The sequence below is a fragment of the Lathyrus oleraceus genome, chromosome 7 (assembly GCF_024323335.1).
Source record: "Lathyrus oleraceus cultivar Zhongwan6 chromosome 7, CAAS_Psat_ZW6_1.0, whole genome shotgun sequence".
Taxonomy (NCBI): Eukaryota; Viridiplantae; Streptophyta; class Magnoliopsida; order Fabales; family Fabaceae; genus Lathyrus; species Lathyrus oleraceus.
The window spans coordinates 77,813,327-78,101,684 of NC_066585.1; the positions used below are offsets into that span (position 1 = coordinate 77,813,327).

The following is a 288,358-nucleotide window of genomic DNA, read 5'->3' on the forward strand; positions in this document are numbered from 1 at the left end:
GGGAGATCTATGGACCATTTTCATGCTTGCTTTCATCTTTATTGAGCCACTTCATTGAGCATAGGAGCCTCCTAGGAGCAGGGGCACACATGATCACTTTGAGCTACAAAACAAAAGAGGTTAGTGACATATTTTTGTGATTTTGGTTAGTAAACAAAATAAGAAAAGAAATAATATACAATTCAAGCATGCTTGGTGGTCTCAAACCAACTCACACAAGTCCCAACCCAAGGGTTAAGAAGCCACACATGCTATGATCCTTGAGGCAAATGCATTGAGCAATGATATGATGCCATGAGGGATCTTAGGGTCAAAATTAGGGTCTTACAGATGCCCCTATTTAAGGTCATTCTAGCCGGAGATATGAAGGTTAAAATCTTCGTCTCGACGAGGTAGAATGGGATTAAATAATAACAAAGAGACGAATTTTGGTCCCTAAGAGACCTCATGATGCAAATGTATGCATGCAAAAGTTAATACTCTGTGGGGAAATATGGCCACAGAGAAAAAGAAATAAGAGAAAGACTGAAAGTTCATAGGAGTAACACACTCACTAGGGAGACAGGGACTCTGGGGAAAAATAGGGTAAAGTGCATGAGCAGGTCACGACTTGAAAACTTGCTAGGAGACACGAAGGGATCCCACGAAAATAAATCAATGGAAAGACTCGAGCTGATGGAAAGATGCATGTATTGGGGAATATGCCAATACAGCAAAACTATCCACAAAGGATACTTCGGATAAAAATTCGGACTCTGGCGGGGATGTCCATGAAGGGACTCTGCTGAGGAAGAAACAACGAGATATTACCGGTTACTGGGTAATAAACTCAAAGAGAGACATGTTATTGAAACACCGGTATAAGGGTGAGAGAACAACACGCCCAGGGAGAAAGAATATCTAAGACCGGTATAAGGGTGAGAGATATCAATCATCTGAAACATCTGAGGAGGATCCAAAAGGCATATCTCAACTCAGGAAAATCTGACTCCACAGGGGACAAGTCATAATAGGGAGCAGAAGGAAGGAACACCAGGGATACCAGTTATTAGGCATATAATAGGTGACCAACCAGGCGTGAATTGGGAACATATCCAAGACACTCATCATCCGAAAGGAGGGCTGAAAAAAGCAAACTCGATTTACAGGATGGACATTCGATTCCATGAGGAAATACGAATCTTACTCAACTGGGGAAGAAAAAGACTCCGACTGAAGAGCGCATGAGATATATTATCTATTACCGTTATAACGTAGATAACACACTCGCATGGAAGATTATCCACAACCGGTTACTGGGTTAATAAAGGATAAATCGACCGAAAAGAAAGGACATCGGGATACCGATTACTGGGTATAAAATGATGACCAATCAAAAGGAGAAACAATCATTGCCAAACCGAAGGGGTAAATGAAAGATGACTCGCGGGGGATAAATTGCTTGAGACAAAGCAATCATCCAAGAGATATCTCACCGGTTACTGGGTGGAATACTCAAAAACGAAGGAATATCAATACCGAATATTGGATAATGATAACCAACAAAGAGGGTATTACATCTACCGGTTACTGGATAGAAAACCACAGAAATAAGACTTACAACTACCGGTTACTGGGTAGAAGGCCACAAAAATAGGACTTACAACTACTGGTTACTGGGTAGAAGGCCATAGAAATAGGACTTACAACTACCGGTTTTTGGGTAGAAGGCCACAGAAATAGGACTTACAACTACCGGTTACTAGGTAGAAGGCTACAGAAATAGGACTTACAACTACCGGTTACTGGGTAGAAGGCCACAAGGTCCACTGGGGAGAAGATATACAATTACTGTTTACCGAGCAATTGAGCAACTAAACCACAGGAAACTGCAGGGGAATAACAAGAAAGGAGTCAATCTAGGAACAAACTAGAGAGACACAATGAAACAAGACTCAACCCAATGAGGATATAACTCAGGGGAGTAATTCCATCCCAATACACAATTAGGGAGGAAACTGAAACGAAAATCATCCACGAGGATATAACTCAGTGGGGAATAATGAATGAAAGATAAACATTTTCTGCCTATGGGGATGACTATATATGGAGAGATCAGACACAAACATCTGCTTGGGGAAGAACATTTCACCAATAGCAGGAGATAACAAGCAAAGATATATGGCAAAGAATGCATGAATATATGAATGCTATGATTATGCATGTATACACAAACAGGTCCGAGAATCAATGGACGAACATCCGGTATAACATCTCAAAAGAGAAAAGCCAGGCCCACAGGAGAAATCAAATCTGGTGGGGAGCATGAAATACCAGGAGACATCAATCACTGTCGGGGACAAAGACCACTGTTGGGGTCAAGCAAAGGTCACAGCTCTCAACCGCCGGGGATAGGCAAAGTCTCTGCTACCAACTGCTGGGGATCTTCCAACAGTTCTTGGGAACATGCAGAGATATCGATAAGGTTCGACATCAAAGAACTCTACTGGGGATCTTATCAGGGGATGATGTGAAATTCTGTGGGGAACAACCACCAAACAGATACACATCAATCAAATATTCTCTTCTGACTACTGAAGAGACATCTCTGCTACCGGGAGAAGGAACAAATTGCTCCGCTGGGGAAGGAAACAAAACATCTTCCTCAAAATCCCTCAACACTGGGAAACGTCTTCCACTTGGAGGGGATACCACTGTCAAACTGGGGTCAAGAAAAGTCTCAATCGGGGAACATTCAGAGTCATCGCCAGGGATTTGCTGTTGAACCAACATAAGATCCATCGTAGAGGAAACTCTACTGGGGAGCTCAAACTCGGATAAAATCCATCGTAGAAGAGACTCTACTGGGAACTTAACAAGGAATGGTATGCAACTCTGTGGGGAACAACCACCAAACAAAAGTTTTTGAAAAAATCAAACACCTCCTCTTATCTGCTGAAGAGACATCTCTGCTAAGGGGAGAGTGAACCAATGCTCCGCTGGGGAAGGTCACAACATCTTCAACACCAGCTCAACTTAGAGGAAACATTCCAATAAGGAGGGGAGACAAAATTAACAGGCTCTGCTCAGGCAACTCCACTAGGGATAGACTGTAGGCGACCATACCTGGGATAGTCTGTTGTGGGCGGCCCTACTGGGGAATGAGTTGTAGGCAAACCTCCTGGGATAACTACATGTATCTCCGGATGAATTGTTTTGGCAGAGGGAATCGGGAACGAATAACATATCAAATTTTATCAATCTATAAGGGATTTTAGGTCAGTCCACACAAGGGATGACAACCGTATAATTGATAAAACACAAATGTTAGACTCAGACTCTCTAGGGAGTTGCTGAGGTTTTGTTCTTTCTGCGCTCGCCGAGGAGACAACCTGAAAGATGATGAAGAGGATACAAACATGCCAGAACATGAACAAATGTTTTACCCTTCAGGAGATCATACTATCCTTGGGAGAGCACTGAAGACATTGCATTTATCCTTTCAGTCATTGTGAATGTTCACTTTGTTTAAAAAACAGTTTAAAAACTTTATTTGTTTAAAACAATGATATTTATCAATTAAAACATGCAAACATTTGTTAAGCAGAAACAAATAAGAGTGCAAAAAAATTGGATAAAGGCTCAAATTTATTTGATAGAATGGTAGTCCGCAAATGGCGAGACTCCATGGATCTTTACAAATTTGAAATTGGTGATATATATTGGAAAAAGGGCTACATTGAACATAATGACCATTTCTCCATAACTCCGAATCCAATGTATTTGAAGCTTCAGCAGACGATGACTGAGCGAGAATCTTTGACAAAAGACCGCTTGTAGAACAAAGTCTTGTCATGATGCAGTTACTTGCCAAATCCCTAATTTTTTTTGCCTAGATTTCCCCAGGGTGAGACACTCAATCTAGCGGGATATATTCATTTTTTATATGTCTCTAACTTTTGCCTGGACCGCCCTTTCGGGTTTTCAATCCACAACTACAACAAACAAGACCTTAGACAGCGCTTTTTTTAGCCTTAGACAGCGCTTTAAAGCGCTGTCTAAACCTCCGCTGCTAAAGGTTTAGACAGCGCTTTTTTAAATCTTAAAAGCGCTGTCTAAGCCCCCCCCCCCCCTTAGACAGCGCTTTGGCCAAAAGCGCTTTATAAGACCCTCTTATTTTAAAAAATTTAGGTATACCTTAGACAGCGCTTTTGAAAAGCGCTGTCTAAGCCCCACCCCCTTAGACAGCGCTTTGGCCAAAAGCGCTTTCTAAGACCCTCCTATTTTAATTTTTTTAGGTATACCTTAGACAGCGCTTTTCAAAAAGCGCTGTCTAAGCCCCCCCCTTAGACAGCGCTTTTGCCTAAAGCGCTTTCTAATCCCCCCCTTAGACAACGCTTTTTACAAAAGCGCTGTCTAAGGTATACGAAATTTTTTGAAGCTTTTGTTTTAAACCACATTTTTTCCAGGTTTAGAAAAAATGTTTTTGAAAATTTTTGAAGCTTTTGTTTTAAACCACATTCATGCCAACCTCATGCCAACCCGCATAGAGTGCTTTAGAAACTTTTCTGCACATCTTCGAACACAGGTTTCCTCCTGCTTTTGCAGGGATTTATGCTTAAACGTATCAACACAATCTTGAAAGCATCTCTCCACTAGGTTATTATACATTCTCAAGCTGCAATGCAATTTTTAAAATAAAATTAGGTAAATACAATCAATGATTATACTTAAGTGTCCGTGAATGCATTTCAATTGAATTCATAAAAATATTGATTTTAACAAAATGGAAGCATCAAATGCTTTTGAAATCAGGAATCACCGAAACACATAACATATATTTAATCAAAGCATGAAATGTCATGCCAACGTTAACATCAATTTTCCATAATATAATATACAAACTAAATAACCAAGTACATGAATGCATAGTCACTACTAACTCAAAGCCACATCAACTGCATTTTCCCTCTAATATGCCTATGCCAATGCCAATACCAACGGCCTTTTTCTATCTCCAAACATCCTCAGATTCTACAATTATCATGACCTGCAAAATAACAAAAACAAAACACATATTTATAAGCATACTAGTACATTGTAATGATCAATGTTAAAGAACATAAAAAGAGTAGGGCATTCATTGATTGTTGTTACTCACTTGGATTAACTGAAGTAGTAACACCAGAATGCGAGAAGTCGCAATTGTAATCATGTTTTCCATTAGCCTGATAGTAAGCATTCATCGCATAAGTGGCAATTGCCTTAACATTGTTGGCAGCATAACAAACTCCTCCCGGTTGGATCGGCCTGCAATCAATTCCTTGGCTGCAAACATAGTTTATATTCGCTTGTAATGCTCCAGGGCTCGCATCCGCCTTTGGCACACACCATTTCTGCCCTCCAACTACCGGACGCGGCGTTGGCGTTTTTCCTCCTCCTTTTACCGGTGCTACTGGTTTCTGCATTATTCATTCAAAATCAAAACACTGTTAACAATATTTCGCAAGATTCCAGCATCATAAATAAAAGAGAAAAAAGAACAAAACCTGTCCGTTACGCAGGATTCCAGCATCATAAACCGAAGAGAAATCAGGTTGAAAGAGTCCCCAATTACGTTCAGCAATAGGACCAGGTTTCTGATTCTCATTAAACAACGCAAAAATAAAAGTCTCAAACCGTCTATTCGGCATTAATGGTGTCCCTTTCCCTTCCGCCAAATGCCTAATCAACTGACCATTATAACTCTGAGCATTAGCCACACTACAAGCATCCCAACCATCACAAACAGAAGGCCAACCCGTTTCACCAACAGCGATATCAACATCACCATATCCAAGAGCCTTCATTGCCGAATGAACCGCGTCCATTAAAGCGTCAAATTGGTTTGTGTATAGTAGTTTTGTGTTCCTGTCGAATAAGCCACGGTTTGGTCTGAACAATGCAAAGTAAGACAGATGAATAAAGCTTCCAAAGAGATACCAACAGGTTAAAGTCATTGTAAACTTTGACTCGAAGTGACAATGTCATGAGTACCATATTAAGTAGAAAAGACAAATCAACGTGGTAATTAAGCATTAAGCTATCCCACATTATGAACTAGTCATTAGGGTAACACTCTCCTCATGAGCTTCAATCATAAAAAGTGATGCTTTTATCAAGAAATGGACTATGGAATTCTAATGAGATGGATTAAGGTACACCATTTTAATACACATATATAAGTGAAGCTGCTAAAGAAGAAATAGATACTACCAAGTGAAAGCCATTGTAGTTGTTGCTATTAAATAGGTGGGAATGTTATGAATCTCACATTAAGTAGATAACAAAAAATCAATGCGGTAATAAGCTATGAGGCTCGCGTTAAGTCATAACAAATCTTTTTAGAGAAAGCCCGTAGGAGGTACTGAAATATGAAACTAACAACTAAGACATGACCTATGAAGCACGGGCCCGCCGAACACGACATCAGTAATAATTTGAAAAAATGAATATATTAAACATGATCGCAATTGCGCAATTGTCGGGACCGTCACAAACCCGCCTTATTTCAGAGTAAGGAGCACATGACAGCTACAAGTGCTTGATTACAAAAACAAATAATTCAGACAACAAGAAATTAGACAGAAATAAAGCACTTATTAAAAATGTAGTTCCCAAAACGTCCAGAAGCAACATTCAAAAGCCACAATGGTTTTAAGGAGAGCATCAATATGGCTCCACAGAACAAGCAAGCACAAAATTCGCAACCATTGTACTGCCAATTACTTAAAAAGTAATACGAAGCCCCAAATTCCAAAAGATACTCAACGTATGATGCTAAATGCTAACACAAACCAACAGAAAGGAACAAATCAAAAGCAAACCCTAAAAACTGCAAGTTGTAAGAGTTATGATGTAAGCAACAGAGAAGAAAGGGTTATATGATTTAGAAAACCTGTCACGGACTTGAAGCTGATCGATCATGGAAGCCATTCTCTATTGATCTTCCGCTGGAAGAGAAGCCATATCAGCAATCATGTTTGGGTCCATTTTGGATCGAACGCCGTCAAGGGTTTTCTCGGATTTAGAAGTAAACCCTAATACAGTGTAGAAGAAGATGAGATCGCACTACTACCAGCCGCTACTTTACTTAAGTTTTTGTCTTGGGCTTTTATATGCTGCGGGTTGGAGTTTAAATCTTCTAGGGCCAGTGTCCTATGCTGTTATGGTTTTCGCTGATAGGGTTTCAACATTCGCAGGAGGGAAAACAAAAGAACAGAGAACGAAAATTGAAATGGAGTCTGAAATTTTATTTTAATTAGACCTTAGACAGCGCTTTTGTGGAAAGCGCTTTCTAAGGTATGCCTTAGACAGCGCTTTCCAAAAGCGCTTTCTAAACCCCCCCTTAGACAGCGCTTTTGGTTTTAATTTTTTTTTTAATTTAAAGACTTTAGACAGCGCTTTATCAAAAGCGCTGACTAAGGTCTATATTTAAAAGCGCTTTCTAAAAGCGCTGTCTAAGGGGGGTTCTTAGACAGCGCTTTTAGAAAGCGCTGTCTAAGACCCCCCCTTAGACAGCGCTTTCATTATTTTTTTGGAACATTTTCCGTGTTTTATTTTAATTTTAACCTTAGACAGCGCTTTCTTTTAAAAGCGCTGTCTAAGATGCGCTGTTAAAAGTCATTTTTGGCGTAGTGCACCGAGACGCTCATTTTTGCCTAAGCTGCCCTTTCGGGTTTTCAACTTAGCGAGCTATTCTGTTTTAATTTTTAGGCGAAGTATTTCTTGACTGCAGCTAAATTCACAGGACGAGTGAAATCCTCCCCGTCCATAGTCGTAAGTATGAAAGCATCGCATGAAAAGGCTCTCTTAACAACATATGGACCTTCATAGTTTGGAGTCCACTTGCCCCTGGAGTCGGGCGCGAAAGACAAGACTTTCTTGATCACGAGGTCACCTTCTCAAAACACACGAGGCTTGAACTTCTTATCAAAGGCTTTCTTCATCCTTTGCTGATACAACTGACCATGGCACATGGCAGTTTATCTCTTCTCTTCAATCAAACTCAGTTGGTCATAATGACTCTGAACCCATTCAGCCTCAGTCAACTTGGCTTCCATCAAGACTCTCATTGATGGGATCTCATCCTCCACGGGGAGCACAGCCTTCATGCCATATACAAGAGGGAAAGGGATTGCCCCTGTTGAAGTGCAGATAGATGTACGATAGCCATGCAAGGCAAATGGCAACATCTCATGCCAATCTCTATACATAACAACCATCTTCTGGATAATTTTCTTGATGTTCTTTTTAGCAGCTTCAACAACCCCATTCATCTTGGGTTTATAAGGAGAAGAATTATGATGTGCAATCTTGAACTCGCTACAGAGCTCTTTCATCATCTTGTTGTTCAAGTTAGATCCATTATCAGTAATGATCTTGTCTGACACACCATATCAGCATATAAGTTGGTTCTTGATAAACTTCACAACCACCTACCTGGTCACATTCGCATATGATGCCGCTTCAACCCATTTGGTGAAGTTATCAATGGCTACGAGAATAAAACGGTGACCGTTTGTCGCCTTTGGCTCTATCATGCCAATCATGTCAATTCCCCACATGGAGAAAGGCCATGGTGATGAAATAACATTCAGAAGTGTCGGGGGAATATGAATCTTATCCGCATAAATATGACACTTGTGGCATTTCTTCACATATTTGCAGCAGTCAGACTCCATTGTCAGCCAATAGTAGCTTGCTCTCAACATCTTCTTAGCCATAGCATGTCCATTGGAATGAGTACCAAATGAACCCTCATGGACTTCAGTCATCAACAAGTCTTCTTTGTGTCTATCCACGCATCTGAGCAGAACCATGTCAAAATTCCTCTTATAAAGCACATCACCATTAAGGTAGAAACTGCTAGATAATCTCCTCAAAGTCTTCTTGTCTTTAACGGATGCCCCAGACGGGTAAACCTGACTTTGGAGAAAGCATTTGATATCATAATACCATGGCTTATCATCTTTCACTTCTTCAACTGCAAATACATGAGTTGGTCTATCCAAGCACATCACAATGATATTGGGAACTTCATTCCAATATTTCACCACAATCATTAAAGCAAGCATAGCAAGAGCATCTGCCATCCGATTCTCGTCTTGAGGAATATGATGGAAGTCAAACTCAGTAAAGAAAGTTGAAATCCTCCTCGCATAATCTTTGTATGGGATGAGGCCAGGCTGATTCGTCTCTCATTCACCCTTAATTTGATTAACAACAAGGGCCGAATCTCCATAAACATCAAGATGTTTGATCCTAAGATTAATACACTCTTCCAAACCCATAATACAAGCCTCATACTCCGCCATATTATTCGTGCATTTGAAAGTTAGCCTTTCTGTAAAAGGAAAATGTGTGCCTTGAGGAGTAATAATCACTTCCCCAATACCATTTCCATATTGATTAACAGTGCCATCAAGCACCATACCCCATCGGGAACCAGGCTGTGGCCCTTCATCGAGCGTAGGCTCATCGCAATCTTTCATCTTCAAATACAGAATCTCCTCATCAGGGAAGTCATACTGAACAAACTGATAATCCTCAATTGGTTGATGTGCCAAGTGGTCAGCCAAGATACTACCTTTAATAGATTTTTGAGCTCAATACTCAATATCATACTCAGACAACAGCATCTGCCAACGGGCAATCCTCCCAGTTAAAGCAGGCTTCTTGAACACTTGATTGGATCCATTTTGGATATCAACCAAGTCGTATGATTCAACATATACTGGCGTAAACGCTTAGCGGCCCAAGCCAAAGCACAACATGTCTTCTCAAGCATTGAGCACCGAGACTCACAATCTGTGAACTTCTTACTCAAGTAGTATATTGCATACTCTTTTTTCCCTGATTCATCTTGTTGACCTAGGACACAACCCATAGAATTATCAAGCACGGTCAGATACATAATCAATGGTCTCCCTTCAACAGGCGGAGACAAAATCGGCGGCTCAGACAAATACTCTTTGATACTGTCAAAGGCCTCCTAGCAATCTTCAGTCCAATCATGACGCTGATCTTTCTGGAAGAGCTTGAATATCGGCGCACATGTGGCAGTCATGTGGGATATAAATCTGGAAATATAATTCAAGCGACCAAGAAAACCTCAGACTTGCTTCTCAGTTTTGGGCGTAGGCATCTCTTGTATTTCTTTGACCTTGGCAGGATCAACTTCAATACCTCTTTCAATGATAATAAAGCCCAATAACTTGCCGGAACGGACTCCAAATATACACTTGTTCGAATTCAGGCGGAGTTTGTACTTCCTCAAACGCTGGAAAAGCTTCAACCAGTGCTCTACATGTTCAACTTCCGTTTTCGACTTTGAAATCATATCATCAACATACACCTCGATCTCCTTGTGCATCATATCATGAAACAAGGTAGTCATAGCGCGTTGATACGTGGCTCCGGCGTTCCTCAAACCGAAGGGCATCATTCGATAACAAAATATTCCCCAAGGCGTGATGAATGTTGTCTTCTCCATATCCTCGGGTGCCATTTTAATCTGATTATAACCGGAAAATTTGTCCATAAATGAGAAGACATTGAATTTAGCTATATTGTCTACCAACATATCAATATGTGGTAGAGCAAAATCATCTTCCGGACTAGCTTTATTCAAGTCTCGATAGTCCACACACATTCGGACTTTTCCATCTTTCTTAGGCACAAGCACAATATTGGCCACCCATTGAGGATATGTAGAAGTCACCAGAAACCCCACATCAATTTGCTTCTGAACTTCTACTTTAATCTTCACTTCCATATCAGGATGAGTTCTTCTGAGCTTCTTCTTCACAGGCACACACTCAGGCTTCAACGGCAAGAAATGTTGCACAATATCAATATCTAGACCAGGCATGTCTTCATACAACCAGGCAAAGACGTCGACATATTCTCGTAGCAACACAATCAACCCCTTCTTCACAGACTCTTCCAGGAGTGCCCCAATCTTCACTTCACGAACACAGTCTTCAGACCCCATGTTGACTGTTTCTAGATTCTCAAGATGTGGCTGAATGACCTTCTCCTCGTGCTCAAGCAGAAGGGTGATCTCATCAGGAATGTCTTCAACATCATCTTCTTCGACCTCAAATACAGGGAACTCAAAGTTGGGAGATGGTGTTGGATCATTATGTTCAATGGGTTTGATTAACCTGCATAATGATTTTTAGTATAAAAGAGATTTCAGAATTCAAGTAAGACAAATCATTATGCAGATGAAAAGATTAATTTTATTCTCTTTTTAGGGTTTTATGGTGATCACCAATTTCATGCAAAAAGGAAAAAGGAAAAATAACTTTGGAAAACAAACATTTAACATGTGATTATTGAATGAATATCATTGTATTAATCAAAATGTGCCAACAATGTCATCACTTCTCCTTTTGGCATGGGAGAAGGGTTTTAAAACAAAATGAACATATTACGTGGACTTGTGGATAACTGTTGGAACATCAACAGTGACCCAATTATTGCAGATTCCTCCAGGGATGACGAAGTTGCCCAGATCTTCCTCTTCATCATCCTCCACGATGGCAGCAGCCTCTTGATCTTTTACGCTGTGGATGAAACCACCACTTTGGAACAGCCCACGATCATTGGAAATGCTTGAAGAGTACCCTATGCCAACTCGGGATTGATTATCTTCTATCTTGATCATTGTCTTAAACCAGTAGTTGCACCATGCTCAATGGCCAACTTAGCATCATTGTAGGAAGCAAATGAAGAAGGTCCTTTCCTTGAAGGCTCAGCAATAGATAAGGCTTAGAACGGAGTCCCAATCTCATCCTCAGCGTCAATATAGGAAAAGGAAGATAAGTGTCTAACCAAGAGAGCCTTCTCTCCCCCTATCACCACCAACTTTTTGTTTTTAACAAACTTTAACTTCTGGTGTAGGGTGGATGTCACGGCGCCTGCCTCGTGAATCCATGGTCTTCTAAGTAAACAGCTATATGATGGGTGGATGTCCATGACCTGGAAGGTGATCTGGAAATCACTAGGTCCAATCTTGATCGGGAGTTCAACTTCGCCAATCACAGTTTTTCGCGATCCATCAAAAGCTTTCACAACCACTCCACTCTGCCTCATGGGAGGCCCCTGATAAGAAAGTTTGGCCAGAGTGGACTTTGGCAACACATTGAGTGATGATCCTGTGTCTACCAACACATTAGACAAGGCATCATCCTTGCAATTCATTGAAATGTGTAGATCCAAATTGTGGTCTTTTCCCTCCTCGGGAAGATCAGCATCACAGAAGCTCAAATTGTTACAAGAAGTTATGTTTGCAACAATGCTATCGAACTGTTCAATTGTGACATTGTGGTCCACGTATGCCACTTCCAACACCTTCTGCAAAGCTTCACGGTGTGGCTCAGAATTCATCAACAATGATAACACAAATATCTTTGATGGAGTTTGTAGCAGCTGATCAATAACATTATATTCGCTCCTCTTGATGAGCCTCAGCATCTCATCACAATCCTCTTCCAAAATGTCATGCTGGCTAACCAGGACAGGAGCTTTCATAGATTTATCAACAATAAGGTCAACACCCTTCACAACAAGTGCCAGATTGGAAGAAGTCCCCACAGGACCGACAGGATTAACAGCAGTTCTCTTCAATACGTCTTCATGGGGTTTCGGCGGAGCCGAGAAAACACGACCACTGCGGGTCACACCAGTAACGTCAGAAATGCTCACCACGGAAGTTGAGGGCAAAGGCACCTCCTTCCCATCGTCTAGCATAACTGCATTATATCTGTAAGGAACTACTTTATCTGATGAATACGGGACAGGGCCCGCTGGCTTTATCACAAGAGCGGGAGAAACTTTCTTCTTGCTTCCATCATATTTGACGACAACATGCTCTGGTATTCTGAAAATAGGGGAAATAACATCCACTTCGTCCTCATTGCGATTCTGAAGTACCTCAATCATACCCTGATCCAGCATCTCTTGGATGTCCTTCCTAACTTGTCGGCATCCTCTTTCGTTGACAGTGCACACCTGGCACCTGTCATGGTCATGCTCATAGTGACTGTATCCACACAACAGTCTATGCATCTCGACCAAAGATTGCCTGATATCATTGACATACAGGATTTTATACTTTCCAGGGCAACCTTGGACCATATTCACAGCAGCTTTCCCATGCTCGGGCAATGGGTTCTTCTTGACATTAGGACCTACGTCCTCGAAAAACAAAATCCCACTTCCCACAAGGTCTTGCACCTTGGTCTTCAGGGGATAGAAATTCTCCACATCATGTCTGGGAGCACCGGAATGATATACACAGTGTAATTCTGTCTTGTACCACCACTGAGGGTTGGTCGGTATAGCAGGAGGGTCTCGTGGAGTAATTAACTTTCTATCAATCAAAGACGGATAGAGTTCAGCATATGTCATTGGAATTGGATCAAAAGTAACCCTCTTCCTATCATAGTTGGTGCTGGTGTTATTGTTGTTTCGAGGCTGGTAGGCCTGTTGTTGTGGACGATGATGTTGTTGATATTGTTGGTGTTGTTGTTGTTGATGATGTTGAGATTCTCTAAAGGCAGGTGCTATATGAGCCACCTGGTGTTGGCTAACGGAGGGACGCACGTTCTTCCTCTTAACGGAGGACCTTCTTTTGATATGGGAAGACACGGCATGTGCCTCTCCCTCTTTCTTCTTCGCAAAGCTCCCATATCTCTTTGCTGAAGAGCCTTCATCCCTAGACAGACGTCCTTCACGGACTCCTCCCTCTAGCCTCATTCCCATCCATTTCGGTGAAGTCCGAGGGAGCACTAACAATCATCCTTTCATAATAGAAAGAACTCAAAGTCTTCAGGAATATCTTCGTCATTTCTTTCTCTTCAAGGGGTGGCACAATCTGAGCGGCCAACTCACACCATCTCTGGGCGTACTCTTTGAATGTCTCTTTCTCTTTCTGGGACATCGCCCTCAGTTGGTCCCTATCGGGAGCCATATCCACATTGTATTTATATTTCTTGACGAAGGCCTCGCGAAGATCATTGAAGGAGCGGATGTTCGCGCTATCCAGACCCATGTACCATCTGAGTGCAGCACCGGATAAGCTATCCTGGAAATAGTGGATAAGAAGTTGATCATTCTCAGTCTGTGTTAACATCTTGCGAGCATACATCACAAGATGGCTGAGAGGGAAAGTGTTTCCCTTATATTTCTCAAAGTCAGGTACTTTGAACTTAACAGGGATCTTGACTTTGGGCACAAGGCACAACTTAGCAACATTCTTACCAAAGAGGTCTTTACCCCTCAGAGTCTTCAGTTCCTTGCGCAGCTCAAGGAATTGGTCTTTCATTTCATCCATCTTTTCATAAACATCTGGGCCCTCAGATGGCTCAGGATGATAGATGGTGTCTTCAACTCTTGGTAAAGTGTGCACAACGGGATATGGCACAGAAAGGACCGGGCTGGACGCCGGCAGAGAAGCGAGAGTTGGAGCAAAACCCTCGGGCACAAAGTTGGCGGGCATTCCCCAGGGGAACCCGGCTGGCATGGTAGGAGAAAAGTGGGAAGTGGCGGCATGCACAATTGAAGAAGCGACTTCTGATATAACAGTCCTCGCGGGAGGAGTTGTAGGAGTTGGCGACGATTAGCTTTAGGCAGCCAACACTGATTCCATCATGGCAGTCAGCCTAGCTACTTCCTTTTTCAGTTCCCGGTTCTCTTGCTCTAGATGCTCCATCAGTCTTGGAAGATTAACCCTGGTGTTATACCGATGCGTCAGCTTGTCTTCAAAATAAATGAAAAGCAAAGAATTAGACCACTGATCAGAGCTGAACAGAACCTGCTTATGCATATGATGCATGAAATGTTTGTGCATATGATATATTTTTAATCAAAGGAACTTTGTAGAGATCTAGTTGCAAATATTTGAAAATATTAATCTTTTAAGACATATATAGAATACTCATAGCAATAGTATTTGGAATTTTTTTACACCAATGAGGAAGTAGTACAGTTTTGGTAACCAAATACAATACAAGAGGAAAGGAGAAATAACATCCTATGGAGCCCTAGAAACAATCGTCCAAAGCTCTCGAGATCGAAAGATAAGCTGCACGAAGCCTCTTCACCTCTCTCTCATAAGCTGCTTCCATATCTGCCTTCTCCTTGGTAAGTCGATCATACTTCCTCTTCCAAAATTTGGATGACTGAGGAAGAAGAGAAGTAACCACATCATCAGGCTCATCAATAACCTGATGCTCTAGAAACTCTATCACTGCATCCTTATCTCTGAGTTGCTGAAGAAGTTCATCTCGCTCACGAACCCAAGCATGCGAACGGTCTTCATCTCTCAACTCTTCTACTCTTTGTTTAGGGAGAGTTGAAGGCCCAACCATAACCATAGGTGTAGGTCTCAGATAGTTATAGGGCATGCGGTACTCAAGCGCTCTCTTCCTCACCCAAGCGGTGTAGGGTTCCAAAGCAATACAATTCTTCAGACCAAACTTTTTCCTTCCCTTCCTATGGATCTTGCGCCAGGCGCGGACCATCCTACTCTTCAAGTTCTGGGGATCTTTACCCTCTTGAAAGAACACACCTTCTAACAAAATGTTATTGGGTTTATCCTTTAATGGGAACCCAAGCTGACGGCGAGCTAACACAGGGTTGTAGTTAATTCCACCACATGTACCAAGAAGAGGCACATTGAAGAATTCACCACAAGAATCAATAATCTGGAAATCATCATATACACGATTATACCAAAAGATATCGTCATTAGTGAGAGACATAAGTCTCGTAGACCGCCGTAGACATCCCTTGTTCTCCTTGAAGGCAAGCATCTGAGGCAAGTGCGAAATAAACAACTTTTACAACAGAGGCAGACAACACACAATGGATCCACCACCCTTTGCATTCCTCATATGCAAGAAGAAATAAGTGTCACCCAACAGAGTCGGAATGGGATTAAGAGTAGAGAAAATCCTAATAGCGTTCACATCCACAAAGTTGTCGATGTTGGAGAATAACACTAGTACATAGATGATAAGTACGAATGTGGCTTCAAAGGCGTCCTTACTCATGGCATTCCCAAATAGAGTAGCTTGGGCGATGAGAAAATCAGATGGGAGACCTTGAATTCCACCTTTGGTAGTCATATGAGCAACAATCTCAGATGCATCTACATGGAGCATGTCAGCAATCTCTTGGGAAGAAAGAACCCTCTCAAAGCCATTGAATGGAAACTGATCCAGAATAGGTACACCCACAAGATAGGCATACTCCTCAAGTGTAGGCAAAAGCTGGAAATCCTGAAAAGTGAAGCAACGATACAGAGGATCATAGAACTGCACCAACACACTCATCAGACCTTCATCCACCTGAGTAGCAAGAATAGACAGAAGCTTCCCATGACGAGCTTTGAACTCCAAGGGATCTAATACATAAGATGTCAAACTCCTTAACTCTTTCAAGTCGGGTTGTCTGGAACTGTACTTCTTCGTATTCCTTCTTTGCTTATCCATGTCTGAAAATTTGCAAATAGACCTCTTAAGTTCCTTGAAAATTTTCTCATTGTTGATGATATGGATGCAAATGGATGCATGAATGCATGGATGCAACAATCACACTCAAGGATCAAACAAGCCACACCACACAAAGGTCACGGGATGGATCAAGTCACCCTCAATATCAATTATCCATTTTGGTGGATTATGGTTTACACCTTATCGACACCCAAGTTCCATTGATATTGAGGATATACGAGAACGGATCAACCGTAAATCAAGGGTTTGTTGCAAGTCACGAGCATGGAGTCTCGGTTAAGAACCACCCAATGGGAGTGTACTATGGTTAAACCTGACAATCATGTTCTAAAAAGAGGTTCCCATAGTCATCATCTCATCTTTCGGATATTATCGAATAAAACGACTACTCGTATTCCAAAAATATTCTTAATAGAGACTCTTATTAGTGTAGTATCGCGTAACAATCGTGTCAAATCTTACACTTGAACGATCTTCGCACTACGTCCTAAAATAGGCCAAGATGGGCTAGGTAATCTAAGGTCCTTGGCTTCTAAAGTTTATATTGGAAAGAGTAATGCCTAACCACGACTACTCGTGTGACATTATTGATCCCAACAAGACCTCCACCAAGTGAATGGGCTTGCAAATCAACTTGCTAAGGAATAACTCCACACAAGTCAACAAGACTATGCCATTCTCCTATCATAAGTGCATTCGAGTTCGGGTATAGAACTCATCTCATAAGAGACCACCAAGCATACAAGCAGTTGATATATATATATCAAGCAATTCATACATTACAATCAATACAGTCATCCCAAATTTGCATAAAAATATGTCACAAATAAATATAAACATACAATACAACAAGCAAAAAGTAGGCTAAACCCACTAGGAAATAGATTAAGTTCCCCAGCAGAGTCGCCACTTTTCTGTAGCGGGGTATTCGTTACCTTTAGATTTATTGACTAAATCAAAAGTAAGCATACAATTCGAGTCGCCACCGCACTTTTATTTGTCCAAAGGAAAGGCTAAAAAGCGAACAAAAGCCAAGTAAGAAGTTTTATCAAATCAAAAACTAATAAAAATTTCAGAGATCTGGGTAAGGGGGTTGGTTATGAAATGGGAAGGTTTTAAGCACCCAAAACATCCTTAGTACTCTAAGGGAACCTCTTTTTGCAAGTATGTATTGTAGGTTGGTATTTGTGAAAAGACTTGTACAAAAGATTTGAGGGATGAGAAGAGAATAGATTATATTTACAAATTTTGTTGTTTGAATGGATGAACCCATTGCCTACGTACCATCACAAAGGTAGGATCAAAACCTCGAAGTTCGGGTAAAAATCTCAAAAGATTGTGAATTGATTTGATCAAAAGCCTTAAGGTCTTTTGTTATCAAAGGGAGAAAACTCAACCTAAACCAACAATCCACCATGTGAGGAGAGCTTCAACATACTAGTGAGGGATCCGCCCTATAATAAGTATGGAAGACTTATAGTCCAATCACTAAGGATAAGGTGAGGTTTACATCAACCTTTATGATAACTCAAACCTATGGCTTATGTTTATGCAAAAACGTTTTAACAAAGGTGGTCATTGGAACCACAAAAACAACTTGAAGTGAGTTGTATTCACAAAATGAGGTCAAAGTTGACTTAAAATTCATTCAAAATAAGTATTAATGAAAATATTTTGGAAAATCAAAGGCATAAGGCATAGGTTTCTAGTTTGGAAACAAAGTCAAAGTTTGCACGAAATAAATTTGGCTTGGGTTAGAGTGAGGAGAAGAAGAGAAGGGCTAGTCCTAAACATGCAAAGATAAGAGAAGAGATAAAACCCTTGGAGTTCCTTTTCTTGAGATCATAAAGATGATTCAAGATGCTCCTTTCCTTTGGACTTAGCAATTAACTCAAGCAATCAATCAAATATTATATACAAGCTCCTAGGATCTCCATTTGGCTTGTCTCTCTTAACTTGGATACTCATGACAATGGTCCTTCTTACTATCCAAGTTTGGAATCCCTATCACACAAGAGCAAACATCAAAAAGTTCACAATACAATGAGAGGAATTGACAAAGAATGAGTTTAGATTAGGGGTCCTTTGAAGTCAACTTTTCAATTTAGCATTCTAAAGGCATGAGGCCTAGTTGCTCTTCAACAAGTTTAGCATTCTAAAGGCATGAGGCCTAGTTTCTCTTGAACTCCTTTAAGCATAGGTAAGTTCCTAATTCTAAGTCCTTTCTCCTTTTTGCATTGGGTTCACACAAACAAAGACAAAACAAACATAAAGCAACACTTTATTTATATACAATAATGAGCTCAAATGAGCAAAAGGAAAATAACATAAACATAAAATATGAGCTCAAGTGAGCAAAGGGAAAAGACAATATGAATAAATGAGCAAGAAAGTAAATGCATTAAAGTAAATTGCAAGAAATTAAATGCTTGAATTAAAGTTAGTACTTAATGGTTAATGTTAGTGTGTCATAAGACAATTTAGCGCTATGTTAAGAAATCGTAAGTGGACTAATGTAGTAGTCACACCTATCTAAGGTCGGTCAATAAAACTATAGGCAAATAAACACAAGTTAAAGATCATGACTAGTAAGCCAAGCTCCTACAACTTGCCATGCCAAAAGAAAAGAAGGAAAACCTTGTATGGACTTTAGGTTTTTTGCTTGACCAAGAAGCAACCTATCTTGGACACAAAGCAACTCACTTGATCTTTGATCAAGTTGAGTTTGATTTGGATCAAAGAAGGTTAAGCCTCTCATATGTCAAGACTAACCACAAGTCATTAACTCATTGGCCAAAATAAAAAGAAGAAGATGAAAATGAAATGAAATGGATAAAAAGGAGATTTCAAATGACATAAACAAAACACAATGATCAAATGTGAATCAAATCATCATCAACCACTGTAAAACAGAAGAGAAATGAATATTAGAAGTCAACAAAGTCAAACATATTTTTTGGTATTTTTGGAATTAAAATAAATGAAAAATAAAAGGGATTAAAATATGGTCAAACCTAAAATTCAATTCAAATCAACTTCAACAAGTCCAATTGAATCATCATAGGTCTAACATGGTCAAACAAGGTTTGACAAATTTTCTCAACATTTTTTGAAAACAGAAACTATTTAAAATCAATTAAAAAAACAATAAAATATAACACAAATGAATTAAAATCTCAAATCAATTAAGAAATTGATGAGAATATTTTTCATAGACTTATCATGATCCATATGTATTAAGAAAATATTTTTGGAATTTTTGGATATCAAAAAGTATTTAAAATGAATTAAAAACTATTAAAAACAAAATAATTCACAAAAAATATTAAATGAAGTCACAAAAATAATTAAAAATCAGATTATGAAACTAGATTTTTCAAGAATTTTTTTGCAATTGGTCTCATATTTTTGTGACCTCAAATAAAACAGTTATGAATTTTTGAAATAAAAAGGAATAAAAGAAAATAAAACAGAAAAATAGAAAATATGAAAAAACCAGGAGCACTGGATGGCTTTCATTAAATGACGTGGCTGCATCCAATGGCACAGAAGCGCTGGCATACCATAGTCTTGAGTCAACCGCGTAACATGAGGTATTAAAATAAGTCAACAACACGCATGGCTGAGATTAGAACATTTAAAACAGATCCAAGGACCTGGAGTCATCCACGTGGGGATGGTGGTGGAAATCACCATCTTCTCCGATGGACCAACCAACTCCGACCACTAGTTGTAGGTTTTTGAACCTCAACGAAAATGCATGAGCCAGGTACCAAAATGAAGTTGGGGTGATGTACATCACCCCTGTAACCTTAGATTGTCCTCAAGATTTCTATCAAGTGAAAAATCTGAGCTTGAAATTCAAGGTGTGCAAACTGAAATGCTTCAAAACATGAAATCAAAGCCACCACTAGCTTGCCTCTTGCTCGAGGACTTCAGAAAACAGTTTGAACACAAGCAATTCACATTATATAATGAGATTCAGATCAAAACAGTTGAGTGATCTACCTTTGAAGAGCAGCTTTAAACATCACGATCTGCTCAAACTCTTGCTTCCAATTTGATCAGGAGATGATGAGGATGCAAGGCTTAGGAATTGAAACTTGAAGATCAACTGATTGTGTTGAAATTCAAGTTTGAAATTGAGAAATAAAAATCAGAATTCCTTTGAGTATGTCTGGGTTTTCACTTCAGCAGAGTTTCAGGTTGCCTTCAGGTTCAAATTTGAATGAGGGAGAGCATGTATTTATAACTGAGCTGCAAGCAATGAGGGAAAATACTCGTGTGCATGAAGCTTTGGATCCTCCATGCATGGGCCTGTACAGGCGCATGTGAGGCCCAAAATTGAGTGTAATCATAAGCGAGATCATTTGAAGTTGAAATGGACGTGCAGTTGGAACTGTAATGGCTTGTGCATGAAGATACAAAGTGAATTGCATAATTGATCATAAATGTTCACCTCTTTGAAAGTCCCACATAGAAAATCCAAACATAGGAATGTCAGTAATGGTTAGAAAGGTCTTGACATAAGGAACAAAAGCTATGTTGGGCAAGAATCCATTTGGACTTTGGAAATTTGTGAAAACTGACCTTGAAGTTTGAGGTACAAAACATGTCTTTGGAAAATTTGCCAAAATGATCAACTTTAAGCCCTTATGTTTCAATGATGCAAGCCTCAAATGGAAAAACCTCCAACATAAAAGTTGTATATCTTTTCAAGATGATCAATTTGGACCTAAATTGTGCATCATTTGGATTTTTTATCAGAAAGTTATGGGCACTTGAAGTTGGACATTTTTCAAATTCAATGGTTTTGGTCCAAAGTGACCTATAATGTTTTGTATTATCACATGTGTTTCTTTTAGGATTATGAAATTTTGTCCAACATAACATTTCAAGTAGACATCGTAATATTTCCAATGCAATTGGTCTCACCTCAAAATCATAAACAAAAAGGAAGTTAGGTCCTTGGGAAGTTGACCTAAAATTAGGGTTTCAGTCAAAATGACCTATAATGTTTTGAAATTAATGATGACCTTCCAAGTTTCAAATTAATTTTGGATGAACATGAAAGTTTTTCATATGGTTCTTAAGAACATTGTTTCTTTTGGGGTCATCTTCATTTGAAAAACACATCAAAAATTAGGTCTTAGTGGATCTCAAATTAGTCAGATGACTTTACTGGTCAACTTCTCAAAGCCAAACCTCAAATCTTGATGAATGAATGATTGAGGATACTCACAAAGGATCATATATGCATAAAATAATTAATTAAAGAACTTACCTTGATTGAATTTGATCATAGGTTAAGATTGCTTCATGAGCAAGGCACAATCAATGCACAGTTGAATTAGGGTTTCCTTGGGAAACAATCTTCAAGCCCTTTGGGTTATCTTGATCACATTGGCAATTTGAGAGACATACATGATCGTTGGAAGCTTTATGGACCATTTTAATGCTTGCTTTCATCTTCATTGAGCCACTTCATTGAGAATAGGAGCCTCCTAGGAGCAGGGGCACACATGATCACTTTGAGCTACAAAACAAAAGAGGTTAGTGACATATTTTTATGCTTTTGGTTAGTAAAAAAAATAAGAAAAGCAATAATATACAATTCAAGCATGCTTGGTGGCCTCAAACCAACTCACACAAGTCCTAACCCAAGGGTTAAGGAGCAACATATGCTATGATCCTTGAGGCAAATGCATTGAGCAATGATATGATGCCATGAGGGATATTAGGGTCAAAATTAGGGTCTTACACTTCCCAACAAACAACTATAGGCCGGGTGGATATCCATTACCTAAAAAGTAATATAGAAATCACTCAGACCTATCTTTATTGGAAGGTCCACTTCTCCAATGATAGTTTTACGAGAACCGTCAAACGTTTTAACAACTACGCCGCTGTACCTCATTGGGGCGCCCTGATAGGAGAGTCTTGATAGAGTTGACTTCGGAAACACATTCAGCGATGATCCAATATCAACCAAAACATTGGACAAAGCGTCCTCCTTGCAATTCATCGAAATATGTAATGCCAAATTATGATTTCTGCCTTCCTTAGGAAGTTCTTCAACACATAAGCTCAGATTATTACAGGAGGTAATGTTGGCAATAATGTGGTCAAACTGATCCAAAGTAACATCGTGTTCCATATATGCTCGTGTTCCATATAAGCTTGTTCCAACACTTTTTTCAATGCTTCTCTGTGTGCCTCAAAATTCATCAGCAATGACAGCACAAAAATCTTTAACGGTGTTTGGAGCAGCTGCGGGTCACCTTCACTACATCTGGGATATTTGTAATTCCCCAAACTTCTTTCAAGATTATCAACTAACCCCATAAACCAACACAAGTCTTTTCAGCAAGTTTTGTCCTCACTCACGCACTTTCTAGGAAACTTCCCAGAAGGTCACCCATCCCAATACTACTCCAAGTCAAGCACGCTTAACTATGGAGTTCTTATTGGTTAGGATACCGAAAATAAGATGCATCTTGTTGGTATAAGTAGTACCAATTAATCCTTATAAGCCTTCTTTTAACCATGTAGTCTCATACATGCACAACCTCACGATCCCTCTTATTCCATTGTGAATCCGACTTTTCCCTAGAAAGGGCTTTGAATGTCTCATTATCATGCCTCGTGCACTGACAACCACTCCCTCTCCCTCGGGTGTAACATGTAACCACACTCTGGCCTCAAGTGTTACATGCCCACCAACTTCCACTTGGTTCGTCACCGAACCACATCGTACTGGGAGAGGTCTGGCTCTGATACCATTTTTAACGCCCCAGACTACTTTCAGGATTATCCGACTGACCCCACAAATCAACACATGTCTTTTCAGCATGATTTGTCCTTACTCACACGCTTTCCGAGAAACATTCTAGAAGGTCACCCATCCAAATACTACTCCAAGTCAAGCACGCTTAACTACGGAGTTCTTATATGTTTGGCTACCAAAAAGAAGATGCATCTTGTTTTCGGTAGCCCAACAGATAATAACTCCACAGTTAAGCGTGTTTGACTTGGAGTAGTATTGGGATGGGTGACCTTCTGGGAAGTTTCTCGGAGAACACGTGAGTAAGGACAAAACTTGTTGAAAAGACCCGTGTTGGTTTGTGGGGTCAGTTGATAATCTTGAAAGCAATCTGGGGCGTTACAATATTTTCCACTGAATCTACAACCGTGAGAGGAACCTCTTGACCCTTTTCAATCATGATGGCATTATATTGGTATGGCCCAACTTTATCGGATGCATAGGGGACATGGCCCGCTAACCATATTTCTGTAAGACCCCAGATTTGACCCTAAGATCCCTCATGGCCTCATAACATTGCATTTGCATCTTGCCTCAAGAATCATAAGCATCTTGGCCTTACCCTAGGGTGGGAACCTTTTTGAGTTGGTTTGAGATCACCAAGCATGCTTGAATTGTATATTATTGCTTTTCTCATTTTAATTACTAGCCAAAAGCACAAAAATATGTCACTAACATCTTTTGTTTGTAGCTTGAGCAGTCACAAGATCCAAAGCTTATAGGTGGCCCTATGCCCATTGATATGGCTAGGTGAAGATGAAAGTAACCATGGCAATGGTTCCCAAAACTCTCATCCATCAAATATGCCTCCCAAGTATCTCAATTCAACATTTTGATCAAAGCAAACTAAAGGGTTTGAGGCTTGTTTCCCAAGGAAACCCTAATTCATTTGTTCATCAATTGTGCCTTGCTCATAAATCAACCTCAACCCATGATCAAATACAATCAAGGTAAGTTCTTTAAATTCATCATTTCATGCATATTTGAGTGTCCTCAATCATCCATTCATCAAGATATGAGGTTTGGACTTGAGAAGTTGATCAGTCAATTCATCTGACTATTTTGAAATACATTGAGACCTAACGTTTGATATGTTTGTCAAATGGAGATGATCCCAAGAGAAAACATGTTCTTAAGAACCATATTAACAACTTTCATGTTCATAAAAAATTCATTTGAAGCTTGGAAGGTCATCATCCATTTCAAAACATTATAGGTCATTTTGACTGAAACCCTAATTTTGGGTCAACTTTCCAAGGACATAAATCATTCATTTTTCATGATTTTGAAGTGGGATCAAATGCATTGGAAATTTTAAGATGTCTACTTAAATTATTATGTTGATAAAAATTTCAAAATCCTAAAAGAAATACATGTGATAATGCAAAACATTATAGGTCACTTTGGACCAAAAGGCATTGAAATGTGAAAAAGTCCAACTTCAAGTGCCCATAACGTCTTCATCAAAAATCCAAATGATGCAACATTTAAGTCCAAATTGATTGTCTTGAAAATATCTACAACATTTATGTTGAAGATTTTGTCATTTGGAGCTTGCATCATTGAAACATAAGGGCTTGAAGTTTGGCCATTTTTGAGATTTTCACATGTACATGTTTTGCACCCTACACTTCATGTTCATTTTTAACCAATTTCCAAATGTCAAATGAAGTTTTGGTCAACATAACAATTGATCCTCATGCAAAAAGCTTTCCAAATATTACCTATAAGGTTATGCTTCAGTTTGGGAAATGCCATTTTCGAAGAGATGAATAAGTTGGTACAATTTTGGAAACTCATTAAAAATGCATTGCATGAGCTAAGCATACACAATCTACACGTCCATTCTAATTTGATTTGGCATAATCTTGAAAATCCAAGTGGAATTGGGCCCTCCATGCGCCTGGACAGGCCCATGCATGGAGGCCCTTTCCATCCATGCAATGCTTTGTTCATGCACTCAGCCATTCCATTGCTATAAATAAGTGCTTCAGGCTTCTCATTTCAGCAACCTAAGGGCGCCTTACATGCTGCACGAATCCCACCTCAACCATACTCAATGGAACTCACCATTTTCTCTCAAATTTTTTCAGATCTAAACTTCAATTTCCTTGATTGATTTTTAGATCTACAGTTCCTAAGCCTTGCTCACCTTGATCCATAGAACACACTGCAAGCATCAACATCAAGAGATCGTGCTCTCAAGCTCTTCAATTCAGAGGTTCACTTCAGATTTTATTTTCTTCGAATCTACTTATATATTGCATATTTCTTGTTGTTGTTGGGTTGTCTGAAGTCCTCTACATAGAGGCAATCATTTCATGCTTTGAATTTTCAAAATCCAACAAGTTTCAGTTGAACACCATAAAATTCAAGCTCTGATTCCTCTTTATATGAAAGCCTAGAGTGAATTTGGTTGGTACAGAGGTGATGTACATCACCCCAGCTTTCATTTGGTACCTAGATCGTGGCATTTGGTGAACTTTTTATTCTCTGCAATTTTGGCCGGCGCCGGAGGTTGGCCGGAGAAGACGGTGGTGTACACCACCGTCTGGTCTCCAGATTTAATCATGACCGTGTATTTCCATTTCTAGATTTGATCTAGGCCCTTCAATGTTATGACCTAATTAATGGCTAGGTGTGATTACATTGACTGAAGCGTTTGGTAGGCGCGCATGTGTGATCCGTGTGATCTTCCAGCTCATTTAATGAGCTTCATCCAACGCTCCATAATTTTCCACATTTTAATTTCTAATTTTAATTTTCTTTTTATTTCTTTAATTCCATTTCATTTCAAAAAAAATCATATCTCCTTCATTATTGGTCCAAAAAATGTGAGACCAATTGCATTTTTTTTCTTTTAATTTCTAGTTTCTAAAAATGATTTTTAATATTTTTTATTTTATCATTTGATATTTTTTATGAATTTTCTTTTTTCTAGTTATTTTTAATTCATTTAAAATAGTTTTGGATATTCAAAAAATACAAAAATATTTTCCCAACCTCTTTGAATGATGATGGATCTATGAAAAATATTCTCATCAATTTATTAATTGATTTGAGATTTATTTGAGATTTTAATTCAATTAGGTTATTTTTATGCATCTTTAATTGATTAAAAATAGTTTCTGACTTCTAAAAATGCTGAAATTTTTTGTCAAACTTTGTTTGACCTTGTTGAACTTAGGATAATTCACTTGGACTTTTCAAAGTTGATTTGAAGTGAATTTGAAGTTTGACCTTTGTTTATTATTTTAATTGAAGTATTATTTTAATTTTGAAAAATACCAAAAATATTTTTATTTGTTTCTTGACTTCTAATATTCATTTTGCTTCTGTTTACTATTGTTTAACCTTGATCTCCTCTATCTTTGGTCAATGCTTGTTGATTACCTCATTTCATTTCCATTAATGCACTTTATTATTCATCTTCTTCTTCTTATTCTTCTTTTTCTTTTTTGATCAATGAGTTAAAGATTGGTGGTTAGCCTTGATACATGGGAGGTTTAACCTTCCTTGATTCAAATCTAATTCAACTTGATCATGGATCAAGTGAATGGCTTTGCATTAGGGATAGGTTGCTTCCTAATCAAGCAAAAAACCTAAATCAATACAAGATCATTTCTCTTCTTCTTTTGGCATGGAAAGTTGTAGGAGCTTGATTCACTAATCAAGATCTCTAACTTGTGTTGTTGCCTACATTATTATTGACCGGCCTCAGATAGTTGTGACTTCTACATAAGTCCAATTACGATTGCTTAACATAGCGCTAAATTGCCTTATGGCACACTAATACTAACCATTAACCATTAACATTTAATTCTTGCACTTTACATTTATGCAATTTACTATTCTTGTACATATTATTCATTTGCTTTTGCCCTTTTCTCATTTGAGCACATGTTTATGTTAATGCAATTTTCCGTTTTGCTCACTTGAGCACATAATTGTGTACATATTATTGTGCTTGTATTTTGTTTTGACTTTTGTGGACCAAACGCAAAAATGGACAAAAAGGACTTAGACTTTAGGACATTCCCTATGCAACAATGGAGTCAAAGAGAAACTAGGCCTTAGATCTTTAGAGTGCTATAAAAGTCAAAGAGCAACTAGGCTTTAGGCCTTTAGAATGCTACAAATGTTGAAGAGAACTTTGAAAGGACCAATTTCTAAACTTCTTCTTGTCCATTCTTTGTTTGCTTAATAGAACTTTTTGATGTGTGTGTTCTTGTGCTAGGGATCCCAACATTGAGCCTAAGTGAAGAGCCATTGTCATGAGCTTCTAAAGAGAAAGATACAAGAGCCATTGGAAGATTCCTAAGAGCTTTGCTTGCTTGATTGATTGCTTGAGTCTATATCTATTTGCTTGCTTATTCCAAAGGATGGGAGATACTTGGATCATCAATATGATCTCAAGAAAGGAACTTCATTTGTGGTCTTGTTTCTTATCCTTCATCTCTTGTATGATTAGGACTTTAGCCATTCTTCTTCTTCTCTCCACTCTAACCCAAGCCAAAACTTTTGTGCAAACATTAACACTTGTTTTCAAACATTAGAAACCTAAGCATTATGCTTTTGATTTTCCAACTTTCTTTTCATAACACTTATTTTGAATTGAATCTTTAAGTCAACTTTGACCATATTTTGTAAATACTTTTCATTGGTAAATATAACCCATTCAAATGATTTTGTGGTTTCAATGGCCACCTCTTATCAAAAACTTTTCATAACCTTTAGCTATTAGGTTTGGGTTATCCTTGAGGTAGATATAATACTCACATATATCCTTAGCGATGGACAATGAATCTTCCATGCTTATTATAGGGTTAACCCCTCACTAGCATGTTGAAGCTATCCTCACATGGTGGATTTGTGGTTTTTAGGTTGAGTTTTCTCCCTTGGATAACAAAAGACCTTAAGGCTTTCGGACCAATCAATTCACCAATTTGTTTTGAGATTTTTACCCCGAACTACGAGGTTTTGATCCTAATCTTTTTTAAGATGGTACGTAGGCAATGGGTTTATCCATTCAAACACAAAATTGTAAATATATTGTATATTCTCTTCTTATTTCCCAAATCATGTTTGCACAAACAAATTTTCACAAAAAGTACTAACCTAACAACAAGTGTGAAAAGGGCTCCCTAGGAGTACCTAGGATGTTTTGGGTGCTTAACACCTTCCCATTGCATAACCAACCCCTTACCCCGATCTCTGACATTTTTATTAGTTTTTGATTTGATAAAACTTCTCGGTTTTTGTTCGCTTTCTAACCTTTCCTTTGGATAAATAGAAGTGCGGTGGCGACTCGACTTGTATGGTTTACTTTTGATTTAGTCAATAAATCTAAAGGAACCGAACACCCCGCTACAATTACCAACGGCGATACTGATCTATTGACATTATTGTTATTGCTGCTATCAAATTGAATAACTACCCGCTCAAGGGTCTTCAACAGTGGTACGATAACGTTCACACAACTTTTGAATATCCCTTTTGACAATCATACACCCACGGGGGTTCACACTGCAGATTACACAACCATCAAGGTCATGTTCACAATAACTAATCAAACACAGAGTTTTATGCCTCTCCACCAAAGATCTACGAATACGCCTCACATCAAAAACTCTGAAATTCCCGGGACAGCTGTCCACCATGTTGACAGAAGCGTTACCATGAGCAGGCAACGGGTTGGCTTTCACATTCGGAGCTCTGTCCTCAAAGGATACCATACCACTCTTGACAAGCTTTTGAACTTCATATTTCAGTGGATAGAAATTCTCTATATCATGACCAGGGGCTCCCTCGTGAAAAGAACAATGAAGATCAGGCTTGAACCACCATGGCAGTGGCTCAGGAATTTGCGGAGGGTTTCTTGGCTGAATAAGATTCTTGAGTACCAAAGACGGGTACAACTCTGCATACTTCATAGAAATAGGGTCAAAAGAGACATTCTTCCTCTCAAAATTTTGCTGATGATTGTTGTTGTTGTAGTTGGTTCTTTGTTGCAGTTGTTGCTGATGTTGTTGTTGTATTGGATTTGATTGATTATTGGAATTGTTGGAAAAAAACTGGAATCAGTGATGATACTTGGCGCTGATGTTGACGAGATTGAGAAATTTTCCTCACATGAGGCCTCCTATGCCTCCCTGCTGACACTGCATTAGTTTCTCCTTCCTTCTTCATAGAGAAACTTCCATCATACTTCTTACTTGTCGATGCTTCATCTCTGGACAAACGTCCTTCATTAACTCCTTCCTATAATCTCATCCCCATGTTTACCATCCCAGTAAAATAATTTGGGGCACTTGCAATCATGCGTTCATAATAAAATGTACTCAGCATCTTCAAGAATATCTTGGTCATCTCTTTTTCTTCCAAAGACAAACTAATCTGAGCAACAAGCTCTCTACATCTTCGAGCATATTCTTTAAATGTCTCCTTGTCCTTCTGATCTATCTGGTGCCATATCAACATTATACTTGTACTGCTTGACAAAGGCGTCACTCAAGTCATTGAAAGTACGAATGCTAGCACTGTCCAGGCCATATACCATCTCAGGGCAACTCCAGTCAGATTATCCTGGAAGTAGTGAATCAGCAGCTGATCATTATCAGTTTGAGTAGACATCTTCCTAGCATACATAACAAAATGGATCAACAAACAGGTATTCCCTTTATACTTTTCAAAGTCTGGGACCTTGAATTTCACCGGAATTTTGACGTTGGGAACTAAGCATAGTTCAGCACCACTCTTGCCAAATAAGTCCTTTCCTCTCAGTGTCTTCAATTCCTTGTGCAACTCAAGAAACCGATCCTTCATTTCATCCATCATCTCATAGACATCTGGATCTTCAGACAAATCAGAGTGGTAAATAATTTCCTCAACACGAGGAAGAGTATGAACGATAGTAGGAGGCACAGACATGACCGGACTAGATGCCGGCACAAAAGCAAAAATGGGCGCATACCCTTCAGGCATAAAATTAGGTGGCGTTCCCCATGGGAATCCAGATGGCATGGCAGGAATAGACTGGCTGGAAGCAGGAACAGTTGATGAAGTAATATCTGAGATGACAGCCCTTTGAGGAAGAAGAGTTGCATCAGGCGGAGATGGCTGGTTCTGAGTTGCAATTACAGATTCCATCAACGTCGTAAGTCTGGCTATCTCATCCTTCGGCTCTCTATTCTCTTGCTCTAAATGCTCCATTTTTTACAGTCGATTAGCTCGAGTGTTGTAGTGGTGAGCCAACTTGGCTGATACATAGAAGAAGAACTGATAATACACCTGGAGGAAGAACCCTGTTATGCAAATGATGCATGAAATGCAATGTTTTTTATTGTTTTTAATTTCAAGGAATATATGAAGTCTTATTTGAAAATATAATAATAATCAATAATAATAATTCGATTGACCATAAAATCTCTTTTTATTCATAATATTTTGGAAGGATTACACTGAGTACAATTTCAGAAACCGAAGTACAAATACAAGAGAGAAAAAAAAAAGAAGGAAACTATCATCCTAAGGATCCTTAGTAACTACATCAGAAGATCTAGCCAAAGGAGTATATTTCCTGCATATGCATCGAATCTCTGACTCAAATGACGTCTTCATATGAGCCTTCTCGAGGACAAGCTAGTCAACAATCTTCTTCCAAGTACTGGAAGTTGGAGTCATACTAGAGGAAAATAAATCCTCTGGCTCTCTCCATCTCTTCACTGCCCGTTCCTCCAGAATCTCAATAAGTGCATCTTTGTCTTTCGACTCAAGTTGTAACTCTTCATGCTTTCGGATCAAAGCATGGAACCTCTCTTCCCACATATCTTGCTTCATCTTGGTGAGTACGTCTTCCAACTCCTCTATGTCTTGTTTAGGGAGAGTTGGTGGATCAGCCACAACCAAAGGCATGGGTCTTTCACAAGCGTACGACATCTTTATCTCCAAAGCTCTCTTCTTCACCCAAATAGTGTAAGCTTCTAAAGCTACACAGTTGCATAGACCAAGCCCGGATCTTCCTTTCCTATGCACATTATGCCAAGCATGCATAATCCTTTTATTCAAATGTTGGGGATCTTTACCCTCCTAATAAAATAGACCTTCTAACTTAACGTTATTAGGCTTATCTCTCAAGGGGAACCCAAATTGACGAATGGCCAATGCAGGGTTGTAGTTGATTCCTCCTTGTGCACCAATGAGAGGCACATTAGAGAACTCACTATAACTATCAATGATGTCCAAGCTACCCAATGCAAAATCATACCAAACAATATCATCATTAGTGAGAGACATAAGTCTCTGAGACCACCGTAGACATTGTCGGTTCTCCAAAAAAGCGGGTGTTTGAGGCAAGTGCGAAATAAACCACTTGTACAGAAGAGGAACACAACACACATAGTCCCATCACCTTTGGAATTCCTCAAATGCAAAGAGAAATACATGTCACCCAACAGAGTAGGAACATGATTTCCAATCAAGAAGATTCTAATGGCGTTAACATCAACAAAACCATCAATGTTAGGGAACAAAGATAAACCATAGATGAGCAAAACAAAGATAGCCTCAAAAGCATCCATGCTACCGGCCTGAGCAAAAATAGTAGCTTTACCAATGAGGAACTCAGAAGTCGCCCAAGAATACCCAATTTCTTTACCAAATAAGCATCAATCTCAGATTTCTTCAGATGAAGAGCTTCAGCTATGATATGAGATATGGGAATCTCCTCTAATCCATTGAAAGGTACTTTGTTAGATACATGCATACCCAAGAAATGGGCATACTCCTCTAACGTAGGCACCAGCTGAAAATCGGGAAAAGTGAAACACCGATAAAGAGGGTCATAGAACTGAACCAAAACACTCATAACTCCTTCAACCACATTATTAAACAATACAGACAAGAGTTTCCCATGATGTTGCTTGAAGTCCAAGGGATCTAATACAAAGGATGACAGCTTCCTTAATTCCTTCAAATCAGGACATCTGAAATTGTACTTCTTAGTGTTCCTTCGTCCACAATCCATGGTCTGAAAATATTTGCAAATAAGACCTTAGTTCCTTGAAATTTTTTTTTATGATGAATGTTATGATGCGCATGTATGCATGAATGCAATAATCTCACACAAGAATCAAAGGGTTTGTTGCGAGTCATGAGCATGGAGTCAGGTTAAGAACCATCCCAAAGGAGTGTACTAAGGATAAAAACCTGTAGATCATGTTCTAAAAAGTTCCAAGAGTCTTGATCCCATATATCAGATATTATAGGTTAGGATGACTAACTCATCAACCCATAATATTCTCAAGAAAAACTTGTTTGAGTGTAGTATCATGTAACAACTGTTATCAAGTGTACACTTGAACAGTCTCCGCACTACATCCTAAATAGGCCAAGTTAGGTTAAATGTTCTACGGTCCTTAGCTTCTTGGACCCCAAATTAGAGAAAGTAATGTCTATCAACAAATAACTTGTGGGACATCAATAACTCTAAAGAGGTCTCCACTGTGTAGATGGGTCTCAAGCCAACTTATTAAGGGCTACTCCACACAAGTTGAACATGAGTATACCATCCTCCTATCTTAATTGCACTCAAGTTTGAGTTAGAACTTATCTCACCATACAGAGATCACCAAGCACAACAGACATATTATATCACACAAACAATATATACAAACAAACATCAAAATATACAAATATACACATAAAAAGTAGGCTAAAACCACTAAGGACTACTCCCCAGCAGAGTCGCCACTTAATTTCTATAGTGGTAAATTCGTGTCAATCAAGCTATGGATAAACTTGACGTCAGTAAAACCAGAGTCGCCACCGCACTTTTATTGTTTTCAAAGGAAAAGGGAAAAGTACGAACAAAACCCAAAGATAAGAAGTTTTCAAATCAAAACTGATAAAATTCCAGAGATTACAAGTAAGGGGGTTGGTTACACAGAGGGAAGGTGTTAGCACCCAAAGTCTTATAGGTACTCCGAGGGAGCCTTTTTGTATGCATATGTTTTGGGGTATAAATGATTTTTGATAAAAATATAGAGTGGGGGATGAGAAAGGAATTCATTAATTATATTTTTGTGGTCAAAACCCCGTAAATCGTGGTAAAAATTTCAAAGAAGTTGGTGAATTGATTTTAACAAAAAGTTTAACAAGAAAGGGGCATAGAAAGGCCAAACATTTGAATGAGGTTTTTAGTTCTTTTTTTGTATTTTTTAAATTTAAGTCAATATGGTTAAGTTTATTCACAAGTTGGATTTAAGAAAAGAAGTATAAAATTCAATGGCATAAGGCCAAAGTTTCTAATCATTAAAACATATCTATGTTTGAAATCACAAGCAAAGAAAGTTTTTGAAAGGAAGGGGAGATTTTGAAATTAAAGAAAGTGGGAGGAGATGAAGAGGCTACCCTAAGCAAAATTTAAAAGTTTAAGAGTTGAAAAGATCTGACCAATGTGATGCAATCCAACAGACAAGAATGTCATATAGAAACCCATTTTCCTTTGGACTTTGACAAGCAACAAGCAATAAGAAATATCTAAGCATCATATGAAGACCAAGGCATCAAATAAAGATAGCCATAATATCCAAGCAAGCACTCCAATAGCTAGCAATCTTCAAATGTCTTCCAATGCATCAGATGAAATATTCCTTGATCAACTCAGGACAATCATCAGACACCAATAATAACAAAATAACAATTAAGCACAAAGAAAGAGTAGTAGATGAATCAAGGGCACTCAAGGTTTTACATCAGATGAAGGCACAATCAAAGATAGCTTAGTCTCAGATGTTGGCATTGGCCAAGTCCTTTAGTACAAGGAATGTTGTCTAGTTCTAAGTCCAAAAGTTCAGATCAAGTCCCAACAGTCCACCAACTTTTTTTTAGGGTTTTTGTTGTTATTATGTATTTTAAGGTCCTATGACCACAAACAAAACAAAGGAAAACAAAATAATATATACAATCACAAGATATGGCTCAAATGAGCAAAGTGAAAAGGACTTGAAACATAAACAAGTTGCATGAAATCTAAATGGCAGATGAATGGTAAATGACTGAAATTTAAATTGCATAAAGTAAATGACTTGAAGGTAAAAGCATAATTAATAAGATTTAGTCAATGGTTAATCAAATGTTAGTGATGACTTTTAATTGATTAAGTCATTCTTTGGAGAACACTCAACCATTCATTCACAAGTATGAATCCTTAAACCAAGACATCTTCCATGAGAAGGACTCCAACTTGGATAATTCAACAAGTATGCCATTAGCTCTCATGAAAGGAAAAAAGGTCAAGTTTCCACACAATTCCATGAAGAATGGGAGACTTACAATCTCACTTACTAGAATATTATGCTTTGAGGGTCAAATTTAGCTCTATGTTAAGAAATCGTAATTGGACTTATGTAGAAGTCACAACTATCTAAGGTCTGACAATAAAAATATAGGTGCTAATGCATGTTAGATATTTGGTACAAGGAACCAAACTCCTAAAACATACCACACACTAAAAGAAAAATGGGAAGGACCTATCTTAGTCAGACTTGTATTGATTCATCTGACATAAGGTCACTGATGAATTAATTAGCATTTAGACATTAGAGAAACCATTGCTTAAGTGAGGAAAATGGGGAATAATAGGGATGAAGATGAAGAGGGAAGGGGAAATAGAAACACAAATTGATCATGAGAGGAATTTCATTTGATCAATACCATCCATTCATTTTGGGAGATGAAATGTACATTTCATCAATCCCCTAAATCCAATGGTTTTGATCAAATAAAAGTCAAATCAAACATGACCAAGGCCCAAACAGAAAGTCAAACATCACAAGACCATAAAAATGGCTCAACATAATTTTTAAACATTTAATCAAAAATTAAAAACGAATTAAAATGAATTTTAATATGGACAAAACCTCAAATCCCTTAAAAACACTAATTAAATGGCCAAGGGATTTATCCTAGGTCAAACGAGGTCAAAGGACCTTAGACAAAAAATTTCATGATTTTTGGAAAGTCAGAAGTATTTTAAAATAATTAAAAATATGCATAAAAACATTTAATTCATGAAAAATATCAAAATTAATCCAAAAAATAATTTTAATTCAAAATACGGAAGAGGAAAATATTTAAAGATTTTTGGTGAAAGTCCCGTACTTTTTGGATTAAAAATAAAATTTCTATGAAATAAATAAAATAAGAGGATTAAATGAAAAATCAGAAATTAAAATAAAATTCAAAAAAACAAGGGCCATCAGATCTCCCTCATTAATTGAGGTGGCAGATATGATGGCCAAGCGTGCGCTTCCACTAAACACCTTAGTCAACGCGTGTACACGCATGATAACCATAAATCAGGGTTGAAATTAAAATGTTTGAAACAAATGAGAAGGTTGGGAAGGTGCCAACGCACCACAGGAGCCTTAGCTCCGGTCTTCTTCTCTGGTGGACCTCACCAGACTGGTCCACCACCAACCTTCACTAAAATAAAAAGTAAGGACATCAATTCAAAGGAAAAATGCTCAGGAGCTCGAATCTGACCTCAATTTCATCAAATTCCAAGTATATTGAAAGATACATGGATTTGAAATTTGAGGTGCATGATCTGAGGTACTTCGATTTGACCTCAAAGCAACTCAATCTTATTGTCTACATTGGTAGGACTTAAGCCAACCAACCATCAAGAAAAATAGTTGAGAAATGAGGGAGAATCGAACAAGAGAAGTTTTAGAAAAATCACCTTCGGGTAGCTTCAATTTTGCTTGATCTTGCTTCCAATTTGCCTTGGCTCGACTTTAGGTGCTTGCAGGAGGTGAAATGGATCAATGAAAGGCTTGGATTCTTGGAGTTTCAATCTAAAAACATAAGGAGATTGAAACTAGATTTCAAGTGAAATCTTCAAGTTCATCCTTCAATGGAGGTTAGAGAGGCAATGTTTCAAAGCTTGGGCAAGAGGGGATCCCTATTCTGATCACAATAGTCATGTATTTATAGGGTTTTGCATACACTTGAAAATTGGCCAAAAATAGTAACATTGATGCATGGATGCATGGGCATTGATTTGGACCCAAACAATGATGAAATCTCACTCTAATTAGTGCATAATGAGTACTGAAATCACCACATGTAAGCATGCAAAGATAAATGGTCACTTGAATTCAAAACTTGCCAAAACAAGTCCAACAAAGGAACCATGCGCAAGTCCCTCAATTCTTGTTAAAATGAAGTGATTTTGGATTTTTTTGGAAAGGAGATATCAAGAGGAACAAAATTTATGTTGAATTTTTTTCCATTTTGAGCTTGGATCATGATGAATTTTGAGGTGGAAGTTGGAGAAATCAAACATAGTTGAAAATTTTCTAAGTACAAAGTCAAATGACCACTTCTTCCACCTTGAATAACGTTTTCTATGAGCTCCAAATGAAAATGATTTCTTCACCAAAGTTTTAGCTCTTTCATCCCTATTCAATTTGGTCATAAATTTGACATCATTTGAATTTTTCATGAGGGAGTTAATCATTTTATAAGTTGAGGAAAATTGTTTGTTCAATGATAATGGCCCAAAATGACCTAAAATGTTTCCTCTTGGAACATGCCCTTGCAAGTTTAATTTGAAATTTCTCAAAGAATAAAAGTTCGATAAGACATCTTGAAATTGATCATGAAACTTGGATGGCATTCATCTCATAAAAATTTAGCAAGTTATGGTCATTGGAAATTGACCTCCCAACTAGGGCACAAACAAAATGACCTATAATATTTCACCATAAAAATTACTTTCCAAGAAAAACTAGCTATTGATGTCAACATGAAAGTTGTTTTTAATGTCATAAATAGTAACTATTATCTTGGAACCATTTCATATGACAAAAATCGTAGGAGATGGAGTCTAGGGAACCCCAGTTTTGACCAGTTAACTTTCTCTGGTCAACCTCTTTGAACCAACTTGCAAACTTTAAGTTATCTTGATCTTTGGGACTCATGGAGGATCATATATGCATAAGATGATTTATAATGAAGTATACATTGATATATTTTACCAATTGTTGAAGAAACTTGCTGAGGAAGTCACGCAAGATACCTAGATGAATTAGGGCTTCCAAGGCAAATAAGCTCCAAACTCTTGATGAATTCTTGATCAAAATGATAAATTAAGATCATGGGGATCCATATGTGATGCTTAGAACAATTTTGAACCTTTCCTTGATTGATCTCTTGTCATGAGGGTCTCAAACCCTAGTTGTGAGCTTGATGAGGCACAGGTGAATGCACACACTACCTACAAAAGAAATAAAGCTATACATGGACATATTTTTGGTATTTTGGTTAGTAAACAAAGAAAAATAAAGTATGATGCAATCAAATTTGCTTGGTGATCTCTCCCAATACAAACCCAATGGATGAGGGGTAAGGAGGATGCCGAGGTGTGATCCCAGAGCCAATGCAAATGATGAGATAGCATGAGGGATCTTAGGGTCAAAATTGGGGTCTTACACAATGATATAGAGTTATATATATTAACACAACAAAATCAAGTGTCTCAGTTTGTTGATTCGTCACAAGTGTTTTGTGAAACTGATGACGACGAACAAGCTGAAGTCGATGTTGTTGACGAGGAAGAAGAAGAAGTCGGGTTATTGATTGATGAAATTGTGAATGATGAATAAGAAGAAGAGACATTACCAGCTAGTCATGTATATTCTCCACCTCAACAGATGACAAGCTTGAATTTGGGTTCAGATAAACCTTCGTTAGATATATTTTACAATCGTTATGTTCAAATTCAAGGAACATTGAAAGAAGGATACAAATTTCTCACAAAAGAAGATTGTGTCAGAGCCATTAAAAAGTATCACATGGAATTATCAGCTGATTATAGGGTTGATCGAACTAATGCAACGAGGTATAAGATTTATTGTCGAAATGAGCTATGCATGTTCCGGTTGTCAGCATCTTACCGGAAGAGGAGTGATTCTTGGGAGATATGTTCTATGGGTCCAGTTCACACATGCTTAATCACAAACTCAATGCAAGACCATTACAAACTCATCTCTTAGTTAATATGCGATGAAATTTTGTCTTTCATTAGCGATTATTCATTGTTAAAGGTGAGTACAATAATCTCGCATATTGTAACACAATACAACTATACTTTATCATATAGGAAGGCATGGATAGCTAGGACTAAGGAAGTTGAAAAAGTGTTTGGAAATTGTGAGGAGTCATACAAACAACTTCTAAAATACTTGGTGTCTCTTAAACATTATGCTCCAGGGACTATTGTCAATTTGGAAACGTTGTCGGTGTATACCCCGGACGAGACTTGTGCTATTGGTAATGGAATATTCCACCGGCTCTTTTGGGAGTATCAACCATGCATCAAAGGTTTTTCTTTCTGTAAACCTATTATGCAAATTGATAGTACATGGTTGTATGGAAAATATAAAGGAACGCTACTGATGGCAGTGGCCCAAAATGGCAATAACAACATTTTTCCAATCGCCTTTGCCCTAGTTAAAGGGGAGACTGCTTGGGGATGGAGTTTTTTCCTAAAAAATCTCCGATTGCACATTTCTCCTCAACCTAACTTATGTTAGATCTCAGACCGACACCCTTCAATAGTGAGTGCCTACAAAACATTGATAATGGTTGGCAGGATCCTCCTTCGACGCATGTCTACTACATTAGACATATCGCTCAAAATTTCATGCGGGAGATCAAAGATAAAACATTACGGAAGAATGTTGTCAACGCAGGGTATGCATTAACAAAACCTTCTTTTAAACACTACCACAAAGACATCAGATTGTCAAATGCAGATGTAGTAAGGTGGATCGACAATATTCCATTGGAGAAATGGACTAGGGAACATAACAACGGTCAACGTAGGGGCCACATGACAGCAAATATTATGGAATCAATGAACTCTATCTTCAAAGGAATCTGAAACCTACCTATAACCGCTTTAGTGCAAGCAACCTATTTTAGGCTAGGGGCGTAGTTTGAGACCATATGTTCCAAATGGAGTTCAGTGTTACAATCTAGACAGTTGTTCAGTGATGCTTCAGCGAAATTAATTAAAGAGGAAGCTATCAAAGCTAACACATGTGGTCACAATGTTTGACCGTACTAAAGGTTGATACAGTGTTGTTGAGTCCATGGATCACAATGAAGTCATGCCGAGGGGAGAAAAGAATCACAACAAAAGAATCACAATGAAGGCATCCAAGCATTACAACAAAAGAATGTGATTAAGACAGTTGATGAACGTATTCAAGTCGTACAAAATTCTTATGATGCTTTCTCTAGCATGGAGTCGAACAAAATATTTCTCACACTTCAATCATGTATGATTGAAATAATGAAAGTCCAAGGATCAAATAATTAAAAAATTCCTCATATAACAAAATATGTGATGATTTGATAATCTATTTTGCCTACTCAATTAAATTGTGAAAGAAAATTAGTTGAGGAAATTGTCGAATGCTTACACATTAACGGTATTTACATTTGCAAGTTTTTAACAGTTTTCTCGTAAGCCATTTAAAAATTTATAAGATTTTAAATATTAAAAATAATTTATTTATCATTTGCACTTGAGTCTTAATAATATTTTATTTATCAATATGTACGTGAAACATAATATCAACCTGATACGTTGCATATGCATGTTAATATCAACATAATAATTATTTTAATTTATCAACATGAACTTGAGGCTTAATATCAACATGTTACATAGGTTGAAAATAATTGAAACACTCGTTTCATTATAGTAATTCAATTTCAGTAAGTAACAACGATAATAAAACAAAATTCAATTCCAAAACCTCTATTGAAACATTCAGTTTCATTAAGAAACAACAATGAACAAAACAAAACATAAACTAAATTGCTTTCATATTACAAGACACCTACAATTAAAAATATATGTACATTTTTAGCATATTATCGATATTTTTTTATCTCTTCATTGTTTTTCCTCTTTAGCTCATCTTCAAACTCATGTCCAAAATTCAACTTCTCATTAGCAACACCTTCAACCTCATGTTCACAATCAAGCATCTCATTAGCAACACCTTCAACCTCATGTTCAAAATCAAATATCTCATTAGCAACACCTTCAACCTCATGTTCAAAATCAAGCATCTCATTAGCAACATCGTCAATCTCATATCCAACATCATGGTGAGAGTTCACTTCTCCCTCAAAATCATTTTGATGGAAGTCATCCACTCCATCTTCTTCAAATGAGTCTCCAACAACAAAAAATAGTAGATCCTCTGAATCGGATTTAATACCTAAATCAAAAGATGATATTTCTTCTTTCATTAAAATCTTAAGCATTTCAACGGTTTTCAAAAATTGTGCTTATTTCTAACGCCTGCACATTAATTACATCTTAAAAACTAACTCACTTAATACAAATGATATATTTGGTATAATATCATTAGATATAAAAAGTCATTTCTGTTTATATTTTGGTACAACTAAAATGATCAAGTTTTCGTTATAATATGAGACGGATGGAGTATGATATTCTCTAAAAAAAAAATGGTGGAAAGGAAGGTTGCGTTTGGATACTTTTCTTTTTCCAATTTTTTTATCTCTTTTTAATGAGTGAGTGTAGTATGTGTGGAAGAATGATGTGGGATATGAAGGTGAGCATATAGAAAAACGCAGGTGCCTAGAAAAATGAAGCCAACAAGAAACCTTTTTTCTTTCCAACTTTCACTCTTCTTTTTTTCATTTTCAAAAGGTGAGAGTTGTTGGAATAAACGTGGTTATATATATATATATATATATATATATATATATATATATATATATATATATATATATATATATATATATATATATATATATATATATATATATATATATAAATATAATAAATTAGATTTTAGGGTTTTAATTTAATTAATTTTCATACTACCCTTTTAGATATGTTCGTGATTAAAATGAGTTTAGAAATTAAATGAAATAAAAGTTAAATATTTTCAGTAAAACAAAAATAAAATCAAGTTAACTATTTACTTAATTCTATATATTTTTTCTTAATATTTTAATTAAAAAAACAAAAATAAAAATGATTAAAATGAATAAAATTCAAAGGTCCAAATGCGCGAAAAAATAAAATGAACGGATTGAATGATCGACACGAAATAAAGTTCAGTAAAACAGATAGATGCAGATCAAATTTTGAAGTAAAACATGCCCGAATGAAAAGGCTCAAACTGATCACAATGCAACCGTAAACAGAATTGAAAAAATTAAAAGAGCACGCCAGGTTAAATTATGCGAATCATAGATCAATGAAACTGACAATTGCAAGCCCGATCTTGAAATTTTTCGGCTGTTAATTTTACATGCAGTAAAGAATCGATTTAACTGATTTGTTTGTAAAATCGAAATTTTATTCTTATCGACTTTTTAAGCATTATGCAGAAAGAAATGCATGTTATGATATGTAGATGGTGCAAATGTCTTGTGAATGCATTGATTTATTGATCTAGGGGCAAAACTGGGATACGACACAAACCACTTAAGTAGGTTAACTAATATAGGGAATGAAGAAATACCTTTTGATGACTCTTTCCCCGATGACAAATTTTTTGTGTTTATTCAAAATAAAATGCCTTGATATGTTGACCTTGTCAACTACCTTGCAGCCAGAGTCTTACCTCTAGACATGAACAATTAACGCAAGAAGAATTTTTTTGTTGATCTTAAGCAGTACTGTTAGGATGAGCCTTTATACTTTAAAATATGTGTCGACATAGTATTTCAAAGGTGTATACTTGAAGATGAGATAGATAGTGTTATGACTTATTGACCTAATCTCTTTAAAGATGTACACTCGTTTATATAGAGGTGCGACCAGTGCCAACGTACTGGGAACATCTCTAAAATAAATAAGATGCCTATAAAAAAACATATTAGAGGTGGAGATTTTTTATGAATGAGGGATCAACTTTATGTGACCCTTCCCTTATTCTATGGGAATCCAATATATACTCGTTGTGATTGTCTCTGTGTCAAAGTGGATTAAGGCAATAACCTTTCTTATAAATGATGCATGAGTTATAATTAAAAATTTTAAAAATATCATTTCCCAGATTTTGGTGTCCCTAAGTTGGTAATAAACAATGAAGGGTCTTGTAAGACCCTAATTTTGACCCTAAGATCCCTCATGTTATCTCATCATATGCATTAGCATTGGGATCATACCTTGGCATCCTCCTAACCCCTCTTTCATTGGGTTTGTTTTGGGAGAGATCACCAAGCCCCATGTGATTTTATCATACTTGTATATTGTCATTTTACTAACCAAAATACCAAAAATATGTCTTTGCATTTGCCTAACTTTTTTGTAGGTAGGGCATGATCATCATTGATCTATCAAGTTCATATCTAAGGTTTAAGACCCTCATGGCTAAAAGTAAAATCAAGGATTGATCCACAATGTCTCAAAGCATCATATATGAGTCCCAATGATCTCTACATTTCATATTGATCAAGTATTCTTCAAGAGTTTGGAGGTGATTTGCCTTGGAAACCCTAGTTTGACTGGGTATCTTGAGTAATTTCTCCAACAACCTATCTCACCATTTGATCAGTTTTATCAAGGGACACTTCAAATTTCCATCATCTTATTCATATATGATCTATCAGGAGCCTGAAAGTCAAGAGAATTGAAGGTTAGCAAGTTGATTGATGGTGGTTAGCCAGATGAGTTCATCTGATCAAAATTGGGTCTCCCTAGACCCTATCTCCTACAATTTGCACCATATGAAAATGATTCCAAGATAAATGTTACTCTAAATGACATTCCAAACAACTTTCATGTTGATACCTAGAGCTAGTTTTGCTTGGAAAATCATTTTATACGTTGATTCATTATAGGTCATTTTGTCTAAACCCTAATTTGAAAGTCAACTTCCCAAGGCCATACCTTGCTCAATTTTGTATGATATGAAAGATTTCCAAGTTGCACAATCAAATTCAAGATGTCTACTTCAACTTTTATGTTTGGAGTGAGACCTAATTCAACTTTTATGAGCATGTGATATGAGGTTACATTATAGGTCATTTTTGACCTTTACCATTGAACAAGTGATTTTCCTCAACTTCAAAAATGCATAACTCTATCATTCTAAACTCAAATGACATGTAATTGGTGACTATTTTGAATGTCTTTGAAAGAGCTACAACTTTTATGAATACACTTTTCTCATTTGAAGCTCACATAAAAAGTTAAGCAAGGTGGAATATTAAGATATATGGCTTAACACTTAGAAACATTTTCAACATGTTGAAATTTCCAAACTTCCACCTCAAAATTCACCATGATCCAAGTTCCAAATGAAAAAGTGTCCCTCATCAAAGTTGTTCCCCTTGATCTAAGCTTTCCAAAGAACCTAATTTCATGCATTTTGGATGAGATTTGCTAGGGTTGCACATGGTCTTAACAGGGCTGCATCATTGGAGAAAATCAAATGTCAAAAACTCCACATATCATTGCCTTGCCATTCAAGCATCATTTGAACTTCAGTACAGATGTAATTGGATCAAATTGGATTGGTTCATGGGTCTGTAAACTAGTCTGGTGGACCTCGCCTGAGAAGGTGATCGAAGGTCCAGCGCCGATGGTGTGTTGCACAGGTTCTGAGTCATTGATCTCATTTAAAATGTTTTAATCTTGGGCGTTGGTTATGATTACCATGCGTGTGGCGTGCTGACTAAGTTCCACCATGGAACGCGCATTCATCCACTTGATCTGGCACCTCAATTGATGAGGGAGATCAAGTGGTCCACGTTTTTTTTATTTGTTGATTTTCCTTTTATTTCATTTGATTTTTATTAATTCATATTAATTTTAATATTGATCCAAAAAATATGAGAGTTTCACCAAAAAAATTTAAATAAATTCCTCTTTCATATTTTGATTTAAAATTATTTTTTGGATCATTATTAATATTTTTCATGATTTAACTTATTTTGTGAATATTTTTAACTATTTAAAAATACTTTTAAGTCTCTAAAAATTCTGGAATTTTTTCTCCAAGGTCCTTTGACCTTGTTTGACCTATGATAAATCTCATGGCCATTTCTTTGGTGTTTTGATGAGGTTTTAGGAATTTGACAAACCATATTTAATTTAATGCTTTATTTTTAGTATTTTTTAGTATTTTAAATTGAACAAATGCCAAATAATTGTGTTAAGCTATTTTGATGGTTTGTATAAGTTTGACTTGTGTTGTTGGGCATTGGTCAAGGTTGATTTGACATTGCTAGGTTAAGATCATTGGATTTAGGGGATCGATGGAATGTACATTCCATCTCCAAAAATGAATGAATGATCTTAATTTGGTAAAAGTCCTCCTTTGACCAATTTGAGTTTTTATCCATTCCCCTCCCTCTTCATCTAATTCCCCTTCTTTATGCATCCATTTCATTTGTTCTATGATGTCTCTAAATCCTAAAGCTAGTTGATTGAAAAATTGACATAAGTATGGATGAGATTAGACCACCTCTTTTGCATATTCTTTTTGTGTGTGGTATGTTTTATGATCATAGTCCATTATACTGTGTCTCTAACATGCATTAACACCAAAATTCTATTGCCGACCTCAAATAGTTGTGACTTCTAGATAAGTCAAACTATGATTGCTTAACCTAGCGCTAAATTTATGATATAAAAGGCATATCATTATAGTTAGTGAGATTGTAAGTCTCCCCTCTTTCATCGTATTGTGTGGAAACTTGGCCTTTTTTCCTTCCTTTGGAAGATGTCTTGGTTCAAGGATCCATGCTTGTGATAAGTGGGTTGAGTGTTCTCCAAAGAATGACTTAAAAAAGCAAAAGCAAAAACAATACTAACTTCTAATTCATTAGCAACTAACATTTAATTTCAAGCCATTTACTTTTAATGCACTTTAATTTTTAAGCTCTATTCATTTGCCATTATTCATACCATTCTAATTGTTTATATTAATGTCATTTTCACTTTGTCCACTTGAACCATATTGCGTGATATATCTTGTTTGTGTATACTTTGTTTGCTTGTGTGGTCTTTGGCCATTAATGTACATAATAAGAACAAAAACCCTAAAAAAATATATTGTGTGGACTGTTGGTTTGATCTTGGACAATTGGACTTAGAATTTAGGCAACATCCTTATGCAAAAGGACTTGGCCAATGCCAACTTTCATGTAACCAAGTGCTTGCAATTTGAAACTTCATCTGATACATCATTGAAGATTCCTTTGAGTTCATCTGTTACATGATTATTGTGAAGCTGTTATTTTAAACCTGTGACTTGTGGAATTCATCTGTTACATGAGCAAATTTGAAGGAGATCATGGAATGGATAAAGCTTGGATGGGGCAATCTTTATTTGATGCCTTGCTCTTCAAGTTAATACTGTATGCATTGTTTATTACTTGATTCTAATATCCAAGGGAATTTGGGGTTTCTATATGGCATTCTTGCCTATTACATTGCAGCCCATTGGTCAGATCTTTTCAACTCTTAACTTTTAAATTTATGCTTAGGGTTAGTCTCTTCATCTCCTCCCCATCTCTTTAATTTCAAAATCTCTCCCTCCTTTTAAAAACTTCTTTGTTTGAACTTGTTATTTTCTAAACTTATACCCTTTGCAAATTAGAAACTTTGGCCTTATGCCATTGCGTTTTCAAACTTCTTTTCTTAAATCAAATTTGTAAATAAACTTAATTATACTTGAATTAAAAATTTCAAAAGCCAAAAAGAACTAACTCATTCAAACCATTTTCTAGGCCCTTGTGCCTTTCAAACTTAATTTTTGATTAAAAGCAATGCATCCACTTTGAAATTTGTATCACGAACTACGAGGTTTTGATCCCTCATTTTTATGTTGGTACGTAGGCACAAGTCTGAAGGTCTTGTCAATCACAAAAATATAATTAATGAATTCTTTTCTCATCCCCCCATTCTATTTGCTTGTAAACATCACTTTATACAAAATACATATGCACACAAGAAAGGGCTCCCTAGGAGTACTTAGGACACTTTGGGCGCTAACACCTTCCCCCTGTGTAACCAACCCCCTTACCTGTAATCTCTAGCATTTTATTAGTTTTGATTTGAAAACTTCTTACTTTTGGGTTTTGTTCGTACTTTTCCCTTTTCCCTTGGAAACAATAAAAGCGCGGTGGCGACTCTTGTTATTTGATGTCTTGCTTATCCATATCTTGAGGATCATGAATTTACCGTTACAGAAATTAAGTGGCGACTCTGCTAGGGAGTAGTCTCTAGTGGGTTTAGCCTACTTTTTTGTGTGTATATAATTGTATATATGTGATGTATGTATATTTGTGTGATATAATCTGCTTGTTATGCTTGGTGATCTCTGAGTGGTGAGATAAGTTCTAAGCTGAACTTGAGTGAAATTAAGATAGGAGGATGGTATGGTCATGTTCGACTTTTGCGGAGTAGTCCTTAACAAGTTGGCTTGAGATCCATCTGCTCAGTGGAGACCCTTTTGGATTTGGAAATGTCACACAAGTATTTGTGGTTAGGCATTACTATCTCTAATTTGGTTCCGAGAAGCTGATGACCGTAGAACATTACCCCCTCTTGGCCTATTTAGGACGTAGTGCGGAGACTGTTCAAGTGTAGACTTGATAACAGCTGTTACGTGATACTACACTCAGACGAGTTTCTCTTTAGAATATTATGGGTCGATGAGTCAGTCATCTTAACCTGTAATATCCGATAGATGGAATTAAGACTCTAGGAACTTTTTTAGAACATGATCTACAAGTTTTATCCTTAGTTCACTCCTTTGGGATGGTTCTTACCCAGACTCCATGCTCGTGACTCACAATAAACCCTTGATTCTTGGTTGATCCAATCAAGTCTTGTCAATATCAACAGAACTTGGGTGTTGATAAGGTGTAAACCATAATCCACCAAAATGGATGATTGATCTTGACAATGACTTGATTCATCCCTTGACCTTTATTTGCTTTCCTTGTGTGTGGTCCCATATTTATGATTGTTGTATTCATACATTCATGCGCATCATAACATTCATCACACGAAAATTTCAAGGAACTAAGGTATTATTTGCAAATATTTTCAGACCATGGATTGTGGACGAAGGAACACTAAGAAGTACAATTTCAGATGTCCCGACTTGAAAGAGTTAAGGAAGCTAGCATCTTTTGTATTAGATCCCTTGGACATCAAATAACGCCATGGGAAGCTTTTGTCTATCTTGTCTACTAATATGGTTGAAGGACTCCTGAGTGTGCTAGTGCAGTTCTATGATCCTCTCTACCGTTGCTTCACTTTCCCAGATTATCTGCTTGTGCCTACGATGGAGGAGTATGCCCATCTCTTGGGAACACCTGTTTCTAGCAAGGTACCTTTCAGTGGGTTGGACGAGATTCCCAGATCTCATCTTATTGCTGAAGCTCTTCACTTGAAGAAGTCTGAGATAGAGGCTCATTGGGTGAAGAAAGGAGGTTTGTTTGGGTTTCCATCTGATTTCCTCATCAAGGAAGCTATTTCCTTTGCTCAAGCCGGTAGTGTGGATGCTTTTGAAGCTATCTTTGTGTTACTCATTTATGAATTAGCTTTGTTCCCTAACATTGACGGTTTTGTTGATATTAACGCCATTAGAATTTTCTTGATTGGGAATCCTGTGCCTACTCTGTTAGGAGATATGTACTTCTCTTTGCATTTAAGGAATTCTAAGGGTGGTGGAACTATTGTCTGTTGCATTCCTCTTCTGTACAAGTGGTTTATTTTGCACTTGCCTCAAACACCTGCTTTTGTGGAGAACAAACAATGTCTACGGTGGTCTCAGGACTTATAGCTCTCACTAATGATGATATAGTTTGGTATGATCCTTCTTTGAGCAGTTTGGAGATTATTGATTATTGTGGTGAATTCTCTAATGTTCCTCTCATTGGTACACAAGGAGGAATTAACTACAACCCTTCTTTGGCTCGTCGTCAACTTGGGTTCCCCTTGAGAGACAAACCTAATAACACTTTGTTAGAAGGTCTTTTCTATCAAGAGGGTAAAGATCCCCAACATTTGAAATAGAAGATGGTGCATGCTTGGCATAATGTGCATAGGAAAGGAAGATCCGAGCTTGGTCCGCACAACTATGTAGCTTTGGAAGCTTACACTCTTTGGATGAAGAAGAGAGCTTTGGAGTTGAAGATGTCTTATCCTTGTGAGAGACCTATATCTATGGTTGTGGTTGAGCCATTAACTCTCCTTAACCAAGATGTAGAGGTGTTGGAAGACGCCCTCGCCAAGATGAAGCAAGAGAAAGATATATGGGAAGAGCGGTTCAGTGCTTTGAGCAAGAAGCATGAAGAGTTACAGTTGGAGTCTAAGGACAAAGATGAACTTATCGAGCTACTTGAAGACCGAGTGACAAAGAGACAGAGAGAGCCAGAGGTTTCATCTTCCTCTAGCATGCCTCAACCTTCCGTTGCTTGGAAGAAGATTGTTGATCAACTTGTCCTCGAGAAGACTCAGATTAAGGCTTCTTTTGAGACCGAGATTCGACGCATTCGAAGGAAGTACGCATCTACAGCCAGGCCTTCTGATGTTGTGGTTAGGGATCCTTAGGATGACTAGTCTCCTTTTCTCTTGTATTTTTATTTGGTTTCTGAAATTGTACTCAGTGTAATCCTTCCAATTATATAAATAAAAAAGATTTCTGGTCATATCAAATTGTTGCAATTGTTGTTAAATGTATATATATTTGCAAATAATATAGTAAGTTCCTTGAAAAAAATAAAAAAATAAATAAACAAGCATTGCATTCCATGCATCATTTGCATAAGCAGGTGTCTCTTTCGCCAGGTTTCTCTACCATGCCCGCTGAATTCCTGTGGGGAATGCCGTTGAACTTCATGCCTAAAGGCTTTGCGTCTACTTTTGCTTCCATGCCGACATCTAGACCGGTCATGTCTGTGCCACCTCCCGTTGTGCACACCTTACCTCGTGTGGAGGACACCATTTACCATTTTGAGCCATCTGAGGGCCCAGATGTTTATGAGAAAATGGACTAAATGAATGATCAATTTCTTGAGCTACGCAAGGAATTGAAGACGTTGAGAGGTAAGGACATGTTTTGGAAAAGTGTTGTTGAGTTATGTCTGGTGCCAAATGTGAAGATTTCGGTGAAGTTCAAAGTGCATGACTTTGAAAAATACAGAGGGAACTCATGTTCGCTCAGTCATTTGGTGATGTATGCCCGTAAAATGTCTACCCAAACAGATAACGACTAGCTGTTAATCCACTACTTCCAAGACAGTCTGACTGGTGTTGCGCTCAGATGGTATATGGGGTTGGACAGTGCAAGCATTCACACTTTCAACAATTTGGGAGAAGCTTTTATCAAGCAGTATAAGTATAATATGGATATGGCGCCTGATAGAGACCAATTGAGGTCTATGTCTCAGAAGGATAATGAGACGTTCAAAGAGTATGCGCAGAGGTGGAGAGAGTTAGCTGCTCATATCACCCCTCCTTTAGAGGAGAAGGAGATGACCAAGATCTTTTTGAAGACCCTGCGTTCATTTTACTATGAAGGCATGATTGTCAGTGCTCCCAATGACTTTACCGAAATGGTAAGCATGGGGATGAGGCTTGAAGAAGGTGTTCGAGAAGGACGATTGTCAAAGGAGGAAGCATCATCAAGTAAGAGATATGGCAGTAGTTTCGGGAAGAAGAAAGACAGTGAAGCTAATGCAATCTCCAGTGGGAGGCAGAGGAGGCCTCAGATCAGAAAGAGTCAACCATCCCGTCAACACCATCATCAAGTATCCTCAGTAATTCCAGTATTTTTGAACAGTCAATCCACACCAATTCAACAACAATAACAACGTCAACAGCAACAACCACAACAACGAACAAACACCTACAATAACAACAATACCGACAATCATCATCAACAAAATTTCGAGAGGAAGAAGGTCTCTTTTGACCCGATTCCTATGACTTATGCAGAACTTTATCCATCTTTGGTTCTCAAGAACCTACTCCAACCGATAAACCCGCCACAAATTCCAGAACCACTTCCATGGTGGCACAAACCTGAACTCCGTTGTGCTTTTCATCAAGGGGCACCCGGACATGACATTAAGAACTTCTATCCGCTCAAGTACGAAGTTCAGAAGCTCATAAAGAGTGGAATGGTATCCTTCGAGGACCGTGCGCCGAACATGAAAGCAAATCCACTACCCGCTCATGAGAATTCTTCTGTTAACATGGTGGATGGTTGTCCCGGAGAGTTTAAAGTGTTTGATGTTCGTTTCATCTGGAGGTCCTTAATGGCAATGCATAAGGACATCTGTATGGTGGGTGATTGTGAGCATGACCATGACGATTGTGCTATCTGCAGTTTCAACCCGAGGGGTTGTGTGGTAGTGAAAAGGGACATCCAGTGGTTGATGGATGAAGGCATGATCCAAATTGTTCAATCCCGTCATGTAGATGACGATGTGAATGTCATAGTGCCCGTTTTCAAGAATCTGGAAAGAGTAGTCATTCAGTATGACAGCAGTAATAGTAATAGCAACAATCAAAGATCGGTATCATCGTTGGTCATACGGTTAGCGGGCCCAATCCCGTATTCATCCGATAAAGCTGTTCCTTATCAATATAATGCAACTATGGTGAAGAATGGTCAAGAGGTTCCATTGCCTATGACCAGTTCTGTCGTGAGTATTGCTGATGTTACTAAGGTGACCCGTAGCGGTCGAGTGTTTGGGCTGGTGTTCCCAAAAGATAAGGAAGAATCAATTGTTTATAAGAAGGTGAAAGTCCCTTTTATAGATCCGATTAGTGCTTTAAAGTGTCAGTCTGGTGAATCCAACAATTTGAAGGCAAATGATGATGATGAGGTACTCCATTTGATCAAGAAAAGCGAGTTTAATGTGGTGGAGCAACTGCTCCAAACCCCCTCAAAGATTTCAGTGTTGTCTCTGCTAATGAATTCAAAAGCACACAGAGAAGCACTGCAAAGAGTTCTAGAGCAAGTGTTTATGGAACATGATGTTATGGCGGATCAGTTTGATCATATAGTAGCTAACATCACTTCTTGCAATAACCTCAATTTTTGTGATGAGGAACTCCCTGAGGAGGGTAGGAATCATAATCTGGCTTTGCATATTTCCATGAATTGTAAAGATGATGCTTTGTCCAATGTATTGGTTGACATCGGGTCTTCGTTGAACGTACTGCCGAAGTCAACTCTTTCAAAGTTGTCATATCAAGGAGTGCCTATGAGGTATAGTGGTGTAATCGTCAAAGCTTTTGACGGTTCACGCAAAACAGTGATAGGTGAAGTGGACCTTCCAGTGAAGATAGGTCCGAGTGATTTTCATATTACTTTTCAAGTAATGGATATCCACTCGACCTACAGTTGTCTGTTGGGAAGGCCATGGATCCACGAGGCGGGAGCTGTTACCTCCACATTGCATCAGAAGCTCAAATTTGTGAAGAATGGGAGGCTTGTTATCGTTGGCGGGGAAAAGGCGTTGTTGGTTAGCCACCTATCATCTTTCTCTTATGTTGAAGCTAAGGATAAGGTTGGAACTCTGTTCCAAGCCTTATCTATTACTGCTGAAAAGAGGGTTGGGGTACCTATGTCCTCATTTAAGGATGCAAGGAAGATTGTTGAAGAAGGCAATGTTGATCAGTGGGGGCGCATGGTAGAGGTCTCCGACAACAAGGGCAGAGCCGGTCTGGGTTTTCAGCAAGGTTCATCAACTGCTGGATCAGAGGATATGCAACTTAGCTTCCGTAGCAGAGGGTTCATTCATGGAAATGAACAACACTTAGTTGTTGTGCTAGAAGATGACGAAGAGGAAGATTGCACCAATTTTGTGACGCATGGAAAGGCTTGCAACAATTGGACTGCTGTTGACATTCCTATTATTTTGCATTGATCTAAGTAATTGCTTTTATATATTTTAAAAAAAATCCTTCTCCTATGCCTAAGGGGGAAGTGAACATTGTTAGGCATTTCAAATTTGATCATCAATAAAATCAATTCTATTCATCCACATTTATGATCTTTTGTTTTTACTTTTTGCTTTATTCTGAAAATGGTAATCACAAAAAACATAAATAAATAATATAATTGTCCATGTGCATAATATTTGGTCACAAATTCATTTCTCTAAAATCAAAATATCAAATCATTAGGCAGGTTGGTTTCTAACCCCGTTGAATACATTGATCCTTCTCCTTCTCCAAATTTTGAATTCCCTGTGTTTGAGACCGAGGAAGAAAGTGATGAAGAGGTGAGTGATAAATTGTCTCGTATTCTCGAGCATAAGAAAAAGCCCATTCAGCCTTTCAAAGAGCAGATTGAGTTAGTCAACTTGGGTTCCGAGGATGATGTGAAGGAAGTCAAGATTGGGTCTCGACTGTGTCCAGATGCGAAGAAGGGGTTGGTTGATCTTCTTCGAGAATATTCAGATGTGTTTTCTTGGTCCTATCAAGACATGCCTGGTTTGGATTCTGAGATTGTGGAGCATAGATTGCCGTTGAAGCCAGAATGCCCGCCAGTCAAGCAGAAGTTGAGAAGAACGCATCCTGATATGGCAGTAAAGATCAAACAAGAAGTGCAGAAGAATATTGACGCTGGTTTCCTTATGACCGCTGAATATCCGCAATGGATGGCCAATATTGTTCTTGTGTCGAAGAAAGATGGAAAAGTCTGCATGTGTGTCGATTACATAGATTTGAATAAAGCCAGTCCGAAAGATGATTTCCCTCTGCCACACATTGATATGTTGGTAGACAATACTGCAAAATTCAAAGTCTTTTGTTTATGGATGGATTTTCCGGATATAATCAAATCAAGATGGCACCCGAAGATATGGAGAAGACCACATTCATTACACCCTGGGGAACATTCTGTTATAGAGTGATGCCTTTCGGTTTAAGGAATGCTGGTGCAACTTACCAAAGAGAAATGACTACTCTTTTTCATGATATGATGCATAAAGAGATTGAAGTTTATGTCGATGACATGATTGCTAAATCAATTGATGAAGAGGAACATGTTGAGCATTTGTTGAAGCTATTCCAGCGTTTGAGGAAGTATAAACTCCGCTTGAATCCCAATAAGTGTACTTTTGGTGTTCGTTCTGGTAAGTTATTGGGCTTTATTGTCAGCGAGAAGGGTATTGAAGTTGATCCTGCCAAGGTCAAAGCAATACAAGAGATGCCTGCGCCAAAAATTAAGAAGCAAGTCAGAGGTTTTCTCGGTCGCTTGAATTATATTTCCAGATTCATTTCACACATGATTGCCACATGTGCGTCTATATTCAAGCTTCTTCGGAAAGATCAGTCTTGTGATTGGACCGAAGATTGCCAGAAAGCTTTTGACAGTATCAAAGAATATATGCTTGAACCTCCAATTTTGTCTCCACCTGTTGAAGGAAGACCGTTGATCATGTATTTGACTGTGCTTGAAGATAGTATGGGTTGTGTTCTTGGTCAGCAAGATGAGTCTGGAAAGAAAGAATTTTCTATTTACTACCTCAGTAAGAAGTTCACTGACTGTGAGACTCGGTATTCTATGCTTGAGAAAACTTGTTGCGCATTGGCTTGGGCTGTTAAGCGTCTGCGTCAGTATATGTTGAATCATACCACTTGGTTGATATCCAAAATGGATCCAATCGAGTATATACTTGAGAAGCCTGCTTTAACTGGGAGGATTTCCCGTTGGCATATGTTGTTATCAGAGTATGATATTCAATACCGATCTCAGAAAGGAATCAAAGGTAGTATCTTGGCTGACCATTTGGCTCACCAACCAATTGAAGATTACCAGTAAGTGCAGTATGCCTTTCCCGATGAAGAGATCTTGTACTTGAAAATAAAAGATTGTGATGAACCATTGCTTGAAGAAAGGCCAGAACCTGGTTCCCGTTGGGGCATTGTATTTGATGGAGTTGTTAATCAGTACGGTAATGGCATTGGGGAAGTGATTATTACTCCTCAAGGCACGCATTTTCCATTTACAGCTAGATTGACTTTCAAGTGTACAAACAATATGGCAGAATATGAAGCTTGTATTGTGGGGCTATTGAAGCTGCAAATAAGAATATCAAGAAGATTATTCAGAAGATGGTTGTGACGTATAAGGATTGGCATGAGATGCTCTCATTTTCTTTGCATGGGTATCGTACATCCATCCGCACTTCAACAGGGGTGATCCCTTTCTCTCTTGCTTATGGAATGGAAGCAGTGCTCCCCGTAGAGGTTGAGATTCCATCATTACGTGTGCTCATGGAAGCCAAGTTGACTGAGGCTGAATGGTGTCAGACCAGGTTTGATCAGTTGAATTTAATTGAAGAGAAGAGATTGACTGCCATGTGTCATGGTCAGTTATATCAGCAAAGGATGAAGAAATCTTTTGATAAGAAGGTCAGACCTCGGGTACTCAGAGAAGGTGACCTTGTGCTAAAGAAGATTTTATCGTTCAAACCAGATTCTAGGGGAAAATGGACTCCCAATTATGAAGGCCCATACGTTGTCAAGAAAGCCTTTTCAGGCGGTGCTTTGATTCTTACAACTATGGATGGTGAAGAGTTCACTCGTCCTGTGAACGCAGATGCAGTCAAGAAATACTTCGCCTAAAAAAGAAAAAGAACAGCTCGCTGAGTTGAAAACCCGAAAGGACGGCTTAGGCAAAAATGAGCGTCTCGCTGGATTGAAAACCCGAAAGGGCGATCCAGGCAAAAATTATAGACATAAAATAGAAAGAATTCTCCCGATAAGTTGAGTACCCCACCCTGGGGCAACATATGCAAAAATTAGGGATTATGGCATGTAACTACATTCTTCTGATCTTTAAATTATGGAGAAACTTTGTTGAGCACAAGGGTTGACATCAATTTATCATCCCGAGTAGCGGCCAAAAACACAGCAGATATCAAGAGTTGGTGGAAGGATTAATGATCATTTGTATTCAATGTAACTCTTTTCCATGTAAATTACCATTTTCAACTTTGTAAAGATATATGGAGTCTTGTCATTTACAGACTACCATTCTATTAAATAAAGTTGAGCTTTTATCCAATTGTTTCTACTCTTATTTATTTCAGCCAAATAGTTTTAAATTTTATTATGATCATTTTTGAATTTAAATTTTTTAATCAAAATCATTTTCTTAAACATATAAAAGCCAGAATTTTAAAGCAATTAAAAATAAATATCAACAGCATTTCGAAAACAGCAAGTCCTAAGTGTGGAGCATTAATGGTTCCCCGAGCAGTTAACCCTTCAATCATCCCCAGCCGAGTTGGTTGATTCATTCCCCCCAACGGAGTTTATGGATATTCCCCAACGGAGTTTGGGGATATTCCCCAGCGGAGTTTGTATATTCCTCAGCAGGATTGATGTTGGTTTTGATCTCCAGCAGAGTAAGATTGGTTTCATAAGTAGATTGCGTTTCTCCACCAGTCGTCATCAAACTCATTCCCTAGTCAGAGTTTCCTCCTCGTTCCTGAGCAGCTATTTGTGTATCCTCTATACGGTTGTCTCCCATTCAATATGGTGTTGACTTAAAATTCCCCGCAGATTTGATAACGTTTCCTTTCCTCAGCAGATTTCCTCCTTCCCCGTATAGGGTTAAGTCTTTGGGATTGATCTCTTTCCGGCAGTTGTTCCCCTCTTGTGTGGATTGACCGAGGATTGTATCGATGATTCAAATTTTTGCGACACCTTTGTATCCTTTGCGATCATTTTGTCAGCATAATCATCATATATTAATATGCATATACATATACACTCATATAATTTCATAATTGCATCATCATATTGATTGATTCATTGTTTGAGACTCTTATTCTCTGCTATGGTGGTACTTTATCCCCATAAAAATCTGGTGTCTGTCCTCCTTCAATTGTAGAGTGTCATCCCCTTAAGCAGAAAAACATTAACCTTTCCCCTTTCCCCACTGAGTTATTTCCTCGTGGAAGATTTTTGTTTTAGTTTCCTCCCAAGTGGATTATCTGGATGGAATCATTCCCCTTGAGTTATATCCTCATTGGGTTGAGTCTTGATTGACCGTTTCTTTCTAGTTCTTACCTAGATAGATGCATCGGGTCCCCTAAGGGTTTATTACCCAGTAACTGGTAATATTCTTCTTAGTTTGCAGTTTGTTACTTCTTGCCCAATACCCGACAAAGGTACCCCTGTTTTCCCCATCAGTAGAGTCCCTAGTGGATTCATTCTTTTCTCAGAAGAATATCCTTGATATATTCATCCTAACCGATGACGGATATTTTCTTCCCCTATTTGAGTTTATCCTTGATATGTTCATCCTAACCGATAACGGATATTCTCATCTTTGGTATTCTACCCAGTAAAAAGGTAGTTGTAATCCCTATTTTGTTCCCCAAAGAGCTAATCCTTGATATGTTCATCCTAACCGATGACGAGTTTCCTTCTCTTTGCGGTCTTCTACCCAGTAACCGGTAGTTGTAAATCCTGCTTTTCTTTCCCCTTTGTAGAGTTTATCCTTGATATGTTCATGCTAAGCGATGACGGACTTTCTCTTTGTGGTATTCTATCCAGTAACTGATAGATGTAATTCCTATTTTACTCCTCAACAGAGTCTATCCTTGATATGTTCATCCTAACCGGTGACGGATTTTCTCTTTGATGGTTTTCTATCCAGCATTTGGTAGATGTAATTCCTAGTTTTTGTTCAGTTGGTTTATCCTTGATGTGTTCATCTTAACCGATGACGGATATCCTCCTTAACATCCTCAGGCAAGTATATCCTTGATATGTTCATCCTAACCGATGACGGATTTTCTTTCCTTTTAAGTCTATCCTTGATATGTTCACCCTAACCGGTGACGGATATTCTCGCCCTTGGTCTTCTGCCCAGTAACTGGTAGTTGTAAATCCTATTTCTTCAGTCTTCCCCAACAAGGCTATTCTTACCCAGTGACCGGTAATGAATACTCCCTCCTGGTGGTTCCCAGCGAGTCATCCTTGATATGTTCATCCTAACCGATGGCGGGTGTCCTCTCTGTCAGACTTTTATTATATCCTTACCCAGTGACAGGTAGTGGATAATAGATTTCTTCTCCTCCTGTGTTGAAGTTTATTTCTTCCCCTAGTTGAGTTGAGTGCGTATTCCTCAGTGAAATCTTTTTCCTGCATGATTCAAGTACGTCAGTTTTATCCTGATCTATTTGTTTCCCCTGCGGACATTTTGTTTCCCGGCTGAGTCTTTCCATTGTTTATGGAATTCCTCTAGTCCCCCCATCAGTTTTCAAGTCGTAGCCCGACCTACGCATAACCCCTTTTTTCCCCAGAGTCTCTGTCTCCCCAGCGAGATTTCCTTATGGAATGCATTATGCTCCTGTGGATATTCGATCTCTCTGATTTCTTCTCCTTTATGGAAACATTTCCCCAGAGAAAATTTGCTTCTAAATTCATACCATATTCATCATGAGGTATCTTAGGGACCAAAATTTGTTTCTATGTTGTTATTTAAGCCCATTCTACTGAGTCGATACGAAGATTTTAACCTTCACCTCCTCAGTTAGAATGTCCTTAAATAGGAGCAGCTGTAAGACCCTAATTTTGACCTAAGATCACTCATGCTATTTCATCATACACATTAGCATTGGGATGACACCTTGGCATCCTCCTTACCCCTCTTTCATTGGGTTTGTTTTGGGAGAGATTGTAAGACCCCAATTTTGACCCTAAGATCCCTCATGCAATTTCATCATAAGCATTAGCATTGGGATCATACCTTGGCATCCTCATTACCCCTCCTTCATTGGGTTTGTTTTGGGAGAGATCACCAAGCACCATATGATTGTATCATGATTGTATATTATCATTTGACTAACCAAAATACCAAAAATATGTCTTTGCATTTGCCTAACTCTTTTGTAGGTAGGGCATGATCTCCATTGATCTATCAAGTTCATATCTAGGGTTTGAGACCCTCATGACAAAGAACACAACCAATAATTGATCCAAGAATGGTTACAAGTATCATATATGAGTCCCAATGATCTTTACATGTTATGTTGATCAAGTTTTCTTCACGAGTTTGAGGGTGATTTGCCTTGGAAACCCGAGTTTGACTGGGTATCTTGAGTAACTTCTCCAACAAGCTATCTCACCAATTGATCAAATTTCTTAAGGGTAACTTCAAAATTCATCATCTTATGCACATATGATCTACCATGAACCTAGAAAGTCAATAGAATTGAAGGCTAGCAAGTTGGTTGATGGTGGTTGGCAAGATGAATTCATCTGATCAAAATTGGGTCTCCCTAGACCCTATCCCCTAAAATGTTCACCATATGAAAATGATTCCAACAGAAACCTTACTCTAAATAACATTCCAAACAACTTTCATGTTGAGACCTAGAGCTAGTTTTGCTTGGAAAATCATTTTCTATGTTCAAACATTATAGGTCATTTTGACTAAACCCTAATTTGAAAGTCAACTTCCCAAGGCCATAACTTGCTCAATTTTTATGAGATGAAAGATTTACAAATTGCACAATCAAATTCAAGATGTGTACTTCAACTTTAATGTTTAGAGTGAGAGCTAATTCAACTTTTATGAGCATGTGATATGAGGTTACATTATAGGTCACTTTTGACCTATACCATTGAGCAAGTGATTTTTCCAAACTTCAAAAATGCATAACTCTATCATTTAAAATCCAAATGACATGAAATTGGTTACCATTTTGAAGCTCTTTTAGAGATCTACAACTTTGTTGAAGACACTTTTCTCATTTGAAGCTCACATAAAAAGTTAAGCAAGGTGGAATATTGAGACATATGGCTTGACACTTAGAAAAATTTGTGATATGTTAAAATTTCCAAACTTTCACCTCAAAATTCATCATTATACAAGCTCCAAATGGAAAAGTGTTGAACATAAAAGTTGTTCCTCTTGATCTAACCTTTTCAAAAAGTCCAAGTTCATTAATTTTGGACAAGAATTACTAGGGTTGTGCATGGCATGAACATGCTATCATCATTTGGCAAGATTGAACTCCAAACATCCATGCATAATTGCCTAGCATTCCATCATGACTTCAGCCTTGCTTAAACTCAATTATGGATCAGATGGAGTGATTTCATGGGCTTGTACATGCCCATGCACTCATGCATCACAAATTTCTAATTTTGGATGTTCACTTCAAGTGTGCAAATATAAATTGAATTGGCTAGAAATAGAGCTCCATATGCTCAAAATTTCACACACATTCGCACCAGCTTTAATCCCAAACCTCTAACCCTCTTATTCCAAAGGATAATCCTGAGAATTTCATTTGAAATTGAGTTTGAATTCTCACTGTTTTGAGATTCAAAACTCCAGGGATCCTAGACCTTTTGTGCAACCTATTCCATTTCTACAAGCATTCTGAGTAAGATCAAGCACGAGCCAAGGAAAGAACAGTTGAATCCAGACCTACATTGAATGTAACCTCCCATTGTGCACACCTTGTCTCGCGTAAAGGACACCATCTATCACTCCGAGCCATCTGAGGGTCCGAATGTCTATGAGAAGATGGATGAAACGAAAGATCAATTTCTTGAGTTGCGCAAGGAATTGAAGACACTAAGGGGTAAAGATCTGTTTGGGAAGAGTGCTGTTGAGCTGTGTTTAGTGCCCAACGTCAAGATTCCGGTGAAGTTCAAAGTGCTTGACTTTGAAAAGTATAATGGGAACTCTTGTCCGCTCAATCATCTTGTGATGTATGCTTGCAAGATGTCTACTCAGACTGATAATGATCAATTACTTATCCACTACTTCCAAGATAGTCTGACCGGTGTTGTGCTCCGTTGGTACATGGGGTTGGATAGCGACCAATTGAGGTCTATGTCTTAGAAGGATAAGGAGACATTTAAAGAGTATGCAGAGCGATGGAGGGAGTTGGCTTCCCAGATCACTCCTCCTTTGGAGGAGAAAGAAATGACAAAGATCTTCTTAAAAACTCTGAGTTCATTTTACTATGAACAAACGATTGCTAGTTCCCCCAGTGACTTTACCGAAATGGTAAACATGGGGCTGAGGCTTGAGGAAGGAGTCAGTGAGGGACATTTGTCAAAAGATGAGGCATCAACAAGCAAGAGATATGGTAGCAATTTCGGTAAGAAGAAAGACAGTGAGACGAATGCAGTAATCAGTGGGAGCATCCAGACATGATATTGAAAATTGTTATCCATTGAAGTATGAGGTTTAAAAATTGATGAAGAGTGGTATGGTGTCTTTGAGGATCGTGTTCCAAATGTGAAAGCAAACTTGTTGCCTGCTCATGGGAACTCTTCTGTGAATATGGTGGATGGTTGTCCCGACGAATTCAAAGTTTTTGATGTGCGTTTTATCAGGAGGATAAGGATGTTTGTTTGGTAAGTGAATGTGAGCACGACCATGATGGTTGTGTTGTTTGTAGTGTTAACCCGAGGGGTTGTGAGATTGTGAAAAGGGACATCCAACGTCTGATGGATGAAGGCATGATTCAGATTGTTCAATCATGTCATGTAGATGACGATGTAAATGTCATAGTGCCCGTTTTCAAACAACAAGAGCGGTTGGTAATCCAATATGACTCGAGTAACAACAATAGTCAAAGATCAATATCGTCGTTGGTAATACGGTTAACGGGCCCAGTCCCGTATTCATCTGATAAAGATGTGTCGAATCAGTATAATGCTACAATGATGAAGGATGGTCAAGAGGTCTCGTTGCCTACCACCAGTTCAGTAGTGAGCATTGATGATGTTACGAAGGTGACCCGCAGTGGTCGAGTGTTTGGGCCGGTGTTCCCAAAGGATAAAGAGGAAACAATTGTTAGTAAGAAAGTGGAGGTGCCTAGTATAAACCCAGTTGGCTGTTCAAAAGATAAGTCTGGTGAATCCAGAAATTTGAAAGCCAATGATGATGATGAGGTACTTCGACTAATCAAAAGGAGCGAGTTTAGTGTAGTAGAGCAACTGCTCCAGACCCCCTCAAAAATTTCAGTGTTGTCTCTGCTGATGAATTCCGAAGCACACAGAGAAGCACTACAGAGAGTTCTTGAACAAGCGTTCATAGAACATGATGTTACTGTGGATCAATTTAATCACATTGTGGCTAACATCACTTCTTGCAACAATCTCAGCTTTTGCGACGAAGAACTCCCTGAGGAGGGCAGAAACCATAATCTGGCTTTGAACATCTCGATGAATTGCGAGGAAGATACTTTGTCAAACGTGCTTGTTGACACCGGGTCGTCACTGAATGTGCTTCCAAAGTCAACTTTGTCGAAGCTATCTTATCAAGGAGCACCCATGAGGAATTGCGGTGTAATTGTCAAAGCCTTTGATGGTTCGCGCAAGACGGTTATTGGCGAAGTGGACCTTCCAGTTAAGATAGGTCCGAGTGATTTTCAGATTACTTTTCAAGTAATGGACATCCACCTGGCCTACAATTGCTTATTGGGAAGGCCATGGATTCATGAGGCATGAGCTGTTACTTCAACTTTGCACCAGAAGCTCAAATTTGTTAAGAATGGCAAGCTTGTGATTGTTGGCGGGGAGAAGGCGCTATTGGTTAGCCACCTGTCATATTTCTCTTATGTTGAAGCTGAGGATGAGGTTGGGACTCCGTTCTAAGCCTTGTCTATTGCTGCTGAAAAAAGAGTTGGGGTACCCATGTCCTCATTAAAAGATGCTTAGAAGATTGTTGAAGAAGGTACTGTTGATCAGTGGGGGCGTATGGTAGAGGTCTCCGACAACAAAGGCAGAACCGGTTTGGGGTTCCAGAAAGGCTCATCAACTGCTAAATCTGAAGATATATAACTCAGCTTCCGTAGCGGAGGGTTCATTCATGGCAATGAACAACACTTAGCTGCTATGCTAGAGGATGACGAAGAGGAAGACTGCACCAATTTTGTGACGCATGGAAAGACGTGCAACAATTGGACTGTTGTTGATATTCCTGCTATTTTGCATCGATCTAAGTAATTGCTTTTATATTTTTAAAATCCTTCTCCTATGCCTAAGGGAGAAGTGAACATTTTTTAGGCATTTCAATTGATCATTAATAAAATTAATTCTATTCATCCACATCTATCATGTTTGTTTTTACTTTTTTGCTTTATTCAGAAAATGGTAATCACAAAAAACATAAATAAACAATATAATTGTCCATCTGCATAATATTTGGTCACAAATTCACTTCTCTAAAATCAAAATATCAAATCATTATGCAGGTTGGTTCCTAACCCCATTGAATACAATAATCCTTCTTCTTCTCCAAATTTTGAATACCCTGTGTTTGAAGTCGAGGAGGAAAGTGATGTAGAAGTGAGTGATGAATTATCTCTTCTTCTTGAGCAAGATGAAAATACCATTCATTCGTTCGAAGATCAGATCGAGTTAGTCAATTTAGGTTCCGAGGATGATGTGAAGGAAGTCAAGATTGGGTCTCGACTGCGTCCAGAGGTCAACAAGGGGTTGATTGATCTTCTTCGAGAGTATTCAGATGTGTTTGCTTGGTCCTATCAAGACATGCCTGGTTTGGATTCTAAGATTGTGGAGCATAGATTGCCGCTGAAGCCAGAATTCCCGCCAGTCAAGCAGAAGTTGAGAAGAATGCATCCTAATATGGTTGTGAAGATCAAAGAGGAAGTGCAGAAGCAGATTGATGTCGGTTTCCTTGTAACTGCAGAGTATCCGCAATGGGTGGACAATATTGTGCCTGTGCCGAAGAAAGATGGAAAAGTCCGCATGTGTGTTAACTATAGTGATTTGAATAAAGCCAGTCCGAAAGAGGATTTCCCTCTGCCACACATTGATATGTTGGTAGACAATACTGCTAAATTCAAAGTCTTTTCGTTTATGGACTGATTTTTTTGGATATAATCAGATCAAAATGGCCCCCGAAGATACGGAGAAGACCACCTTCATTACACCTTAGGGAACATTCTGTTATAGAGTGATGCCTTTCGGTTTAAAGAATGTTGGTGCGACTTACTAAAGAGCAATGACTACTCTTTTTCATGATATGATGCATAAAGAGATTGAAGTTTATGTCGATGATATGATTTCTAAATCAATTGATGAAGAGGAACATGTAGAGCATTTGTCGAAGCTATTCTAGCGTTTGAGGAAGTATAAACTCCGCTTGAATCTCAATAAGTGTACATTTGGTGTTCGTTCTCGCAAGTTGTTGGGCTTTATTGTCAGCGAGAAGGGTATTGAACTTGATCCTGCCAAGGTCAAAGCAATACTAGAGATGCCTGCGCCCAAAACTGAAAAGCAAGTCAGAGGTTTTCTCGACTGCTTGAATTATATTTCCAGATTCATTTCACACATGACTGCCACATGTGCGCCTATATTGAAACTTCTTCAGAAAGATCAGTCTTATGATTGGCCCGAAGATTTCCAGAAGGCTTTTGATAGTATCAAGGAATATTTGCTTGAACCTCCGATTTTGTCTCCACCTGTTGAAGGAAGACCATTGATCATGTATTTGACTATGCTCGAAGATAGTATGGGTTGTGTTCTTGGTCAGGAAGATGAGACTAGAAAGAAAGAATTTGCAATTTACTACCTCAGTAAGAAGTTCACCGACTGCGAGACTCGGTATTCTATGCTTGAGAAGACTTGTTGCGCATTGGCTTGGGCTGCTAAGCGTCTGCGTCAGTATATGTTGAATCATACCACTTGGTTGATATCCAAAATGGATCCAATCAAGTATATATTTGAGAAGCCTGCTTTAACTGGGAGAATTGCCCGTTGGCAGATGTTGTTATCAGAGTATGATATCGAATACCAATCTCAGAAAGCAATCAAGGGTAGTATCTTGGCTGACCATTTGGTTCACCAACCAATTGAAGATTATCAGTCAGTACAATATGACTTTCCTGATGAAGAGATTTTTTACTTGAAAATGAAAGATTGTGACGAACCATTGCTTGAAGAAGGGCCAGAACCTGGTTCCCGTTGGGGCATGGTATTTGATGGAGTTGTTAATCAATATGGAAATGGCATCGGGGCAGTGATTATTACTCCTCAAGGCACGCATTTTCCCTTTATAACTAGATTGACTTTCAAGTGTAAAAACAATATGGCAGAACATGAAGCTTTCATTATGGGGCTTGAAGAGGCCATGAATCTCAGAATCAAGTATTTGGATGTCTTTGGTGATTCGGCTTTTGTTGTGAACCAAATCAAAGGAGAATGGGAGACGAATCAACCCGGTTTGGTACCGTATAGAGATTATGCAAGGAGAATTTCAACTTTCTTTACAAAGGTTGAGTTTCATCATATGCCTAGAGATGAAAAGCGGATGGCAAATGCTTTTGCAACGTTGGCATCAATCATTGTAGTGAAGTATTGGAATGAAGTTCCTAATTTGAATGTGATGCGTCTTGATAGGCCAGCTCATGTGTTTTCGGTTGAAGAGATCAAAGATGAGAAGCTGTGGTATTATGACATCAAATGTTTCCTCCAAAGTTAGATTTACCCGTCTAGGGTTTCTTTGAAAGATAAGAAGACTTTGAGAAGATTAGCCGACAATTTCTACTTGAATGGTGATATACTATACAAGAGAAACTTCGACATGGTTTTGCCCAGATGCGTGGATAGGCACGAAGCAGACTTGTTGATGACCGAAGTGCACGAAGGTTCCTTTGGTACTCATTCCAATGGACATGCAATGGCGAAGAAGATGTTGCGAGCAGGTTACTATTGGCTAACACTGGAATCTGACTGTTGCAAATTTGTGAAGAAGTGCCACAAGTGTCAAATATATGCTGATAAGATTCATTTTCCTCCGACACTATCAAATGTTATCTCTTCCCCATGGCCCTTCTCCATGTGGGGAATTGATATGATTGGGATGATTGAACCCAAAGCTTCGAATGGACATCGTTTCATTTTGGTGGCAATTGACTATTTCACAAAATGGGTTGAAGTGGCATCATATGCAAATGTAACCAAGCAAGTTGTTGTAAGGTTTATCAAGAATCGGATTATATGCCGTTATGGTGTTCCAAGTAAGATCATTTCTAACAATGGATCGAACTTGAATAACAATATGGTGGAAGCTCTTTGCAAAGACTTCAAGATTGCACATCATAATTCTTCTCCCTACAAACCCAAGATGAATGGGGCTGTTGAAGCTGCAAACAAGAACATCAAGAAGATTATTCAGAAGATGGTTGTCACATATAAGGATTGGCATGAGATGCTCCAATTTGCTTTGCATGGGTATCGTACATCCATCCGCACTTCAACAGTGGCAACCCCTTTCTCTCTTGTGTATGGTATGCAAGCAGTGCTCCCCGTAGAGGTTGAGATTCCTTCATTGCGTGTGCTTATGGAAGCCAAGTTGACTAAGGCTGAATTGTGTCAAACCAGGTTTTACCAGTTGAATTTTATTGAAGAGAAGAGATTGACTGCCATGTGTCATGGTCAGTTGTATAAGCAAAGGATGAATAAAGCTTTTGATAAGAAGGTCAGACCTCGTGTGTTCAGAGAAGCTGACCTTGTGCTCAAGAAGATTTTATCGTTCAAACCAAATTCTAGGGGAAAATGGACTCCTAATTATAAAGGCTCATATGTTGTTAAGAGAGCCTTTTCGGGCGGTGCATTGATTCTTACAACTATGGATGGTGAAGAGTTCACTCGTCCTGTGAACGCGGATGCAGTCAAGAAATACTTCGCCTAAAAAGAAAAGAATAGCTCGCTAAGTTGAAAACCCGAAAGGGAAGCTTAGGAAAAAATGAGCGTCATAGTGGATTGAAAACCATAAAGGGCGATCCAGGCAAAAATTAGGGACATAAAAACAGAAAGAATTTCCCGATAAGTTGAGTATCCCACCTTGGGGCAACTTATGCAAAAATTAGGGATTATGGCAAGTAACTGCATATTGCTGATCTTCAAGGTTTTGAAGATTTATTTGAGCACAAGGGTTGACATCGATTCATCACCCCAATAGTGGTCAAGAGCACAATGGATATCAAGAGTTGGCAGAATAATTAAGGATCATTTGTATTCAATGTACCCCTTTTCCATTATAAATTACCATTTTTAACTTTGTAAAAATCTATGGAGTCTTGTCATTTACAAATTACTATTCCATTAAATAAAGTTGAGCTTTTATCCAATTGTTTCTACTCTTATTTACTTCAGCCAATAGTTTTAAATTTTATTATGATCTTTTTGAAAATTAAATTTTTAATCAAAATCAGTTTTTTGTAAATATATAAAAGCAAGAATTTTCCAAAGCAATTAAAAGGAATATCAACAGCATTTTGATAGATAGTAAGTCCTTAAGTGCGAAACATCAGAGGTTCCCCAAGCAGTTAACCCTTTGGGTATCCCTGGACGTTTGTGTTGATTCAGTTCCTCGGCGGAGTGTTTGTTCCCCCAGTAGAGCTTCGTTCTTTTTCCCCAGCTGATTTGGTTGATTCAGATGCCCTGTGGCGTGTCATTTTCCTCGACAGAGTTTCTGCCTTCCCCCAACGGAGTTTGTGTTTCCTCAACAGGGTTGATCTTCAGCAGATATGGTTGACTTCCCCAATAGATCGCTTTGGTTTCTGAGCAGCTATTTTGTGATCATCTCTGTAGGGTTGTCTCCCATTTTTATGGCGTTGACCTAAAATTCCCTATAGATTTGAGGTTTCTTTCCTCATCAGATCTCCTCCTTCCCAGCTAAGTTTGAGCCTTTGGGTTGTTTATCTCTTTGTTCTCCAACAGTTCTCTCCATATCTTGTGGATTGACCGAGGATTATACCGATGATTCAAATTCTTTGCGACGCCTTTGTATCCTTTGTGATCGTGTTGTCAGCATAATCATCATATATACATATACATACACACTCATATAATTTCATGATCCGTATTATCATATTTGATTGATTCATTCAAGATTATTATTCTTTTTTATGGCGGTACTCTATCCCCATACAAATCTGGTGTCTGTCCTCCTTCAATTGTAGAGTGTCAGCCCCTTAAACAGAAAGACTTTAACCTTTCTCCTTTTCCCCACTAAGTTTGTTTCCTCGTGGATGATTATTATTTCAGTTTCCTCCCCAGTTAATTATCTGGATGAAATCACTCCCCTTGGGTTATGTCCTCAATGGGTTGAGTCTTGATTGACCGTTTCTTTCTAGTTCTTACCCAGATAGATGCTTTGAGTCTTTTGAGAGTTTATTACCCAGTAACTGGTAATATTCTTCTTAGATTGCAGTTTTCTACTTCTTGCCCAATACCTGGCAAAAGTACTCCTGTTTTTCCCCGCAGTGGAGTCCCTAGTGGATTCATGATTGATTCCCCAGGTAGTATATCCTTGATATGTTCATCCTAACCGGTGACAGATATCTTTCTTTCCCCTGCGTGAGTGTATCCTTGATATGTTCATTCTAACCGATGACGGATATTCACATCCTTGGTATTCTACCCAGTAAAAAGGAAGTTGTAATCCCTATTTTTGTTCCCCAGAGAGTTAATCCTTGATACGTTCATCCTAACCGATGACGGGTTTCCTTCTCCTTTCGGTCTTCTACCCAGTAACCGGTAGTTGTAAATCCTACTTTTTCCCTCGCAGAGTCTATCCTTGATATGTTCATTTTTACCAGTGACGGATTTTCTCTTCGACGGTTTTCTATCTAGAGTTTGATAGAAGCAATTCCTACCTTTTTGACCAGTTGGTATATCCTTGATATGTTCATCTTAACCGATGACGGGTATCCTCCTTGACAATCCCAGGCAAGTCTATCCTGGATATGTTCATCTTAATCGGTGACGGATCTTCTTCCCTGTCGAGTTTATCCTTTATATGTTCATCCTAACCGATGACAGATATTCTCATCTTTGGTCTTTTTCCCAGTAACTGATAGTTGTAAATCCTATTTTTTTTCTACAGTTTTCCCCAGCAAGGCTATTCTTACCCAGTAACCGGTAATGAATACTCCCTCCTGGAATCCTCAGCGAGCCATCCTTGATATGTTCATCCTAACTGATGACAGGTGTCCTCTCTGTCAGATCTTTATTATCTCCTTACCCAGTAACAAATAGTGGATAATGGATTTATGCTCCTCCTGTGTTGAAGTTTATCTTCCCCAGTTGAGTTGAGTGCGCATTTTCTTAGTGAAATCGCTTTTCCCGGCATGATTCAAGTACTTCAGTTTTATCCTGATTTACTCGTATCCCCTGCAGATGTTGTTAGTTCCCCGACTGAGTCTTTCCATTTCATATGGAATTCCTGTAGTCTCCCAACAGTTTTAAGTCGTAGCCTAGCCTATGCGTAACCTCTTTCATCCCCTCAGAGTCTCTGTCTCCCCAGTGAGTTTTCCTTACGGAATGCATTATACTCCTGCGGATTTTTGGTCTCTCTGATTTCTTTTCCTTTTGTGGCAATACTTCCCCATAAAAAATTTACTTTTTTGCATTCATATCATATGCATCGTGAGGTCTCTTAGGGACCAATTTTTTTCTATAAGTTGTTATTTAAGCCCATTCTACTGAGTCGACATAAAGATTTTAACCTTCGCCTCCTAAGTTAGAATGTCCTTAAATAGGGGCAGCTGTAAGACCCCATTTTTGACCCAAAGATCCCTCATGCAATTTCATCATAAGCATTAGCATTGGGATCATACCTTGGCATCCTCCTTACCCCTCCTTCAATCGGTTTGTTTTGGGGAGATCACCAAGCACCATATGATTGTATCGTACCTGTATATTATCATTTCACTAACCAAAATACTGAAAATATGTCTTTGCATTTGCCTAACTCATTTGTAGGTAGGGCATGATCTCCATTGATCTATCAAGTTCATATCTAGGGTTTGAGACCCTCATGACAAAGAACACAACCAATAATTGATCCAAGAATGGTTACAAGTATCATATATGAGTCCCAATGATCTCTACATGTTATGTTGATCAAGTTTTCTTCAAGAGTTTGAGGGTGATTTGCCTTGGAAACCCTAGTTTGACAGGGTATCTTGAGTAACCTCTCCAACAAGCTATCTCACCAATTGATCAAATTTCTCAAGGGGCACTTCAAAATTCATCATCTTATGCATATATGATCTACCATTAACCTAGAAAGTCAAGAGAATTGAAGGTTAGCAAGTTGGTTGATGGGTGATGGCCAGATGAATTCATGTGATCAAAATTGGGTCTCCCTAGACCCTATCCCCTACAATTTTCACCATATGAAAATTATTCCAAGAGAAAACACACTCTAAATAATATTCCCAACAACTTTCATGTTGAGACCTAGAGCTAGTTTTGCTTGGAAAATCATTTTCTATTTTGAAACATTATAGGTCATTTTGTCTAAACCCTAATTTGAAAGTCAACTTCCAAAGGCTATAACTTGCTCAATTTTTATGATATTAAATATTTACAAGTTTCACAATCAAATTCAAGATATATACTTCAACTTTGATGTATAGAGTGAGAGTTAATTCAACTTTTATGACCATGTGATATGAGGTTACAATATAGGTCACTTTTGACCTATACCATTGAGCAAGTAATTTTTCCAAACTTCAAAAATGCATAACTCTATCATTTAAAATCAAAATGACATGCAATTGGTGACCATTTTGAAGGTCTTTGAGACATCTATAACTTTGATGAAGACACTTTCCTCATTTGAAGCTCACATAAAAATTTAAGCAAGGTGGAATATTGAGACATATGGCTTGACACTTAGAAATATTTATGATATGTTAAAATTTCCAAACTTCCACCTCAAAATTCATCATGATACAAGCTCCAAATGGAAAAGTGTTGAACATTAAAGTTGTTCCTCTTGATCTAACATTTTCAAAAAGTCCAAGTTCATTTGTTTTGGACAAGAATTACTAGGGCTGCGCATGGCATGAACATGGTATCATCATTTGGCAAGATTGAACTTCAAACATCCATGCACAATTGCCTAGCATTCAAACATGACTTCAGCCTTGCTTACCCTCAATTATGGATCAGATGGAGTGATTTCATGGGCCTGTACACGCCCATGAACTCATGCATCACACATTGCTAATTTTGGAAGTTCACTTCAAGTGTGCAAATGTCAATTGAATTGGCTATAAATAGAGCTCCATATGCTCAGAATTTCACACACATTCGCGCCAGCTTTGATCCCAAACCTCTAACCCTATCATTCTAAAGGATAATCCTGAGAATTTCATTTGAAATTGAGTTTGAATTCTCACTGTTTTGAGATTCAAAACTCCAGGGATCCAAGACCTTTTGTGCATCCTATTCCATTTTTGCAAGCATTCTAAGAAAGATCAAGCACGAGCCAAGGCAAGAACAGTTGAATCCAGACCTACATTGAAGGTATTTTCCAGAAATTTTCATCTCTTCGATTCTCTCTCAATATTTCTCAATTCTCTTGATTCTTTGGTTGTCTGAAGTCCTACTAATGTAGGCAAGAAGATTGAGTTGCTTAGAGGTCAAATCGAAGCAACTCAGTTGACATACCTCAAATTTCAACTCCTCATATCTTTCTATATGTGAGGAGTTAGTCAAAATTGAGGTGATATTCGTGATCTACGCCATTTTTTCTTTCAGATCTTGTCCTCCTTTTTCATTTTTTATGGTGATGAGCCAGTGTCGTCGGAGAAGACGACCAGCCTTTGGACGTCGATAATGTGTTGACTTGGTTCTGAGCCATTGATCTCATTTGAATTGTTTTAATCACGAGTGTGCATTGTAATTACCTTTCCTGTGGCGCATTAACTCAAGACCACAATGGAACGCGCACTGGTGGCAACTTGATCTGCCACCTCAATTAATGAGGGAGATCAAATGGCTTAAGTTTTTTTGGTTATTTTCTGATTTTCTTTTATTCCTTTTATTTTCATTAATTCATATTAATTATAATATTGATCCAAAAAATATGAGAGTTTCAGCAAAAAAATTCGAATAATTTCCTCTTTCATATTCTGAATTAAAATTATTTTTTGGTTCATTATTAATATTTTTAATGATTTGATTGATTTTTCATTTGTTTTTAATTGTTTAAAAATACTTTTAAATATCCAAAAATTATGAAATTTTTTCTCCAAGGTCCTTTGACCTTGTTTGACCTATGATAAATCTCATGGCCATTTCTTTGGTGTTTTGATGAGGTTTTAGGAATTGGGCAAACCAAATTTAATTTAAATGCCTTATTTTAGTATTTTTAATTAGAATAAATGCCAAATAATTTTGTTGACCAATTACGATGACTTGTTTGTGTTTGACTATTGTTGTTGGGCCTTGGTCAAGGTTGATTTGACTTTGTTGAGTTAATATCATTAAATTTAGGGGATTGATGGAATGTACATTCCATCTCCCAAAATTAATGAATGATATTAATTTGGTAAAAGTCCTCCTTTGATCAATTTGAGTTTTCATCTATTCCCTTCCCTCTGTGTAACCAACCCCCTTACCTGTAATCTCTGACATTTTATTAATTTTGATTTGAAAACTTCTTACTCTTGGGTTTTGTTTGTAATTTTTCCCTTTTCCCTTGGAAACAATAAAAGTGCGGTGGCGACCCTTGTTATTTGATCTCTACCTTATCCATAGCTTGATGATCATGAATTTACCGCTACAGAAATTAAGTGGCGACTCTGTTGGGGAGTAGTCTCCAGTGGGTTTGGCCTACTTTTTGTGTGTATATATTTGTATATATGTGATATTTGTATATTTGTATGTGTGATATAATCTGCTTGTTATGCTTGGTGACCTCTGAGTGGCGAGATAAGTTCTAACCCGAACTTGAGTGCAATTAAGATAGGAGGATGGTATAGTCATGTTCGACTTTTGTGGAGTAGTCCTTAACAAGTTGGCTTGAGATCCATATGCTCAGTCGAGACTCTTTTGGATTTGGAAATGTCACACAAGTATTTGTGGTTAGGCATTACTATCTCTAATTTGGGTCTGAGAAGCCGAGGACCTTAGAATATTTACCCCCTCTTGGCCTATTTAGGACGTAGTGCGGAAACTGATCAAGTGGAGACTTGATAACAGTTGTTACGCGATACTACACTCAGATGAGTTTCTCTTGAGAATATTATGGGTCGATGAGTCAGTCATCTTAACCTGTAATATCCGATAGATGGAATTAAGACTCTGGGAACTTTTTAGAACATGATCTACAAGTTTTTATCCTTAGTTCACTCCTTTGGGATGGTTCTTACCCAGACTTCATGCTCGTGACTTACAACAAACCCTTGATTCTTGGTTGATCCAATCAAATCTTGTCAATATCAATGGAACATAGGTGTTGATAAGGTGTAAACCATAATCCACCAAAATGGATGATTGATCTTGACAATGACTTGATTCATCCCTTGACCTTTGTTTGCCTTTTGTGTGATCCCTTATTTGTGATTGTGCATTCATGCATTCATGCGCATCATAATATTCCTCACACGAAAATTTCAAGGAACTAAGGTATTATTTGCAAATATTTTCAGACCATGGACTGTGGACGAAGGAACACTAAGAAGTACAGTTTCAGATGTCCCAATTTGAGAGAGTTAAGGAAGCTAGCATCTTTTGTATTAAATCCCTTGGACTTCAAACAACGTCATGGGAACTTTTTGTCCATCTTGTCTGTTGATATGGTTGAAGGAATTTTGAGTGTGCTAGTGCAGTTCTATGATCCTCCCTACCGTTGTTTCACTTTCTCAGATTTTCAGCTTGTGCCTACCTTGGAGGAGTATTCTCATATTTTGGGGATACATGTTTCTAGTAGAGTTCCTTTTAATGGATTGGAGGAGATTCCCCGATCTAGTATTATTGCTGATGCTCTTCACTTGAAGAAGTCTGAGATAGAGGCTCATTGGGTGAAGAAAGGAGGATTGTTTGGATTGCCATCTGATTTCCTCATCAAGGAAGCTACTGCTTTTGCTCAAGTCGGTAGTGTGGACGCTTTTGAAGCTATCTTTGTGTTGCTCGTCTATGGATTAGCATTGTTCGCTAACATTGACGGTTTTGTTGATGTTAACGCCATTAGACTTTTCTTGATTGGGAATCATGTGCCTAATTTGTTGGGTGATATGTATTTCTCTTTGCATCTAAGGAATTCTAAGGGTGGTGGAACCATTGTCTGTTGCATTCCTCTTCTGTACAAGTGGTTTATTTCGCACTTGCCTCAGACACCTGCTTTTGTGGAGAACAAACAATGTCTACGGTGGTCTCAGAGACTTATGTCTCTCACTAATGATGATATAGTTTGGTATGACTCTTCATTAAGTAGTTTGGAGATTATTGATAGTTGTGGTAAATTCTCTAATGTGCCTCTCATTGGTACACAAGGAGGAATTAACTACAACCCTGCTTTGGCTCGTCGTTAACTTGGGTTCCCCTTGAGAGACAAACCTAATAACATGTTGTTAGAAGGTCTTTCTATCAAGAGGGTAAAGATCCCTAACATTTGAAGCAGAAGATTATGCATGCTTGGCATAATGTGCATAGGAAAGGAAGATCTGAGCTTGGTCCGCACAATTGTGTAGCTTTGGAAGCTTACACTGTTTGGGTGAAGAAGAGAGCTATGGAGTTGAAGATGCCTTATCCTTGTGAAAGACCTATGTCTATGGTTGTGGTTGAGCCATTAACTCTCCCTAACCAAGATGTAGAGGAGTTGGAAGATGCGCTCATCAAGATGAAGTAAGAGAAGGATATGTGAGAAGAACGTTTCTATGCTTTGAGCAAGAAACATGAAGAGTTGCAGTTGGAGTCTAAGGACAAAGATGCACTTATTGAGCGACTTGAAGACCGAGTGATGAAGAGACAGAGAGCCAGAGGTTTCATCTTCTAGCATGCCTCAGCCTTCCGTTGCTTGGAAGAAGATTGTTGATCAACTTTTCCTCGAGAAGACTCAGATGAAGGCTTCTTTTGAGACCGAGATCCGTCGCATTCGAAGGAAGTACGTGCCTACAGCCAGATCTTCTAACATTGTTATTAGGGATCCTTAGGATGACTAGTCTCCTTTCCTCTTGTATTTTATTTTGATTTCTGAAATTGTACTCAGTGTAATCCTTCCAATTTATATAAATAAAAAGAGATTTTTGGTCATATCAAATTATTGCAATTGCCATTTAAATATATATATTTGCAAATGATATAGAGAGTTCCTTGAAAATAAAAATAATTAAGCATTGCATCTCATGCATCATTTGCATAAGCAGGTTTTTGCCAGATGTCTGATTGGTGTTTCTTCTGTGCTTTAGCCGAGCTGACTCACCGGTATAATACCCGAGTCAATCATCTGAGAATCCTAGAGCACTTAGACCAAGAGAACAAAGATCTAAAGGACGAAATCGTCCGCCTGACTGCCATGATGGAGTCAGTTCTTGCTGCCCAAAGTCAATCTTCTCCAACGCCTGCAACTCCTCCCGCGAGGACTGTTATTTCAGAGGTGGCTACCTCTACCATGCCTGCTGCTGCCGCCCATTTTGCACCAACTATGCCTGTCAGATTCCCATGGGGAATGTTGTCCAACTTTGCACCAGAAGGCTCCGCGCCTACCTTTTCTTTCATGCCAGCATCTAGCCCAGTCATGTATGTGCCACCTCCCGTTGTGCACACCTTGTCTCGCGTAAAGGACACCATCTATCACTCCGAGCCATCTGAGGGTCCGAATGTCTATGAGAAGATGGATGAAACGAAAGATCAATTTCTTGAGTTGCGCAAGGAATTGAAGACACTAAGGGGTAAAGATCTGTTTGGGAAGAGTGCTGTTGAGCTGTGTTTAGTGCCCAACGTCAAGATTCCGGTGAAGTTCAAAGTGCTTGACTTTGAAAAGTATAATGGGAACTCTTGTCCGCTCAATCATCTTGTGATGTATGCTTGCAAGATGTCTACTCAGACTGATAATGATCAATTACTTATCCACTACTTCCAAGATAGTCTGACCGGTGTTGTGCTCCGTTGGTACATGGGGTTGGATAGCGACCAATTGAGGTCTATGTCTCAGAAGGATAAGGAGACATTTAAAGAGTATGCAGAGCGATGGAGGGAGTTGGCTTCCCAGATCACTCCTCCTTTGGAGGAGAAAGAAATGACAAAGATCTTCTTAAAAACTCTGAGTTCATTTTACTATGAACGAACGATTGCTAGTTCCCCCAGTGACTTTACCGAAATGGTAAACATGGGGCTGAGGCTTGAGGAAGGAGTCCGTGAGGGACATTTGTCAAAAGATGAGGCATCAACAAGCAAGAGATATGGTAGCAATTTCGGTAAGAAGAAAGACAGTGAGACGAATGCAGTAATCAGTGGGAGCATCCAGACATGATATTGAAAATTGTTATCCATTGAAGTATGAGGTTTAAAAATTGATGAAGAGTGGTATGGTGTCTTTGAGGATCGTGTTCCAAATGTGAAAGCAAACTTGTTGCCTGCTCATGGGAACTCTTCTGTGAATATGGTGGATGGTTGTCCCGACGAATTCAAAGTTTTTGATGTGCGTTTTATTAGGAGGATAAGGATGTTTGTTTGGTAAGTGAATGTGAGCACGACCATGATGGTTGTGTTGTTTGTAGTGTTAACCCGAGGGGTTGTGAGATTGTGAAAAGGGACATCCAACGTCTGATGGATGAAGGCATGATTCAGATTGTTCAATCATGTCATGTAGATGATGATGTAAATGTCATAGTGCCCGTTTTCAAACAACAAGAGCGGTTGGTAATCCAATATGACTCGAGTAACAACAATAGTCAAAGATCAATATCGTCGTTGGTAATACGGTTAACGGGCCCAGTCCCGTATTCATCTGATAAAGATGTGTCGAATCAGTATAATGCTACAATGATGAAGGATGGTCAAGAGGTCCCGTTGCCTACCACCAGTTCAGTAGTGAGCATTGATGATGTTACGAAGGTGACCCGCAGTGGTCGAGTGTTTGGGTCGGTGTTCCCAAAGGATAAAGAGGAAACAATTGTTAGTAAGAAAGTGGAGGTGCCTAGTATAGACCCAGTTGGCTGTTCAAAAGATAAGTCTGGTGAATCCAGAAATTTGAAAGGCAATGATGATGATGAGGTACTTCGACTAATCAAAAGGAGCGAGTTTAGTGTAGTAGAGCAACTGCTCCAGACCCCCTCAAAAATTTCAGTGTTGTCTCTGCTGATGAATTCCGAAGCACACAGAGAAGCACTACAGAGAGTTCTTGAACAAGCGTTCATAGAACATGATGTTACTGTGGATCAATTTAATCACATTGTGGCTAACATCACTTCTTGCAACAATCTCAGCTTTTGCGACGAAGAACTCCCTGAGGAGGGCAGAAACCATAATCTGGCTTTGAACATCTCGATGAATTGCAAGGAAGATACTTTGTCAAACGTGCTTGTTGACACCGGGTCGTCACTGAATGTGCTTTCAAAGTCAACTTTGTCGAAGCTATCTTATCAAGGAGCACCCATGAGGTATTGCGGTGTAATTGTCAAAGCCTTTGATGGTTCGCGCAAGACGGTTATTGGCGAAGTGGACCTTCCAGTTAAGATAGGTCCGAGTGATTTTCAGATTACTTTTCAAGTAATGGACATCCACCTGGCCTACAATTGCTTATTGGGAAGGCCATGGATTCATGAGGCATGAGCTGTTACTTCAACTTTGCACCAGAAGCTCAAATTTGTTAAGAATGGCAAGCTTATGATTGTTGGCGGGGAGAAGGCGCTATTGGTTAGCCACCTGTCATATTTCTCTTATGTTGAAGCTGAGGATGAGGTTGGGACTCCGTTCTAAGCCTTGTCTATTGCTGCTGAAAAGAGAGTTGGGGCACCCATGTCCTCATTAAAAGATGCTTAGAAGATTGTTGAAGAAGGTACTGTTGATCAGTGGGGGCGTATGGTAGAGGTCTCCGACAACAAAGGCAGAATCGGTTTAGGGTTCCAGAAAGGCTCATCAACTGCTAAATCTGAAGATATACAACTCAGCTTCCGTAGCGGAGGGTTCATTCATGGCAATGAACAACACTTAGCTGCTATGCTAGAGGATGACGAAGAGGAAGACTGCACCAATTTTGTGACGCATGGAAAGACGTGCAACAATTGGATTGTTGTTGATATTCCTGCTATTTTGCATCGATCTAAGTAATTGCTTTTATATTTTTAAAATCCTTCTCCTATGCCTAAGGGAGAAGTGAACATTTTTTGGGCATTTCAATTGATCATTAATAAAATTAATTCTATTCATCCACATCTATGATGTTTGTTTTTACTTTTTTGCTTTATTCAGAAAATGGTAATCACAAAAAACATAAATAAACAATATAATTGTCCATCTGCATAATATTTGGTCACAAACTCACTTCTCTAAAATCAAAATATCAAATCATTATGCAGGTTGGTTCCTAACCCCATTGAATACAATAATCCTTCTCCTTCTCCAAATTTTGAATTCCCTGTGTTTGAAGCCGAGGAGGAAAGTGATGTAGAAGTGAGTGATGAATTATCTCTTCTTCTTGAGCAAGATGAAAATACCATTCAGTCGTTCGAAGATCAGATCGAGTTAGTCAATTTAGGTTCCGAGGATGATGTGAAGGAAGTCAAGATTGGGTCTCGACTGCGTCCAGAGGTCAACAAGGTTTGATTGATCTTCTTCGAGAGTATTCAGATGTGTTTGCTTGGTCCTATCAAGACATGCCTGGTTTGGATTCTAAGATTGTGGAGCATAGATTGCCGCTGAAGCCAGAATTCCCGCCAGTCAAGCAGAAGTTGAGAAGAATGCATCCTAATATGGCTGTGAAGATCAAAGAGGAAGTGCAGAAGCAGATTGATGTCGGTTTCCTTGTAACTGCAGAGTATCCGCAATGGGTGGACAATATTGTGCCTGTACCGAAGAAAGATGGAAAAGGCCGCATGTGTGTTAACTATAGTGATTTGAATAAAGCCAGTCCGAAAGATGATTTCCCTCTGCCACACATTGATATGTTGGTAGACAATACTGCTAAATTCAAAGTCTTTTCATTTATGGATGGATTTTTTTGGATATAATCAGATCAAAATGGCCCCCGAAGATATGGAGAAGACCACCTTCATTACACCTTAGGGAACATTCTGTTATAGAGTGATGCCTTTCGGTTTAAAGAATGTTGGTGCGACTTACCAAAGAGCAATGACTACTCTTTTTCATGATATGATGCATAAAGAGATTGAAGTTTATGTCGATGATATGATTTCTAAATCAATTGATGAAGAGGAACATGTAGAGCATTTGTCGAAGCTATTCTAGCGTTTGAGGAAGTATAAACTCCGCTTGAATCTCAATAAGTGTACATTTGGTGTTCGTTCTCGCAAGTTGTTGGGCTTTATTGTCAGCGAGAAGGGTATTGAACTTGATCCTGCCAAGGTCAAAGCAATACTAGAGATGCCTGCGCCCAAAACTGAAAAGCAAGTCAGAGGTTTTCTCGGCTGCTTGAATTATATTTCCAGATTCATTTCACACATGACTGCCACATGTGCGCCTATATTGAAACTTCTTCAGAAAGATCAGTCTTATGATTGGACCGAAGATTTCCAGAAGGCTTTTGACAGTATCAAGGAATATTTTCTTGAACCTCCGATTTTGTCTCCACCTGTTGAAGGAAGACCATTGATCATGTATTTGACTATGCTCGAAGATAGTATGGGTTGTGTTCTTGGTCAGCAAGATGAGACTAGAAAGAAAAAATTTGCAATTTACTACCTCAGTAAGAAGTTCACCGACTGCGAGACTCGGTATTCTATGCTTGAGAAGACTTGTTGCGCATTGGCTTGGGCTGCTAAGCGTCTGCGTCAGTATATGTTGAATCATACCACTTGGTTGATATCCAAAATGGATCCAATCAAGTATATATTTGAGAAGCCTGCTTTAACTGGGAGAATTGCCCGTTGGCAGATGTTGTTATCAGAGTATGATATCGAATACCAATCTCAGAAAGCAATCAAGGGTAGTATCTTGGCTGACCATTTGGTTCACCAACCAATTGAAGATTATCAGTCAGTACAATATGACTTTCCTGATGAAGAGATTTTTTACTTGAAAATGAAAGATTGTGACGAACCATTGCTTGAAGAAGGGCCAGAACCTAGTTCCCGTTGGGGCATGGTATTTGATGGAGTTGTTAATCAATATGGAAATGGCATCGGGGCAGTGATTATTACTCCTCAAGGCACGCATTTTCCCTTTATAACTAGATTGACTTTCAAGTGTAAAAACAATATGGCAGAACATTAAGCTTTCATTATGGGGCTTGAAGAGGCCATGAATCTCAGAATCAAGTATTTGGATGTCTTTGGTGATTCAACTTTTGTTGTGAACCAAATCAAAGGAGAATGGGAGACGAATCAACTCGGTTTGGTACCGTATAGAGATTATGCAAGGAGAATTTCAACTTTCTTTACAAAGGTTGAGTTTCATCATATTCCTAGAGATGAAAAGCGGATGGAAGATGCTTTTGCAACGTTGGCATCAATCATTGTAGTGAAGTATTGGAATGAAGTTCCTAATTTGACTGTGATGCGTCTTGATAGGCCAGCTCATGTGTTTTCTGTTGAAGAGATCAAAGACGAGAAGCTGTGGTATTATGACATCAAATGTTTCCTCCAAAGTTAGATTTACCCGTCTAGGGTTTCTTTGAAAGATAAGAAGACTTTGAGAAGATTAGCCGACAATTTCTACTTGAATGGTGATATACTATACAAGAGAAACTTCGACATGGTTTTGCCCAGATGCGTGGATAGGCACGAAGCAGACTTGTTGATGACCGAAGTGCACGAAGGTTCCTTTGGTACTCATTCCAATGGACATGCAATGGCGAAGAAGATGTTGCGAGCAGGTTACTATTGGCTAACACTGGAATCTGACTGTTGCAAATTTGTGAAGAAGTGCCACAAGTGTCAAATATATGCTGATAAGATTCATGTTCCTCCGACACTATCAAATGTTATCTCTTCCCCATGGCCCTTCTCCATGTGGGGAATTGATATGATTGGGATGATTGAACCCAAAGCTTCGAATGGACATCGTTTCATTTTGGTGGCAATTGACTATTTCACAAAATGGGTTGAAGTGGCATCATATGCAAATGTAACCAAGCAAGTTGTTGTAAGGTTTATCAAGAATCGGATTATATGCCGTTATGGTGTGCCAAGTAAGATCATTTCTAACAATGGATCGAACTTGAATAACAATATGGTGGAAGCTCTTTGCAAAGACTTCAAGATTGCACATCATAATTCTTCTCCCTACAAACCCAAGATGAATGGGGCTGTTGAAGCTGCAAACAAGAACATCAAGAAGATTATTCAGAAGATGGTTGTCACATATAAGGATTGGCATGAGATGCTCCAATTTGCTTTGCATGGGTATCGTACATCCATCCGCACTTCAACAGTGGCAACCCCTTTCTCTCTTGTGTATGGTATGCAAGCAGTGCTCCCCGTAGAGGTTGAGATTCCTTCATTGCGTGTGCTTATGGAAGCCAAGTTGACTAAGGCTGAATTGTGTCAAACCAGGTTTTACCAGTTGAATTTTATTGAAGAGAAGAGATTGACTGCCATGTGTCATGGTCAGTTGTATAAGCAAAGGATGAATAAAGATTTTGATAAGAAGGTCAGACCTCGTGTGTTCAGAGAAGCTGACCTTGTGCTCAAGAAGATTTTATCGTTCAAACCAAATTCTAGGGGAAAATGGACTCCTAATTATAAAGGCTCATATGTTGTTAAGAGAGCCTTTTCAGGCGGTGCATTGATTCTTACAACTATGGATGGTGAAGAGTTCACTCGTCCTGTGAACGCGGATGCAGTCAAGAAATACTTCGCCTAAAAAGAAAAGAATAGCTCGCTAAGTTGAAAACCCGAAAGGGCAGCTTAGGAAAAAATGAGCGTCATAGTGGATTGAAAACCATAAAGGGCGATCCAGGCAAAAATTAGGGACATAAAAACAGAAAGAATTTCCCGATAAGTTGAGTATCCCACCTTGGGGCAACTTATACAAAAATTAGAGATTATGGCAAGTAACTGCATATTGCTGATCTTCAAGGTTTTGAAGATTTATTTGAGCACAAGGGTTGACATCGATTCATCACCCCAATAGTGGTCAAGAGCATAATGGATATCAAGAGTTGGCAGAATGATTAAGGATCAGTTGTATTCAATGTACCCCTTTTCCATTATAAATTACCATTTTTAACTTTGTAAAAATCTATGGAGTCTTGTCATTTACAAACTACTATTCCATTAAATAAAGTTGAGCTTTTATCCAATTGTTTCTACTCTTATTTACTTCAGCCAATAGTTTTAAATTTTATTATGATCTTTTTGAAAATTAAATTTTTAATCAAAATCAGTTTTTTGTAAATATATAAAAGCAAGAATTTTCCAAAGCAATTAAAAGGAATATCAACAGCATTTTGATAGATAGTAAGTCCTTAAGTACGAAACATCAGAGGTTCCCCAAGAAGTTAACCCTTTGGGTATCCCTGGACGTTTGTGTTGATTCAGTTCCTCGGCGGAGTGTTTGTTCCCCCAGTAGAGCTTCGTTCTTTTTCCCCAGCTGATTTGGTTGATTCAGATGCCCTGTGGCGTGTCATTTTCCTCGACAGAGTTTCTGCCTTCCCCCAACGGAGTTTGTGTTTCCTCAACAGGGTTGATCTTCAGCAGATATGGTTGACTTCCCCAATAGATCGCTTTGGTTTCTGAGCAGCTATTTTGTGATCATCTCTGTAGGGTTGTCTCCCATTTTTATGGCGTTGACCTAAAATTCCCTATAGATTTGAGGTTTCTTTCCTCATCAGATCTCCTCCTTCCCAGCTAAGTTTGAGCCTTTGGGTTGTTTATCTCTTTGTTCTCCAACAGTTGTCTCCATGTCTTGTGGATTGACCGAGGATTGTACCGATGATTCAAATTCTTTGCGACGCCTTTGTATCCTTTGTGATCGTGTTGTCAGCATAATCATCATATATACATATACATACACACTCATATAATTTCATGGTCCGTATTATCATATTTGATTGATTCATTCAAGATTATTATTCTTTGTTATGGCGGTACTCTATCCCCATACAAATCTGGTGTCTGTCCTCCTTCAATTGTAGAGTGTCAGCCCCTTAAACAGAAAGACTTTAACCTTTCTCCTTTTCCCCACTAAGTTTGTTTCCTCGTGGATGATTATTATTTCAGTTTCCTCCCCAGTTAATTATCTGGATGAAATCACTCCCCTTGGGTTATGTCCTCAATGGGTTGAGTCTTGATTGACCGTTTCTTTCTAGTTCTTACCCAGATAGATGCTTTGAGTCTTTTGAGAGTTTATTACCCAGTAACTGGTAATATTCTTCTTAGATTGCAGTTTTCTACTTCTTGCCCAATACCTGGCAAAAGTAATCCTGTTTTTCCCCGCAGTGGAGTCCCTAGTGGATTCATGATTGATTCCCCAGGTAGTATATCCTTGATATGTTCATCCTAACCAGTGACAGATATCTTTCTTTCCCCTGCGTGAGTCTATCCTTGATATGTTCATTCTAACCGATGACGGATATTCACATCCTTGGTATTCTACCCAGTAAAAAGGTAGTTGTAATCCCTATTTTTGTTCCCCAGAGAGTTAATCCTTGATATGTTCATCCTAACCGATGACGGGTTTCCTTCTCCTTTCGGTCTTCTACCCAGTAACCGGTAGTTGTAAATCCTACTTTTTCCCTCGCAGAGTCTATCCTTGATATGTTCATTTTTACCAGTGACGGATTTTCTCTTCGACGGTTTTCTATCTAGAGTTTGATAGAAGCAATTCCTACCTTTTTGACCAGTTGGTATATCCTTGATATGTTCATCTTAACCGATAACGGGTATCCTCCTTGACAATCCCAGGCAGATCTATCCTGGATATGTTCATCTTAACCGGTGACGGATCTTCTTCCCTGTCGAGTTTATCCTTGATATGTTCATCCTAACCGATGACAGATATTCTCATCTTTGGTCTTTTGCCCAATAACTGATAGTTGTAAATCCTATTTTTTTTCTACAGTTTTCCCCAGCAAGGCTATTCTTACCCAGTAACCGGTAATGAATACTCCCTCCTGGAATCCTCAGCGAGCCATCCTTGATATGTTCATCCTAACTGATGACAGGTGTCCTCTCTGTCAGATCTTTATTATCTCCTTACCCAGTAACAAATAGTGGATAATGGATTTATGCTCCTCCTGTGATGAAGTTTATCTTCCCCAGTTGAGTTGAGTGCGCATTTCCTTAGTGAAATCGCTTTTCCCGGCATGATTCAAGTACTTCAGTTTTATCCTGATTTACTCGTATCCCCTGCAGATGTTGTTAGTTCCCCGACTGAGTCTTTCCATTTCATATGGAATTCCCGTAGTCTCCCAGCCGTTTTAAGTCGTAGCCTAGCCTATGCGTAACCTCTTTCATCCCCTCAGAGTCTCTGTCTCCCCAGTGAGTTTTCCTTACGGAATGCATTATGCTCCTGCGGATTTTTGGTCTCTCTGATTTCTTTTCCTTTTGTGGCAATACTTCCCCATAAAAAATTTACTTTTTTGCATTCATATCATATGCATCATGAGGTCTCTTAGGGACCAATTTTTTTCTATAAGTTGTTATTTAAGCCCATTCTACTGAGTCGACATAAAGATTTTAACCTTCGCCTCCTAAGTTAGAATGTCCTTAAATAGGGGCAGCTGTAAGACCCCATTTTTGACCCAAAGATCCCTCATGCAATTTCATCATAAGCATTAGCATTGGGATCATACCTTGGCATCCTCCTTACCCCTCCTTCAATCGGTTTGTTTTGGGGAGATCACCAAGCACCATATGATTGTATCGTACCTGTATATTATCATTTCACTAACCAAAATACTGAAAATATGTCTTTGCATTTGCCTAACTCATTTGTAGGTAGGGCATGATCTCCATTGATTTATCAAGTTCATATCTAGGGTTTGAGACCCTCATGACAAAGAACACATCCAATAATTGATCCAAGAATGGTTACAAGTATCATATATGAGTCCCAATGATCTTTACATGTTATGTTGATCAAGTTTTCTTCACGAGTTTGAGGGTGATTTGCCTTGGAAACCCGAGTTTGACTGGGTATCTTGAGTAACTTCTCCAACAAGCTATCTCACCAATTGATCAAATTTCTTAAGGGGAACTTCAAAATTCATCATCTTATGCACATATGATCTACCATGAACCTAGAAAGTCAATAGAATTGAAGGCTAGCAAGTTGGTTGATGGTGGTTGGCAAGATGAATTCATCTGATCAAAATTGGGTCTTCCTAGACCCTATCCCCTAAACTTTTCACCATATGAAAATGATTCCAAGAGAAACCTTACTCTAAATAACATTCCAAACAACTTTCATGTTGAGACCTAGAGCTAGTTTTGCTTGGAAAATCATTTTCTATGTTGAAACATTATAGGTCATTTTGTCTAAACTCTAATTTGAAAGTCAACTTCCCAAGGCCATAACTTGCTCAATTTTTATGAGATGAAATATTTACAAGTTGCACAATCAAATTCAAGATGTGTACTTCAACTTTGATGTTTGGAGTGAGAGCTAATTCAACTTTTATGAGCATGTGATATGAGGTTACATTATAGGTCACTTTTGACCTATACCATTGAGCAAGTGATTTTTCCAAACTTCAAAAATGCATAACTCTATCATTTAAAATCCAAATGACATGAAATTGGTTACCATTTTGAAGTTCTTTGAGAGAGCTACAACTTTGTTGAAGACACTTTTCTCATTTGAAGCTCACATAAAAAGTTAAGCAAGGTGGAATATTGAGACATATGGCTTGACACTTAGAAAAATTTGTGATATGTTAAAATTTCCAAACTTTCACCTCAAAATTCATCATTATACAAGCTCAAAATGGAAAAGTGTTGAACATAAAAGTTGTTCCTCTTGATCTAACCTTTTCAAAAAGTCCAAGTTCATTAATTTTAGACAAGAATTACTAGGGCTGTGCATGGCATGAACATGCTATCATCATTTGGCAAGATTGAACTCCAAACATCCATGCATAATTGCCTAGCATTCCATCATGACTTCAGCCTTGCTTAAACTCAATTATGGATCAGATGGAGTGATTTCATGGGCTTGTACACGCCCATGCACTCATGCATCACAAATTGCTAATTTTGGATGTTCACTTCAAGTGTGCAAATATAAATTGAATTGGCTAGAAATAGAGCTCCATATGCTCAGAATTTCACACACATTCGCACCAGCTTTAATCCCAAACCTCTAACCCTCTTATTCCAAAGGATAATCCTGAGAATTTCATTTGAAATTGAGTTTGAATTCTCACTGTTTTGAGATTCAAAACTCCAGGGATCCTAGACCTTTTGTGCAACCTATTCCATTTCTACAAGCATTCTGAGTAAGATCAAGCACGAGCCAAGGAAAGAACACTTGAATCCAGACCTACATTGAATGTAATTTCCATAAATTTTCATCTCTTTGATTCTCTCTCAATATTGCTCAATTCTTTTGATTCTTTGGTTGTCTGAAATCCTACCAATGTAAGCAAGAAGATTGAGCTGCTTAGAGGACAAATCGAAGCAACTCAGTTGACATACCTCAAATTTCAACTCCTCATATCTTTCTATATGTGAGGAGTTAGTCAAAATTGAGGTGATATTCGTGATCTATGCCATTTTTTCTTTCATATCATGTCCTCCTTCTTCACTTTTTTTATGGTGATGAGTGAACTAGTCCGGCCGGAGAAGACGACCAGCCTTTGGACGCCTGTGATGTGTTGGCTTGGTTCTGAGCCATTGATCTCGTTTGAATTGTTTTAATCACGAGTGTTCATTGTAATTATCTTTCCTGTGGTGCATTGACTCAAGACCATAATGGAACACGTGCATTGTAATTTCTGATTTTCTTTTATTCCTTTTATTTTCATTAATTCATATTAATTTTAATATTGATCCAAAAAATATGAGAGTTTCACCAAAAAATTTCAAGAAATTTCCTCTTTCATGTTCTAAATTAAAATTATTTTTTGGATCATTATTAATATTTTTCACGATTTAATTGATTTTTCATTTTTTTTAATTGTTCAAAAATACTTTTAAATGTCCAAAAATTATGAAATTTTTTCTCCAAGGTCCTTTGACCTTGGTTGACCTATGATAAATCTCATGGCCATTTCTTTGGTGTTTTGATGAGGTTTTAGGAATTGGACAAACCATATTTAATTTAAACGCCTTATTTTAGTATTTTTAATTAGAATAAATGCCAAATAATTTTGTTGACCAATTATGATGACTTGTTTGTGTTTGACTATTGTTGTTGGGCCTTGGTCAAGGTTGATTTGACTTTGTTGAGTTAATATCATTGGATATAGGGGATTGATGGAATGTACATTACATCTCCCAAAATAAATGAATGATATTAATTTGGTAAAAGTCCTCCTTTGATCAATTTGCATTTTCATCTACTCCCTTCCCTCTGTGTAACCAACCCCCTTACCTGTAATCTCTGACATTTTATTAGTTTTGATTTGAAAACTTCTTACTCTTGGGTTTTGTTCGTACTTTTTCCCTTTTCCCTTGGAAACAATAAAAGTGTGGTGGCGACTCTTGTTATTTGATCTCTAGCTTATCCATAGCTTGATGATCATGAATTTACCTCTACAGAGATCACCAAGCACCAGGTTATTGTATCATACTTGTATATTGTCATTTTACTAACCAAAATACCAAAAATATGTCTTTTCATTTGCCTAACTTTTTTGTAGGTAGGGCATGTGAAACTCTGTCGGGGATGGAGAAAGAAACTCCACTGGGATGTACAAACTCCGCTGGGGATGTACAAACATCCTGGCGACTTCACTGGGGGAAACAATACGCCACAGAGTATCTGAATCAACCAACTTGGCTGGGGAAAAAGAAGTTCCACTGGGGATCAAACACTCCGCTGGGGAACATAAGCTATCAGCTGGGGATAACAACATTCCATTGAGGAAATGAATCAACATTGATGTCTAGGGAAACCCAAAGAGTTACTGCTTGGGGAACCACAGATGCTTTGCACTTAAGGACTTGATATCCATTGAAATGCTGTTGATATTTTTGTTACTTGCTTTGGAAAAGTTCTTGATTTTTTAAAGAAAACTTGATTTAGATTCAAAACCTTAATTTCAAAATGATCATAATAAAACTTAAAACTATTGGCTGAAGTAAATAAGAGCAGAAACAATTTGGATAAAGGCTCAACTTTATTTAATAGAATGGTAGTCTGTAAATGACAAGACTCCATAGATTTTACAAAGTTTGAAAATGGTAATTTACATGGAAAAGGGGTAAATTGAATACAAATGATCCTTAATCCTTCTACCAACTCTTAATATTCACTGTGCTCTTGACCGCTGCTGAGGTGATGAACTGATGTCAACCCTCGTGCTCAGACAAGTCTTCAAAATCACTGAAGATTAGCATAATGCAGTTACTTGCCATAATCCCTAATTTTTGCATAAGTTGCCCCAAGGTGGAGTACTCAACTTATCGGGAATTTTTTTCTGTTTGTATGTCTCTAATTTTTGCCTGGATCACCCTTTCGGGTTTTCAATCCACCGAGACGCTCATTTTTGCCTAAGCCGCCCTTTCGGGTTTTCAACTTAGAGAGTTGTTCTTTTATTTTTTAGACGAAGTATTTCTTGACTACATCTGCGTTCACTGGGCGAGTGAACTCTTCACCATCCATAGTCGTAAGAATCAGGGCACTGCTTGAAAAAGCTCTCTTAACAACATATGGGCCTTCATAATTGGGAGTCCATTTTCCTCTGGAATCTGGCTTGAATGATAAAATCTTCTTGAGCATAAGGTCTCCTTCTTTGAACACTCGAGGTTTGACCTTCTTATCAAAAGCTTTCTTCATCCTCTACTGATATAACTGACCATGACACATGGCAGTCAACCTCTTCTCTTCAATCAAATTCAACTGGTCAAACCTGGTCTGACACCATTCAGCTTCAGTCAACTTGGCTTCCATGAGCACACCTAATGAAGGAATCTCAACCTCTACAGGGAGCACTACTTCCACACCATACACGAGAGAGAAAGGGGTTGCCCCTGTTGAAGTGCGGACGGGTGTACGATACCCACGTAAAGCAAATGGGAGCATCTCATGCCAATCCTTATATGTGACAACCATCTTCTGGATAATCTTCTTGATATTCTTGTTCGCAGCTTCAACAACCCCATTCATCTTGGGTCTATAGGAAGAAGAATTATGATGTGCAATCTTGAAGTCTTTGCAAAGAGCTTCCACCATATTGTTATTCAAGTTTGATCCATTATCAGTAATTATCTTACTTGGCACACCATAACGACATATAATCTGATTCTTGATAAACCTTACAACAACTTGCTTGGTCACATTTACATACGATGCCGCTTTAACCCATTTCGTGAAGTATTGAATTGCCACTAAAATGAAACGATGTCCATTTGAAGCTTTGGGCTCAATCATCCCAATCATATCAATTCCCCACTTGGAGAAGGTCCATGGGGAAGAGATAACATTCAAAAGTTTCGGAGGAACATGAATCTTATCAGCATAAATTTGACCCTTGTGGTACTTCTTCACAAATTTGCAACAGTTAGATTCCATTGTCAGCCAATAGTAACCTGCTCGCAACATCTTCTTTGACATTGCATGTCCATTGGAATGAGTACCAAAGGAACCTTCATGCACTTCGGTCATCAACAAGTCTGCTTCGTGTCTATCCACGCATCTGAGCAAAACCATGTCGAAGTTTCTCTTGTACAATATATCACCATTCAAGTAGAAAGTACCGGCTAAGCTTCTCAAAGTCTTCTTATCTTTCAAAGATTTCCCAGGCGGGTAAATCTGACTTTGAAGGAAACATTTGATGTTGTAATACCACGGTTTCTCGTCTTTGATCTCTTCAACAGCAAACACATGAGCTGGCCTATCAAGACGCATCACAGATAAATTGGGAACTTCATTCCAATACTTCACTACAATCATTGATGCCAACGTTGCAAGAGCATCTGCCATCCGGTTCTCATCTCGAGGGATATGATGAAACTCAACCTTTGTAAAGAAAGTTGAAATCCTCCTCGCATAATCTCTATATGGTATTAAACTGAGTTGATTTGTCTCCCATTCTCCTTTGATCTGATTCACAACCAAAGCCGAATCACCGAAGACATCTAAATACTTGATTCTGAGATGCATGGTCTCTTCAAACCCCATAATGCAAGCTTCATATTCTGCCATATTGTTTGTACACTTGAAAGTCAATCTAGATATAAATGGTAGATGCGTGCCTTGAGGAGTAATAATCATTGCCCCAATGCCATTTCCATATTGATTAACAGCTCCATCAAATACCATGCCCCAACGGGAACCAGGTTTTGGCTCTTCTTCAAGCAATGGTTCATCATAATCTTTCATTTTCATGTACAAAATCTCTTCATCGGGAAAATCATACTACACTGACTGGTAATCTTCAATTGGTTGGTGAGCCAAATGGTCAGCCAAGATACTACCTTTGATTGCTTTCTGAGATCGGTATTCGATATCATACTCTGATAACAACATCTACCAACGGGCAATCCTCCCAGTTAAAGCAGGCTTCTCAAATATATACTTGATTAGATCCATTTTGGATAACAACCAAGTGGTATGATTCAACATATACTGACGCAGACGCTTAGCAGCCCAAGCCAATGCGTAACAAGTCTTATCAAGCATTGAATACCGAGTCTCACAGTCAGTGAACTTCTTACTGAGGTAGTAAATTGCAAATTCTTTCTTCCCAGTCTCATCTTGATGACCAAGAACACAACCCATACTATCTTCTAGCACAGTCAAATACATGATCAACGGTCTTCCTTCAACAGGTGGAGACAAAATCGGAGGTTCAAGCAAATATTCCTTAATACTATCAAATGCTTTATGGCAATCTTCGGTCCAATCACAAGACTGATCTTTCCGAATAAGCTTAAATATAGGCGCACAGGTGGAAGTCATGTGGGAAATGAATCTGGAAATATAATTCAAGTGGCCGAGAAAACCTCTGACTTGCTTCTCAGTTTTGGACGCAGGCATCTCTTGTATTGCTTTGACCTTGGCAGGATCAACTTCAATACCCTTCTCACTGACAATAAAGCCCAACAACTTACCAGAACAAACACCAAAAGTACACTTATTGGGATTCAAGTGGAGTTTATACTTCCTTAAGCGCTAGAATAACTTCAACAAATTCTCAACATGTTCCTCTTCATCAATTGATTTAGCGATCATGTCATCGACATATACTTCAATCTCTTTATGCATCATATCATGAAAAAGAGTAGTCATTGCTCTCTGATAAGTTGCACCAGCATTATTTAGACCGAAAGGCATCACTCTATAACAGAATATTCCCTAGGGTGTAATGAATGTGGTATTCTCCATATCTTCGGGTGCCATCTTGATCTGATTATATTCGGAAAATCCATCCATAAACGAAAAGACTTTGAATTTAGCAGTATTGTCTACCAACATATCAATGTGTGGCAGAGGGAAATCATCTTTCGGACTGGCTTTATTCAAATCTCTATAGTCGACACACATGCGGACCTTTCCATCCTTCTTCGGCACAGGCACAATATTGGCCACCCATTGCGGATACTCAGCAGTTACAAGGAAACCGACATCAATCTGCTTCTGAACTTCCTCTTTGATTTTCACAGCCATATCAGGATGCATTCTTCTCAACTTCTGCTTGACTGGTGGGCATTCTGGCTTCAACGGCAATCTATGCTCCACAATCTCAGAATCCAACCCAGGCATGTCTTGATAGGACCAAGCAAACACATCTGAATACTCTCGAAGAAGATTAATCAACCCCTTCTTAACATCTGGACACAGTCGAGACCCAATCTTGACTTCCTTCACATCATCTTCGGAACCCAAGTTGAGTAACTCAATCTGCTCTTCAAATGGCTGAATAATCTTTTCATCTTGTTCAAGAAGACGAGACAATTCCTCACTTACTTCTGCATCACTTTCCTCCTCGGCGTCAAACACAGGGAATTCAAAATTTGGAGAAGGAGAAGGATCATTATATTCAATGGGGTTAGGAATCAACCTGCATAATGATTTTATATTTTGATTTTAGAGAAGTGAATTTGTGACCAAATATTATGCAGATGGACAATTATATTGTTTATTTATGTTTTTTGTGATTACCATTTTCAAAATAAAGCAAAAAGTAAAAATAAACATCAAAGATGTGGATGAATAGAATTAATTTTATTGATGATCAATTTAAATTGCCCAAACAATGTTCGCTTCTCCCTTACGCATAGGAGAAGGATTTTAAAATATAAAAGAAATTACTTAGATCGATGCAAAATAACAGGAATATTATCGGCAGTCCAATTGTTGCATGTCCTTCCATGGGTTACAAAGTTGGTGCAATCTTCCTCTTCGCTATCCTCTAGCACAGCAGCTAAGTGTTGTTCATTGCCATGAATGAACCCTCCGCTACGGAAGCCAAGTTGCATCTCTTCAGATCTAACAGTTGACGAGCCCTTCTAGAACCCCAAACCAGTTATGCCCTTGTTGTCGGAGACCTCTACCATGCGTCCCCACTGATCAACGGGACCTTCCTCAACAATCTTCTGAGCATCTTTCAGAGACGACATAGGTGCCCCAACTCTCTTCTCATCAGCAATAGATAAGGCTTGGAACGGAGTTCCAACCTCATCCCCAGCTTCATCATATGAGAAAGATGACAAATGGCTAACCAACAACGCCTTCTCTCCTCCAACAATCACAAGCTTACCATTCTTGACAAATTTGAGCTTCTGGTGTATAGTGGAGGTAACAGCCCCTGCCTCATGAATCCATGGCCTTCCCAATAAACAGATGTAGGCCGGGTGGATATCCATTACTTGAAAAGTAATCTGAAAATCACTCGGACCTATCTTGACTAGAAGTTCCACTTCACCAATAACTGTTTTACGAGAGCCTTCAAAGGCTTTGACGATTACCCCACTATATCTCATGGGAGCTCCTTGGTAAGATAACTTTGACAAAGTTGACTTCGGAAGCACATTGAGTGATAAACCGGTGTCAACTAACACATTTGACAAAGCATCTTTCTTACAGTTCATTGAGATATGCAAAGCCAGGTTATGGTTTCTTCCCTCCTCAGGGAGTTCTTCTTCCCAAAAGCTCAGATTATTGCATGAAGTGATGTTAGCCACAATGTGATCAAACTGATCCACAATAACATCTTGCTCTACATATACCTGTTCAAGAACTCTCTGCAGTGCTTCTCTATGCGCTTCAGAATTCAAAAGCATAGACAACACTAAAATCTTTGAGGGAGTCTGGAGCAGCTGCTCAACCACATTGAATTCACTCCTCTTGATCAGTCGGGGTACCTCATCATCATCATTGGCTTTCAAGTTGCTGAATTCACCAGACTTATCTCTTGAATAACCAACTGGATCTACATTAGGTACCTCCATCTTCTTACCAATAATCATTTCCTCTGGGACAACTGGCCTAAACACTCGACCACTACGGGTCACCTTCGTTACATCAGCAATGCTCACCACTGAATTGGTCGTAGGCAACGGGACCTCTTGACCATTCTTCAACATTGTAGCATTATACTGGTACGGTATAGCCTTATCAGATGCATACAGGACTGGGCCCGCTAACCATATTACCAACAGCGATACTGATCTTTGACTACCACTCTTGCTGCTGCTGCTATCATACTGGATTATTAACCGCTCTTGTTGTTTGAAAACGGGCATTATGACATTGACATCGTCATCTATGTGAAGGGATTGAACAATCTGAATCATGCCTTCATCCATCAGACGTTAGATGTCCCTTTTCACCAAATCACACCCTTTTGGGTTCACGCTACAAACAACACAACCATCATGGTCATGTTCATAGTTACTCACCATACAGATATCCTTGTGCATCTGTACCAAAGATCTTCGGATAAACCGAACATCAAAAACCTTGAATTCACCGGGACAACCGTCCACCATATTCACTGAAGACTTCCCCTGAGCAGGCAAAGGGTTGGCTTTCACATTCGGCGCGCGGTCCTCAAAGGACACCATACCACTCTTCATAAGCTTTTGCACCTCATACTTCAACGGATAACAATTTTCAATATCACGCCCAGGTGCACCTTGGTGAAAAGCACAACGAAGCTCAGGTTTATACCACCAGGGAAGTGGTTATGGGATCTGCGGTGGGTTCCTTGGTTGAATCATGTTCTTGAGGACCAAGGATGGATATAATTATGCATATGACATAGGAATCGGGTCGAAAGAGACCTTCTTCCTCTCAAAATTCTGCTGATGCTGGTTGTTGATATTGTTGTTGTTATAGGTGTTCATTCTTTGTTGCGGTTGTTGTTGTTGACGTTGATGTTGTGGTTGTGGTTGTGGTTGTTGTTGAATTGGTGTTATTTGCTGATTAGAAAATACTGGGATAACGGATGACACTTGATGATAATGATGTTGACGGGGTGGTGGATTTCTTCTTGCTTGAGGCCTCCTCTGCCTCCCACTGGAAATTGCATTGGTTTCATTGTCCTTCCTCTAGCTGAAACTATTGCCATACTTCTTGCTAGTCGACACCTCATCTTTTGACAAACGTCCTTCACGGACCCCTTCTTCAAGTCTCATCCCCATGTTTACCATCTCGGTAAAATCACGGGGGGCACTGACGATCATTCATTCATAATAAAATGAACTCAGGGTTTATAGAAAGATCTTCGTCATCTCTTTCTCCTCTAAAGAAATAGTGATCTAGGCAGCCAACTCCATCAATCTCTGCGCGTATTCTTTGAATGTCTCCTTATCTTTCTGATACATGGACCTCAGTTGGTCCCTATCTGGCGCCATATCCACATTATACTTATATTATATCACAAAAACCTCACATAGGTCATTGAAAGTGCAGATGCTTGCAATGTCCAACCCCATATACCAACGGAGTGCAACACCTGTCAGGCTATCCTGGAAGTAATGAATCAGTAATTGGTCATTATCTGTTTGAGTTGGCATCTTGCGGACATACATCACAAGATGACTGAGCAGACAAGAGTTTCCCTTGTACTTTTCAAAGTCAGGCACTTTGAATTTCACTGGGATTTTAACATTGGGTACTAAGCACAACTCAACAACACTCTTCCCAAATAGATCTTTACCTCTCAGCGTTTTCAATTCCTTGCGCAGCTCAAGAAATTGATCCTTCATTTCATCCATCTTCTCATAAACGTCCGAACCCTCAGACGGCTCGGAATGATAGATGGTATCCTCTACGCGAGGCAAAGTATGCACAACTGGAGGTGGCACGGACATGACCGGGCTAGATGCCGGCATGGAAGCAAAGGTAGGCGCGAAGCCCTCTGGCACAAAGTTGGGCGGCATTCCCCATGGGAATCCGGCAGGCAGGTTTGGCGTGAAGTGGGCGGTGGCAGCAGGCATGGTTGAGGTAACCACTTCATAAATAAATGTCCTCGCAGGAGGAGTTGCAGGCGTTGGAGAAGCTTGGCTTTGAGCAGCAAGAACTGACTCCATCATGGCAGTCAGTCGGGCAATCTCCTCTTTCAACTCTTTGTTCTCTTGCTCAAGGTGTTCCATAATTCTTGGATGATTGGCTATGGTGTTGTACCATTGAGTCAGCTTGGCTAAAGCACAGAAGAAACACCAATCAGACACCTGGTAAAAACCTGCTTATGCAAATGATGCATGAAATGCAATGCTTGATTATTTTTATTTTCCAGGGAACTTACTATATCATTTGCAAATATATATATAAATGGAAAATTGCAATATTTTGATATGACCAAAAATCTCTTTTTATTTATATAAATTGGAAGGATTACGCTTAGTACAATTTCAGAAACCAAAATAAAAAGATACAAGGGAAAAGGAGACTAGTCATCCTAAGGATCCCTAACAACAATGTCAGAAGATTTGGATGAAGGCGCATACTTCCTTCGAATGCAATGAATCTCGTCCTCAAAAGAAGCCTTCATCTGAGTCTTCTCGAGGACAAGCTAGTCAACAATCTTCTTCCAAGCAACGGAAGGCTGAGGCATGCTAGAAGATGAAACCTCTGGCTCTCTCTGTCTCTTCGTCACTCGGTCTTCAAGTAGCTCAATCAGTGCATCTTTGTCCTTAGAATCCAACTGCAACTCTTCATGCTTCTTGTTCAAAGCATGGAAACGCTCTTCCCACATATCCTTCTCTTACTTCATCTTGACGAGCGCGTCTTCCAACTCCTCTACATCTTGGTTAGGGAGAGTTAATGGCTCAACCACAACCATAGACATAGGTCTTTCACAAGGATAAGGCATATTCTACTCCATAGCTCTCTTCTTCACCCAAAGAGTGTAAGCTTCCAAAGCTACACAATTGCGTGGACCAAGTTCATATCTTCCTTTCCTATGCACATTATGCCAAGCATGCATAATCTTCTGCTTCAAATGTTTGGGATCTTTACCCTCTTGATAGAAAAGACCTTCTAACAACATGTTATTAGGTCTGTCTCTCAAGGGGAACCCAAGTTGACGACGAGCCAAAGCAGGGTTGTAGTTAATTCCTCCTTGTAAGACCCTAATTTTGACCCTAAGATCCCTCATGGCATCATATCCTTTGATCATTGCATTACCTCAAGGATCCTAACATGTGTGGCTCCTTAAACCTTGGGTTGGGACTTGTGTGAGTGGTTTGAGACCACCAAGCATGCTTGAATTGTATATTATTTCTTTTCTTATTTTGATTACTAACCAAAAGCACAAAAATATGTCACTAACTTGTTTGTTTTGAAGCTTAAGGAGTCATATGATCCAAGGCTTCTAGGAGGCTCTTATGCCCAATAAAATGGCCAGATAAAGATGAAAGCAAGCATGACAATGGTTCTCAAAGCTCTCAATCATAATATATGTCTCCCAAGTATCTCAATTTTTCAATTTGATCAAGATAAACCAAAGGGCTTGAGGATTGTTTTCCAAGGAAACCCTAATTCAACTGTGCATTGACTGTGCCTTGCTCATGAAGCAACCTCAACCTATGATCAAATATAATCAAGGGAAGTTCTTTAATTCATCATTTTATTCATATATGAGCCTATGTGAGGCCCCTCAATCATTCATTCAACAAGATTTGAAGTTTGGACTTGAGAAGTTGACCAGTCAAGTCATCTTACCAAATTGAAATTGACTGAGACCTAACTTTTAATGTGTTTGTTAAATGAAGATGATCATAAGAGAAACAATGTTCTTAAAAACCATATGAACAACGTTCATGTTCATCAAAAATTCATTTGAAACTTGGAAGGTTATCATTCATTTCAAAACATTATAGGCCATTTTGACTGAAACCCTAATTTTGGGTCAACTTGCCAAGGACCTAACTCCTTCATTTTTTATGATTTTGAGGTGAGACCAATTGCATTAGAAAGCTTAAGATGTCTACTTCAAATGTTTTGTTGGATAAAATTTCATAATCCTAAAAGAAACACATGTGATAATACAAAACATTATAGGTCACTTTGGACCAAAACCATTGAATCTTGAAAAAAGTCCAACTTCAAGTGCCCATAACTTTCTCATCAAAAATCCAAATGATTCAAACTTTAATTCCAAATTGATCATCTTGAAAATATCTACAAATTTTATTTTTGAGATTTTTTCATTTGAGGATTGCATCATTGAAACAGAAGGGCTTGAAGTTGGTCACTTTTGGCAAAATTTTCAAAGACATGTTTTGTACATCAAACTTCATGGCCAGTTTTCACAATTTTCCAAACTCCAAATGGATTTTTTTCCAACATAGCTTTTGTTCCTTATGTCAAGACCTTTCCAACCATTATTCACATGCCTATGTTTGGATTTTCTAAGAGTGACTTTCAAAGAGGGGATCATTTATGCCCAATTATGGAATTCATGATGAAACTTCATGCACAAGCATTTTCCACTCAAACCACGCGTCCATTTCAACTCCAAGTGACTTCAGCTTGCATTTCCAATTGGTTTTGGGCCTCACATGCGCCTGTACAGGCGCATGCATGGAGGACCCAATGATCATGCACACGAGTTTCTCCTCACCTTCCCTTGCATTTCAGCTATAAATAGGAACCTTGCTTCATTCAATTATCAACCTGAAGGCGCCTAAAGCTCTGCTGAAATCCATCCCAACCTCACTTAAAAGGAATTCTGAATTTTTTCTCTCAATTTAAAACTTGTATTTCAACTTCCTTGGTTGATCTTCAGTTTCCAATTCCTAAGCCTTGCATCATCATCATCTCAAGATCAAGCTGCAAGCAAGAGTTTGGTTGGATCGTGCTCATCAAAGCTTCATTTCAAAGGGTTATATCTCAATTGTTTTGATTCGAATCTCATCATACATTGTGCTTTGCTTGTGTTTGTTTGGTTCTCTGAAGTCCTCGTGTGAGAGGCAAGCCAATGGTGGCTTTAATTTTGTGAATTGATGCATTTCAGATTGAACACATGGATTTTCCATCTCAAATTTCTCCTTCCATAGGGACCTTGAGAGAAATCCAAGGTTACAAGGGTGATGTACATCACCCCAGCTTTAATTTGGTATAAGGCATGTGTAGTTTGGTTGAGGTTGCAAAACCTGCAACTAGTGGCCGGTTTCTGTTTGCTCACCGGAGAAGATGGTGGTTTCCACCACCGTCCCCACGTGGAATCTCCCTGGCCTTTGGATCCAACTGCCATGATCTAATCTGAGCCCTTGTTTCATTTGACTTGTTTTAAAACGCTTTGCAACGCGCTTGACTAATGTTCACCATGAGCGCGCATCTCTAAGCCAATGGATTGTCCATGTCAATTAATGAATGTGGATCCAATGCTTCCTGATTTTCCATATTTTTCAATTTCTTTTTTATTTTCCTTTTATTCCATTTATTTTTAAAAATTCATAACTCTTTTATTTAGAATCACAAAAATATGGGACCAATTGCAAAAATTTTCTTTTAAAATCTAGTTTAATAATCTGATTTTTAATTATTTTTGTGATTCCATTTAATATTTTTTGTGAATTATTTTGTTTTTAATTGTTTTTAGGTCATTTTAAATACTTTTAGATATTCAAAAATTCCAAAAATATTTTCTAAATACATACGGATGATGACAAGTCTATGAAAAATATTCTCATCAATTTCTTAATTGATTTGAGATTTATTTGAGATTTTAGTCCATTTGTATTATTTTCCATCATTTTTAATTGTTTAAAAATAGTTTCTGGTTTCAAAAAATATTGAGAAAATTTGTCAAACATTGTTTGACCATGTTAGACTCATGATGATTCAATTGGACTTATCCAAGTTGATTTGAATTGAATTTGAAGTTTGACCATGCTTTATTCATTTTATTTTATGTATTATTTTAATTCCAAAAAATACCAAAAATATGTTTGACCTTTCTTGACTTCTAATCTTCATTTCACTTCTGTTTACCATTGATTGATATTGATTTCATTCACATTTGGACTTTGTGTTTTGATTATGTCATTTGAATTCTCCTTTTTGTTCATTTCATTTCATCTTCATCTTCTTCTTCTTCTTTTGGCCAATGAGTTAATGATTTGTGGTTAGCCTTGACACATAAGAGGCTTAACCTTCTTTGATCCAAACTAAATTCAACTTGATCAAAGATCAGGTGAATTGCTTTGTGTCCAAGAAAGGTTGCTTCATGGTCAAGCAAAGAACTTGAAATCCATAAAAGGCCTTTCCATCTTTCCTTTTGGCATGGCAAGTTATAGGAGCTTGGCTTACTAGTCATTATCTCTAACTTGTGTTTATTTGCCTATAATTTTATTGACCGACCTTAGATAGGTGTGACTACTACATTAGTCCACTTACGATTGCTTAACATAGCGCTAAATTGCCTTATGGCACACTAACACTAATTACTAATTACTAACTTTTAATTTAAGCATTTAATTCTTGCAATTTACTTTAATGCAATTTAATTTCTTGCTCATTTATTCATATTGCCTTTTCCCTTTGCTCACTTGAGCTCATGTTTATGTTTATGCTATTTTCCTTTTGCTCATTTGAGCTCATTGTTGTGAATAAATATATTGTGGCTTTGTGTTTGTTTTGTGATTGTTTGTGTGACCCAATGCAAAAAGGAGAAAGGACTTAGAATTAGGACCTTACCTATGCTTAATGGAGTTCAAGAGCAACTAGGCCTCATGCCTTTAGAATGCTAAACTTGTTGAAGAGCAACTAGGCCGCATGCCTTTAGAATGCTAAATCTTGAAAGTTGACTTGAAAAGACCTCTAATCTAAACCCATTCTTTGTCCATTCCTCTTATTGCATTGTGAACTTTTTGATTGTTTGTTCTTGTGTGATAGGGATTCCCAAACTTGAGATAGTAAGAAGGACCACTGCCATGAATAGCCAAGTTAAGAGAGACAAGCCAAATGGAGATCCTAAGAGCTTGATTGAATACTTGTTTGATTGCTTGAGCTAATTACTTGTTGCTTGTTAAGTCCAAAGAAAAGGAGCATCTTGAATCATCTTTATGATCTCAAGAAAGGAACTCCAAGGGTTTTATCTCTTCTCTCATCTTTGCATGTTTAGGATTATCCCTTCTCTTCTTCTCTCCACTCTAACCCAAGCCAAACTCATTTGTGCAAACATTGACATTGTTTTCAAAACTAGAAACCTAGGCCATATGCCTTTGATTTTTCAAACTCTTTTCACTAATACTCATTGTAAAGGAACTCTAATTCATACTTTGACCTCATTTTGTGAATACTTCTAATTTGTAAATACAACTCACTTCAAGTGATTTTTGTGGTTCCAATGACCACCTTGTAACACCTCAAAATTTGCCCTCCTCTCTTGGGACTAGTCTAGCATATTGCATTTCATATTTAGGGCATTAGGCATTTGCATATTGCATATCATGTGAGAACAAGCAAGTCATCCTCTAAAGTCTTTCTCAGAAGATAGAGGGGTTAAGAGATGCAAGCCTGAGGGTCTCATGGATTGATCATCAGCCATTTGGGGGTTTGTGCTTCAATTAGGGTTTCTTGGTCCCTCAAGGAGTTTGACCATTATATTATTGGCAAGGATATGTCATCATCATCATGTTTATGTCTTCCTCAAAGGCTCATTGTTCATGCTCAAATTCTTTGGGATTAGGGTTTTGACCTCTGGTCAACCCTAATCAATTGCATTCTACTAGTCAGGGATTTTCAAGGAGATGAGGTCTTTCTGGAGAAGGAGACCATCATATGATTTTATTGAGCTTGTATAAGCTAGGGTTCATTTTGGAGCCATTTCATCAAGTGGTTGAGGCTCAATGTCATCTGAGCATGTTCAAGTCATCTGAGGACCTAGAAAGTCAACAGAAAGTCAACTGAGGGCTAGGAGGTGGAGAAATGAGTTTCAACATCTCATTCATGTTCAAAAGAGGCTTATTAATCATGTCAAATGCATATCTTGAAGAATTTGAGGTTAGATCAAAAGTTTCCAAAAATGGAAAATGACCTGTAATTGAAAGTTTCCAAAAATGGAAAGTTTTTGATTCAAATGCAACTTGATTTTACATCATCAAAGAAGCTTCAAATGAAATTTTGTCCAACATGAGAGTTGAAGATCTCTCTCTCCCATTTCCAAAAAGTCCAAGATCATGAGCATCTGATGAATGGTTGAGGAGATATGGTCCAATCATTGCCAAGTGTACATGGAACTTCAAAAGGGCATAACTTTTGATTCATAACTCCAAATTAGGTGGTTCTTTCATTTTGCTTCTCATGACATGTAGTTTCCAAAACATCCATCACATTGCATGAAATTTGAACATATGGTCATTTGCTTATTCATGAAGATTTTGGAGGGAAAATCATAAATTTAAAATTGGTGCATCATGAGAACTTTTTGCCATTGCCAATGTGTTTAAAAAATGATTTTGAGTGACTTTGATCAAGCACATGGCACTGTTCACGTCCATTTACTACATGCACCATGCAAATTTGTCATTTTTGCCATACACCTTGTTTTCACTTAATTTCAACTTAACTTTGCTTAATTTTGATTAAGAGTGGATTAGCACATGATATATATAGATAATTGTAACAGAATTTGGGAGAATTCTAGGTCTAGATCTCAAAATTCTCTCTCCCTCCAAAATTTTCTTCTAATCAAATTTCAAATTTCTTCAACATAACACCTTGTTTTTGTTGAAGATTCATGATCAGTGAGTGTGATTGAGTGTGAATCCAGCATTTGTTTGAAGAATTGGAGCCATAATCGAGCATTTGAAGTTCAAGAACATTGCCATGGAAGTTGATTGGTGAGCTAGATCTACACGTTTCCAAGCCTCAAATTCTTCATCAGTCATCACTACAAGTATTCTGGAACTGATTTGGACCATTACAAGCCTTGAATCGTGCAAATCCAAGAGCTGCTCTTCAAGAGGTTAATTTTTCAAACTTCTTAATTCTCAAATCCATGCATATAATAATGTAGATCTCATGTTGCTGATGATTCTGGTGAAAATTTCATGAAAAATAGTGCATTATTGGATGAGATATGTGTGATTCAAGTTTTGCATTCAAAAATGTTTTGCATCGATTCTCTTTGATCTTGATGAATTGAGCTTAGATTTTAGTTGATCTGTGTTCTCCATTGAAAGAGCTTCATGATGATATAAGATTTTTAGAATTCTGGAAACTTCTGGAAATTTGGCTTTGAATGTTCATACTGTTCATCTTCATCTTCGTGAGGAAGATGAAGATCTTCATCGTAGCGACGGCCTAGCGTCCGTCTTTCCGTCGCTAGTGATGCACTAGGGTTTGCAGGTGAAACAGCGTCGTTTCATGCTTGGCGCCCGCTTCATTTGAATTCGTACCGTGTTCGAACCTTGCCTGCGCCAGTTTTCAAATTCATTCAGCATTTATGTATTTCCCTCCAAATTTCATGCATTCTTCATTTTCTTTTCAAATATTTTTATATCAACTTCAAAAAATCATATCAATTTGAAAAATGCTCCAAAAAATACCTGGTTTTTTGCTACTTGCTCATTAAGATGTCCTCTATTTTTTTATGATAAATTCTGAAGTTGTGCATGGCTGGATTTTGAATGGTGTTAGGATGATTGAACATATGTACATTTGTGACCTTGCCTTGCTCTTTCTATTGTGAAATGCTTGATATTGATCCAAATGCTTTGAAATTTTGCATGATGATTCTTAACATGTTAATGGATGTTTTAGGCTTGGTTTGGTATTTTTCTCATTTACCATTTCTGTTTTATGCACATGTTTGTATGGTGTGACAATTTGTGTCACACCTTTGGTTGATCAACTTGTGCAATTTCATTTCCATATCAAATGACTTCTGTTGATTCTGAATTTTTGTATGCTGATCATGTTGGATGTGTTGAATGCTCATGAATATTTCCAGAATTATTTGAATCATTTTTGTTTTGATTTGGAATTTTCATTCTCAATGTCCAAATGTATGCCTTGAATGTGTCTTTGACTTCTCTTGCACATGAAATGCCTTTGCTTGATGATTTTGGTTTGGTCCTTTTTAGGACTTGTTCTTGATTGAATAAATATGATTCATGTTGAATATCAAGTTCTTTTTTGGCTTTTTGATCCACTTTTGACCCTAGGCTTTGAACTAGTGGTTTGGACTTACATTTGAGTTGTGAATTTCAGGTTCAAGTATGCATCTCCATGATTGATGTTGCTCCTTCATTTGAGCTTGGTCATTTGTTATTGTTGGCTAACATTTGTTTGTTTTGTAGGCTTTGATGATAATTCACTTGAGTGTTTGCCTTATGGCTTACTCATTGTGCATATTGGATTGTCTGTTTGTTGTTGATTGTTGTCTGATTGTCTGAACACTGTACTGATTTGTTTAGTTGTTTACACAGGTACCTAAGTTGCTTTAAGTTCATTTGAACTTTGCTTTGCTTTGCTTGTGGTTGGCATACCACTTAGGTATTTTCCTTGATCTCCATGTAGTCTGGAAGACCTGTCATGTTACTTTGGCAGGCACCTGTCTGAAGCCTTCCTTAAGAGGCAATGTTTGTGCTTGTTTATCTTTGTGCCTTGTACATATAAAGACCTCCTAAGTGAAGAGGCATTGGCAGACAAAAGGGATGTGCAATCCATCCCCTGCTATTCAGTTGAGTCATTCATCCTGCTCACACCATGTGTTAATGCACTTTGAATAAAAACCCAAAACTTTGTTGTGTCAGTCATGTGGAATAGAGTCCCACATTCTGGACTCCCACACTTTCATTGTCTGAAGCTCTCCCAGGCCAGGGATAAGAGCTGTGAGGTCTTACCCTCACTTCCCATTTCATCTGCTTCACCCTAACTCTCAATGTTAGGGTTAAGAGCAAACAACACCCCTTTCCAGTTGGCTTGATTGTCAAGGTTGATTTGACCCCTTGACTAAAGCCCAGCCTTGTATGAGTCATTTGTTTGCATATAGTGTGTGTGCTTGCTCTTGTGATTGCTTATTCGCTGTTTATCTGCTGTTTCAACTTGCTGCCTGTGCGAGTTAGGATCTGTTCAGATACCTCAACCTAGGACTATTGTGGATTGCATGACAACTTTTAGGCTCGAGTCAGTCTCCCTTTTAGTTGTTATTTCCCGGTCTCTGGTTTAGGAGAAAGTTTCTCCTCTGTTAAGGGGAACTACGTCGCCCTGATCCTCATACCAGATGAGGTACGTAGGCAGGAGATCGTACGAGATCTCTCCGGGCAACCTTTTCTTTTTTGGTGTGTGTTTGTTTGTTTGGAGTCTGATGTAAGCCCAGCGATTGGCATTCGATTTCCTTGTTTGTTTGTTGTGTGCTTGGAGTATGACGTAAGTCCAGCGATTGGCAGTCGGTTTCCTGTGGGTTGTGTGTGTGGAGTCTGATGTAAGTCCAGTGATTGGCATTCGGTTTCCTCGTTTGTGTTTGTTGTTTGGAGTCAGACGTAAGACCAGCCATTGGCAGTCTGTTTCCATTTGCGTGTTTGCTCTGATGTTTCAGCGTCTTTGTGTGTGTTGTGTTTCGGCGTGCGTTAGCCGAACTACGGTAGCTCTGATTCTCATTCCAGATGAGATACGTAGGCATAGGATGCGATGTCCTAGCGAGCCCATTCCCCTCTTCTTCCATCTGTGTTTTATTCCAGTGTGTGTGCATTCTTTGAGCAGTTATTCAGCAACCTTATTCTTTCCTTCTGAGCATGGATCCCGTCGAGTACGATGGACGTGAGGGGTGCTAATACCTTCCCCTTGCGTAACCGACTCCCGATCCTTGTAATCTCCGGTCGAAAGACCATTTCCTTTCCAGGTTTACTTCGAGCGTTTCCTTTCCCTCCTCTGGGGTAAATAACGCACGGTGGCGGCTCTGTTTGTTTGCTTTTTTTCCGCCGGTTGTTTTTCGCGGATGCGACACACCTTTGTTAAAACCTTTTTTCATAAACATTAGCCATAGGTTTGAATTATCATAGTGGTTGATGTAAACCTCACCTTAGCCTTAGTGATTGGACTATAAGTCTTTCATACTTATTATAGGGTGGATCCCTCACTAGTATGTTGAAGCTCTCCTCACATGGTGGATTGTTGATTTAGGTTGAGTTTTCTCCCTTTGATAAGAAAAGACCTTAAGGCTTTTGATCAAATCAATTCACCCATATTTTGAGATTTTTACCCCGAACTACGAGGTTTTGATCCTACCTTTGTGATGGTACGTAGGCAATGGGTTTATCCATTCAAACAACAAAATTGTAAATAATATGTATATTCTTTTCTCATCTCCTCAATCATGTTTGCACAAATATTTTCACAAATACCAACCTACAATGCACTTTGCAAAAAGGGCTCCCTTAGAGTACTAAGGATGTTTTGGATGCTTAAAACCTTCCCATTGCATAACCAACCCCCTTACCTAGATCTCTGACATTTTTATTAGTTTTTGATTTGATAAAACTTCTCGGTTTTTGTTCGCTTTCTAACCTTTCCATTGGATAAATAGAAGTGCGGTGGCGACTCGAATTGTATGCTTACTTATGATTTAGTCAATAAATCTAAAGGTAACGAATACCCCGCTACACTCCTTGTGTACCAATGAGAGGCACATTAGAGAATTCACCACAACTATCAATGATCTCCAAACTGCTTAAGGATGGATCATACCAAACTATATCATCATTAGTGAGAGACATAAGTCTCTGAGACCACCTTAGACATTGTTTGTTCTCTACAAAAGCAGGTGTCTAAGGCAAGTGCGAAATAAACCACTTGTATAGAAGAGGAATGCAACAGACAATCGTTCCACCACCCTTAGAATTCCTTGGATGCAAAGAGAAATACATATCACCCAACAAAGTAGGCACAAGATTCCCAATCAAGAAAAGTCTAATGGCGTTAACATCAACAAAACTGTCAATGTTAGGGAACAAAGCTAATCTATAGATAAGCAACACAAAGATAGCTTCAAAAGCATCCATACTACCAGCTTGAGCAAAAGTAGTAGCTTCCTTGATGAGGAAATCATAAGACAATCCAAATAACCCTCCTTTCTTCACCCAATGAGCCTCTATCTCAGACTTCTTCAAGTGAAGAGCTTCAACAATAATACTAGATCGGGGAATTTCTTCCAATCCACTAAAAGGTACTCTACTAGAAACAGGTATCCCCAAAATATGAGAATACTCCTCCAAGGTAGGCACAAGCTGAAAATCTGGGAAAGTGAAACAATGGTAGAGAGGATCATAGAACTGCACCAATACACTCAAAAGTCCTTCAACTACATTAGCAGACAAGATGGACAGAAGCTTCCCATGACGTTGTTTGAAGTCCAAGGGATCTAATACAAAAGATGCTAGCTTCCTTAACTCTTTCAAGTCGGGACATCTGAAATTGTACTTCTTAGTGTTTCTTCGTCCACAATCCATTGTTTGAATTTTTTTGCAAATGACACGTTAGTTCCTTGAAATTTTTGTGTGATGAATGTTATGATGCGCATGAATGCATGAGTGCAACAATCACAAATAAGGGATCACACACAAGGCAAACAAAGGTCACGGGAAGAATCAAGTCATTATCAAGATCAATCATCCATTTTGGTGGATTATGGCTTTCACCTTATCAACACCCAAGTTCCATTGATATTGACAACACTTGATTGGATCAACCAAGAATCAAGGGTTTGTTGCAAGTCACGAGCATGGAGTCTGGGTAAGAACCATCCCAAAGGAGTGAACTAAGGATAAAAAACATGTAGATCATGTTCTAAAAAGTTCCCAGAGTCTTAATTCCATCTATCATATATTACAAGTTAAGATGACTGACTCATCGACCCATAATATTCTCAAGAGAAACTCGTTTGAGTGTAGTATCGCGTAACAACTATTATCAAGTCTACACTTGAACAGTTTCCGCACTACGTCCTTATTAGGCCAAGATGGGTTAAATGTTCTAAGGTCCTCAGCTTCTCAGACCCAATTAGAGATAGTAATGCCTAACCACAAATACTTGTGTGACATTTCCAAATCCAAAAGAATCTCCATTGAGCAGATGGATCTCAAGCCAACTTGTTAAGGACTACTCCACACAAGTAGAACATGACTATACCACCCTCCTATCTTAATTGCACTCAAGTTCGGGTTAGAACGTATCTCACCACTCAGAGATCACCAAACACCACAAGCAGATTATATCACACATACATATATAAAAACATCACATATATACAAATATATTCACACAAAAAGTAGGCTAAACCCACTGGAGACTACTCCCCAGTAGAGTCGCCACTTAATTTCTGTAGCGGGAAATTCATGATCATCAAGCTATTGATAAGCTAGAGATCAATTAACAAGAGTCGCCACCGCGCTTTTATTGTTTCCAAGGGAAAAGTACGAACAAAACCCAAATAGTAAGGAGTTTCCAACTAAAAACTAATAAAAATCAGAGATCACAGGTAAGGGGGTTGCAGAGGGAAGGTGTTAGCACCCAAAGTGTCCTAGGTACTCCTAGGGAGCCCTTTTTGTGTGCATATGTATTTTGTACAAAGTGATGTTTACAGACAAAATAGAATGGAGGGATGAGAAAAGAATTCATTAATTATATTTTTGTGTTTGACAAGACCTTCGGACTTGTGCCTACCTACCAACATAAAAATGAGGGATCAAAACCTCGTAGTTCGTGCTACAAATTTCAAAGTGAGTGCATTGCTTTTAAACAAAATTTAAGTTTGAAAGGCACAAAGGCCTAAAATGGTTTGAATGAGTTAGTTCTTTTTGCCTTTTTGAAAGTTTAAGTCAAGTATAGTTAAGTTTATTTACAAGTTTGATTTAAGAAAATAAGTTTGAAAATGCAATGGTATAAGGCCAAAGTTTCTATCTTTTGCAAAAGTGGTCAAAATTTAGAACAAAAATAGTTCACACAAAGAAGATTTTGAAAATGGAGGGAGAGATTTTGAAATTAAAGAAATGGGGAGAAGATGAAGAGATTACCCTATGCACAAAATTTAAAAGTTTAGAGTTGAAAAGATCTGGCCAAATGGGTAACAATCCAATAGACAAAAATGTCAATAGAATCCCAGAATTCCCTTGGACATTTAGAATCAAGCAAGACACAAATGCACAATTATATTATGTTGAAGAGCAAAGGCATCAAATAAAGATGGGATCATCCAAACTTAACCATTCCATGATCTTCTTCAGGAATAACCCATGTAACAGATGAATTCCACAAGTCATAGGTTCAAAATAACAACTTCATAATGGTCATGTTGCAGATGAACTTAGAGAGATCTTTAATGATGTATCAGATGAATTTCAAATTGCAAGCACTTGGTTCTTCACAAATTGGCATTGGCCAAGTCCTTTTAGCTTAGGGAGGTTGCCTAGATTCTAAATCCATTTGTCCAAGATCTAGCCAATAGTCCACTCAAAAGTTTTTTATGGTTTTTATGATTATTATGTACATTAATGGTCAAAGACCACACAAACAAGCAAAATATACACAAAGAAAATATATCACATAATATGGTCCAAATGGACAAAGTGAAAAAATTGCATTAACATAAACAATTAGAATGATATGTACAATGGCAAATGAAATAAAGTGCTAAAAGTAAAATTGCATTAAGATAAAGAACTTGAAATTAAAAGTCAATGGTTAGTAGGTTAGAGGTTAATTTTGTTTTGCTTTTGCTTTTGCTTTCTAAAGACATTCTTTGGAGAACACTCAACCGACTTATCACAAGCATAGATCCTTGAACCAAAATGTCTTCCAAAGGAAGGAAAGAAGGCCAAGTTCCCACACAATACCATGAAAGAGGGGAGACTTACAATCTCACTAACTAGAATGCTTATGCCTTTTGTGTCAAAAATTTAGCGCTATGTTAAGCAATCGTAATTAGACTTATGTAGAAGTCACAACTATTTGAGGTCGGGCAATAGACTTTTGGTGTTAATGCATGTTAGAAATATAGTATTGTGAACTATGCTCATGAAACATACCACAGACAAAAATATGCAAAAGGTGTGGCCTAATCTCATCCATACTCATGTCAATTTTTCAATCAACTAGCATTAGGACTTTGAGATGTCATAGGCCAAATGGAAATGGATGAATGAAGATGGGGAATTAGATGAAGAGGGAAGGGGATGAATGAGATCACAAATTGGTCAAAGGAGGACTTTTACCAAATTAATATCATTCATTCATTTTGGGAGATGGAATGTACATTCCATCGATCCCCTAAATCCAATGATATTAACTTGACAAAGTCAAATCAACATCGACCAAGGCCCAACAACAAAAAGCAAACTCAACCAAGTCAATACAAATGGTCAACAAAATTAAAATGGCATTTATTCAATTAAAAATAATAAAATAGTGCATTTAATTCAAATATGTTTTGTCCAAATCCTAAAATCTCATCAAAACACCAAAGAAATGGCCATGAGATTTATCATAGGTCAAACAAGGTCAAAGGACCTTGGAGAAAAAATTTCATAATTTTTGGACATTTAAAAATATTTTTAAACAATTAAAAACAAATGCAAAATCAATTAATTCATGAAAAATAATAATAATGATCCAAAAAATAATTTTAATTCAGAATATGAAAGAGAAAAATATTTGATTTTTTTTGGTGAAAGTCCCACATTTTTTGGATCAATATTGAATTTAATATGAATTATTGAAGAAAATGCAATTAAAATAAAATATCAGAAATTCAAAAATACGTGGACCATCAGATCTCCCTCATTAATTGAGGTGGCAGATCTGATGATCCAAAACACGTGTTCCACATGTGTCCTAGTCAACCGCGTGGCAAATGAAGTAATCACAAGGGACGATCAAGATTAAAACGTGAAGGATGGATCCTATGGTTAAGAGGTTGTCCAGATCATCGTCGGAGTCAGAGCTCCGGTCATCTTCTCTGGTGGAGCTCACCGGATTGGTCAATATAAACCATCACCCAAAAAAGAAACAAGGACATGATCTTAAAGAGAAAATGGCATTAAGCTCGAATCTGACCTCCAATTACTCCAATTCCAAATATATTGAGAGATATGTGGAATTGAAATCTGAGGTACATGAACTGAGTTGCTTCGATTTGACCTCAAAGCAACTCAATCTTCTTGCCTACATTGGTAGGACTTCAGACAACCAAAGAATCAATGGAATTGAGCAATAAATTGAGAGAATCGAAGAGTTTAAAATTTCTGCAAATTACCTTCAATGGAGGTCTGAAATGGATCTTGAGCTTGCTTGCACTTGGACTCACTCTACTTGCTTGCAGAAGAGGAATGGAAAGGTTTAGAAGCAATGGATCCTTGGAGAATTGAATTCCAAAGTAGTGGAGATTCAAGCTCAAATTCAAATGAATTTATCAGGTTTATCCTATGAGAGTGAAGGGTTTTCAATGGGGGATCAAAGATGGCGCAATGTTGTTGTCAATTCTGAGCAAATGGAGCTTTATTTATAGGGGAATCAAGTGATATTTGCACACTCACTTCCACTTTCCAAAAATGTCAAATGATGATGGAATGGTGCATGGGTGCGTATAGGCCCATGAAATGATAGTTGAAAGTCCAAATTTGAAGATCAGATGCTTTGAAGTTAGCTTAGATTGCAAGGCACATGTGCATTGTTGCTTGAAGATGGATCCTTGCCAAATGATATCAACCTGTTTAAGCCATGCGCAGCCTATGCATTTCTCATCCAAATTGAATGAATTTTAGCTCTTTGGAAAGGTGAGAACAAGAGGAACAAGTTTGATGTTGAACACTTGTTGAACACTTTTTCATTTGGAGCTTGTAACTTGGAGTAATTTAAGGTGGAAGTTTGAAAAAATTTGACATATAAAAAATTTTCTAAGTGTCAAGCCATATGTCTCAACATTCCACCTTACTTAACTTTTTATGTGAGTTTCAAATGAGAAAAGGGTCTTCATCAAAGTTGTATCTATCTCAAAGAAATTAAAAATGGTCACCAATTTTATGTCATTTGGATTTGAAATGATAGAGTTATGCATTTTTGAACTTTGGAAAAATCACTTGATCAATGGTATAGGTCAAAAGTGACCTATAATGTAGCCTCATATCACGTGCTCAAAAAAGTTGAATTAGCTCCCACTCCAAACATCAAAGTTGAAGTATACACATTGAATTTGATTGTGAAACTTGTAAATCTTTCATCTCATAAAAATTGAGCAAGTTATGGCCTTGGGAAGTTGACTTTTAAATTAGGGTTTAGACAAAATGACCTATAATGTTTCAACATATAAAATGATTTTCCAAGAAAAACTAGCTCTAGGTCTCAACATGAAAGTTGTTTAAAATGTCATTTAGAGTAAGTTTGATCTTAGAATAATTTTAATATGGTGAACATTGTAGGAGATAAGGTCTAGGGAGACCCAGTTTTGATTAGATGAATTCATCTGGCCAACCACCATCAACCAACTTGCTAACTTCCAATTCTTTTGACTTTGTTGGCTCATGGTAGATCATATATGAATAAGATGATGAAATTTGAAGTGCCCCTTGATAAATTTGATCAATTGTTAAGATAGCTTGTTGGAGAAGTTACTCAAGATACCCAGTCAAACTAGGGTATCCAAGGCAAATCACCCTCAAACTCTTGAAGAAAACTTGATCAATATAACATGTAGAGATCATTGGGACTCATATATGATGATCATAACCATTCTTGAATCAATTCTTGGTTGTTCTCTTTGTTCATGAGGGTCTTAAACCCTAGATGTGATCAATGAATCAATTAGATCATGTCCTTCCTACAAAAGAGTTAGGCAAATGCAAAGACATATTTTTTGGTTTTTTGGTTAGTGAAATGATAAAATACAAGTATGATATAATCACAAAGTGCTTGGTGATCTCTCCCAAAACAAACCCAATTAAAGGGGGTAAGGAGGATGCCAAGACATGATCCCAATGCTAATGCTTATGATGAAATTGCATGAGGGATCTTAGCGTCAAAATTGGGGTCTTACAGCATGATCATCATTGATATATCAAGTTCATATCTAGGGTTTAAGACCCTCATGGCTAAAAGTACAATCAAGGATTGATCCACAATGTCGTAAAGCATCACACATGAGTCCCAATGATCTCTACATGTCATATTGATCAAGTATTCTTCAAGAGTTTGGAGGTGATTTGCCTTGGAAACCCTAGTTTGACTAGGTATCTTGAGTAACTTCTCCAACAAGCTATCCCACCATTTGATCAATTTTATCAAGGGACACTTAAAATTTCCATCATATTATGCATATATGATCTACCATGAGCCTAGAAAGTCAAGATAATTGAAGGTTAGTAAGTTGGTTGATGGTGGTTTGCCAGATGAGGTCATCTGATCAAAACTGGGTCTCCCTACACCCTATCTCCTAAACTTTTCACCATATGAAAATGATTCCAAGATCCAAGTTACTACAAATGACATTACAAACAACTTTCATGTTGATGCCTAGATCTAGTTTTTCTTGGAAAACCAGTTTCTATGTTGAAACATTATAAGTCATTTTGTCTAAACCCTAATTTGAAAGTCAACTTCCCAAGGCCATAACTTGCGCAATTTTTCTGAGATGAAAGATTTCCAAGTTGCACAATCAAATTCAAGATGTCTACTTCAAATTTTATGTTTGGAGTGGGAGATAATTCAACTTTTATGAGCATGTGATATGAGGATACATTATAGTCATTTTTTACCTATACCATTGAACAAGTGATTTTCCTCAACTTAAAAAATGCATACCTCTATCATTATAAACCCAAATGACATGGAATTGGTGACAATTTTGAAGGTATTTGAAAGAGCTACAACTTTGATGAAGACACTATTCTCATTTGAAGCTCACATAAAAAGTTAAGCAAGGTGGAATATTGAGATATATGGGTTAACACTTAGAAAAAATTTCAACATGTTGACATTTCTAAACTTCCACTTCAAAATTCACCATGATCTAAGTTCCAAATGAAAAAGTGTCCAACGTAAAAGTTGCTCCCTTTGATCTAAGCTTTCCAAAGAACCCAATTTTATGCATTTTGGATGAGATTTTCTAGGGCTGCACATGGTCTTAACAGGGTTGCATCATTGGAGAAAATCAAATGTCAAAAACTCCACATATCATTGCCTTGCCATTCAAGTATCATTTGAACTTCAGTACATATGTAATTGGATCATATTGGATTGCTTCATGGGTCTGTACACACCCATGCAAGCTTGTGCATCACCTTGCCAATTTTAGCAATTTTTCAAGTGTGCAAATAACACTCTCAAATGCTATAAATACAATGCCTTGGAGCTCATTTCAAACACACCTTGCGCGCCAGCTTTGCCCCCCAATTGAAACCCTAACAATTCAAAGGGAAACCTGAGAATTTTCAACTTGAAAATTGAGTTTGAATCTCACTGTTTGGAGATTCAAAAACTCCAGGATCCAAAGCTTTGTACCATTGCCAAACCACTTCATCAAGCTCCTCGAGTGTGATCAAATCAAGTTTGAAGCAAGCAAGATCCATTTCTGCACAACATTGAAGGTAATTTTCAGAAAACTTCTTCTCTTCGATTCTCACTCAATTCTCATCAATTCTCTTGGATCTTTGGTTGTCTGAAGTCCTACCAATGTAGGCAAGAAGATTGAGTTGCTTTGAGGTCAAATCGAAGCAACTTACTTCACACATCAAAATTCAACTCCTCATATCTTTCTATGTGTGTGAAGTTAGTTAAAATTGAGGTCAGATTCGTGCTCTATGCCATTTTTTCTTTCAGATCATGTCCTCTTTTTTCATTTTCTTAATGGTGATGAGTGAACCAGTCCGGTGGACCTCGCCTGAGAAGGTGACCGGAGGCCCAGCGCCGGTGGTGTGCTGGACAGGTTCTGAGCCATTGATCTCATTCAAAATGTTTTAATCTTGGGTGTTAGTTGTGATTACCACACGTGTGGCGCGCTGACTAAGTTCCACCATGGAACGCGCGTTTCCATCCACTTGATCTGCCACCTCAATTAATGAGGGAGATCAAGTGGTCCACGTTTTTTTTTATTTTTTGATTTTCCTTTTATTTCATTTGATTTTCATTAATTCATATTAATTTTAATATTGATCCAAAAGATATGAGAGTTTCACCAAAGTTTTTTAAATAAATTCCTCTTTCATATTTTGAATTAAAATTATTTTTTGGATCATTATTAATATTTTTCATGATTTAATTGATTTTGTGAGTATTTTTAAATGTTTAAAAATACTTTTAAGTCTCTAAAAATTCTGAAATTTTTTCTCCAAGGTCCTTTGACCTTGTTTGACCTATGATAAATCTCATGGCCATTTCTTTGGTGTTTTGATGAGGTTTTAGCAATTTGATAAACCATATTTAATTTAATGCTTTATTTTTAGTATTTTAATTTGAATAAATCCAAATAATTGTGTTGAGCTATTTTGATGATTTGTATAAGTTTGACTTGCGTTGTTGGGCCTTGGTCAAGGTTGATTTGACTTTGCTAGGTTAAGATCATTGGATTTAGGGGATTGATGGAATGTACATTCCATCTCCCAAAATGAATTAATGATCTTAATTTGGTAAAAGTCCTCCTTTGACCAATTTAAGTTTTGATCCATTCCCCTCCCTCCCATATAATTCCCCTTCTTTATGCATCCATTTAATTTGGTCTATGATATCTCTAAATCCTAAGGCTAGTTGATTGAAAGATTAACATAAGTATGGATGAGATTAGGCCACCTCTTTTGAATATTCTTTTTGTGTGTGGTATGTTTTATGAGCATAGTACATTATAATATGTCTCTAACATGCATTAACACCAAAATTCTATTGCCCGACCTCAAATAGTTGTGACTTCTATATAAGTCCAATTACGATTGCTTAACATAGCGCTAAATTTTTGATACAGAAGACATAACATTCTAGTTAGTGAGATTGTAAGTCTCCCCTCTTTCATGGTATTGTGTGGAAACTTGGCCTTTTTTCCTTCCTTTGGAAGATGTCTTGGTTCAAGGATCCATGCTTGTGATAAGTGGGTTGAGTGTTCTCCAAAGAATGACTTAAAAAAGCAAAAGCAAAAACAATACTAACTTCTAATTCATTAACAACTAACATTTAATTTCAAGCCATTTACTTTTAATGCACTTTAATTTTTAAGCTCTATTCATTTTCCATTATTCATACCATTCAAATTGTTTATATTAATGCCATTTTCACTTTGTCCACTTGGACCATATTGTGTGATATATCTTGTTTGTGTATACTTTGTTTGCTTGTGTGGTCTTTGGCCATTAATGTACATATTAAGAACAAAAACCCTAAAAAAAACTATTGTGTAGACTGTTGGTTTGATCTTGGACAATTGGACTTAGAATTTAGGCAACATCCCTATGCAAAAGGACTTGGCCAATGCCAACTTTCATGTATCCAAGTGCTTGCAATTTGAAACTTCATCTAATACATCATTGAAGATTCCTTTGAGTTCATCTGCTATATGATCATTCTGAAGCTGTTATTTTGAACTTGTGACTTGTGGAATTCATCTGTCACATGAGCAAATTTGAAGGAGATCATGGAGTGGATAAAGCTTGGATGGGGCTATCTTTATTTGATGCCTTGTTCTTCAAGTTAATATTGTATGCATTGTTTGTTACTTGATTCTAATATCCAAGGGAATTTGGGGTTTCTATATGGCATTCTTGCCTATTGCATTGCAGCCCATTGGTCAGATCTTTTCAACTCTTAACTTTTAAATTTATGCTTAGGGTTAGTCTCTTCATCTCCTCCCCATCTCTTTAATTTCAAAATCTCTCCCTCCTTTAAAAACTTCTTTGTTTGAACTTGTTATTTTCTAAACTTAGACCCTTTGCAAATTAGAAACTTTGGCCTTATGCCATTGCGTTTTCAAACTTCTTTTCTTAAATCAAATTTATAAATAAACTTAATTATACTTGACTTAAAAATTTCAAAAGTAAAAAAGAACTAACTTATTCAAACCATTTTCTAGGCCCTTGTGCCTTTCAAACTTTATTTTTGATTAAAATCAATGCATCCACTTTGAAATTTGTATCATGAACTACGAGGTTTTAATCCCTCATTTTTATGTTGGTACGTAAGCACAAGTCCGAAGATCTTGTCAAACACAAAAATATAATTAATGAATTCTTTTCTCATCCCCCCATTCTATTTGTTTGTAAACATCACTTTGTACAAAATACATATGCACACAGGAAAGGGCTCCCTAGGAGTACCTAGGACACTTTGGGTGCTAGCACCTTTGCTCTATGTAACCAACCCCCTTACCTGTAATCTCTGTCATTTTATTAGTTTTGATTTGAAAACTTCTTACTTTTGGGTTTTGTTCATACTTCTCCCTTTTCCCTTGGAAACAATAAAAGCGTGGTGGCGACTCTTGTTATTTGATGTCTTGCTTATCCATAACTTGATGATCATGAATTTACCGCTACAGGTCTCACTTCATTGCTAAGCAGTTTGCAAAATTATTGAAAAAGTATGGAGTGAAACATAGGGTTGCAACGCCGTATCACCCGCAAATAAGTGGCATGGTAGAAGTATCCAATAGAGAGGTTAAAACTATCTTATAAAAGACAGTATCCTTCTCAAGGAAGGGCTAGGCCACCAAGCTCGACGATGAGATGTATACATATCTGAATGCTTATATCACACCAACAGGAACCACCCCATTCAGGCTTCTTTATGGGAAATCTTGTCATCTGAATGTGGAACTAGAACATATGGCTTATTGTAAAGCCCTTAATATAGATTTCAAATGTGCAAGTGAGAAGATAAGGCTACAATTAAATGAGTTACAAGAACTCGGGCTTGATGCGTACGAGAATGCAAAACTTTATAAAGAGAGGACCAAAAAGTGACATGATAATTGAATTATGAAAAAGGAGTTTAAAATATGAGAGCTTGTCTTGTTGTTTAACTATAGGTGAAGCTTTTCCTTGGAAATCTCCATTCACTCTGGACTTTACCCTTTGAGGTGAGGAGAATAACTTTGTATGGAACGAGTATACTAGATCATTTACTATAAACATGCAACGTCTAAAACACTATGTCATTGAAGATGTAGTTGAGAAAGGGGCATGTTTCACTCTAAAAGAACTCTCTTAAATGTTGCAAAATAAAAAATTCAAGTTGAACGACTTTAAACAAAGCGCTACGTGTGAGGGAATCCACGAGTTTTTATTACTAATGATGTTTTTTTCTGTATGTCTTGTGTTTTGTTTTATGTGAATAAATGAGACTCACATATAGGAAACTAAAAATGATGAAAGAAATGTTAGAGAATGAATAAGAAAATGGAAAAACTATCAAAAAAATGCCAAACCATCCCCAAAACAACAACAACAAAAAATCACGTCCAATATAAAAAGTATGAAGTACTACGGCATGTCCGTAGTAGAAGCTATGACCCCTAGTACCCCTTACCACCCCTAGAGCAAAACACACCCCTCTTATGACTATTACGGGTGACCCGTAACATATGCTACGACCTAGTACCCCAAAACCATAGCGTCTGAGAGTTCACAATTGTTTTCTCTTCCCCACTTAAATGGTGGGCCCCACCTCCACAAAACCCATCAATCATCACTAAAAAATCACATATATCTTTTCTTTTTTAGATCTCTCTCTCTCTCTCTCTCTCTCTCTCTCTAACCTAATAAATAGACTTTTTTACCCTGTAGTTTCTTTTTTGAAATTTTATTCCCAAACTACCCTAGTTTGAAAAAAAATCCAGAATGCCCTACTTGTAGAACACACTCGCCCAATGAATGGATGAGTCCATGAAGAGATATTTTTGAGTGTATGAACTCAGCCAATGGATGGCCGAGTGGTTGAAGTAAATTTATTTTTTAATTTTTCTTATTTATTTTAAAAGTTTTAATTAATTACTATTACATTTAAATAATAATTTTATCACCTATGACATTCATTGACCGAGGGATGCCACTGTTAGTAAAGTCTTGGCCAATGAATGGCCGAGTATTCACGTCTTAATTTTCTATAAGTAGCTTGAATTACGGAAATATAATTCAGGTCACATGGAAAATTGTTTTGTAAGGATGTCTGTTTGGGGTCTTGTGTTTTAGGAGCAAGACAAAAAAATCAGTGTCTGCCTAGATCCGCAATGGAATTTCATAATACTGATTGCAACCATCAACACTGGTTTTCGACAATTGGGTGGGCGTCGTATGAAGGTGGTTGTACTTTGTAATCAGAAGTCTTTAATATTAAATATATTCCATAATGTTTGTTTTCAGAAGACATTAGAAATACATAAGTAAATATAACATAATACGTGCTTAAAAGTTGATAATAAAAAAATAGCATAATCATCTATAGGGTCCTGCAACATTTGGACATTTTCTACGCATGTGTCATATTTCACGAAAAATCCCACACCTTCTCTTTTCCTTTTCAACGTTGTCCATTTCGATTCTAATTCGGGTGCTAGTTGGGCGCCCTTTCTTCCTCCTTCTCATAGACTCATTGTGGTAAAGAGTAAATCCTTCATATCGTGGTCAGTTCTCCTCATGGGGAAGTCCAAGGAAAATCTCCTTGTAGACCTTGAAGATGTTAAGAATTTTGAACATGTCTAGTATGTTAATGGAGTAGTCCTGGTGCATACTCGAACATGTTACGATTACATGGGAGCAAGGTAAGTTAAATTCCTAAAATTTCCACAATCGCAGTGTTGTTTCCTAAGATCAATGCTGAAAGTACCGGTTGGTCGACCATCATTATGATTAATCTTTTCATAGACCATGAAATAGAATCTCTCGTGATCAAATTGCATTATGTTATGAGTGTTAGTTTTACTGACTTCTTCAACCATCCCATTGTTGCAATTATCAGTGAAAACCTGGCCATATGCCAACATTTTTGTCCATTGATGGCCTCTTTTACCAAAGAGTGATCCTAACTGATAGTACGTAGACTAAACAAATGCAGTGATTGGAAAGTTTCAGGTTTCTTTAAGTACCGAGTTTATTTCTTCTGTCAGATTAGTTGTCATGTGATCCCCAACGTTGCCCTCCGTCATATGTCCTTGCCCACTTCTCCCGAGGGATGTTGTCTATCCATGATAAAGCATTATTATTTGTTCTTCGGATTGCCCCGCGATAGTAGTTAAATGTCGTCTATGTCAACACATAACCCATGTTAACAACTGTTTTACATAATTCATTGTCTTTAATCTCACGCATGAAGTTTTGTACAATGTGTCTAATGCAATAGACGTGTGAAGATGAAGGATATTGCCATCCATTTGCAGGATTGCTATATGCACTCTTTATCGATTCACTTCTGTCTGATATAAGACACATATTTTCTTGTGGAGTCACGTGTATTCTCAAATTCCTAAGAAAGAAACTCCAAGCATCCTTTGTCTCACCTTCAACTAATATGAAAGCTATTGGGAAAATGTTTGCGTTCCCATCCTGTGCCACAACCATCAACATAGTCCCTCTATACTTGCCATACAACCATGTTTCGTCAACTTGCACAATATGTTTACAATAGGCTAAACCACGTATACATGGTCGAAACGCCCAAAAGAGACGATGGAAGATCCTCTTGTCACCCAATTGGGATCCATCGTACGAAATCACATGTAAGGTTTACAATTCTATAATAGTACCAGGATGATATGTTTTCATTACTAGCATCCACTACAGCAAGTCGTTGTAAGATGTCTCCCAATTTCCATACAGCGATTATATTGCCTTACACTTTGCAATCCATGCATTTTTGTACGATATTATGTACCTGCATTTTTCTGCAATATGAGCGATGATCACCTTCACCTTAAGAGAAGTGTTACTAATCATTTCTGAATTGAGTTTTCTATGGTCTTGTGACATAGAAGTGGTTGTGCATGTGTGAGGCCCACCAAGCTTACCAATCTTCCACTTTGAGTTCCCCTTACGCAAAGAAACCCTGCATTTGAATTTGCATTCTGAATTCTTACACTTGATTAGTATCATGTCAGATTTAGTCACTGAATAATCAATATTACATTTTATATGCCAATGTTGCAACGCGACAACACAAGCTTCCTTGTTTTCAAACTCCATGTCATCCTCTATGTCGTCGGCATTGTGGTTTAATGTGAATCTTCCAAAAACAGAGATCGGTTGAACATCTTCCAAACTTATATTTTGCATGTGAACATGTGGGTTGTACAAATTAATCGGTTGAGCTCTTACTGTTATAGTAGGCATGTCAATGAGGTCTCCATTGCCATCATCATCGCTAGTACCAAATAGATCTTTAAAGCGGACCTCTTCTCGCTGGTGTGGTTGTATGGATTGAGTCAGATATGTTTCAAGATGTTCAAGTAGACAGACATATATCTCAATGATGGATAATTGAGAAAATGTAATGTGACACTGAAATATTGATTTGACTTGTTCGTCATTCTCAATAGGTGTCATTACGTAAAAGACAGTATCATTGTCTCCATTAATCAATGGATGGCGATAAATAATTTCTTCAACATGACTTTGCAACTTTTTTTCAATTCGATCTTTCAGATGAAGGAAATCAGAATTGATGTGGATTTTGAATAAATGGATATTTGTATTTCTAAATGAGAATCCCTCATTAATATCTGTGAAAATAGTTCCGTTATAGTCAATGGATACTACTATATTTCTCTCAGCCATTTAGATGTTAGAAATGAATGAAGTGGTGGTGGAATGTGGAATGAGGATACTACTAAATATTTCTTTTATAGTAAAAAAAAACGATTCACAATGGATGGAACAAGACCAAATCCGGTCAAAGCATGAGAAACATCAAAGCTTAGCTCGGCCAATGGTTGGACGAGGCATAATACATGTATGCTTAACTCGGCCAATGGTTGGACGAGGCATAATACGTGTAGGCAAGACTCGGCCAATGCATGGTCGAGTTTGAAGAGGATAGATGTAGCTCGGCCAACCAATGAATGACCTTTTTGTTTTGCATTGCAATGTCTCTTTACTGAGTGAATCTTGCATGCAATGCTACAACTCTGGGTTTGCATGCATGCATTGCTATGTTACTCAACATAAAAAAACTCCAAAATATTGTTTTCATACACTATAAAATCAGCTTCTAACTCCAACATATTCACTCATCGAATCTATTCATCTATAAATTCAGCTTCTAACTCGTAAAATGGCTTTGTTGTGTATGGGATAATCACACCGTGGAACACCAACAAACATTGCAGAATATGTAAGTTTTTTATACTCTACAGTTACCTGTTTATCATCAACGTATTCATTATGTTTTCTAATACATTTTAGGAAGACACTAGGTTCTGAGTCCATTCTCATACTCATATTCAACCAAGTGATGTTATATTACCATATTTAGAACAAGCCGATTTTTCTAAAGTCGCAAAAATATCAAGTTTAAAAATTGACTCCAAACTAGTTGTTGCGTTACTAGAGAGATGGAGACCCTAAACACATACTTTTTATTTACCAACCTGTGAATGTACCATTACTTTGGAGGATGTGAGTATGTTACTCGGTCTCTGAATTAATGGTAAACATGTTAATGACCCGACTAATGTAATAATTAATGTTTACATGGAGAGTTTATGCATAAAACCGATGACTTCAAATAAAAATGGGGCTTATGTGAAAATTGTTTGGCTAGAAGCTCTGTTAACAGAGTTAAAAAATGATTCTTCCCCCACGGAAGCAGAAAATATTCTTCATGCTAAAGTCTATATTTTACTACTAATTTCTACATTCTTGATGTCAGATAAGAGTCACAATTTACTGCATTCATCTTGGTTACCTTTAGTAGGAGATCTAGATAAATGTAACACATACATCCGGGGTTCTACTTGTTTAGAAATATTGTATAGACATATGTGCAAGGCAGCCCAAAAAGGAGTGAAGAGCATAAGAGGTTGTGTTGTATTACTTAGTGTCTGGGCATTCACACGTATACCGTTGTTTGCCCCTGTACGTACTGAGGTGACATCATATCTGTATGCATTAAGGTACTCAAATTCATTGAATACACTTTATTATCCTCACAATAAATTATACATAACATTAATATCTTTTTTTTAACGGAAGATGGTGCCAACGAGGTATGCATTGTGAGAGAATTCTTTACTTGAATTAATTTTGAATGATAGCAAATTGTGTGATCATCATCCAAATGTTGGTTGTGCATTACATCACTTGATACACTTGTGTTTTTATTGTGTTTCTATCCCATTCTATTGTTGCATAACTTTACATAAAAGACCTACATTGACACATCTCTCAAAATAACACATAAAATCCATTTTATGTCAGTATGCATCAACACATAAGCCTTTGCATCGATACATACTGCATGTGGTATATCACAAAACTTCTTTTGTTCAGTATGCATCGATGCATACGAGTCATGCATCAATACATGAAAGGCAAAAGGCTCCATGTATCGATCCATACGATCCCTGCATCGATACATGATCAATTGAAACAGACTGTGTATCAATGCATACGCATTAGGCATCGATACATGACAAATTGAAACAGCCTGTGTATCAATACATACGCATTAGGCATCGATACATGCTAGTGAAAAAGAAGCATGCATCAATACATACGAATTGTGCATCGATACATGATTAATTCATTTCACCAAATACTCACTTATATTACAGTATGCATCGATGCATACTCTCATGTATCAATGCATAAAGCTGTTTTTGTTTTATAACAGTTCCTGTGGTTGCATATATAAGACAGGTTATGACAGCAGCAAAAGGGACGAATTCATTGAGGGAAAACAATTTGAACACAAGATCAAAAGCAGTGTTGGAGCAATTGTTTGAGAGCAATTAGAAACCTGAAAGAGACTTCATCTTCTTCATCTTCTCAATCACTTTTCTTCAAGAACATTTACACATAACCATTCTTGTTCTTTGGATTAAAGAAGCATCGAGATAACGTTCAGTGGTACGATCAAGGATCTAGCTGTGGTTTGCAGTGGAACGATCGAGGATCTAGCTGAGTTGAAGATTGAAGGGGGTTTCTAGGAAAAACCTACTGGTTTGTCCTTCAAGAACTGGAGTGTTCTTGAGGGTTTGGGAGTCACGTTTGCAGAACATATTCAGCCGCAGCGTTGCGTTTGGAAATCAGGGGATTTCGCAAGCAGGTCGTGGAACCGGTGAATTGTTTGCAATTTCGTGCAGGAAAATCTTGATCGTGCTCAGATCAAGTGAAGGTTCATACAAGAAGAGGTTCTTAGAGTTTAGAATTCTGTCTTTGTATCATAACCTTGTATCAACGGATTCGGAAAATATTGATAATCAAAGTTCTCAATTTCATTTGAAATTGAGAGGGAGACGTACCCACACGCGAGGACGACGTGGGGAACTTCCTTACCAAATCTCTGCGTATCGTATTCTTACCTTACTCCTCTTTACGTTTTAAAACTGTTTTCGCAATTTCAGTTAGTGTGTGGTGATTGTTCCTGTTGCAAGACAGCAGTGGCAAGAAAACTTTTAATCAAACTCCATTGCTGTTTATCATCAATCACATACACACCAACTGTTTGACAAAACGGTTAGCTAGATTTTATTCATTGGAAATAGACTTTAATGATAAGTGCATTCAATTAGTTAAAATTCTGGTGTGAATTGTTTCTGTCATTCTCATTAAAATCCAGCAATTAAACTTGTGTGTCCGGCTTTCTAGTAGCGGTTCAGAATAGACGGAAGTCGATTCGGGACTGATTTTTCCGCCAACTTTGAAAACTCTGATAAAATTTCAAATCCGTTAAATTTCAAAGAGGTGATCTATTCACCCCCCCTCTCGATCACTAGCCACACCGTCTAACAAGTGGTATCAGAGCGTCGGTTCGCTGGTGCTCTGTGGCTGCCTGTAACAGTATGGATTCTGAACCAAAGGGGGCGTATAATAGAGCGCCTATTTTCAACGGTGAAAATTATGGCTACTGGAAAGACTGCATGCGAGGTCATATAAATTCTGTGAATAGGCTAGTATGGGCTGCCATTGAAAATGGTCCGTTTCAAATTACTATGACAAATGCGGCTGGCGCCATAGTTCCTAAACCAGAAGCTGATTGGAATGAGAAAGATGAGAAAAAGTGGTCGTGTGATTGGAAAGCTCGAAATATACTAATTTCAGCACTTGGTGTTGATGAGTATTATCGAGTATCCCATTGCACGACAGCTAAAGAAATGTGGGATGCCTTAGAAGTTGCCCATGAGGGTACGACTGAAGTAAAACAGTCCCGCATTAACACACTTAATCAAGAGTTTGAGCTCTTTCGCATGAAACAAGGAGAATCTATCTCCGACATGCAAAAGAGATTCACTCATCTCACTAATAGGTTGAATGCACTTGGAAAAACTGTTTCCAATGAAATTGCTACTAATAAAATTCTGAGGTGTCTTAGCAGGGAATGGCTACCTAAAGTAACAGCTATTAAGGAAGCCAACGATCTAACGACACTTACGATTACAACTCTGTTTGGAAAGCTGGAAGAACATCAGCAAGCATTGGAAAGTCTTGAAAAATATGAGAATAAAAGTAAGAAGGAAAAGGAGAAGAAAAGAGACAAAGAGGGAGAGAAGAAGCCAATAGCTCTTGTGGCCTCTAGCTCTAAGTCCTCAAGAAAAGAGCAAAGTGACAATGATTCTAGTAGTGACAAAGATTCGGATGATGAGGAAATGAGACATTTTGTGAGGAGATATAATAGATTCATTCGAAAGAACGGAGTCAAGTATTCCGACAAAAATCTCATGAAGTTTCGAAGACAATCTACAGATTCAAAACAGGAAGAGAATAAGAAGAGTAGAGGAAGAGGATCTTGTTTTAATTGTGGTAAATCTGGACATTATAAAACAGATTGTCCTATGAAGTATAAGGATCAAGGAAAAGCTCCACCAAAAGGGTACAACAAACAAAGAAGAGCTTACATTGCATGGGAAAGTGATAGTGATTCATCAAGCACACAAAGTTCAAGTGATAGTGATGAAACCGCAAATCTGTGCCTTACGGCTCACACCAAAAATCTGTCCTACCACAAGAAGAAAATCAATGATAAAAAGGTAAAACAAGCCTATTATAATAATTTCTCTTCTATGACTTTTGCTGAACTGAAAATAGCTTTTGAAAATCTGCATAACGAAGCTGTAGATGCTTTTAAAAGATTATCTTCCGATAAACAAATTTTTTCATTTCTGGAAGGTAAAGTATACAAAGCTGAAAATGCTTTAGAATCATTAAAAGCTAGCATTGCAGAAAATTCAAATATATTGACATTGATGGATGTAGTAAAGTTAGGTATTGTGACGCTTGTCATATTTGGCAAAAAGAGGTAAACACTCTCAAGGTCAAATTAGAGAAAGCGTTACAACCTAAGGTTACTTATGCCGTTGACTCTAGGTTGTTTAAGAAGTCATTAAATCCTCCATATGCAAAATACTCTTTTATTCCAAAGGATTTAATGAACAAGAATAAACAAACGCATCATCATGGTTTATGTCATTATTGTTGTCGTGCTGGCCATACCATTGAGAAATGCAAGTTTAGGAGATTTCTTGTTCCTAAAGGTATTTATCAATGGAAGCCAAAAGGCAACCATGTTAGCACTTACCCACTCGGACCCAATGAAAATTGGGTACCAACTTCTCTCTTTTGATATTGTAGGATGAGTGCCTTGCTTCCGTAGATAGAAGATGGTTTCTTGACAGCGGCTGCTCAAGGCACATGACCGGTGACATATCGCTTTTCATAGACTTCAAAGCAAAGAAGAAGGGATATGTTACTTATGGAGACAATAACAAAGGAGCTATACTCGGTAAAGGTAGTGTAGGTAATCCCTCTACCACTACTATTTCTGATGTCCATTTAGTAGAGGGGCTTAAACACAACTTGTTAAGCATAAGTCAATTGTGTGACAAAGGTTATAAAGTTTCTTTCACAAAAACTTGCTGCATAATTGAACATGCTGAACAGAACATTGTGTTTAAAGGAGTAAGAGTAAATAATATAATAAGCTTTTACTTACTGTTGAAGAATCTGTCCATGTATCTGTTGATGAGTCTTATCCGAAAAGTGTCGGAAAAGGTATTTCTTTTGATGACGCAGGTGTATCTACAGAAGACATACTCAAGGAAGCTGTTTCGGAAACTGATCAGTCCAGAACAGCTGCCCATGAGAAGGAGGAAGATACTAGTCATGAAGAAGATGAGGAAGAAAGGACAGCTGAAGTGAATGACCTTCCACCAGCTTGGAAATCTTCAAAAGACCATCCTATCGACAACATCTTGGGAGATATTTCAAAGGGAGTAATGACTCATTCTAAGGGGTATGCAGGGTGAATTTGAGATGAGTCTCATGGGGGAGCTGAATTACTTCCTAGGAATACAGATAAAGCAACTTGATGAGGGTGCAACAGTATGTCAAATACTGCAGAGAACTACTCAAGCGCTTTGGAATGAATGACTCAAAATCAATTAACAACCCTATGCCTACCAACGGAAATCTGGATAAGGATAAGCATGTTTCTTCTTATTTTTATTATGCCTCACCTTGGTTGATGAGATTTGTTTTAGATTACACTTATTCCTCACAAGGTTACACCAACAGAGGTAATATCACTCCTATCTATATCTCATTTAGAATTATATGATTGTGTATGTTAGAACAAAAGTTTTTTTTTGTTTGAACATTAAAAATTCTGATTTGTGAATCATACTTGGGCATAATCATCATGACATACTTGAACATTAAATGCTTATAACCTTCTGTTTACTTCTGCTGTTATTGCCCTTATTTGTCATTCTTTGTGAGTGATTCTTTACTTTGTAAGCTTCATTCTGTGTGATTGTTAGCTTATTTATCAATTTTTTGCCATGACCTGCTTCACCATGCTACCGTGATAAACCTGTTTCTCTCTCTTTTTGATGTTGACAAAGGGGGAGAAAATACAGATATGCACAAACTCAGGGGGAGTATCACACATCCTGCCAAGAATTTGCCATCATCAAAAAGGGGGAGTTTGTGAGAGAATTCTTTACTTGAATTAATTTTGAATGATAGCAAATTGTGTGATCATCATCCAAATGTTGGTTGTGCATTACATCACTTGATACACTTGTGTTTTTATTGTGTTTCTATCCCATTCTATTGTTGCATAACTTTACATAAAAGACCTACATTGACACATCTCTCAAAATAACACATAAAATCCATTTTATGTCAGTATGCATCAACACATAAGCCTTTGCATCGATACATACTGCATGTGGTATATCACAAAACTTCTTTTGTTCAGTATGCATCGATGCATACGAGTCATGCATCAATACATGAAAGGCAAAAGGCTCCATGTATCGATCCATACGATCCCTGCATCGATACATGATCAATTGAAACAGACTGTGTATCAATGCATACGCATTAGGCATCGATACATGACAAATTGAAACAGCCTGTGTATCAATACATACGCATTAGGCATCGATACATGCTAGTGAAAAAGAAGCATGCATCAATACATACGAATTGTGCATCGATACATGATTAATTCATTTCACCAAATACTCACTTATATTACAGTATGCATCGATGCATACTCTCATGTATCAATGCATAAAGCTGTTTTTGTTTTATAACAGTTCCTGTGGTTGCATATATAAGACAGGTTATGACAGCAGCAAAAGGGACGAATTTATTGAGGGAAAACAATTTGAACACAAGATCAAAAGCAGTGTTGGAGCAATTGTTTGAGAGCAATTAGAAACCTGAAAGAGACTTCATCTTCTTCATCTTCTCAATCACTTTTCTTCAAGAACATTTACACATAACCATTCTTGTCCTTTGGATTAAAGAAGCATCGAGATAACGTTCAGTGGTACGATCAAGGATCTAGCTGTGGTTTGCAGTGGAACGATCGAGGATCTAGCTGAGTTGAAGATTGAAGGGGGTTTCTAGGAAAAACCTACTGGTTTGTCCTTCAAGAACTGGAGTGTTCTTGAGGGTTTGGGAGTCACGTTTGCAGAACATATTCAGCCGCAGCGTTGCGTTTGGAAATCGGGGATTTCGCAAGCAGGTCGTGGAACTGGTGAATTGTTTGCAATTTCGTGCAGGAAAATCTTGATCGTGCTCAGATCAAGTGAAGGTTCATACAAGAAGAGGTTCTTAGAGTTTAGAATTCTGTCTTTGTATCATAACCTTGTATCAACGGATTCGGCAAATATTGATAATCAAAGTTCTCAATTTCATTTGAAATTAAGAGGGAGACGTACCCACACGCGAGGACGACGTGGGGAACTTCCTTACCAAATCTCTGCATATCGTATTCTTACCTTACTCCTCTTTACGTTTTAAAACTGTTTTCACAATTTCAGTTAGTGTGTGGTGATTGTTCCTGTTGCAAGACAGCAGTGGCAAGAAAACTTTTAATCAAACTCCATTGTTGTTTATCATCAATCACATACACACCAACTGTTTGACAAAACGGTTAGCTAGATATTATTCATTGGAAATAGACTTTAATGATAAGTGCATTCAATTAGTTAAAATTCTGGTGTGAATTGTTTCTGTCATTCTCATTAAAATCCAGCAATTAAACTTGTGTGTCCGGCTTTCTAGTAGCGGTTCAGAATAGACGGAAGTCGATTCGGGACTGATTTTTCCGCCAACTTTGAAAACTCTGATAAAATTTCAAATCCGTTAAATTTCAAAGAGGTGATCTATTCACCCCCCCTCTCGATCACTAGCCACACCGTCATGCATTACAAAAATAATCCTCTTCATCATATACGTGGGTACCGAGTTGCAATTGAACACAAGGAAGAAAATGATGTATGTATCGCACATTATAATCTTTAAGTTATCTAAACTTATTATTTACATTATAACAATTATATTAATTAGGAAAGTTTATATGGAGGTCGTACCTACAATACCCAGTGTCTGATTATAGTGATAGTCGAGTCTGGAGTGCGACAACATATATAACACATTTCTTTACTGTTGAGATGCATCAGACAGATAGGGTCAAACTCCAATTTGGATTTGAACAACACATCCCGTCTCAACCAAGATGTATAAGGAAACACAACAACATGACTATGGTCCAAGATTGGGATATATATTGGCAAGATTTGAACAAAGATGAGGTCAAACAATGGAAAAAAGAAGACATTCCGTATTACAAGGGAACTCGGTACTTAGTGAGTCTAAGCTAGGTAGAGAATATATGGATTGGTTTTTGGGAATTCCTTTTATGCATATTGCTCCGAAACAATTTTTGAACGATCTCCGTCAACGTGTCTTCTTCAACACAACAAACTACCACGTCCATACATCATGACATTCCCTCCATATACACATCCCAATTTGGGACTCAGCCATCTTCATCCACCCAACAAACATACCATCACACCCAGACCACACAACAACACACATTTTATGTCACCTCATCCCAACACCAAAATCCTCACACTTCATTCCCTCAAACAAACTACTACTACAACCAACAATATCAACAACAAACCAGCCTACGCCCACCCATACAATACACTTCAATTCCTCAACCAAACTTTGATAACTCAAACCACTAATCTCAACCCCAAACATTTAACACTACATTCTCTTAACCCACTTCTACATTAAACCTTGATGCTGTCTATTATCCTCTAATTCAACACACCCAACCCAACACCTTCACATAATCAATACATTCACTACCCGACTTTGAACTCATGGATGAGCAACTACTGGATATCCCTAGTTTTTTCATTCAAAATTTCAACGGTATGGATATGACTCCCAATACAACACATCAATATCAAGATTTGTCTTCCGACTCATCTCCATCTCCTCTAAGACAAAGAGCTGAATTGTTGGACAAGGAAAAACGAAAAAAAATAGGCAAAAAAATAGGCACAAGATGTGGAACAGACAGTCACTATAACAAATAAAATATATATATTTTTAATGTACGTTCAATAAAATATATATTACTTAAGATTATTTAGATGCTTAATTAATATAATTATAAATATATTATAAAAATACAATTTAATTTATAAAAAAAATTTAAAAAAATTATAATTTATATTATTTAAATAATATAATTATTCTAAAAGTATTTAACATTAATAACAAAAATATATTTAAATTTAAGAAAATTAAAAAAAGAAAAGGTGATTCATTCATTGGACGAGTGTTCTAATTTTAAAAAAAAGGACTGCATGATAAAAAAAATCCCATAAACATCCACATAAAAGCTTCACTTCAACTCACCCACGTCATAAAACCATACCACACCTACCTAAAACCTACATTTCCCAACACCCAAAAGCTTAATCCGCCACCAAAAGACCCTAAAACCCAAAATCCGGATTTTATTTTTTACTTAAAGTTCTCAACAATGGAACCTAAGAAAGGGGACACAGGAAAGCTGCCTGAAATCTATGTTGGAAATTGTTTTGCAATATTAGTTCCAAAATGACAAAAGAGTTAAATAGCATTTAATGCTTTGCTTTAAGTCCCACATAGAAAGTTGAGACATCCTTTAAAGCATTTATAAATGCTTTGGAACTTTAACTCACCAAAGGAACAAAGAGAATAAGGTGTCACATGGACATGTGGTGGTCCCAAGCATTATGCCACTTGACACAACCAATGGACCATCGTCGGTGTTGCCACCGGCGACACCGGCTCCGGGACCGGGGGAGTGGGCGTAAAGGTGGCTTGTAGGCAGCACTTGAGCACTTGCGTTTTTATTAGTGCTCAGAATTTTAGTTATTGTTTTGTTTGAATTTTGAATTCAATTTTCATATCTTTTCATGAAATAGTGTCATATATGAAACATTGTGTTTTATGGTGAAATGGTGTTGTTTCATCAAAGGTTGCAAACTTTTGAAACAACATCCATATCTCCTATAAATATATGATTCTATTCAGAAAAATAACACAAGAACTAAAAACGTATTTCTCTTCCAAATTCCAGAAAAACCTTCCTTGCATTTCGGGTTCTTCACTTGTCTTGTGCAGACTCGAAATTAAGGCTGATATTATCCTGAGTGTTCTTGCATTTTCCAACTCTAAGACATAATAAAAGAGTGCTTGAAATACTTTTAAGGAAAGTGATTCTCAATCACGATTCAGTCCTGGATCCATTTAATTTTACTGAATTTTCTAACAATCTTAAAAGTATTAGTAACATAATGGCTTCAGACGCTGTTGTTTCAAGCATCAAAGTGATGAACCAGGATCTTGTCAAGTTAGATCGATTTGATGGAACAAATTACACAAGATGGCAAGACAAGATGACATTCCTATTGACTGCCCTGAAGGTTCACTATGTTCTTGATCCCGACCTACAACCAATACCTGAACCAATAGAAAATGATTCGGAAGAACTCAAGAAGGAGCGCAAGAAACGAAAGGAGGACGAACTGTTTTGCCGTGGACACATTCTGAATACTTTATCTGATCGTCTCTATGACCTCTACACAGACAATCCATCGGCAACAGAAATATGGAAGGCACTAGAATTCAAGTTCAAGGCTGAAGAGGAAGGTACGAAGAAGTTCTTAATATCTAAATATTTCGATTTTAAATTCTTAGATTCTAAGCCCATTCTTCCCCAAGTGCATGAATTGCAAGTTCTGGTCAATAAAATAAAGGCAGTAAAAATAAACATCCCTGAGACCTTCCAAGTCGGTGCAATTATTGCAAAATTACCACCTTCATGGAAAGGCTACCGAAAGAAATTGTTGCACAATTCCGAGGACTTCTCCTTGGAGAAAATTCAGAAACATCTTCGAATCGAGGAGGAATCGAAGGAGAGGGAGAAATCAGAACCCCCTACTCATTTCAAAACAAACGCTGTGACCGACAAGGGAAAGAAGAGACATGATGGCATGAAGAGTCATCTTGGACCAAAGAAAGAACATAACAAGTTCAAGAACTCTGGCGGTCATAAAGGTCCAAAGAACGGATGTTTCGTATGCGGTAAACCTGGACACTATGCTCGAGATTGCAGACAAAATAAAGCAAAAAATAAGATCAATGCAATTCGATCAGATGATGACATAATTGCTACAGTGAGCAAAATTATGGCAATCAAAGGAAAAGTTCAAGGATGGTGGTATGACACTTGTGCTACGGTGCATGTTACTTATGACAAGGCTGCATTCAAAACCTATTCTGAAGCAATTGATGGACAAGAGGTACAAATGGGAAATGAAGTCCGCTCTAAAGTTGTTGGAACCGGTTCGGTCGAACTTAACTTCCCTTCTGGAAAGAAAGTTACACTTGTAAATGTGCTTCATGTTCCAGACATGAATAGGAATCTTGTTAGTGGGGATTTATTGGGAAAACCGGGTATTAAATCTGTATATGAATCGGGCAAACTTATTTTGACCCGTAATGGTGTATTCATTGGAAAAGGATATTCCGCAAAGGGAGTGATCAAACTATGTACTAATGATAATATTATTAATGAAATTTCTAATTCCGCTTACATGCTTGATTCCGTTTCTTTATGGCATAATAGATTAGCACATTGTGGTATTAGTTCTATGAAGAGACTAATTAAATCTGGACTAATTTCATGTAATATAAAGGATTTCAAAAAATGTGAATTATGTGTTGAATCAAAAATGATTAAGAAGCCTTTCAAAAGTGTTGAAAGGAAAACGAAATTACTTGATCTTGTGCACTCAGATTTGTGCGAATTTAATGGCATGTTGACACGTGGAGGGAATAGATACTTTATTACATTCATAGACGATTCCTCTAGATACACTCATGTATATCTCTTAAAGCATAAAGATGATGCATTTAATGCCTTTAAGACTTATAAAGCAGAAGTCGAAAATCAATTAAATAAAAGTATAAAGGTCCTTAGAAGTGATAGGGGCGACGAATACTTTTCAATTGAATTTGATGCATTCTGTGAAGAGCACGGTATAATACATGAATGTTCGGCACCACGAACACCGCAACAAAATGGCATGGCAGAAAGAAAGAATCGAACATATCAAGAGATGATGAATGCCATGTTGATGCATTCTAAATTACCCATTAACTTGTGGGGTGAGGCATTATTGTCCGCCTGTCATATAATCAATAGAATTCCGTTAAAGAAAACTGGTATATCTCCATATGAGTCATGGAAAGGCAGAGCGCCAAATATCGGTTACTTTAAAGTGTGGGGGTGTGTGGCATACTACAAAAACATGGACCCTAAAAGAACCAAGTTGGGTCCTCGAGGAATAAGATGTGCCTTTGTAGGATATGCACAACACAATAAAGCATATAGACTCTTAAATCTAGAATCTAATGTAATTGTTGAATCCCGAGATGTAGAATTCTTTGAAAACCTTATCACAAAGGATAAAGGATTGGAGTCGGCCACTAATAAAGAATCTCATGAAGATAACTCTTCTCGGATTATAGAAATATAAACTGAAGGCACTCCTACAATCATTGAACCACAACCCGAGCCTAGGATAAGCAAGAGAATTCGGAAAACAAAGAATCTAGGACCAGATGAGATTGATTCTCAATCTATTTCCTTTTATCTTGTTGAGGGAAATTGTAAGAACTTTGTTCAACGCATTCCGATTATTCTTCAAGTGGAAGATGATCCAAAAACTTATAAGGAAGCAATAACTTCAAGGGACTCCACTTTTTGGAAAGATGCTATCCAAGATGAAATGGATTCAATTGTATCAAACCACACTTGGGAACTTGTTGACTTGCCTAAGGGATCAAGGCCCATTGGATGCAAGTGGGTGTTTAAGAAGAAATACCATAGCGATGGTACTCTAAACACTTATAAAGCCAGATTAGTGGCAAAAGGATTTAGACAGAAAGAAGGCATAGATTACTTCGACACATACGCACCAGTAGCAAGAACAACTACTATTAGATTGTTGTTTGCCTTAGCATCTTTGAATGATCTTATAATCCATCAGATGGATGTTAAAACAGCGTTCCTAAATGGAGATCTCGATGAGGAAATCTACATGGAACAACCGGAAGGCTACCTGCTTCCTGGAAATGAACAAAAGGTGTGTAAACTTGTCAAATCCTTATACGGACTAAAACAAGCACCAAAACAGTGGCATCAAAAATTTGACTCAGTAATACTCTCAAATGGATTTATTCCTAATTCTTGTGACAAGTGTTTATACACAAAGACGTGCAAAACCACTGTAATATTCCTTTGTCTCTATGTCGACGATATGTTGATCATTAGTAATGATTTAAAAGGAATCTTAGAAACAAAGAAGTTTCTAACATCCACTTTCAAGATGAAAGATCTTGGACTTGTTGACACAATTTTAGGGATCAAGGTTAAGCGAAATAGTGGGGGTTATGAACTTAGTCAAACCCACTATATTGAGAAAATGCTTGATAAGTTTAAACATCTAAACTTTAAGGAAGTAACCACTCCATTTGATCATGCCAACAAACTTCAAAAGAATAATGGAAGATCAGTGGCTCAATTGGAATATGCAAGTGCAATAGGGTGTCTAATGTACCTAATGCAATGTACCAGACCCGACATATCATTTGCAGTCAGTAAAATGAGTCGATTTACTAGTAATCCAAGTAATGAACATTGGAAGGCAATTACAAGGATTTTTGGCTATCTACTGAAAACCAAGGACCTTGGTCTTCAGTATGGAAGGTTCCCTGCCATATTAGAAGGATACACTGATGCGAGTTGGATATCTAATATTGGAGACCATAAATCTACAACTGGATGGATATTTACACTTGCTGGTGGAGCAATTTCTTGGAAGAGCAAGAAACAAACATGCATTACACTTTCGACCATGGAATCAGAGTTCGTGGCTCTCGCTTCCGCCGGTCAAGAAGCGGAATGGTTGAGGGATCTTCTGTTGGAAGTTCCATTGGCTAAAGACAATGTCTCAAAAGTGATGATACATTGCGATAGCCAAGCCACATTAGCAAGAGCATTCAACGAAGTGTATAATGGAAAGTCTAGACATATAGGACTTAGACATTCGTTCGTAAGAAAATTGATTAAGGATGGAATCATTTCACTCACCTACATACGAACATGCTATAACTTAGCAGATCCGTTTACTAAGCCACTGGCCAGAGACTTAGTACGAACAACCTCGAGAGGAATGGGGTTGAAACTCCTTAAATAAAAGTTCCGACAGCGGCAGCAACCCAATCTTATGTTAACAAAACATTAACTTCAAGATTCAATGGGTAACAACAAGTCGTTAAATTGGATGTAAGTCAAGAATTTGGGAAATAAGGTTGACTGTGTTGAATTGAGGGTTGAGGTTTCCAAAAACCTCTTAATGAAGTTCATTAACGAAGAAGAGTATCTATTGGAAAGGATGCTATATGAACCTCACCTATGTGAATTTTGAGATGGTGCCGTCTCAAAGTGAGAGTTGGAGTTTCTCTCATGAAAAATTCATGAAAAGGATAGCATATGGCCATAAATAAGTGCTAAGTGAGATATGTAAAGGAAGAACCTTTAAAGAGTGTGTGTAAGGTAACGTCGGTCTGATCCCATGGATTAATGGTTTAAAAGCTTTGCTACCAAACATTCTGATTAAACTTTGCGTTATCCTCACTAAGGTTAAGTTTAAAATCGAAAGATACCTACCTATATTAACACTTTTTTATATTTCACTATCTGGAATGATTTTTGTCATTATTAGAACTAGTGGGGGATTGTTGAAAATTGTTTTGCAATATTAGTTCCAAAATGACAAAAGAGTTAAATAGCATTTAATGCTTTGCTTTAAGTCCCACATACAAAGTGGAGACATCCTTTAAAGCATTTATAAATGCTTTGGAACTTTAACTCACCAAAGGAACAAAGAGAATAAGGTGTCACATGGACATGTGGTGGTCCCAAGCATTATGCCACTTGACACAACCAATGGACCATCGCCGGTGTTGCCACCGGCGACACCGGCTCCGGGACCGGGGGAGTGGGCGTAGAGGCGGCTTGTAGGCGGCACTTGAGCACTTGCGTTTTTATTAGTGCTCAGAATTTTAGTTATTGTTTTGTTTGAATTTTGAATTCAATTTTCATATCTTTTCATGAAATAGTGTCATATATGAAACATTGTGTTTTATGGTGAAATGGTGTTGTTTCATCAAAGGTTGCAAACTTTTGAAACAACATCCATATCTCCTATAAATATATGATTCTATTCAGAAAAATAACACAAGAACTAAAAACGTATTTCTCTTCCAAATTCCAGAAAAACCTTCCTTGCATTTCGGATTCTTCACTTGTCTTGTGCAGACTCGAAATTAAGGCTGATATTATCCTGAGTGTTCTTGCATTTTCCAACTCTAAGACATAATAAAAGAGTACTTGAAATACTTTTAAGAAAAGTGATTCTCAATCACGATTCAGTCCTGGATCCATTTAATTTTACCGAATTTTCTAACAATCTAAAGAACGAGAAAAAGAAAACGGAATTCATCCAACTCCAACCACCATGGAATCGAATTCGCAAATGAAGAGCAAATAACAAAGTATGAGATGTTTGATCCACAAAGAATCACTACAACCATGTATGTGGATGACGATACTATAATTAGTTTGGGGCTGAAATTTGAGGTAGATGTGTTGTTTAGACATATAGAGTTGAATGAGTTTGTTGAACCACCTTATGAAGTTTTCGTAGGCCCAATCTCTATTGAAATTTAATATAATATCGTAATCATTATTCTAAACCAACTGCAATAAAAGGAAATGGATTCATGTAGATATACCAAATTTATTAGCACATATTATTACAACACAACGTTGATAAGATCCATTACACATTAAACTGAACATACTTAAAGATCATATTTTTATAAGACCGTGGCTGGAATATTTATTTATGGCGATTGAAGGAGTGATTTGGCGGTGGATATTGCATGCATGGGTATTGTTGAACTAACAAAGACACATACAGCGGCGACGGAGGCCGTGACAATCACCATCTCTGTAACCTTCTCCCCTGCATACCGTTGCACAGTTTTTGTCGAACGAGCATGGTCCTCTGAACTTGGTGCTCTTAACCTTACAGCCTCTCGCCTCTGCTATCTTCACCGTAACATCTGTAATTCATATCAACCACACAACACAGATAAGTATTCCAAATGATCACACACATAATATTTGAAATGGAAGAATATCAGAATATCAGTATGTATTGTTTTTACCAGCGGCTAAGAGAAGGAAGAGCATGAACAAGAAACTGAGTGTTTTCCTCTCCATGATGACAAGTTATAACACAAGTAGTTGTTTAGCTGAAAAGTGAAGTGAATGTGAGTGATTCTTATGATGTTCTTATATATATAACGAATTGCATGGAAACATGCATATATGACGTGTCGGAGTGGCAGATAAAGAAGCAGGTGAGTATGCAAATATGGACTGAAAAGGAAATTTATCATTAGAGAGGTAAGAACAATGAGTTTGATTAACATGCAAAGCTGCAACGTGTTCACAGTCAATTCTAGTGAGTTGCCACATGCATATAACTCCATTTGTAGAAAGACAGCATATTCCCACCGCTTAATTTGTCTTTTTATTTTAAGAGGAAAAATGTTGTATTGAATTATAAGTAGAAGAGTAAGTGTTCATTACAAACAAAGACCATCCTTTATAGCTTTTATCATGGTCCGCAACCGCATGCGGTTGCAATATTGCTGATGCGGTCAGCATCAGGCCGCAATTGTGTTGTGATTTAAAATTACGCGTCCAATCACATTAAAGTTCGCATCAAACAAACTCATCAATGTTTCTTCACATATTTTAGTAAAATATATTTTAGTAAAATCATGACTTTTATAGGTGTCTTTGCAAGGAAACAAACTGATTTAGTAAAATATAGTTAATTAGTCTAATTAATTTTTTTAATTTAACTAATAAACTTGTTGTAATATATTTGGTTAATTAACTCTTTTCCAAAAATAATAATAATTAATTTAGTATAGTTTTGTTCTATACTGATTAAAGGTTGAACAAGTTCGGTCTAATCCAGAGCTTCAATCTAACTAAACGATTCATCTGTTGGTGAATAGATATAAAACCCCATGCCAAAGCGCCACACACAAGCAGGGTTCCTCCTTCATCTCAATCGTTGGTGCTTGTCTAACGATTCTCAATATCTTATGCCAAACCAATCGATGGTGGTTCCAACTGTCATCTTCAACCTGCATCATTTTTTTATTCTAGTATCGAATAAGTTTGAATTCCAAATAATAATACTCCTCTTAGTTTAAAATATCATGGGTTACATTTCTCAATTCTCTTTTTAACTTTAAGTATCGCTCTCTTTTGACTGATTTGGTGAAAAAATCAATTTCGTATTTTGGTGAATTAATTTGTCCTTGTTCATTTGGTCTTTTAAAAAATTGAAACCTTGTTTAAAGAGAGAGAGTGTGCGCGCGTGTGCGTGTGTTTGTGTGTGTGATGCCTCTCAATGAATGAATTGAATCAGTTTCATTATAAATATCAAATTATGTTTTCACTATGAACTCTCTCTACTCTAATATGGTATCAGCATATATTTTCTGAATCTTTTGATTCTATTTTTCGTTTCATCTTCTTCTTCTCTTTTTCCTTTGTGATTCTCTTACTTTTATGGCCAATCAAGATGATTCACTCTACCTCCATTCATCTGATCATATATCCCGGTGTTGTTTTGGTTTCTCAACCATTAATCGATGATAACTTCTACTCATGACGTCGCGCGATGATCATGGCTCTTGATGGAAAGTACTATATTGATTTTGTGGGTGACACGATTCCAAAACCAAAAGTAATTAACCTCAATATCTGTCGTACCTCGAAAAATACGATCCTTCGCAAAGCGCATCACACGCTCGTGGAAAAATATGTTCAAATAAAGTCGCCACCAAACTTTATTTAATCCAACAAAGGAATAGGAAAATATCGATAAAACCTTTGAAAAGAACATGGTCATCGGAACCATATTTGAGTCTGCGAGTCGATTATGCAAGTGAAAGATATTAACACCACTCACGTCCATTATACTCAACGAAAACCTTTTAGCTAAACTTGCGATTGAATGTTAGCTAATGTTATTTATTTTCTTCGAGTAAATTAAAAGATAAAAGAGAATAGAAAAAGGGTCGCAATTTTTTTTTATTAATGTGCCTGACGAGATTGCGGGTCTCGCTCATACGTATTTCCATGTGCAATGGAGAACTCAAGGCTTCTGTAGTTCTGGGTAGAAAATATTTTATGTGTTGTCAATTTTAGCGAAATCTATTTTGTCGTAATATGCGGAAAAACATTGTTTGCTATCCAAAACAAGTGAGGAACAGGAGTTTGCATCACATTGTATGGATTTATACACATATCGTCATTCACGGAAAAACGTCACTTATCTCAACTCACACGATTGTGGACGAAGCACTGTTTTGCATCATCTCGGGATGAAATATCTTCCGTTTTTAAAAAAATTGATTTGTTGAAGGTTTTATAAGTGAACGACGAATGCTTATGAGAACAAGACATAAGCCTCGGTATCAATCATTCGGGATTCCACCAGAATGCTAGATTCCAACGGTCCTTTTTCATTCAAAGTTTTTAATAAAATCGTTTGATGGACAACGAACATTTGATAAGAACGAGACGTGTGCCTCAAAATCGATTGCTCAAGGGTCCCATCGGAATGCTAGATTTCAACCGTCCTTTTTGTCCAAGTTTCTTAAGTGTTTTAAGAGCAAAAGAAAGAACGGATGACTAACCCAAAACGCGTGCCTTGGACCAATCATTCAAGGGTTCTATCGGAATTCTAGACTCCAACGGTCCTCTTCTTTCACGTCTATTTAAGAAAAAAGAATTGATAGTACGTTCGATTTAGGAACAGTCAATCGTGTTGATCGAGGTTTGGTTCATATGGATGAGACATGATTTGAAAAACGTGAGATTACTGAAAACTAACTTGATGTTGATCAAGTGTTTGTTCTTGTTTTAAAGATTGATTTTTTAAGCACCTTCATTCTTTATTAACAAATTAAAAGTCCAATGCAAAATTAAATAAATCATACAATCAAGCAATGACATACAAGCATCCAATAAAACACATTAAACATCAAAGTTATTCCTAAACGTAACCCTTAAAAGAACTTTGAGATGCATGAAACTATATTTAAAACAAAACATTATTATTGTTTATATATTTTTAGTTGTTTCTTTTATATAACAAAAATAAAAAGATTATATATATATATATATATATATATATATATATATATATATATATATATATATATATATATATATATATATATATATAATACTCTCTTATTCTAATTTAGTTTAAATTAGAAAAGAAAAAAAAGAGATAAAAACAAATTAATTATTTATATTATTTTAATAAAACTTCAATATTTTTATATTTTATTTGATAAAATGATATCTTTTTTTTATGTAATTCTTTCTTTTAATAACAAAATAAGTTGAAATAAAAAAATAACGAAAGGGCCAAGGGGGTATAGATCTGCTAGGAGAGTGTGGTCCAAAACGCTGGCCCAAAATGGCTCTAAAAGGAAGAAGCTCAGTAGAAAAGGGGCACATGTCAAAGGACTGGGTTTGGATCTCAAATCGATCCAATGCAACAACATAAGAAAGAAGTTGCGATTTACAATTAAACAAAACCATAACCACTCTTCTGCTTCTTCTTATACTCTTTCCTTCACTCGTTTTTCAACCTATCCAACTAACTCCTCAGCCATGGGCAACATCCCCATGAAAATGGATGCTTAAACGACCAAACAGTGAAACCAAATACCGTATAACCCTAATTTATTAATCAATTCAAAACATTATCAATAGAACAATCCTCTCTGCTCTTTACACAACTCCTAAACACAATCTAAAATAAACTCAAATTAAAGGGTTTTTGTTTTAGATGCACAAAGATGAACTAGTATCGAATCAAACAAGCATCAGAAAAATCAAACAATTCAAATGAACACGTTATTGAAACAAACAATTGTAGGACCCCAATTTTGACCCTAAGATCCCTCATGATATCTTATCATATGCATTGGCTTAGAGCTCACACCTAGGCATGGCAACGGGGTGGATCGGGGACGGTTTTTACCTCCCCTAAACCCAAACCCAATTCCTCAAACAATCCTCATTCCCCATCCCAAACCCAAACGGGGATGGAGAATCAAAATCCAAACCCGTCCCAAACGGGTTCGGGTATCCTCGCTCTGCCGCCATTCATTTACTGAAATCAAATTTTTTATTATAAATATTTATTTTTTTCAAAATAAAACTAAATTACAAATAATAAAATAAAACAATCTAAAAAAATTCCATTCATACATTTCAGATATTTTAAATAATAAATTCAAATTAAAATATCAAAACATTAACCATATACTTAATATTCTAAATTATCAAAAATAATAATAATGTACATAATGAAATAAACAGAGAGGGTCCGGGGGCGGGTTTGGGGTGGGTACTAGTGTCCCCATTACCCGACCCATCCCCATATTTTATAATCGAGGCAAACCCAAACCCGAACCCAAACCTAGTCAAAGCAGGTTTTCCCCGTCAACTTCGGGGCGGGTTCGGGTGGGTACCTGCGGGTACGAATTATGTTGTCATGCCTACTCACACCTTGGCATCCTCCATACCCCTCATTTGCATTAGGAGAGATCACCAAGCATATTTGATTGTATCATATTTTATTTTTCATTGTTTACTAACCAAAATACCAAAAATATGTCTATGTATAGTTTTTTTTAGGTAGTGTGTGCTTCCACCCATGCCTCATCAAGCTCACAACTAGAGTTTGAGACCTTTAGTACAAGGAAATCAATCAATAGATGGTTCACATTGGTTCTAGACATCACATATGGATCCCCATTGTCTTCATTTATCATTTTGATCAAGAATTCATCAAGAGTTTGAAGCTTGTTTGCCTTGGAAGCCCTAATTCATCTGGGTATCTTATGTGACTTCCTCAGCAAGTTTCTTCAACATTTGATCAAATATTTCAAGGTATATTTCATATTACATCATCTTATACACATATGATCCTCCATGAATCCTAAATATCAAGAGAAATTCAATTTTGCAAGAAGGTTCAAGGTATATTTCATACTCTTTGGTTGCTTATATATATATGAGAGAGAGAGAGAGAGAGAGAGAGATTTTCTGAATCTTTCGTTTCGGTTTTTCGTTTCATCTTCTTCTTCTCTTTTTCCTTTGTGATTCTCTTACTTTTATGGCCAATCAATATGATTCACTCTACCTCCATTCATCTGATCATATATCCCGGTGTTGTTTTGGTTTCTCAACCACTAACCGAGGATAACTTCTACTCATGACGTCGCGCGATGATCATGGCTCTTGATGGAAAGTACTATATTGATCATGGCTCCAATGAAGAAATAGGAAAACATCGATAAAACCTTTGAAAAGAACATGGTTATCGGAACCATATTTGAGTCTGGGATTCGATTATGCAAGTGAAAGGTATTAACACCACTCACGTCCATTGTACTCAACGAGTACCTTTTAGCTAAACTTGCGATTGAATGTTAGCTAATGTTATTTGTTTTCTTCGAGTAAATTAAAAGATAAAAGAGAATAGAAAAAGGGTCGCAAAAAGTTTTTTATTAATGTGCCTAACGAGATTGTTGGTCTCGCTCATACGTATTTCCATGTTCGATGGAGAACTCAAGGCTTCTATAGTTCTGGGTAGAAAATATTTTATTTGTTGTCGATTTTAGAGAAATCTATTTTGTTGTAATATGCAGAAAAACATTGCTTGCTATCCAAAACAAGTGAGGAGCAGGAGTTTGCATCACATTGTATGGATTTCTACATATCGTCATTCACGGGAAAATGTCACTTATCTCAACTCACACGATTGTGGACGAAACATTGTTTTGCATCATCTCGGGATGAAATATCTTCCGTTTTAAAAAAAATTGATTTGTTGAAGGTTTTATAAGTGAGCGACGAATGCTTATGAGAACGAGACATAAGTCTCGGTATCAATCATTCGGGATTCCACCAGAATGCTAGATTCCAACGGTCCTTTTTCATTCAAAGTTTTTAATAAAATCGTTTGATGGACAACGAACATTCGATAAGAACGAGATGTGTGCCTCAGAATCGATTGCTCAAGGGTCCCATCGGAATGCTAGATTCCAACCGTCCTTTTTGTCCAAGTTTCTTAAGTGTCTTAAGAGCAAAAGAAAGAATGAATGACTAACCCAAAATGCGTGCCTTGGACCAATCATTCAAGGGTTCTATCGGAATTCTAGACTCCAACGGTTCTCTTCTTTCACGTCTATTTAAGAAAAAAGAATTGATAGTATGTTTGATTTAGGAACAGTCAGTCGATGTTGATCGAGGTTTGGTTCATATGGATGAGACATGATTTGGAAAATGTGAAATTACTGAAAACTAACTTGATGTTGATCAAGTGTTTGTTCTTGTTTTAAAGATTGACTTTTTAAGCACCTTCATTCTTTATTAAAAAATAAAAGTCCAATCCAAAATTAAACAAATCATACAATCAAGCAATGACATATAAGCATCAAATAAAACACATTAAACATTAAAGTTATTCCTAAGTATAACCCTTAAAAGAACTTTGAGATGCATGAAACTAAATTTAAAACAAAATATTATTATTGTTTATATATTTTTAGTTGTTTCTTTTATATAACAAAAATAAAAAAAAATAAAAAAAAAAAAAAAAATTATATATATATATATATATATATATATATATATATATATATATATATATATATATATATTTATTTATTTATTTATTTATTTATTTATGTATAATACTCTCATATTGTAATTTAGTTTAAAGTAGAAAAGAAAAAAAAGAGATAAAAACAAATGAATTATATATTTTTTTTAATAAAACTTCAATATTTTTATATTTTATTTGATAAAATGATATCTTTTATGTAATTCTTTCTTTTAATAACAAAACAATTTGAAATAAAAAATAACGAAAAGGCCAAGGGGGGGTATAGGTCTGCTAGGAGAGTGTGGTCCAAAACGCTGGCCCAAAATGGCTCTAAAAGGAAGAAGCTCAGTAGAAAAGGGGCACAGGTCAAAGGACCGGGTTTGGATCTCAAACTGATCCAATGCAACAACATAATAAAGCAGTTGCGATTTCCAATGAAACAAAACCATAACCGCTCTTCTGCTTCTTCTTATACTCTTTCCTTCACTCGCTTTTCAACCTATCCAACTAACTCCTCAGCCATGGCCAACATCCCCATGAAAATGGATGCTTAAACGACCAAACAGCGAAACCAAATAACGTATAACCCTAATTTATTAATCAATTCAAAACATTATTTAATATAAATGGAGATCAAAACCCAAACTCGTCTCAAACGGGTTCGGGTATCCCCGCTCTACCACCATTCATTTAGTGAAATCAATTTTTTTAATATAAATATTTATTTTTTCCAAAATAAAACTAAATTACAAATAATAAAATAAAACAATCTAAAAAAATTTCATTCATACATTTCAAATATTTTAAATAATAAATTAAAATTAAAATATCAAAACATTAACCATATACTTAATATTCTAAATTATCAAAAATAATAATAATGTACATAATGAAATAAACGGGGCGGGTTCGGGGGCGGGTTTAGGGTGGGTACTAGTGTCCCCATTATCCCACCCGTCCCCATATTTTATAATCGAGGAAAACCCAAACCCAAACCCAGTCAAAGCGGGTTTTCCCCGTCAACTTCGGGGCAGGTTCGGGTGGGTACTCGTGGGTACGGATTATGTTGCCATGTCTACTCACACCTTTAAATCCTCCATACCCCTCACTCATTGAGTTTGCATTAGGAGAGATCACCAATTACATTTGATTGTATCATACTTTGTTTTTCATTGTTTACTAACCAAAATACCAAAAATATGTCTATGTATAGTTTTTTTTAGGTAGTGTGTGATTCCTCCCATGCCTCATCAAGCTCACAACTAAAGTTTGAGACCCTCAGTACAAGGAAATCAATAAATATATGGTTCATATTGGTTCTAGACATCACATATGGATCCCCATTATCTTCACTTATCATTTTGATCAAGAATTCATCAAGAGTTTGAAGCTTGTTTGTCTTGGAAGCCCTAATTCATCTAGGTATCTTGTATGACTTCCTCAGCAAGTTTCTTCAACACTTGATCAAATATTTCAAGGTATATTTCATATTACATCATCTTATACAATATGATCCTCCATGACTCCTAAAGATCAAGAGAAATTCAATTTTGCAAGAAGGTTCAAGGAGGTTGACCAGAGGAAGTCAACTGGTCAAAACTGGGGTTCCCTAGACCCTATCTCCTACAATTTTTGTCATATGAAAATGATTCCAAGATAAATGTTACTCTTTATTACATTACAAATAACTTTCATGTTTGCATCAAGAGCTAGTTTTGCTTGGAAAGTCATTTTTATGGTGAAACATTATAGGTCATTTTGTTTGTGCCCTAGTTAGGAGGTCAACTTCTAAGGACCATAACTTGCGCAATTGTTATGAGATGAAGGCCATCCAAGTTCCATGATAAATTTCAAGATGTCCTCTCCAACTTTTATTCTTTGATAAATGTAAAATTCAACTTTCAAGGGCATGTGCCAAGAGAAAAGATTATAGGTCATTTTGGGCCATTACCACTGAACAAGCAATTTTCCTCAACTTCTAAAATTCATAACTCCCTCATACCAAATCCAAATGATGTCAAAATTGTGACCAAATTAAAAAGGCATGAAAGAGCTACAACTTCGATGAAGGGACTTTTTCCATTTGAAGCTCATAGCAAAAGTTATCCGAGGTGGAAGAAGTGGTCATTTGACTTAGTACGAAAATTTTCAAATATGTTTGATTTCTCAAACTTCCACCTCAACATTCACCATGATCCAAGCTTCAAATGGAAAAGTGTTCAACATGAAAGTTGTTCCCCTTAATGCCGCATTTCCAAAAAAGTCCAAGATCATCTCATTTGGACCAAGATTGAGGGACTTGCGCATGGTTCCTTTCATAGGTTTATTTTGGAAAAATATGAATTCAATTATCCATTTCCTTTTGCATGCTTACATGTTATTGCTGCATGGTCAATTGTGCCAGAATTAGAATATAATAGCATCATGAATTGGGCCCAAATAAGTACCCATGCATCCATGCACCAACTTGCTAATTTTGACAAATTTTCAAAGGGTGCAAAAAGGCCATTGCCTATTTAAACAAGCTCATTGCCTCAGAAACGGCACACACACATTGCCCAAGCTTTGCCAAGAGATCTTAGAACCTCCCACCATAGAATACCTTGAGGATTTCTTTGAAATCTATTTTGAATTTCACCTTCTGTTTTAAGGTTCAAACTCCAAGGATTCATTGCCTTTTTCATCTCAATTGGTCACTACAAGCAAGAGGAGGAAGAATCAAGCAAATTCAGATTGAGATCAAGCCAATTTGAAGCTTCCCGAAGGTGATTTTTCAGAAACTTTGAGTCTTCGATTCTCTCTCAATTCTTCACCATTCTCTTTGATTTTTGGTTGGCTGAAGTCCTACCAATGTAGGTAATAATATTGAGTTGCTTTAAGGTTAAATCGAAGCAACTCGGTTCATGAACCTCAAATTTCAAATCCATGTATCTTTCAATATACTTGGAATTGGAAGAAATGGAGGTCAAATTCGTGCTCCTGAGCATTTTTCCTTTAAAACCATGTCCTCATTTTTCATTTTTGTGGTCGTTTGTGGTGGACCAGTCCGGTGAGATCCACCGGAGAAGATGACCGGAGTTATGGCTCCGGTGGTGCGTTGTCACGTGCCAAACCATCAGGTCCCTTTGAAATGTTTTAATCTCAGCCTTCCCTTGTGATTACCATACGTGTGGTGCAGTTGAATGAGGTGTTTGCGGAACGCGAGCGCTTGGTCGTCAGATTTGCCACCTTAATTAATGAGGGAGATCAGATGGGCCTTGATTTTTGTTATTTTCTAATTTTTCATTTATTTATCTTATTTTGTTTAATTCATAATAAATCCATTTTTAATCCAAAAAATATGGTTCTTTCACCAAAAATCTTTAAATATTTTCCTCTTCCATATTTTGAATTAAAATTATTTTTGGTATTTTTCATGAATTAAATGTTTTTGTGCATATTTTTAATTGTTTAAAAATACTTCTGACTTTTTAAAAATCATGAAATTTTTTGTCTAGGGTCCTTTGACCTTGTTTGACCTAGGATAAATCCCTTGGCCATTTATTTGGTGTTTTGGAGAGATTTGAGGTTTTATCCAAATTAAAATGTATTTTAATTCATTTTTAATATGATTTTTAATTGATTAAATGTTTAAAAATTATGTTGAGCCATTTTTATGGTCTTGTGATGTTTGACTTTCTGTTTGGGCCTTGGTCATGGTTGATTTGACTTTTATTGGAGCAAAACCATTGGATTTAGGGGATTGATGAAATGTACATTTCATCTCCTAAAATGAATGGATGGTTTTGATCAGATGAAATAACTCTCATGATCAATTTGTGTTTCTATATCCCCCTCCCTCTTCATCATCATCCTTATTCTTCTTCATTCCCTCATTTGACCAATGAAATCTCTAATGACTAAAGGCTAATTGATTCATCAATGACCTTGTGTCAGATGAATCAATATAAGTATGACTAAGATAGGTCCCTTCCATTTTCTGTTAGTGTGTGGTATGTTTTAGGAGTTTGATTATTTGTATCAAATCCCTAACATGCATTAACACATATATCTTACTGCCCGACTTCAGATAGTTGTGACTTCTACATATGTCCAATTACAATTGCTTAACATAGAGCTAAATTTGATCAATAAAGGCATATCATTCAAATAAGTGAGATTATAAGTCTCCCATTCTTCATGAATTGTGTGGAAACTTGACCTTTTTTTCTTTCATGAGAGCTAGTGGCATACTTGTTGAATTATTCAAGTTGGAGCCCTTCTCATGGAAGATGTCTTGGTTTAAGGATTCATACTTGTGAAATAATGATTGAGTGTTCTACAAAGAATGACTTAATCAATTAAAACTTAACACTAACCTTTGACTAACTCTTACTCATTATGCTTTTACTTTCAAGTCATTTACTTTATGCAATTTAAATTTCAGTCATTTATCATTCATTACCATTTTACATTTCATGCAACTTGTTTATGTTTTTAAGTCCTTTTTTTTTACTTTTCTCATTTGAGCCATATTTTGTGATTGTATATATTGTTTGTGTATTTTGATTTTGTTTGTGGTCTTAGGACCTTAAAACACCTACAAAAACCCTAAAAAACATTTGGTGGACTGTTGGAATTGGATCTGAGCTTTGGACTTAGAATTAGGCAACTTCCCCTGTGCTAAAGGACTTGGTCAATGCCAACATTTTGAGACTGAGATATCTCTGACCATTGCCTTCATTTGATGTAAGACTTGAGGATTTCTTGGATTCATCTGCTACTCTGTCTTTGTGCTTAATTGTTATTTTGATCTTATGTCTGATGTTTTATTTTGAGTTGATCAAGGAATATTTCATTTGATACATTGAAAGACAATGAAGACTGCTAGCTATTGGAGTGCTTGCATGGATGTGGCTATCTTTATTTGATGCATTGATCTTCATAATGTCTGGATATTGCTCATTGCTTGTTGCTTGATTAAAGTCCAAAAGAAAATGGATTTCTATATGACATTCTTGTCTGTTGGATTGCATCCCATTAGTCAGATCTTTTCAACTCTTAACTTTTAAATTTGTGCTTAGGGTAGTCTCATCATCTCCTCCCACTTCTTAAATTTCAAAATCTCTCCCTTTTTTTGAAAACCTTTCTTTGCTTGTGATTTCAAACTTAGACACTATTTACTGATTAGAAACTCTGGCCTTATGCCATTGCATTTTTTAAACTTATTTTCTTAAATCAAATTTATTAATGAACTTAACCATATTGACTCAAATTTCAAAAGGAAAAAATAACTAATAACCCCATTTAAATTTTTTGGCCATTTGTGCCCTTTTTCTTATTAAACTTTTGTTAAAAGCAAGTGACCAACTTATTTGAAATTTTTACCATGAACTACGAGGTTTTGATCCCTCATTTTTATGTTGGTACGTAGGCATAAGACCGAAGGTCTTATCAAACACAAAAATATAATCAATGAATTCTTTTCTAATCCCCACACTCTATTTTATCAAACATCATTTATACCAAAAACACATGCATACATAAAAAAAGGCTCCCTAGGAGTACCTAGGACACTTTGGATGCTAACACCTTCCCTCTGTGTGACCAACCCCCTTACCTGTAATCTCTCGCATTTTATTAGTTTCGATTTGAAAACTTCTTATCTTTGGGTTTTGTTCATACTTTTCCCTTTTCCTTTGGAAACAATAAAAGTGCGGTGGCGACTCTGGTTTTATTGACATTAAGCTTATCCATAGCTTGATGGTCATGAATTTACCGCTACAACAATAAAACCCCATCCCCAAACAAACCAAATATTCCTGTTTTTCATTATTAACCCAACATTAACTCAAGGCAATACAAGTGAAACAAAAATGGTCCATAACAATGTGATGAAAAAAAAGCAAAAAAAAAATGGAACATCAATGTATCGTATGATTTTTAAATTTTACCTCAGGTACACTTCTCACATTGTCTTAACTGTGGCCTCCTTTTCTTTTGATGTTGTATGATGTGTTGTTGTTGAAAATCTGTTTGTATGAGCTTTTGTTGTGTTTGGATCGTTTTTATTTTGACAGAGGGGGATAAGGTTTATCAGTGTTAGGCTAAGTTTTTTTTGTTTCAATCTGTTGTGTGATGGCTTCTAGGGTTTTGCTCTTAATGAATCTTTTTGCTCCACTGATGCTACTTTTATATTAGAATGTGATTGATTAACTTAGGATGAACCGTGTATTGATAGAAATGGGAGTGAAGCAGAGGACTCAAAATTGTGTGTACCATTTGTGTGTGTTTTTGCACTTTTAGTATAATCTTTGTTGTACCATATGTTGTCCTATTTCTCTCTCATTGTTTTGTTTTTTAAATTTTAAATTGGGAACTCTTACTGTAGCAAATCGAACACCACCGCCTTTTTTTACTGCTATAATTTTTTTGTGAAAATTAAATACTGCAGATTTATTTACTTTATTTTTCATTAATGAGAGATTAGGATTGATTATGAATTGTATAGGCCAAGACAAATTTCTTGTGATCTCAAGTTCAATGTAACTTGTAGTTTTTGGTCCATAGAAAAATACAACGCAATTGATCCCACATCATTTTATTTTCCAGTTCATATTGTTTGAACCTATATGATAGAATAAATGGTATAGGAGTTGTGAATTTGTTGAATGATATTTGGTTCAATTTTATCACATTTCCTGTTTGTGTAATAGGTTCTTGAATGAGAAAGTTGCTTGGAGATGAGGAAAAATCACGGCTTGAAGGAATAGACATGGTGGTGGTTTTGGCATGCTTGGGATTGAAACTAAAGATCGCCATGAAGCCATTGGGAATTTTTTAAAGTGAATTAGGCTTTTATAGTTTAGGTTTATGTTATTGAAAGATGGTATGAAGTTTGTAATTTGTGACTTAAGAAAATTGGTCATAAAGTTTGTAAATGTGAGAACATGAAAATTATAAATTGTGACTAAAAAAATTTAAGAGAAATAAACTCTTATTTTCAAAATACGCATTCTTTACCAATAGACTTGACATCATGTACCCAACAATTAGTGACTTTGCCTAAATTCTAAATTCAAAAATAAAATAAAACCTCACTTGACCTTGTGCATGAATTAATGAACTTGACACACTTACTTAATTCTATGGATCAAAACAAAAGAGAAGAACTTCAAATCACCTTAAGTGTGCAAATTCAACTTGATGTAATAGATCTAACATTGCCTCTCAAAATGATGCATGTGACAATGTAATTTTATTCAAAACTCATTTATAAAAATTGCATAACCAATCTTCCCAACCTTAGAACCAAAAGACCAACTAAAATGCAAAGTAGAAATAAAAGATGAAAATACAATTTGAACCATTCTAAATTCCATATCATTGTCTTCAAAATGAATTATAAAGACTTGGCCCAAAACTTAATCTAAAATGAATATGAAAACCTAAGCATGAAGAAAACAAAAAGAGGATGGACATGAATGATAAATGTATGAGAACAATAGTGGTCAAATAAAGTGGTCATGATATGCTAATGGGGATAAATTAATGCATATGAAAATATGCAAATGAGTATATTGGGGGGGGGGGGGGGAGGGAGGATTCAGAGTATGACAGTTGCCCCTATTTAAGTAGCTTTAACGGATGACATGAGTGATGATAGTCCTTATAGAATCTGGTGAAAGGTATTTAAATACAGAAGACTCAAATTTTTTCCCCTAGATGAAATGACATGATATGATATGTTATGCATGCATGAAAGATTCTTTTTATATATTTTTTTGGTTTGCTAGGGATATGATGTGATATGAGATGAACCCTAGCAAGATATTTTATAATGGATGAAGAATGAACGGTGGACCTGTGGGAAAAAATGGAAACATATGGTAGCGGTGATCCAGAGGAAAATGACAAGAACAATGAGGGTGAAGACCCACTTGGGATAACAAATTTTTGGAGAAAAGAAATGACAAAATACTAGACGGTGTTGGACTTTAAAAATGACATAATGTCAAATTGTGTTATACTTTAAAATGAAATACCAGACGAGACTGGACTTAATCGTAGGCACCAGTAAAATATATATCGGCTTCAAATAGAGTTTGTCAGGCGAGGTTGGACTTGACCTAACGCATCAGTAGAATATATATCGGCTTCAAACGGAGTTTTCCAGGCGAGGGTGGACTTGACCCGAAGGCATCAGTAAAGTATATATTGGCTTTAAACGGAGTTTTCCAGACGAGGATGGACCTGACCGAAGGCATCATTAAAATATATATCGGCTTCAAAAAGAATTTTTCAGACAAGCTTGGACTTGACCGAAGGCATCAGTAAAATATATATTGGCTTCAAATGGAGTTTATGCATGCGAATAACTGAACTATGATTTACGGGCTCCAAATCAAAGTTGTACTTTTAGGTCAAGGGATATATGATCAACCAAAGAGATCGGGGTTAATGCAAAATGAGAGTGAGTTACACTTGAATATGCATGATTTAAATTTGCTTTTATGCATTACATATGAATGATAATGGTATCCAAATGTTAGCGTTATGCAGACTGTGAGTTTATAGAGGATCTTGATTCCTTAACATCAATAACTTGACCAAGTATGTGTTGTAGATGTTGTCAGGGGAGAATCCATTGATTTTGACAATTTTAATTATCCAAGGGGATCATTCCAAATGATTGATAGGTTATGATCCATGGATATTCTTGTTGTAGTGATCCACGAGTGCTTTTGCAACCAAAGACTTTCGGGAAAACAAATGATTTCCTTTTAACCTCACATATGTTAAAGCAAAAAAAAATCAATATGTTTAAAAAAAAAATTCAAAATTTCAATATTAACAAACAAAAGACATTTTGCATAACAAAGAAAATAGATAAAAACACAAATGACAGCAACTGATAGGCAAAATTTGTATTTTTTTCAAGAATGGTAGCACTCAAATGGAAATGGAAATGGAAAAAGGTTAACATTTAATCATAATAACCACTACTAGTCCTAATAACCATGACTCAACAAAACCTTGCTTCTGAAGGGAGCAGCTGGAATTATCTTTCACCTTTGGCTCCTCTTGTGTCGATCAGTTTCGTCTAATGATGTCTTTGCCTTTTGACCCTAAATTTTGCCTGGACCGTCCTTTCAGTTTTCCAGTCCACCGAAATGCTTTTTTTTATTTTCCTAAGTTAAGTTGGAAGTATTCCAGGTTTTATCATATCCATAGGGATTAGTACGATACCAAATGCCGTTCAACGGTCTCTATATTTCTAAGCTTGTTGAAGGGTTTGAAAGTGTACAAATGCGGAGAGTAAAACATATGCATAAGTAATTAAAGTAACGAAGAGAACTCGTCGGGAATGAATTTCATCCACCTATATAATACGCAAATTTACCAAACGGTTATACACAACCTAAAACACTCATCAATATTATCACGTATCCCTCACATCAATGTTCATGTATGAAGCGCTGACGAGAGTTCTACCATATTTTTTAATTGACGATCTCTCAGACTATTAAACAATATGGAGCATTAAGAATTGATACCCACGGTGAATGTTAGATCTAAATCTATGTCTAGAGTTTATAGTCTAACAAATGTTCATCTTATATCAAGATCTGAAGAGTATTTCTCAATAGCGGTTCAAATCCAAATATAAAACAAGTAAACAATAAATTCATAAAATAGATCGTAAATGCCATGATTAATAAATATACATACTATCAAAGTAAAATTACATACAAAACGCCAACAAGAAAGGTACAAAGAGAAGAAGGAAGATGAAAAAGAATCTCTTATTGTGTCCAGCAGATTGATGCATATCCAACTCCGGATCTTCAAGATGCAACTCGTAGTGTTGATTCTAAGCTACTCTCCATAAAGAATTGTGTTGATAGAAACGGGGTTAAAAGTTCACAAAACCATACCCTAAAAATCTATGTACAAATGAATAAATAGGAGCTGGAAAAATGGAATCACGTTAAGCCCTAGCAGACTTCGCTTAGTGCGTTTAGCAAAAATAAACTTAATCCATCTTGAATCGCGCTTAGCACACTCCTAGAGAGAATTTCCCAATTCCTCACTGCCTCTATTTCTCTAAGCATGCTAAGATCGTGCTTAGCCCGCTCTAGAAATTTTAGAATCTTCAAAAATATTACTTTGGGTCTTTCTTGGTTCCTTTAGGTTTCTCATGCTTCCAATAGGCTTTGAAACCTACAAATTTGAACCAAAATGATCTAACAAAAGTTATTTACATGATAATGTAACTATATAATATATACGCAAAAGTTGAGGTTTATGCATGAAAATAAATTGAAACAAGTCAATAAGTGCCAATTATTTACACACAAAATTACCATAATTAGCACTTATCAAACTCTCCCTAACTTAGAACTTGTTTGTCCTTAAACAAGAATCAATTACCCTAAAGAAAACAAAAGTACAAGCAAAGCAATGCTTACAACTAAGTTTTTACAAACTGAAACAAATGCATGGTTCAAATTTCAAAAGCACAAGCAAACCAATGCTCACCACTATACTACAACGACACCATGACTATGAAACAAATTCTAAGCATAAAGCACATGTCAAAATTTCTAAAGCAATACATTTTCAAAGATGAATCACACCTAACACACAACTTCATAAATGGATGAAGAATAAACATGAGGGTCTTGACTCACACCCAACAATCTTGCTAACAGCTTGACCAACTTATGCATTCATTCAAAAAAACTCATATTGAAAGCATAAAAGCAGAAATCACAAAGGACTTTCAAGGGTTGTAATGTGGCTTGGTTAACAAAGAATGGTCTTTTCTCAAGGTAATTGAAACAAAAATTTCCTAAACAAATGAGAGTGATCACTTCTCAAATTCTCAAGCATTTACAACTTCATTCACCTTTTCCTCTTTACTCAATTGTTACATCCTTGAACACAACTTATTAGCATAAAATGTTTGATATATTTTTTCCTTTTTCTTTTCTTTCTTTTTCCAATTTTTTCTTTTTCTTTCTCACCCTCTTAGCAACCTACATTTTTCTCCCCAACTTGATTACAACCAATCATTATAATGTGAATGCTTCCAAACTTTCTAAGGCAAGGGTACAAATTGAAACCATAACTTATGGTTGAGGGTTCAAGAAAAAAAATTCAAAATCAAGTCTAAAATCAATGATGAACTACTCTTCGCGTCTAAAAGAAAAACCCCACAACTCAAAATTTGATATAGATCCTGACGTTGAGGCTCAAAGGGGTTAAACGAATTCTCGCTCACTCATAAGGTAGGCTACTTTTTGGTTAAGTGGTTATGCTTAAAATCAAACAAGATGTCTTGATCACTTTTATGCTTTCATACAATTCAATAAAATTTCAAGGTTAAACATAAGTCAAACGATTTAAAACAAGAATTGTTAGTCTCCTGTGCATATAGTGAATAATGGAAAGTTTTCTCACATTTGGCTATGATCTAAAGTGATTCAAACATGAACAAGTATTGCAAAAGAATGAATGGCATGGTATTTATACAAAGCATAAGTTTCATATTCATGCTATGTTGTAGAAAGCATTAAATATATACCTTAACAATGTATAATACTTTAAAACTTTTTATCATTACAAAAGCATTTTCTTGTTGATACACCCAAACTTGAAACAATCACTCCATGTTTCCTCAAGCCAATCAAAGACAAGCTTTTGGACAAACACAAAAAAAATATCTAATAACTTAATATTAAAATAAACTACTAAACATAAAACAAAATAAGTTCAAAATGGGTCAAAAGACCTGGGTGAAAATGGATAAGTGGGCTAAGATATTTTTACAAGTGCAGTAGAGTGTGTTAAGCGCCCTCTGGTTGCCCTGAGCGAGCAAAGCTGCAACTGGTTTTTCAAAAATGATTTTTTTTTAGTTTTCCATCCTCTCTCACTCTTTAATACCTATACTACTAAATGAAAATCTATAACAAAACTTAAAAAGTTGGGTTGCCTCCCAACAAGCGCTTATTTTACGTCGTTAGTTTGACGCCTTTATCTTGTATACGCTCCTTCTTATTGCTTCTTTGCTTGGCTAGTTATTCACCAACGGCTACCCCTAACCAACACTTAAGAAAACGTGAAGGGAAAAAATATAGACAATATATACAATATGTACAAAGCTTAAAAAGATAGAAACTATTGTGATGTTTTTTAATATCTAAACACCAATCCCCAGCAGCGACGCCATTTTGTTCGAGATGCGGTATAGCGGCGAGTGAGCAAAAGTTAAGTTGGAAGTATTCTGGGTTTTATCGTATCCACAGGGATTAATGTGATATCAAATGTAGTTCAACGGTATCTACGTTTCTAAGCTTACCGAAGGATTTGAAAATGCACAAATGCAGAAAGTAAAACATATTCACAAGTAATTAAAGTAATAGAGAGAACTCGTAAGGAATGAATTGCATCCACCTATCTAATACGCAAATTTATCAATCAGTTGTACACAACCTAAAACACTCATTAATATCATCATGTATCCCTCACATTAGTGTTCATGTATGAAGCGTTGACGAGAGCTCTGCCCTATTGTTTAATCGATGATCTCTCAACCTATTAAATAGTATGCAGTATTAAGAATCGATACCCACGATTAAAGTTAGATCTAAATCTATGTCTATAGTTTAGAATCTAATCAATGTTCATCTTATATCAAGATTTGAAGAGTATTTCTCAATAGTGGTTCAAATCCAAATATAAAATAATTAAACAAAGATGACATCGATATAGATTCATAAAATAGATCGTATACAATGCCATTGATAGATAAATATACATACTATCAAAGTAAAGTTACATACAAAACCCCAACAAGAAAGGTACAAATAGAAGAAGGAAGATGAAGAAGAATCTCTCGCCATGTCCAGCAGATTGATGCAAATCTAACTTCGGATCTTCAAGATGCAACCCTTAATGTTGTTTCTAAGATACTCTCCACAAAGAATTTCGTTGATGGAAATGAGGTTAAAAGTTCTCAAAACCATATCCTAAAAATCTATGTACAAATGAATAAATAGGAGCTGGAAAAGTGGAATCGTGCTAAGCCCTACTAGAGCTCACTTAGCGTGATTAACAAAAATAAAGTTAAACCGCCTTGATTCATGCTAAGCGCGCTCCTAGCACAAATTTACCAATTCCCCGCTGCCTCTATTTCTCTAAGCATGCTAGGATCATACTTAGCCTGCTCTAGAAACTTGGAATCTTCAAAAATGTTACTTTGGATCTTCCTTGGTGCCTTTAGGTTTCTCATGCTTCCAATAGGCTTTGAAACCTACAAATTTGCACCAAAATGATCAAACAAAATATATTTACATGATAAGACAACTATACAATATATATACAAAAGTAGAGGTTTATGCATGAAAATCAATTGAAACAAGTCAATAAGTGCCAATTATTCACACACAAAATTACCATAATTTAGCATGTATCACTTAGCAAGCTATCAATTTATATTTTATCCCTAGCTTTTTCCTGGGCTTCCATTTCGGGTTTTTAGTCCACCGAGATACCCATTTTTTCCTAAGTCACTTTTTCAGATTTTCGACTTAAGGGTTTTGTTAGGCATAATGTTTTTTGACTGCATCGAAGTTCATAGGGTGTGAGAGCTCTTCATCATCCATAGTTAAAAGAATTTGTGCACCCCGGAGAAGGCTTTCTTTACAACATATGGGCCTTCATAATTAGGATTCCACTTCCCACGTGAATCCTTGGGCACAAGCAAGATCTTCTTGAGCACAAGATGTCCTTCTCTAAATTCCCGAAGACGAAATGTCTTTTCAAAGCCCTATTGAGCCATTTCTGGTATAGCCTTCCATGGCACATATAGGTCATACGCCTCTCATCGATGAGGTTCAGTTGGTTAAATCTTTTTGGATCCATTCAACTTTTTCTAGCTTGGTCTCCATCAAGATTCTCATAGAAGGTATCTCTACTTCAATTAGGAGAACTGCTTAAATCCCATATACCAAGGAGAATGGGGTTGTCCAAGTTGAAGTGCAAACTGAGGTTTGATATCCATGCAGTGTAAAGGGTAGCATTTCGTGCCAATCCTTGTAAGTTATCACCATCTTCTGCAGAATCTTCTTGATGTTTTAATTAGTGGCTTCAACAGTACCACTCATCTTTGGAAGATATGGGGAAGAGTTATGATGCTCAATCTTGAAGCTCTCAGATAACTATTTCATCATTTTGTTGTTCGGGTTCATCCCATTGTATGTGACAATCCAACTTTGAACTCCATAGCGGCATATGATTTCCTTCTTGAGAAAATAGGTAACCACTTTCCTTGTCATGTTGGTGTAGGAAGCAACTTCTACCCATTTTGTGAAGTAATCAATGACGACCAGAATGAAGTGGTGACCATTGGAAGCTTTAGGCTCGATGGTGCCAATCATGTAAATGCCCCACATTGAGAACGACCAAGGTGATGTCAAGACATTTAGCAGTGTTGGCGGAACATGCACTTTGTCAGCATAAATTTGACATTTATGACTTTTCCTAGCATAGCTGAAGAAATCAGACTCCATAGTTAGCCAGTACTAACTAGCCCTCAAGATCTTCTTCGCCATGGCATGCACATTAGCATGGGTTCTAAAGGATCCCTCATGAATCTCTTTGATCAATAGGTATGCTTCGTGTATATCCACGCATCTGAGAAGAACCATGTCATGGTTTCTCTTGTAAAGCACATCATTGCTCAAGATGAGCTTTGATTCTAACTTCCTCAAAGTTTTCTTATCCATGAGTGTAGCATTTACTGGATACTTCTAATTTTTCAAGTAGTGTTTGATGACATGAAATCAAGGTTTACCACCAACCTCCTCTTCAACCAATTGACAATAGGTTGGCTCATCTTTTCAATTAATTTGAATGAGTGGTGCTCAATTTTGCAGAATCAATTGTTGAAGGAGATTGAAGATGAATGTTGCTTATATAGAGTGTGAGTGTTACTGAATTGGGCAGAGGATTAGGGCATAGTTTGTTGCAGTTAGGACAGGGTTAGTGTTAAGTGAATCAATGAGTGAGTTTGTTAAGATTCTAACTCTGTTAATTTTTTTGTTAAATGAACTGAGATGTTAGTTAAACTCTGTTAGGTTGATATGTTAACTTGTAGTTAGTAAATTAGAAGTTAGAAATTATGTTAGTAAGTTAGATTGGATAGAAATTTGGACTGTGAGGAAAATGAACTTATGTGTTAGTTATGCATTAGTGTTAGCTTAAATTATTTTAGCAAATTGTTACTTGATTTTTAAATTGGCTCAAAGTTAAATTAACTTGTTTATGAAACTTGTTGAATTGATTTTGAATTAAAATAAATGTTAGCCTATCGGTAGCAATGCCAGTTACAGTTAGAAAGAAAATTGTTAGTTAGTTTGATTATGCAACTTATTGAATTGGTTTTAGTTAGTAGGAAATACTATGAAGGTTAGCCAATACAAGTTAGTAGGAATTTGATATGTTAACTATTGAGAGGAAGTTTCGGTGACTAGGTTAGTTGATGTTAATGATTGGCTAGTTTGAAAATAGTTAGAGGTGTTCTTGAATTGACTTATTAGTGACTATTAGAATTGTCATAGAATTGTTAGTGAATGAATGATATGTTGAAGTATGACAATGAAATAATAATTATCAGGAAAATTTCTGAACCATGTTTTAGTTACTTGTGCTAGGGTTGTTAGTATGTGTCGTATCTCAAAAAAATACGATCCCTCGCAATGGTCGCGGAAAAAATTTGTTCGAACAGAGTCACCACCGAACTTTATTTATCCTAATGAAGGAATAGGAAATTGATAAAACCTTTGGAAAATAGAATAATGGTCGTTGCAACCATATTCGGGTTCGGGAGTCAATTACGCAAGGGGAATGTATTAGCACCCCTCACGACCGTTGTACTCAACGGGAACCTTTTAGTCTAACTTATGATTTGAATGTTAGCTTATGTTATTTGTTTTCTTCAAGTGAATAAAAGATTGAAAAGAGAGATGGATGGAAACCTCAGAAGGGGGAAAATGGAGGTTTTTTATTAGTGTGCTCGCCAAGATCTCGCAATCTCGTGCCTACGTATCCTTATGGTGCAATAAGGAAATCAGAGCCTTCGTAGTTTGAGGAACTACGATTTGTTGGTGTATTTTAATGAGTGACTGTTTAGATCACGTTCTAAAGGCTAAACATTAGCTTATCTACTCTCAGTGGAGGCGTAAGCACTACTTTGTTGTGCGCGTTAGAAAGGATTAAACAATGTTCTTTTCGAAAAGAGTTTCAACCGCACGGGGGCGATGAAAGAGGTTTGATAAGTTGGATATGTTTTAATGAACAAGTATTTAGATCGCATCCTAGTGGTTAAACGATGGTTTGCATACTCGCAGTGGGGACTTAAACGCTAGTTTATATACGCACTATAAAGGATTAAGCAATGTTCTTTCTGAAAAGAGTTAAGTTGTCAGTCGCACGAGGGCGAGAAATTAAGTTTAATATATTTAGTATTTTAGAAGAACGACAAAAGATTGAGCAATGTGGTGCACACCAATCGTCAAATTCTTTCGAAGAATAATAAGGCGAACGCCTTATACTCCTTTTTTCGTTTAATTATTATTAAAAGTTGTTTGCGGAAATCGACCATGTATAGTAATGAGGCGTGCGCCTCCCACTTGCTTATTCAAGGAATAATGAGGTGAGCGCCAATCATTCCTTTATCCAAGTTTATTTAAAGTATTTTAATCGGAAGTCGATAGTTTGAGTAATATGGCGAGCGTCAATCATTCAATTATTCGAGAGATGGTGAGGCGAACGCCTCCCATTCTTTTTCATCCGATATTTAATTTATAAAAGAATGTTCTTAGAAGTTGTATTAATTTGGGAAAATGATTTGAATTTCGTATGATTAATGTTTTGATTCGACGACGAGAATTTAAGCAATATGGCGAACAACAACTTATTCGAAAACTCGAGAGATAGTGAAGCGGACGCTTACTATTCCCCTTTTCATTCAAAAATACATTATAAAAATAAAGTCTTTAGAAGTTATATTTAATTTGAAAAAAAAAGTGAGTTGAATTTGTAAGTTTTTATCGGGTGACAAGAATTTGAGCAATATGGCGTACGCCAATCGTTCGAGTACTTGAGAAATAGTGAAGCAGACGCTTCCTATATTATTTTTCATCCCTAGTCTTTAAATTATAAAAATGAAGTGTTTAGAATTGTATTTATTTGAAAAATGATTTGAATTTTGCGATGTGAAGAGATCTTGATTTAATGTTGACGGAAAAAAAAATAAACAATCAATTTATTTGAAAAATATTTCCTAAAATTATATTAACAAATAGCGAAATTAGTTGAATAATTAATAATTATCAAGAGGTAAGAAACAAAGTAAAAGGTGTAAACATGAGTTAGTGAGGGCTACTAAGTAAAGAGAACAAAGCCAACACAAAGTTAAGCCCAAGTCACCAAAGACTTAATCCTAATTTATACCTAATAAATAGTCTATACAAAAGAATAATAAAAATTAATAAATAATCCTAATTTCCAATCAACCACAAATTGATTCAAAATATCCAACACGTGATAGACACATGGCAAAAACATTTAAAGTGTTAAAAATAAAAGTTAGAAAATAGAATAGAGAGAAAAGGGTAAATGATCATCCGTCTCTGTATTTTCCAAATCTCACATTCTCTCTCCCTCAAACACAAAATTCCATTACTATACGTTCCTTAAATCAATCATAACAAAAATTGAAGAACAACATGAATACCAGTCAAGAACATGAGTGATTTTCCAGGAATTCGTCAAACCGACATGATCAATTAGAAACTCCATGTAGCATAAAAATAAACCGATAAGTGTTTAAATGCTCAAATCCAATTTACAACTACTGTGGGAATGAAATTAAAACAAAGCAGCATCCTCATAGTTTTATTTACGCATTAATACAATAACACGCATCAAAGTTGAATCGAGAATTGAAACAAAAACACAATCATTCAATTCGAGAATGTAGTTTGGATTTTTCAAAGTCAGAAAATCGCACTACATAACACACACAAAATGAGCGGTATGAATCTCATATTGAAACGGATCAAAACGTTGAAACCATAACCACAACAAGGAACGACAGCGACGACATATCAGGACTGAATCAAGTAGGGTCAATGCACCCAAAACAGCATAACCTAACGCAACGATTTCAAAATGAAAATGATAGTAATAATTAAAAAAATCATAATCGAAACAAATAGGAAAACCAACCAAATACAAAAAACAAAATGTCGATGGACTAGATTCCTAGCGTATTGTCGGATGTATATTGCTGAAATGTTGAGCTACTTGTTGTCGTTAACCCTTGGATGCACTGTTGTTGAGTTTGGGTGATGTTGGTGATGTCGTAGCGGTTGTCGGCGTTGGAATGTTTGTTGAGACGGAAGGCGGAAGAGGTTGGGTTTCACGAAGGTAGTTGAGATGAAGAGGATGGCGGTGAGGACGCGACCAGAGGGAGTTCGTCGGATGGAATTATGGGTGTATGTGTTGTGGCGTTTGAAGGATGGAGGATGGAGATCAGAGAAAAAGCAGTGGTAGAGAAGGGTTTGGCGACAGTGTGATGTTGCGGTGGTTGAAGAAGAGGTTTGGGGTTGCGAGTGAACGGAGCTGTTGAGGGCGAACGGAAGAAGAACAAATTTTCGGTTGTGGTTATGAGTGGTGAGCGTTTTATGTGATAGTGGAGAGGATGAAAAGTGAGCCGGAGAAGGTGAGAGGATCCGTTTATGAGGTGGTTAGGAAGCGATTTTGAAAAAGTCCTCTCTTCTTTTCTTTTTTTCTTTTTTGGAGAGAGAGAATGTGTGTGTAGTCATGAGTATAATCCCCCTCTTTAACATTTCCATAGAGAGAGTATTTGAATGGAGAGTTCTTTTTCGTTTTTATTTTTCTGAAAGAGAGAGATTTACTTTTTGTTTGTTACTAGTGGAGAGCGTTATTGAGGGAGAGGGCGTGTTTGGATCAGGATAGAAAAGAAACGGTTTTGGATCCTCCTCTCAATGACTGCCACGTGTCCCTGGGAGAGATAGGGTTCAGATTTTTGTCCCACCAAGATCTCATTGAGTGTGCGTAAGCTGTCAAGAGATGAGTGAGGGAGATACATTTTTATTATATTTTCAAATTCTATTAATTCTAACTTAATTAATTCCTATAAAAAATATTGGTCAATTAAGAAAAATTGAGGATAATGTGTGTGATCTTTTAATTAAATTCAAACCTACAGTTTAGATTAAATTAAAGAAGCACACGAAATTTTAAAATGGAAAAGTTGCTCCTTCTAGATGATTTAATTGCTTTAACTAACTAAAAATAATTAAATCAAGTAAAATTCATAACTTTTTAAATGAATGTGATAAAAATAAAGCGAGGACATGGCAATTTCTTTTTAATTTTTTGGACTGTTTTGCCGAAAGAATAAAAATAAAATAACTGAAAATGAAAAAATGTCAGGCGAAAGTTTGCTCGAAAAATTAAATCGGATGCATAAAATGATCGGTACGAAATATACTTACTGAAAAAATACAGAGTTTGTTTAATTTTGAAATAAATTTTCATCGATTAAAAGGCTAAGACGGATCAAAATGCAGCTGAAGCAGTCGTCGGGAAATATAACGAGCACACCAGGTTAAACTACGTGAACTGTAGATTAATAAAACTGATGTTTGCAAGTTTAATTTTGAAACTTTTTACCCGCTGATTTTGCACGTATTTGAGAAATGATTTAACCAAATTGTTTGTATATTCCAAAATTTATTCCGACTGATATTTTAGGTGTTATTTATGAAGAAATGCATATTATGTTGTACACATGATGCAAAATAAAAATAAAATCAAACTTATGAAAATTTTAAAATGCTCAGACAAAATTGGGGTATGACAGCTGCCCCTATTTAATTAACTTGAACTAGAAGGTAAGAATCACAACAATATTCATAAATACATGGTGGAAGATAATTAAATACAAAAAATACCCGAATTTTGTCCTTTGAAATGCAATGGAGAGATGCAGATAGAAAATGTAACGAGTTCTTAAAGCACCAAGGTATTAGTGGCAGGTCATTAGATCAATGTCAATCCCGAGTGAACACTTAATATCTTGCAGAGGTCGATATTGAAATAAGGATGATGATGAGGCCGAAACTGCAAAGGTTTATGGCATCAAAAGGATGAAAGTAGAAAAAATTGCCACCATCAAAAGGATGATAGTAATTCACGACGATTTCAAGGATCATCATCACCAAAAGGATGATGGTTAAACCAAACTTCAACGATTGCCATCACCAAAAAGATGATGGTTACAATAACATGACAAAGATTTTCCATCCTCAAAAGGACGACGAACATCACCAAAAGGATGATGATTAATTCTCAATGAATTTTAACGATCGTTAATATCGAAAAGATGACTTTAAGATCAAACAACAAAACTTGTTACCACTAAAAGGATGATACTAAGTCACCATAACTTCAATGATCACCATCACCAAAAGGATGAAGGTAAGATCAAACAACAAAACTTGTTATGACCAAAAGGATGATAATAAGTCATACCAACTTCAATGATCACCATCACCAAAAGGATGAAGGCAAGATCATAAATTCAAAATTTTTTACCACCAAAAGGATGATAATAAGTCACAATAACTTCAATGATCACCATCACCAAAAGGGTGAAGGTAAGATCATACTACAAAACTTGTTACCACCAAAAGGATACTAATAAGTCATACCAACTTCAGTGATCACCATCACCAAAAGGATGAAGGTAAGATCATAACTTCAAAACTTGCTACCACCAAAAGGATGATAATAAGTCACAATAACTTCAATGATCACCAATACTAAAAGGATGAAGGTAATATCACACTACAAAACTTGTTACCACCAAAAGGATGATAATAAGTCATACCAATTTCAATGATCACCATCACCAAAAGGATGAAGGTAAGATCACAACTGCGAAAATCATTGACACCAAAAGGATGATAGTTTAATCCAAACGCAATAGTTGCTATCACCAAAAGGACGATGAGAAAAGATTAAATCAGACGCCATCACCAAAAGGATAATGATTAGACATAATAACAGAGATCACCATCAACAAAAGGATGATGGTCCAACCATAATGACAAGGATCTCCATCACCACAAGGATTGCCGACACCAAAACGATGATGGTAAGCTGTAACAATTTCAGAGGTCATCATTCACCAAAAGGATGAAGGTTAGGCCAATATTTCAAGGATCGCCGACACCAAAAGGATGACGGTAAGATCAAATGGCAAAACTTGTTACCATTAGAAGGATGACAATAAGCTTTAATAATGAGAGGTTGCCATTCACCAAAAGGATGAAGGTTAGACCCAAACTTCAAGGATCGTCGACACCAAAAGGATGACGGTAAGATCAAACGGAAAAACTTGTTACCACCAAAAGGATGACAATAAGCTTTAATAATGAGAGGTCTCCATTCACCAAAAGGATGAAGGTTAGACCAAAACTTCAAGGATCGTCGACACCAAAAGGATGACGGTAAGATCACAAATTTCAAGGATTTACCATTACCAAAAGGATAATGGTTATCATAAACAGGACGATGATTAATATTATTCATTAAGGGACTTCCATCTAAAGGATGATAGTAAGAAAACCCGTTGGAGAATAAAACTGCCGATAAAAGTTCAGTAAACTTGTTTGGTAATGAAGCTATTAACAAAAGGTCAATAAAACAAACTCTATTGGGTAGTATCGGAACATTAATGAGTAAGCCTTGCCTGGGAAGATCAACAACAAAAGGTTGCAGGAAAAAAATATTCTCTATAGAGATATAATTTCCATCAACAAAAGGTTAAAGGAAACAATTCTCTGAGGAACGCTCAATGAAAAACAAGCAAGGTAGGAAATTATTCAAAGAAATATCGTTGACTTAACTGAGAATAACATCTCAACAACAAAAGGTTAAAGGATGTAACTCAATGGGAGACACCCAATGAGAAAATAACACAGGGTAGGAACTTACTTAGAGAAAATACCAATGATTTAACTGAGGATTGACCTGGATACTTATGATTAACCTTGGATCCTGATTCGTGTTATGTGCATAAATGATATGTATGCAATGATGTATGACCCACTTTTATTTTTTTGAAACGTTATGTATGACGTGATGCAGGTGATGCATGTCTGAATGCAAAAAATGATTAGTTATTTGGGATTGGTCCCCCTTTTTCGAAGGCGGTGTCTTTTCTGGATACCCATGCTGATTAGATTTGGCTTTATGAGGATGTTAGCCAGGTGGACTTTGGTTTTTTTTCTTTGGTAATTGCCAATATGGATTGGGCTATTGGTTGGTGGAAGGATCTGACTTCCCGACACTCGGTAGTTGATGATGTGATGATCAAACAAGGGATGTTGATACTCTCGGTGCCCCAAGTTTGATTCCTTGCTGATACGTTGTGTATTTATCCTTGAGAAGATCTCGACTTTTTCTTCTGAGGGGTCCAGATGCCCTATAAACGAGCATAACGACATGATCAACGCATGAGGATTATGCTTTCGATATGCCCTAAGGATTCTTGTCAATATATGATGTGGTACTAGCATGAACTTTCAGCATTTTGTTGTGAACTCAAACAATTACTAGTGTCTGACATAGTCTGCTTGGCCGACTTGAAGATATGGAGGGAACTTACTCCTTGAAACTTGTCTTGCCCCAGTCTATAGGGTATTTAAAGGAATCCTCCTTAAAAGGAAACCTTTAGGAGTGATTATCCCATGACATGGTCTGAGCTTGTTTCCTCCAACATCTAAATCTTGCAATGGTATGCCCCTGATTAGCTGGTTCTCGAAATGGTTCTCTTTAATCGACTGATTTTTAGGAGTTGGTTTTCACTATACTCTTGGGGTAATTTGCCCCTGATTGAGCTTTTGAGGGACTTACCCCAGACAAACTGAGTATTGAAGTGATTTTCCTCCCTGGTCAACATCTACTTGGAGACTTGTCTTATACTGACAAATTCTTAGGTCGACACAATCATAAGATTGCCCTGCCCCTGATCCATAGGACTATGAGGTGGTTTTGATTCATGTCAGCACCAACGATCAAGTACCTCTCAAATTCCCCCTTGTTGGAATTTCCCTGATGTCAAGTACTGACTTACAGTTAAAAATTATTCATTCAAGAAATGGTAATTTTAATGCGGTGTTTATGCAAGTCTTGAAAAATCATTTTTTAGGGTGATATGGTAGTGTATGACAAGTGGACCATGAGTCCAAAGGCGGTGTTGATTTAGCTAGCATGCGAATGGTACAGCGAGAATAGAAAATTAGCAAATATCTAGGAGTCAGTCTACGCAGCCTTGCTATAGTATGCTTTCGGAATAAACCATGCTTCAATTAGGTCTTTTAAGGATTGCAACGTCGCTTGGTTCATGGTTATTGAAACAAAAGAATATAAGGCTCAAAGTTTATTTTAACCCACCCCATTCTTCATGATGATCTCCAATCCTACGCTCAGTTAATTCAACATACACATTCAACTTTTAAGAGAGTTCGACAGTGTAAGATCTCTTGAAATGGTGGTCATCTTATTTTTCTCTTCATGGATGTTGGTGACCCTTTGATTTTGGTAGGGTGGTCGTCGAATCTTGTTTATTATTTTGTTGAGGACTTTCATTGTCTATTTTGATTTTTATTTTGATCCCTAACTTTTGCATGGACCGCCTTTTGAAGCTTTAATCCATCAGGGTCGCCCCAGTTTTTGCCTAAGTCTCTTTTAGGAGGAACCGACTTAGCGGGCTTTTTCCTTGATTTTTTGGAAAATCGTGACTGCTAAGTCATTGGTCATTGAAGAACAACCGTCATAACTTGTGATTTTACATGGTTCTTTCGACACTTCAAGACGTGTGCAAAGAATATCATGTGGTTGATCCTCTGACGGGATTTTTCATCTTGTAACTTAAATGTGTAGTCAGATTACCTGAACACTACCCTGCCCCGGGTTAAATGTAAGGGTTTGTAGATCCGAAAGAAACTCTTACTTTTAGGCTCGAAGTGGTTGACTAGGGATTAAGTCCTTATCTCTCCAGCATTTGGGGATTTGAAATAATGCATGTACATCATCAGCAGGATTTTATCTGAATAGCATACAGTCAACAATTCTGGGTATTTTGTTTTCGTCATCCTCCTTCCAACATTTACTAAAAATAGTATGATAAAGAAAGTGAAGTGGAAAAATATGTGTTTATGCTTTGCGATAAATTAGTGAATACGAAAAGATTGGTTCCAAACATGCATAATCATTTCATTAATAAGCCCAAATATAAATAATAATGCTTAAAGCAAACAATACTTAGACAAATAAGAAGAAATTACAAGAATGCGAAATGGTAAAATGGCATAATGATTGCCTTCATTTAAGAAAATGGGCCTTCCCCTCTTGATTTGCTGTCGGAATAGCTTCGTTAGGAATTATTCTGCTTGTTCAGGTTGGTATGCAGCTTTATCTTTAGCAATCCCTTTAACGAAATTCACTTACCGCTCTGCGTGCGCCGACATGGGATTTATCGCAACATTTGGCCTAACTAGCGTGAAAGAAATTACCTTACTGTCAATCAGGTCTTGAACTTTGTGTTTTAAAGACTTACAATTCTCCACTGTGTGTCCTGGGGCACCCATATGATACCCGCAATGAGCATTGGCGTTATAGCCTGGTGGATAGGGTGGAGTCGTAGGCGTTAGCTCTTTCAACGTGATTGATCCACCTTTTAGCAGGTAGGGAAGGATCTTGTTGTATGATACTGGCAAATGATCAAAATGTCTTTCTGGCCTCCTTACCCTCTGTTGGTTAGGTTGACGTTGTTGTGGAACACATTGCTGTTGATTTTGGTGTTATTGCTGGTAAATTGGTTGTTGATATGGTTGTTGATATGGCGCTGGCATGACAGCGGCAACCTGATGGTAAGGCATGGGAACATATGGATGTGCCCTATGTCCCCCTCCTCCCATTACGACATTGGCCTGACCTTCTGGCTTCTTCGGGAGGTTAGGATATGATTTCTTCACTCCACTTGAGGCGTTGGCGGTGCATAACAACTTTCCTTTTCTGATCTGACTCTCAATTCGTTCCCCTACAGAAACAACCTCGGCGAAAGTTGGGAAGCTGGATCCTACCATTTTCTCCATGTGTTGGGCATGAAGAGTCCCCATAAACATATCAATTAGTTCTTTATCAAGGAGAGGAGGTTGGACACGAGCTGCAAGCTCTCTCCACCACTGGACGTATTCCTTAAATGACTCATTGTTGCTTTGAGTCATGTCTTGCAGTTGGATGCGATTGGGAGCCAGGTCAGTGTTGTATTGGTAATGCCTAAGAAAAGCTTCTGCTAGATCTCTCCATGATTGGACCTGCCCTCTTTCTAGCTGCATGTACCACTCCAAGGATGCCCCACTGAGGCTATCTTGGAAGTAATGAATCAAGAGTTGATCATTGCTGATGTGGGACGCCATCTTGCGACAGTAAGCTCTGAGGTGAGTTCTAGGGCAGTGATCCCTTTGTATTTGTCAAAATCCGGAACTTTGAACTTTTGTGGAATCACCAGACCTGGCACCAAGCACATATCGGCATCATCCAAATCGGGAGTAGTGTGAACCTCCAAGGACATGAATTTATCTTCCAAAGCATGGAGTCTCTCAACAGCTAGATCTAGGAGGCCTCCAACAACAGGTTTGGTGGGTTGTGGAATGAAGAAAGCATCATACTGATCTTCATCACCCATCACGAATCCATGTCGAGCAGATGCAGCAGAATGTTCAGGGGGGTCCACATTGACCATTGGAATAGGAATAGGGATAGGGCCTCCTTTAGGATGAGCAAGACTACCATCGAGGTTAGTTACTCCAAGGATGCTAAGCGATGGTGATCCAAACTAAGCAGCAACTCTTCTGGCTTCGCTATTAGTTTCAGCATCCTTTTCCTTTTAGGCTAAGAGCAACATAGTCTCAAGCAAATGATCCATCTTTGCCTGCATAAAATCAATGTATGTTCTCACTGAAACTTGGTTTGCCTCAAGTTATTCGAGTGTCATCTTGTAGTTGTGGCGTGTCTTGTACCGGTGTCGAGTAGTCAGCGTTACTGGACAAAGGGTAGAATATGGTGTAAGTTTTCGTTTATGGTCTATGAAAATGATATGCAATTCATGTTGATGATATGCAAATGCATGAAATTTTGCCATGTTTTTTTTCGCAGGGGAATACAAATACTCATGATCATCCACATGTTGTGTACGTCAGGATGATAGGAAGAAGCATAGGTTTTTCTGATTACTAAAAATCCCAAAGGTATGTTCTAAAGTTGTGTTTTTAAGGAAAGAACTTAGAATCACGGATCATGTTCAAAACTTCCTCGCAATAGTGGGTTGGCCACATCATGATGAGAGTTTTGAACTGATCTAGTCTAAGTGGGATCTTCATATTGTTCGAACAGGGTGTACACCCTTCGGTTCAATAATACACAATCACCAATCATGAAAACAAACCTTGAGTTTAAGGCGAGGTTCCTAGAGTCACGGATTGTATTTAAAATTTCCCCATAATAATGGGCTAGCCATATTATGAAGGAAATTCCGAACAGATCTACTCTAAGTGAAGTCTTCGTATTGTTACAATGAGTTGCATACCCCTCGATTCAATACTGCACAACTCCGAGTTCTACGCTCTTCTCAAAGTTCGGGTACGAAGCTTATCTCGCAGCATACATCAAGCTCCATATCATAGTATCAAAACAAATCACATACAACAAAAGCAACATAATAAGATACAGAGAAGCAACATGGAAGAAAGGAATATAATTTTAACACTCATAGAAAATTGGACAAAATTAGGTTTGGCTCTCTCTTGCTAGGAGCAGGGTCCCCAGCAGAGTCGTCATCTGTCGTAAAAATACGATCCCTCGCGATGTTCGCGAAAAAAAATTGTTCGAACAGAGTCGCCACCGAACTTTATTTATCCCAACAAAGGAATAGGAAAATATCGATAAAACCTTTGGAAAATAGAATAATGGTCGTCACAACCATATTCGGGTTCGGAAGTCGATTACGCAAGGGGAAGGTATTAGCACCTCTCACGTCCATTGTACTCAATGGGAACCTTTTTGTCTAATTTGCGATTTGAATGTTAGCTTATGTTGTTTGTTTTCTTCAAGTGAATAAAATCCAAGTTTATTTAAAGTATTTTAATCGGAAGTCGATAGTTTGAGTAATATGGAGAGCGCCAATCATTCAATTATTCGAGAGATGGTGAGGCAAATGCCTCCCATTCTTTTTCATCCGAAGTGTAATTTATAAAAGAATATTCTTAGAAGTTGTATTAATTTGGGAAAATAACTTGAAATTCGTACGATTAATGTTTTGATTGGACGACGAGAATTTAAGCAATATGGCGAACGCCAACTTATTCGAAGACTCGAGAGATAGTGAAGCGGGAGCTTACTATTCCCCTTTTCATTCAAAATTACATTATTAAAATAAAGTCTTTAGAAGTTATATTTAATTTGAAAAAAAAGTGAGTTGAATTTGTAAGTTTTAATCGGGCGACAAGAATTTGAACAATATGGCATACGCCAATCGTTCGAGTACTTGAGAAATAGTGAAGCGGGCGCTTCCTATATTCTTTTTCGTCCCTAGTTTTTAAATTATAAAAATGAAGTGTTTAAAATTGTATTGATTTGAAAAATGATTTGAATTTTGCGATGTGAAGAGATCTTGATTTAATGTTGACGGAAAAAAATAAACAATCAATTTATTTATAAAATATTTCCTAAAATTATATCAACAAATAACGAAATTAGTTGAAGGATTAATAATTATCAAGCGGTAAGAAACAAAGTAAAATGTGTAAACATGAATTAGTAAGGGCAACTAAGTAAAGAGAACAAAGCCAACACAAAGTTAAGCCCAAGTCACCAAAGACTTAATCCTAATTTATATGCAATAAATAGTCTATAAAAAAGAATAATAAAAATTAATAAATAACCCTAATTTCCAATCAACCACAAATTGATTCAAAACATCCAACGCGTGATAGACACATGGCAACAATATTTAAAGTGTTAAAAATAAAAGTTAGAAAATAGAATAGAGAGAAAAGGGTAAACGATCATCTGTCTCTGTATTTTCCAAATCCCACCTTCTCTCTCCCTCAAACACAAAATTCCATTACTATACGTTCCTTAAATCAATCATAACAAAAATTGAAGAACAACATGAATACAAGTCAAGAACACGAGTGATTTTCCAGGAATTCGTCAAACCGACATGATCAATTAGAAACTCCATGTAGCATAAAAATAAACCGATAAGTGTTTAAATGCTCAAATCCAATTTACAACTATTGTGGTAATAAAATTAAAATAAAGCAGCATCCTCATAGTTTTATTTAGGCACTAATACAATAACACGCATCAAAATTGAATCGAGAATTGACACAAAAACACAATCATTCAATCCGAGAATGCAATTGGGATTTTTCAAAGTCAGAAAGTCGCACTACATAACACACAAGAAAATGAGCGGTATGAATCTCATATTGAAATGGATCAAAATGTTGAAACCATAACCACAACAAGGAACGACAGCGACGACATATCAAGACTGAATCAAGTCGGGTCAATGCACCCAAAACAGCAAAACCTAACGCAACGATTTCAAAATGAAAACGATAGTAATAATTAAAAAAAACATAATCGAAACAAATAGGGAAACCAACCAAATCCAAAAAACAAAATTCCAATGGACTAGATTGCTAGCGTATTGTTAGATGTATGTTGCTGAAATGTTGAGCTACTTGTTGTCGTTAACCCGTGGATGCACTGTTGTTGAGTTTGGGTGATGTCGGTGATGTCATAGCGGTTGTCGGTGTTGGAATGTTTGTTGAGATGGAAGGCGAAAGAGGTTGGGTTTCACGATGGTGATTGAGATGAAGAGGATGGCGATGAGGGCGCGACTAGAGGGAGTTTGTCGGATGGAATTGTAGGTGTCTGTGTTGCGGCGTTTGAAGGACGGAGGATGGAGATCGGAGGAAAAACGGTGGTAGAGATGGGTTTGGCGATAATGTGGTGTTGAGGTGGTTGAAGAAGAGGTTTTGGGTTGCGAGTGAACGGAGTTGTTGAGGACGAACGGAAGAAGAATAAAATTTTGGTTGTGGTTATGAGTGGTGAGCGTTCTATGTGATAGTGGAGAGGATGAAAAGTGAGCCAGAGAAGGTGAGAGGATCCGTTGATTTTGAAAAAGTCCTCTCTTCTTTCTTTCTTTTTTTTGGAGACAGAGAATGTGTGTGTAGTCATGAGTGGAATCCCCCTCTTTAACATTTCCAGAGAGAGAGTATTTGAGTGGAGAGTTCTTTTTCATTTTTATTTTTCTGAAAGAGAGAGATTTAATTTTTGTTTGTTACTAGTGGAGAGCGTTATTGAGGGAGAGGGCATGTTTGGATAAGGATAGAAAAGAAACGGTTTTGGATCGTCCTCTCAATGACTGCCACGTGTCCCTGGGAGAGATAGGGTTCAGATTTTTGTCCCACCAAGATCCCATTGAGTGTGCGCAAGCTGTCAGCAGGTGAGTGGGGGAGATACATTTTTATTATATTTTCAAATTCTATTAATTCTAACTTAATTAATTCCTAGAAAAATTATTGGTCAATTAAGAAAAAGTGAGGATAATGCGTGTGATCTTTTAATTAAGTTCAAACTGACGGTTTAGATTAAATTAAAGAAGCACACGAAATTTAAAAATGACAAAGTTGCTCCTTCTAGATGATTTAATTGGTTTAAATAAATTAAATTAATTAAATTAAATAAAATTCATAACTTTTTAAATGAATGTGATAAAAATAAAGTGAGGACATGGAAAATTCTTTTTAATTTTTTTGACTGTTTTGCCGAAAGAATAAAAATAAAATGACTGAAAATGAATAAATGTCGGGCAAAAATTTGCTCGAAAAATTAAATCGGATGCACTAAAATAATCAGTACGAAATATACTTATTGAAAAAATACATAGTTTCTTTAAATTTTGAAATAAATTTTCATCAGTTAAAAGGCTCAGACGGATCAAAATGCAGCTGAAGAAGTCGTCGAAAAATATAACGAGCACACCAGGTTAAACTACGCGAACTGTAGATTAATAAAACTTATGTTTGCAAGTTTAATTTCGAAAATTTTTACCCGCCGATTTTGCACGTATATGAGAAATGATTTAACCAATATGTTTGTATATTCCAGAATTTATTCCGACTGATATTTTAGGTGTTATTTATGAAGAAATGCATATTATGTTGTATACATGATGTAAACTTAAAATAAAATCAAACATATGAAAATATTAAAATGCCCGGACAAAATTGGGGTATGACAGTATGTTAGTAAAAAAATGAATTGTTAGGTTAGTTTGTGTATGTTTGAAATTAAAATTGTTATGATGTAGGTTATTAGAACAGTTTCTGGAGTTAGACAATTAGAAATTGATTTTTCAGGTGAATCTCTTTTGGATTGTTAATGCAAATGTGTAATTATGATTGATAATTGATGAAACTTTGAGCTATTGAGGAATATTTGAACTATGATTATTATCTGTTAGGTTAGTGAACCAAATCAATTAATGGTTAGTAGGTTGAAATTAGTAGCATGCATGTTAGCCATCAATTTTGATAGGTGAAGATGTTGAATGTTAAGTTGGTTTTGAACTATTGGTGTAATGTATTTACATTGTTGAATATGTGCATTATATGTGTTGTTGTCATGTTTGGGTTTGCTTATGTACATGAAGGGTAGGCCAATGGTTATGTATGGTGCTAACTTATTCACTTTGCTGCAGGGCTGATGTATGTTTGGCTTAGGCATTTTGGACATGAAGAGGTTTAACACATCATGGCCTATCAAGATGGAAGTTTTTTGAAAAACATCAAGAATCATGAAGAAGCTTGGAAAACTTGGATGCACAAGAACGGGAGAACCATGAGGATGAAGGAAAATTGGAATTAGGTAGTTTGACTAAAAAGTCAATAGTTGACCAAAAGTCAACTCTATGTCAAATGTGTCTTTTTATGCAGAATTTGATTTTTGACTCTTTTTGTAATGTATACTTTGATGGTTTATAATGAATTTGACCCTTTTGAATGGTATATGTAATATGTTTCACAAGAAAAATGGCTTTTCCTCCAAAATATGATTTTTCAAAGTATGAAATATGTTTGAATATGAATCTTGATCTTGAATAAATTTGCATGCCAAATCTTGAACCAAAAGAACAATCCAATGATAATCACTAAGTAAGACCTTATAAGAGATTGGCCAACAAAAAGTCAACCTTCCATGGTTGACTTTTATTGACCAAAGTCAATATTGAAAGTGACCTCCAAATCAATTGTCCATGTTGTAATCAACATGACCAAAGATCATAAACCAAGGATTAATGTCCCATAGAAACTTGACCCATAAGGAATGATCAACCAAAATTTTGTTGTGCACATAGTCAAAAGGTCAAGATGAACCATAATGAAGTCCACAGGCTTGCATACCATAATCACATGCCTTGTATCTTAAATAAAAAACCATTGAATCAAAAGATTGTCATTTGAAAAGTGCAATTGTAAATGAATAACCTAAATGACTATGAGTATACAGATGAACCATAGACCAAGAGTCAGATGAAAAATGGAAAAATGTAGAGAAAATTTTGGGCTATGACAATCCTAAGGTGAGTGATTTCCAGTATCTTATTGAGAAAGTTAAGAGCAACATTCCAAGCTCGAAAGGAAGACAGACGTCCTTTGCAGGGAGAACAACCCTTGCAAAATATGTCATTAAAGTTATTCCCACATACCCCATGATGAATTGTGTTGTTCCTAAAACTTGTATAAAGGAAATTGAAAGGTTACAAAGAGGTTTTATTTGACGATATATTGAAGTTAAGAAGCACATCCACATCATGAGATGGGAAGACATTGCCAAACCAAAGAAGCATGGTAGGTTAGGTATGAGTAAACTCGTTAACATGAACAAAGCTTGCATTATTAACCTAGGGTGAAAATTAAAGAGTGGAGATAATTCATTTTGGTTTCAAGTGTTGAAGGGAAAGTTCGCTAGAAATTATAGTCTGACTAATGAAATGGATGCTAAAGTCTATGATTCAAGCTTGTGGAAAAAAGGATGATTAGTGTTTAGCCTATTATGGAAGATATGACATTTTGGGCAATTAGTAGCGGTGATATGGTGAAGCTCTGCATGACTGTTAGGTGGCTCTAAGTATTATTTTGTAAAGTATGATGGAAGGTGTCATACCCCGATTTTGCTCCTGAATTTTTTATGTTTGTTTGGCATGCTTGGCCTAACCTAACTTTGGTTTTACATGAGGTTTGGTTTTGATCCAAAGTCATGGTGTTGTGATTGTGGATACCTCTATGGTCTGGGTCATCTGAACAACCAAGTTTCTTGTGTTTCTAACCACTTGCCAGTCATGTTATTGGTTCATGGATACTATAACCTTATGGTCTTATTTCATGGTTTTGTTCATACACATTATCAGTCAAGTTATTTTCTTCTCAAGAGTCGAACATTCAAGCCAATTGTGAAACCAATTTCAACCATTCGTTAATCCATTTCAATCCATTTCATGTCATTGTAAACCATTACATTCGATTCTATACAAGAAAATACAAAATTTGACATTTTTGACCAATTGTTGACTTTGGTCAACAGTTGACTTTTTGGTCAACTTTGACCAAAGTCAACCCAAATTCCTCAAACCCTAATTTTCATCCTAACCAATAATAGAATATCCATTTACAAAGAAATCATAAAGAAAATACAAAAATTTTCCATTTTTGACCAATTGTTGACTTTTGTCAACAGTTGACTTTTTGGTCAACCTTGACCAAAGTCAACTCAACCTTTTTACATCTTAAAGTCCTAAATCTTCCATCCTAAACCTTGATCTCTCACTCCATTTCTCATGTTTGCTTTCTTCCATCATAAATGCTTCATTTGCAAGTTATCCTCCACCACCATGTTTATGTTCATGCCATGCCTACAAGAGCAGCCAAATTACACAAAAGCAGCGGGTCATAACCATTTCAAGTCAATCAAAATCATGATTCAAGCAAAGGAAATGGACCATGTGATGATATATGAACAAAAGCCAATTGAGAAAAGACTTACCACAAACCATCCGTTTTGCTTATGAACCATGAGATTTCGCTTATGAACCATGAGATTTGCCTTCACACCACATACCAGGAGGTTTCGCCTTAGCTTCAAACATCAGGCTTATGGATTTGTCTACCACCTTGCTACCCCTCATGACCTGCTGCAAAACACAACAACAATGGTCATCCATATCCATTGCAAAATGGCTGCTACCGACACTGTGCCAGATCTGTTACCGTACTACTGCCACAAGCTCGACATGGAATGGCATTGAATCAACACACCATCAGCCTGCAAGTAACCCAACCCAAAAAACCAGTTAACTGCATGTGAAGGTTGATGCCAAACCATGATCATTGGATTTTCCTACAGCAAAATCAGTGTGAACATAATCCAACACCACACAACATGTAACAAATAAAGCTGGTATACATGCACTTGCTGCAACCTAGAGTTTGCAAGGTCTGCCATAGGCTATTCATTGTGCCAAACAAGACTACATCATGATACCTCATGAAGAAAATTGTATCTATGCTACATAACCAAGAAAGACAACTTACAAAACTGACTGTCACCATGTTAAACCAGAGTTATCAGGCAGGTGTGACTTTGTGTTGACAAACCTAGTTGCTTTACCTGAGCCAAAGTTCACTTGAGGCCAACTGTGAGCATGCTCAGGCCTAAGGTTGACGAGCCTACAAACAACATCAGTGGTGCAATAGAACATCAATTGATAACCATCTTCCAGACCAATACTAGTTAAGGCACTGTAGAACCACATTCAGGCCCTTGAAAATTCCAGCCTAACCTGGACTTCACCTACAGCACCTGGGGTATGTCAAGTTACAGATGAACATGGTTGTGCATCATCCATTGCAGCATGACCATCACTTGGTACCTACAGCTTTCAGCCAAAACCAGTCCTGCACCAAGACCAAAACCTGCTGTGAGAAAAACCATCCTTGTGCATCCACAAAACAGTCCAAGGCATGGCATGAATTAACTGTGCAAACCAAAACCAAAACCAACATCACAACATCAGATATAACCAATAACAAACCTGCATAATCCACCAAAAATCCTTTGTTTCCTGCAATGTTCCTGCTCACCATTAGGCCAGCTGAAGTAGTTAGGCAATTTAACAGGAATAAAGCAATACAGTAGTGACAGTGGGGTGTAGAGAATATGACTTGCAACATGTTACCAATCCAATGCCATTTGACCACATCCATCAAAAATTCAGTTGATTATTGCAAGCATCTTTCATGCAGTGCTACTGCTCATCATCAAGCCAAGTTAGTGGTCATGTTGGAGTTCCTGGCAGTTGGAGCAAGTCAAAAGGAAACACAGAAATGCAACAGTGAAATGGAGAGTTAGGATATCAACCATACCTGCAGCCAGCATTCCACACTCTCATGTTGCATCGAGAAGGGTCATAACAGTACACACTTTGGAGCCAAGTGATGTCCAAGTTTGCATCACACTTTACAATGGCCAAACCTTGAGTTAGAACAGGAGGAAAACAGGTGAGGGCAAAAGAGAAGTTATGCCTTTGAAAACCTTGATTCACACTGCAAGAGGCATTAGCCAAAAGCTGCATTAACAAGACATGAACAAAAGAGCAGCATAACATGGCATGAGCACAAGGGATAGCCATGGAATTACCAATCCAGCACCTCACAAGCCATTGGATCCAATGGATTTCAAAACCTGTAGTGAAAAGGTATGGGTGATTAATGGAGTCATGAGAAGTGCTCGAAAGTAAGTACAAGAAGAGATTGCAATGCATTGGATTAACATAACCATTTCAAGAGGATGCAGTGACTTCATTTGAATCACCTGCTACAGCCATTAACACTCTACTCCACCATTTCACTAAAACAACTTGATCTGGTCCCATTGCATTAATCATCAAAACCTGCTCAGCAGGTCATCCTTCACTTTAAGAACAAATATCCACTAACCCCAATAAAGCTGGAGATTACAGGTGAAGTAAAACTTACCACAGGTTTCAGCCCAAACACCACCTGCAATGACCAGTTGTGAGCATTCCCTTAGCACTCCCTACTCCTATGATCGCCCTGCATGATGAAAAACCCAGTTACACCCCACACATATTTGCAGTAAAGTAGGTCTATTACAGCCAGCTACATTGTGATAACACTATCATCAAACAAACTGCACCAGGAGGGAAGAACAATGGCAATATTAGTAAGGCAATGTAGTTCATCAATTGCAAGTGGCACCATCAACATACAAAGCCATAGCCAAATTTGCTGCAGCAGAAAGAACAAGTAAGCAGTGAACCAAAACACCATTCTCAATCATTTAATTCTAAGGTTACCTGCTACCATCAACCTTTTGAGTCCTCATTCACAAGCCAACTGAGTTTTCACAAAAAGTCACTGCAGTAAAAAACACAAATTAATTACCAAGCAGTTAATTCAAGAAATATTCCCAAATTGGAATAGAAACAAAACAGAGAGGAATGCTCAGATGCTCAGGTTACCTGTTCCAAGTCCAAACATCAAAGAGGCCAATCCAATTTCTGAACACCGGAGGGACTTCACAGAGTTACTCCTTTTGAACAGCAAGGACCCTTTTGAAACCCTAATTCACAGAGGATAAAAAGAGGAAGAGAAATCAGTAAGAGGTGGGGGGGGGGGGGCGATTTTGAAGAGCACAACAGAGAAAATTGGAGGCGGACAAAGATTCTACCAAGAACCCTAAATCCCCAACTCAGAAAAGAGACCGATTGAGAGAAGCGCAACGAAGGAGAAAGCAGAAGGAGGGTCACGTACCTGTTCATTCACTTCCAAGACATCCCAAGCTGGTAGAATTCTCGCCCTTTTGTCGTTCCCTATTCAGATGCATAAATGTGTGCTTATCTACTACCTTCCAAACCTGATTGTTTTCTATGCAAATTATGTTGTTCCGTATGGATGATTCGAGTCGGATTTCGTGGACTAGGTTTAGGGATTCGTTGTGTCATTTGCATTTGTTTTCTTCTTGATACTTAGGTTTGGTTACTGTTAGTAGGGTTTGGTTTTGTTTTGGGGGAGTAAGCTGAGAGGAGAGAAGAGAGAGCGAGGGAGGAAGACGATGGAGACGAGCTTCTGCTGTTTCCATTTCCTTTTTTTTTCTTTTTTTTTTTTTTTTTTAATTTTTAATTATTTCTTTTTACTATTTAATTTATTTTGTTTTTTAATACAAAAATCAGAAAATGTTTATATGTTCTTAATTCCTTTTTTATTATTTATTCTTTTTATTATTTAACTTAATTTGTTTTTAACAGAGATAATACGAAAACCATGAAAATGTTTGTTTTGTTTTTTTATTTTATTTTAAATTTTTAGCCCAGTTCATTTATTTTTGGCAGTACCCCAATAGTAGATAGTGTTGAATGGCCTAGTGGAGAGAGGGTAGTTGCATAATATTAGGTGGGGAGTGTTCAATACTCATGTGTGTTGCTTTTTGCTTGTTATTTGATTTTATCTTCCTTTAGCATTTTTTATTCTTTTAGTATGTTGATTAATATCTTTTTATGTTTATTATACTCATGATTTCATTTGTTAATAATGCATAGTTGTTGTATTTTAGTTTAGTTCAAAACCATTTTTTTAAACTATAAAAATCATACTTTTCTCGATTTAATATCGAGCCCATTTTTACACCCTTGTAAGTCGATTGCTTTTTAAGCATCGCCGTCGACCTCACATAGCTTACTCTTGGGCTTCCTTACAATGAGACATGTCCCTTGCACTTACACTCATACATTGTTTAATGCTTCATTATTTCATTCTTCGATCATTTGATTCGATTATATACTTGTTTATATCTTAATTGTTTGATTAACTGTGGCCTACTTGTATGGTGTATGAGGCATGTATTATTATTGTTTGTTTGCCATGAACAACCCCCCATTCATAACAAATGTACCCCTCTCCCATGAAATGTATAAAATTTACTCTTTCATTCTTTATTCACCTGTTAATACAAGAATTAAAATGAACATTCGATAACCATTTCAAAACAAGATCAAAACCTCGATCCAACGTCGAGTAATCATTTTTCAAAACCTAACAGAACCAGCACGTATTCATCCACCCTTTTGTAAGTCGATTGCTTTATGCATCGCCATCAACCTTGTAAGTCGATTGCTTTATGCATCGCCATCAACCTTGTAAGTCGATTGCTTCATGCATCGCCATCTACCTTTATCCCTAACACTTCTCCTTGCTCCATTTGTCGATTCTCGATCCGATTAGGTAGCACCCATTAGATAGAACCCTTTGCGTGATAACATAGGTAGTATTCCCATATCCTTTTGCATGATAACATAGTTAGGATTCCCATATCCTTTTGTATGATAACATAGGTAGGATTCCCTTATTCTTTTGTACGATAACATAGGTAGAATTCTCATATTCTTTGCATGCTAACATTAGGTAGATATTCCCATTTGTAAATCCTAACACTTAAGTACATATTGCATGACAACTCTAGGGCAGAGCTCCCCCACTTATAGACCTTTCCGAGCGTCTTCGATCTTGTGGCATGTCAATCCATCCTATTGCAAAGAGGTAACTGCCTAAGACTCGATTCAGCGAGCTGCGACACCTACTGCTAGGACGTGAACACATCGCCCACTCTCCTTTGACACAACTGGTGTCCTCCTTTTGTAAGTCCATGTTCAGATGGCAATCCCTGTTAAGGGGAACTACGTCGCCCTGATTCTCATACCAGATGAGGTACGTAGGCAGGAGACCGTGCGAGGTCTCTCCGGGCGCCCTTTTTCTTTTTCAACCTTTGTGTCTCAACCCCCTTGTGTGTGTTGTTGTGTGCTCGGAAGTTGATGTAAGTCCATCGAGTGGCATTCGGGTTCCAGTGTGAGTTTGTTTGGTTCGAATGCTGATGTAAGCCCAGTGATTGGCATTCAGGCTCCACGTTTGCCTGTGTTTGTTTGTGTGCGTGTTAGCCGAACTACGGCAACTCTGATTCTCATGTTCAGATGAGATACGTAGGCACAAGATGCGATGTCTTGCCGAGTTTGACTAACAACTAACAACTAATCCTTGTTTCCTCTCGCCCTCGTTGCGATCCTTTCTCTCGCCCTCGTTGCGATCGAGACCTTTCCCTTTCTCTTGCCCTGGTTGCAATCGAGACCCTTTGTTCCCGTAGTTAGCTGAACTACGTTTTGCTCTGATTCTCATTCCCGATGAGATACGTAGGCATAAGACGCGATGTCTTAGCGAGCACACATCTCTTTTACCCATAGGTAGCCGAGCTACGAAGACTCTGATTCTCATGCTCAGATGAGATACGTATGTAGTGGATGCGATATCTGTGCGAGTCATTTTTTCTCTTGACCCTCTTAGTAAATAGTACATTAGATAAACACACACCCTTTAGACAAGAAACAACAAGAGTGGATCCCGTAGAGTACTACGGATGCATAGGGGTGCTAATACTTTCCCTTCGCATAATCGACTCCCGAACCCAAGATTTGGTTGCGAGACCTTGTCTTTTCCTTTCCTCTCTTCAGGTTTACTTCGAGCGTTTCCTTTCCCTCTTTTGGGATAAATAACGCACGGTGGCGACTCTTCTGTCATTTCTTTCTCGCCGGTTTTTTTTTCGCACCTCTGTATTTTTCAGGCTGCTACAGCTGGCGACTCTGCTGGGGACAATGTTTCCCTAAGCGAGTCCCTCCTAGCTTTTGTAGGTTTCTTGTTTGTTGGGTGTTTATTCTTTTGTACAGTTATTTATTTTCAGCATTTACCTGCTTTACCTTATTGCATTCATGTACATATGCTTGCTGTATATGTGGGTTGTTTGTTTGTTGGGTTGGGACTGTTCTATGAGAGATAAGCCCACTACCCAGGCTTGAGTGTACACATAGGTATTATAGTGGATAGTCATGAGGCTTGCGTGGTATGTTGCTACGTTAAGTCGTTCATGAGACCCACATTCCAGACGAGGTTTCTTTTGGATATATTTTGTCCTATGGGTGTTCCATAACGACAGATATTCCTCTAGAAATCGTCGACTCTGGTGACCATTTCCCGAGAACTCAGTCGAGGTCTCTCCTCCGAGACGTGATTATGTTAGCTCTGGTGGGCGCATTCTCGCTGCTCAATCCGAGGACCCCGAGACTGGGAACTTGCTTTAGGATGTCCTGTTGAGGGGAGTCAGTAGAGGTCTTTTATCCCGACATAATACCAAACCTTCAGTGGTAAACGTATTATTTTTGACTGAAGGGCTGAAGCTGACAAACTTCTGTTCTTAGAACCTACCAGTGAGGGGAGGGTTTGATCTCTACAGATACGATTTCTGCCAGTGGTGCTGTGATGGTGACTTTGGTTCAGCCAAATTTATGGACATTTATTTCTGGGACGCCGGAGTTCTGTCCGTGGTTTATCAATGGGTTCCGTTTATTTCGGATCCCCGGGTTGAATTTGAGAGTACCTGTTCAGAGGATCTGACTGTCATCCGTTCAGTGGATGTTCCTGTGATGATAGTGATGTAATCTCCAGTTCCGTTTATTTCGGAACTCCCCAAGTCGGATTTATGGTGACTTAGTCCCGATGACTGTGACTAGTTCAGAGAATGGGTCTTCAGATGACTTGGTGGCGCAGTGACTTGCATTCATGCATTTGCATCGCATTCATCTGCATTCAACTCGTGTCTATCCGTACTCAGGGTCCACTTTTTGATTAAGATTCTGGTTGAGAGATATCCAGTAGTCAGAATGTTATTGATGAAAAATTATCTGTCTCTGTGAAACCAAAATCAAAGGAATATTCTTGGTACGGATAGACATTGCATCCGTGAGTCATACTAACCCATTTGCTGTTTTGTAGGTGTCAACCGGTGCGCATAGCTCTTCCATTCAGACATACAGTCAGACTCAACAAATCCAAGCTGATGGATCTTCCCAACGCCGACATCCTTGAACTGAAAGAGATGATGAGGGGATTGTTCAGTATTGTGCAAGGGCTTGCCTTGAGGCAGAAAGCCATGTCTGAGAGATTGGAAAGGATTGAGAGCTGGATGATCAAGGAGAAAGTTCAGGGAAAGGCTCCATCATCCGATGTAACAAATCCCTCTGGCTCGGTAGCAAAGAAACTCTCTGACAGTGGTCCGCTCAAAAAGGAGGTTGAGTCAAGTGGTGTGCCGGCAAAGAAAGAACGCAGTAAGGATCGTTATCATCCTTATGCTGTTGCTGTAACCACTCTTGTCGGTAACTCACCTGTACCCCCGCAACAACCACCACCTCAACAGAAGGCACCGAGAGCTAAGAGACAGGTGAAGAAGAAGAGGGAGGATCGTCAGTTTGAGGAACCACCTGTGACTTATACCCTTTTGTTCAGGAGATTGAGAGATTTGGGGTTAGTCCGGCCAAGGATTTTGATTCCCATAGCACAACAGAAGAGGCCTGCACACTATGATGAGAATGCCAGTTGTGAATTCCATTCTGAGGCACCCGGGCACAGTGTTGAGGGTTGTAGAGATTTCAAGCATGTCGTCCAAGACATGGTGGACTCCAAGACCATCAGCTTGGCCCAGATAATGAATGGGGATGTCAACCCGGTACCCAGGCAGGGTCCTGTAAAAGTGAAGATGGTGAAAAAGGTCAAGAAAGGAATGGAGATGACTGAGGAAGATCAGCTAAAGGTTCCCCTGGCTGTGGTCCCAAAACCTCTGGTGCAGGATGGAGTCTTCCCTGTTGTTGATAATTGTTGTGCGGCCGTTGCCACAGAGGGGTGTGTATTGATGGGAGACACGACCCAGAAGATGAAAGAAGTAGAAATGGACATTGGAAAACTTGAAATACCCAGTCAAGCAATCGAAACCGTCCAGGTGGAGAGCGCTCTTGTTGTCGAGAAAGAGAAGAAGCTGTCCATTTCTTCTTACAAACAAGCTCTAGAGGTGGTGAAGAACCAAGAGGCCCGAAGTTGGGGCAGGATCATCGACATAGTGGTAAAGGCAGACATGTTCGGGATTGGTTATCCAAATCAAGAGTCGTCTAGACCAAACAGAGGACGTCGTCCACCGTACATCTTTGTCAGTGCAGGAATGCTGGATTCTGATCATGCTTGTTCAGTGAGTGAAGAGATCGACCGCGACCGCAAGCTCGAGCTGTGGATAAAGTCGTGCGTACCAGGCAACTGGAAGGCCTCCAAAAGCATCACTGTCACTCATCCGGAAGTGTAGTATTTCTGTGTTTCAATTGTTGTTTGCATGAAAGCCATACGTTTTTCCCGAAACGTACTGGTCCATTGTAAGGGCCATCTCATGTGTTTCATTTTGCAACGTTTTGCATCAGTAATAAATGGATGTTTTTGTGATTAAAAGCGGTGTTCCCTGTTTTTCATTTTTTACCGTTTAAAAATAAATAAAAATGGCAATGTTTTTATTCCCTTTCCTTTTGATTCATTTGGTTCCGACCTCAAAAGTGATTACCCTCCTGATCTCATCGGTAACGATTTGGTTACACCTCTGTATGACTTCGACAATCCGATCTATCATGCCGAAGAAGAAGGCGAAGAAGATTGTGATCTGCTGGAATTAGCCAGGTTGTTGAAACAAGAGGAGAAGGTGATTCAACCACACGAGGAGCGAGTCAAGATTGTCATCCCAAGTACCGCCGAGGTCAGAAGGGAAATGAAAGTTAAGGTCGCTTCAGAGGCGAGTCGAGAACAGAATGGTAGCCCTGTTGAAAGAGCAGGTTGATATCTTCACCTGGTTGCATCAAGATACACCAGGGTGGGATACCCATGTTGTGGGGCACGAGCTACCATGGAGAGAAGACTGTCCTCCAGAGAAACGGCTGGCGCCGAGAAAGGATGATAAGATGAGAATGTGTGTGGACTGGCAAGACATGAATAGAGCTAGTTCTAGAGATGAATTCCCGGTACTTCACATTGATGTATTGGTTGATAGTACAACTCAATTCTCGGTGTTTACCTTCATGGATGACTTTCTGGCCAAAATCAAGTGGAATTGTCGCCAGATGATATGGAGTAAACAATGTCCATCACACCGAAGAGTACCTTCTTGTTATAAGGTGAAGAAGAAGGCCGGTGCCACAGATCAAAGGGCTACGGTGAATTTGTTTCATGATATGACTCATCGTGAAAGCGAATGCCATGTTGATGACATGATAGCAAAGTCCCAAGCAGAAGAGGGGCATCCGGTGGAGCAAGTTGTTTGACAGGTAGAGATAACTCATACTGTTGAGTCCGAATTAGCGCACTTATGGAGTGCTGTCCAGCAAGCTGCCGAGGCATGTTGCTATTGAAAGAGGAGTCGAGGTCGATCCTGTAAAAAAAAAAAAAAAAAAAGGAACCGTACTAGAAACGCCTGAACCATAAACAAACGAAAAAAGAAAGAAATCAAATGGTCAGGTGGAATGAGGACTACCAAGGGGCATGGAAAGACAAAAAAAGAGTAGTAGGAACCTCTGATTCTGATACCTTCCGGGGAAGAAACGACTGCTAATCTGGTACCTGACAGCCCTTAAGGGGTCTATGAGGTGCGTATTGAGTCAGTATGACTAGTCTTGTCGAAAAGAGCACGCAATTTACCTAAGCAAAAAGTTTATCGACTGTGAAACAATACACTCACTGCTCGAGAAAACTTGATGTACTTTGGCATAGGCTGCTCGCCGATTGAGACAGTGTATGCTGGTTCATACCACCTTGTGGATGTCCAAAATGGATCTGATCAAGTATGTGCTTGAGGAGCTAGCATCGAACGGACGGGTTGCGAGAGGGCAAGTGATGTCGACTGAATACGATATTCAGTATACCTCCCAGAAAGCAACCAAGACGAGGGTATTGTATGGTTATCTCGCCCAACAGCCCACTGATGATTGTCAACCAAGGAAGTTTGAAGTCCCTGATGAGGACATCTCGAGGTACTCGAATCGAAAGATTGAGAGTGACCGATCCCGGAGGAGGGGCCTGACCCCGAATCCGAACGGGTTTTGATGTCTGATGAGGAGAGAGTAAAGAGAGTGAGCTAGTGCTTCCCCGATAACATGTGAACGCACCAATGATAGTGGCTGAGTACGAAGTTGGTATCCTAAGTGTCATACTTTGGTACGTGCATCTACTGGGGCAACGCCTTCCTCATGCGGTATGGGATGGAAGTGATCTTGCCTGCTGGAGGCTAGATTTCATTGTAAAGAGTCTGGATGGATGAGAAGTTAGAAAAGGGCGAGTGGATGAGGACTCGGTATAACGCATTGAGCCTGGTTGAGAAAAGAGGCTGACAGTTACTTGTCATGGGGCAGTTGTACCCAGTAAATGAAGCGTGTTGTTGACCGAGAAGTGCAACCTCGTGGGTAGCATGGAAGAGATGTGGTGTTGAAAAGGATCCTTCCTCCTCAAGACGATCGTGGGGCAAGTGGATAAACAATTATGAATGTCCGTTCGTGGTCAAAAAGGGTTTTCTCTGACAGAGCCTTGTTGCTGACGACCACGGATGATGAGGATTTTCCATCCCCTGTGAATGCGGACGCAGTTAAAAGATACTTCGTGAAAAAGAGACCCGCTGGACAAAAAGAATAAAAGAGTCCAGGCAAAAAAGGGCATCCCGGCGAACCAAAAAAAAAGAGAGAAAATGTTCGGGCAAAAGTTAGGGATAATAAAAGAAAAGAACTGTACACCCGGCAAGTCGAAAACCCCACAAGGGCGACTTGGGCAAAACAAAAAAAGGGTATCCCGGTGGACTGAAACCCGAAAGGGCGGTCCAGGCAAAAGAGGGAATGAAACGAACAACTGTGTCTGGCATGATCGTTTGTGCTTTGATTAAGACATCACGGCTAATCTCCGACAGAGATCGAATCAGAAGCGTCTTGTTCAGAAGGCCGAAAGTGCGGAAAGTCTTGAGGACATATGAGGTGTAACCGAGTTGGAACCCGATGAGATCACGGTTTCACATTGCCATTAGGATAGATATTTTTTCCTTTTGTGTGCAATCACCTCTTTCCAGGGTTTGCCTCCTGTGCGTCGCTCAGTTCTGGGCCGTCCTTTTTGTTTCAGTCAATAAGTGCGTGTTCAGTCAAATAATTTTGTTTTTGTTTTCATTACCGTTTTGATTATGAAAACATCCATTCGTTTTGATAAGAATAGTTACATTTGGAAACATAGAGGTCCCTTCCGATGCGTGCTTATAAGATTGAAATCTGGAAATCTTATTCGGAAGTTTGGGTGACCTAGGTGTTGAAATATGGGGCACGCCTGGGGCACGCTTTTATCTAACAATCTCTTGTGCAGGTGCTGTTAGATATCTTCATTCGTTGGCATGTAGTGGTATGAAACCTTTTGACAAAAGAGATCCCTGCAAAGCCCGACCAGGGGCAATGGATAGACAAACGGTGAAAAGCCCGTGACAGAGTTGTGACGGCGACCCTGGAGGATTAATCATCTTCAAAGTCTAAGGACTGGAAAGTTTGTATGAATCCCAGGAATTCGATCTTCGTGGGATGAATCAGAGGAGTCTAGGCGAGTCTGGGTGTTCTCAAAAGAGGAAAGTCGACACTATGGGTGGACGATGGATGCCGCTGTTCGGCGACTCGACAGGTGTTCCGTGTCCAATAAGCTGTATTTCCCCAGTGGGTGTGAGAGGGTTACCTCCCTAACAGATTTGAGATCAGTGTCTCCTCAGCGAGCCTGAAGGTTACTGTCTTCCCAGTAGGGTTTGTGTTGATGGTTTTCCCTCAGCAAAGTCCCCAAATAGATCAGGTTCAGAGAAAATCATCCCCAAGTAGAGATAAGAATGGGTTGCCTCCCCTAGCAGGGTAATCTCTAATCAGTTTGGGTTCGATGGAGTGCATCCCCAACAAGGTTTGTCTTTCCCCAGCAGGATGGAAGTTGACATGGTTATAGGATCCCCAGCACAGTTCTTGGAGTTCCCTGGTGTTGTCTCTGGAGGAGACGTGTGTTTATGCATTCATCATTTAGATAAGCATAGCATATTGCATCATTAGTGCATAGCATTTCCATGATCATGGGGCATTGTGTAAAACAAAAAAAAAGCAAAAAAAAAAACTCATGCATCAACATTGCAAACATGTCCATTAGCCCTAGGCCGTGGTGACCAGCCGAGATTGGGTTGTTGGAAAGAGTTTAGCATCGCGCCATTGGATCGGCTTCAGAATTGGGTTCATCAGCATGGTTGAGAAGTTGGTGTTTTCCCAACAAGTGACTCCTTAGTTGAGTGGGTATCCCCAGCAGTGTTACTCCTCGAAGTTGGCAGCATCTCGCAAAGCTTGGGTCCATTCCCTTAGCAGAAGTGGGTGTGTCTGATCTCTCCATGTAGAGTCTACCCCTTAAGCAGAAAGTGTCTACCATTTCCTTCTGCGCCCCCCACTGAGTTATATCCTCGTGGATGACGGTTGTTTCTGTTCTCTCCCTAACGGGATAGGTTTTCCCTATTGAGTTCTTTCCTCATTAGGATGAGTCCTGTTTCAGTCTGCCTTTTTGGATCGATCCTAAATCGGCTTCCTGTTGGCTGTCTCCCGTGCTTCTCTGGGGCATAAATGAATAGTCGCTCACTAACCGACACTCATTCATCTCATCCTCAGCGGAATTTTTGGCTTCTACCAACGAACCGGTAGTTGTAAGTCCTATCTTTGTGGTTTTCTACCTACTAACTGGTAGTTGTAAAATCCCACTTTCATCCCCTAGCAGAGTTAACCCTTTGTGCTCATCCTGGTCGATGACTGGTTACTTTTCTGTGGTTTTCTGCCTACAAACCGGTAGATGTAATCCCCTCTTTATGGTATTGATAGTCTTGTCCCCTTTGGATACTTGCCTTGATCAAGCAGTATTGTCCCCAGTGGGTCTTCCCCTTTCTTTTGGGTATTTGCTCCGAGTTAGCAACTTTATCCTCTTTTGATTGGTCATCTTTTGCATGCCTAGTCCTGGTACCCTGATGCCTTTCTTTTCGGTCGATTATTCATTTAACAACCTGCAACCCGGTTATGGATAATCGTCCATGCGAGTGTATTATCTACGTTTTGACGGCTATAGATAATATATCTCATGCACTCTTTGGTCAATCTTTCGATTGTTATCCCCAGCATGGGTCTTTGGCATGCGTGTCGGCTCACGTATCACTGTTTTGTTATCTTCGCCGATGCTGATAGATATGAAGAATTTTCCGGTGTTCAGACCGAGGCGGTATTCAGACCGAAGTGGCGTTCAGGCCAATTTCCGATCTCCAGATCGAAGAAGTTTCCGACGATCAAGTCGATGTACTTATGGCATTCAGGCCAATTTTCCGGTGTTCAGACCGAGACGGTATTCAGACCAAAGTGGCATTCAGGCCAGAGTTCCCGGTATCCAGACCGAAGTGGCATTCAGGCCAGAGTTCCCGGTATCCAGACCGAAGTGGCATTCAGGCCAGAGTTCCCGGTATCCAGACCGAAGTGGCATTCAGGCCAGAGTTCCCGGTATCCAGACCGAAGTGGCATTCAGGCCAGTTTTCCCGGTATCCAGACCGAAGTGGCGTTCAGGCCAGTTTTCCCGGTATCCAGACCGAAGTGGCGTTCAAGCCAGTTCCCGGTATCCAGACCGAAGTGGCATTCAGGCCAGTTTTCCCGGTATCCAGACCGAAGTGGCATTCAGGCCAGTTTTCCCGGTATCCAGACCGAAGTGGCGTTCAGGCCAGTTCCCGGTATCCAGACCGAAGTGGCATTCAGGCCAGTTTTCCCGGTATCCAGACCGAAGTGGCATTCAAGCCAGTCTTTCCCGATTTTCAGATCGAAGAAGTTTCCGGTATCCAGACCGAAGTGGCATTCAGGCCAGTTTTCCCGGTATCCAGACCGAAGTGGCATTCAAGCCAGTCTTTCCCGATTTTCAGATCGAAGAAGTTTCCGGTATCCAGACCGAAGTGGCATTCAGGCCAGTTTTCCCGGTATCCAAACCGAAGTGGCATTCAGGCCAGTTTTCCCGATATCCAGACCGAAGTGGCATTCAAGCCAGTCTTTCCCGATTTTCAGATCGAAGAAGTTTCCGGTATCCAGACCGAAGTGGCATTCAGGCCAGTTTTTCCGATATCCAGATCAAAGTGGTGTTCAGACCAGATTTCCGGTGATCAGACCAACATTGATACTCTCATATTCCGATGCTTAGTGCGGCGTTCAGGCCATGGGTATTCTTGTGTTACCATTTATTTTGGTATTCAGGTCAACTTCCTGTTTCGGTACTCAGACCGATTTTCACCGTACCAGATGGATTCTTCTTTTGAGATTGCTTCTTTGACGATGTTGACAGGCATTGTTTCATAGGGATTCATGATCAAAATCCGGGTCTTCTTAGTATTTAACCATCTCCCACTACGATCATGTGAAGAACATCCTGCTTCATATTCTCTAGTTGAAGACGCTTAAATAGGGGCAACTGTCATACCCCGATTTTGCTCCTGAATTTTTTATGTTTGTTTGGCATGCTTGGCCTAACCTAACTTTGGTTTTACATGAGGTTTGGTTTTGATCCAAAGTCATGGTGTTGTGATTGTGGATACCTCTATGGTCTGGGTCATCTGAACAACCAAGTTTCTTGTGTTTCTAACCACTTGCCAGTCATGTTATTGGTTCATGGATACTATAACCTTATGGTCTTATTTCATGGTTTTGTTCATACACATTATCAGTCAAGTTATTTTCTTCTCAAGAGTCGAACATTCAAGCCAATTGTGAAACCAATTTCAACCATTCGTTAATCCATTTCAATCCATTTCATGTCATTGTAAACCATTACATTCGATTCTATACAAGAAAATACAAAATTTGACATTTTTGACCAATTGTTGACTTTGGTCAACAGTTGACTTTTTGGTCAACTTTGACCAAAGTCAACCCAAATTCCTCAAACCCTAATTTTCATCCTAACCAATAATAGAATATCCATTTACAAAGAAATCATAAAGAAAATACAAAAATTTCCATTTTTGACCAATTGTTGACTTTTGTCAACAGTCGACTTTTTGGTCAACCTTGACCAAAGTCAACTCAACCTTTTTACATCTTAAAGTCCTAAATCTTCCATCCTAAACCTTGATCTCTCACTCCATTGCTCATGTTTGCTTTCTTCCATCATAAATGCTTCATTTGCAAGTTATCCTCCACCACCATGTTTATGTTCATGCCATGCCTACAAGAGCAGCCAAATTACACAAAAGCAGCGGGTCATAACCATTTCAAGTCAATCAAAATCATGATTCAAGCAAAGGAAATGGACCATGTGATGATATATGAACAAAAGCCAATTGAGAAAAGACTTACCACAAACCATCCGTTTTGCTTATGAACCATGAGATTTCGCTTATGAACCATGAGATTTGCCTTCACACCACATACCAGGAGGTTTCGCCTTAGCTTCAAACATCAGGCTTATGGATTTGTCTACCACCTTGCTACCCCTCATGACCTGCTGCAAAACACAACAACAATGGTCATCCATATCCATTGCAAAATGGCTGCTACCGACACCGTGCCAGATCTGTTACCGTACTACTGCCACAAGCTCGACATGGAATGGCATTGGATCAACACACCATCAGCCTGCAAGTAACCCAACCCAAAAAACCAGTTAACTGCATGTGAAGGTTGATGCCAAACCATGATCATTGGATTTTCCTACAGCAAAATCAGTGTGAACATAATCCAACACCACACAACATGTAACAAATAAAGCTGGTATACATGCACTTGCTGCAACCTAGAGTTTGCAAGGTCTTCCATAGGCTATTCATTGTGCCAAACAAGACTACATCATGATACCTCATGAAGAAAATTGTATCTATGCTACATAACCAAGAAAGACAACTTACAAAACTGACTGTCACCATGTTAAACCAGAGTTATCAGGCAGGTGTGACTTTGTGTTGACAAACCTAGTTGCTTTACCTGAGCCAAAGTTCACTTGAGGCCAACTGTGAGCATGCTCAGGCCTAAGGTTGACGAGCCTACAAACAACATCAGTGGTGCAATAGAACATCAATTGATAACCATCTTCCAGACCAATACTAGTTAAGGCACTGTAGAACCACATTCAGGCCCTTGAAAATTCCAGCCTAACCTGGACTTCACCTACAGCACCTGGGGTATGTCAAGTTACAGATGAACATGGTTGTGCATCATCCATTGCAGCATGACCATCACTTGGTACCTACAACTTTCAGCCAAAACCAGTCCTGCACCAAGACCAAAACCTGCTGTGAGAAAAACCATCCTTGTGCATCCACAAAACAGTCCAAGGCATGGCATGAATTAACTATGCAAACCAAAACCAAAACCAACATCACAACATCAGATATAACCAATAACAAACCTGCATAATCCACCAAAAATCCTTTGTTTCCTGCAATGTTCCTGCTCACCATTAGGCCAGCTGAAGTAGTTAGGCAATTTAACAGGAATAAAGCAATACAGTAGTGACAGTGGGGTGTAGAGAATATGACTTGCAACATGTTACCAATCCAATGCCATTTGACCACATCCATCAAAAATTCAGTTGATTATTGCAAGCATCTTTCATGCAGTGCTACTGCTCATCATCAAGCCAAGTTAGTGGTCATGTTGGAGTTCCTGGCAGTTGGAGCAAGTCAAAAGGAAACACAGAAATGCAACAGTGAAATGGAGAGTTAGGATATCAACCATACCTGCAGCCAGCATTCCACACTCTCATGTTGCATTGAGAAGGGTCATAACAGTACACACTTTGGAGCCAAGTGATGTCCAAGTTTGCATCACACTTTACAATGGCCAAACCTTGAGTTAGAACAGGAGGAAAACAGGTGAGGGCAAAGAGAAGTTATGCCTTTGAAAACCTTGATTCACACTGCAAGAGGCATTAGCCAAAAGCTGCATTAACAAGACATGAACAAAAGAGCAGCATAACATGGCATGAGCACAAGGGATAGCCATGGAATTACCAATCCAGCACCTCACAAGCCATTGGATCCAATGGATTTCAAAACCTGTAGTGAAAAGGTATGGGTGATTAATGGAGTCATGAGAAGTGCTCGAAAGTAAGTACAAGAAGAGATTGCAATGCATTGGATTAACATAACCATTTCAAGAGGATGCAGTGACTTCATTTGAATCACCTGCTACAGCCATTAACACTCTATTCCACCATTTCACTAAAACAACTTGATCTGGTCCCATTGCATTAATCATCAAAACCTGCTCAGCAGGTCATCCTTCACTTTAAGAACAAATATCCACTAACCCCAATAAAGCTGGAGATTACAGGTGAAGTAAAACTTACCACAGGTTTCAGCCCAAACACCACCTGCAATGACCAGTTGTGAGCATTCCCTTAGCACTCCCTACTCCTATGATCGCCCTGCATGATGAAAAACCCAGTTACACCCCACACATATTTGCAGTAAAGTAGGTCTATTACAGCCAGCCACATTGTGATAACACTATCATCAAACAAACTGCACCAGGAGGGAAGAACAATGGCAATATTAGTAAGGCAATGTAGTTCATCAATTGCAAGTGGCACCATCAACATACAAAGCCATATCCAAATTTGCTGCAGCAGAAAGAACAAGTAAGCAGTGAACCAAAACACCATTCTCAATCATTTAATTCTAAGGTTACCTGCTACCATCAACCTTTTGAGTCCTCATTCACAAACCAACTGAGTTTTCACAAAAAGTCACTGCAGTAAAAAACACAAATTAATTACCAAGCAGTTAATTCAAGAAATATTCCCAAATTGGAATAGAAACAAAACAGAGAGGAATGCTCAGATGCTCAGGTTACCTGTTCCAAGTCCAAACATCAAAGAGGCCAATCCAATTTCTGAACACCGGAGGGACTTCACAGAGTTACTCCTTTTGAACAGCAAGGACCCTTTTGAAACCCTAATTCACAGAGGATAAAAAGAGGAAGAGAAATCAGTAAGAGGTGGGGGGGGGGGCGATTTTGAAGAGCACAACAGAGAAAATTGGAGGCGGACAAAGATTCTACCAAGAACCCTAAATCCCCAACTCAGAAAAGAGACCGATTGAGAGAAGCGCAACGAAGGAGAAAGCAGAAGGAGGGTCACGTACCTGTTCATTCACTTCCAAGACATCCCAAGCTGGTAGAATTCTCGCCCTTTTGTCGTTCCCTATTCAGATGCATAAATGTGTGCTTATCTACTACCTTCCAAACCTGATTGTTTTCTATGCAAATTATGTTGTTCCGTATGGATGATTCGAGTCGGATTTCGTGGACTAGGTTTAGGGATTCGTTGTGTCATTTGCATTTGTTTTCTTCTTGATACTTAGGTTTGGTTACTGTTAGTAGGGTTTGGTTTTGTTTTGGGGGAGTAAGCTGAGAGGAGAGAAGAGAGAGCGAGGGAGGAAGACGATGGAGACGAGCTTCTGCTGTTTCCATTTCCTTTTTTTTCTTTTTTTTGTTTTTTTTTTAATTTTTAATTATTTCTTTTTACTATTTAATTTATTTTGTTTTTTAATACAAAAATCAGAAAATGTTTATATGTTCTTAATTCCTTTTTATTATTTATTCTTTTTATTATTTAACTTAATTTGTTTTTAACAGAGATAATACGAAAACCATGAAAATGTTTGTTTTGTTTTTTTATTTTATTTTAAATTTTTAGCCCAGTTCATTTATTTTTGGCAGTACCCCAATAGTAGATAGTGTTGAATGGCCTAGTGGAGAGAGGGTAGTTGCATAATATTAGGTGGGGAGGGTTCAATACTCATGTGTGTTGCTTTTTGCTTGTTATTTGATTTTATCTTCCTTTAGCATTTTTTATTCTTTTAGTATGTTGATTAATATCTTTTTATGTTTATTATACTCATGATTTCATTTGTTAATAATGCATAGTTGTTGTATTTTAGTTTAGTTCAAAACCATTTTTTTAAACTATAAAAATCATACTTTTCTCGATTTAATATCGAGCCCATTTTTACACCCTTGTAAGTCGATTGCTTTTTAAGCATCGCCGTCGACCTCACATAGCTTACTCTTGGGCTTCCTTACAATGAGACATGTCCCTTACACTTACACTCATACATTGTTTAATGCTTCATTATTTCATTCTTCGATCATTTGATTCGATTATATACTTGTTTATATCTTAATTGTTTGATTAACTGTGGCCTACTTGTATGGTGTATGAGGCATGTATTATTATTGTTTGTTTGCCATGAACAACCCCCCATTCATAACAAATGTACCCCTCTCCCATGAAATGTATAAAATTTACTCTTTCATTCTTTATTCACCTGTTAATACAAGAATTAAAATGAACATTCGATAACCATTTCAAAACAAGATCAAAACCTCGATCCAACGTCGAGTAATCATTTTTCAAAACCTAACAGAACCAGCACGTATTCATCCACCCTTTTGTAAGTCGATTGCTTTATGCATCGCCATCAACCTTGTAAGTCGATTGCTTTATGCATCGCCATCAACCTTGTAAGTCGATTGCTTCATGCATCGCCATCTACCTTTATCCCTAACACTTCTCCTTGCTCCATTTGTCGATTCTCGATCCGATTAGGTAGCACCCATTAGATAGAACCCTTTGCGTGATAACATAGGTAGTATTCCCATATCCTTTTGCATGATAACATAGTTAGGATTCCCATATCCTTTTCTATGATAACATAGGTAGGATTCCCTTATTCTTTTGTACGATAACATAGGTAGAATTCTCATATTCTTTGCATGCTAACATTAGGTAGATATTCCCATTTGTAAATCCTAACACTTAAGTACATATTGCATGACAACTCTAGGGCAGAGCTCCCCCACTTCTAGACCTTTCCGAGCGTCTTCGATCTTGTGGCATGTCAATCCATCCTATTGCAAAGAGGTAACTGCCTAAGACTCGATTCAGCGAGCTGCGACACCTACTGCTAGGACGTGAACACATCGCCCACTCTCCTTTGACACAACTGGTGTCCTCCTTTTGTAAGTCCATGTTCAGATGGCAATCCCTGTTAAGGGGAACTACGTCGCCCTGATTCTCATACCAGATGAGGTACGTAGGCAGGAGACCGTGCGAGGTCTCTCCGGGCGCCCTTTTTCTTTTTCAACCTTTGTGTCTCAACCCCCTTGTGTGTGTTGTTGTGTGCTCGGAAGTTGATGTAAGTCCATCGAGTGGCATTCGGGTTCCAGTGTGAGTTTGTTTGGTTCGGATGCTGATATAAGCCCAGTGATTGGCATTCAGGCTCCACGTTTGCCTGTGTTTGTTTGTGTGCGTGTTAGCCGAACTACGGCAACTCTGATTCTCATGTTCAGATGAGATACGTAGGCACAAGATGCGATGTCTTGCCGAGTTTGACTAACAACTAACAACTAATCCTTGTTTCCTCTCGCCCTCGTTGCGATCCTTTCTCTCGCCCTCGTTGCGATCGAGACCTTTCCCTTTCTCTTGCCCTGGTTGCAATCGAGACCCTTTGTTCCCGTAGTTAGCTGAACTATGTTTTGCTCTGATTCTCATTCCCGATGAGATACGTAGGCATAAGACGTGATGTCTTAGCGAGCACACATCTCTTTTACCCATAGGTAGCCGAGCTACGAAGACTCTGATTCTCATGCTCAGATGAGATACGTATGTAGTGGATGCGATATCTGTGCGAGTCATTTTTTCTCTTGACCCTCTTAGTAAATAGTACATTAGATAAACACACACCCTTTAGACAAGAAACAACAAGAGTGGATCCCGTAGAGTACTACGGATGCATAGGGGTGCTAATACCTTCCCTTCGCATAATCGACTCCCGAACCCAAGATTTGGTTGCGAGACCTTGTCTTTTCCTTTCCTCTCTTCAGGTTTACTTCGAGCGTTTCCTTTCCCTCTTTTGGGATAAATAACGCACGGTGGCGACTCTTCTGTCATTTCTTTCTCGCCGGTTGTTTTTTTCGCACCTCTGTATTTTTCAGGCTGCGACAGAAGGTTCTTATGAAGCTCCGGAGAATATGAAAGTATATGAGTTGGTTGATAATAATGGAGATTGGAACTTGGTTTGGCTTTAGAAGGTTCCTCTTGCAGGAAATGATAGAAAAATTAACAACAATTCATCCTCTGAGGTGTGATATAGGTGTTGATGTGTGTCTTTAGGGAGGTAAAAGAAAAATCAAGGTTACAATATATAGTGTTTTGGAAATAATTAGAAACCCTAACACTAGTATAACTAGTGATTATTGTCGTTGAATATGAAAAATGAAAGTTCCAGAGAGAGTGTGTATTGTCTAAAAAGTATAGGGTGTACGTGTTCCCCTTGCAAGGGCAGGGAGACCCAAAGGTCCTAGTAGGTATATTACAGTTTTTGGGGGTTAGGGCTAGCTCAAGATGGTGAGTATCCATGTACAGTGGTTTTTTAGGTTGTTTGAGGGACTAGTTCGTGTGAGGTGAGATTCCGTATTGGTGGCTGACGTTGTTGGGTGCAGGTGAGCGGTTGAATTGACGGTCTTAGGACTACTTAGAGTGAAGTTCTCTCTGAGCAATAGTAGATGTGTATGACTTGATATCGTTTATCCCCTTGAGGGATAATATATTTATAGAGGTCCCCGATACCTAGAGTTTTGTCCTCCTAGACATGGTATTAACCACTCCCCAATTACTAGGAGGTTGTTGACCTCCTATATTCCTGGAGTCACCAAGGACTCTATCTCACATGGCATTAACACACATGGGCCCTCCCATGTGAATCCATTAGATTCCATCAAGGAGGCCCATCTGTCGGGCAAGGGCATCCTAGTATAGGACTTCCCAAATATAACATTACATAGTCCCTCATGCACGAGGGCTTTTTGTTAAAGGGCGAAGTGTTTAAAACTACTTATCTTTCCAGAATACGTCCCTCGCCCTATTGTTGATTCCTTTAACTGAGAAGGGTGTTGCTGGGCGGAGACGCCCCCCTCACAGGCGAGTTCCTCAATGGGGGCGAGTGAAATAGTAGGTAAGTCCCTTAGTCTAAAGTGTATGTGATCGCTGGCGTCTATGTGATGTAGTGGTAAATTCATGACCATTAAGCTATGGATAATCTTAACGTCAATAAAACCAGAGTCGCCACCGTACTTTTATTGTTTCCAAAGGAAAATGGAAAAGTACGAACAAAACCCAAAGATAAGAAGTTTTCAAATCAAAACTAATAAAATGCCATAGATTACAGGTAAGGGGGTTGGTTACACAAAGGGAAGGTGTTAGCACCCAAAGTATCCTAGGTACTCCTAGGGAGCATTTTTTTATGTGTGCATATGTTTTTGGTATAAAAGATGTTTGATGAAAAATAGAATATGGGGGTGAGAAAAGAATTCATTGATTATATTTTTGTGTTTGACAAGACCTTCGGACTTGTGCCTACATACCAATATAAACATGAGGGATCAAAACCTTGTAGTTCGTGATAACAATTTCAAAATGAGTGGATTTCTTTTAATAAAAGTTTAAATAAAAAGGGCACAAATGGTCAAAATTTTGAATGAGGTTGTTAGTTCTTTTTGTATTTTGAAATTTTAAGTCAACATGATTAAGTTTATTTACAAATTTGATTTACGAAAGAGTTTGAAAATTCATTGGCATAAGGCCAAAGTTTCTAATCATTTAAACAAAGTCTAAGTTTGAAATCACAAGTAAAAAAAGTTTTTGAAAGGGAAAGAGATTTTGAAATTTAAGAAGTGGGAGGAGATGAAGAGGCTACCCTAAGCATAAAATTAAAAGTTAAGAGTTGAAAAGATCTGACCAATGGGATGCAATCCAACAGACAAGAATGTCATGTAGAAAAACCATTTTCCCTTTGGACTTTGAATCAAGCAATAATCAGCAAGCAATTAGCAATATTAGACATCATGAAGATCAAGGCATCAAATAAAGATGGTCATATCCAAGCAAGCAAATCCCATAGCTAGCATTCTTCTTTGTCTTCTCATGTATCAGATGAAACATTCCTTGATCAACTCAGAAGAAAGCATCAGACACAAGATAAAAATAACAATTAGCACCAAGACAAAGTAACAGATAAAAACAGGGTGCCAAGACTTGCATCAGATGAAGACTCAATTCTCAATCACTTGGTTTTAAAATGTTGGCATTGGCCAAGTCCTTTTTGCACAGGGGATGTTGCTTAGGTCTAAGTCGAAAAGTTCAGATCAAGATCAACAGTTCACCAAACATTTTTTTTAGGGTTTTTGTTGTTTATTAAGTATTTTAAGGTCCTAAGACCATAAAAAAAATCAAAATGCACAAACAAATATATACAATCACAAGATATGGCTCAAATGAGCAAAGTGAAAATGGCATAAACATAAACAAGTTTAATGAAATGTAAATGGCAATGAATGATAAATGATTGAAAATTAAATTGCATAAAGTAAATGACTTGAAAGTAAAGCAATATTAATAAGAGTTAGTCAAATGTTAGTCAAGTGTTAGTGGTGTTTTGCTTTTTAATTGATTAAGTCATTCTTTGGAGAACACTCAACCATCCATTCACAAGCATGGATCCTTGAACCAAGACATCTTCCATAGGAAGGAAAAAAGGTCAAGTTTCCACACAATACCATGACAGATGGGAGACTTACAATCTCACTTACTAGAATGATATGCCTTTAGGGTCAAATTTAGCTCTATATTAAGCAATCGTAATTGGACTTATGTAGAAGTCATAACTATCTGAGGTCAGGCAATAGAAACTTAGGTGTTAATGCATGTTAGAGATTTGGTGTAATGAACCAAACTCCTAAAACATACCACACACTAAAAGAAAAGATCAAGAGAGATGGACCTATCTCATCCATACTTGTATTGGTTCATCTGACACAAGGTCATTGAGGAACCAATTAGCCTTAGGACATTTAAGATTGCATTGGTCAATGAAAGGAATGGGAAAGAATATGGATGAAGATGAATGGGGATGAGAAAGAGAGAAACACAAATTGGTCATGGGAGGAATTTTATCAAATTAAAATCATTCATTCATTTTGGGAGATGAAATGTACGTTTCATTAATCCCCTAAATCCAATGATTTTAATCCAACAAAAGTCAAATCAACCTTGACCAAGGCCCAAACAAAAAGTCAAACATCAAAAGACCATAAAAATGGCTCAACATAATTTTTACACAATTAATTAATTAAAAAATCAAATTAAAAATGCATTAAAATACAATTTAATTTTGTCAAAACCTAAAATCTCTTCAAAACTCCAAATAAATGGCCAAGAGATTTATCCTAAGTCAAACAAGGCCAAAGGACCTTAGACAAAAAATTTCATGATTTTTGAAAAGTCAGAAGTATTTTTAAACAATTAAAAATATACGCAAAAACATTTAATTCATGAAAAACATCAAAGTTAATCCAAAGAATAATTTTAATTCAAAAAATTAAAGATGAAAATATTTAAATATTTTTGGTGAAAGTCCCATATTTTTTGGATTAAAAATGAAATTATTATGAATTAAACAAAATAAAAGGACTAAACATAAAATTAGAAATTAAAGAGAAATTCAAAAAAACAAGGGCCATCAGATCTCCCTCATTAATTGAGGTGGCGGATCTGATGGCCACGCGTTAAGGTGTACCAAACACTTGAGTCAAACACGTCTCATAGTTGGTAATCAAAACAGATGGTTAAGATTAAAACTTGAGATCATGATTCAATGGCTTTGGACACGCCACCACATCACCGGAGCCCTAACTCTGATCTTCTTCTCTGGTGGACCTCACTGGTCTAGTCCACCACCAACCACCACGAAAATAAAAAACAATGACATGGATTTAAAGAAAAAATGCTCAGGAGCTCGAATCTGGCCTCAATTTTCTCAAATTCCAAGTATATCAAGAGATATAGGGATTTGAATTTTGAGGATCATGAACTGAGATGCTTCGATTTGACCTCAAAGCAACTCAATCTTGTTGCCTACATTGGTAGGACTTCAGCCAACCAAAAATCACAAAGAATAATGAAGAATTGAGAGAGAATCAAAGAGATGGAGTTTCTGAAAAATCACCTTCGAGGGAGCTTCAACCTTGCTTGATCTGGATTCCAATTGTTCTTGGCTTGGTTTCAGAAGCTTGTAGGAGGTTATTAGGGTCAAAGAAAAGCTTGGACTCTTGGAGTTTCAATCTCAAAATAGAATGAGATTTGAAGCTCGATTTTCAAATGAAAACCTTTAAGATTATCCTTTAATGGTGAGGGATTGGATTGCAGGTTCAAAGCTTGGGCATGAGGTCCTCAATTCAGAGCCATGAGGGTTGTATTTATAGCCAATGTGATTTATTTCCACACACTTACAAAATTTGCCAAATTTAGTAATTTGCATTGCATGCTTGCATGGGCGTGTGATATGCCCATCAAGTGATATATTCAGGTCCAAAATTGCTTGTGTACAATGCTGAAATCATGTCATGTGGCCATGCATTTGAATTTGAAATGTGAAGGTGAAATCCATCCAAATGGTCCTTTGAAAAGAACCCATGTGTAAATCCTTCATTTGTTTGCCAAATGAGATGATCTTAGACTTTTTGGAAAGGTGAGATCAAGAGGAACAACTTTAATGTTGAACACTTTCCCATTTGAAGCTTGGATCATGATGCATTTTGAGGTGGAAGTTTGGAAAATCAAACATATTTGAAAATTTTCTAAGTACCAAGGCAAATGTTCACTTCTTCCATCTTGAATAACTTTTGCTATGGGCTTCAAATGGAAAAAGTTCCTTTATAAAACTTGTATCTATTTCAAACCTATTCAATTTGGAATGAAGGAGTTATGCATTTTAGAAGTTGAGGAAAATCACTTGTTCAATGGTAATGGCCCAAAATGACCTATAATGTTTCCTCTTGGAAAATGTATTTGCATGTTGAATTTGAACTTCTTCCAACCATAGACGTTAGATAGGACATCTTGAATTTCATAATGGAACTTGAATAGATTTCATATCATAAAAAATGAGCAAGTTATGGTCCTTGGAAATTGACCTTCTAACTAGGATTCAGACAAAATGACCTATAATCTTTCACCATAAAAAATGACTTTCAAAGAAAAACTAGATCTTGACTTCAACATGAAAGTTGTTTGTAATGTCATAATAAGTAACTTTTATCTTGGAATAATTTTCATATGACATAAATTATAGGAGATAGGGTCTAGGGAACCCCAGTTTTGACCAGCTGACTTTCTCTGGTCAACCACCATGAACCAACTTGCAAACTTTACATTATCTTGATCTTTGGGACTCATGGAGGATCATATATGTGTAATATTATATAATATGAAGTATCCCTTGAAATATTTGATCAAATGTTGAAGAAACTTATTGATGAAGTCACACAAGATACCCAGATGAATTAGGGTTTCCAAGGCAAACAAGATTCAAGTCTTGATGAATTCTTGATCAAAATGATATGTGAAGACCATGGGGATCAATACACGATGTCTAGAGTCAATGTGAACCAACTCTTGATTGATATCCTTGCATTAAGGGTCTTAAACCCTATGTATGAGCTTGATGGATCATGGGTGAATATACACACTACCTTTAAAAGCAACAAACTATACATTGACATATTTTTGGCATTTTGGTTAGTAAATAATGAAAAACAAAGTATGATACAATCAAAAGTGTTTGGTGATCTCTCCCAATGCAAACCCAATGAATTTGGGGTAAGGAGGATGCCAAGGTGTGATCTTAAAGCCAATGCATATGATGAGATACCATGAGGGATCTTAAGATCAAAATTGGGGTCTTACATGTGGCATGAGCATTTTAACATATTTGGGGAAACATGTATGTTTTTAGGTGATGTTTTGCGATACCTAAATGTCAATCAATTTTGAGAGATTAAGTGCTTAGGGATAAGAAGTGTGAGTAGCATTTAAAGGACCTCGTAATGATATTTCTCAGGAAGACAAATTAGTCTCTCGTGTTTACATGTGGAAACCAGGCATGGAGACTTTCCCGCTTCTAGAGTTAGCCTATTGGGTGAACGTGTGAGTCAGTTTTCTTGGAGTATTTCTTCACTTCTTCTTTCCTCCTTTCACAAACTTCCTATATTTGGATTTTTGCTTTCTTGAACCCTTATTTTTCCTCCACTATGGTGAGAAAATCTACATTTGCCCATGTGCAAGACATAGTCTCCTTGTATTCTAATGCATATCTGATTAAAATAATTCTCCATGGAATTAGTTTTTCCAGCACGGGTCGAGAGATGGATGTTCTCATGGAGCATTATTCCAGAGATAAAAGAGCAAATATGAATACCTTTGGTGATTCGTCCGATATTTACTTCTACCTCCACCTTCCGGTTATCTATGACTTAGGGGTTCTGGTTCCTTTTACTTTTTTTGAAATAGAGCTTTTGACTATTGTCAATGTGGCTCCTTTTCAAGTTACTCCAAATGTTTTGGGTATACTTAGGGTCTTTCAAATAGTTTGTTGTCACCAGGGGGTGTCACCCTCTGTCAGGGTGATTTTATACATTTTTAGGATGAAGTTTCTTCCTAGTAGTGGTTGGATGACTTTGAACCCTTTTTTAGGGGTGCATTTTTTGAAAGCCCTTCCTAGTCCTTACGAAGATTGGAAGGTCAAATTTACTCAGATAAGGGAAATAGATAGTGTGTCCCCGTTATGGTGGGGGCGGGAGGTGAGCCCATGTTCCCTTTTTCTTGGACCCCATATCCTAATATCATGGTGAGGGTGGACTCATGTGTCCTCCCTCCCTTGGATCGTGAGGTAATATAGGCTTTGGACTACTTCTACCCCCTGGAGTGCAGTACCATTATTGCTCGAGACCAGGAAGACGGAAACGAAGTGGAGAATTATTTAGGTAAGGGTAAATACTTTTTATTGGCATTCCAGTTATATAGGCATACTCTAATGGTTTGTCTTATGTAAGAAAGATGATGGTAGTGCCTCTTGATAATAAGTAGGAACGTCTAGTGAAAATGCAGATGGCTGAGCAATTGGGCGATGCAGTCTTTTTATTGTAGCACCTTTGATGCTCCAAGGGTGTCGCGAGGTGAAACTTCTCGGGTGGAGGGGATCCTCCATTTCAAAGATCATAGGTGGGAATAGGGTTATTTTGATCTAGGTGGGAACCAAGAAGCAGGTCTTGGGGCAGAGAGGCGGGTGAATGCTCAACCTCCCCTGGAGCATTCTTTATGGAACAACTCCGCTTTTGACGACATGGCTTTTACTGATTATTTCTTTTCCTTCCCCAGGAACTTCCCAGACTATTATCATATGATTTCTTTCATGTCTCCCTCCCAACTATCAACTTTGTTGGAGGTCCAGCTAGTGAGATGCTTTTTGGTGGAAAAAGCATTGAGGGAGAAGCATTTTGATACCCTAGGGACACCGCAGCTCAGGGTGTCCAATCTGAACAAGTGTAATTGGGAAGGTGGCATGGCTTTGAAGCACATTAAGGTAAGGATGTATGATATGAAGGAGCTCTCCAAAGGAGTGGTCGCTCAGGCGTGTTACCAACAGGTAGAGGTGGGGGGTTGAAGATGTCGCTAGAGGAAGCCATATCGCTCTCGAGGGTATGAAGGAGTGGGTTTCTCAACTTATAGATGATGTCATAATGGTCTCGATTCTTCACTTTGATGAGGCGAGAAGGAGGATATCCCTCCTATATCCCCATCTGGATATAAGCCCTTTGGCCCCTTTAAGGTGGCTATGGATGGGGAGCTGTACTAGATAACAACGTCCCTTTAGGGCGTCTTTTTAATCGTCTTTACTACTTGTTTGATCTATTTTTGAGTATCTGTTGTTGTAACTTCTTTTGAGACAACGAGTATTTTCTCGGGGGTATGCTTTCATTGGCCCCAATGAGTGGCAGGGATCCCAACTCTAGGGAATTAAGCATAAGAATTAACACTTTGGGCAGTAAGGATCCTAACTTAGGGGAGCCAACATGATAATTTCTTCTATGGGAGACAAGGGTCCCAACTTGGGGAAGCAACATAATAATTGTCTTTATATGTGTAACACCTCAAAATTTGCCCTCATCTTCTTGGGACTAGTTTAACATATTGCATTCCATATATTAGGGCATTAGGCATTTGCATATTGCATATCATGTGAACATAAGAGGATCATCCTCCAAAGTCTTTTCCAGAAGATAGAGAGGTTAAGAGATTCAATCCCGAGGGGTTCTTTAAATTGATCATCGGCCATCTGAGGGTTTGTGCTTCAATTAGGGTTTTCTTGGTTCTTCAATGGTCTTGAGCATTATCTTATTGGCAAGGATATATCACCATCATCATGGTTATGTCATCCTCAAGGGCTTCATTGTTCATGCTCAGTTCCTTTGGATTAGGGTTTTGACCTCTGGTCAACCCTAATCAATGCTATTCTTTCAACCAGGGCTTTTCAAGGAGAAGAGGTATTCTATTAATATGAAGATCACATGAGTATTATGTTGAGCTTACATGAGCTGGGGGTTCATTTCTGAGCAAATTCCTCAAGTGGTAGAGGCTCAAGCTGATCAGAGCATGTCAAGGTCATCTGAGGACCTATACAGTCAACTGTGCAAGAGCTGAGGGCTTTGAGGTGGAGAAATGAGTTTCAACACTTCATTCATGTTCAAAATAGGTTCATTTGTCATTATAAACATATATCTTGAAGATTTTGAAGTCAGGACAAAAGTTTCCAAAAATGGAAAGTGACCTGTAATTGAAAGTTTCCAAAAACGGAAAGATTTTGGTTCAAATTCAACTTGACTTTACATCATCAAAGAATCTTCAAATGAATTTTTGTTGAACATGAAAGTTGAAGATCTTTCTCTCCTCTTTCCAAAAAGTCCAATATCATGAGCATCTGATGAATGGTTGAGGAGTTATAAACAAATGATTATGAAATATGCTTGGGACTTCAAAGTGCCATAACTTTTGATCCAAAACTCCAAATTGAGCCACTCTTTTTGCAAATTGCTTCTTGTGACCAATATTTTCCAAATCAACCATTGCATTGCATGAAAAAAGTTTACATGATCAAATGTTCATTCATATGCATTTTGGAGGGAAAATGGGGAATTCAAATTTGGTGAATCACATGAGTAAATTTCCACTTCCATTGAGTTTATGAGATGATTTTAAGTGGCTTTGGATATTTGCATGGCACTGTTCACGTAGGAATTGTGCATGCAAGCTCATTTTTCATTTTTGTGCAACACATTTCATAATTCATTAATTTTAATTAACCAAGTCTAATTGGGATTAGCATTGTCATTAGTGAGTCATATAAATAGATAACCCTAACAGAAATTGCTCATAATCACAATTCTAGATCTAGAATTTTCTTTTCCCTCCAAAATTCTCTCTCATTGAAATTCAAAAATTCTTCACACAAGCACACAATTTCTTCATAGATCCTTCATCCTCATGGAGTTTTGAGCAGGATTCATCCATTTTTTGTGGCAATTGAGCAAGGTTTGGAGTTGTTCAAGTGCATTTGCATATCAATGGAAAGTTCAAATTAAGCAAGATCTAGGCCGTGTCAAATGTTGATTTGTGCATAAAGCTTCACCACAAGGTTGATAGAGGAGATCTGGAGCTGGAGGAAGCTTGAATCCACTGTTTTTTATCACTGCATAATAGGTTGGTGAAATTTCGATCGTCTTATTTTGCCTTTCCATGTACATGATATTGTAGATCTTTCATTGCTGGTGATTCTGATATAAATATTGTTGAATTTGGATGAAAAATGAGTGAGTTATGATGAATTAAAGTTTGGATGGTGAAACTTCTTTTGTTCGATCCAGAAAATATATTAGGTATTAGGCTTAGATAATTATGGATTTGGATTCCTCGTAGCAAGGTCTTTAGAATGATATAAATATCTTGAAATTCTGCAAAATTTGACGGTGGCGCTCCGCCTGGCTGGCCGGAGAAGACGGTTGTTTCAGCTGTCCGCCACCGCCTGTGAGGGCCTAGGGCTTCAAGAAGCAAAATGCTGCCTTTTGGCTTGTTGAAGGCGCTTAGGGACCGTCCGAACGCTGGTTCGAGTCCTGGCACGGGCATTTGCTTGAATTCCATTTAATTTCCATTGAGCGCTGCTTTTGCCATGTATACCTCTGTTCGATTCCCACCTTGCGTTGTTTGTGATTTAATTTCCAGCGCTGCTTTTGCCTTGGCTTCCTGAGTTCGATTCCTGGTTGTGACGTTTCTGAATATTATTTCTAGCGCTTCATTTGACTTACATGGCATGGGTTCAATACTTGTTTCCAGCATTTTTTTTAATTTGCATTCAACTTTATTTCCCTCCACATTTCTCATATTATTTCAATATATTCCATCAACTTTGAAAAATCATAAAAAATAGAATATGAATCCAAATTTTTTCCTACATGTTCGTTTGAATGTCTATTATTTTAAGATGTTGATTTCTTGATTTTTGGATTGCTGGAATTTTAAATGTGTTTGATTGCTTGAATATGATGCCATGATGACATGTTGTGACCAATTGCTTGTGAAATGCTCATGATTTGTCCAATTGGCTTGAAATTTGACATGCTTGTTCCTAACATGAGACTGGATTTTTGAGATTTGGTTTGGCATTTTTAGCATTTGTTATCACTGTTTTGGATACATGGTCATTTGGTGTGACAATTTGTGTCACAATTTGGATGTAGCATTTGTACAATTTCATTGGCTTATCATATGAAGTCTTCTGGAGTTGAATTTTTGCATGATGCCCGTGTTTAACATGTTGAGCTTGTATATAAAATTTCATGATCATTGGATTCATTTCTGTTTTAATGTGGTTTTTCTCATTTGAATGTCCAATTGTGGCCACCTTGCTTGCCTTTGCCTTATCTTGATCATGTGATGGCTTTGCCTTATGATTTGGCTTTGATCCTTTTTAGGACATGTTCTTGTTTGATTAAATGTGCCTCATGTGGAATATCAACTTTTGTTTTGACTTTTTGCTTTGCCTTTGACCCTAGTCTTGGTACTAGTGGTTTGTACTCACCTTTTGAGTTTTGTATTTCAGGTTCAAGCACTTAGCTCTAATGGTTGATGTGATCTCATTACTTGAGATGCAAGTTGCTTTGATTTACTAACTCTTATTGTGTTGTAGGTCCTTTGATGTAGTGAACTCACTTGAGTGATTGCATTTATGACTTGCTTTGTGTACATATTGGAAATGTCTCACTGTTGTTGTCTGTTTGTTTCTCTGAATACAATACTGATTGTTTGGCTTTTGTACAGGTACATTAGTTGCTATTAGCTTGCTTTGCTTTGCTTTGGAGTATGGTTGGTACACAACTGAGGTAGTTTAGACTTCTAACTTCATGTAGTCTGGAAGCCCTGTCATTTTTTTAGCAGGCGTTTGGCTGAAGTCCTCCTTAAGAGGCAATGACTGTGTTTGTTTATATTTGTGCCAAAGACCTCCTTGTCGAGGCATGTTGCTTGTTAAGTCCTCCTAAGTGAAGAGGCAATTGACAGATAGAAGGGATTAGCAATCAATCCCCTGTTAATCGTTGAGTCGTTCATTATGCTCGCACTACGTGCTGATGCTCTTGAACCTAACCCAAGATCCTTGTATAGAGTCAGTCAAGTGGAATAGGGTCCCTCATTCTGGACCCCCACGCTTTCATTGATTCAAGCTCACCCAGGCCAGGGTTAAGAGCTATGAGGTCTAATTCTCATTACCTTTCATCTGCTCACCCTGACGGTCAATGTCAGTGGTTAAGAGCTTCAGTACACCCCTACAGTTTTGGCTTGTTTGTCGAGGTTGATATGACCCCTTAACTAAAGCCCAACCGTGTCTGAGCCTCTTGTTTGTATATAGAGTGTGATGATTACTTGTGTGTTTGCTTTTCATACATGTTGATTTGCTGCTCGTTTTGACTTGCTGCCTATGCGAGTTAGGTTCTGTTTAGATACCTCAACCTAGGGATATTGTGGATTGCATGACAACTATTAGGCTCGAGTCAGTCTCCCTTTTAGTTTGTTATTCCCCGGTCTCTAGTTGGGAGAGAGTTTCTCCCCTGTTAAGGGGAACTACGTCACCCTGATCCTCATACTAGATGAGGTACGTAGGCAGGAGATCATGTGAGATCTCTTCGGGCACCCTTTTTCTTTTTGCGTGTATTTTGCTTGACAACTTCTAGGCTCGAGTTCCAGACTCCCTTTTAGTTTGTCAATTTGCTTTCTACCTTTGGTGTTCGCTGGTTAGTGATTGCTTGTTTGATTGGAGTCGGATGTAAGCCCATTGATTGGAATTCAGTTTCCTTGTGCTGTTTTGTTTGGAGTCGGATGTAAGCCCATCTATTGGCAGTCCGTTTCCTTGTTTGCTTTTGTTTGGAGTCGGATATAAGCCCAGCTATTGGCATTCCGTTTCCTTGTTGAGTTTCTTTTGATGTCTCAGCGTCTCTGTGTTGTGTTTTGTTTCGGCGTGCGTTAGCCGAACTACCAAAGCTCTGATTCTCATTCCAGATGAGATACATAGGCATAAGATGCGATATCCTAGCGAGCCTGTTTCCCTTTCCCCCGAACTACGTCGACTCTGATGTTTGTTTCTGACAAACTACGTAGGCCCAGGATGCGACATCCTGCCGAGTCCGCTTCCTCCGTTTTCTTCCGCCTGTTTATTCCAGTGTGTGTGCATTCTTTGAGCAGTTATTCAGCAACCTTTTCCTATTCTTTTGAGCGTGGATCCCGTCGAGTACGACGGACGTGAGGGGTGCTAATACCTTCCCCTTGCGTAACCGACTCCCGTACCTAGCAATCTCTGGTCGTAAGACCATTCCTTTCCCTTTTCCAGGTTTACTTCGAGTATTTCCTTTCCCTCCTTTGGGATAAATAACGCACGGTGGCGGCTCTGTGTTCTTTTCCCACCGGTTGTTTTTCGCGTATGCGACAGCTGGCGACTCTGCTGGGGACATGAGAAGTTGACCTCTTGCTGGTCCATCTTCCCTAAGCGAGTCAATCCTAGCGCTCTCTAGGATAGTTTTGGTTGCTTTTGCTGCTTTATTTATTGCATTTATGATTATTATACTGTGTATATATTTGCATATATGTTTGCATGCATCATATTATTACTGTGCTGGATTCTGTATAGTTTGGTTCCTCTGATTTGGGGTGGGTGTTCTGAGTGGGGCTAAAACCCAGGCCCGAGTATACACCTAGGATTAGCGTGGTCTCATGTTGCCTCTCATGTTAGGTTAACATGTTTTTGGCGACGTGACATACCACAAGCCAGACGAGGTTCTTTGGAGAGAACTCTTCCATTGTGGAGTATCCATTTTGGTTGGGTTACCTCTTTTGAGCTGTTGACTTCGGTGACCGTTCTTTCCCGGATCTTTGGTTTAGACGATCTTATGAGAGCTGCAGCGGCACACCCGAAAGGGAAAACCCGTTGAGTATCTTGTCCGATTGTCGAGACCATTATCCGCCTTAGGATGACCTTGTTAGAATTCACCTGTGAGGGAAGGGTTTGATTCCTACAGATGCATGTTCTGGTGGTGACTTTCTGATGGTGACTATTGGGTCCTATTTATAAGTCGGATTTATGGATTTATTTCTGACACGCCGGAGTTCTGTCCGTGGTATTTATCAGTGGGGATCCGTTTATTTCAGGATTCCCTGGGTTGGTTCAGAGGAGCTTGTTATTATCAGATCAGTGGTTTTCCAATGATGATGGTGGTATATCCTCAGGTTCCGTTTATTCCGGAACTCTCAAGTTGGATTTATGGTTACTCCGTACCTCAGATGGTTGTGATCAGTCCAGAGGCCGGATGTCCGTACAGTTGATGCTCAGATAACTTGGAGGATGGCACAGTGTATTGCATTCATGCATCTGCATCATTACCATTTTGCATTCATCCGCATCTAACTCATGTCTATCCATACTCAGGGTACATTCTCGATTGAGATTTTGGTTGAGAGACATCCTGATGTCAGAATGTTATTGTCAAATTATTATCCGTCTCGATGAAGCCAGAATCGAAGGACAGAGTGTTCCTCATACGGATAGACATTGCATTCATGCGTGAGTCATAATAACCTGTCTTCTATTTTGCAGGTGTCAGTTTTTAACATGTTTGATTGACCTAGGAATCATTGCTCGCACACACCGAGTCATTCCTCTGCACATAGCTCGTCCGCACAGATACCCTACCAGGCGCAACAAACCCAGACTGATGGATCCACCCAACGCATACATTCTCGAGCTGAAAGAGAAGATGAGTGTGTTGATCAATGCCATGCAAGGGTTCACCCTGGGGCAGCAAGCGATCGCCGAAAAGATGGATAAGGCCGAGGCTTTAGCCAGGGCAGAAGGAAAACCGGCAGTGGAAGAGGACAGGTTTGGGATTGGCTATCAATCGGGCCAAGACTCGTCTGGGCAAAACAAAGGATGTCGTCAACCGTTCACGTTCACCAGTGCTGGAATGCTGGATCCAAATCGCGTCTGTGCGGTGGGTGAAGAGACTGATAGTGACTGCGAAATTGATTCGTGGATAAAACCGTGCGTACCAGGGATGGAGGTCCAGAACTGGAAGGCCGAAAAGATCATCACTGTCACTCTACGTGAAGAGTAATATTTCTTGTTTTTCGATACTGTTTGCATGAAAGCCATACGTTTTGCCCGAAACGTAATGGTCCATTGTAAGGGTCACCTCATGTGTTTCATTTTGCAACATTTTGCATCATTAATAAATGGATGTTTTTTGTATTAAAAGCGGTGTTCCCTGTCTTTCATTTATTTTTACAGTTTAAAAATAATAAAAATGGCAATGTTTGTTTTCATTTTTATTCCTTTTGATTGGCTTCGTTCCGACTGTTGTATTATCCGGATCTCATTGATAACAATCCTGTTACATCCTCACATGACTTCGACAATCCAATCTATCATGCCGAAGAAGAAGGCGAAGAAGATTGTGAACTGCCGGAAGAATTAGCCAGGTTGTTGAATCCAGAGGAGAAGGTGATTCAGCCGCACGAGGAGCGAGTTGAGATTGTGAATCTGGGCACCGAAAAGGTCAGAAAGGAAGTGAAAATTGGGGCCGTTTTGGAGGTAAGTCTCAAGAGCTGAAGAAGGATGGAATGGTGAGGATGTGTGTGGACTACCGGAATTTGAACAGAGCTGGTCCGAAAGATGATTTTCCATTACCTCACATCGATGTGTTGGTAGATAATACAACTCAATTCTCGGTGTTTTCCTTCATGGATGGCTTTTCTGGATATAATCAAATTAAAATGTCGCCAGATGATATGGAGAAAACAACGTTCATCACACCATGGGGCACTTTTTGCTATAAGGTGATGCCGTTCGGTCTCAAGAACGCCAGTGCCACGTATCAGAGGGCCATGGTGACTTTGTTTCATGATATGATTCATCATGAAATTGAATGATATGTTGATGACATGATAGCAAAGTCCCAAACAGAAGAGGGGCATTTGGTAGATTTGGCCAAGCTGTTTGACCGGTTGAGACAATTCAAACTGAGGTTGAATCCGAATAAGTGCACTTTCGGAGTGCGGTCCGGTAAATTGCTGGGGTTTATTGCGAAAAGAAAGAGGAATCGAGGTTGATCCTACTAAAGTAAAAGCAATACGAGAAATGCCTGAACCGAGAACGGAAAAGGAGGTTCGTGATCTCTTAGGTAGATTGAACTACATTTCATGGTTCACATCTCATCTAACAGCCACGAGTGAACCCATATTCAAGCTGTTAAGAAAAGATCAAACGGTCAGGTGGAATAATGATTGCCAAGCGGCATTTGAAAAGATAAAAGAATATTTGCAGGAGCCTCCGATTCTATTGCCTCCCGTGGAGGGACGACCATTAATTCTGTACTTGACAGCCCTCGAGGGGTCTATGGGGTGCGTACTGGCCCAGCATGACGAGTCTGGTCAAAAAGAGCATGCAATTTACCTTAGCAAAAAGTTTACCGACCGTGAAACAAAACATTCACTGCTCGAGAAAACTTGTTGTGCTCTGGCATAGGTTGCTCGCCGACTGAGACAGTATATGCTGGTTCATACCACTTTGTGGATTTCCAAGATGGATCTGATCAAGTACATGTTTGAAAAGCCAGCATTGACCGGACGGGTTGCGAGAAGGCAAATGATTACGATATTCAGTACACCTCTCAAAAAGCAATAAAGGGGAGCGTATTATCCGATTACCTCGCCCAGCAACCCATTGAGGATTATCAACCGATGAAGTTTGAGTTCCCTGATGAGGACATCATGGTTCTCAAATCGGAAGATTATGAGGAATCGATCCCGGAGGAGGGGCCTGACCCTGAATCCGAATGGATTTTGATGTTTGATGGGGCCGTTAACATGAATGGCAGTTGAGTTGGTGTTGTTATGGTTACGCCGAAAGGATCCCACATTCCTTTTGCTGCCCGACTAACAATTGAATGCACCAACAATGTGGCAAGTACGAAGCTTGTATCCTGGGTATCGAACCTCGGTGCGTACATCTATTGGGGAAACGCCTTTCTCACTTGTGTATGGGATGGAAGTCGTGCTACCGGTTGAGGTTCAGATTCCTTCGTTGAGAGTCCTGATGGACGTGAAACTGGAAGAGGCTGAATGGGTAAGGACTCGGTACGAAGAGTTGAGCCTAATTGAGAAAAAGAGGCTGGCAACCGTTTGTCATGGGCAGTTGTACCTAGCGAATGAAGTGTGCTTTTGACCGAAAGGTACGACCTCGTGTGTATCACGTAGGAGATATGGTGTTGAAAAGGATCCTTCCTCCTCAGAACGATCGTCGGGGCAAGTAGACACCCAATTATGAGGGTCCATTCGTGGTTAAGAAGGTTTTCTCTGGCGGAGCCTTGTTGTTGATGACCATGGATGGCGAGGATTTTCCATCCCCTGTGAATGCGGACGCAGTTAAAAAATACTTCGTATAAGAGACCCGCTGGACGAAAAGAATAAAATAGTCCAGGCAAAAATGGGCATCCCGGCGAACCAGAAAAAATGAAAAAAGGTTCGGGCAAAAATTAGGGATAAAAAAGAAAGAACTGTACACCCGGCAAGTCGAAAACCCCACAAGGGCGGCTTGGGCAAAAAAGGGTATCCCGGTGGACTGAAAACCCGAAAGGGCGGTCCAGGGAAAAGAGGGATTGAAACGAACAACTGCGTCTAGCATGATCGTTTGTACTTTGGTTAAGACACCTGGATAATCCCCGACATAGATCGGTTAGAAGCGTCTTGTTCAGAAGGCAGAAAGTGCGGAGAGTCTTGAGGACATATGGGGTGTAACCGAGGTTGGAACTCGATGAGATCACGGGTTCACATTGCCATTAGGATAGATTTTTCTTTTTGTGCATAATTACCTCTTTTCAGGAATTGCTTCCTGTGTATTGCTCGGTTTTGAGCCACCTTTTTCAATCAATAAAATGCATATTCAGTCAAATAATTTTGTTTTTTGTTTTCATTACCGCTTTGATTGCAAAAACATCCAGTTATTTTTGATAAATAATCTTTGCATTTTGAGATATGGAGGTCCCTTCCAATGCATGTTCATAAGATTGAAAACTTGAAATCTTATTCGGAAGGTTGAGTGACCCAGGTGTTGAAACTTTGGCACGCCTGGGGCACGTTTTTATCTAACGATCTCTTGTGCAGGTGCTGTTAGATATTTTCCTCACTTGCAGGTTGTGATGTGAAGCTTTTTGATAAAAGATCCCCGTTGAGGTCCGATCAGGGACGAGAGATAGAAGAACGGTGAAAAGACGGCGAAAGAAGGGTGACGATCCTAGAGGGTAATCAAGAAGACTCTTCAAAGTCTGAGGACTAGAGAGTTGGCCCGGATCTGAGGAGATCGATGGTCTCGAAGTGGAGAGAAGCCGAGAATACAAGGTGATGAATCAGAAGAGACCGGATGAGTCTGGGAGCTCTCAAAAGTGGAAAATTGACACTGTGGTTAGATGGTGAATACCAGCGTTCGACGAGTCGACAGGTGTTCCATGTCAAAATTTCGTACCTCCCCAGCGGTTTGAGATTGTTATCTCCCCAACGGCTTCGAGGTCGATGTTTCCTCGGCAGCCAGGCCTGAAGGTTGTTGTTTCCCCTAGCAGGGTGGAGATTGTTATTTCCCCAGCAAGTCAAAGATTCCTGTTTCCCCAGCGGAGGTGTGCGTCGGTAGCTGTTTCCCAGCGAAGTCCCCAAGCGGATCAGGTTCAGTGGAGGTTATCCCCTGGTGAGGGTTGTCTTTTCCCCAGCAGTAGTGCTATTACCCAGCAGGGTTGGAGGTGTGGGGTGGTATCAAGTTCCTCAGCAGAGTGCCTCGAGCTCCCCAGTAGAGTTCCCTGAGGGGGATACTTTTTATGCATTCATCATTTAGGAAAGCATAACATATTGCATAACTCATCGCGTAGCATTTCCATGGTTATGGAGCATTAGGCTGTAAAAAGTTTCATGCATAAGCATTGCAAGCATAAGCTAGTCTCAAGCCGTGGTTACCGTTTGAGAATCGATTTATTTGGTTGGAAGATCAGCCTCAGCATTGCAAGCATCAGTTAGCCTCAAGCCGTGGTTACCGTTTGAGAGTTGGTTTCGCCGGATGGTGAAGATGTTATTCCGAGGAGGTTAGCATTATGACGCGATCAGCGCGACTCAAGCCGTGGTTACCGTTTGAGGGTGGGTTTCGCCGGATGATGAAGATGTTACTCCGAGGAGTTTAGCATCGTGACGTTGGGTCAATGGTATTCCCCAGTAGTGCGATATTGGAGGAGATTTCTGTCGTGCGAAATGGAAGTTGGAAGGTGTTACTCTGAGGAGTTTAGCATCGTGATTTTGGATCAACAACATTCCCCAGTTAGTCCCCGGCAAGTGTCTGCCTTGTTTTGACATATGTAGATGTCATCCCTGCGATACCGGTAAGTGTCGTGTCGATCCCCGTAATGTCTGTTTTCTTTGGTGTCAGTAAACATCATTGTTCGATGTCAGTAAACGTCGAGTTCCTTCCCAGTCATTGGTAAATGTCTGGTCGAGTATCTTTTCTTTGGTGTCAGTAAACATCATTGTTCGATGTCAGTAAACGTCGAGTTCCTTCCCAGTCATTGGTAAATGTCTGGTAGAGTATCTTTTCTTTGGTGTCAGTAAACATCATTGTTCGATGTCAGTAAACGTCGAGTTCCTTCCCAGCCATTGGTAAATGTCTGGTCGAGTATCTTTTCTTTGGTGTCAGTAAACATCATTGTTCGATGTCAGTAAACGTCGAGTTCCTTCCCAGTCATTGGTAAATGTCTGGTCGAGTATCTTTTCTTTGGTGTTAGTAAACATCATTGTTCGATGTCAGTAAACGTCGAGTTCCTTCCCAGTCATTGGTAAATGTCTGGTCGAGTATCTTTTCTTTGGTGTCAGGAAACATCATTGTTCGATGTCAGTAAACGTCGAGTTCCTTCCCAGTCATTGGTAAATGTCTGGTCGAGTATCTTTTCTTTGGTGTCAGTAAACATCATTGTTCGATGTCAGTAAACGTCGGGTTCCTTCCCAGTCATTGGTAAATGTCTGGTCGAGTATCTTTTCTTTGGTGTCAGTAAACATCATTGTTCGATGTCAGTAAACGTCGAGTTCCTTCCCAGTCATTGGTAAATGTCTGGTCGAGTATCCTTTCTTTGGTGTCAGTAAACATCATTGTTCGATGTCAGTAAACGTCGAGTTCCTTCCCAGTCATTGGTAAATGTCTGGTCGAGTATCCTTTCTTTGGTGTCAGTAAACATCATTGTTCGATGTCAGTAAACGTCGAGTTCCTTCCCAGTCATTGGTAAATGTCTGGTCGAATATCCTCTGATATGTCGCCATCAGAGTGGTGGTTGGTGTTATTTCCGGCATTGCCAACGGAATTAGCATGGGAAAATGGAGAACGAGGTTCATTGTTTGGCAGCAAGATTGACATGAAGATATCGGGGTACAAATGCGGCGATCAGGGATCGTCCGTGCGGAAAAAAAAAAGAAAAAATCAGAAAATTTTGGGGTTCAAGAAAAGCAAAAATAATAATGATCCCCAGCGGAGCGTAAATTGTTCATCTGTTCTTGGTATTCAATCACTCTTCACCCTGATCATCTGAAAGCCGAGGTTGTTCATATCGACAGGTTCACAGTGGATTGAATAGGGGCAGCTGTAACACCTCAAAATTTGCCCTCCTCTTCTTGGGACTAGTTTAACATATTGCATTCCATATATTAGGGCATTAGGCATTTTCATATTGCATATCATGTGAACATAAGAGGATCATCCTCCAAAGTCTTTTCCAAAAGATAGAGAGGTTAAGAGATTCAATCCTAAGGGTTTCTTTAAATTGATCATCGGCCATCTGAGGGTTTGTGCTTCAATTAGGGTTTTATTGGTTCTTCAATGGTCTTTAGCATTATCTTATTGGCAAGGATATATTACCATCATCATGGTTATGTTATCCTCAAGGGCTTCATTGTTCATGCTCAGTTCCTTTGGATTAGGGTTTTGACCTCTGGTCAACCCTAATCAATGCTATTCTTTCAACCAGGGCTTTTCAAGGAGAAGAGGTATTCTATTAAGATGAAGATCACATGAGTATTATGTTGAGCTTACATGAGCTAGGGGTTCATTTCTGAGCAAATTCCTCAAGTGGTAGAGGCTCAAGCTGATCAGAGCATGTCAAGGTCATCTGAGGACCTATACAGTCAACTGTGCAAGAGATGAGGGCTTTGAGGTGGAGAAATGAGTTTCAACACTTCATTCATGTTCAAAAGAGGTTCATTTGTCATTATAAACATATATCTTGAAGATTTTGAAGTCAGGACAAAAGTTTCCAAAAATGGAAAGTGACCTGTAATTGAAAGTTTCCAAAAACAGAAAGACTTTGGTTCAAATTCAACTTGACTTTACATCATCAAAGACGCTTGAAATGAATTTTTGTTGAACATGAAAGTTGAAGATCTTTCTCTCCTCTTTCCAAAAAGTCCAATATCATGAGCATCTGATGAATGGTTGAGGAGTTATAAACAAATGATTGCGAAGTATGCTTGGGACTTTAAAGTGCCATAACTTTTGATCCAAAACTCCAAATTGAGCCACTCTTTTTGCAAATTGCTTCTTGTGACCAATATTTTCAAAATCAACCATTGCATTGCATGAAAAAATTTCACATGATCAAATGTTCATTCATATGCATTTTGGAGGGAAAATGGGGAATTCAAATTTGATGAATCACATGAGTAAATTTCCACTTCCATTGAGTTTATGAGATGATTTTAAGTGGCTTTGGATATTTGCATGGCACTGTTCACGTAGGAATTGTGCATGCAAGCTCATTTTTCATTTTTGTGCAACACATTTCATAATTCATTAATTTTAATTAACCAAGTCTAATTGGGATTAGCATTGTCATTAGTGAGTCATATAAATAGATAACCCTAACAGAAATTGCTCATAATCACAATTCTAGATCTAGAATTTTCTTTTCCCTCCGAAATTCTCTCTCATTGAAATTCAAAAATTCTTCACACAAGCATACAATTTCTTCATAGATCCTTCATCCTCATGGAGTTTTGAGCAGGATTCATCCATTTTTTGTGGCAATTAAGCAAGGTTTGGAGCTGCTCAAGTGCATTTGCATATCAATGGAAAGTTCAAATTAAGCAAGATCTAGGCCGTGTCAAGTGTTGATTTGTGCATAAAGCTTCACCACAAGGTTGATAGAGGAGATATGGAGTTGGAGGAAGCTTGAATCCACTATTTTTGATCACTGCATAACAGGTTGGTGAAATTTAGATCGTCTTATTTTGCCTTTCCATGTACATGATATTGTAGATCTTTCATTGCTGGTGATTCTGATATAAATATTGTTGAATTTGGATGAAAAATGAGTGAGTTATGATGAATTAAAGTTTGGATGGTGAAACTTCTTTTGTTCGATCCAGAAAATATATTAGGTATTAGGCTTAGATAATTATGGATTTGGATTCCTCGTAGCAAGGTCTTTAGAATGATATAAATATCTTGAAATTCTGCAAAATTTGACGGTGGCGCTCCGCCTGGCTGGCCGGAGAAGACGGTTGTTTCAGCTGTCTGCCACCGCCTGTGAGGGCCTAGGGCTTCAAGAAGCAAAATGCTGCCTTTTGGCTTGTTGAAGGCGCTTAGGGACCGTCCGAACGCTGGTTCGAGTCCTGGCGCGGGCATTTGCTTGAATTCCATTTAATTTCCATTGAGCGCTGCTTTTGCCATGTATACCTCTGTTCGATTCCCACCTTGCGTTGTTTGTGATTTAATTTCCAGCGCTGCTTTTGCCTTGGCTTCCTGAGTTCGATTCCTGGTTGTGACGTTTCTGAATATTATTTCTAGCGCTTCATTTGACTTACATGGCATGGGTTCAATACTTGTTTCCAGCATTTTTTTTAATTTGCATTCAACTTTATTTCCCTCCACATTTCTCATATTATTTCAATATATTCCATCAACTTTGAAAAATCATAAAAAATAGAATATGAATCCAAATTAATCCAAATTTTTTCCTACATGTTTGTTTGAATGTCTATTATTTTGAGATGTTGTTTTCTTGATTTTTGGATTGCTGGAATTTTAAATATGTTTGATTGCTTGAATATGATACCATGATGACATGTTGTGACCAATTGCTTGTGAAATGCTCATATGATTTGTCCAATTGGCTTGAAATTTGACATGCTTGTTCCTAACATGAGACTGGATTTTTGAGATTGGTTTGGCATTTTTAGCATTTGTTATCACTGTTTTGGATACATGGTCATTTGGTGTGACAATTTGTGTCACAATTTGGATGTAGCATTTGTACAATTTCATTGGCTTATCATATGAAGTCTTCTGGAGTTGAATTTTTGCATGATGCCCGTGTTTAACATGATCATTGGATTCATTTCTGTTTTAATGTGGTTTTTCTCATTTGAATGTCCAATTGTGGCCACCTTGCTTGCCTTTGCCTTATCTTGATCATGTGATGGCTTTGCCTTATGATTTGGCTTTGATCCTTTTTAGGACATGTTCTTGTTTGATTAAATATGCCTCATGTGGAATATCAACTTCTGTTTTGACTTTCTGCTTTTCCTTTGACCCTAGTCTTGGTACTAGTGGTTTGTACTCACCTTTTGAGTTTTGTATTTCAGGTTCAAGCACTTAGCTTTAATGGTTGATGTGATCTCATTATTTGAGATGCAAGTTGCTTTGATTTACTAACTCTTATTGTGTTGTAGGTCCCTTGATGTAGTGAACTCACTTGAGTGATTGCATTTATGACTTGCTTTGTGTACATATTGGAAATGTCTCACTGTTGTTGTCTGTTTGTTTCTCTAAATACAATATTGATTGTTTGGCTTTTGTACAGGTACATTAGTCGCTATTATCTTGCTTTGCTTTGCTTTGGAGTGTGGTTGGTACACCACTGAGGTAGTTTAGACTTCTAACTTCATGTAGTCTGGAAGCTCTGTCGTTTTTTTGGCAGGCGTTTGGCTGAAGTCCTCCTTAAGAGGCAATGACTGTGTTTGTTTATAATTGTGCCAAAGACCTCCTTGTCGAGGCATGTTGCTTGTTAAGTCCTCCTAAGTGAAGAGGCAATTGACAGATAGAAGGGATTAGCAATCAATCCCCTGTTAATCGTTGAGTCGTTCATTATGCTCACACTACGTGTTGATGCTCTTGAACCTAACCCAAGATCCTTGTATAGAGTCAGTCAAGTGGAATAGGGTCCCTCATTCTGGACCCCCACGCTTTCATTGATTCAAGCTCACCCAGGCCAGGGTTAAGAGCTATGAGGTCTAATCCTCATTACCTTTCATCTGCTCACCCTGACGGTCAATGTCAGTGGTTAAGAGCTTCAGTAGACCCCTACAGTTTTGACTTGTTTGTCGAGGTTGATATGACCCCTTGACTAAAGCCCAACCGTGTCTGAGCCTCTTGTTTGTATATAGAGTGTGATGATTGCTTGTGTGTTTGCTTTTCATACATGTTGATTTGCTTCTCGTTTTGACTTGTTGCCTGTGCGAGTTAGGTTCTGTTTAGATACCTCAACTTAGGGATATTGTGGATTGCATGACAACTATTAGGCTCGAGTCAGTCTCCCTTTTAGTTTGTTATTCCCCGATCTCTGGTTAGGAGAGAGTTTCTCCCCTGTTAAGGGGAACTACGTCGCCCTGATCCTCATACCAGATGAGGTACGTAGGCAGGAGATCGTGCGAGATCTCTCCGGGCACCCTTTTTCTTTTTGTGTGTGTTTTGCTTGACAACTTCTAGGCTCGAGTTCCAGACTCCCTTTTAGTTTGTCAATTTTCTTTCTACCTTTGGTGTTCGCTGGTTAGCGATTGCTTGTTTGATTGGAGTCGGATGTAAGCCCATTGATTGGCATTAAGTTTCCTTGTGCTGTTTTGTTTGGAGTCGGATGTAAGCCCATCTATTGGCAGTCCGTTTCCTTGTTTGCTTTTGTTTGGAGTCGGATATAAGCCCAGCTATTGGCATTTCGTTTCCTTGTTGAGTTTCTTTTGACGTCTCAGCGTCTCTGTGTTGTGTTTTGTTTCGGCGTGCGTTAGCCGAACTACCATAGCTCTGATTCTCATTCCAGATGAGATACATAGGCATAAGATGCGATATCCTAGCGAGCCCGTTTCCCTTTCCCCCGAACTACGTCGACTCTGATGTTTGTTTCTGACAAACTACATAGGCCTAGGATGCGACATCCTGCCGAGTCCGCTTCCTCCATTTTCTTTCGCCTGTTTATTCCAGTGTGTGTGCATTCTTTGAGCAGTTATTCAGCAACCTTTTCCTATTCTTTTGAGCGTGGATCCCGTCGAGTACGACGGACGTGAGGGGTGCTAATACCTTCCCCTTGCGTAACCGACTCCCGTACCTAGCAATCTCTGGTCGTAAGACCATTCCTTTCCCTTTTCCAGGTTTACTTCGAGCATTTCCTTTCCCTCCTTTGGGATAAATAACGCATGGTGCGCGGCTTTGTGTTCTTTTCCCGCCGGTTGTTTTTCGCGTATGCGACAATATGGGGTACAGATCCAATTTGGGGGATCCAACATAATAATTGCCTATATATACGACAAGGATCCCAACTTGGGGGATCCAACATAATAATTGCCTCTATAGGTGGCAAGGATCCCAACTTTGGGGATCCATCATAAGAATTGCCTCTATGGGCGGGAAGGATCTCAACTTGGGGCATCCAACATAATAATTGCCTATATAGGTGGCAAGGATCCCAACTTGGGGGATCCAGTATAATAATTACCTCTATGAGCAACATGAATCCCAATTTGGGGGGATCCAGGATAGTAATTGCCTCTATAATCGGCAAAGATCCAACATAATAATTACTTCTATGAGCGACAAGGATCCCCACTTGGGGGATCTGCCATAATAATTTTTTTTCTTATGGACCTGGATTTCCTCCATAGGTACGAAGTAACGAATAAAAACAGATGAATAAGGATGATATTCTTCATTAAAAACCCTTGCTCCCGTGAAGGCTCGGATGGAAAAGAGTGCATCCTAACAAATAGCTTGTCCTTACAACTGGAAGAGTTCTAATACTCTCCTAAAAAATGTCAACTTGGTAAATAAGTAGCAGAATATGAAACAATTACATAAATGAATAACAAAATCGGAATAGATGGCTCCTTGCTTTTAGACCTCCTTGTCATGTGCGGTCAGATGGGAATGATCCTTTCTCCCACCTTGAAAGTGTGCCCATTTTAACTCGAGGCTCTCTATGTAGCATTTCTTTGAGATTTCCTGGTCTTCTCGGATAACTCCCACTCTCCTATTAAGGAGCAGGTATTTCATGCACAAATACAAGGTAGATAAATCGGCTCCTAGTCGATTAAAGGTTGGCCGCCCAGTAATCATATTATATGAGGAAGAAGAGTCAATGACTAAGTACTTAACATTTATTCCATGTGTGGTTTTTCTCTCCGAACGTAATCCTCAGGGGGGGGTAGCCTTTCATTTGCACCTTTTCTCCTTAGAATCCAACCAATGATCCATTGAAGGGCTTCAGGTTGAGTCGTAATCTCTCGAAGGCACCCCAATACAATATGTCGGTAGAACTTTCTTGATACACTAGAACCCTTTTAATCTCTCATGTTTCGCATTTGAGGATGATGATCATATGATCGTCATTATGGGGATGTACATCAAACATATCTTCCTCTGAGAAGACAATTGTGACTTTTGTAATTTTTCATATCCTTGAGCTAGGGGAGATCTTCCACTCTTAGGATTTGACATGCGTATCTTCTGCAGGCAGAGCTGGTCTAACCGCCCCCTAGTGAATCATCTGTATTTGGTATTAAGTGTGTGGCGTGCCACTGTACTGCCTTTTCTCTAGGGTGCCTCTTTAGCTTTGTTTAGCCCTGGACTTCTAGAATATTTTCGCACGTGCAGGTTACGTCATTTCACCTGATTGGAGGAGTCGTGCTTCATGTACTTCTTGAGGTGACACTCTTATATCATCTTTTCTATTTTCTTATTTAACTAGTAGCAGTCGTCGATATGATGTTCTTTTACCTTATGAAACTTACACCACCTTTCGATTAGATCCCATCACTTCAAACTTGGGGGTAGGTGGTGTCAGGATGTTGCGTAAATGGAATACCTCACGCCATATTTGTTCTCGGGGGGTGTTCAAAGGTGTGAAACTTATATTTCAACAATACGACAACACACCAATCAAATACACAAACCATCACATTAAATCGACACGGTAGGCACATAAATAATATGCAAGCACTTAATATATGACTACCAGGTTATATCCCTGAGCGTTAGCTTTCCAATGCTTCATACAACACTTCTTTTGAATACACGGATCAAAAGTTATGATCGAAATCGTCAGACAGTGTAAAAATATCATTTTAGGAAATTTTAGACTGCATGTGTCGACACATGACCTCTTCAGGTAGACACATGACCTTAGTAGGTCGACACATGACCTTGATAGATTGACCTATGCTGCTATTTTTGGCTAGAAGTTAGTTTTTTCAACTTTTAAACATTAACACACATACCAAAAGCTTATTACATAAATTTATATCACTAAGATCCAATTTATTATCACTTTATCATCCTAATCTCGTCTATTTCTTCATATAATCATGGATCAACAATCCTACTTGTCGCATTACGCGAAAAACCGGCGGGAAAACGAAACAACAGAGCCGTCACCGTGCGTTATTTATCCCAAAAGAGGGAAAGGAAACGCTCGAAGTAAACCTGGAAAAGACATGGTCTCGCGACCAAAGAAAGATGGGATCGGGAGTCGGTTATGCGAAGGGAAGGTATTAGCACCCCTACGCATCCGTCGTACTCGACGGGATCCACGCACAAAAGAAAGGATAAGGTTGCTAAAAACTGATCACAAACTGCACACACAAGGCTGGAAAGAGACACAGGAAAAACAAAAGAAACTAACTCGGCAGGATATCGCATCCTGGGCCTACGTAGTCTGTCAGGCACAGACATCAGAGTCGACGTAGTTCGGGACAGGGGGAAATGTGCTCGCTAGGATGTCGCATCCTATGCATACGTATCTTCTCTGACAGAAGAAGAATCAGAGCACTCGTATCTCGGCTAACGCACGCCAAACAAAACACAACAGGAAACCGAATGCCAATCGCTGGACTTATGTCAGACTCCACACAAACAGGCAAACATGGAAACCGAATGCCAATCGCTGGACTTACATCAGACTCCGAACCAACAAACACACACTGGAAACCAACTGCCAATCGCTGGACTTATGTCAGACTCCAAACACACACAAAAGGGGTGAAAACAAAAAGGGCGCCCGAAGAGATCAGCTCATCTCCTGCCTACGTACCTCATCTGGCATGAGGATCAGGGCGACGTAGTTCCCCTACGCAGGGAAAAAGGACTTCTAACCTAACCAGAGACTGGGAAATGACAAACTAGAAGGGAGACTCACTCGAGCCTAATAGTTATCATGTAAATTCACCATGGTCCTAGGTTGAGGTTTCTATCTAACTTGCACAGGGAGCAAGCTATCCTAAACAGCACAAGCAAATACATACAAGCACAAAAAGCAAGCACACACACTATATGCACACAATTGGGCTCACACAAGGTTAGGCTTTAGTCAAGGGGTCATGTCAACCTCAACAAACAAGCCACTGGAATGGGGTATGATTAGCTCTTAACCCTAACATTGAGAGTTAGGGTGAAGCAGATGAAATGGGAAGTGAGGGTAAGACCTCACAGCTCTTATCCCTGGCCTGGGAGAGCTTCAGACAAATGAAAGCGTGGGAGTTCAGAAAGTTGGAACTCTTCTCCACATATGACTGACACAACAAAGATCTTGGGTTAATATCCACAATGCATCAATACAAGGTGTGTGAGCAAAGTGGATGACACACTGAATAGCAGGAGATGGATTGCACATCTCTTTTATCTGCCAATTGCCTCATAGAGGTCTTTTCCTGCTTGGCACAAAAGTAAACAAACACAAGCATTGCCTCTTAAGGAGGGCTTCAGACAGGTGCCTGCCCATATAACAGGACAGGTCTTCCAGACTACATGAAGTCAGAGAGTTATACCTCAGTGGTTAAGCAACCAAGCAAAAGCAAGTTCAAAGTGAACTTAAGCAACTAATGTACCTCTTGAAGTGCAGATCTGGAATTCTTCGAGCTACAAGCCTTGTGATGCTTCCAACCTCTTCTATGATGCTTGTACAAGTGTTTGAAGAAGAAAACTCAGCTCAATTGTGCACGATCTCACCAAATTCTGAATTCACCATAGTTGCTTCAAGCTTCGAATATGCTTCAAAACAGCACCAATTCTCTTGATTCCACGTGCAAAATTGATCAATAACACTTCAGGACCAAAGATTAAGCAATGGAAATGATTCTTGTTTGAAGAAATTGGAAGAAAATTTTGAGAGAAAACTTGTGAAAATTTTTCTAGATCTGAAATTGTGATGGTTCTTAGTGAAAAACAGTTAGGGTTTCTGTTATATATGCTGTGCTAATCACCCTTCTAATCATGTTTAGCCAAATGGTAATTGGAATTAGCAAAAAGAGGTGTATGTACCAAAATGTGATTTTCACCTTATGCATGAAAAATGCATGTGAATAGTGCACGAATTTCCACTTAATTTCACTCAAAAGTCTGTTTTTGAGCTATTGGCAATGATAGAATGTTCAAATAATGCACCAATTTTAAACTTTAATTTTTCCCTCCAAAAATCAAGTGAAATGCAAATGATTATGTGATGACAATTGGTGTAATGCAATGTATGTTTTGGAAACTAGAGGTCAAAAGGAGAATTTATCAAAAAGAACCACTTGAATTGGAGTTTTGGTTGAGAAGTTATGCCCATTTGAAGTTCAATGCATCCTTGGCCAAGTTTTTATCACATCTCCTTAACCACACATGAGAAATCCATGATCTTGGACTTTTTGGAAATGGGAGAGAAATATCTTCAACTTTCATGTTGGGAAAATTTTCATTTGAAGCTTTCTTGATGATGTAATCTTGAGTTGAAAACCTTTCCATTTTTGACAAATTCAAATTACAGGTCACCTGCTATTTTGGGCAAGTTTTGATCTGACCTCAAATCCTTCAATGTTGATGTTTGAAATGTCAAATGAGACTTTTATGAACATGAATGAGGCATCTCTAACCATCTCCCACCTCCAAATCCACAATTGAACTGACAGTTGACTTCTGTTGACTTTTTAGGGTTTCAGATGATTTGCACATTGATTGATGATCTCTGAACCTCCAATTCTTGGCCAAATCACTTCAAAATGATCCTTGGGTCATATGAACTCATTGTACCAACCCTAGGGCTTTGATCTCATAGAAAATGTACTTGTTGCCTTGCACAGTTGAATCTCCTGACCAGTCTTGCCTGAGGACATGATGGACTATGCAATGAACAATGCAATGTTAATGACCTAAAATGAAAATGTATATACAAAATGGGAGGTGCAAATTTGAGGTGCTACAGCTGCCCCTATTCAATCAGTTGGGGACCTGAACGGATGAGAGCAACGGCTGTCAGACCTTTAGGGTAAACAGGGATTGAATACCAAAGAACCGTAGAAATTTGCACTCTGCGGGGTATGATACAGGATTTTTGCAACAGCGACCAGACAAGACGTTTACCGACGACTCTACTAGGGATTTTAATTTTCATCAAAGGAAAGATACAACCAAACGTCAACGGACGAATGGGAAAAACTCAACGTTTATCGACACCAACGGAGAGGTGACCAGACATTAACGAATGACTGGGAAAGACTCGATCAGACGTCAACGGACGAATGGGAGAAGCTCGACGTTTATCGACACCAACGGAGAGGTGACCAGACATTAACGAATGACTGGGAAAGACTCGACCAGACGTCAACGGACGAACGGGAGAAGCTCGACGTTTATCGACACCAACGGAGAGGTGACCAGACATCAACGGATGAATGGGAAGACTCGACAAGACGTCAACGGACGAACGGGAGAAGCTCGACGTTTATCCACACCAACAGAGAGGTGAACACTTCACTGGGGAAGGAAAGCAAAATATCTGCAACCAGAAATCAAATAGGACGTTTACCGACGACTCTACTGGGTATTTCTGGCTGAGGAATTACCAGACATTTACCGATGACTGGGATGAGACTCGACGTTTACCGACATCGAAAGATGATGTTTACCGACATCAAACAAAGACGACCAGACATTTACCGATGACTGGGGAATAGGATGTGCAACCAGACGCCCACGGACGACCAGGCAAAAACTCAACGTTTGTCGACACCAACGGAGAGGTGAACTTACTGGGGAAAAGCTAATCACAACCAAACGTCAACGGACGATTGGGAAAAACTCATCATTTATCGACACCAACGGAGAGGTGACCAGACATTAACAAATGACTGGGAAAGACTCAACTAGACGTCAACGGACGAATAGGAAAAACTCAACGTTTGTCGACACCAACGGAGAGGTGACTCCTGGGGAAGGGTACAACTATACGTCAACGGACGAATAGGAAAAACTCAGCGTTTATCGACACCAACGGAGAGGTGACCACTGGGGAAAGAATATATGTTACGAACATCGGACGATGATGTTTACCGACATCAACAAAGAAGACCAGACATTTACCGATGACTGGGGTGGGACTCGATGTTTACCGACACCGAAAGAATGGTGTTTACCGACACCAAAGAAAGAACACACACGGGTGTTGACTGACACTTACCGGTATCACAAGAGGACATCTACATGTCAGGGCAAGGCTAAACACTTGCTGGGGGTCTCACTGGGGAGAATCCAGCTTTCCGTTCGCGGACAGGTGAGGAAATAAACCTCTCTGGGGAGTTATCAATCCTGAATGCTGTCAGGAGAAACTGTAGCAAACGTGTTGTACATGTGTTGAACAATGATCCGCCTCTGCCGGGGATATGGTCTGACTGGGTTTAACACATGAATGCATATGTTTGAATTTTTCTATGGCGTAATGCTCCATATTGAATGGAAATGCTACGCGTTTTGAGGATGCAATGATCACTACATGCAAAATGCAGATGATAGAAACCCCTGCTGGGGAGCAAACGGATTGCTCTGCTAAGCACACAAATCTGATTAGGTTCTCCAACTCTGTGGGGAGACTCTGTCTGAGGAATACTCTGCGGGGGAGTAGCACTGACTTCTCACTCATGCTGGAGAATAGCCCTGCTACTGGGGAAAGGATCCCAATCCACTCGGGGACTCTGCTAGGGAAACAACCGAAGCGACTTCGCTGGGGAGAGCTGCCAATCCAATCCACAGGTAGGATAAACTCTGCTGAAGATAATTTTCACCGGACCTGATCCACTCGGGGAACCTGCTGGGGAAAACCTTCACAACTCTAGTGGGGAAAGGCATAACTTTGTTGGGGAAATAATATACCAGACCACGCTGGGGATAGACATCCACAACCCTGCCGGGGAAAAGCGTTCACGACCACGCTGGGGATAGCAGTACTTCAAGCCAAACTACTGGGGAATAAAACCATTCCACCGACAACTCCGCCAGAGATACAATATCCTTCCAACTCAGTGGGGATTAACAATCTTCAGACTCAGCTGGGAATTCGATAGCTTTCCGCCTAGCTGGGGATAAACCCACTTCCAGGTCTGCTGGGGATCAAACAATCTTTAGCTCGGCTGGGAATAGAAGGCCTTATTCACAAACGTCTCTGCAGGGGATAAAAATAGTTCTGACAGCCTTCAGACTTGCTTGGGGAAACAGCCTCAATCCGCTGGGGAATTCCTGATCTTGACATAAGCTGGGGAGACAAATCCCGAACTTGCTTCAACTGCTGGGGTATATCCCCATCCTCTCACACTACTGAGGAATCAACCGTGGCTTTACTGCTTCATCCAGGAATCAAAAGGTAACGACCTGCAAAATAGCACGACAAACATGCCCCAGGTGTTGCATGGACAAGATACGCTCAAGTGTCCTCAACATTCAAAATGATTTTCAAATGTTTTATCTTTCTACACGTTATTGTTCAGCCTTCATGTTTTTATATGCAATGTTTATCAAAAATTCGGACGTTTTTGCAAACAAAACAGTAAAAGTAAAAATAGGAGAGCAATTTATCGGAATAACGACTTTTATTGATTGAAAATGGGCCTGAAAAGGCAAATACATCGGGAAGCAATTCCTAGAAAGAGGTAGTTGCGCACAAAAGGAAAAATCTATCCTAATGGCAATGTGAACACGACATCCACTATTTCCCAATTCTGTTATAACTCACAGATCATCAGTTTTCTCCCAACTTCCTTGCTTTCTGAGAAGAATGACTGAACCGATCACATCTTTCGAGATGGCAGACAATGAAGCGCGGTGAAGTACAGATAACTCAGACTGTAGTCTTCGCTTTAATCCCTCTTTTGCCTGGATTGCCCTTTCGGGTTTTCAATCCACCGAGATACCCATTTTTGCCTAAGCCGCCCTTGCGGGTTTTCGACTTACCGGGTGTACAAATTCTTTTCATTTTTATCCCTAACTTTTGCCCGAACCTTTTTTTTTTTCTTGGTTCGTCGGGATGCCCTTTTTTGCCTGGACTCTTTTATTCTTTTTGTCCAGCGGGTCAATTTATGCGAAGTATTTTTTGACTACATCTGAGTTAACAGGGGACGGAAAATCTTCACCATCCATAGTTGTAAGCATCAAGGCTCCACCGGAGAAAACCTTCTTCACAACATATGGACCTTCATAATTAGGAGTCCACTTGCCCCTGTTATCTGTACCAGGAGGAAGGATCCTCTTCAAAACTAGATCACCAGTCTGATAGCTTCGAGGACGCACTTTCTGATCAAAGGCTCTTTTCATCCTTCTCTGATACAACTGCCCATGGCACACGGCTGCCAACCGTCTCTCTTCGATAAGGCTCAACTCGTTAAACCTTGTTCGAATCCACTCGGCTTCGTCAAGCTTGACATCTAGCAAGACTCTCAGAGAAGGAATCTCCACTTCGACAGGTAGGACTGCTTCCATACCATACACAAGGGAGTAAGGGGTTGCCCCGGTCGACGTACGTACTGAGGTACGGTACCCATGCAAAGCGAAAGGCAGCGTCTCATGCCAATCCTTGTACGTCACGACCATCTTCTGCACAATCTTCTTGATATTCTTATTTGCCGCCTCTACAGCACCATTCATTTTCGGTCTATAAGGAGAAGAATTGTGATGTTCAATTTTGAAATCTCTGCAAAGCTCTTTCATCATTTTGTTATTGAGATTCGAACCATTGTCAGTGATGATTCTCTCAGGAACTCCGTAACGACAGATAATCTCCTTCTTGATGAACCGGGCAACCACTTGTTTAGTCACATTAGCATAGGAAGTTGCTTCTACCCACTTGGTGAAGTAGTCAATCGCAACCAGGATGAAGCGATGTCCATTAGAAGCAGTGGGCTCAATCTTCCCAATCATATCAATCCCCCACATCGCAAACGGCCAAGGCGAATTCATGACATTCAGAGGGCTTGGTGGTACATGCACCTTATCAGCATAGATTTGACACTTATGGCACTTCCGAGCATACTTGAAACAGTCGGATTCCATAGTCATCCAGTAATAACCGGCTCTCAACAATTTCTTAGACATTGCATGACCACCAGCATGGGTACCAAACGAACCCTCGTGCACTTCTTGCATCAACACGTCTGCTTCGTGTCTATCCACGCATCTGAGCAGAACCATGTCAAAGTTTCTTTTGTACAACACATCATCCTGATTCAAATAAAAGCTTCCAGCTAGCCTTCTCAGGGTTTTCTTGTCATTCTTCGACGCACCTTCAGGATACTCCTGGCTCTTGAGGAAGTTCTTGATATCATAGTACCACAGCTTCTTATCAACAACAGACTCGGCTGCAAACACATACGCAGGCCTCTCAAGTCGATTCACCGCAACATGTGGCACATGATTCCACCAATGAACTTTGATCATAGAAGACAAAGTAGCCAAGGCATCAGCCATCTGATTCTCATCCCGGGGGACGTGATACAACTTCACCTTCTTGAAGAACGTCAGTATTCTTCTGGTGTAATCTCTGTAAGGAATCAAATGCGGCTGATTGGTATTCCAATCTCCATTGACCTGATTAATCACTAGAGCGGAATCTCCATAGATGTCAAGAGTTTTGATCCTCAGATCGATGGCTTCTTCTATCCCCATGATACAAGCCTCATATTCAGCCTCGTTGTTGGTGACATCGAAAGTCAATCTAGCAGAAAAAGGTATATGAGCCCCTTTAGGATTGATAAGCACTGCCCCAACACCGTTACCGTTCACATTCACGGCCCCATCAAACATCAATGTCCACTTGTCATCAGGATCCGGTCCTTCCTCGACAAGAGGCTCTTCACAGTCTTTCATCTTCAGATACATGATGTCCTCATCAGGGAATTCAAACATCATAGGCTGATAATCATCGATCGGTTGCTCGGCGAGGTAGTCTGACAGAATACTACCTTTGATGGCCTTCTGTGACGTGTACTGGATGTCATACTCAGTTAAAATCATCTGCCAACGGGCAACACGTCCGGTGAGAGCCGGCTTCTCAAAGATGTATTTTACTGGATCCATCTTAGAAATCAACAAGGTAGTATGATTCAACATATACTGCCTCAGTCGGCGAGCAGCCCAGGCCAAAGCACAGCAAGTTTTCTCGAGCTGCGAATATTTGATTTCACAGTCGGTAAACTTTTTGCTAAGGTAGTATATGGCATGCTCTTTTCGACCAGACTCGTCATGCTGTCCCAATACACACCCCATCGAGTTCTCAGTCACTGACAGGTACATTATCAGAGGTCTCCCAGGAACTGGAGGTATAAGGATTGGAGGTTTCTGTAAATACTCTTTTATCTTGTCAAAAGCTTTCTGACAGTCATTATTCCACCTGATTGCTTGATTCTTTCTTAGCAACTTGAATATTGGTTCACACGTGGCAGTTAGGTGAGATACAAACCTTGCAATGTAGTTCAATCTCCCTAAAAACCCACGAACCTGGTTTTCTGTTTTCGGTTCAGGCATTTCTTGAATAGCTTTGACTTTTGCTGGATCAACCTCAATCCCTTTCTTACTGACAATGAAGCCTAACAGCTTCCCAGATCTCACACCAAACGTACACTTGTTCGGATTCAGCCTCAGTTTGAACTTTCTCAGTCTGTCAAATAACTTCTGCAGATTAACCAGGTGCTCCTCTTCTATCTGCGACTTCGCAATCATGTCATCCACGTACACTTCAATCTCTTTGTGCATCATGTCATGAAAGAGAATCGTCATAGCCCTCTGATAAGTAGCACCGGCATTCTTCAGCCCAAATGGCATCACCTTATAGCAGAAAGTGCCCCAAGGCGTAATGAATGTCGTCTTTTCCATGTCTTCTGGCGCCATCTTAATCTGATTATAACCATAAAAACCATCCTTGAAAGAGAAAACCGAGGATTGAGCCGTATTATCCACCAATACATCAATGTGAGGTAATGGGAAATCATCTTTCGGACTCGCTCTGTTCAGATCCCGGTAATCGACACACATTCTGACTTTGCCATCCTTCTTCGGCACGGGAACGATGTTGGCCACCCACTGGGGATAAGTCGTAACTGACAAGAAACCCGCATCGAACTGCTTCTGAACTTCTTCCTTGATCTTAACCGCCATATCAGGACTCGTTCTCCGAAGCTTCTGCTTGACTGAAGGACACTCTTCCCTGAGAGGTAGTCTATGCACCACAATATCGGTATCCAACCCAGGCATATCTTGATACGACCAGGCGAATATCTCCACATACTCCCTCAGCATCTCAATCAACCTTTTCTTAACATCTTCCTTCAAAGCAGCCCCGATCTTAATATCTCTTTTGGCATCCTCAGTACCAAGATTAATAATCTCCAACTCCTCCTGATGAGGTTGGATGACCCTTTCCTCTTGCTTCAACAATCTGACCAATTCTTTAGGGAGTTCACAGTCTTCCTCACTCTCCTCTTCAGCTTGGTAGATGGGATTATTGAAATCATACTGAGCCATAACAGAACTGTTCATAGTGGATTCCAGGAGATCGATTCTGCATGTTTAATGCTTTGTTTTAGAAAAACGAGTTCAAGAAAGTCACAAAAAATAAAAACATTGCCATTTTATTTTTTGAAAAATGAAAACAAAAATAGAAAGACAGGGATCACAAAATTGTTTGCAAAACGTCCTTTATTAATGATATCATTGAAAAAACATGATGAGGCCCTACAATGAACCACTACGCCTTGGACAGAACGTAGGGTTTTGTGCAAAATGAAAAACAAAAGAAAATTACTCTGTTTGAAGAGTAACTTGGACCACATCTTCTGCTGTCCAATTGTTGATCGACTCCCCTGGTGCACAGGCGAACCCAGTTGTCCAGATCACAATCACTGTCCCCGTCTTCACTACTGACTGCAAAGACATCACCGTGATTCATCAGCCCAGCGCTGGTAAAGGTACTCGGACCTGTCTGCACAATATGCTCCGCCTGCAGAGGTTGATAACCAATTCCGAATTTATCTTCTTTGATAGGAAAATCCACCATTTTGCCCCAGCCTTCTGCTTTACCAGAGTTGACAACCTCCTTGGCCTGCTTGTACGATGCAATTGAGGCACTTGGCTTCTTCTGCTCAGCAAAAGCCACCCTCTCAAGAGCAACGGTCTCGAATGCCTGGCATAAAGTTTCATGGATCTCTCCATCCACCTCTACATACTTGAAAGAGGATAGGTGACTCACCAGAATATCTTCTTCACCGCACAGAGTCACAATCTGACCGTTCCAGACATACTTCAACTTCTGGTGGAGGGTCGACGAAACTGCCCCAGCTGCGTGAATCCAAGGACGCCCCAATAAGCAACTATATGCTGGCTGGATGTCCATCACATAGAAGACAATACTGAACACCTCCGGGCCAATCTTCACCGGCAGTGTGACTTCACCAAAAACAGACCGTTTGGATCCATTAAATGCACGCACAATCAGGTCACTCGGAGTGAGGATAACTCCTTCCACGTCAATCTTACCCAGAATCTTCTTAGGCAGCACGTTCAAAGATGAGCTAGTGTCTACCAGCACATGAGACAACACTGCCCCCTTACACTCCATGGTGATGTGCAAGGCCTTGTTATGGTTACGTCCTTCAGGCGTCAGATCTAAATCTGTGAACCCCACACCATGCCTGGTACTCACATTAGCAATCACACCCTCCAATTGGTTGACAGAGATCTCTTGAGGTACGTAAGCCAGATTCAGCATCTTCAATAGGGCATTACGGTGTGCCTCAGAGAACAGAAGCAATGAGAGGATAGAAATCTTGGACGGAGTCTGATTCAGCTGATCTACAATCTTGTAGTCACTTTTCTTGATTATTTTCATGAACTCCTCCACATCTTTCTCAAATGAACCCTCGGGCGCCTCCTTCTGAGCAGGTTCTTCCTCAACCACAGCCTGTTTACCCTTCGCCTTAGCGAGAGCCTCGGCATTGCTATCTCTCAACGGTTGAGGAGCAAACAGACGTCCACTTATGGTAAACCCTCCTAGTCCTCCAACATTGTCCACAACTGGACCAACAATCACAGGAGTTCTACTAGGCACACCAATAGTCACAGGAGACTGATTCACCGGCCTAACCTGACTCTCAGCTCTTCGATTACTGCGGTAAGCGTTGTCATATTTCCATGGCACAACCCTACTATTCTCAACAGGTCTTCTACCAGACACAGCAATAGTAGTTGGAGTACAGACGGTTACAGGAGCAGAAATGGTAACGGGAGTACCACTAGTTGTAGGCGCACTACCAGTCCTCTGACCACGTCCCTCGGACGGTTTGAAGTAGATAGTGACGGTTGACACCATCCCACGATCTTTAACAGCCCGAGCAAACTGTAAACAACCCTCATCAATCAGATTCTGAATACCAGCCCTCAACTGCATACACCCATTCTCTGAACCAGCACAATCTGCACAAACTTGACAACAGCCCGGGAATACGCCCCCATTCAACAAACGGTCTTTCACAACAAACAGTGATGTCCGGACATCCTCAACACTGACCACCAAATCTTCAGCTTCTCCCCCTTCAACATTGTTCACTCTGTGTGCACCATGCGGAGGCATAGGGTTGTTTACAACATTCGGCACAGGAGCAAAATTGATAGTTTTAGCGTCAATTAAGTCCTGGACCTTATGATGAAAAGCCCTACAATTCTCAATGTGGTGCTCCGGAGCACCAGAATGGAAATCACAACGCACGTTGGCATCATACCCAGGTGGTATTTTTGTCAACGGTGCCATTGTACGCAACTCCACGAATCCCAATCTGAGCAACTCAGGCAACAACTCGGCATAGGTCATCGGCAACGGATCGAAACGTCGATCAGGCATCCTCTGTCTAGGCTGATACGGACGTTGTTGTTGTTGTTGTTAGGGCGGTTGTTGAACCCTTTGTTGTTGCTGTTGACGAGGTTGAGGTGTCGGAATTGTTACAGCAGCAACCTGGCGATATTGCCCTTTGTTTGTATTTCTTCGGTGTTGCACAGCGTTGGTTTCACCCTCTCTCCTGCGAGGTGCCCCGGCAAATGGTTTCTTGGAAGATGAGGACCCAACATCTTGAATCTTCCCAACTTTAATCAAACTTTCAGTCCTCTCCCCACAAATTACAACGTCTGAGAAACTACCGAATGGGCAACTTCCCATCCGGTCCATGAATACACCCTGTAATGTACCGATGAACATGTCAGTCAACTCCCTCTCCAGTATATGGGGTTGTACTCTTGCAGCCAATTCACGCCACCTCTGGGCGTACTCCTTGAAGCTCTCTCCAGATTTTTGACAAAGACTCTGCAACTGAGTCCGGCTCGGCGCCATGTCCATGTTATGTTTGTATTGCCTCAAGAAGGCCTCACCCAGATCCCTCCAGCATCGGATAGAATCTCTCTTTAGTTCCATGTACCAATCCAAGGAAGCCCCAGATAAGCTATCCTGGAAGAAATACATCCATATTTTCTCGTCGTCGGTGTAAGTAGAGATCTTCCTGTAGTAGGCCTGCACATGGGTGCGAGGACAAGAAGTACTGTTGTATTTATCGAATGAGGGTGCTTTGAATTTATAGGGGATTCTCAAACCTTCCACCAGACCCATGTTGGTCACATCAAACCCAAGGGAGTTCTGACATTCCATAGCTCGGATTTTCTCAGCAAGGGCATCAACTTTACGGTCCCTCTCTTCAACTCTCACTACATCATCGTCTTCACTGAGCAGAGTGAACATATCCTCCTGCCTGTCAACCAACGGCGCAAGATGGCGAATCGGAGCCCGGGTAGCTTTGGCATTAACAGTCTCTGCAGCAAGAGGCTGTCCATTAATTCTAATACCCCTCAATTCATCCCCTACAACGTAGTCATTGACGGGAGCAGCAGCAACATTCTCATGAACCGGGACACCCACTGGTGAAGCACGGTTGGATGGTGGAATCACAGCTTCCTGTCTCTGGGCTAAGGCACGCAGCTTCTCTTGCCCTTGAACAACTCCTTGCATCATTGTCATAAATTGGGCCATGTTAGCCCTCATCTCAGCCAATTCTGCTTGAACCTGGTCCATATTCCTCTGATGATTTAGTCTGGTTGAGTAGCGGTGCGGTCGTTGATCAACTATCCTGCCTGACACAGGAACCAGAGTGAGAAGTCTTGAGCAAGAACACCTGTTATGCAAAATGATATGTGTATGATGCTAATGATGCGTATGATGCACATGATATGTTCATTTCTCAGACATTCAAGATCCCGATTCATCTTTCAAGAAATGGCAACCTGCAATACACAACAAGGAACCAACATACACAAGATAGTGAGCACAAGGTAAAACATCAACAACCTCATCTATAGATATGAGCCACAAGGATCATACAACAAAGTTAACAAAGATCCAAATGATCAAAGTACAACAACGAATCCCATCCAACAAGCCTGGAGGTGATTCTCAACATACACAACAGAGATACAAGCTAAGACAAATGACTTCCAGGAATGAGCGTCTTCAGGTACTGACACTGATCTATCAACAAGTCACACTCTGAACATTCTGGCAAAGGAGTGAGCTTCTCCTTCAATTGTCTTCTGAGCTCTACAACTTCTCCTCCAAGTTGGCTCTCTGATGCATGTCTCAAGTCGACTTCCTTCTTCAGTTGGATGTCTTTGTCTCTGAGTTGCTTCTCCAAGTCTCTTATCTTCTTCTGATAATTGGCCTCAACTCTCTGCAACCTCAAGCACTCCCGGTGTTCTGCATTCAACAAGTTCTCCATCTCCTCATAGGATCTCTTCTTGCTTTTTACTCCACTAGCATCTACATCCTGCATGCCTTTGAGTTGATGAGCCAAGTTCACCTTATCAGCTTTGGCTTTGTAGAGCTCCATCTGGGTATCTTGCTCCTTCTCTTTCAACCGACGATTCTCCATCAGGGCTTGCTTGTACTGCTCAGCAGGTACACTCTCAGCAAGGATCAAAGGTGGTTGCACTTGCAATGGCTTCATCCTATCATAGGGCAGCAACAAAGTCTCCACTCTCTTCTTGACCCACTCGGTATAGTCAGGCATAGCAATGGCAAACTTCTTCCCTAGAACAGCTCCATCCTTGACAGCAATGGACTTCCAAGCTCTTCCTACTCGCTCCAATCTAATAGGGTTACTTAGCTTCTCAAAATACACACTCTCAGCTATCTCAGCGTCGAGTGGTCTTCCATTCATCACAAACCCCAACTGGCGAAGAGAAAGAACCGGGGTTGTAATTGATGCAACCCTTAGTCCCTACAAGTGGCACATTCCGGAACTCTCCATAACTCATAATGACATTACGCACATCCATCCGGTAAGATTGCCACCTGATATCATATGAGGTAAGAGACATAACCCTCTGAGTCCACTTATGAGTGCTCTGAGCATCCACAAAAGGTCCACTGACTGGCAGAAGAGACAAGAACCATCTGAGCAACAACGGAAGGCAACATCTGATAGCTCCACCCTTACCATGTCTACTGTGAATAGCATAGTAAGTGTCAGCTAACACAATAGGAACTGGGTTTCCTCCAATGAAAATAGTGACTGCAGCATAATCCAAAAAGTTGGGCATACTCGGGAACAAGACAATCCCATAAATCATGATGGCCAACTAAGCATGAAAAGCTTCCCAATTTCCCTTCTCTGCTTCTTCTCTAGCAATCCTCAACAAGAACTTCAAAGGCAAACCCACAACCTCCCCACTGGACTTCCAATTATCACTGACTTCTTTGATACCCAAATGAAGAGCTCTGGCAACAACTCTGAAATCAACCTCCTTTGGAACATCCAAGAAAGGAACCTGATACCGGATCGGGACATTCAGCAGAATGGAGTACTCCTCAAGAGTGGGAGCTAGCTGATAATCCTGAAAAGTGAAGCAACGAAGCTCTGGATCATAGAACTGTAGAAGAGTCTGCAACGGCACTGGATCTACCACCATCTTCAACAGTGTCAACAAATCCCCATACTGATCAACAAACCCCTTCTGGTTACCACTGGTCACAAGGTCGCTCAACTCTATCAAAGAAGTCAAAGGCTCACGATGAAAGCTGTAGGAACAGGTCTTCCTCTTCAACTCTGGACCAGTTGTCATCTCTATCAATGAATCGAACTCCTGAATGAACCTGAGAAATGATATGCATGCAGAGATTAGCTTTTTTCTTTTTCTTTCTTTTCTTTTTGCGATTTTTTTTTGAAAATAAACATGCTATGATGCAAATGATGCAGACAAGACTGGCTGGCTGTGTATCTCGGAGCACAGGATCGAAGCTTCGGCTTGAACTCGGAACCACAAATTCATCTGAAACCCAAAGTCATCTGAGACCCCAAAATTCTGAACCAATAGTCACCAACAGGATCACAAGTCACCAACAAGTCACTGACAAGTCACCAACTATACCTGTAATAATGATCATTCCCTCCCCACTCACGGGTGTCATCTAGGCCAGGGTAAGGTCGAGAGAAACGCAGCATAAATAACCCTTTCATAGAATATCATCATGTACACACCCGAAGTATGTAACGATAATACCCCATCAGAGTCTGAACTGCTCGTGATATCAAGTTCCGCTAAGTGGCGCAATACCACCTGCTTCCCATGAATCACTCTATTCCTAGGTGTCCTAGATTTCACTCACAGCCTGGGTATTGGGCCTTTTACCTCGTGTAACTCCCACCCCAACAGAGAGACAAACACAGCACAGCCAGATGAATTTATGATGATGAATGCAAACATAAATGCAAACAATAAATAAATGAATGCAATAAATGAAACAGCAAAAAGCAACCAAATCCTAACCTAGAGAGTGCTAGGAGAGACTCGCTTAGGGAAGATGGACCAACAAGAGGTCAACTTCTCAGGAATTCCCCAGCAGAGTCGCCAGCTGTCGCATTACGCGAAAAACCGGCGAGAAAACGAAACAACAGAGCCGTCACCGTGCGTTATTTATCCCAAAAGAGGGAAAGGAAACGCTCGAAGTAAACCTGGAAAAGACATGGTCTCGCGACCAAAGAAAGATGGGATCGGGAGTCGGTTATGCGAAGGGAAGGTATTAGCACACCTACGCATCTGTCGTACTCGACGGGATCCACGCACAAAAGAAAGGATAAGGTTGCTAAAAACTGATCACAAACTGCACACACAAGGCTGGAAAGAGACACAGGAAAAACAAAAGAAACTAACTCGGTAGGATATCGCATCCTGGGCCTACGTAGTCTGTCAGGCACAGACATCAGAGTCGACATAGTTCGGGACAGGGGGAAACGTGCTTGCTAGGATGTCGCATCCTATGCATACGTATCTTCTCTGACAGAAGAAGAATCAGAGCACTCGTATCTCGGCTAACGCACGCCAAACAAAACACAACAGGAAACCGAATGCCAATCGCTGGACTTATGTCAGACTCCACACAAACAGGCAAACATGGAAACCGAATGCCAATCGCTGGACTTACATCAGACTCCGAACCAACAAACACACACTGGAAACCAACTGCCAATCACTGGACTTATGTCAGACTCCAAACACACACAAAAGGGGTGAAAACAAAAAGGGCGCCTGAAGAGATCAGCTCATCTCCTGCCTACGTACCTCATCTGGCATGAGGATCAGGGCGACGTAGTTCCCCTATGCAGGGAAAAAGGACTTCTAACCTAACCAGAGACTGGGAAATGACAAACTAGAAGGGAGACTGACTCGAGCCTAATAGTTATCATGTAAATTCACCATGGTCCTAGGTTGAAGTTTCTATCTAACTTGCACAGGGAGCAAGCTATCCTAAACAGCACAAGCAAATACATACAAGCACAAAAAGCAAGCACACACACTATATGCACACAATTGGGCTCACACAAGGTTAGGCTTTAGTCAAGGGGTCATGTCAACCTCAACAAACAAGCCACTGGAATGGGGTATGATTAGCTCTTAACCCTAACATTGAGAGTTAGGGTGAAGCAGATGAAATGGGAAGTGAGGGTAAGACCTCACAGCTCTTATCCCTGGCCTGGGAGAGCTTCAGACAAATGAAAGCGTGGGAGTTCAGAAAGTTGGAACTCTTCTCCACATATGACTGACACAACAAAGATCTTGGGTTAATATCCACAATGCATCAACACAAGGTGTGTGAGCAAAGTGGATGACACACTGAATAGTAGGAGATGGATTGCACATCTCTTTTATCTGCCAATTGCCTCATAGAGGTCTTTTCCTTCTTGGCACAAAAGTAAACAAACACAAGCATTGCCTCTTAAGGAGGGCTTCAGACAGGTGCCTGCCCATATAACAGGACAGGTCTTCCAGACTACATGAAGTCAGAGAGTTATACCTCAGTGGTTAAGCAACCAAGCAAAAGCAAGTTCAAAGTGAACTTAAGCAACTAATGTACCTCTTGAAGTGCAGATCTGGAATTCTTCGAGCTACAGGCCTTGTGATGCTTCCAACCTCTTCTATGATGCTTGTACAAGTGTTTGAAGAAGAAAACTCAGCTCAATTGTGCACGATCTCACCAAATTCTGAATTCACCATAGTTGCTTCAAGCTTCGAATATGCTTCAAAACAGCACTAATTCTCTTGATTCCACGTGCAAAATTGATCAATAACACTTCAGAACCAAAGATTAAGCAATGGAAATGATTCTTGTTTGAAGAAATTGGAAGAAAATTTTGAGAGAAAACTTGTGAAAATTTTTCTAGATCTGAAATTGTGATGGTTCTTAGTGAAAAACAGTTAGGGTTTCTGTTATATATGCTATGCTAATCACCCTTCTAATCATGTTTAGCCAAATGGTAATTGGAATTAGCAAAAAGAGGTGTATGTACCAAAATGTGATTTTCACCTTATGCATGAAAAATGCATGTGAATAGTGCACGAATTTCCACTTAATTTCACTCAAAAGTCTGTTTTTGAGCTATTGGCAATGATAGAATGTTCAAATAATGCACCAATTTTAAACTTTAATTTTTCCCTCCAAAAATCAAGTGAAATGCAAATGATTATGTGATGACAATTGGTGTAATGAAATGTATGTTTTGGAAACTAGAGGTCAAAAGGAGAATTTAGCAAAAAGAACCACTTGAATTGGAGTTTTGGTTGAGAAGTTATGCCCATTTGAAGTTCAATGCATCCTTGGCCAAGTTTTGATCACATCTCCTTAACCACACATGAGAAATCCATGATCTTGGACTTTTTGGAAATGGGAGAGAAAGATCTTCAACTTTCATGTTGGACAAAATTTCATTTGAAGCTTTCTTGATGATGTAATCTTGAGTTGAAAACCTTTCCATTTTTGGCAAATTCAAATTACAGGTCACCTGCTATTTTGGGCAAGTTTTGATCTGACCTCAAATCCTTCAATGTTGATGTTTGAAATGTCAAATGAGACTTGTATGAACATGAATGAGGTATCTCTAACCATCTCCCACCTCCAAATCTACAGTTGAAATAACAGTTGACTTCTGTTGACTTTTTAGGGTTTCAGATGATTTGCACATTGACTGATGATCTCTGAACCTCAAATTCTTGGCCAAATCACTTCAAAATGATCCTTGGGTCACATGAACTCATTGTACCAACCCTAGGGCTTTGATCTCATAGAAAATGTACTTGTTGCCTTGCACAGTTGAATCTCTTGACCAGTCTTGCCTGAGGACATGATGGACTATGCAATAAACAATGCAATGTTAATGACCTAAAATGAAAATGTATATACAAAATGGGAGGTGCAAATTTGAGGTGCTACACTACTTAACTATGACATCAATTTCATCATTTTCAATCATTGGTTCATAGTTTTTTCAACATAATACATGACATACATCAACAACAAATCACACACAGCAGTAGGATCACGAATTATCATCAAATTTCACAATACAACATATATGTCTAACATTATCAATAAGGTTTTCAACAATATTAATTTCATTCACAAAGATTCAGCATCAATCAAAATACTAAAACCATAAATCTACCCTTCCCTCATGTCAACCACAATTAAGAACAATTATCCATCCTTACCTTGTTATTCCTAGCAATGATCTCTTCAACCTCTAGCAATGATGCTCTTCCTATGCTTCTTCTTCCTTGACCTATCGTCTTTCTCTGCTTTCTCCTCACAACTTCGCGTAGAATGCAAAATAGTCTTTATTCTCCCAATTTCCCTTTTTCTAATAACAATTATCCCTCAATATATGATTTTCCACTTCTACCCTCAACTTACTCTCACAAAAGGTCTCCTTATCCTTATTTCCTCTGCACCTTATATTTTATTTTATTTTAATTAAATAATAGTATAAAAATATTATTAATATCATATTTCCCATAACCTATCTTCTCGCACATTAGTCAATTAATTTATTCTCCTCTAATATTTCTATTCACTCCCAACTTAAAGACACATAATCCACCAACATACAACAATCGAAAATATCATGAAAAGGCATATTCAAGAAATAAAACATCAAAAAGTCTACTAGAAAAAAATCGGGGTGTTACAACAGGGTTCCCTCATATTTCGTCTAAGAGTAGCTAGGGATCCAGCAGTTCCACCTCTTCAGGAGGATTGACCTCCTGTTGCTGTTGTATGATGTTCTAGACATCGTCTTTCAACGTACGATTGTGGCGTCGTAGCTCGCCCGTGGAGGCTTCCATCTCTGCCATGGCCTCGATATCGCATGTACCACTAATACTCACAAGAGTAGGTGATGGAGCTCTTATGTTTATTATGACCGATAATAATTAGGCGATGGAGTTAGGGTACGACAAGAAAAATGTTGGTTATTGAAAAGGTGTGTGGCTAGGGGTGTGAAAAAAAAACTGTTCATAAGAACCAATTTTAAAAATATGGTGAACCAATTTTAAAAACCCACATTATTTGGTTTGAAAACTAACCCAGATCCATTTTATTAAAACAAAAAAAAAACCAATATCCGCTTTTTAAAACCAATATATGAATGGTTAATCCACTTTTCAAACATAATGTGTTTTATTTTTTCTCTATTTTTGGTTCATAAAGTGACAATTAAAATAATGCATATTTAATAAATAAAAAAGTCATAAATATTATTTTTTGTGATAAGATAAAAAAATACACATTAATTACATTCTTTTGAATAGAGCTTTGTGTTTAAGCTCATTATCTCAAAAATGATGTGTTTAGTCTCTCCTCCCACATTCAACATAATGTAGTAATTACTTTTTGGTAAGCTGAAATTATATGATAACTAGTCTCTTTCCTTAAATTAATTCATTCATTAAACTCATGTTTATTTTAAGAAATCTCTTCCATTTTTGTAAAATGAAAGTGAAGATGGATGGAGTCCTTGAAAGTGAAGATGGATGGAATCATGAAAATCTCTTCCATTATAATACAAAGATAGAGGACAGCTTTTTGAGAAGGTGAAACAAAAGAGAATTTTATATATATATATATATATATATATATATATATATATATATATATATATATATATATATATATATATATATATATATATATATATTATAGATAATTACTTAATTTTGATTTTTCAAATTGAAATTTAAAAATATTTTTTTACAGGATTGATTTCAAAAGTGATTGGATAGAATTAAGAAATTGTGGGAATGAAAACTAAATTTGAGAAAAATTTGGTTTTAAAATTGATCCAAACAAAAATTAATTTTTTTAATGCAAACTGATTATTAACCAAACTGATCCAAACATAAACCAATTTTAAAAACATAAATCAATTTTATTAAAGTGGTTTTAAAAACCAAACTAATCCATATATCTGATTCAATTTGGTTTGGGTTTTGAATCATGCACACACTTATATATGGTCCAACAAAATTTCATCTAAAAAACAAAATTTAGTTTTACTTAATAAGAAAAACTTTATTTTTTATTACATAAACTTTTTTTAAATCTTTTTACAAAATTGTTGAAAATAAAATAAAATTAAACGTGATTACTAAAAGTAGAAATTGGAGTTTTTTTTATCATTATTAATTATTAATTACTATTACTATATTAATTAAATTTTTTTATACAAGGAAAGGGTAAAACACAAGTTGTCCCTAGAAACTCATTCCTTCACGAGATATTGTCGTTGAACTCGCTCTCACTCACAAGAAACCCTCGTCTCTCTCTCTCAATCACTTTATTCGTTGATCATGACCATCGCCATAAGAACAGTAATCCATTGCACAATTGGAGATTCAATCGAATTTTTCACAATCACTGTCTGTTCGCCGGATACATCTGCAGAGGCTTCAATTCAATGATGCTGTAAATGGATTCCAAGATGATAATTGTTCTATAATACTGAACTGTGATGGTCCTGGAGGAATTCTCTGTGCAAAAGCTTCTACGTTGCTGCTCTAAGTGAGTTTTCAACATTGTTATCCTCTTTGATATGTTATACAGCATGTTTTTATATTGCTTTTCTTGCTGAACGTTCCACCTACAATTTTTATAGGGATTGAAAGCAAAATATAATATATTTGCATTCACTAAATGTGTATTTTAACCTTTAATTATTTATTTTGGGATTTTTTGTGTGATATATATATAGATGATATAAAAAGGAGGATTAGAATAATGCATACCTATTAATTTTAACCTTATTGTTATTCCAACATGTAGCCCTTATTAAACCTTACTTTTGTCAAGTTGTTTCTATATTATATATTCTAATTCCAGTTAATGTTGTAGCTCTAATGCTAAATATTTTTTTGTTTAGCTTTTCTTTATCAGATAATACATATTGATAATTAATAAAAATGACAAAATCTGGAATCAAACTTTGTGACCTTGGGGTCATTGGTCTCGAGAAATTGTTATTTGGTTAGAAGATTTTGTTGAATATTGACGTAAAGGAGATATAGTATTGTCGATCCAGTAAAGGAGATATAGTTATGTGGATACTATAACCTATATATAGCAATTTCTATGCAAATAAGTAAAAGATGAAAAAATAACCAATTAGGTTTCTTATAATTCAATTATTCTTTTTCTAGTAACCGTACAATGAATGCCTGAAATATAGAAATTGTTATTAATTAATAGTAATATAAAAGATAAAGTAATAGCTATTGATAACATCAAAATAATCAATAGTAAAATAGATGCATAATTTTAGACATACTAACAACAACTGATGTACACTTATAGGCATAAGACGTGCATATATTTTATTAACTCAATATCCTCCCTCAAAGCTGAAGCATTATAGATGTCTATCATGCCAAGTTTAGATATAAATGAGTTGAATTTTGAAAGGGTCAAAGCCTTTGTGAGAAAATATGTCAACTGTCCTTGTGATGAGATTGGTAAAAGTCTAAGAGTATCATCTTGAACATTTTCCCTTATTAGATGACAATCTATTTCAAGATGCTTTGTTCTCTCCTGAAACATGGAATTGGAAGCAATATGAAGAGCGCTTTGGCTATCACAATATAGCACTCATTTATATTCATGTTTGACATGATAGACATCTATAATGCTTTAGTTTGAGGGAGGATATTGAGCTAATAAAATATATGCACATCTTATGTCTAAAAGTGTGCATCGGTTGCTTATATTATGCCTAAAATTATGCATCTATTTTACTACTAATTATTTTGCTGTTATCAATAGCTATTATTTTATCTTTTCTGTTACTACTAATTAATGGCAATTCATATATATATATATATATATATATCATTCATTGTACGGTTACTACACTTTTCGATATAGCTGCCATCACAGGGCTGGAACGTTATAATGGATTGAAGACATTCCGAGTGCGACGTGTCATTGTCTGGGAGAAAAGTTGTTGGTAGAATTACTCAAAGTATCTAGTATATTGAGAAAAGATTATCATTGAGAATATATGTTTGATAACACCATTTCTTACATATCAATTAAAGTTTAGTTATATTTTTTTTCCAGAATTTATCTTCCATTGCAAGTCATTTTTTAAGCGCCTTTATTATACTTTACTTTACATTCTGCAATTTATCTCTTTCAAACCTTTTAAACAAACAATCTATATACCTGAATACTATCGAAGTGTTCATCGTTTTCCAAATACAATTTTAAACAATAGCACATATCCTAGGATCAATCTGATTGATCCAGTGAGTAACCAAAGTATCCTTGATTTGGAAGACCAACGGTTGTTTACCAATTTTCACGGTAAACAACCACGTACTGTTCTTTCGCCCACAAAAGCAGTGACAGGTGTGATGAATAGTATAGTCATTGCCCACAAAATTAGGTAGTGAAAAGATTATTTGATTTGTACTATATACTATTTGATCACGTTCCCATTTGATCTTATCTTCAGACCCATTGGCTTATGATAAAAGATGATTGAAGCATGAAGTGAAGAAGTAGATAGCTAGATTAAGAAACTTTAGAACTTTGGGTCAGAACCTTGACAACGTCGGTAGTCTGACTTGAGTTCTTCAAAATCTTCAGAGTCTTCAGAATCCTCTATCAGAACCATGATAACTTCAATCGCCTGTCTTGAGATCTTCAGAATCTTCAGCTACATAACACAACTTCAGAAGTCTTCCATTCTTCAGAAGTTTGGTGATCAAAGCCACGTCCAGAAGCAAGAACTGAGAGAATATTACAGCAGCAACATAAAGTCTCTTCAGAAGCTTCTGATGGGTGAAATAACACAAAAGCATAAAGAACATTGCAACAACAATATTGACGTCTTTCGGAACTTCTAATTGCATACGCAGAAGAGGATTTAGAACGTAAAGTTCAGAAACTGATGATATTGCACATCATATGATCAGAATCAGAACTAGTTGTTAAAGCTACACAATAACAAACCATTAGGGTACCAAAATTGTTCTCACACAAATACAACATTGTATCATCAAAACTCATGGTATAGATGCAGAACCAAACCTTGTTCTAACAATCTCCCCCTTTTTAATGATGATAAAACATGTATTTTGATTAACAGTTTTGTACAGGGTAATCACAGAAGAATACATCTTACAGAAGCACAAAGCTCCCCCTGAGATGTATAGTTCTATGAAGATAAAATCAGAATGAAAGAACACTTTCCTGATTTACCTTTTGAAGTACCAGAGTGAATATTTAGTCAGAATCTGGTTTATCTTCAGAAGTTAATTGATGTTGTCCTGAGCACTGGTTGATAACATCATCATTTTGATAGGTTTTACTTCCGAATTTTTTAGAAACTTTTCTTCCTTGAAGGATAAGGTTTTCAGAACCTTGATTTTTCAGAAGTAGCACATTCATAACCATTCTGGTTCTTGAGAATTCCCCTTTATAACTTTATGTTTTCTCCCCCTTTGTCATCAACCAAAAAGAAAAAAAAATTAAATAGAGAGAAACAAAACAAATTTTCATTGATTAAAAATGGCAATAGGCAGTGCAGAGTACAATGAAAAGAAACAAAAGAAAATTGCAAGAAAGTTAAAGTAAATAAAATCTGGGGTTCTAGGGAGGAAGAGGAAGTCTTGACAGAATCAGTTGAAACTTAGATCTTGTTTATCCAGACACTCGTTGACCTTTGCATTATTGGCCTTAATCTGCTCGATTGTTATCAGAAGAGAAACTGGAATAGGCTGAGAAGCAGAAGCTTCTGAGATGACTATCTGATTGAGAGCTTCTTCCATAGTAGAGTCTTAAGGTTCGGGAGCAACAGGTTCAACGTGTTGTACAATTTCTATTTCTGGAGCTTCTTCTTCTTCCATAGCTTCTGGAGAGGCCTCCTTGATTTCGGGTGCAGGAAGGCATAATTGAGAATTTCTCAGCTTCCACAATTCCATTAAGGGCACAAACCCAGAACGAAATTTGATTTTAGCAAGAGTGTACCCAAGATCCTTCATCTTGGAAATCTCGGAGTTCATCCAGCTTCTATAAGCTTCCCAGGCTTAATCACTTGCAGCAGGGTTTGCAGAAGAATGACTAAAAATCATTGCTTTCTCCAAACGTCTCTTAGATTAAGAGTCAAAATCCGTCAGAACCTTACCAAGGTCAGGGGAGGATTGTGTTGGTATTTTTGGGTATTTTATGGTGAGGTTACTCATCAAAGTTAGGACAAAAAACAGAGGGATGTGATGGTTGAATAATGGGAGATGATTCTGGTGAAGTGATTTCTGGTTCGAAATCAAACATTCCTTCATGAGTGTCGTCGGAAACATGTCTGTCAGAAACATTTCTAGTAGGAGATGTCCTAGGTGTTGTAAAGTTTGGATTATTTGGTTGAGGACCAGAAACAGTTGGTGGTGGTGAGATGGGTGTAGTTTGTAACTGTGGAGGAGATGATGGTGGTGGTATAAGTTGTTGTTCTAAAAAAGGAGCAAAAATTAGAGGAGTTTCTATGACAGGTGTTTCTATAATGGGAGTAGATATTGGTGGTTGAATTTCTATAATAGGTATTGATATTTGTGGATTTATTTCTGGCGGTGGTATTGGAATTGGTTCAAAAATGGTTCTTCTTGGGCCTTATGTCCTTCTTCAGTTTAGGATAGTCATTCTTGTATTGGCCTAGCTCCTTGCACTCAAAGCAGATAACTTCTTTTCCAGAAGTTTGCTTCTTTTGACCATATGAGGATTCGAAGCGACCAACAGTCCTTCTGACTCCTTTGAATTTTCCTTGACTACTTTGCCTGTGTTTCCAGAGTCTGTTTACTCTCTTTAAGATTAGAGACAGCTCATCATCATCTTCTGAGTCTTCATCAGATCCTTTTGATTCTTCCTCAGCTTGATATGCTCTAGTCTTCTTAGGCTTGGATTTCAGAGCGACACATTTACCTCTCTTCTGAGGTTCATCTTCTTCTATCTCAATCTCGTGACTTCTTAAAAAACTAACAAGTTCTTCAAGACTGATGTTGTTGAGATCATTAGCAAACTTCAATGCAGTTACCATAGGTCTCCATTTTTGGGGAAGACTTCTGATAATTTTCTTGACATGATTAGTTGTAGAATACCCTTTGTCCAGAACCTTAAGCCCTGCGACAAGCATCTGAAACCTTGAGAACATAGTCTCAACTTTGTCATCATCTTCCATTTTTAAAGCCTCATATTTTGGATTAAGGCCAAGGCTTTTATCTCCTTTACTTGAGCGTTTCCCTCATGAGTCATTCTCAGACATTCAAAAGTGGATTTGGAAGAATCTTTATTTGTTATCTTCTCATACTCCGTATAAGAGATAACATTAAGCAAATTTTTAAAGTCTTTCTTCTGTTGACCAGACATAATACTTCTTGCTAAAGTATTTCCTTCAGCATTTACTAGGTGAACATAGCCATCGACTACGAGATCCCAGAGATCAACATCGTAACCAAGAAAAAAACTTTATATTTTGTCTTTCCAGTAGTCAAATTTCTCACCATCAAAAATAGGCGGTTTTTCACTATAATGATCTTTATCATTATTATTAACAATGTTAGCAGCGTTAGCGGCAACCATTGTTTCTCACACAACTGGATTGGTACTGAACACTGTGAGATGTTGATAAAACTATTATTACAATTAGAACCGGAGCTCTAATGGCAATTGAAGGTGTGAAAATACAAGAAAAGGGGGGGGGGGGGGTGAATTGGGTTTTACAAGCAAAAGCTTTTTCCAAAATAAAAGCACCATTAACAAGTTTAATAATGAAAAGATAAAAATACAGAGATTTTTATCCTGGTTCGCTTGAAACTCAAAGTTAATCCAGTCCATCCGCCAAGGTGATTTGCCTTATACACAAGGACTTAATCCACTATAATCAACAGATTACAATAAACAAAAAGAATAACCTTCTTTGTCTTCTTAATGATCCAACTAAACCTTAGTCTCCTCAAGGACTCACAAAGAACAAGTTTCTTTGTCTTCTTAAGGATGACCTCTATAAGGAATCAAACAAATAGTTTAATTAATAGTTTGTGTGTTACAAGATGCTTCTACACAAGCATATTTTTACACAAATGAATAACAAACACTTAAAGAAAATTGTATACAAAGAATGATAACTTTCCACAAAGAAAAATAGCTTGTCAAAGTACTTGTGCAAAATCAGCGTTTTCTTCAAGTCTCCAATGCATGCTTATATAGAGAAGCATGTGACCGTTGGAGGGGAAAATGGGGAAAGCTCCTTCAGCGGATATCCATTGTTGGATGGGAAAGGAATGATACCACGTACTGACCTTTCCCCACAAAAGCAGTGGCAGGTGTGATGAATAGTACAGTCCTTGCCCATGAAATTAGGTAGAGGGAAGGTTGTTCGATTTGTACTATGTAATATTTGATCACGTTCCCATTTGACCTTATCTTCAGATTCATTGGCTTATGATAAAAGATTATTAAAGGATGAAGTGAAGAAGTAGAGAGCTAGATTCAGAAAATTCAGAACCTTGACAGCGTCAGTAGTTTGGCTTGAGTTTTTCAGTATCTTCGGAATCTTCAGAGTCTTCAGAATCCTCAGTCAGAACCATGATAACTTCAATCGTCTGTCTTGAGCAGAATCTTCAGCTACATAACACAATTTTAGAAGCTTGCCATTCTTCAGAAGTTTGGTGATCAGAGTCAGGTCCAGAAGCAAGAACTAAGAGAACATTGCAGTAGTAACATAAAGTCTCCTTAGAAGCTTCTGATGGGTGAAATAAAGTAGAAGCAAAAAGAACATTGTAGCAACAATATTGATGTATTTCAGAACTTCTAATTCCAGGCGCATAAGCGAATTTGGAATGCAAAGTTCAGAAACTGATGATATTGTATATCATAAGATCAGAATCAGAACTGGTTTTTAAAGCTACACAATAACAAATCATTAGGGTACAAAAATTATTCTCACACAAATACAACATTGTTATCACTAAAACTCATGGTATAGATGCATAACCAAATCTTGTTCTAACAATCTTAAATTCAAAAACGCGTGCAAATTCGTCTTCAACCTCAAGACACACCAAAATCAAAACTCTAGAGCATATGTTTTTAATGGGATTTGAACATAGAATCATCATCGAAACTCATCATCGTTCTAACCTCCACACTCATGACCCATTGATTAGCTATGAATATGGAGTGTTTTTTTTCCAGAATTTCAAAAACTCGAGTTGACCTAAAACAAAAAATAAATGAAGAACAATGGATAATCAACTCTCAAACCATAGGTTTAAGCTTCAGTGGATGATTTCGAGCTTAATGGTAACTTATTTAAGTGAAGGGGTGATTGTAGCTACCTGGTCAGAATCGGTTTCAGAAGTGAACTCCGATGAGTTTGAGTAACTCAGGTGAGGTGTTGGAAAGGTGAGTTAGTATTTGGGAAATCTTGAGCGATGCTTGTGGATGGATTCTGGGCACTTGGTTTGAGTTGAAAAGCTTCAGAACTCGAAAATGGTATGTCTGTTTTTGAAGGAAGAACTCAGTTTTGCAGTAGAGTGTTTTTTACTATTCAAGCTTGGTTTCAGAGTGGAAAACCTTCACCTATCTATAGGGAAGGTGTTGGGGTGGATAGGTGAGAGAATGAGGATGGTTTGATATGAAATCACAAGTGACCTGAAGCATGCTTGAAAATGAGATTTTGGGGATTCAAAATGGCAAGTACTGACCTAGTTTGCACTACCAACCAAGTGGTTTTGGTCCTTAGCACAAAACAAGTGCAACCAGAGGCTTTGGAGTGACATGTTATGCATTTGGCTTTTAACCATTTTAGGAAATTTTCAGCATTTGCACATGGCTCGGGTTTTGCAATTTGTGAGCTTCCACATCCAAATTGACTTTCATTTGTGCCTTGATATGTTGTGTAACATGTTAGAGGTAAAATGGAATTAGGTTGAAGCGGTTTGGGGACTTGGTACATGAAATTGCAAGTTCTGGCTGACTTGGTCTGGTTTGTGCGTCATGATGATTTCCAAACTTTGAACTAGGGCCAAATGAAATTGGCTCGTGAATTTTGCATGAACTTTGTAACAAATACTCTTCGCCATGTCCTAGATCAAATGAAAAAGGAATCTGTTCAAAAGGAGTTGTGTTTTGGAAATGGCAATGTGGTAAAGTGGTGGTCTTGGCCATGATTCTAGGTCATGTTAGACACTTGGACCAGCTTGGCGAATGCAAAAATTGAGGTCATTGCTCAATGAATTAGGTCTTGAGCCTTAAAACAAAGTTGAAGAGGGACTCAATTAGGAGATTTTTCTCAAATAATATCTTGAAAATCTTGCAAGATGAAAAAGTTATGGACTTTAGACCAAATGATAGGCCATTCTTGCTAAAATGTGACCGACCAACATGACCTAGAAATACCACTTTGTGATTTCTTGATTTTTAAGGCACAATGATGGATGTTTAAAGCTTATATGATCATATCATGATGTAAAATGAGGCTTGGAGTTTTGTGATGTGTTTTCAGGTCAAGTTCATAGGTGAATTCAATGCATTGAAAGTTCAAAGTCCATGACCAAACCAATTACTTATAACATGAATTGAATGGGTGTTTGCTTGGTGAGTTGAATGGGTGTTCTATAACAACAACAACCAAACTTTTCTCACCAATGGAGTAAAATGAATCAAATTAACCAATAACCATACACACACAGAACCAAGGGTAGTTAAAAAACTCCTCAACCCAAATTTGTCAAGGTTAACCATGAAAAAGCCTTTATAAAAAGTATTTTTCTTGTAGTGAGCAAGAACAATTTACTTGAAATATAATTAACATTTCACCATGATTACAGATGATAACCATTGTGAAAAGTAAATGAGTTTATTATAAAATATGTAAATTTCTTGTTTTTCCTTACAACTCACTAAACATATACGACCATTAAAATTAATGTAGAAGATAATAATTTGAAAATTTAAATTATTCTTGAAAAACAACTTAAACGAACCATTATTTTTCAAATTGCATTCACACCGTAATTCATCTATTGCTTCTTAACACGTAGTATTTGACTCAATGTCCCAAATTATTCAAAGCAGTGATTCATTCCTAGTTTATTTGTAAACATAAATATGTTGACTAATTTATAATCATCATCATCGCTATCATCATCATTATTTTAATCTATGATGAAGATTATTATGAAGACAACGATAATGATGGTCCAATTTCTCAACAAATTTGATGTTTTGCAATATAAATTAATAGAGACAGAATCATGGCTTTAAAGGACCTGGGAAAATAAACCAAGTTCTACGTGTTAAAGACCGATATAGATGAATTACGAGATGGATGCAATTTGAAAAACATGTTTAATCTAAGTTGCATTTCAAATATAACTTAGTTTTCAAATTAATTTTTTTTTAAATCACTTTAAATGAATGCATGTTCAATGAAGGGTGAGTGAAACAAACAATCTACATACAATATAATAAACTCAATAACAACGTAAATCAACAAAATGACACAACATACCTTTTATTGAAAATATTCATGGAATGATCTGGAGTTAATATACTTTGTGTTGTCATGAAGAAAAAATACAAGGCGAATAAAGCTTCCAAAATTGCTTCATACTTGTATTGTTTCTCCATAGAAAAGCAAACCATTTATGAACCACACACATAATATGAATTCTCTTGAACCAGATTTCGAAAAATAAACAACTTTCAGAATGTTAACCTATTTTGAAAACATAAAATAGAATTAACATTGTAACATAACAAGCAACAACAATCAGCAATATATTGTTAACCCTAATAGCAGTACAATATAACATAAATAAGCAGTACACTGTAAGATAACAAGCAACAACAACCACAACATAACTAGCATTAACATTGTAACATAACAAGCAACAACAACCAGTAGTACATTGTAACATAACAAGCAACAACAACCGAAATGTTAACATAAACTAGAAGTACACTGTAACATAACAAGCAAAAACAACCACAACATACAAAAACTTGTCAATAACAACAAATCATGTAAAACATAACGAAGGTCTTCAATATTCATGCCTAGTTGAATTCATACAGTTCCCAAGGTCTTTATCTGATTTAGAATCAGTTACATTCAGATTCATTAGGTCATTTATAATAGCTTTTACCTTCTTCATCTTTTCATGGTTAATATTCTTGAAAAGAATCTTCTTGTTGCCTATTCTATTAGATGGTTCAACAACAGTAATGTGATCCCTAACTTATTCAGCTTCCTTGGCTTTGTTCAACCATAACACCACCATATCAATAACCTCCTTTGTAACTTGAATCTCGTGGATAAGTTTGTTGCTCCCAGTATTCCTGTTGAGAGAAGAATCTGAAATCAGAACAAGAACACAACAACATACAACAAAAAAGCCATAAACTCTCTAACAAGAAGAAAATCATGTGAAACATAAAAATAACATACATAAAGAAAGAAAGAATAAGGAAGAAGAAGAATATATTTATGTATGAAGTGAGAGCTAATGACGACGAAGAAGAGAGAAAATATGTGCTAGGGTTTTGTTGTGATAGATACGATGATAATGTCAAGAAGCGAGATTTTGATGTTATGGATTTGGATTGATAATCAGGGGTGTTCGATATATAATTTAGGGATAATATGGTGTTAATATGGGTGGGGTAGGGTAGAATCTGGGTTAGGTTAGGGTTTGAGGATAATGGTTGAAGGTAAAAAGGGTTAGGGTTTATCTATGTTAGGGTTAGGTTCATATTTATGGGTTTGAATAGTTGAATAGGGTTAGGGTTCTAAGAGGGAGACCTAGGGTTCTTAGGGTTATGGGTAATTAGGTATAAGGTTCATGGGTTTATGAACATTTTAGGTTGAATCTTCACCGTGTTCATAAGAACATGATGAAAATGGTTATTTAGACGATGGTATAAGGTGGTGTGTATGGTGGTCAGGGGGATTTTGGTGGTGGTCGGAAGGATGAGAGGAAGAGATATAGGATAGTATTTGGAGAGAGGGCGAGAGAGAGAGAGAGAGAGAGAGAGAGAGAGAGAGAGAGAGAGAGAGAGAGAGAGAGAGAGAGAGAGAAAGAGAGAATTTGAAAAATGAAATGAATTTTGAAGGGAGTTCATTTATATACTCCCTCAGAGCAGCATCACATGGTGACTTCTTCGTCCCTTAGATGGTCATACCTTGATCTATTTCAATACACGCACGCACATCCTTGTTCTGCGGTCCCTCCATCTTAAGCTTCTGATCAGTTGACCCCAGATGGTAAACTGATCCCACGTCCCAAGGAGAGTCTTCTCTTCATTTGTTATACTCATCCAATGTTCATGGTTTTTTTCACGCTTTTATTTTATTTTAATTTTTTTATTTTAATTTTTTTCTATTTTCCTTCTCTGATGGGCTTAGAGACATTGGGCTTAGCCCTTCCTTTTTAGCACATCCCTATTTTGCTAGTCCAACTACAAATGCACCCCCTCCCAATTTTAATAAATTTAATTTGTCACTTTCAATTAGCCTAAATAGTTTAGCTTTACCATTTAATCTAAAATAGTTTAAATATTAATTTAGCCTTTTACTGATCCTTATTGTTTGGTCTTAATTTATTTATTTAGTTGACAAAGTCATTCTAGTTTACACAATAATAAAAAAAAGGTCTCCTTTTATAAGAAATGTCTACTCTTTCTTCATATTTCATTATTAAAATCACAAATATTTCTTCTTATATTCAAACCCAAACAAAACAAATAATATTTTCTTATGTAATTAGACCTTTCATATTGTCCATAGGTCATCAATTTATTTTTATTAATCAACTTAAGTTAATACATTTGCAAATAATTGGATAGGTGGATGCATATCCACCATATTCCTTAGTAGTTGATTGGTTAGCGCACCCCACATAGATCAGTTATTTAAAACTCAAATCATCTAAAAACAACTTCAAACTCATCAAATCTCTTTTGTGCCCTTGTGCACTGATTCAAAACTTTTCATAAACAACTTCCTTTTTAAAAATAATTCTCTTTTTCTTGCAAATACCTTAGCAAATAACTTGATGAATACAAATAAAATAAAACAAACATACATTTAACAAACAATCAACCTTAGAACTATAGGAGGTTCCCGTTGAGTACAACAACTGTAAGGGGTGCTAATACCTTCCTTTCATATAACCGACTCCCAAACCCTAAGTTTGGTTGCAATGACCATCTTATCCTTTTCTTTACCTTAGGGTTTTATCGCTATTTTCCCTTTCCTTAGGTGTTAGTCATTCGCGAGCATGCGATGCACTCACAAGGTCATACTTTTTGAGATGTGATAGAGTAAAGACAAGAAGATGTTTACCATCCTGAGGTATAACAATAACCTCTTGATGAGGTACACCATCATTATCAATCACAAGGTCAGATGCAGCGGTGAGAAGAGTTTGCCTTGGGCATGACTACTTGGGCAACCGAAGTTTTGCCCAATTTGTATATTGACCTCCCTAGATTTGGAGACGGGTACCAAAGCTTTTATGATGATCACTAAAACCATTTATTGGTCCAAAATCTAAGGTAAAGGTTTCCTTCTTCAGCAACCATAAAATCGTACTTTTTGGAGCCGGGTTCAGCCTTGACCAACCAAGTAATAGAGATGAGGACCACCTGGGCTAGGCAAGTTCAGCAATACCATGACCAAATTAATCGACTTTGTGACTTCTGTCTCCCGAACGATAGTATATGATTTAACAGTTTTAGATAAAATATTTGCAACCTCTTTGGAGTTAAGTAGATAAACTTCATTTCCAATATATGTTAATCACTAAGTTTGGGGTTGCTCTTGGAAGTTAGCAACATTTAAGTTCGGTGTTGGGGTACTAGAGAAATTGGTCAAATAAAAAGAAAAAGAAAGAGAAAAATAAGATGTCAAAAACATGACATTTTCAAAAAAAATAAAGAAGAGAAAGAAGAAAACTCTCTAGTACCCAATATTAAACAAAAAGTGATATGAAAGAAAGGAGATAACAGAAAGACAAAGAGGTACCTAACTCCAAGGTTTAAGCCCAATATCCCAAAATTATCCTACCCTGACATAAGTCATGTTACAACCTTAAAAGTCCTCAAATGTGTGTGTTTAAATAATATCTAACTGATTTTGCAGATAACTTATAAATTCATTAATTTTGCAAATAACTAAATGATGGTTATGTTTTTCTTAGGAAAGGTTAGAGACAAGGATACCTAATATCACCTTACTTGTGTGTCTTGTGTAAGGACAAAATTTCACATATGATTATTGAGGTAGTTAATAGAGGCAGGTGGGAAAGTATGAAAGATGGTATAAGTTATCTATCTATTTCTCACCTCATATTTGTTCATGATATGCTTATTTTTTTGAAGGGCTATTGAAAATAAAATGAATTGTGTTATAGAAACCCTAATGATTTATGTTCTATGTTAGGGAAAAGGATTAGTATTGAAAAAAACTCATGTTTTATTTTCTAAAAGCACACTAGACCAAACTAGAAGGAAACTTCTTTCGTTGACGTACAAGTTTTAAAGAGACTAAAGAGATTAGTAAATACTTAAGGGTGCTTGATGCCATGCTGTCATTGCCCGTCATTTTGTAAAAACAAATCAGAAAAACCAGACTAAAATTGAGAAAGTTAGAAACAAAAGTATGAAAAGGCATGGAAAAGTGACAAAGGGTGAAGAAAATGACTTAGTGAAAAAAGGAACAAAAACATGCTAAAGCCACTAGATACTAGAATCAATGCACCCACACCACTTCATAATACGCCCGCGTTTTCGTCATCATTATGAAATGAGCCCATATTTCTCCTCAGTGTGGCCCTGTTATGATGCTTTTCAACACACTTTTTTGGGGCTTTAAAAGGAAAAAATGGAGAACAAAAAGGGGTTCAATTTCCTAGAGAGAAAGAGACAGTTTTGGGTGATTTTGGAGCTTATAGAGGCCATTGGAGACATTGGGGAGTTTTTCTCCGGTGATTCTTCATGATCTTCGAGTCTATGCTTATGGTATTGATTAATTTCAACATAGGTTACTAGATTTCTGTTAGGCTAGGTCTTATTTGATGATGAACCTATTTGTATTTGTTTGGGACATATGATCGGATGACGTAAATGTAATTGTCTTGACTTTCTATTATTATTCAGTTATAGATTTTATGGCATTCGATTTAATTTTGATAAGTATTGATTACTGACCTTGGGGATAATTATCTAAACTACCAAAACTATTGAATTCGCTATAATTGACTAGTGATAAGATAATTAGGACTTGTGACTTAGGGACTAACACACAAGGTTTCCCAGTCTGACGATACAATTGGCCCGAGGGATCAGGGAATTGACATCTAGACTAGTGAGTTGCACACCAAGGGATTTGATGTAATGGAAAAGTTAGTCCTTCGTGTAAATTTGTAGTCATTGCATGTCTGTTAACGTGTATTTTATCAATCAACTAGAAAAGGGGATTGTGATAATAAGACTTGATTGCCTATATCATCATTGTAATACCTCAAAATTTGTCCCCCTCATTCATGCATTCATTTTTAGGTCATTTAACATTTCATATTGCATTTCATCATGTCAATCGGAATTAGATCCAAGAAGCTTGAATATCATCCAAGACACTTTGTGGGTCCTATATGGGTGATCAGTCAACACAAGGGAATGGCTTGAGATACTTCAAACATGTTCAAATGGGGTCTATTCATCAGTCAAAACGTTAATCTTGAAGGAGCAAAAGTTTGTTCATGAGCTGTCATGCTCGCTAGGCGAGCAGAATGGGTCGCCTAGCGAGTCCCAAGAAAAACCACCAGAATCACCTACGCTCAGAGGAATTTCTTGAACTGTCATTATCGCTAGGCGAAGCCCACGCGCTTTGAAAAAAAAAACGAAAAAATAAATAAATAAATAAATAAAATATAACAGAAAAATCTTGGACTTTGACCTCTCTCATTTGAGCCCACAAAGCCACGAAAATCAGGTTATAAATTCTAAAAAAAGATTCAGTGGAAAAACCCTAGAGAGATTCTAACTAATTCAGAGCAACCTCCAGAGACTGAAGGGAACTCATTTGCAAAGAACCAATTCCCTCTCATATAAACCCTAAGATTGTTCTGCAAAGCCAACGGTGCAATTCAATTTCAATCGATCCTCCCCAATCAGGTATGCCCTATTTCCACTACTTTATACTTTCAACCTGAAATTTCTGAATGTATGAGGTATTATGGGTGAATTTGGAAGAGTGGGTATCGTTAGGTTTTGCATGTGGGCACATGTTTTAGTATGTATGTCATGTCTTGATGTATGGATCCTTGCCCCCTGACTTTGAATTTTGATACCCTTTTGATGCATGTGTTTGACAAGAGGTTTAGACCTCCTACACTTGTTTGCTTTTTGTGAGCTCTTTTTGTGAAATTTAATGGCATGATTCATGTGGTTACATTTTGATTTGGGACAACTCTTGATTGCACCCCATCTTGTCACTCTAACCTGTTTGTTGAGTTTTTTGTGAGGGCTCACATGACTCCTGAAAGGATAGCTTACTTGGCATTCCACTTTATTTGTGGGATACCATTTGGAGATTTATTCCGATTACCTGTATTGACTTGCTTTCTTTGATGGTGCCAGCTCGAGAGATCTCTGGGTTTCTTATTTCTTTAGCTGTTATTACTTCGGATCTTTATCCGTGTGGTAGACCTCTTGATCCCTTTATCTTTCCCGCATTTTACCGCTTTCTTAGCTGGAAGACCTCGATAGAAGGCAATGTTTTCCTTTGTTTGTTTACTTTTGTGCCCAAAGACCTCCAAAAGGAGGCACCAGTACTAAAGACCTCCACGAAGAGGCAATTGACGGATAAAAAGGATTAGTAATCAATCCCCCGTTATTCAGTGTGTCGTTCTTTATGCTTGCACTACGTGCTGATGCTTCAGAACAAAAGCCCAAGATCTTTTGTCCGGTCAGTCAATGGAGAGGGTTCCACCTTTCTGAATCCCCCACTTTTTGTCATGAGCTCACTCTGTCCAGGGTTAAGAGCTATGAGGTCTTATCCTCATTACCCTTTGATCTGCTCACCCTGACGTTCAATGTCAGTGGTTAAGAGCCCATTTGATTACCTATTCCATGGCTTATTTGTCGAGGTTGATATGACCCCTCTTGACTAAAGCCCTACCCATGTAGGTTTGAGCCCCCTTGGTGGCATTTTACTTTATGCATGTTTATTTTGTATGGTGTGATCGTGTCCCCATAGGATTGCTAGGCTTTGTATAGTCTCTCATTTGCATGTCAATTAAGGTAGCATTGTTCCTTCGTCTAGGACTTCCTTTTTTGCATGAGCATTCCTAAAACCCAAACAAACTCATTGATTTGTCTTCTCCTAAGAACACGTTAACTCCTTCTACTACATGCGAGTAAGTCTCCAAAGGTCGAGCATCCGGTAGATTGCGTAGTGACGTCGTTCATCTAAAAAACACAACCCTTAACCCTTAGTTAGCCGAACTACGGTTTGCTCTGATTCTCATTCCAGATGAGATACGTAGGCATAAGACGCGATGTCTTAGCGAGCACACTCCTCTTTAGCCCATAGGTAGCCGAGCTACGAAGACTCTGATTCTCATATTCAGATGAGATACGTATGCAGTGGATGCGACATCCGCGCGAGTCATTTTCTTTTGACCCCTCTTTTATTAAATAGTACATTAGATAAACCCACACCCTTTAGACAAGAACAACAAAAGTGGATCCTGTAGAGTACTACGGATGCGTAAGGATGCTAATACCTTCCCTTCGCATAATCGACTCCCGAACCCAAGATTTGGTTGCGAGACCTTATCTTTTCCTTTCCTTTTTTTCCAGGTTTACTTCGAGCGTTTCCTTTCCCTCCTTTGGGATAAATAACGTACGGTGGCGACTCTTCTGTCATTTCTTTCTTGCCGGTTGTTTTTTCGCATCTCCTTTTTCAGGTTGCGACAGCTGGCGACTCTGCTGGGGAGCCTGGTTTCCCTGAGCGAGTCCCTCCTAGCTTTTGTAGGTTGTTTGTTTATTGGGTGTTCATTCTTTTGTATAGTTATTTATTTTTCAGCATTTACCTGCTTCATTGCATTGTGTACATATCATTGCTGTATCTGTTGGCTCTGCTGTTGGTTTGTTTGTTTGTTGGGATGGGGTGTTCTATGAGAGATAAGCCCATTACCCAGGCTTGAGTGTACACAGAGGTTTTAGAGTGGATAGTCATGAGGCTTACGTGGCATGTTGCTACGTTAAGTCGTTCATGAAGACCCACATCCAGACGAGGTTTCTTTTGGATATATTATGTCCTATGGATGTTCCATAACGGCAGATATTCCTCTAGAAATCGTCGACTTTGGTGACCATTTCCCGAGAACTCAATAGAGGCCTCTCCTCCGAGACGTGATTATGTTAGCTCTGGTGGGTGCATTCTCGCTGATCAATCCGAGGACCACGAGACTGGGAACTTGCTATTAGGATGTCCTATTGAGGGGAGTCAGTGGAGGTCTTTTATCCCGTAATAATGCCAAACCTTGAGTGGTAAACGTATTATTCTCGACCGAAGAGCCGAAGTTGACAAACTTCTGTTCTTAGAACCTACCAGTGAGGGGCGGGCTAAATTCAGGAAACCTTAACCTCCAACCAACCCGGTTTTCTGGAGCAAAGCTTTGATCTTGTATTATATTCTTTAGTGGGTTTCTCTTCAGACAGTGCAACCCGAAAGATGTTCAAGCAGATACAGCAATCCTGATTCCCATGTCACATCATTGCATCACATCATTTTGTATTCATATCATTTAGCACATGTTTATCTATTTCTAGGGGGGTTTATATCTTCCTCTTGATTCCGGTCGGGGTTTCTCTGGTTCTCTTAAGATGGATATTGGCAGGAAGAGACATGTCGCCTACAAGTTTCCTGTGGTCTGTTTGGAGCCTATTCAACAACTGGTGAAGTTAATGGATCCTGATTCTCTAGAAGGATTCCGAAAGGATTACGGTTTGATTCTAAGTTTCGTCACGGTTCTTTCCAAAGATCAACACGATGCTCTCTTTACATTATTGCAGTTCTATGATCCTCCATTGAGGTGTTTCACATTTCCGGATTACATTCTGGTCCCTACATTGGAGGAGGTTGCTAGTTTTCTCAGAATTCCTATCAAGCCGCAGTTGCTATTCTACAGTTCCGAGTTTCTGCCCGATCTCAGCATGGTTGCTTCAACCACATATTTGGGGGAATCAGTCTTGAAGGCTAATATGTGTTAGAAGGGAGAAGTTAATGGTTTTCATCTGAGTTTCTTACTGGGAGAAGCAAAGAAGAAGCTTGAAGATGGTGACCATAGGGGTTTCAATGTTGTGTTGGCTCTTTGTGTGTATGGGATCGTCCTGTTTCCTAATGTGGCGAAATTTGTGGACGTAGACGCCATACGCCTCTTCGTGTTGGGAAATCCAGTGCCGACCTTGTTGGGAGATTTCTTTCATTCAGTGCATCACAGGAATGAGAATAGAAGGGGAGGATTGGTGAATTGTTGTGCGCCTTTGTTTTATAAGTGGTTCAGTTCCCACCTGCCCAAGTCAGGAGCGTTCGTTGATGTCAAGGACTCGTTGAGTTGGTCGAAGAGATTGATGGGGATAAGAGCTAAAGATATTTCTTGGTGGTCAGACCGGGGCTTGCTTGGGGCGGATATTATTCACAGTTGTGGGAACTTCCCGAATGTACCGTTGGTAGGAAGAAGAGGAGGTATCAACTACAATCCTTCTCTGGCAGTCAGACAGTTTGGATATGCTTTAAGAACTCCGCCTTTGGAAAAGGATGTGGAAGAATCTCTGTTTTTCCATTCTTCATCTGATCTGACTATATCCCGTAAGGCAGCTCAGGCTTGGCTCAAGGTGATCAAGAGAGGAAGGATTGTGCTTGGAAAAGGAGATTGCAGGACTTACCCTCAGTATGAAGATTGGCTTCAAAGAAGAGTCGAAGAGTTTGGTCTGTCATTTCCTATTGAGGAACCTTTGTATCCACCTACTCCTGAGCAGTCAACAATGGTGAACCGAGAAGAGTATGACAAATTGATAAATGCCATGGAGGAGCTTCAATCTGAAAACTCGAAGTTAAGTGTGAAGCTGCAAGACTGTATGCATCAATTCCATGAGGCGGAATATCAGAAGAGGGAAGCCGTCAGATTGCAAGGGGAAGCAGAGAGGAAATTAGTTGTGGAGGTGGATTTCTTCAGGAAGACAGACGAAGCCTTGAGATCATCCAATTCTGAGTTAAGGCGAGTCAAACAGCAGTTAGTAGATGCTCATGGTAAGTTAGTTGGTTGGCAAGAGCAATGGGATACATTTTTAGCTTCTCAGAAGGCAAAATAGGAGGAGACGGTGGTCCAATTGACTGGTCAGATGGAGGAGTTGAAGATCCTGCTGAGGGAGAAGAACCATGAGCTGCTGTGCGCCCGTTCAACCAATGGCTATATCACAGATCAGTTCAACAAAGCTCAAGGACAAATTGAGGAACTCAAAGTGCTGGCAGGTTTGAAGAAATCCAGACTTGAAGAGGTATTCAGAGAAGATGATGGGAATAACTACAGAGAGCACATCAACGAGTTGGATGGAGTTATTCACAAAAGGAATCTGCTTATCAGGTGTTTGACAGAATCTCCAGATCGTCCTGACACAGTGGCACTACTGGCTGAAGTAAGGAGCAGTCCTTATGGGTTGTATACAGGAGGCTGATTCCTGATTTTTTGTTCCTCTCTTTACTTATTGTATTGTAGTGATGATCCACAGGCTTGTTGTGGAGATCCTTTTTTATGTACTATTGGCTAAGGCCGTTTCCCTTCGCGAACTCATTTATATGATGGTTTTCCTTATTGCATCTTGATCTTCAAAACTTATCTACGACTCGGTATTCTTACGTGAGACTGGAATCAAGGGGGTAGAATACCCTTTGGAATCGATAAACGTGTCATTGCATTTACATATTCATTTGCATATCTTGCATAACAGGTACCGCTGCGGTGTTCTCATATTATTTGGTGTTCCATCAGCAGGATAGCTGACTCAGGCATTCACTGGTACGGTACCCGCAGAAACCACCAGAGAGTAATGGAAAGCCTACAAGCAGAGCTCGCCGAGATGAAGATCCGCATGAACCAATTCATGGATGTGGTTCAAGGGGTGGCTTAGGGACAGCAAGAGCTCAGGCAGATGATGCAGAGGAATCCCGCCACTACTCAACCAGAGACATTGACTGATCCTCCAGCTGGAGAGGTTAACGAACCCAGTGGACCGGGGCCTACCCCGATCCTACATGTCACCTCCGGTCAACAACCCGTCCATGATGACCAGGAGGATCAGTTCCCCTTGCTTTAGGAAGACTTTGGTATGGGTCATGGTATGGACCCTATGTTTCGAAGACTAGAAGAGAGGTTGAAGGCAGTGGAAGGACAGAGTCCTCTGGAAGTAGACGTTGCTGACTTGGGATTGGTCCCAGGCGTGAGGGTGCCACCGAAATTCAAGGTCCCGATATTTGACAAATACAGCGGCAACTCTTGCCCGAAGATCCATGTGCAAGCCTACTTCCGTAAAATGGTTGCATACTTTGACGATGAAAAGTTGCTTATGTATTTTTTCCAGGATAGCCTAGTTGGGGCATCCCTGGAATGGTATATGAGGCTGGACAGAGCCCACATCCGCTGCTGGAGGGATTTGACTGAGGCTTTCGTGAAGCAGTATCAGTATAATGCAGACATGGCTCCAGACAGAACTCAACTTCAGAATCTGTCTCTTAAGAGCAATGAGTGCTTCAGGGAATACGCTCAACGCTGGAGGGAGACAGCTTCCCATGTTCAACCTCCTATGTTGGAGAAGGAAATGGCTAACATGTTCATGAACACTCTGCCCGTACCTTATTTGGAGCGCCTGGTGGGTTGCAATGCCTCCAACTTTGCTGATGTAGTCTCTACCGGAGAGAGGGTGGAGAATTACCTGAAGACATACAAGACCCAGAGTGGAGGTGGATCTTCATCAGGGGTGAAGAAGTCGTTCATTCAGGGACAGAAAAGGAGAGAAGGGGATGCAAGTGCCATATCTTCTTATCAGAACAGGGATAACCGGAGGAATAACTTTCAGAACTATCATCAGCAACCGTATGTTATGGCTGTGACCATTCCAGCTGCAGCACCACTACAACAACAACAACCCCAGCGTCAACCAAATCAGTACCAACAACAACAACCGGGTAACAGACCCGCTTATCAATAGAGGCAAAGGATGATGGACCGGCGTTTCGACACTCTTCCAATGTCGTACGCTCAGCTACTTTCTAGTCTTCAACAACTACAACTTGTGCAATTACGCACTCTGGCTCCTCCCGTTGGTAGACTTTCGATGGGTTACGACGCCAACGCTAGGTGTAGCTTCCACTCTGGGGCACCTGGCCACAATATTGAGAACTGCAAAGCTTTTAAGCACGTAGTTCAGGACCTCATAGATTCAAAGGCCATCGACCTTGCACCGGCTCCGAATGTCGTCAACAATCCCATGCCCCAACATGGTGGTGAAAATGTTAATATGATGGAAGGGGAAGCCAGATTCGTCAAAGATACGTTGAAGCTGAAGACTCCGTTGTCGGATATCAAGGGATACTTGTTGAAGGCCGATGTTTTCCCCGGTTGTGGGAAGGGTTGTTTGTATTGTGCCACTCAGAATGGAGGTTGCTTGAGGCTACATCAGGGTATCCAGGCCTTGCTCGACGAAGGTACCCTCCAGGTTGAAGATTTATCTGTCCAAGAATCTGTGGAAGGGGTTGAGGAAGAAGTGTTTGAAGATGCTACTGATGAATTCGCAGATGTTGTTCCTACTGATTCTATAATCCATGATGATGTATTTAATTTTTCCAATGTGGTTGATTCTGATGTAATTGAACTTGATTCCGATGTTTCGGATGTGTGTACTTCAACACTTCAGACTCGTCAGGGGCCGATTACTTTCTCCAGTGCTGGCATCATTCAGTATGGCCAGGTCTTTGCGGTCAACGATGAAGATGGGGATAGTGATTGCGACATCGATAACTGGGTGCGTCCGAGGATCCCAGGTGAAGTCATCAACAATTGGTCTTCTGAGGAGATTGTCCAAGTCACTTTTCTGAAGGAGTAATTTTCTTTGTTTATTCATGCATATCCAAGTCTTACGTTCCGCCCAGGGCATAATGACTCATTGTAGGGCTCATCTATGGGGATACTTGCATTTTTTATCATAAATAAAGGACGTCTTTTTGCATTCAAATATTTTGTTCACTGTCTTTCTATTTTTGCAGTTTTCAAAAATCAAAAAAAGTACATATTTGGCAATGTTTTTTTTAGTTGTCACTTCTTGTTCACACTCATAAGCATATACCATCACTCATGCAGATGCACGACACCGGATCCTATTGATAACAGTTCTGCTATGGCTCGCTTCGACTTTGAAAATCTAATCTTTCAAGCTGAAGAAGAGGGTGATGAAGACTGTGAACTCCCTGAAGAACTTACCAGGTTATTAAAACAAGAGGAAAGGGTCATTCAACCGCATCAAGAGTCTACTGAAGTGATTAATCTCGGCACCGAGGACGCCAAGAGAGAAATCAAGATAGGGGTTGCTTTGGAAGATAATGTGAAGAAAGGGCTGATTGAATTGCTGCAAGAATATGTCGACATCTTCGCTTGGTCTTATCAGGACATGCCAGGGCTTGACACAAATATTGTGGTACACCGTTTGCCTCTCAAAGAAGGTTGTCCTCCGGTCAAGCAGAAGCTCAGAAGAACAAGACCAGAGATGGCTGTCAAGATAAAGGAAGAAGTGCAAAAATAGTTGGATGCAGGGTTTCTAGCAGTCACAAATTATCCGCCATGGGTTGCAAATATCATTCCAGTACCTAAGAAGGATGGAAAGGTACGGATGTGTGTTGACTATCGGGATCTGAACAGAGCTAGTCCTAAAGATGATTTCCCATTACCTCACATCGACGTTTTGGTGGATAACACAGCTCAGTTCTCGGTATTCTCCTTCACGGGTGGCTTTTCTGGCTATAATCAAATTAAGATGGCACCAGAAGACATGGAGAAGACAACATTCATAACCCCATGGGGCACCTTCTGCTACAAGGTGATGCCGTTTGGTCTGAAAAATGTCGGAGCAACATATCAACGAGCGATGGTGACTCTTTTCCATGATATGATTCATCATGAAATCGAGGTTTATATTGATGATATGATTGCCAAATCTCATACGGAAGAAGAACATTTGGTGAATTTGCAGAAATTGTTTGAGCGTTTGAGAAAATTCAAGTTGAGGCTTAATCCGAACAAGTGTACTTTTGGGGTGAGATCTGGAAAATTACTGGGTTTTATTGTTAGTGAAAAAGGGATTGAGGTGGATCCGGCCAAAGTGAAAGCGATACAGGAAATGCCTGAGCCAAGAACAGAGAAACAAGTCTGTGGTTTCTTAGGGAGGTTGAACTACATTGCAAGGTTCATCTCTCACCTAACAGCCACGTGCGAGCCAATATTCAAATTGCTGAGAAAAGATCAGGCTATCAGGTGGAATGATGATTGCCAAAGGGCTTTCGAGAAGATAAAAGAGTATTTGCAGAATCCTCCTATCCTTATGCCTCCGGTCCCAGGGAGACCGCTGATTATGTATTTGACAGTACTAGACAATTCCATGGGTTGTGTTCTCGGTCAACACGACGAGACAGGTAGGAAAGAGCATGCCATCTACTACCTGAGTAAGAAATTCACAGACTGCGAGTCGAGATACTCAACGCTTGAAAAGACATGTTGTGCACTTACATGGGCTGCTAAGCGTTTGAGACAATACATGCTGTCTCACACAACCTTACTGATCTCCAAGATGGATCCAGTCAAATACATATTCGAGAAGCCAGCTCTCACCGGAAGGGTTGCTCGTTGGCAAATGGTACTGACAGAGTACGATATCAAGTATACATCCCAGAAAGCCATCAAAGGGAGTATTCTGCCAGACTATCTTGCTCAGCAGCCGATTGATGATTATGAGCCGATGAAGTTTGATTTTCCAGATGAAGACATCATGTTCCTCAAGATGAAAGACTGTGAAGAGCCAGTTGTTGAGGAGGGACCTGATCCAGACGAAAAGTGGACTTTGTTGTTTGATGGGGCTGTCAATGCCAGAGGAAGTGGAATTGGCGCTGCCATTACTGTAGGTGTTTAATTGGCTGCATTATATGGTAAAACACTAGCTGGATTCTAATGTCTTGACTGATGTCATGACATGGTGTGTATGTGTGACTGCATTGGAGGTTAGAGTATCTAACTGTATTCTGATGTCTTGACTAATGTCATGACATACCTGAGTAACTTACTGTAGGATTAGCTAATACAGGATTTATTGAATGTCAAATTGGATGTGGTGACATTCATCCCTGTCAGCAGATACTGAGGAATAGAACAGTTGGTGTTCTGTCAGAGCTCAGTATTCATTTGCAGTCTGGTTATCAAGGAAATACCAGACCTGGAATAAGGCCTACTATATGAATGTCAAACTGGATGTTATGACATTCATCATGGACAGCATATACTGAACAATAGACAGAGTGGTGTTCTGCTACACTTCAGTATGTTTCTTAGTCTGTTCTTCAAGAGGATAACAGAACTGACTTAAGGCCAAATGTGTAAATGTCAAATTGGATACTTTGACATTTATTAATGTAAGCTGTTACTATAGTATGGTCATTTTGGTCATATACAGGTCAGCAAAATTGTACAGTCTGTTTTTTGGAAAAACAGACTTAGCATATGATCCTTGATGTCAAGCTGAATGTCGTGACATTCATTCCTGACAGCATATGCTATATTGTAGATTGTTCAGTTTTCTGTTTCAGCTTTTTCTCAGGCTATTCTTCAGGGATTCAACAGCTGAGAGAAAATCCAGGAAATTAACAACCAAGCTACATTTAATGAACCTAACAAATAGCCTATTTTTTAGTAACCTAGATGTGGAATTTAGGGGAACTCGCGTGACCTTAAATTCAGGAGAATACAAGTGCAAAGGCCCAAGTACTGCAATATAAAAGGAAGTCGTTCCTTCATTCAGAACTGGGGATTTTGAGGCGTGAAGATTTAGTGTGTCCATCATACTTCACTGCTGTATTTTTGTGAGTCTTGTATTAGACATATCTTGTAAGCCAAGCCATTATCACGTAGATGATTGCTCTGGCATAGGGTGTTCATTGAGTTGTAAGTGTTGTGTCGCTCAAAGCTTTTAAGCGTGAGTGCTGTGTATCTTGATTAAAGTTGTTAAGCACAATCAAGAGTTGTTTGAAGTGTGACTTCAAAATTGTCTTTAATATTGATTAAAGGTAGTAATCACTGAGGTGATTGAGAAGGAGTGAGTAGGAACTCTGATCTTAGAGTAAGATTGAAATTGCATTGGGTAGGGATTAAGTGAAGAGTTGTAAACGGGTGAGTTTAGCTTTGAATTAATACTACTGATAGTGGATTTCCTCCCTGGCTTGGTAGCCCCCAGATGTAGGTCATGTTGGACTGAACTGGGTAAACAATTACTTGTGTTATTTACTGCACTTACTTTTAAGTTCTGCATAATTCTTGTCTGTGCAGAATTGGATGTCATAACAACCCGTGTGACATCTAAAGTTTGATAACTAGAATTTCAATTGGCATCAGAGCAGGCACCCTACCTGTTAATATCTGGGTGAGATCTAGGGAAGTTACTTTCTAGTACCATGGACAAGGATATAGGACACTCAAATAGACCACCCATGTTGGATGGCTCTAACTATGATGACTGGAAGCCTCGTATGATAACCTTCTTAAGGTCTCTAGATAGCAAAGTCTGGAGAGCTGTCAACAAAGGATGGGAACATCCAACAAAGACAGGTGAAGATGGAGTCAGTGTGCAGATTCCTGAAGAAGAGTGGGACAAGGAGCAAGAGGCATTAGCTCTTGGAAATTCCAAGGCCTTGAATGCATTGTTCAATGGAATCAGTAAGAACATCTTCAGACTGGTGCACCACTGTGAACTAGCTAAGGAAGTTTGGGATACCCTCAAGGTAACTCATGAAGGTACTTCCAAGGTGAAGATGTCCAAACTTCAGATGCTGACCACCAAGTTTGAAAATATGAGGATGAAAGAGGATGAGACTATTCATGACTTTCACATGAATATTCTTGAAATTGCAAACACCTCTGGTGGACTAGGTGAGAAAATGGCTGAAGAGAAACTTGTAAGAAAGATTCTCAGGTCCTTACGTAAGAGATTTTCTATGAAGGTCACAGCCATAGAGGAGGCGCATGACATCTGCAATATGAAGGTGGATGAACTAATTGGCTCTCTCCAAACCTTTGAAATGGGCTTGGGTGAGAATGCTGAAAAGAAGAATAAAAGTGTAGCTTTTGTATCTAATGCTGAAGAGGAGTCAGAAGCAGGATACACTGGAGGTGATGAAAGCATATCAGAAGCCTTAGCTATGCTTGGGAGACAGTTCAACAAGTTCGTGAAGAAGATTGATCAAAGAGGTAGACCTAATGTCAAGAACATCCCGTCTGACATTAAGAAAAGATCAACTTCTGAAGAGAAGTTCAACCACGGCAAGGGAATCCAGTGTCATGGTTGTGAAGGGTATGGACACGTCAGAGCTGAATGCCCTACTTACCTCAAACTGCAAAATAAGGGGCTAGCTATCACATGGTCTGAAGGAGATTCTGAAAGTGAATCTGAAGGAGAATCTGCTAAACATGTCACTGCACTAACCAGTGTTTGTGCCACTGATGATGACTCAAGTGCAGATGAACTGACCTTTGATGAACTTGCTGCAGCTTATAAGAAGCTGTGTGTCACCAGTACAGAAGTACGTGTACAAGGAGAAAAGCAGAAGAAACTCATCAAGGAGCTGGAAGATGAGAAACTGAAGCATCTGACGGCCATAGAGGATCTAAATGGTGAGATAACCCTGCTGACCTCCAAGCTGAATCAGATGACTAAATCCATCAGAATGATGAATAAAGGAACTGACACCTTGGAAGAGATACTAAAGGTAGGACAGAAGTCTGGAACCACATCTGGTTTAGGCTTTGGGAAAAGATCCTCAGCTGAACGCAAACGCCCAAAGGCTAAAGTTCAGAAATTCAAAGGGAAGTCACATCCAATGTCTCAACATCGGGCAACCAGGATGACTAATCATCAGAAGAGGAAATTCCAGAAATGGAAATGTCACCACTGTGGTAGGCTTGGGCATATAAAAGCCTTCTGCTACAGGCTTCATGGTTACCCGAACCAAGTCCCTCATGTCAGACCTAAGCATAAGACATTTAGGCACCATGTCTCCAACAAGAAGCGACACTGGTATGCTAGGTTAGCCCACACAGCTCTAAGAGCTTCTACCAAAGAAGACTGGTACTTTGACAGTGGATGCTCAAGACATATGACTGGTATGGAAAATCTATTGGCAGATATCCAACCTCACACTACCAGCTATGTGACCTTTGGTGATGGTGCTAAAGGAAAAATAAAAGGTGTGGGTAAGCTGGACTGCTCTGGAGTTCCAAAACTGAATAATATGTTGTTAGTAAGAGGACTAACTGCAAACCTCATCAGCATAAGCCAACTGTGTGATCAAGGGTTCTATGTTCAATTTACTAAGGAGCTATGTATTGTGACGAATGGTGACAATCAGGAAGTTATGAGAGGATCTAGGTCCAAAGATAACTGCTATCTGTGGGAACCTAAAGTCTCAAACTTATCCACAATATGCTCTTCAGTCAAGGAAGAACAGGAGGTGAAGCTGTGGCATAGACGCCTTGGACATCTCCACTTACGGGGAATGAAGAAGATCATATCCAAGGAAGCAGTTAGAGGAATTCCAAAGCTGCTCATTGATGAAGGAAGAGTCTGTGGAGAATGCCAGGTGGGCAAGCAAACCAAGATGTCACATCCGAAGCTGGGACATCCTACTACTTCTAGAGTTCTGGAACTCCTGCACATGGACTTAATGGGACCTATGCAGGTTGAAAGTCTGGGGGGAAAGAGATATGCCTACGTGGTGGTTGATGACCATTCCAGATACACGTGGATAAGTTTCATCAGAGAGAAGTCAGATACATTTGATGTCTTCAAAGACCTGTGCATCAGACTCCAAAGGGAAAAAGACAACTGTGTTGTCCGAATTAGGAGTGATCATGGTACGAAATTCAAGAATTCCAAGTTTGATGAGTTTTGCTCGTCTGAAGGAATAAGTCATGAATTCTCTTCCCCTATAACTCCCCAGCAGAATGGGATAGTTGAAAGGAAAAATAGAACTATCCAAGAATCTGCCAGAGCTATGATTCATGCAAAGAAGCTTCCTATGCACTTTTGGGCTGAAGCTATGAATACCGCGTGCTATGTTCACAACAGAGTCACCTTGAGAAAAGGAACCTCCTCCACTCTGTATGAAATATGGAAAGGCAGAAAACCCACTGTGAAGTACTTTCATATCTTTGGAAGTAAATGCTACATTCTCACAGATCGTGAACAGAGAAGGAAACTGGATCCCAAAAGTGATGAAGGTATATTTCTAGGATACTCCACTAACAGCAGGGCGTACAGAGTGTTCAACTACAGGACCAATGTCCTGATGGAATCCATAAATGTTATTGTGGATGATAAAGAGGAAGGAATCGATGTCATAGAGGATGTTGCAACATTCCCTGACAGTTCAACAGACATTCCAGTCATGTCTGAAGAAGTACAGGAACCTCCTCCTGAATGTGAAGTAGATGCAACCACCAAAATGCCATCTATCAGAATTCAGAAAGATCACCCTAAGGATCTTATCATAGGGGATCCCAATAGTGGTGTGACTACCAGGTCAAGGGGAATGAGCTCAAATTCCTGTTTTGTTTCCAAGGTTGAACACAAGAATGTGAAAGAAGCCCTGACTGACGAATACTGGATCAATGCCATGCAAGAGGAACTTGAGCAGTTCAAAAGGAATGAAGTATGGGAGCTAGTTCCAAGACCTGAAGGGACCAACATCATTGGCACCAAGTGGATCTACAAAAACAAGTCTGATGAGAAAGGAATAATTACTAGGAATAAAGCAAGACTAGTAGCTCAAGGATACACTCAAGTTGAAGGGGTTGATTTTGATGAGACATTTGCTCCTGTGGCTAGGCTTGAGTCCATCAGATTGTCGTTAGGTATATCATGCATTCTGAAGTTTAAACTGTTCCAAATGGATGTGAAGAGTGCATTCTTGAACGGCTACTTGAATGAAGAAGTCTATGTGGAACAACCTAAAGGGTTTTGTGATCCTAACCAACCTAAGCATGTATACAAGTTGAGGAAAGCCTTGTATGGGTTGAAGCAAGCACCTAGAGCATGGTATGAAAGGTTGACCGAATTTCTGACCTCTAATGGATACAGAAAAGGTGGAATAGATAAAACCTTGTTTGTGAAGGATGAAGACGGCAAAATCATGATTGCTCAAATTTATGTGGATGATATAGTCTTTGGTGGTATGTCAGAACAAATGGTAAAACATTTTGTTCAACAAATGCAATCTGAGTTCGAAATGAGTCTGGTTGGGGAACTAACCTACTTTCTTGGAATGCAAGTCAACCAAATGGAGGACTCTATGTTTCTCTCCCAAAGCAAGTATGCCAAAAACATAGTTAAGAAGTTTGATATGGATAATGCTAGGCACAAGAGGACTCCTGCTCCTACTCATCTGAAGTTAACCAAAGATGATGGAGGGCCTAGTGTTGATCAATGCTTGTACAGAAGCATGATAGGCAGCCTACTATACCTAACTGCAAGTAGACCTGACATTTCTTATGCAGTTGGAGTATGTGCTAGATACCAAGCAGAGCCTAAAGTGAGCCACTTGAATCAAGTCAAAAGGATTCTCAAGTACATCAATGGGACTTGTGACTACGGGATGTTGTACTCACATGGGTCTGAGCCTGTCATATCTGGGTACTGTGATGCTGACTAGGCTGGGAGTGCTGATGACAGAAAAAGCACATCAGGAGGATGTTTCTTCTTGGGAGACAATCTTATATCTTGGTTCAGCAAGAAGCAGAATTGTGTATCTCTGTCCACTGCAGAGGCTGAATACATAGCTGCTGGAAGCAGTTGTTCTCAACTGGTTTGGATGAAACAGATGCTCACTGAGTACAATGTCACTGAAAATGTCATGACATTGTTCTGTGATAATCTCAGTGCCATCAATATCTCCAAGAATCCCATCCAACACAGCAGGACCAAGCATATTGACATTAGACATCACTTCATCAGAGATCTGGTGGAAGACAAGGTGATCACCTTGGAACATGTAGCCACTGAACTTCAACTAGCTGACATATTTACAAAGGCTCTGGATGCTACTCAGTTTGAAAACCTAAGGGGCAAATTGGGAATATGTTTCTCTGAGAACTTATAGCAACCACTAATGTTTGGGATGTATTGTTTAATATCTCTGCCTGTTAAACAATTGAAACTATGCTCTGATTGGTCAACAGATCACAGCTATGCCACGTACAACAAGTGTGGCAACAAGAGGGTAAGGAGACACCCTAACGTGAGAAGGCCTATGCACCTGCAGGAATTCAAGGATGCTGATCATGCAGGAGTGGTTCTGGATGTCAGAAACAAAGTCATGGCATCCGACATGGTTGTACCTACAGTAAAGCAAAAGTGGGTGATTACTTGATCAAAGCTGTGAAGCAAGATCAAGTGGGTGCTAACTTGGTTGAAACTGTGAAGTAAAACCAAGTTTGTAATTCTGTCATTTTTTGTTTGTTTATGTTGTTGGCTTTGGCAACATTTTTGACAAAAAGGGGGAGTAACAGGTGATACCCCAGACAACAGATTGGTATGTTAAAACAGACTTTCATGACAGATTCGAAGATTCCCTCCCTTGCAGCTGATGTGTGTTGAAGTTTTTATTTAACTTCTGTACCTCTGTATGTGTGCTGTGGATGTATGTTGCAATTAGAAGTTTCTATTTAACTTCTGTATGTGTGCTGTTATGTGAAGTTTTATTTAACTTCCATGTGTGTGAGTGTGCTGCCACTCTGAGTGTATTAGCTAGGTCTATTTCCTGCTAGATGTGTGATTCCGCTGCTATGAACTCTGTTATGGGGATCAAAGTGTTTTAGCCAAAAATTTGCCAAAGGGGGAGTTTGTAGGTGTTTAATTGGCTGCATTATATGGTAAAACACTATGGAATCTGATTGTTTCAAATATGCTCGGAAGTGTCATAAATGCCGAATTTATGCTGATAAGGTACATGTGCCGCCAAATCCTTTGAATGTGATGTCTTTGCCATGGCCTTTTGCTATGTGGGGCATCGATATGATTGGAAAGATTGAGCCGACCGCCTCCAATGGGCATCGCTTCATCCTTGTTGCCATCGACTATTTCACCAAGTGGGTCGAAGCAGCATCGTTCGCGAATGTCACCAGACATGTGGTTGCCCGTTTCATCAAGAAAGAAATCATTTATCGCTATGGGATTCCCGAAAGAATCATTACTGATAATGGTTCTAATCTCAACAACAAAATGATGAAGGAGTTATGCCAGAACTTCAACATTCAGCATCACAATTCTTCCCCTTATCGCCCTAAGATGAACGGTGCTGTTGAGGCAGCAAATAAGAACATAAAGAAGATTGTGCAGAAGATGGTTGTTACGTACAGAGATTGGCATGAGATGCTACCCTTCGCCTTGCATTGGTACCGTACTTCAGTATGTACATCGACCGGGGCAACCCCTTACTCCCTTGTGTATGGTATGGAAGCAGTCCTACCTGTTGAAGTGGAGTGAAATTCTAGTTATCAGACTTTGGATGTCACACTGGTTGTTATGACATCCAATTCTGCACAGACAGGGATTATGCAGAACTTAACAGTAAGTGCAGTAAATAACACAAGTAATTGTTCACCCAGTTCAGTCCAACATGACCTACATCTGGGGGCTACCAAGCCAGGGAGGAAATCCACTATTAGTAGTATCAATTCAAAGCTAAACTCACCCGTTTACAACTTATCACTTAATCCCTACCCAATGCAATTTCAATCTTAATCTAAGATCAGAGTTCCTACTCACTCCCCCTCAATCACCTCAGTGATATTAAAAACACTTTGAAGTCACACTTCAAAAACAACTCTTGGTTATGCTTCACAGCTTAAACCAAGATACACAGCACTCACGCTTAAAAGCTTCGAGTGACACAACACTTACAACTCAATGAACACCCTATGCCAAAGCAATCATCTACTTGATAATGACTTGGCTTACAAGATACGTCTAATTCTAGACTCACAAAAATACAGCAGTGAAGTAAGATGGACACACTAAATCTTCACGCCTCAAAATCCCTAAAACTGAATGGAGGAATGCCTTCCTTTTTATATTGCAGCACCTGGGCTTTTGCACCTGTATTTTCCTGAATTTTAGGTCACATAAGTTCCCACAAATTCAATATTTAGGTTGCTAACAAATAGGCTATTTGTTAGGTTCATTGAATGTAGCTTGGTTGTTGATTTCCTGAATTTTCTCTAAGCTGTTGACTTCCTAAAGAATAGCCTGAGAAAGCTGTAACAGAAAACTGAACAACCTACAATTTAGCATATGCTGTCAGGAATGAATGTCACGACATTCAGCTTGACATCAAGGTCCATATGCTGAGTCTGTTTTCCAGAAAACAGACTGTACAAATCTGCTGACCTGTACATGATCAAAATGACCATACTACAGTACCAGCTTACATTAGTAAATGTCAAAGTGTCCAACTTAACATTTACACAGTTGGCCTTAAGTTAGTTCTTTTATTCTCTTGAAGAACAAACTAAGTAAAATGCTGAAGTATAGCAGAACACCACTCTGCCCAATCTTCAGTAGCTGCTGTCAATGATGAATGTCACAACATCCAGTTTGACATTCAATCAGTAGGCCTTATGCCAGGTCCGGTTCTTCCTTGATAACCAGACTGCAAGTGAATACTAAGTTCTAACAGAACTCCTGATGTTCTATTCCTTAGTATCTGTTGACAGGTATGAATGTCACAACGTCCAGTTTGACATTCAATAAATCCTGTGTTAGCTAGTCCTGCAGTAACTACAATGTAGTCACATATGCATGTCATGACATCAGTCAAGACATTTGTGTTTTACCATATAATGCAGCCAATTAAACACCTACAAACTCCCCCTTTGGCAAATTTTTGGCTAAAACACTTTGATCCCCATAACAGAGTTCATAGCAGCGGAAACACTCACCTAGCAGGAAATAATACTAGCTAAAACACTCAGAGTGGCAGCACACTCACACACATGGAAGTTAAATAAAAACTTCACATAGCAGCACCCACATATTAGAAGTTGCACCTAAACTTCAATATCTGCTGCAGGGGGGGTCTTCAGATCTGTCATGAGAGTCTGTTGTAGAGACTTACTCTGTTTGTCAGGGGATTGATGGTTATTACTCCCCCTTTTTGTCACAAATATTGCCAAAGCCAACAACATTATCAGAGCACAATGACAGAGCCCCAGACTTGGTTTTACTTCACAGTTTCAACCAAGTTAACATCCACTTGATCTTGCTTCACAGCTTCGATCAAGTGATCACCCACTTTTGCTTAACAGTAGGTACCACCATATCAGATGCCATGATTTTGTTTCTGACATCCAGAACCACTCCTGCATGAACAGCATCCTTGAACTCCTGCAGGTACAGTGGCCTTCTCACTGTAGGGTGTCTCCTTACCCTCTTGTATACACCCTTGTTGCAAGCAGCATAGCTATGATCTGTTGACCAATCATAGCCTAGTACAAATTGTTTAATAGGCAGAGATATTAAACAATTTATCCCAAACATCAGTGGTTGCTATAAGGTCTCAGAGAGACATATTCCCAGTTTGCTCCTTAAGTTTTCAAACTGAGTAGCATCCAGAGCCTTTGTAAATATGTCAGCCAGTTGAAGATCCGTGGCTACATGTTCCAAAGTGATCACCTTGTCTTCCACCAGATCTCTGATGAAGTGGTGCCTAATGTCAATATGTTTGGTCCTGCTGTGTTGGATGGGATTCTTGGAGATGTTGATGGCACTGAGATTATCACAGAACAATGTCATGACATTTTGAGTGACATTGTACTCAGTGAGCATTTGTTTCATCCAAACCAGTTGGGAGCAACTGCTTCCAGCAGCTATGTATTCAGCCTCTGCAGTGGACAGAGAGACACAGTTCTACTTCTTGCTGAACCACGATATGAGGTTTTCTCCTAAGAAGAAACATCCACCTGATGTGCTTTTTCTGTCGTCAGCACTTCCAGCCCAATCAGCATCACAGTACCCAGATAGGACAGGCTCAGACCCATGTGAGTACAGCATCCCATAGTCACATGTCCCATTGATGTACTTGAGAATCCTTTTGACTTGATTCAAGTGACTCACCTTGGGCTCTGCTTGGTATCTGGCACATACTCCAACTGCATAAGAAATGTCAGGTCTACTTGCAGTTAGATACAGCAGACTACCTATCATGCTCCTGTACAGGCATTGATCAACACTAGGCCCTCCATCATCTTTGGTTAACTTCAGATGAGTAGGAGCTGGAGTCCTCTTGTGCCTGGCATGATCCATACCAAACTTCTTGACTATGTTCTTGGCATACTTGCTTTGGGAGAGAAACATAGAGTCCTCCATTTGGTTTACTTGCATTCCAAGGAAATAGGTCAGTTCTCCCACTAGACTCATTTCAAACTCAGACTGCATCTGGTGAACAAATTTTTTAACCATTTGTTCTGACATTCCACCAAAGACTATATCATCAACATAGATTTGAGCTATCATGATTTTGCCTTCTTCATCCTTCACAAACAAGGTTTTATCTATGCCACCCTTTCTGTATCCATTTGAGGTCAGAAATTCGGTTAACCTTTCATACCAAGCTCTGGGTGCTTGCTTCAACCCATACAAGGCTTTCTTCAACTTGTATACATGCTCAGGTTGGTTAGGATCACAGAACCCTTTGGGTTGTTCCACATAGACTTCTTCATTCAGGTAGCCATTCAAGAATGCACTCTTCACATCCATTTGGAATAGCTTAAACTTTAGGATGCAAGCTACCCCCAACAGCAATCTGATGGACTCAAGTCTAGCCACAGGAGCAAATGTCTCATCAAAGTCTACTCCTTCAACTTGAGTGTATCCTTGAGCTACTAGTCTTGCTTTATTTCTAGTAATTACTCCTTTCTCATCAGATTTGTTTTTGTAGATCCACTTGGTACCAATGATGTTGGACCCTTCAGGTCTTGGAACCAGCTCCCATACTTCATGCCTTGTGAACTGCTCGAGTTCCTCTTGCATGGCACTGATCCAGTATTCATCTGTCAGGGCTTCTTTCACATTCTTTGGTTCAACCTTGGAAACAAAGCAGGAATTTGAGTTTATTCCTCTTGACCTGGTGGTTACACCACTGGTGGGATCCCCTATGATGAGATCCTTAGGGTGGTCTTTCTGAATTCTGATAGATGGTACTTTGGTGGTTGCCTCTACTTCACATTCAGGAGGAGGTTCCTGTACTTCTTCAGACTTGACTGGACTGTCAGTTTGACTGTCGAGGAATGTTTCAACATCCTCCATGACATCGGTTCCTTCCTCTTTATCATCCACAATGACATTTATGGACTCCATCAGGACATTGGTCCTGTAGTTGAGCACTCTATAGGCTCTGCTGTTTGTGGAGTATCCCAGAAATACGCCTTCATCACTTTTTGGATCTAGCTTCCTTCTCTGTTCACGATCTGTGAGGATGTAGCATTTACTTCCAAAAATATGAAAGTACTTCACAGTGGGTTTTCTACCCTTCCATATTTCATACAGAGTGGAGGAGGTTCCTTTTCTCAAGGTGACTCTGTTGTGAACATAGCACGCGGTATTCATTGCTTCAGCCCAAAAGTGCATAGGGAGCTTCTTTGCATGAATCATTGCTCTGGCAGATTCTTGAATAGTTCTATTTTTTCTTTCAACTATTCCATTCTGCTGAGGAGTTATAGGTGAGGAGAACTCATGGCTTATTCCTTCAGACGAGCAGAACTCATCAAACTTGGAATTCTTGAATTCAGTACCATGATCACTTCTAATCCGGACCACACTACTGTCCTTTTCCCTTTGAAGTCTTAGGCACAGATCTTTGAAGACATCAAATGCATCTGACTTCTCTCTGATGAAGCTTATCCACGTGTATCTGGAATGGTCATCAACCACCACGTAGGCATACTTCTTCCCACCAAGACTTTCAACCTGCATAGGTCCCATTAGGTCCATGTGCAGCAGTTCCAGAACTCTGGAGGTTGTGGAATGTCCCAGCTTTGGGTGTGACATCTTGGTTTGCTTGCCCACTTAGCATTCTCCACAGACTCTTCCTTCATCAATCAGAAGCTTTGGCATTCCTCTGACTGCTTCCTTGGATATAATCTTCTTCATTCCCCGTAAGTGGAGATGTCCGAGTCTTCTATGCCACAGCTTCACCTCCTGTTCTTCCTTGGCTGAGGAGCATGTTGTGGAAAAGTTAGAGAGATCAGGTTCCCACAGGTAGCAGTTGTCTTTGGACCTGGTTCCTCTCATAACTTCCTGATTGTCACCATTTGTCACAATGCACAGCTCCTTAGTAAACTGAACATCAAAACCTTGATCACACAGCTGACTTATGCTTATAAGGTTTGCAGTTAGTCCTCTTACTAACAGCACATTGTTCAGTTTTGGCACTCCAGAACAGTCCAGTTTGCCCACACCTCTTATTTTTCCTTTGGCTCCATCACCAAAAGTCACATAGCTGGTGGTGTGAGGTTGAATGTCTACCAGTAGATTTTCCATACCAGTCATATGTCTTGAGCATCCACTGTCAAAGTACCAGTCTTCTCTGGAAGAGGCCCTTAGGGCAGTGTGTGCTATCCTAGCATACCATTGTTGCTTCTTAATGGGAACACATCGCTTACGTGTGTTATGCTTAGGTCTGACATGTGAGGCTCTGTTAGGGAAGCCATGAATCCAGTAGCAGAAGGCTTTTATATGCCCAAGCCTGCCACAGTGGTGACACCTCCAATTCTGGTATATTCTCTTCTGAAGATCATTCATCCTAGCTCCTCGATGTTGAGACATTGGCTTTGACATCTGCTTGAACTTCTGAACTCTAGCCTTTGGGCGTTTGTGTTCAGCTCTTTTTCCAAATCCTAGCCCAGATTTGGTTCCAGACTGCTGTCCCACCTTTAGTATTTCTTCCAAGGTGTCAGTTCCCTTATTCATCATTCTGATGGATTTGGTCATCTGGTTCAGCTTGGAGGTCAGCAGGGCTATCTCCTCATTTAGCCCCTCTATGGCAGACATTTGTTTCTGTCTCTCATCTTCCAGTTCCTTGATGAGTTTCTTCTGTTTTTCTCCTTGTGCACGCACATCTACACTGGTGGTACACAGCTTCTTGTATGCTGCAGAAAGTTCATCAAATGTCAGCTCATCTGCACTTGTGTCATCTTCAGAGACACACACACTGGTTAGTGCAGTGACATGTTTGGCAGATTCTCCTTCAGATTCACTTTCAGAATCTCCTTCAGACCATGTGATAGCTAGCCCCTTACTTTGCAATTTGAGGTAAGTAGGGCATTCAGCTCTGACGTGTCCATACCCTTCACAGCCATGACACTGGATTCCCTTCCCATGGTTGAACTTCTCATCATAAGTTGATCTTTTCTTAATGTCAGACGGGATGTTCTTGACATTAGGTCTACCTCTTTGATCAATCTTCTTCATGACCTTGTTGAATTGCCTCCCAAGCATGGCTAAGGCTTCTGATATACTTTCATCACCTCCTGTATATCCTTCTTCTGACTCCTCTTCAGCATTTGTTATAAAGGCTATGCTTTTCTTCTTCTCAGCATACTCACCTAAGCCCATTTCAAAGGTTTGGAGAGAACCAATGAGCTCATCTACCTTCATATTGCTGATGTCCTGAGCCTCCTCTATGGCAGTGACCTTCATAGCAAACCTCTTAGGCAAGGACCTGAGAATCTTTCTTACAAGTTTCTCTTCAGTCATTTTCTCACCTAGTCCACCAGAGGTGTTTGCAATTTCAAGAATATTCATGTGAAATTCATGAATAGTCTCTTCCTCTTTCATCCTCAGATTTTCAAACTTGGTTGTCAACATCTGAAGTTTGGACATCTTCACCTTGGAAGTACCTTCATGAGTTACCTTGAGGGTATCCCAAACTTCCTTAGCTAGTTCACAATGGTGCACTAGTCTGAAGATGTTCTTGCTGATTCCATTGAACAATGCATTCAAGGCCTTGGAATTTCCAAGAGCTAGTGCCTCTTGCTCCTTGTCCCACTCTTCTTCAGGAATCTGCACACTGACTCCATCTTCACCTGTCCTCATTGGATGTTCCCATCCTTTGTTGACAGCTCTCCAGACTTTGCTGTCTAGAGACCTTAAGAAGGCTATCATACGAGGCTTCCAGTCATCATAATTAGAGCCATCCAACATGGGTGGTCTATTTGAGTGTCCTAAATCCTTGTCCATGGTACTAGAAAGTAACTTCCCTAGATCTCACCCAGAACTTCACAGGCAGGGTGCCTGCTCTGATACCAATTGAAATTCTAGTTATCAGACTTTGGATGTCACACTGGTTGTTATGACATCCAATTCTGCACAGACAGGGATTATGCAGAACTTAACAGTAAGTGCAGTAAATAACACAAGTAATTGTTCACCCAGTTCAGTCCAACATGACCTACATCTGGGGGCTACCAAGCCAGGGAGGAAATCCACTATTAGTAGTATCAATTCAAAGCTAAACTCACCCGTTTACAACTTATCACTTAATCCCTACCCAATGCAATTTCAATCTTAATCTAAGATCAGAGTTCCTACTCACTCCCCCTCAATCACCTCAGTGATATTAAAAACACTTTGAAGTCACACTTCAAAAACAACTCTTGGTTATGCTTCACAGCTTAAACCAAGATACACAGCACTCACGCTTAAAAGCTTCGAGTGACACAACACTTACAACTCAATGAACACCCTATGCCAAAGCAATCATCTACTTGATAATGACTTGGCTTACAAGATACGTCTAATTCTAGACTCACAAAAATACAGCAGTGAAGTAAGATGGACACACTAAATCTTCACGCCTCAAAATCCCTAAAACTGAATGGAGGAATGCCTTCCTTTTTATATTGCAGCACCTGGGCTTTTGCACCTGTATTTTCCTGAATTTTAGGTCACATAAGTTCCCACAAATTCAATATTTAGGTTGCTAACAAATAGGCTATTTGTTAGGTTCATTGAATGTAGCTTGGTTGTTGATTTCCTGAATTTTCTCTAAGCTGTTGACTTCCTAAAGAATAGCCTGAGAAAGCTGTAACAGAAAACTGAACAACCTACAATTTAGCATATGCTGTCAGGAATGAATGTCACGACATTCAGCTTGACATCAAGGTCCATATGCTGAGTCTGTTTTTCCAGAAAACAGACTGTACAAATCTGCTGACCTGTACATGATCAAAATGACCATACTACAGTACCAGCTTACATTAGTAAATGTCAAAGTGTCCAACTTAACATTTACACAGTTGGCCTTAAGTTAGTTCTTTTATTCTCTTGAAGAACAAACTAAGTAAAATGCTGAAGTATAGCAGAACACCACTCTGCCCAATCTTCAGTAGCTGCTGTCAATGATGAATGTCACAACATCCAGTTTGACATTCAATCAGTAGGCCTTATGCCAGGTCCGGTTCTTCCTTGATAACCAGACTGCAAGTGAATACTAAGTTCTAACAGAACTCCTGATGTTCTATTCCTTAGTATCTGTTGACAGGTATGAATGTCACAACGTCCAGTTTGACATTCAATAAATCCTGTGTTAGCTAGTCCTGCAGTAACTACAATGTAGTCACATATGCATGTCATGACATCAGTCAAGACATTTGTGTTTTACCATATAATGCAGCCAATTAAACACCTACATGGAGATTCCTTCTCTAAGAGTCCTATTGGATGTCAGGTTAGACGAAGCTGAATGGATTCGGACAAGGTTCAATGAGTTGAGTCTTATCGAAGAGAAGCGAATGGTAGCCATTTGTCATGGGCAGTTGTATCAGAGTCGGATGAAGAGAGCCTTTGATCAAAAAGTGCGTCCTCGATGTTTACAAGTTGGAGATTTAGTGTTGAAAAGGATCCTTCCTCCTCAAACAGATCACAGGGGCAAGTGGACTCCTAACTATGATGGATCGTATATTGTCACCAAGGTTTTTAATGGTGGGGCCTTAATGCTTGCAACGATGGATGGTGAAAACTTCACTTCCCCTTTGAACTCAGACGCAGTTAAAAAATACGTCGCATAAAATAGACCCGCTGGACAGTAAAAAGAATAGTCCAGGCAAAAATGGGCATCCCGATGAACCAAGAAAATGAAAAGGTTCGGGTAAAAATTAGGGATTAAAAATGAAAAGATCGTACACCCGGTAAGTTGAAAACCTGAAAAGGCAACTTAGGAAAAAATGGGCATCCCGGTGGATTGAAAACCCGAAAAGGGCGATCCAGGCAAAAGTTAGGGATTAAACGAATGATTGCGTTCTGAGTAGTTCTGAATCTCAACTCGTGTCAATGACTGGAAATTTTTGAAGGATAGGAAACAGTCCAATCACTCTTTTCAGAAAGCTGATCATCTGGAGGATCTTGAAGACGAGCAAGTCATAGCAGAATTGGAACCCAATAGAAATCCATTTCACATTGCCATTAGATTAATTTCTGTTTTTATCTTTTGTGCGATTACCTCTTTCCAGGGATTGCTTCCTGATATAAATGCCTATTCAGAGGCCATTCAATCAATAAAATCATGTTATTCGGTATATCTCTGTTTTCATTTTCATTTTACTGTTTTGTTTGCAAAAATGACGTCCGAATTTTTGATAAACATTGCATCATGAAACATAAGAGCTTTACAGGTACATGCTTAATAAACATTTAAAACTGCTGTAAATGTTAAGTGCTTTAGATCGTCTATTCAGAACAGGTACCCTCAGGGTATTTCCTTAAGGTTCCCAGCCGATGATCGCGAATGTTTTCCCCCAACAGTCGAAGTTGGTATCTTATCCCTGCAGAGCTGATCAGAGCATTGGATTCTTTGATCCCCAACAGGCTCTCATTGTTGTACCTCCCCCAAGTGGTTGTTTCAGAATATACACTCCCCAGTAGAGTTGACAGTGCCAGACTATATATCCCCAGCGGAGTTGACAATGTCAGACTGTATCTTCCCAGCAGAAGCGGCTGCTCCTCAGGGTTCGATGCCAGATCGATGATCTCGACGCCAGATCCATGGTCTTTTTCCTTGAAGCAGAATCTCGATACCGTATCGGTGTTTGCTTCCCCTGCTAAGTCGTCTCTCTCGCAGATTATGGTTGCCAGAACCACTATCGCTTTCCCCAACAATAGGTTTTCAATGCCGTTCTCTCCCCAGTCAGAGTCTCGGTATTTCGTCATTGCTAGAACATCGTGTGGCGGGTCATTTCCCCATAGAGTTCTTTGTGATGTGCATCTCCAACAGCCTTGCCAGGGTCCAGAAGATGGTGATCACTTCCCCAGCAGATTCCCTTGCCTCGGCTTGACATTCTACCCAGCATTTCGCATCGCTGCATGTAGAATCATATTGCATTGCATCCTCCCAAATCGCGTAGCATTTCCATTTTCATGGAGCATTACGCCATTGAAAAATTCAAACATACGCATGTAAGCATAAAACATTCTCGGTATCCCAAGTGATAAGCCAGAAGTTGTTTCCAGTACTCAGACTGAAGATTGTTCATGACTTACCTTTATTATCCCCAGCAAGGGTCATTGGCCCATGCGCCGCCTCTGTTATCTTTCCCTATTTCTGCCGATGCTGACAGGCATGAAGTTTTTCCGGTATTCAGACCGAAGTGGCGTTCAGGCCAATTTTCCGATGTTCAGATCGAAGAAGTTTCCGACATTCAGGTCAATGCAACTTGTGGCATTCAGGCCAGTTTCCGGTATTCAGACCGAAGTGGCATTCAGGCCAGTTTCCGGTATTCAGACCGAAGTGGCGTTCAGGCCAGTTTTCCGATGTTCAGATCGAAGAAGTTTCCGACATTCAGGTCGATGCAACTTGTGGCATTCAGGCCAGTTTCCGGTATTCAGACCGAAGTGGCATTCAGGCCAGTTTCCGGTATTCAGATCGAAGTGGTGTTCAGGCCAGTTTTCCGATGTTCAGATCGGAGAAGTTTCCGACGTTCAGGTCGATGCAACTTGCGGCATTCAGGCCAGTTTTCCGATGTTCAGATCGAAGAAGTTTCCGACGTTCAGGTCGATACAACTTGCGGCATTCAGGCCAGTTTTCCGA

At 38.7% G+C, this 288,358-nt stretch overlaps 1 protein-coding gene across 1 annotated transcript; it reads right to left on the reverse strand.

The window, feature by feature from the left end:
- Positions 1 to 4,797: 4,797 nt before the first annotated feature.
- On the reverse strand, positions 4,798 to 5,993 carry LOC127101474 (glucan endo-1,3-beta-glucosidase). Its single transcript, XM_051038900.1, has 3 exons — positions 5,529 to 5,993; positions 5,141 to 5,441; positions 4,798 to 5,029 (listed from the first exon to the last, which is right to left on the reverse strand). The coding sequence occupies exons 1-3, from the start codon at positions 5,976 to 5,978 to the stop codon at positions 5,007 to 5,009; spliced, it is 774 nt and encodes a 257-aa protein (XP_050894857.1). The 5' UTR covers positions 5,979 to 5,993; the 3' UTR covers positions 4,798 to 5,006.
- Between the last annotated feature and the right edge of the window lie 282,365 nt (positions 5,994 to 288,358).

Bases quoted from the DNA above. Each gene is read 5' to 3' on its own strand.
- LOC127101474 (XM_051038900.1), bottom strand. From the start codon at position 5,978: ATGACTTTAACCTGTTGGTATCTCTTTGGAAGCTTTATTCATCTGTCT. The intron at 5,442-5,528 runs GTTTTGTTCTTT...TGAATAATGCAG, and splicing joins GAATCCTGCGTAACGGACAG to AAACCAGTAGCACCGGTAAA. The intron at 5,030-5,140 runs GTGAGTAACAAC...GTTATTTTGCAG, and splicing joins TACTACTTCAGTTAATCCAA to GTCATGATAATTGTAGAATC.